This window comes from Diabrotica undecimpunctata, chromosome 4 (genome assembly GCF_040954645.1).
Source record: "Diabrotica undecimpunctata isolate CICGRU chromosome 4, icDiaUnde3, whole genome shotgun sequence".
NCBI lineage: Eukaryota > Metazoa > Arthropoda > Insecta > Coleoptera > Chrysomelidae > Diabrotica > Diabrotica undecimpunctata.
In genome coordinates, this window is record NC_092806.1 from 159,479,411 (window position 1) to 159,707,945 (window position 228,535).

At 33.3% G+C, this 228,535-nt stretch overlaps 12 protein-coding genes and 1 non-coding gene across 19 annotated transcripts; 7 read left to right on the forward strand and 6 right to left on the reverse strand.

The window, feature by feature from the left end:
• The first annotated feature begins 16,056 nt into the window (after positions 1–16,056).
• On the forward strand, positions 16,057–29,423 carry LOC140440337 (uncharacterized). 3 transcript variants are annotated; one of them, XM_072530781.1, is made up of 3 exons: positions 16,057–16,247; positions 16,327–16,521; positions 26,885–29,423. In XM_072530781.1, exon 3 carries the CDS (start codon positions 26,905–26,907, stop codon positions 28,954–28,956), a length of 2,052 nt encoding a protein of 683 aa, XP_072386882.1. In that variant the 5' UTR covers positions 16,057–16,247; positions 16,327–16,521; positions 26,885–26,904; the 3' UTR covers positions 28,957–29,423. The 3 variants fall into 3 exon arrangements, with proteins under 3 accessions (XP_072386882.1, XP_072386881.1, XP_072386880.1); XM_072530780.1 differs by having other exon boundaries at positions 16,341–16,521; XM_072530779.1 differs by having other exon boundaries at positions 16,057–16,521.
• A 5,491-nt stretch (positions 29,424–34,914) lies between these two features.
• Positions 34,915–35,031, forward strand: LOC140440412 (U5 spliceosomal RNA). The gene has a single exon (XR_011950828.1). It is a non-coding gene; the product is annotated as a U5 spliceosomal RNA (small nuclear RNA).
• A 934-nt stretch (positions 35,032–35,965) lies between these two features.
• Positions 35,966–37,542, forward strand: LOC140440338 (probable methyltransferase-like protein 25). Its single transcript, XM_072530782.1, has one exon. The coding sequence runs from the start codon at positions 36,117–36,119 to the stop codon at positions 37,503–37,505; it is 1,389 nt and encodes a 462-aa protein (XP_072386883.1). The 5' UTR covers positions 35,966–36,116; the 3' UTR covers positions 37,506–37,542.
• Positions 37,543–38,482: 940 nt separating this feature from the next.
• On the forward strand, positions 38,483–59,248 carry Remo (Remoulade). Of its 2 annotated transcripts, XR_011950817.1 has the most exons (9): positions 38,483–38,850; positions 38,905–38,970; positions 39,573–39,788; positions 42,147–42,372; positions 42,462–42,726; positions 42,879–43,441; positions 49,152–49,491; positions 52,589–58,304; positions 58,347–59,248. XR_011950817.1 is itself a non-coding variant. In XM_072530783.1 (8 exons), the coding sequence occupies exons 1-8, from the start codon at positions 38,648–38,650 to the stop codon at positions 55,120–55,122; spliced, it is 4,413 nt and encodes a 1,470-aa protein (XP_072386884.1). In that variant the 5' UTR covers positions 38,483–38,647; the 3' UTR covers positions 55,123–59,248. The 2 variants fall into 2 exon arrangements, 1 of the variants encoding a protein (XP_072386884.1); XM_072530783.1 differs by having other exon boundaries at positions 52,589–59,248.
• Positions 59,249–74,155: 14,907 nt separating this feature from the next.
• Positions 74,156–101,366, reverse strand: Oat (Ornithine aminotransferase precursor). 2 transcript variants are annotated; one of them, XM_072530784.1, is made up of 7 exons: positions 101,212–101,366; positions 85,326–85,519; positions 81,233–81,457; positions 80,891–81,114; positions 77,797–78,097; positions 74,439–74,645; positions 74,156–74,350 (listed from the first exon to the last, which is right to left on the reverse strand). In XM_072530784.1, exons 2-7 carry the CDS (start codon positions 85,483–85,485, stop codon positions 74,181–74,183), a joined length of 1,287 nt encoding a protein of 428 aa, XP_072386885.1. In that variant the 5' UTR covers positions 85,486–85,519; positions 101,212–101,366; the 3' UTR covers positions 74,156–74,180. The 2 variants fall into 2 exon arrangements, with proteins under 2 accessions (XP_072386885.1, XP_072386886.1); XM_072530785.1 differs by lacking the exon at positions 101,212–101,366 and adding an exon at positions 89,696–89,720.
• A 1,655-nt stretch (positions 101,367–103,021) lies between these two features.
• Positions 103,022–150,270, reverse strand: LOC140440341 (ornithine aminotransferase, mitochondrial-like). 2 transcript variants are annotated; one of them, XM_072530787.1, is made up of 7 exons: positions 150,112–150,270; positions 120,005–120,177; positions 113,592–113,816; positions 113,288–113,511; positions 109,567–109,867; positions 105,495–105,707; positions 103,022–103,458 (listed from the first exon to the last, which is right to left on the reverse strand). In XM_072530787.1, exons 2-7 carry the CDS (start codon positions 120,168–120,170, stop codon positions 103,280–103,282), a joined length of 1,308 nt encoding a protein of 435 aa, XP_072386888.1. In that variant the 5' UTR covers positions 120,171–120,177; positions 150,112–150,270; the 3' UTR covers positions 103,022–103,279. The 2 variants fall into 2 exon arrangements, with proteins under 2 accessions (XP_072386888.1, XP_072386887.1); XM_072530786.1 differs by lacking the exon at positions 150,112–150,270 and adding an exon at positions 144,165–144,556.
• LOC140439021 (uncharacterized) lies at positions 125,978–127,144 on the forward strand. The gene has a single exon (XM_072528653.1). It carries the CDS (start codon positions 125,978–125,980, stop codon positions 127,142–127,144), a length of 1,167 nt encoding a protein of 388 aa, XP_072384754.1.
• Positions 150,271–159,375: 9,105 nt separating the features above from the next.
• LOC140438543 (protein PBDC1) lies at positions 159,376–160,864 on the forward strand. The gene is made up of 3 exons (XM_072528203.1): positions 159,376–159,634; positions 159,690–159,788; positions 160,407–160,864. The coding sequence occupies exons 1-3, from the start codon at positions 159,632–159,634 to the stop codon at positions 160,767–160,769; spliced, it is 465 nt and encodes a 154-aa protein (XP_072384304.1). The 5' UTR covers positions 159,376–159,631; the 3' UTR covers positions 160,770–160,864.
• A 3,630-nt stretch (positions 160,865–164,494) lies between these two features.
• RpL26 (ribosomal protein L26) lies at positions 164,495–166,376 on the reverse strand. The gene is made up of 4 exons (XM_072530788.1): positions 166,252–166,376; positions 165,863–166,051; positions 165,631–165,771; positions 164,495–164,678 (listed from the first exon to the last, which is right to left on the reverse strand). The coding sequence occupies exons 2-4, from the start codon at positions 166,028–166,030 to the stop codon at positions 164,538–164,540; spliced, it is 450 nt and encodes a 149-aa protein (XP_072386889.1). The 5' UTR covers positions 166,031–166,051; positions 166,252–166,376; the 3' UTR covers positions 164,495–164,537.
• A 2,618-nt stretch (positions 166,377–168,994) lies between these two features.
• Positions 168,995–205,538, forward strand: LOC140440347 (short/branched chain specific acyl-CoA dehydrogenase, mitochondrial). The gene is made up of 7 exons (XM_072530796.1): positions 168,995–169,151; positions 169,969–170,119; positions 172,480–172,580; positions 173,905–174,111; positions 193,174–193,344; positions 202,350–202,658; positions 204,480–205,538. The coding sequence occupies exons 1-7, from the start codon at positions 169,131–169,133 to the stop codon at positions 204,792–204,794; spliced, it is 1,275 nt and encodes a 424-aa protein (XP_072386897.1). The 5' UTR covers positions 168,995–169,130; the 3' UTR covers positions 204,795–205,538.
• An 8,585-nt stretch (positions 205,539–214,123) lies between these two features.
• On the reverse strand, positions 214,124–215,558 carry LOC140440344 (protein FMC1 homolog). 2 transcript variants are annotated; one of them, XM_072530791.1, is made up of 3 exons: positions 215,374–215,558; positions 215,181–215,317; positions 214,438–214,580 (listed from the first exon to the last, which is right to left on the reverse strand). In XM_072530791.1, exons 1-3 carry the CDS (start codon positions 215,505–215,507, stop codon positions 214,573–214,575), a joined length of 279 nt encoding a protein of 92 aa, XP_072386892.1. In that variant the 5' UTR covers positions 215,508–215,558; the 3' UTR covers positions 214,438–214,572. The 2 variants fall into 2 exon arrangements, with proteins under 2 accessions (XP_072386891.1, XP_072386892.1); XM_072530790.1 differs by lacking the exon at positions 215,374–215,558 and having other exon boundaries at positions 214,124–214,580.
• Positions 214,599–215,175, reverse strand: LOC140438040 (SRR1-like protein; the record flags this gene model as incomplete). The annotated part of the gene is made up of 1 exon (XM_072527754.1): positions 214,599–215,175. A coding segment is annotated over one exon (543 nt), but the record flags the coding sequence as incomplete, so codon positions are not given.
• Positions 215,559–215,983: 425 nt separating the features above from the next.
• Positions 215,984–224,247, reverse strand: LOC140440343 (uncharacterized). Its single transcript, XM_072530789.1, has 3 exons — positions 224,055–224,247; positions 217,058–217,220; positions 215,984–216,409 (listed from the first exon to the last, which is right to left on the reverse strand). The coding sequence occupies exons 2-3, from the start codon at positions 217,134–217,136 to the stop codon at positions 216,102–216,104; spliced, it is 387 nt and encodes a 128-aa protein (XP_072386890.1). The 5' UTR covers positions 217,137–217,220; positions 224,055–224,247; the 3' UTR covers positions 215,984–216,101.
• Between the last annotated feature and the right edge of the window lie 4,288 nt (positions 224,248–228,535).

Consider the following 228,535-nt stretch of genomic DNA (forward strand, 5'->3'; position numbering starts at 1 on the left):
TTTCAAAACAAATTTTTTGGAGCGGGTTAGAGTGTTTTCTATATACACCTGTTTGTAAAAATTTGTTCAAAATACATTTTATTGTTTTAAACACAGTAATTAATGTTTTTAAATATTTTTAACAAAAAAAAAAACAAAAAATTGCCTCACCGTGACATGTTAGCACATTGCCGTGACCAGAATTCGAACCTGGGTTACCACGGCCACAACAACTAGGATTATGTTGTAAATTTCGATTTTATTTTAAAATTTAATAAAATAATAATATAAAATAAGAAATTCATATTGGGATTCGAACTCACATACACCAGCGTATGAACCAAACAGGTAAAATATTTGCCAATTAGACATGACACAAACGTATTTCAAAATTGACAGTTCTCGGTCATATAGTGATTTATTGAGATTATTATTTTGAAATACAAAAGTCTAAAATAAATATGAACATTTAATAAATAATACAAAACATATCACATAAATAATAATAATAATAATATATATACATATATATATATATATATATATATATATATATATATATATATATGTATATACATATATATATATATATATATATGTATATATATATATATATATATATATATATATATATATATATATATATATATATATATATATATTGTTATGATGTATTGTTTGTTTGAATGATGAGCAATGAGTATTTTTAATAATATAGGGTTTTTATCGCGGTTCTCAAAGAATTAGTTTGTAAGTACTTTTTTAAATTATCTTTATTATAACTATTATGAAACACACATATATATCTAACCTAGCCAATTTAAATTTAAAATAAACTATCTTTAAATTGATATTCTTATAAAACTAATTAAATTCTATAGACAATGTAAAATTTAAACAAACTATCTTCAAAATTGAAATTGTTATGACACTAACTAAATTATATTAACAAAATTTTGTACCTTTCTTTCACTGAATGCCTAAATGAACTGTTTTCCACTATATAGATTCTAATCACCACTGAATGTCTTCGTACTTCGGTTATCCTTGTTTTTGTGAAATTACTTTTTCCAATTATCAGCTTCTACCAATTTAAGATATATTTTTCTTCACCAGCATTTATAAACCACCAAGCAAACCAGCAAAACAGCATTTATATTTATTCTTCTTTTCAATATACCAATATCCAACCAATATTCTTCTAATATACTTTTTTAATCTTCAATAATTATTTGTGTATAATTATAAATGTGCATTAAAATATATGCATAATTTTTAATCTTCATTTAACTCACTATATTAAACAATTGGACTATTTGTAACTGATTCACTGACTCCAACTAACTTTCATATTTCTTACTAAACAGCCTGACTTCTTACTAAAAACTTTTCTGACTGCACTATCTTGAAAATTCTGAACAATTGACTTCACTAACTTAATGAGTCTATCTTCTACTAACTTTCATAATAAAACTCGCCATCTTGAATCCAAATCACGGGTATTTATATCTTTTCGGATGTTCCAGAACCATCTGGTAAGAAATCATGTTCTATTTAGTTCTATTTCTTCTATATGGATGTTCTCGAAAAAAATATCTGTTCGGTCCACCGACATAATCATTATTCCAGAATGTTCCAACATAAACACAGGTCAAATTCTGCATTCTGGAGAATTCGTTAATGTTCTATTGATAATTTTGTTGACATTTAGGCTTTTCAGATCAGAATAAACATTTAAATCATTAAATATATATAAATTAAACATTTTAAACTAACATTATTATTATAACCCCACTTTATATTCCTAAAAATTCTTAATTTCTGTCAGTCACTTATTGTATAGTTGGTTGCCTATGCACATGGCTCACTTAAATATATTTACAACATTAAAATACAACTTTTTACAATTATTATATGCTAATTTCTTAAAAATGCCCTCACATAAATAATTTTTATTAAATTCTCTAGTATATAACTTAATAAAATAACCAAATATCTAATATTATCTAATGTGTAACTTATAAATTAATTTTTTAAATAATATCATTTCAATATATATATATATATATATATATATATATATATATAATACATAATACATAATACATATATACAAAAGGAACATTTTTATTCTCGAGAGAGAAAGAGAGAAAATATATCTTCTGTCTCTTTCTTACTCATTATCTTACATATGTAATGATTTCACCGATTCACTCCCGTACAAATTTCCAACGTGGAGCGCGCGTATAGAAGTATAACTTCAAAAATAATTTGCGAATACACGCTAGAGAAAAACTATAAAGTAATGTAAAAGCACATTTAACAGTCCACACTAGAGAAAAGCTGTACGAGAAGAGATTTTAAAAAGTGAAATTTGTTTTAGAGGTTTTCCCATACATTGCACTTATATTCGTTATATGCAATTTCATAATGGAATGTTTATTTTAGTTAGCGTAATTTAGAGAAATAGACGATTTTACTTGTCAAAATAGCGTTTTTACAATAAAGAAAAAGTACTTTCGAAAAATAAGAAAAACTTGCTCATATTTGTATTATAAAACAACTAACTGTTTATTATAAATTTTAAAACTATTGTATTTTTTTGTCCACTTTGTAAGTATATCATAAAAATTTCATAAACTTTTTGTTCAACATTTCGAATTGCGTTTTAGATTTTTATCCTTTTCCTTTACTTATCCTTTTATTTTTTCGGGTTTCCTCGTTGCTGTTACATAGAGTTAAAATAATCATCTGATCAATTAATATAGACGAGAGAATGTCGAAGTTTCTTACCTTTTGTTGTAGTATATTTAATAGTATTAATATGTAAAGGGAAAGTATGCCTATGATGGCATACCTAACTTCACCTCCCGTTTTTTTTTTTATTAAAATACATGATCATATTTGTTACAATTTTTTTTTCTAGTTCAGTTGAATGTACCAATTAAGCTGGACTTATAAAGGTCAAAGGGAATGTGGATTTTTATATTAAAAAATTGAAATATTAGAAATGTCAAGTGCGCCTTCATAGGCACATTCCTTGATTATGATGGCATGGCTGCACAGTATAATAGAAAAAAATATGTTTTAGTAGAATTTTCGCATTTTATTCAAAGAGAACAATAATACAACAAATAAAAAAGTAACACACATTAAAACAATTAAGAACCTAAATCACAATAAAATATCTTAAATTTTTTATCGACCCCAGTGCATTCAGAGTGACACCAGGGTTGGCACTCCTGTCATTTAATCCAGCATTCTTTCGACTTTGAGAGGGAATACAGGCCATTACAATACAAGCAAGCGACGTCGGGTCCTGTTCCTTCCCATCATTTCTCCCTATCCCTTCTTTTGCCATTCGGCATAATGTTCGTTTTTCAGGAAAAGTGTCATCCACAGATTTCCGTTTTAATCCACTGTTGTCCGTAGCTTTTCCTTTAGGTTCTATCTTTTGTTTTATTTGTCGTTTAACTTTGTTTGCCAGTTTTCTTCGTTCTACATTTTCTTTTTCAACAAACTTATCTTTCAATTCTTGAATTTCAGGGGTTGAATTTATTACCCCTGTTTTTCCACACTTCTTTTGTTTTTTTGTGTTTGACTGCGAAACACTTGGAACGGGTGATAAATCTTGGATTGTTATGTGAAGAAAATCTTGTCGAGTATTTTCTAGAAGGACCCGTTGGCAGTTGGCAGTTTAGGTATGTGATTTTGTCCACTTTCTAAGTTTTCTTCTAGATTATAATCTGGTTTGTTTAGATGGATGTTTTGAGTTCGATCTTGATTGCTGTCTATAGGTTTATATGTAACCGATGATGGAGCGAACATCCATTCCTCAAAAATATCAGGAATAAAAGGTTGAATCACTGTTTTGGCAAAGGCATTTATGGCATTAGCAGGAGTAGCACTTTTAAGGTAAGCTGTTTTAAACAACCCAGCAACTTGAAAGTGCGTAACGAGTCTTTCAGGATTTTGTTTTAAGCAATTTTGAATCTCTTGGTTATAATAGGTTTGTAGAGGACTAAAAAAGCCCACGTCGAGTGGCTGCACCCGTTGGGAACAGTGTGGTAAAAAGCACAAAAGTACAATACCATTTTCTTTTGCAACTTGTAAGACTTCCAGTCCCTTATGACTACTGTGGTCATCTAACAATAATAATTTTTTGTTCTCATTCGAAGCTTTGGTATAGTGAATAAAATTTTTAAGCCATTGAACAAAAATGTCTGAAGACATCCACCCTTTCTCCTGGCAAAAAACAACACTTCCCGGTGGGGCAGCGTCCATTAATTGATTTTTGAACCTTTTTCTGGGAAAAATAAATGAAGGTCGTACAAAAGTACCAATTGCATTCATTGAACATATAACTGTTAAATGCTGACCTCATTCCGAACTGCTCAGTACTGCAACTTGTTTCCGTCCCTTGGTTGCGAACACTTTTTGAGGCCTTGTTTGAACTGTACTAAGACGTGATTTATCAACGTTGAATATATTTTCGGATTGAAAGTTGTATGTATCTAAAACTTTTGCTAAAGAGATAAAATATGCTTTAATCTTGTTCTTATTAAATGCTCTTGCTCGCGTGAGAGATGCATTTTCTGGTGGTCTGAGTGAAATGGTACTATTTCTTTTTAAAAAACCCCTCACCCACTTCCATCCAACAAGACGAGTCGTTTTGTTGAATTTGTGTTTGATGTTATTTCTCTCAGCAAATTCGAAAACTAATCGTCTCAAATTTAACGTTGTGAGACCATCAAAATCTTGTTTCCCTATCAATCACATGAGTAGCTAACTCTTGCTCAAGATGAGGAGGTAGTGTAATTCTTCGGCCACCCAAATCTCCTTTTCTTCCACCGGAGTTGTTTGCAAAACGTCTACGGAGTGTCGTAGCCGGAACATTAAAAGTTTTGGAAGCCAACAGTCATCCCATCTTCTTTTCTTGGATGTGTTGAATTGCCATATTCATGTTCACTTCCGACCACTTCTGCCTATGTTTCTTGGTAGACGCCATATTAACAAAGGCCCTGCAACAAAACAAAGCCCTTATATCTGATATCAGGAGATATTCTACTGTTTAAGGTATAACTATTTAGATAACGACAATCCAATTTTTAACGATTGTACTAAACCTTTAAGGATATTTCAGATATACACTTAAATTTACTATTGAAGATTTTGTGCGATTTAAAGTTGTTTAAAGAACCCTACAAAATGGTATTTGTTATATATGAGTCCGGCAGCGGAATAAGAGACACTGTGGAAAAGACTAGGGGTCGATAGGTATGATACATAATGTTCCAAAATCGGTTCTCTTTCGCGCATGACGTAGTCAAGATCGCTTATTCCCGCAACATTTAAATGTAGTTGTTTAGGAAAGACTTTTAATTTTAAGTTTTTTTTTATATAATTTGGCTAATTTAATTATAGTAATTATAAAGAGATGATAAAATTATGTTATTATAATATTTATCCTTTATAAAACATAGATATCCTTTATAAGACAAGTTTTAATTATCTTTTATTACACGTAGGTACAGGTTAATTAATTTATACTCCAGAGTTTGATATTTCAGATGTTTAAAAAGATACAGAAAAGTGGTAATGGAGGTACACAAAATTTGTACGTATATATACCTACTGAACTAAACACAAAATCAAAATAAATAATGACAAAGTCAACTTTATTTATATCGAATGAGCTAGCTGGCCATCGAATATGAGTGTAGTGAGGGCACACAATATTGCACAACATTTAAAATGACATTTTTGTAATATTCACACATAAAATTATCTTGGTATTGTTTATAATAATGATAACATTGTATATTTTAATAATGATAACATGATTTAACAAAGAAAAATATGTTATTTTGGCAGATGCTAAATTGATTTCCTCCGAAACAGTTCTTTTTGCAAATTGCATAGCAGGCTGAGGCTAATTTCTTACTTAACAAATGTATGTGAAAAAACCATTAAGGTTTCATGACTAATAATTAATAAAAATAAAGATTTAGACTTACGTCGTTGACCTAGAAGTAGTAAGAAGCTGCTCAACATACTTTTTGGACTCTCTGTGTTCGCCTCCTTGTACGCGTTTCTTTTGGTTGGTTAAAAGGGTAGCCGATGTTGATTTAGGCAAATAAAGACTAGGTACTGCCTCAGGTTTGAGTTTTAGACCCTTTTTAGAAACGTAATTTAAAAGTTCCTGTTGTAGATTTCTTTGATAATCTTCAGTTTTAAAATGTGTATAACAAATTCTTGCAGTATTACAATTAAAATTATCCTATCTACAACAAGATATAATCCACAGTTTTCTGGTCACGCTATCTTTAGGAAATGTATGAAACCTAAAGATTTTGAATTTGGCCCAACAGCGTGCTTTGAAAAAGGTACAAAACCAGATATACAATGGCAAATAACTACTATATACTATACAGTATAAATAAATAGTAACTAAACACCATTTGTATAAAGACACATATATAAGCATATATCTAAATTATTTTTCTATTATAAAATAGATGACTCAGTCAGTATTAAGATACTTTAAAATATATTTATTATCTCATAACTTGCAATTTGCAATAGTCACTATTGATAACCGATATTATTGTTGAACTTTTGTTTTTATACAAGCTTTCTGTCTTGCCGGTGTAAAGTCGTCTGAAGTCGATATTTATTGTGTTTTCCGTTTGAACTAATTTGTGTCTTATTTTCATATTATTATATTGTTTGATAAGTAAATTTTGCATATAATAATCGGTAGGTTATAGTAATGTGTATATTTTTTATTTTACTAAATTTCATTATTACTCATCTAAAATACCATATTGAATTGTAAAACAGATTTTTCTCTATTGTACTCTATTTTGTTTTTATTTCAGTAAAACTGCTTGGAAGTGAGTGACAGTGAATCAGAATAAGCAAATCTACTACTATTTACCTATTCACAGTATTTCCTCTGCAGAAAATTTTTCAATTTCAAGGGATTTGCATACAAAAAGAGTACTTATATTATTAGTATATGTATGAAAACAAAAATAAATATTTTGCCTGAATCTCTAAGAGAAGTAAAGGTTTTACGCTACTAAAAATATATTTTTTATTCAATTATAACCAAAACAAAACATTTAAAAAAAAAAAAATAGATCACTTTTTAACCATAATTTCAAAATTAATGTGTACGTTAAGCTGTAATAATGGGTTCGAGGTGGTTCAGGCGATCTTAACTACGTCACACTCCTGGGCGAGCTGTCAAATGTCATGCGCAATATCATACCTTGTGTATTCATTGTACCATCACAGTATAGACAATCTATACTGTGGTACCACAGTATAGATAACAACTGTTGTTGTCTATACTGTGGTGGTACCATGGGTCGATAGTGAGGTTAGGTGATGGAACGCCGTGGGTCTACGGATCCATCCATAATGTATGTTTGTAAGCACTGTATCGTTTAATAAATAGTTTTGTACAATAGTCGGTGCCCCATTAAATACATAACATATTTGGCGACGAGTCACAGAAATAATCCACGGAAAAGTCGAAATTGAGCAGTTCAATCCTGCGAAAAGTGATATCACCTCTTATATAGAGAGACTTGAGCAGTTGTTTATATGTAACGTAGTGGAAAAAGACAAGGAAGTTCCATTATTGATTTCTTTAATTGGCGGAGAGACTTACAGTGTCTTAAAAGACTTATTAGCACCAGAGGTACCAAGTTCAAAAACATTTGAGGAGTTAAAAAGAATTCTGATTGAACATTATAGTCCAAAGCCGTTAGTTATCGCTGAAAGGTATAAATTTTACAATACAAATCAAGAGCCTCAGGAGGATATTAAAAGTTTTGTGTCAAAACTGAAAAGTGTTGCTCAATATTGTAAATTTGGGCAATTTTTGAAAGAATGTCTCAGAGACAGGTTTGTATGTGGTGTACGATCAGTTCAAATAAGACGTAAACTCCTGGCAGAAGACAACATTTCCTTTGAAAGAGCTTATGAGATAGCCTTGTCAATAGAACTTACAGAAGGTCAAGTTAGAAGGATGGAACAGGAAAATGTAGCGGCAATAGAAGGGAAGTTAGATAAAGTAAATGAAAGTGTCTATATTAAAAACAAACAAAATTATGGCAGAAAGGAAAGATTATGAAAATTTTAAGTTAGTGTACTTATCTAGTATGTAGTAATGGTGTAATAAAATTTACACACGCAAATGATATTAGAAAAGGCAGAGGTGAAGATAGAATCCCAGATTCTAACGAAGCTCAAGCAGAACCTCCTATTGTGAGTGATGCTGTGCCAGTGTTACAATTGAAATCCCAGTGAATCCAAATTTGAAAACCGAGCCTATTCAATTAGAACCGAAGGAGCCCATTCCAAGTTCATCACAAGAAGAAACAAACACATCTATACCGAGTGATGAAACATCCAATGATTGCAATATTAGAACGCGCTCTGGAAGACTAGTAAAAGCTCCCATTAAACTTGATCTCTAACGAGGGAGGAGATGTTATATATGAGTCCGGCAGCGGAATAAGAGACACCGTGGAAAAGACTAGGGGTCGATAGTGAGGTTAGGTGATGGAACGCCGTGGGTCTACGGATCCATCCATAATGTATGTTTGTAACCCATCGAGCAAAAAGACAAAAGAGGGAATCTAATCGTTATGAAAAGGCGACCAAAAAAGTGGCCTCTGATGGCGGACATATCCGGAAATGCGAATGCGCCAAATTTAAATTTTCCGACACTTATTAACAGTAGTTATAAAATAGTTTTCAGAATGTGTCTTAGACGAGAAAATTTTAATTAAATATTAACGATAACAGTCTAAAATGTGAAACAATTGTTAAAAAACTTCAATATAAATAAGATTTCATGTGACAGTTGGGACAAATAATAACATAACCCAACTAAATTTGATTTCTTAAACAAGGAAAGACTCTCTTTCCTTGTTTAATTTGGCCTCTCAAGATGGCACTTCCTGTCTAACAATATTTTTGCCCCCACTACCTTTACATTCCCTCTTTTGTCTTTTTGCTCGATGTTGTAACCACTGTATCGTTTAATAAATAGTTTTGTACAATAGTCGGTGCCTCATTAAATACATAACAGTATTGTTTATCTACTTTTACCTTAATATAAGTAAAAAGTTGAGTTTTAAAGGCTAAAGTAAAAAAGTAAGATAAGACTGAGTATATAAAGCATAAATGGTCTTTTTAACTAAGGTTAGGTACTTTCATAACTTTTATGTTCTCCGCTTAAAAAAGTAAAAAAAAATCTTTAAATAAACAAATCTTACAAATCTAAGTTGGTAGTAGCTTTACTTCAACGAGTAGCAGTAACTTTTGGAGTGGTAGAAAGTCTGACCTCCGTTTTATCAAAGATCCCTTCAGTGTTTTTATGAAAATCGTTGGAATCATTCTTATCATTACTAATAAGACTCTTTATTGCTTCATTTGTTATTGATACTTATCTATCTTATTTTCTTCTTTGGGTTTACATGTGTAACTGATTCTTGCCCAGAATCATTACAACTTTTTCAGAAATGGAAACTACAAGAGAGCATGATTTTTTTGTGTAGTTTAGTAAATAAATACAACTAGAGTAACATTTTGCTATTTATTTATATTTTCTTAATGTCCGTCAAACGGGCCATGGGAAATTCTAAATTGTTGAATTCCTGCTTCACTAATTATTTTACATCAAAATTCATAAGAAACTATTTGTAAAGGACTGAAATATGTATTAAAAACAAATGTTAAAATTGTTCTACGAATTAAATGTATTCCAAAATTTTGTAAAATATACATTTTTCAGGCCACCCCTTAAAGTCAGGCCACACGACGTACAAGAATGTGCATGACAAAAATTATATGACGTCATATGTTTTTCGGAGCACTGACAAAGTGAAGAAAATTTAAAATTAATTAACATCTCCGGCTTTTCATTATCTAATTTCTTTTGTAGGGTAAAAGAGAAACAAGACGGAGTTGCAATTTTGTAAAAGAAAATCTTATGTATTCTTCTCTTAATCTAAATGAATATAATGTAGAGCAAAGTTCTGAGTTTTGTTCAATTTATGTACCTTCAATAAAAACCAATATTTTAACTGTATACAGATCGGGTAACGGTGACTTTGACTTATTTTTGGTGAATTTTGAAAATGTCACAACATCCTTGCTTAGTAAAGCAGACAAACTTATCATACATACATACTTGGAGATTTTAATATAAATTTTAAAAATGATCAAACGTAATAAGTAACAATCGCATTTACACCAAAATCAGATAGAATTTGCACCATAAGATTAAAAGGTAAATTTCATAACGTGACAATGGTTAATGTATATGCACCGACGGAAGAGGCTGATGAAGAAAACGTTGAAAGATCCTACGGAGAACTATAGGATGTATGTGATAAAATCCAAAGACACGATGCTGTTATAACGTTAGGCGATTTTAATGCTAAACTGGGGAAAGAAGAAACGTTAGCAAATATATTTGGGAAACACAGTTTGCACACTGAAACCAGTCAAAATGGACTCAGGGTGGCACAGTTCGCAGCAGCAAATAATTACGTAGTTGTCAGTACTAACTTCCAGAGAAAAGATATCCATAAAGGAACATGGAAAATACCAGGAACTAACGAAGCCAATCAAATTGACCATATACTCATCTCAAAAAGATGGACAACAGACATAACTAATGTCAGAACGTATCGCGGGGCGACCTCTGACTCAGATCACTATCTTGTAGGGGCAAAATTACGGCAGAAAATAGCGACAGTAGCAAAAGGGAAAATATTCAAATCAAAAAATGGAATGTCGAAGGATTCAAAAGCGCAACAAAGAGACAAGATTACAGAAATGCTCTCCAAATAAAACTCAACCGAACTAGAGAGGAAGATACTGCAGAGGAGGAATGGAGACAATTAAAAACAATTATAACGGAGTCAGCAGAGGAAACTGTCGGAAAAGCCAAAAGACAAAGAAATGCGGAATGGTATGATGATGAATGCAGAACTGCAGTAGAGGAAAAAAGGCAAGCTAGACTTAACCAACTTCAAAGAAACACAAGAAATAGCAGTGAGATTTATAACGAAAAAAGAATACAAGCGACTAGAATATGCAGAAGAAAGAAAAGAGAGGCTATGAAAAAACAAGTACAAGAAATCGTAAAGCATAACAACAGACGCGAAAGCCGAAAATTCTATAAATGCATAAAAGAAAGCACACAGTCATTTAGACCAAAACTAACGATATGCAAAGACAAGGACGGAGAACTACTAACAGAGAAGCAAAAAATTATAATGAGATGGAAACAATATTTCGAAGAAAATCTAAATGCAGACAACGAAAATGATCAGAACGAGACAATATATTATACGGCGGAGCTGCACATCGAAAATCCGAGTTATGAAGAAGTAGTTCAGATAATAAATAAACTAAAAAACAATAAAGCATCAGGAACGGACGGAATTTCGGCAGAATTATTAAAGCATGGAGGATCCGAACTCTGGGAAAGAATCCATTACCTAATAACATTAATATGGACGAAGGAGCAAATGCCAGAGGAATGGACAGTTGGCCTCATACAGCCAATATATAAAAAAGGAGATAAAAGGGAATGCCAGAATTATAGGCCAATTATATTGCTAAATGTAATATACAAAACTCTTTCTGGTATAATCTACAATAGATTATTAGAATACTCCGAAAATATAATTGGTGATTATCAAAATGGATTCAGACCAAATAGAGCCACTACAGATAACATATTCATACTAAGAACGATACAAGAAAAAGCTTATGAATACGACATAGACCTATATAATATGTATATAGACTTTAAACAAGCTTTTGATAGTGTGAAAAGAGACAGAATGCTGGAAGACCTTTGTAATCTAGGTATACCTAAGAAATACATCAGCCTCATAAAAATGACGTTGCAGGGTTCAAAAGCCGCAGTCAGAGTAGATGGAGAACTGACTCCCCTGTTTAACATCAACATGGGAGTAAGACAGGGAGATGCCCTATCAACCATGCTATTCAACCTAGTTCTTGAGGCAGTCATCAGAAAAACCAATATAACCGGCCATATAAACACCAAATCAGTACAAATTACTGCATATGCAGACGATGTAGCCATCATTAGTAGGAATAAGCCACGACTAATGGAAGTGTTCAAACAAATTGATCCTGAAGCAAGAAAAAGAGGTCTCAAAATAAACGAAGCAAAAACGAAGTATATGACAGTCAAAAGATTAACTGACAATGAAAATAATATCACAATAGACAACTATACTATCGAACGAGTGGATGCCTTTACATATCTCGGAGAAATCAATCAGAAGAACTCCGTAAGTAGCGAAATTAATGCACGTATTTCCAGCGGGAATCGTACATACTATGCTGATAAAAGATTGATGACATCGAAATTATTAGACAAAAGAACCAAAATGACTATCTACAGAACACTGATTAGACCCGTAGTAACCTATGGATGTGAAACTTGGGTAATGACGAAAAAAGATGAAGCCCAACTCAGGACATTCGAGAGAAAAATACTGAGGAAAGTATATGGCCCGGTACAAGAGGACGATGGCACATGGAGAATCAGGAGAAACGACGAGGTTAATGAGTTAAATGAAGGTTATGACATTGTAAGATTTGTGAAAAGTCAAAGACTGTCATGGCTGGGACATGTGCAAAGACAAAACGATGCAAAAACAACAAAGAAAATATTACAATGGAAGCCCATAGGAAGGCGAAAAAAAGGAAGGCCCAGAACGAGATGGTTGGATGACGTGGAAGACGACCTGAAAACAATGAACATAAGACAATGGAGAAGAAGGGCGCAAGAGAGATCTGAATGGAAATACATAGCCAGACAGGCAAAGACCCATCCAGGATTATGATGCCAAAAGAAGAAGAAGAATAAGTAACAATATAATATTAAACAGATAAGCTGAAAATATACCTAACTATCTCAACAAAATGAAATTAATCACACCTTTTCATTACTCATATCTGACTCATTTGCCAGGGAACTGCCGCGATATATGTTACAAAATAATTAATTAATATTTTTCGAACGTTGTTAGCTTAGAGACCACCACGTGATGTTGGATCTCTTGGTAAATCTTCCAAACCACTTATTGTTGTATCTTCTGGCAACTTTAGGTGGCTGTGGTCTCGGTCAATGTCATCTGCAAAATCCGGTTTTTACACCACGTTAGGTGTGTCCCACCCATCGAGCAAAAAGACAGTGGTTTACCCAAGTAAACGATTTATTGTTAGCGTCCGGAATATATCCAAGTATTTCTTTTTTTTTTGTAACTTATGCAATGAAACCGGCTAAATTTTCTAATCCATCCCATTCCGGGTCTTTATATTCGAATTAATAAAGTCTTGATGACTGTCAAGTAAATCTTCGGGGTTAATTTCTGTATCCCCACTGGGAGGGCAGTGGCGGCTAGTGTGGTAAAATTTTGGGTAGGCCAAGCCAGCAAATTACATAAAGCTATGTGTAATCAGAGAGGGAGGGGTCACGGGGTCATGACTTAAAATTAAAATTGGAAATTTTAATTTTAATTAAAAATATTTGGAAACCAACTTATCCTATTGGTGGTAAGACTAAAAGTGACCTTGCATCAGAGAAAAGTAATCACCCTCAAGATCCATGACCTCCCCAAAAAAAATTCTGTAGCCGCCAGTGTGTGCAATACATTTTTTTTGTGTGAGAATGGGAATCTTTTCTTTCTCGAATTTTACGATTTTTTTTTTAATTTATTTGGGCAACCGTGCACTTGTTTGCAATTGTGTTGTTTGTTTGAAAATATGTTACAATTATAGATTATGTTACATATTTTTTTATCATAATTTAAAAGATAATTTATATTACAATTCGATAATTACGTTACAAGTGACAACGATGGTCGACGTAGGCCCGATCGTCTGGTGCCTAAACAGCGAGCATAAACACGACAATATAAATCGTTGTCCGGCAAGCTGCTCGACTTCAAACGCTTATTGTACGGGGATCTTGTGTGAGCTGGGTCGGCCAGTTCCTATCGGGCCTATTAATGATATTTAAAATGCGTGAATACGATTCGATGTTTTCTGTGGGAATATAATAACATAGGACGCAATGTATTGAGTGATTTAGTACATTTAAAAGTTATTTACATGCATTAACATAATTTTTGAATATGTTTTTCAATTTTAAAGCTCTTAAAATTATTGGGTAGGCCCGGCCTATCCTGCCTACCCCCAAAAGCCGCCACTGTGGGAGGGTTTAGCAAGGAAAAGATCTCTTCAGTGACAATTTCATAAATAATTATAATATTAGTAGTAATATTCCATTATTTGTCAGGCAATCTCAATAGTTTTTCTTTTAAACAATAGTCAGCTTCTGTAAAATGTTTTCATTATTGTCTTTTTGCTCGATGGTTCCACCGTAGGGCCTCATTAAATATGTGTGATGACCAAAAGACCTTCATCTCCAAGAAAGTAGTAAGGAACTTTGGGAGATCCTGTCCCTGGTAGGCATTTTTCTTCAGGTAATTGTAATGAGTTTGTCAGTATCGATTGTCAAAGAGTAGATTGCTTGAAAATGGAAGGATCACAGTCTTTGCGAAAGCTTCCAACATTAACATACAAAATGTCTACGCACAATAACTGGGAGGTTAAGGAATTCCTTAATAATTGTTTGATTGGACCTGACTGTAATATTAAGTGGCCCCCGAGATCGGGAGATCTAGCTCTATTTTATCTGGGGGCATTTAAAATCAAAAAATCTATTCTGACCAAAAATATACAAATATTAAAGCATTGAAAATGCGAATTATTGAAGAGTGTGCAAAAATAACGCCACGCATTCTGGCTAATGTTAGACGAGAATTTTACAATTGAGTGGGATACTGCTTACTACAAAATTACTTATTGTTTGAACATTTGTTATAGTTTTATGTTTGGAAATTATCATAAATTATTATTAGGAAGGATCACAGTAAAACTATATTAAAATTCTTTGAATTGTTGTATAACCTGGAATTGAATTGAAGTGTATTATGATATCTTGTGTTAAATAAAGATCTGGCAGTGCTCGCACTATATTGCCTGAATACAACATTATTGCGATTTTTCGTAAACTGAATACATTTAATCAATTTTGTTGCTTTGTAAACAATATAATTTATTGTTTACAAAGTTATTTTCTATGGTTAATGTTATGACTAAAGCTCGGATTATAGGCAAAATGCCTTTTTTGCCTATTATAATTGTTTTTTGCACTTTTTGCCTTTTTTCGTAAATTCCGCCTATTTGTGCCTCTTTTAAAATTTCATGGTACTACCCATGATATTATTCTATTACTAAACGATTCTATAATAAAATTTTGGGTCAATAATAAAATATTAATGGTTTGTTTACATAACAGATTTCTAGGAAAATGTACCTAATCGAGACTTCATTGTATTTGAATTGTACATTCAAATGTTGCGGGAATAAGCGTTCTTGACTACGTCATGCGCGAAAGCGAACCGATTTTGGAACATTATGTATCATACCATGGTACAATGGACAGTGGAAGTGTGACGTCACAACTGTCAATTACTTTCCAAACAAAAGTTGAAATGTCCAATCTCAAGACTTTTTAATTTCTATAAAGTTAACATTTGGCTTCCTCTGCTACTCTTTCTTTTAAGTATAGTGTTTTTACGATAATACCATCATAATTCAGTGTTCTATTTCTATGAAATATAGTTTAAAAGTTTAAATTAAAGACATTCTAACCTTACTTTATTGATACATGCATTTTATTGCTATTTTTATAAAACAACATGCTTTATTATTTACACAACCTTGTAAAATTGTTGTAGTAACTATTAGAATACTTAGATATTGCAAAAAGCGGAAAGATTCTGTAAAAAAAATGAAAAAATAACGAAAAATACAAATTATCCATACTAAACAAGGTTTGTTTGGAAAGTGAAACTGACAGATATCAATAAAATCTACGTCATCACTTCCACGGTCCATTCATTGTACCATGGTATCATACCTTGTGTATTCATTCCATGGATCATGGTCAAAGAACGTCACAGTATATTGCGCTATGGTCAAAGTCAAATGCTTTGTTCCCATTCATGCCCATGAGGTATGAGAACAAAACGCCATTTTTATTTTTTCGTAAGTGAAGTAGTGACAAAGAATATAGCGTCTATACCAGAGAATATCCTCTATACTATATTCTTTGGTAGTGAAAAAAGGTACAATCTTAGATGATTTTTAATTATTAACACATTACATGGAATAACAATGGAAACATGAAGAACTGACCAAAAAAAGATGTTTTGTTCCAGATTGCATGGATAATTACTATGTACCAGCAAACAATACTGTTTTTCAAGTCCACAAAATTATATGGATATGTTTGATAAATGGGTGAATGCTGTTAAGAGCCCTAAATTAGAGGATGCTGCAACAAAAACTATAACAATTTTCATGTATGCGCTAGCCATTTTAAAGAGAGGATAGGACCAGGTAAGACGACCAAGACCAGGCTTTTATGAAACTTGACATTAAAATAACAAAACAATTATGGCAAATTTGACACCATTTAAATTTAAACTGAGTATTGCCCCAATTATTTAAATACTGAGAAGTTCTTGTCACATTAACAACACTAAATTATACTACAATTTGCTTGTTTTATTAATATTTCCCCTATTTAACTTCAAGATAACCCAAATAGTATACGAAAAATAGGGCAAAAGTGTTGCAATCTGGCTACTAACTAGTTAGTGTTTTGACAGTATTGCCATTGCCAAGTTTATCCGCTAATCTACCAATGGCCAATTACCAATTTGGTACTAGTGTAATAAGCCGGAACCGTGTCTATGGAGATGAGATTTATATCAATGAATTCTGCTTCACTTACTAATGATTGTGCAATAATTTTTATTCGGTGCAAAACGTTCTTTTTTATGTAATTTCCATTTAAAATATGCCCGATTTTTAAAAGCCACCGCCATTATTTACCATGAAACAACAAGAAATGACAGGAATGACAACTGTTTCTTATGGTCAAGAAGGGTAATTTTAACCAGTGTTGCCATAGTTATTCAAAATTATGTTTTCTAATGAAAAATAAAAATTTACCTAAAACGTAAAGTTTATATTACGTACTTTTAACTGAAAATTATAACTTTTTTACAAGGGTCAGGTTAGATTTGGTTACCTTACTTTACGTTTATTATCACGTTTTCTTATGAAAAATAAAAATTTTTATTTTTAATTATACAAAATTTTATTCTTATTACTGCTTTTTTTACCAGCGTTAGGTTAGATTTGGTTACGTTGGTTTAGTTTTAATTTCATGTTTTCTTATGAAATATAAAAATTTTGATTTTTAATTATAACATTTTATTCTTATTACTGTTTTTTTTTACCAGTGTTAGGTTAGATTTGGTTTATTGGTTTACATTTTTAATAATAAAATAAGACGATGGTTAACGAGTACTCGTTTTGCACGTGGTTATTAAGATTGCATCCACCTGTTTTAAGGTAATTTTCATGAAATTTTTAGATCTTTTAAAGGTTAAAACTGGCAACAATGTCAAAAGTACATAAAATTTAACTTCTTGCGCATGGCCGCCATATTGTTTTGAAATATTAAAAATCTTGATTGTTTTAAACAATTTTACCCATTTTTTCATAATTAAACAGTAAAAAACAGTGATATTTAATATGTTTTAGTTACGTATTTTTTATTAAGACATGTATATATACTTTTCCTTGCTTTTTATGTAAATTTTTTTTGATTCATAGTACTTTTTTTGTTATTTTTTCTGTATTTTAGATTATTTGGGCACTTTTACTAGTTTAAAGCAAAGAAAACATTAAAATTTGAGGTTTTTTTCACTTTTTCGGCTAAGTCCACAAAAAATTTGGCATTTCTGAGGCGTTCCGGTTTACTAAATAATTATCCTTCCGGTACAACTTTTTTATCATATATAACTAACGATCCTAAGTATGTAAAGCTTTATACACCCTCAATATTGTATTCTCCTATCATTAGATTTTGTAACTGCCTTATTTTTGCCTTTTAACTTGCATGTATATATTATTTTGTTTGGACCAGTATTACTTGTAGCTTATTTTAATTGATTGAATGCCTCTATCATTTCAAGTATGCCTCTAGTATGTCAACATCATCTGCAAATACTAGTTTTAGACACTTTTATTAATTATTATAGTATTACTCTGACATAGTCCCTTTTTCACATCTACTGTTTCCATTAATTTGTTTTGTATCTGGATTTTACTTCTTACTTTTAGAGTTTCTTTTATCAATACTATTAGTTGTGTTGCTTTATTAGATTCTTTCATTGTTTGTATTAACAATTTTCAGTTTATACTGTCATATCTGTTTTTGAAGTCTATGAAGAAATGATATATGTCATTGTTATATTCACTTTTTTTTTCAAGGATCTGCCATAGTACAAATACCTGGTCTACTGTTGATTTCTGTCTTCTTAACCCACATGGTATTTGCCAACTATTTTTTCAGCGTGAGGCCTAAGCCTTTTATAAACTACTTTTGATTTTATTTCGTATACTGCGTTCAAACATTGTGTTTCCATGCTAATTTACACATTCTAAATGGTCTCCTTTTTTATGTAATGATTCAATAATACCGCTATTCCACTTCGCTGCTAACTGCCTATTTAGTAATGTTTCACCTCCTTCCTGTAGTAGCTCCGATACTATCATCATCAATTGAATTCTTGAAAATACAATTTAACTTAGAATAAATTTAGTAAAGCAATGGGCTCATAAATTTACGTATTTGCTCAAAATTACTAAGATAGATTTTAAAATTGGTTGTTTATTTATTTATATTGAATTTTACAAAAAGCGTTTGAAAGTTTGAGCCTTCCTCTATATGTAAAAAAATTTGCAACTATTTGAAAGCCTTATTTATTGCTTACTAGACATTTGAAAATTTGCGATTTTTTTTCAGTAGGCTGGGTTGCAAAATTATTATGCAATACCTATCCGACAGATCTTAACAAAATTTAGCACACGTTTTAAACATATTAAAAGGTTTTTCTAGGCGGAATATGGAGCTTGTAAGTCAAGTTTAGAAAGTCGAAAACATTTAAAGGATAAACTTCATTTTTTTGTACTTTTTTTTCCAATTATTGCTATTTTTTTCAACAATAAACATTAAATTTTCAATTTCTAGCTAACGAAATATTGTGTAAAATTGAATAACGAAACTTTTAACTTCTTATAATTTTTTCTCTAGGATCAATATTTTCCGAATTATAAACGAAAATAGGAGCAAAAAATGAGAAATTTTCAATTGTTTTCAGATTTTGTTAAATAAAAAATTTAGCACAGGGTTTGCGACTGGCGCATATCGTGATTATCGATATTGGGCACATCCTGAAGGGATTCCAGCAAAAAAATAGCTTCCTATGGAAAATGTCCAATCCAAAACAGATCCCGCCTAGACTATAAAACGAATATACCACTTAGACCTATTTGTAGTACTATGAATTCTCCTTGTAGTGAATTTTTATTAAGTATTATACAACCATTTGCAAAAAAATGACACATTTTTTAACACTTTAACGACTGTGTGTACCAAATATGGTACACACTCATACTTTCCCATATATGATCATATATGGACACACGTAATGTGCTGTTACTTTCAACTGTGGCTGTTTCAAGCACACCGGTACATATAATTTATATATGAAGTTATTTAGTTTGGGCCTGCCTGAATACTTATTAGGTTACAGAGCCAAAATTACTTGTTCTGACAAAAATTCGTTTTTAGAGGAAAAACATTTGTTAACATATGTTATATTAAAAAATGATTATCCTTTATCGTTTATAAATAAGGAGTTTTTAACAATCGATCGAATAGAACAGAACAACTTAAAACGAGATTCCTACAGCATACACAAGGAATAAGATAGGAAAACTTAAAAAGATAGGAAATAAAATCAACATTTCAACGACATTCAAAACAACAAACACGTTGAGATCTATTTTATCTAAAACTAAACCTAACAATGAACAAGAAAGAGCAAAGAATTGTATTTAAATGCCTTGTGAATGCGATCAGTTTTATTTAGGTGAAACATCAAGGCCATTAAATGTTAGAATAAGTGAACATCAATCTTATATCAAAAATTTGACAGATCTCAAATATGTAAATACGCATGATAAAAAAGATTCTAACAGTGCAACCCATGGGAATGAGAAGACGGGGTAGACCAAAGCTGAGGTGGATGGACGGGGTAACACAAGATGCCGAGAAGATCGGAGTCGGCAACTGGAAAATGCAAGCGAGGGACAGAATAGAATGGCGTAGAAATCTTGAGAAGGTCGAGGCCCTCTAAGGGCTGTAGCACCAAGATGATGATGCATTGGAAAATGGACATAGGGTTCAATGGAATGATTCAAATATAGCCCTATAAAAAACCGATGGTAAAAAGAGAAAAATCAAAGAAGAGGCTCTAATTATGCGTTGCATGGTGTATTATGGTTATCCAATACAGTATTTCGAACTGTAATAAGGTATTTTACCTGTAAGGTTTAGATATTTTAGGTTGTTTTGTTCTGAAAGAAAGTATTTTTGCTTTTAGAAAAAATTGTACCCTTGCTTCTTATTGAATAAAGAAGAATAAAGTTGTGCTTCTGGCAAGTATTTATTTTGACGACCAATATATTCTGGTATTCTGCACCTCCAGCCAATAATTACTTCTGACCTCATAACCTTTTAGATTTGTTGTCTATAATTATATATTTAAGAATACACCATTTTCTATTCTTCCAAGCTTTATTCGTTAAATTAAAATATACAATGTTGAATACCTCTTTTCCTCGTGTTCTATATTCTACTTAACATATATCTCTCTAAAAACTAAATCTTCTTTCATATTATTAGTGTCTATATAATACACCTACTCTCTAATAAAGATTTTAACGTAGAGTCGATATATATTTTAACATTTTATGCTTGTCTGAATATTGCTGGAATCAACAGTTAAGTTGTTTATTATGCAAATAATACTGAAGAGAAAATCATCGTAAGACAAAAATTTGTATGAGATCTAGGTTTTGCTCTACTTCAAAATCATTTGTGCACAACTGCTTCAATCATCTCATTCCCAACAACTTTGAAAGTAAGAATTAGGGAAATTTGTAGCTTTCAAGAAGAAGAACAACAACCAAATTTATCTTTTCTCCAAAAAGGCAGATGTAAATATTGCGACCGTAAGAAAAATAGACTTACGAAATATTTTTGTAAAATATGCCACAAATTTATATGTTTGGAACATGCCAATTTTATATGCAATGACTGTTATGGAAAAGAAGTTGTTTTTCTGTAATTTTTTGTAAAAATGCTTGTTTTTTAGAAATTTTTGTAAAATTTACGTGTGTTAAAAGTTTATTTATTTTTCTATATGAAATATATGTTTCCTCTCTATCGTTTTTGTTGTTGACTCATTTTCTATAATTTTAATTAAAAAAAACACAATATTTTTTCAGGTAAGTATTTTTATACTCCAGTAAAGAAATAATGAAATGAGTCATTCGTGTGATAAGTTATCGTAAAATTTAGCTTTCCTTATCAGTTTTACCAAGAAGCGTATATTATAATCTAAAACACTTTTGGTCTCATTCAGGAATTCCATATTAGTTTTTCTTGTTTTTCTGTCAATATATTACCCTCCTTATCTGTTTACTTCTTTTTTTTTATTCCTTTTTGCTTTTGTTCAGTTTTTGCTAAAATTTTCTCGTCTCTATTGGCTTGTTAGTACTTAGATTTTCTTTACTTCTTCTTCTTAAAGTGCCCTCTCCTCAATGGAGGTTGGCTACTACAATTTTAAACTCTTCTCTATCTTCCGCTGTTCTTATTAGCTGTTCAAAATTTAGCCCTGTCCATTGTCGGATGTTTCTGAGCCACGATAGTCTTTTCCTTCCTAGGCCTCTCTTTACCTCGATTTTTCCTTTCACTATAAGTTGGGCATATTGGTACTTATTATTTCTCAGTATGTGGCCTAGGTATGATGTTTTTCTAACTTTTACTGTGTTAAAAAGTTCTCTTTCCTTGCCTATTCTATGCAGCACTTCTTCGTTTGAGGTATGCGATGTCCACGAAATTTTGAGTATTCTCCGGTAGATCCACATTTCAAAGGCCTCCAATTTATTTACGGTTGATGTTTTAAGGGTTCACGTTTCAACTGCATATAGAAGAGTCGACCAGACGTAGTATTTTGATAAACGTAGTCGAATTTCGAGTTTTATTCGAGAATCACAAAGCAGTTTTTTTATTTTTTCGAAAGATTTTCTGGCCTGTTCTATTCTCGATCTTCTTTCTAGATCAGGATTTAGGCTGCTATCGATCCAACGTCCCAGGTACTTAAATCTATTGACTTGTTCTAAAATGTGCCCATTTATTGTGCAAGGTTGAGGTACGTTTTGGTTTTTTCGGATTGACATCACTTTGGTTTTTTTAATGTTTATTTTCATACCAAATTGCTCACAGGTCGAGTTGGTCTTGTCGATGAGTCGTTGTAGACCTAAGTCGGAATCCGCAATTAACACTGTATCATCGGCGTATCTGACACTGTTGATATTTACGCCATTCACATTGATTCCATCCTTGGAATCCTCCAATGCTTCTTTAAATAGAAACTCGGAGTAAAGATTAAACAGCAGAGGCGACAGAACACATCCTTGTCTTACTCCTCTCCTAATTTCTACTTCTGCGGATGTGGAACCTTCGATCCTAACTCTGGCGTTTTGGTTCCAGTACAAGTTTTTTAAGAATTTGATGTCTTTTCCATCTAAACCGACTTCTTGCAAACGTTCTAATAGTAGGTCGTGTCTTACTCTATCAAATGCTTTTTCGAAGTCTATAAAGCATATAAATATATCTTTCTGTTGGTCGTAGCATTTTTGGGCGAGAACTAGTAAACTGAACAGGGCTTCTCTCGTTCCCATGCTGGCTCTGAATCCAAACTGATCGTCTCCTATGATTGTTTCGCACTTTCTATAGATACGATTATGTACGATTTTTAGTAGGACTTTTACTGCATGACTCATAAGGCTTATCATATGGAACTCATTGCAGTGTTGTGGGTTTGGCTTTTTTGGTAGTGGGATGAATATTGACTCCAGCCAATCTTGGGGTATTTTACCTGTATCATAAATGCGATTGAATAAAAGGACAAATATTTCGATATTTTCTTCGCTGATTAATTTTAGCGTTTCTGGGTATATTCCGTCTGGACCTGGGCTTTTATTTGTTTTAAGATGATTAATTGCATTTATGATTTCAGATTTCAGAATTGTTGGCCCTTCGTTGTTATTTTCCAATCTTGGTTCTTCTCGTATGTCGTGAAAAAGAATTTTAATGTAGTTTTCCCATTCTTTCAGTTTATCTTCCGTTGATTCTAGCAGTTTGCCATCCGTGTACAGCATGGTGTGAAAAGTCGTTCTCTTGGTAGTCGATGTAAACTCTTTTCTTAATCTAATCTAAATTTTCTTTACATCCTAAGGTATATAAAATGAAAACTTATTTATATATTTATAAACTAGATCTAATGTATTACTTTTATTATTATAAGCAGAAATATAATATTACATTGGTACAATGAAAAGTGACCAGCAAGAAAACATATTTTTGAACTACAGTTCAAATAAAATAAGGTCATAAATAAGTGCGGAGTCCGCGCGCGACCTTAAGGCGGGTACACATTTGCGAGCAGAACTGTTCGCGAACCGTTTGTGAACGCTATATTCGTTAATGTGTACGGCAGAAAAAACCGCTTGCGTACTGTTTCATCGTGACTCGTCGCGAACCAAATTGTTGCGGTTTATTTCACGACTTCAAAGGAAGCTCGGCTTTCAGTTTGGACGGCGCTTACTAGACGCAGCGAACATTTTTATTGTGTCATCAAATCGACATTGTGTGAATGACGTGTTCCTTCCTAGAGAGACGTGAGAAAACAGTAAACTGATTATTGTCATGGACGTATAAATAAAGATAAAATCTTTATTTATACGTCGATGATTACTGTACATAATTTTATTTTTGTTAAACAAGCAAAAACAGGAACATAAATCAGTACCCAAATTATAAATAAAATTAATCATTTCGCACATGTTTGTTCGTTGTTGGTTTGTCGCTTTCCATGGATCGAGATAAGTATGCGATTAGTACGATGTAGAATATTTTTCAAGGATCTGTACGCGTACTGTACGTATACCGTTCGGCTCGCATATGTGTACCCACCTTTACATGTTATAAAACTGGCGCGCTCACTGAAGGGTTAATGGTAAAATATATGTATAATTATATAAAACAGTAAATACGCTAAAATGAATATTTAAATAAACGTAAAAAGTTTTTTTATTAAATTCAAATCACGGAACAATATGAAATATTTAGTTCAGCACTTCAGCACAAATTTGTAACATAATGCATATATCAGTATAGGTGGTTGTACACTTCCCGTCATATAAAACTGGTACACTTTTTTTTTCTCAATGTAAACCTGTGTTCAGACACAGTCAATCAATTCGTTGTTGCCATTACAGATAACGAAATTACACAAAATCTAAATCTAAAAAATAACGTTCAAAAATGTAAGTTTTTAGATAGTTATTATTTTTATCATTAACAACAAAAAACCGTATCTAATACATTTAATAACCAGAGATAGGGTTAGGGATAGGGAACTGTACTTTGTGTCAATAAGTTTAGTAGCAGGCAAACTACCAAGATTAAATTATTATTTATTACAAGAACAATAAATGTGAAAAACATAACTTTATACTTTATCGTACGTATTATAAACTATAAAATTCCTGGGCGAAAAAACGCTTTTCAAAACGTGACAGTTACAATCCAATATGTATCTCACTGTAATGTTTTATTATAATAATTAAAAGTTATGTCTAGATTGATTATCTATCATTATTTTTGAATTGAAATATTTTATAAATTATAATAAAACACAAATAAATGTATGGGTACTTAATTGAGATGATATAAAGCGACTGTATAAACTGCCTAAGGGATCGTCAATGATCACTGCAGAGATAGTCGGAATTAAAAATGCACTAATCTGTGCTCAATCCCTATCCGGCACTAATATAGTAATATTCTCTGACTGCAGAAGTGCATTAGAAAAGATAAAAAATATTAACATAACCGACCAGTATGACGATTTAATTAAAGATGTATATGAAGTACTTACAAAATTGAATAAAAATGAAAAGATAATTACATTATCTTGGGTAAAAAGTCATTGTGGGATAGAATATAATGAGATAGCAGATAGATTAGCAAAAAGGGCTACTACAGAAGGGGAGATGATTAACATGAAGCTACCTTTGAACGATCACGTAAGCCAAATGAAAATAACCATGAAAACTAAATGGCAAGAAAAATACGAAAAATCCAACTCTGGGAAAAAGTTTAAATTGTTGCTTCCAAAACTAAACATAAAACCATGGTTTTTTACAAAATAGAAATTTTATAAAAACAATTTCACGAATCAGAAGTAACCATGCAATGTATCCGGAATATAAACACCGTTTAGGTATCCATAACGAAGATTATTGCGAATGCGGAAAACATGGTAGTTTAGAACATATTATATTAGAATGCGCTTCTATTCAACAAGAGATCTCTACACTACTTAGTAATCTATATAAATTAAAAATAGACACACCTTTTAACTTATCGAGCTTACTTGCAACTGAAGATATACGAGTATATGAGGTTATTTATGTACATACAGTTAAATGTAAATTTAAATTATAAGCACACTAACATAAATCCCACTCTTTTGTATCCATTCCAGGGGTCCCCTCCCTATGTATAATAATATGTGTTGTTCATTAAATATAAGATAATATTAGATACGCATTAAGTGAAAATTAATACTTAACTGAAGCATTTTCCTTATAACTTTCACACATTTGTTCTGGCTAATTGGCTTAGTTCCAGTGCCATAAAACAAAACACACACACACACACATTAATTGAGATGATGAAAAATAACAAAATTAATATGAGAATTTTTTAGGATGCAAACAAATTTTGTGTGACTGACTGATCGAAAATGCTCGATAATGTTTTAGTTTTTAGTATACTCAAAACTGGCGGTCTGTCGCAAAACACTGCTTTTAGCTGGTTTCATATAATATTTTCGTTGAACTGGCAACAGTGCCCTAGAAATTAGAATGACACATGTGACAAGATCAACGTACACAACTTAAAAAACACGATTTCTGGTTATAAGAGTTGTACCAGTTTTTTATGACGCGAACGGTACGTTACCCCAGTGGAAATTGATGAAATAGCACCAATCACCTAAAACGATGTCTTCTTTGACATAGAGCAACCACAAACGAAACGGCGATAGCGCAGAGACACGACTATCTTGTTTGGCAGATGGCAGAACCGTCAATTGGTTCAACGGTTGTTTTTTACAAGTTGAGGGAACGCGTGGGTGTAAAATTACCCAAACGATCTGCCATTTTAACAAAATACGGTAATTTTTCTATGTTTCGCTGTTAAGAACAATGTATGAATAAACCTAATGAACACTCTTGTTTGCAACATTGTATAACAACAGTTTATTGTTCTGTAGCGTCTGCATTTTTGTACGCAAAATCTTGGCTAATTATACGGGGAGAATCAAAACTAACAAAAAGACTGTTAATATTTTAAAAATGTTTATATACAGTTGCGAAACTGCAACGGCATTTTATTAATCTTTTATTCGATTATTACATTTCTTTGTATTTAAATTTATTTTAACTTGTACCTAAATGCTTATATTATAGTCAGTGTGATTTTTAGATTATCAGCAAGAGAACAAGATGGAAATTATGAAGGTAATGACTGAACATTCATCTCACAAAGAAATTTCTATGAATCCACGTGTTGAAGGAAAAACGTTAAATAAAACCATAAAGGTTGTGACTAGAAAAAAACCTTACAAATGTGGAATTTGTTTTAAGCAGTTTGTTCAAAAAGTTTATTTAACTAAACACATGAAAGGTCACACTAAAAAAAAACCTCACAAGTGTGAAATTTGTTTTAAGCAGTTTAATACAGCAGGTAATTTGAAAACACATTTGAGTGTGCATACTGGAGAAAAACCTCACAAGTGTGAAATTTGTTTTAAGCAGTTTGTAATATCAAGTAACTTGAAAGAACATTTAAGAGTGCATACTGGAGAGAAACCTTACAAGTGTGAAATTTGTTTTAAGCAGTGTACAACATCAAGTAATTTAAAAGATCATTTGAGAGTGCACACTGAAGAAAAACCTCACAAGTGTGAAATTTGTTTTAAGCAGTTTAAGGTAAAAGGTTATTTTACTCAACACATGAAAATTCACACTGGAGAAAATCCTCACAAGTGTAAAATTTGTTTTAGGCAGTGTAGTACAGCAACTAATTTGAAAACACACTTAACAACGCACACTGGGGAGAAGCCTTACAAGTGTGAAATTTGTTATAAGCAGTTTAGTAGAAAAGGTGACGTGAAAACACATTTAAAAGTACACACTGGGGAAAAGTCTCACAAGTGTGAAATTTGTTTTAGACAGTTTAGTACAGCAGGTAATTTCAAAAAACACTTAATAACGCACACTGGGGAGAAACCTTATAAGTGTGAAATTTGTTTTAAGCAGTTTCCGCAAAAAAGTGGTTTAATTGAACACACAAAAGTTCACACTAGAGAAAAACGTCACAAATGTGAAATTTGTTTTAAGCAATTTCCTTCAGCAGGTAATTTGAAACTACATTTAAGGGTGCACACTGGAGAAAAACCTTACAAGTGTGAAATTTGTTTTAAGTTGTTTTCTCGTTCCAATTCTTGGAAAAATCATTTAAAGACGCATACTGGAGAAAAGCCTTACAAGTGTGAAATTTGTTTTAAGCAGTTTACTGAAGGAGGTACTTTGAAAAAACATTTGAGATTGCACACTGGAGAAAAGCCTTACAAGTGTGATATTTGTTTTAAGCAGTTTTTTCAAAAAGGTGAATTAACTGATCACATAAATGGTCACACCGGAGAAAATCCTTACAAGTGTGGTATTTGTTTCAAGCAATATGCTCGAAAAGTCTATTTAACTCAACACATGAAACTTCACACTGAAGAAAATTCTCACAAGTGTCAAATTTGTTTTAAACAGTTTACTACAGCTACTAATTTAAAAGTACATTTGAGAATGCACACTGGAGAAAAACCTTACAAGTGTGAAGTTTGTTTTAAGCTGTTTTCTCGTGCCAATACTTTAAAATATCATTTAAAAACGCATACTGGAGAAAAGTCGTACAAATGTGAAATTTGTTTTAAACAGTTTGCCTCAAATTGTTATTTACGTGAACACATGAAAGTACATACAGGAGAAATACTTCATAAGTGTGAAATTTGTCTTAAGCAGTTTATTACAGCACATCATTTGAAAAATCATTTGAGACTGCACACTGGGGAAAAACCTTACAAGTGTGATATTTGTTTTAAGCAGTTCTCTCAAAAAAGCAATTTGAAAAAACATTTACGAACGCACACTGGGGAGAAACCTTACAAGTGTGGAATTTGTTTTAAGCAGTTTGCTAAAAAAGATAGTTTGACTTATCACATAAAAACTCACACTGCAAAAAAAAAGTGTGAAACTTGTTTAAAGCAGTTTAATACAACAAGGCATTTGAAACTACATTTAAGAACGCACACTGAAGAAAAACCTCACGAATGTGAAATTTGTTTTAAACGGTTTTTTAAAGCAGGCAATTTAAAAGTACATTTGAGAGTGCACACTGGGGAAACACTTTATGAGTGTGATATTTGTTTAGAACAGTTAACTCGAAAAATTGATTTAATTGAACACATGAAAGTTCACACTAAAGAAAAACGTCATAACTGAAATTTGTTTTAAGCAGTTTTCTCAAACAAGTTATTTAAAAAATCATTAGCGAATACACTCTAGAAAAAAACCTTACCAATGTAAAAATTTCCTTTTTGAAGGAAGTTAGTGAACCAAGTAATTTGAAAACACATTTGAGAGTGCACACTAGAGAAAAGCCATACAGGAAATGATCTTAAGTGTGAAATTTGTTTTAGAGGTTTTCCTTTAATTGAATTCATCTGCATATATGCAAAATCAGTTTGGAATGTTTATTTTAGTTAGTGTAGTTTACAGAAGTAGACGGTTTTCCTTTTCAAAATAGCGTTTCTACGATAAAGAAAAATTGATTTCGAAAAATCGTACAAACTGGCGCATATTTGTATTATAAAAACAAACTGGTTATTATTATATTTTAAAACTATTGTAGTATTTTTTTGTCCACTTTGTATATAATAAAAATTTCATAAGCTTTTTGTTTAACATTGTGAATTGCGTTTTATTTTTTCATTTTTTCCCCATCCTTTTCTTTCTTTCGCGTTCCCTTGTTCCTTTTGATCAATCAATATAGGTGAGATAATGTCGTAAGTTTTTTACCTTTCTAATAGGTTGCGCTTTACCGACGTAGGTGTTTCTTTGGAAGTGGTTGTGTTTTTATTTTTGAGGGAACTATTACAGTTTTCTTAATTTATGGTTTATCTCTTGTTACCAACATGGCTGACGTATCTGACTGGAACAGACTTGAAGATAATCATTGGCTAGTTTTTTGTGCCAGAAACATTTTGTCAGGGCCGAGCCTAGAGGTTTTGCCGTCCGGGTGCAAGAAATAAATTTGCCACCTTATTAGCAATTTTGGAAAACGTGTATAAGAAAGCATCGCAAATTAGGTAAAATTAATAAAAACACAATTTTGAACATTTAAATCATAAAAATATATTAAGTCAACGAATACATATACCTATAATGTAAATATGAGTTTATAGAACGTATTATGTACATAAATATAATTTGGCATAACCAAAATACAAAAACCTACATAGTTATTTTATGAACAATAGAGAAAAAAGAAATACAACACTAGGTATATATACACGTCTAACTAAAATCGACTTTTCTTGCATAAGTGCAAATTTCCTAACTAGGTCAGTCACATCTAAATTAAAACAAATATTTTCCTCGATACTTATAGGTAAATTTGTTAGCCTGGATTGGCTCATGGTAGATCTTTACACTACATGATTTATCATATGATTGGGTCATGAAGTGAAATTTTAATGTCTACACTGTGTGATTTGTCATAAGCACTGTCATACGGTTCGTCATAGCTTGTCACAGGAGAATACGACGGTACCTATTCCGCATGATAAAATCATATGATTTTCGGTAATAATACGGGTAACACCAACATATTTAAATATCGCGCCTTATTCTTATGTCAATTCAGCGACATTCTCTTACCAAGAGACAACATCCTTTATTTATTTATTGTTTGTTGCATTGATATTGAACTTGAACCTATTATCTAATGTGAGCTATTGTGTCGTATTTTTCTTTTATTATTTATTTAGTTTATTTTATTCTTAGTTTAGTGTTTTATGGTCTCTTCTTAGTCATACTTTTAGTTTAGTTTCTTTATTAATTATTTTTAATTTGGTATAATATCAACACTAAATTTGATATACCCTGTCCACGATTTCTTCGTAAGAGCCATCTGTTAGCCCAAAGGCGTCTGATCTTTTTCTTACTGCTGTACGCAGTTGTCGCCGGCGTATTATTATTAAAAGTCGGGAAGCCAATGCAATCAAAGATTTATTTTCCATTATAATGGTTTCAAAATCTAATAGTTGATACCCATACTGGGTCTTATATCTCTATGACCATAAACAAAAAGAAAATCAATAGCACCTCACTCATTGTCACTCATATCATAAGTCATAACTTATCAAGCAGTGTAAACACGCTTTTTTAAAACTTCATAAAAACGAGGAATCATAACAAATCTCATATGATAAAATCATGTAGTGTAAAGTCTACTTTAGGTAATTTTTTATTAATTGAAGTTTTGAAAATGACAAATGGCATCAGTGGCGGCTGGTGTGGTAAAATTTTGGGTAGGCCAAGCCAGCAAATTACATATAGCTATGTGTAATCAGTGACGGATCCAGAGGGAGGGGTCATGACCCCCCCCCTAACTAATTGTTTAATGATTTCTCTGTTCATTTTAACTTCTGCGTTGTATCTAATTTTTGAGATTTTTGATTTTTCATCTAGCAAATCGCGAATAGAAAACGCCCTCTTCTGTACATCCTTAAAGGACAGGAAATTACTTAAATGTTCCTTGCAACTGGAATATTTTTTTTAAGGAGGCAGACATATTTTTTAAATCAAAGTATCCTTTACAGTTCTATACACATTTCTTATTAGAAAATTTCAAACACGGCCAACAATATAGTCTGTTTTTCGTAATACTTCCAGACAACCATTTGTAGACATCATACCAAGAGAAATTAAAAGTACGCACCTTTTTCCCATCTTTTTGGTCAATACGCAATGTTGGAGTAGACCTTTCATTCATAATAATTTTTTTTCTACCAATTTCAGTTCTTCTAGATAATGGCGATTCCAATAGTGAAATAACAATGTCCAAACACTCACTATAAACATTACTAATACTGCAACCTGGTAAAGCGCCATAAAAACTCATTTTTATGTATCAGTTATAAAACAATCTCATATATAAGTTTCATACAATTAGGCGATATAGAAATCACGCAAATGTGATTTTTTTCTTCGAATTTTTTAAAATTTAATTGGGCAACCGTGTACTTGTTTGCAATTGTGTTGTTTGTTTAAAAATATGTTACAATTATAGATTATGTTACATATTTTTTTATCATAATTTAAAAGAAAATTTATATCACAATTCGATAATAATTACGTTACAAGTGACAACGATTGTCGTCGTAGGCCCGATCGTCTGGTGCCTAAACAGCAAGCGTAAACACGACGATATAAATCGTTGTCCGGCAAGCTGCTTACTTCAAACGCTTTTTGTATGGGGATCTTATGTGAGCTAGGTCGGCCAGTTCCGGTCGGGCCTATTAATGATATTTAAAATGCCTTAATACGATTCGATGCTTTCTGTGGTAATATAATAATATAGTTGTTTTAACGGACGCTAATGTATTGAGTGATTTAGAACATTTAAAAGTTATTTAAATGTATTAATATAATTTTTGAATATATGTTTTTCAATTTTAAAGCTCTTAAAATTATTGGGTAGGCCCGGCCTATCCTGCCTACCTTCAAAAGCCGCCACTGAATGGCATGGTTAAAAATATTCTAAGCGCAACAAATAAATAAAGTCGACTTTACACTACATGATTTATCATGTGATTTTTCATATGATTGGGTCATGAAGTGAAATTTACATGTTTACACTGTGTGATTTGTCATAAGCACTCTCATGCGGTTCGTCATAGCTTGTCACAGGAGAATAGGACGGTACCTATTCCGCATGATAAAATCATATGATTTTCGGTAATAATACGGGTAACACCAACATATTTAAATATCGCGCCTTATTCTTATGTCAATTCAGCAACATTCCCTTACCGAGAAACAACAGTGTAAACACGATTTTTTAAAACATTATAGAAACGAGGAATCATAACAAATCTCATGATATTGTCATATTTATGATAAAATCATGTAGTGTAAAGTCTACATAAGAAATATTTCTTTTAACCCGTTAACAAGTAGATAAGCTAACACTTCTTTGGCCGACATATTATTTTTATTAGTAATGTAAATAGACAATACATAAACATCAACTGTGTACCAGAAATGGTACACACAGTAGCCAAAGTGTTAATATGTCTATTAAGAATTTTTTCCGTTGCCTTCAATAAAAATGATGTAAGACTGATCGGCCTGTGCGATCTAGGCAGGGCATTATCTTGTCCTATTTTGTATATTCACACCGCCATTACAATTTATTTATTATTATAACATATTGTATCTTTATATACAACATATTGTATGTCTTAGAAAATAATTGAAACTGTATTTATTATGTTGTGTGCATTAATGCGTTTATTAAATTACTAATTATGTTGCAAAATGTTTTATGATTTATTTCTTTTGTATGTTTTTTGTTAAAAATGTATAATTGATGTGATGTTTTTTTTGTTTGTTTTTAATTCATTACAACAAAACACGAAATTAGAATTCAAAAGTTTGGTGTTTGTTTGCACTCAAGTAACCTATTAATTTTCTTCCTAATTCCTTACTATAAACTTCAAAAGTTGCTTTATACAAGGAAATTATTGCAACAGTGAAAACCACCAGGAAATGATAAAAAAATCGGTTGCCTGTAAAGTCGGTTTTACGGGCGAAGATTTTACGTGACAACGTCTTTTTCTCGGTAGAATATTTATTGATATGAATATTATTAAATTGCACAATAGGAACAAGGAATTGAATGAAAATAAGAATTGCACAAATTTTAACTATAGAAATATATTTTGTTTACTAAAACATTGTACATGTAAACTTAAACTTAACTAATTTCTATTTGAGTGATTTTGTTGAGGATAGGACGATGATAGGAGAAATATGAAATGAAAGGAAGTGTTTCTGCTGTAATGTGTAATCCAACGCCAAGAACGCTCGAGAAAGACAGAGACACAAGCACGCACCGATTCAACGCGCCTAATTCTCTAGTGCTGCACGCGCAGCGGACCGATCATGTTTGAGTGGGAGAGAGACGCAAGGCATTCGCCGGTCCGGCGGGCCTCTCTCTCGTTCGGTGACTCATCGTAACAGACGTGAGCGGGCGTTACACTTTTTCATGAGTGACTCCGAGCCACAACCTAATTTAAGACGTTGTCACGTCAAAATGAATTAATCAAAAATTAAGAAGACAATTTGATGCACTGGATTCTTAAACTAATAAAAAATACAGAGAACTCAGAAAGTATACTGATGTAGTGGAGAAAGGGTCATCTAATAACGATATTAAAAAAGGAGACCGAAGGATATCAGTAACTACAGAGGAATCATGTTACTGAACACCACATACAAAATATTGTTAAGCATATTGGGAAATAGATAAATTACCGAAAATACACTAGGGTAATATCCGCCAGGCTTCAGAAAAATAAAATCAACCATAGATGCCAACACAGCTGATTGAAAAGTGATATGAACGTGATATAAATTTTCACTTACTATTTATAGACTTCTAGCAATCTTTCGACTCTCTAAATAGACTCGCAACACTTAATAAAAATGCAAACCTGATTAGATTTATTTATCAAAATTTCCTTTACACTAAATAATAATCAATAGTCCTTAATACAATTTAAAAAATGAGAATTTTTAATCTTTAGGCGAAACTTCAATATTTCCTGTTGGTAAGATGATTAAAATTCAGGTAATGTACTTTACAAACATAAAAATAATTTTTTCTCTTATAGACGAGAACACAAAAAAAATCACAAATATTTAATTTTAATTAAAAAAATAATTATTGTCATTAAAATAGAAATGAGCACGCCGCTGTTCTGGTAAACATACCTTGAGCGGAGATCTTTAGGACACCCGATTATATAGGGAGAATACGGGACTACTTAGTCTATATATTATACGTCATTGGTTTTTTCTTAGTAGAATTTAGAATTTCTCAGTCCTTCATTTAATGTTCCTTGGTGCGTCATCTGTAATCTAATCTCATTTTTTCCTTATTAGCTGTAGGATTCCATTATATCTTTCGTACGTAAGTACCTATGTGTTCAAGATAAGACCATAAAACCAAATAATATGCGTCTATAATAAATAAATAATAATTGATAAAACCCTTTCCCACAAATAAAATTTTTAAATTACTTAGGCTTGTTTCCGTGAGATGGCGACAGTTTTGCACTGTACGTGCTACCGTAAAATTTGTCCAGTAGTTTCTACGCAATTAAATTAGTGGTACTCTGGTTTCCCTTCAGAGCGAATAAAACTTTCGCCTTTTACTAAAGATTTCCGTGGAGGGGAACAACTCAAATGAGTCTATAACCAATTTTTTGTGCCCAACTTTCGTTGGGCTTTTTATATAATGAAAACGTAAGTCCTAGAGTCCTACAAATACTACAATATTTGCAGTGTTTTAATTTAATTATATTGCATATTGCATTAATTGTATATGGATAGTGGATAGGAATCATTTAAATATATTTGAATAAATACAACGATGCACCATGGTACAATGAATACAAATGAACACAAAACACGACACAGGTACACAGTAACACAGTATCGTACAACGATGCGTGATTATGATGTATGATGCACTATGTATTTGTTGTTATTCAAATCGAAATTACAATGATATTTTTATCGTGATTCGTGAAGTGATGTTAGTTGGATTGGTTTTGATTCAGAAGGGGAAAGTGACGATTTAATGTAGTCAGTAGTCAGTTTTGACATTTCAAGAAAATTTGTTTATAAACTTCCTTGTTTTTTGGAAAGAAGAATATTCTAACCCTTCTAACCTCTGTTACTATGTTTGATTTGTTGAAATTTTAATTGTTGTACCATATTATACAAATATAAAACTTATTTTTCTTAACTTAAATATCACGGCGTTCCATTACCATAAAAGCACACTAAGCATGAACATAAGATCCGTTTAATAATGTACGATAATATTAAAGGTACAAAATCCTTTCATTTCTCTAATTTATAACACTGTTGGATATGTATTAACTGTAGGATTATTTTTTAGATAAAGACATAAACGAAGTTTTTGACGATATACTGCTGTTTGAAGAAAATGTGATAGAAGAAGCATATGAAGAAGGTTTCAACATAGGTGTCCAGCAAGGTAACAAGGAAGGATATCATTTAGGATTCCACAGAGGGTCAGAAATAGGTGCAGAGATTGGTTTTTATCTAGGTGTCGTAGAGAAGTATTTAGAACTGTATTCAAAAAGTACAGATGAAAAATTTTCAAAACCAAAAAGTTCTTTAGAAAATTTAAAAATAATTTTATCAGAATTTCCTCAACGTAATTCTGCAGAAATTGATGTGTTTGAAGCGCTTGATACAATTAGGGCACAATTTAAGAAGGTTTGTGCACAGATGAGAGTTAATATTAGCTATCCAGGGAAAAGTAACATGTCATTTTGAAAATGAACACCACTAGGGTTTTAAAAGATCACATTAAACAGCTTACAGACTATTTAGAGCCATTTCTACCTTTAGCAAATTTTCATATGGTTGATTATTTCATAAATAATGCATTTGTAAAGTATATTCCAATAAAAATTCAAGAAGATATACAACAAATAGGCTATAAAGAAGTTGTCAGTTGTATATTTAATGATAATTATACAGAATTACCAAATCTTGGCATATTTAACAAGAAATCAAAACAATTTACTTTAAAAAATATGGAAGTTTGCCTCAAAATTGATGATCTACAAGAAAAATTACAATCTTTAGGTTGTTCTGATCCAGTCAGACTAAAGTTAGACATTTTTATGACTTCAAAAAAATCTCACGAAGTAGATATTTTAAGTTACATTGCAGCTGCTGTGAATAATATATCCAAAACAACACATTTAATTGACATAGGTGATGGAAAAGGTTATCTTAGTTCAATGCTAGCTCTACATCACAAAATACCAGTCCTAGGTATTGATGCTTCTGCAATAAATACAACTGGTGCTGTTACTCGAGTAAAGAAACTATCTAGAGTGTGGAATGCTGTTTCATCACCACAGAAGGAAGTAAAAAGTAAAGTACAGGTTACCTCAGATCTATACAAACAAGTAACGAAGTTTGTTGATAATAATATTGATTTTGTGGAGCTTGTATCAGATGTTTTTTTAGAAAAACCTAATGGTTTAGGTATTGTGGGACTACATACTTGTGGGAACTTAGCTGCAACTTCTTTAAGAGTGTTTGCTACTAACTTGAGTATGAAAACAATTTGTAATGTAGGGTGTTGCTACCATTTGTTGTCAGAACGTTTTGAAGATGATATATATAATGCTGGAAATGAAGAAGACAGGGGGTTTCCAATTAGTAATTATTTAATAAGTGAAAGATACAAGATAGGAAGAGCTGGAAGAATGATAGCAGCTCAGTCAATGGAAAGGATTTTAGATAAGAGGGAATTGCCAAAAGACACAATATTTTATAGAGCCTTACTGGAAGTGATCCTGGAGAAAAGATTCAACAGTTTGGATCCTGATAAAAGACATGTGGGGAAAATTAGAAAAAAGTGTGAAAGCTTTGTGCAATATGCCAGAGAAGCTTTTAAAAAATTAAATTTGTCATGCACGGATGTGAGTGATGCAGAACTTGAAGAGCTGTTTCATCTGTATAAGCAAAAGGAGTATGAATTGTATATTTTTTATTTGATAAGAAATATGCTTTCCCCAATAATTGAAAGCATAATTTTAATGGATAGGCTGCTATATTTATATGAGATGGGTATTGAACAGGCATATCTTGCCCAAGTTTTTGATCCTGTTGTTTCTCCAAGATGTTATGGTTTAGTAGCAATCAAATAAACAATATTTATATTTAAGAAATAAATTTTTATACTTTCGTGGTTTGATTTTTTTATATATAAGTATATTATACCTTGTATTTAATATATCTACTTTGTTATTACAAATTTACTTCATTCATTATGAGAAAGCATTTGCCACTATAAGACATGAATGCTTGATATAGGTTTTAAGCAAACTTGGCTCAATAAACAATGAGAATGTTTAGCTACATCTACATTGGAATCAAAAAGCAGAACTAAAGATGCCAAAAAGTTTGTATACAAAACACGCGATATACTGTCTTGTTTTGTTTCTTATTGTCTTCTAATTGCCGTATGCTTGTGTCGTAAGTTATTATGTATTTCGGTGTAACTTCTTTGTTTTCTTTATATTTTTCCCTAATTTCTGTGCATAACCATAAGATGTTTGAACATTCTTCAATGTTTAATATAACTCAGACGCCACCGTGTTTCGGAGCGCACGTAATAAAAAAGTACACGTGTAAAGCTGTCTACAGTTATGCTACTGTTATAATATACATATTTATGCACAAAGAACGACAGAAGGGACTGGTTCTGTATTTTTTTATCCACAAAAAGTGCAGAATTTAAGTAGGTAAAAATTGAGCAATGCAAAATGCAATATATTTTAGTTTTTCATATTCAAAAGACTCTCTAGTACTCTATATTTTTTATAATACGAAATAATAGAAAAATTAGTATCATTAAGTTTTCTATTGTTTCTTCGTCTTCAATAAGTTTTTGTTTTTAGGCTACCTTTTATTTTCAAAATTTTTATTTGTTCAAAGTCTCATCTTATTCCGTAGAATTTTTTTATATTCCAATTTCTTATAAACCTTTCCATTATTAGTTTTTTTATCTAATAGACAGCCTTCTCTTCGGTATAATTGCCTAAGAGCCACCTGTATGTGAAGTGCGGAAGAAGCATACAGTTGACGTACGTCTCCAGCTGTCAAAATAATGATCGTTGTCATAAATTGTTTGTACAATTTTTACCAACAATTAAACAAATTTTAAACATGAGCACAATACTCACAAATAATATATAAACCATGAAAATCAAGGAAATGTGTTCTACATTAAGCTAAAACTAGTGAAAATTTAATATAATAATAGAAATATATGAAGTTTTAATAGAAGATGAGTTCTCTTAATTTATTGCTGTGTTTTTTAATTTTATCTATAAATAGTAGTTTCGGCGTTGAAGAAAAATGCCCAGCTAAATGCATATGCAAGAAAAATCTTCCCAATGAAGGTTTAAAGATGTCTTGTGGAGAAGGCGAAAAAGTTTTTCATTTAGATGAATTGGAATTGTTAAATTTAGCTAGCGAGGTTATTCAACTGTAAGTAACAAGTTCAAATTGTTTGTTTGTATTTGCAATGCTTTTCTTCCGTAGGAATTTGTCCGGAAACGGGCTAACATCTTTTCAGCCAAAAGTTGAACTTCCTGATCTACAAAAACTGTAAGTGTTCTGGTTTGTCATTATGTATTATTATTAGTTTTATTAGGATTATACAGTACATATAAGTACTCTTTAAAGGACCTATAAATGTGTTGGGCTTACTGAGATAGTTCTCTAAGTCCTTTTTTGCCTTTAGGGGTAAGGCAATCATAGGGATCATTCTGTAAACTCAAAAATGACATGAAGAAAAGAGAAGAAAATACCTTAAAGGAAAGAAAGTTGCACCGCAATAATTTATGGATAAAAAGGGAAAGCTGAACACAATCTGACCATTAATGGAACATTTAGGATAGGTACTATAAAGAGAAAAAATAAGTGGAAAAGTTATGCTTCCCAAATGTATTTTCTGTGAATTTAGAATTCTTTTAACTACAACAATGAGCAGATTGAGTGACTTTTGTATATATGGTATTCATATATGCTTCTATATATATTTTGTGACATGGCTTTAGTAAATCAAGACAGATTACTATGCATTTTGAGTATTTCTTGCTAGAATTTAGTTTTTTAGTTATTTGTTGTCTAACTTTCTCATTATGTCTTGTCACACTCATAACACAATGGTCAATATATACAAATGACTAAATACACCTTTTTTGTAGAGATTTAAGTAAAAATCAATTAACAGAGCTTAAGGCACATCAATTTATCGAGGTTCCAAATTTAAGAAGACTGGATTTATCTATCAATATTATCAGGCATATCGATTTGTTAGCCTTTGAAAAATTACGGCATTTGGAAAGACTTAAATTGAATCAAAATCAGATCACAGCTATTACAATTGGTACATTTGCACCACTGGAAAAAATAAAACAGCTGTAAGTATTTTTTCTGTTATTTATAGGAATTTTCCAAATATTTTTATTTTAAAATGCAAAAGAATTACTTGGAAGTAACTGATCTTATTGTAATACTGAAATGTAGATGTTTATATTGAAAAATCAAAGATTTGTTAGTTCTAGCTAATAAATCTTGAAAGTTCTTTCATTTTCTTCTTCACAGAGGGTGCAATTAATGCCTATCCTGATTTTTATTTATTTATTTTCAACGGGCTGCTGCCCAATAAGATTAACAATGTTTACAATGTATACAATAAAACAAAAAAAATATATAAGTATAAATATCACAATAACAAAAGTATTAATATCACAAACTGAATCATGTAATTTAGTTTTACACATCAAAATGATGATAACCTATTCCACAGCCACTCAAATGAACACATGCCTGAGACCAGAAATGAAGTCAGCCTTTGGTGCAAAAAATCTAGATCCGGGTGAATATTTGCCCATCTTAGTGTCAACAAGAATGTTCTGTATATTAATTATATTCCATTGGGTCTCTCGATCGTCCAAAAGAAACAGCATGACACTTGGATGCTTTCAGGGCCATCAACAGACACCACTCACTCAACTAATTGAGATAAAGGGAACTGCAAAAAGAAGAAGGGAACTGTGGTGGAAGCAGTGGTGTATATCATTGATGAATATATTAAATAACAGGGGTCCCAAATGAGAACCTTGGGGTACTCCTGAATAAACCTTAATCTCACTGGAAACAAAATCACTGATACACACCATCTGAACTCGGTCAATCAAGTATGTTCTCAGCCATTTAAGAAGTGGCCTATCAACACCCATTTTTTTAAGTTTAACCATTAAAATATTATGGTTCACCTGATTAAAGGCTTTGGAGAAATCAGTGTATAGTGTATGTACCATATAGCCACTCTCCATGGCCTTCCTCAGACAGTTCACAAACATTAGTATATTACATTCAGTTGATCTGCTATTCCGAAATCCAAATTGTTGGTCTACTAGATGTTTTTCAAGTTAAGCTTTAAGATATTGTTCTGAAGCTATTTTCTTGTGGCATTTTAAATTAATTTATATTTAAATGGGAATAAGCCACAATTAAAGGTTAAAATACGTTTATTGACGTTTCAATTTCCACTTCGGAAATCGTTCTCAAAATACAAACATTATTTTAATGTATTATTAAAACTAATGTTTGTATTTTGAGAACGATTTCCGAAGTGGAAATTGAAACGTCAATAAACTAAGCTTTAATATAGTCACATACAAAACATTCAAATATCTTTTGGTATTACACTAATTATACTAATGGGCATGTAATTATTCACCAATGCATTATCTCCCACTTTAAAAATAGGTGTTAAAAAACTATTTTTCCAGCATTCTGGAAATTCACCCTTATTTAAGGATAGACTAAAAATGTGAAAAAGAAGTTTGGATAATATAAAACAACAATTCTTAAGAAAGCTGGGAGGCAATCCATCAGGACCAGGACTATTATTCACATCCAGTTCTGATAGCTCTAAATCAATATCAGATATAGTTATGTTAAAACCAGTAAAAACAAATGAAGGTGAATCACTGGGTATGTCACATATTGGAGTGGAATAGACGGTAGAAAAATATTCTGCAAAAAGATCAATATCTGCTCCTTGACTAGATTCAACACTGCCATAACTCAACCCAGCAGGCAAGGAAGGCTCTCCCCTTTATGAATTCACAAACGATAAAAATCCCTTCAAATTATTTCCTAGTGGTGATTCTGTTAAATAAATATGAATTCTGTAGCCTTCAGCTTTTTAACAATTTACAGTTAGCCCTCAGATGAGAAAAAGTATGATAATCCAGAAGTGATTTCAATAAAAGATATTTTTGTGAGCTTTCTTTTTCTCAACTATCAGGTCCTTCAACTCTGGGGAGAACCAAGAAGGGAATCTATGTTTTGAATACCTTTTTAGGGGGATAAATAATTATATAGCTAAGTAAACTATATTATAAAAAATATTCACAATTTGATTCAGTGGTTTTCCTAAAAATAAATTATCCCAACAGAACTGTGATAAAAAATCAGTTATTTTCACATAGTCAGCCGACTTAAAGTCCCTATAGAAATCACCACCAACCAAACCACTATTAGTGGAGTACCTTTTGGTCACCTTTACCTCAAATTTCAGGGGTGGGTGGTGCATACCCTCCCTCAAAAGAGCTTCATCTGCCCTGGACAAAGTTACATCAGCATCATCAACCAGCACCAGCACCAAATCGAGAATATTACCAGTGAAATTCACAATAGTGTTGGACTGAAACAAATTGTGGTATGCACACATAACAGATATTCATAACTTCTTTGTTCTTTTTCAGGGACATATCAAGTAATCCATTAGTATGTGACTGCAGCTTACTGTGGTTGCATGATTGGGTACAAAGACAATCTCTAAAGCTATCATCGAATCCAAAATGCATGTCTCCATCCACATTTAAAGGAAGACCATTGAAAAAACTTATAATTGGAGATGACATCCATTGTAAATCTCCGGCTGGTAGTAGTGGATTGCCATTTATTGAATTGAAACCTGAGGAAAACCAGGTAAAGTATTTGTTAAGTATTGTAGAAATTAAGTTTGGGGACACTAGGAAAAAAGCGGAATTTTCCTATTTTGGTTTTTTTATTTGCAGGTTGTATTTGAGGGAGATTCCCTCACAATGCAGTGCTTTGTGCCAAGTATTTCCGATTCGTTAGAGAATCCTCTTCAGAGTGATATTCATTGGACCTGGCTGGATTTCGATCCCAAAGATCATTTCTCTGATATAAGGATTGAAAATGAATTATTAGGTAGTGCCGGGAGGATATCTAGCACTCTTATAGTTCCTAGATTAGCAAAAAACCATACAGGTGTTTGGAATTGTCAGTTTTTGTCCTTGCATGGGAATCACTCAAAAGGTTGGTACATTTTTTTTACTAATTCTTTGGATGACATTTTTGGGTTCTAAAATTATATATACAGAGTTACAAAAAAGTGCTGCAATAGATTTTTTTAATTTCATACAAATTTTAGTATTTAGTTTTTTTTCTTCATACTGGACGTCTTTCAGGAATTGCGGTGGTCGTTATATCAGATAAAACAAAATACTGTCCTATGACTTTAACAAGAAACAACAAAGGCAGCTACAACTGGCCACGAGCTATTATAAATTTTACCATAACGATGCCCTGTGAATCATTGAATCTTAATTATGACGTCACCCATCAAATAGCTTCCTACACATGTTCTGAAAACGGACAATGGTCGAATCTGAACACGTCGATGTGTTCGTATATCTCTGACACCACCAAAATCCTCGAACAGTTCTCGATGGTAGATTCTAGCATAGAAGAAAGTGCCAAACACTTCAGGAACTACACTCTGAACAAAAGTATATTTAACGATGTAGTCGACTTGTCATATGCAGTTACTACTATCGAAAATTACGTGAAGTATGCGCCAAAAGAACACGTCGGTACTATAGCAGCTATTTTAATGGACGCGACGAATAATCTGATGGATTTGCCGAGAAGTTACATAAGAGAGACTGATTTGGAGTTTAAAACTTCGGGAAGGTTATTGAAGGCCACGGAGAGGATCGCCGTTTTCTTGAATCCTTCCAATTTTCACAAGGTAAGTTTACTTGATGATTTTTACGTGTACAATAATCATTAAATGTGTAATTAGGCTTGCAAGATCGTAGTTATCGTAGCGTCTTGTAGCAAGGTATTTTTCATTTCATTTTTCAAAAAATCTTATAACAAATTAAATTTCTCAAAAAATATTTAATCGATCTAGCCCATCTTTCGCACACAATTCAAACACGATAAGACCCTCAAGTTCAGGTACTGTGCTTTGCAAGATATTTCGGATTTAATCTTCTATCGTATACAGGGTCGGACTTATATCTTCTTCTTCACGTGCCATCTCCGCGACGGAGGTTGGCAATCATCATGGCTATTCTGATCTTAGATGCTGCTGCTCTGAATAGTTCAATTGATGTGCATCCGTACCATTCCCTCAAGTTACGCAACCATGAGATTCTTCTTCTTCCTACACTTCTCTTGCCCTGGATTTTCCCTTGTATAATCAATTGAAGTAGGTTGCATCTCTCATTACGCATAACATGCCCCAGGTATTGCAGCTTTCGTGTCTTGATGGTTTCCAATACTTCCATTCTTTTGTTGATTCTTCTCATGACTTCGTTGTTTGTTACATGCTCGGTCCATGATACCTTCAAGATTCTTCTATACACCCACATTTCAAATGCTTCCAACTTTTTAGCAGTCGACGCGTTAAGTGTCCATGCTTCTATCCCATAAAGCAGAGTCGAGAAAATATAGCACCCTGCCAGCCTAACTCTCAAGTCCAATTTTAGTTCTCTTGCACAAAGTACCTTTCTCATTTTATTGAAGTTTGTACGTGCTTTCTCTATTCGAACTTTGATTTCTTTGGAGTAATCGTTTGTGTGATTAATTATTGTGCCAAGATAGTGGTAGTTTTCAACTTGTTCTAAAACACTACCGTTAATTGTCAGGCTTTCACCATTATTTTGGGTTTTTGATATCCTCATAAATTTGGTTTTCTTGGTGTTTATTGATAATCCATATTCCTCTCCATACTCAACTATCTTGTTCATTAGCTTTTGGAGGTCTCGGAGGTTGTCTGTTATAATGATAGTATCGTCCGCATATCTAATGTTGTTAATTGGTGTTCCATTGACCTTGATTCCTGCTGTTTCTCCCTCAAGAGCTCTTTTCATAATTTCTTCAGAGTATGCATTGAATAGTAGTGGTGACAATACACACCCCTGTCGCACTCCTCTTTTGACTTCGAACTCTTCTGATTTGTGTTCATTAATGCGTACGTGTGCCTGCTGTTTATAATATAGATTTGTTATAATTCGAAGGTCATTGTGTTGTATTTGTTTTGCTTTGAGGATGTCCATTAGCTCTTTGTGGCGGACTTTGTCGAAAGCTTTGTTGTAGTCTATGAAACAGACGTACATATCTTGGTTCACATCCAAGCATCTCTGGATTAGTACGTTGAATGCAAATAGAGCTTCACGGGTACCTACGTCATTACGGAATCCAAATTGAGTTTCTTCAATATCCATATCAAGTGTTTTGTAAATGCGTTTATGAATGATCTTTAAAAACAATTTAAGTGTGTGAGACATCAGGCTTATGGTACGGTGGTCGGTGCATTCTCTAGCATTTTTCTTTTTTGGGAGACAAATGAATGTTGAGGTCAACCATTCGTTGGGTATGTCACCCGATTGATAAATTTTATTAAAAAGCTTTAAGAGGACATCAATGTACTCATTTTCTATTATTTTAAGGATATCAATAGGCAGTTGATCTGGCCCCGGGGTTTTTCCGTTTCTGGTGTTCTTTAGTGCATACATTATTTCTTCCTTTGTAATTTCTGCACTTGTTTCTCTGTCCTCAAAAGACAAGTCTTGTGGGTTTCCTCTTTCGTCGTCGAAGAGCTCTCCCATATACTCTTCCCATCGTTTTAGTTTTTCGTCAGTCGTTATCATAGTATTTCCATTTTTATCTAAAAGAGTTGTATTGTGGTTTCTTTTTTGCGGTCCTGCCATTTCTTTAACCTTTTTATGTATGTTGAATAGGTCGTATTTGTTCTGAAGATCCTCTATCTCTTTACATTTTTCCTCATAGTAAGTTTGTTTTGTCTCTCTTATCTTTTTTCTGATTTTGTTGTTAATGATTTTGTAATTGTGACTGTCTTTGTTCTTGGCTTGTCTTCGTTGTTCCATCATGCCGAGTATCTCGTCGGTCATCCAATTGTCTTTCTTTCGTGTCGGTTCTTTTAATATCTCTTTGCATGGAGCGAGGAGGCAGTTTTTTAGTGTTTCCCATTGTTCGTTTATCTCGTAAGGGTTAGTATCTAATTTATCAATGTTTTCGTATATTTTCTGTTGAAGTTTGATTTTTATGTCAACTTCTTTCAGTTTTCTAACATCTAATTTACGAGTTCTTTGTGGTTTTCTTATACGTTTAAGCTTAAGCGTGACATTAGCGATTAGTGGGTTATGGTCTGATGCGACATCTGCTCCTGGATATGTTTTAACTGATTTGATGGTGTTACGATATCTCTCTTTAATCATTATATAGTCGATTTGGTTTCTTACAACTTTTTCCGGTTTATCTGCTGGTGAGCGCCATGTATATAACCGTCTCATTGGTAATTTAAAGAACGTTTTTGTGATTATTAGACTTTGTTCTTGGCAGAATTGTATTAGACGATCGCCTCTATCGTTACGTTCCCCTAGTCCTTGGTCTCCCAGACTTATATACTGATACATTTTATCAAAATTACGGCAATCCCACAAAGTAAAAGAAAGATACATATAAGTAATACAAAAAAAAGAAACTTAACTATCATCTACATTTAAATTGGTATCACTATCATCTCTATCGTTTTAATCTATAGCTACTCTATTTATAATGTTTTGGAACTGTAAGTATTTTTCTTCTAGTTTTTTGACATGCTCATTTGACATTTTTTCCAATTATCTGCTGTAATATTATTACATTCGGTCTTAATTTAATCTACAGCAGTCGAAAATGATTTAGGATAATTATTATTTTTCCTCACATTATTTTTTAATTCAGACCACAACAATTCTATTGGATTCAGTACACATTAGTAAGCGATAGCGCTATTCATTGACTTCCAGCAATACGATAGAATAAAAAGGAAGGAATTAAAAGAGACCCTTGAGGAACTGGGAGTTAGCAGAAAGTTGCGTAACATGATACATATTACTTTAGAGAATACAGAAAACAGAGTCAAAGTAAACAATCATGCATCAGACAAATTTATAGTAAACGAAGGAGGGCGATCCTTTGTCATCATTACTCTTCAATTTATGCCTAGAAAAAATAATGCGAGAAGCGAAAATCAATAGAGAAGGACTCCTATATCATAAAAGACACCAAGTTTTGACATTTCCGGATGATATAGTGTTGCTGGCAAGAGGAAAAAAGAGCTACAGGAGATAGTAAAGAGAATAGTAACAGCAGCAAAGAGAATGGGACTTTACATAAATGAAACCAAAACAAAATGTATGCAGTGGACAGATGATCAGTTCAGGGATGGACAAAAGTTTAAAGTAGAAGTAGAAGAAAGATCATCATACGAATTCGAAATGGTAGAAAGATTTACATACCTAGGTACAATAATAGCACGTAAACCTAACATTAAAGAAGAAATACAAGCTAAAATAATGGCAGGCCATAGAAGTGTACATGCTTTTAGTGGAATGTTGAAAAGCAAGTTTTTGTCAAGAAAGGCAAAAATACAGTTATACAAAACAACTATACAACCAATAGTAACGTACCGCAGTGAGACATGGACAATGACAAAAAATGAACAAAATTTACTCGAGATATGGGAAAGGAAAATCCTGAGGAAGATATATGGAGGAATAATAAGGAACGGTTTATGGATAAGAAGATCAAATGATGAGTTAAAGAAATTATATAATCAACCTAACATAATAGGAGTCATAAAGGCACAGAGACTAAGATGGCGAGGTCACCTAGAAAGGATGCCGAACACGAGGACTCCAAAAAGGGTACTAAACTACACTATAACTTTAAAAAAGAGAAAAGGAAGGCCAAAAAATAGATGGAATCAGGAGGTAGAAAAAGATATGGAAGAAATTGGACTAGAAGGCCAGAAAAGAAAAATGAATAACAAGAAGGAATGGAGAAAAATCACATATCGAGCCAGAGAAGACCTCAGTACATAAAGGAAAGCGAAAATGAAGAAAGAACAAACTTTTTAAGCCATGGGCCTCTAAGGCCTTTAGTGCTATTTTTTTTTTCATAAAATATATTTCATGTTTTGATAAAATTTCTTGAATTTCAGCCTTGTTTGAATTAGTGTTTGGAATGTTATTCTTTAGTTTACAATGATACGGAACATTATCCAAAATAATAACGCTATTTCTTTGTAATGTAGGCAGTAATTGCTGCTCAAACCACTTATCAAACAAAGTACTGTCCATATCTTGATGATAATCTAAGCGACAATCACTTACACTCTTAGCAGAGAGTAATAAAGCATCTTCTATCCATCCTGATTCTCCCCCACAATGTAAAATACAAATTCTCTTCCCTTTAGAGGCAGGAACATTGGTGATGCAATTTTTACTACCATCGGTCCAACATTATTTAACTATATCGTGGGTGTCGAACCAAGTTTCATCCAAATAATACACTCGCGATCATAAAATCCGGGTCACCTTGAAAATTTCAAGTTTCTTGAATATTTTTGCATCTGGTGCAGTAATAACTTTTTTTAGGCTAATGTATTTTTTATTTGTCATCAATTTTTGTTTTGAAAGAAAAAAAAAACGGTTTTTTATTGTTTTTATTGAAAAAGCAGAAAACAAACCAAACTGTTAAAACAGACATATGAAACAAAAAAAAAAAAAAAAAGAAAAATACAGAACGTACGAATCCTTGCACTTAAAAGTGAACCAAACTACTGGGGCGAGAAGTCGCCCCATCTGGTACTGGTCGTTTGAAAATTCATCCGGTATTAGAAAGGTTAACTAAAGAGTATTTTTAACGAGTACTTACCGTTGTGTGAGATGAATATAACCAGAACGTTTTTCAGGTTGAGACTCGTCTTCACTTCCTGAAATAGTTGCAGGAATGTACAGGACATCGTCACTAATCAGTTCTATATCACTCATATTTATAGTAATTATAATAAATCTCTTATAAACACTGGCTTTACTTACCTAGAAATTTGTAATTCTGAATTCCATGTACAAATGCAATTAAGTGATTAAATTTAAATACGTACATAAAATTATACTTAAAATTTTATTTACCAATCTTTAACAACTCATAATTGAAATACGTACCTGGCTACACCTACTTTGTATCATTTAGTAAAGTACCTTTAAACTTTGTATAAAATTTAGAATTGAACCTAATGTAACGAAAGACTAAGGGTGACTATTCGTTACAGCATTTAGAGAGTACAGTCATTTTGTGCTTGATATCGGCCAGTCTCTTAATTTAGGGGAATTCCATCCGAATTATCTTACAATGGACAGTACATTTAAACAAATTTTAATAAATAATGAAAAAGTTATTAACCATTTTCAAAAACAGCGATTTTGTTGTTCATTTTGCAATAACTTTTTTGTGTATTAACCGATTTTAATTTAGCAAATTTCATTTTGTGTGTCTTTTTGGGATATATTTGAGAAAAGCGTTGCCATTTAATTGCGTAATCCTAAGAATTAAAGCATTGCATAATAGATCGATACGATTATACAAAAATCGTTCCTTTTCAGAACAATTTGGCTATAGAAATATTTTCCGTTGAAACAGAAGGCTTTCAAGGTCTCACCTGCTCCTTATACACAAATCCGAACAACAGGAAAGATTCGTTGTTTTCGTGCGCGTCAAGCCACAAAAGTTATCAAGAAACATCAAGTTATCAAGGGAAGACCACCGACGCTTCCGTAACCATACCGGAAAGTCTTTTTAAACAATTGCAGAAGAAAGAAAACTTGACGAACAAGGAGTATGACCTGCTGGTCGCGATACACTCTAGTAGCAAGCTCTTTTCTATGGATCAGAAGAGATATGGGAAAGAAGATGTGACTTCCGCCGTCGTAGGAGTACAACTAGGTAAGTGACTTCAACTAAATATATGATGTTTCATTTTTTTTTGGTCCAAAATCGTCACAAGTGGAAATCTTAATGCGCTTGGACGATCAAATCTACCATTTACAGTTGAAATTCTCACTCTTGCTTTTCATATAATTGAATTTCTTTGAGAACATTTCTTTCTCTCCAATGGCGCTACAGCCAAAATCAAGCCTTAACCTCCTCCAAACTATGCCTTCAACCTTGGCGATCCCGCGCCGAACTTCTCTAGGTTCTCATGTCTAGCAAATTTTGCGCGTCTGCTACCAGTTTATCCTCCCACCTTATCCGTGACCTTCCTTTTGGTCTTGCGGCCCGCATTTTACTATCTAGGGCTCTTTTTGGCAATATTTCAGTCTCCATTTTGACTACATGACCAGCCCATCGAAGTCTCTGAACTTTAACGAATTCTGAAATCGGTGCCTCTTTGAACAATTAGTAGAGTTCATGGTTGTAGTGACATGTTCAAGTGACAAAATCTATTGGCAACTTCATCCCAATCTCGGCAAGAGTGATGCTCATATAACTGAAAGCAAGACCAATTGACATCAATATAATTCAAGTGTATGCACCTACAACAGAAGGAACAGAAGAAGGGCTAGAAGAACTATACCATAGCATTAATTAAGTCGTGAAAAGGTTGAAAAAGCAAGACCTAACAATTGTCATGGGTGACTTCAACGCCAAAGTTGGGGCCAGCAAAACATCATCTGCAGTTGGATCATTTGGACTAGAAAACCAGAACGATCTGGGAGGTACATTGGAGATTTTTGTGGTAGCAAATCTATTAGTAATAATGAACACCTGCTTTAAGCTACACCTAAGAAAATTGTACACCTGGAAATCTCCACAGGATTCTGTAGGAAGGATTGTAAGAAATCAGACTTTCATCATGATCATGGTCATCAATCAGACAGAAAAAATGATTACATGCTAGTAAGTAAGAGGTATAGGAGCAGCTCTACATCTGTCGAAAAATACCCGGGGCAGACATAAATTTTGATCATGTACCAGTTGTAGCTAATTTTAAAGTAAGAATGAAGAAGGTTACAAGTAACTCGATAAAGAAGTATGATGTTAGAAAATTGAAAGATCCCAATGTTCAACTGAAGGTGAGTGAAAACCTCAAAAAAATGTAGAAATGCAGGAACTATAGAGGACACAGTGAGAGAAACCTTCATACAAGAAACAGTGAGAGAAATAAAAGAACAACACCTGAAGAAAGATACAGGAGAAACGGAAATCATGGATGACCGATGAAAAATTTTTTTTGATGATGAAGAAAATCTCCAAGAATATAAGAGAATACATACCATCGTCAGAAATGGTGCAGGTCAGAAATAAACCTGCCGTTCATTGGGTTGAAATACGTTTAATCGGTGTGTTTTGTCAGTGTTAACTTACGGTGCGGAAACGTTGACCATGACAAGGAGAACAGTTCAAAAGATCCGTGTGTGTCAAAGGGCGATGGAGCGTGCTATGTTGGGCGTTTCACTACGAGACAAGATCCCAAATCGCCAGCTACGACAAAGAACAGGAGTGGCTGATGCAGTAGAGAGAGTAGCAACACTGAAATGGAACTGGGCAGGTCACGTGGCTCGTATGACAGATAATAAATGGACAAAGCGGATACTGGAATGGAGACCAAGAGATGATGCCTACCGAAGCAGAGGTCGTCCACCAACACGTTGGACTGACGATCTAAAACGTTGTCATAGGAATTGGATGCAAGAGGCACAAGATCGAAATAGATGGAAAATTATGAGGGAGATCTATGTCCAGCAGTGGATAAGCGAAGATTGAATGATGATGAATAAACCTGCCACAGCAAATAAAACTTATTATATAGATGATGTTATTTCCTGCTTGAAGACAAGTTTTATGAGAGCTAGGAGTGATTATACCTATCAAGCAATTGATGAGTATATGGCAAAATTCACCCATAAAGTGGCATAAAGTTATGGACAAGATGCGATTCGGAAACTGGCTCTGTTTACGATATAAATGTGTATGCTGACAAAAATGATAATAAGATGGCAGGTAGTTTGGGAGAACGTGTCGTAAATCAGCTATCTTCAACAATTTCTAATGAAAATGTTGTAATTTGCTTCGACAGATTTTTTACAACAGTTCATCTTATGGATACCATTATGTTTCCTGTTGTCGGTACATGCATTAGTACCCGAAAAAATTTACTCAAATTAAACTCGAACATTAGCAATAAGATGGCAGGACACAAAAGATTTTATTGTACTAACTAACTGCCATAAGCCAGAAGAAACAACTGTGTGTAGAAAACTGAAAGATGGTACAAAAGCCAACATTTGTTGTCATGTATCGATTGAATTCTATAACCGTTACATGGGAGGTGTAGATAGATGTGATCAAATGATATCTGTGTACGCTCTCAATAAAAAATCCCAAAAATGGTGGAAGAAGGTTTACTACAAAGTTCTAATCATGGCAGTATACAATTCATATATTCTATATACTGAGTTACATACCAGAAATAAGAAAATAGCCCTCTAAATTATCTGGTCGACTTAGCTGAGATTCTTATCAGTACTGGCCGACAAGGACTCCAAAGAAGAAAAAAAAAAAAACCAATCATGGTGGCCGTCGAAGCATGTCAGCCACAGTGATGAGTAATGTTGGCGACCATTTACCTATATTAGGAAAATCCAGTAGCTTGAGGTGTATAAGGTGTACACAACATAAGAAAGATAAACGTACCAAATTTATTTGTAAAATGTGTGATGTTCCCTTATGTAGCGACTGTTTTACCCCATATCATGTATAAACATTTTTTATCGTTTATGTATACTGTTGAGATTATATATATCCCATACAAAAATACTGTTGGGATATATAATCCCATGCATTTTTTACAAAAAAAAAATAAAAAATAAAATTTTTTAAATTCTGAGTTCTTTTAAATGCTCTAGAACAACAAACTACAGACAAATATATCAAATTTTAAAATAAACAAAATCAAGAGTGACATTGTTGAATTGCATATATTTCTAAGCAACTTTGGTAATATAATAGTCTAGAAATGTGATAGAAATTATATTTTCAGTTGATTACGTCGTGCGGAATCTAACAGATCCAGTTTACGTGATGCTGCGCACTCCATCGACGACCATCTACGACGTGACCCCGTTTATGCCAGTTTGGTGGGATGCAGCCGCTAACAACGGAACGGGAAACTGGAGTTCCGACGGTTGTAAGTTTTCTCACGATATACAAGAGTATCTGGTATTCTCGTGTGACAGTTTCGGTTATTACGGACTTCTCCAAGACGTCACCATGCTGGAGGAACACGTCAGTGCCAAATTCAAGCTAAGTCATCCAGCGGTGTACGTAGGTGTTTTTGTATTGTTTACTTCGTTTTTGATAGTTATTTTGACGTATCTTCTTTGCTATGTCACTATACAAATACCTAAGAAGACGAAGCATTCTTTAATTAACACGTGGATATCTATATCTTTACTAACTTTTCTGTACATATTTGGTATTTATCAAACTGAGGATACTAAAGTTTGTCAAATTGTTGGCATGATCTTACATTATTTCACTCTATGTTCGTTGCTTTGGATGTGTGTTGGTGTAAACTGTATGTACAAGAGACTAAGCAAGAACGATATTATAGGACTCCAAGATGACGATTTACCATCGGACTATCCAATACAGAAACCTATATTAGGTTTGTATCTTGTAGGTTGGGGCATCGGTTTGATCATATGCGGACTTTCAGCTGCTATAAACATGAACGAGTACGCTTCATCTAGTTATTGCTTCCTCAAATCAGGTCCAGCTCTAAGCGCCCTTTATGTGCCATGTATAATCTTCACTGTCTTCCTGATTATATTCTTCCTGTTGATACGATGCGCTATTTACAATTTGGACGCCAATGGTCACTTAAGTGAAGGCACGCAAGCTACAGAACACGTTGATTTGGATTTACTAGAACCCGAACCGAATTTTCCTCACGTGGATACTAGAAGTATATCTACCAAGACTGGTTCTAGCGAAATAGAAGACCCAGAACATGCCCCATCGGCACAGCTAAAAGCCTATGTCATATTTTTGATTATATACATCATGACGTGGTTAAGTTGTGCATTTGCCACAGAATCACCGTTTCACATATTTTCTTTCGAGGAAGATCTATTCAGTATAGCATTTGCCATATTAGCAACAACTCTCAGTGCATTTACGCTCTTCTTTTATTGTGTTGCAAGAAATGATGTTAGGACTCAGTGGGTTATAATGTCCAGATGGATGAAGCGTAAGCGTATGTGCAAGGTTAGATCAAGAAATGTATCAGACACTGTTACTAATATTCCTCAGATTCAAGTACAACCGCTGCCTTTGCCTCCCGTCAGCAATCTAGAGGCGCAGATCATCTCTAGGTCAACGAGCCGGACTTCCAGTCACTCAAAAACTAACTCTAGGAATAGCAATATCCTCAAAGGAGCAGTGGACCTTAACGAAAGCTTCAGTGACCATCAAGGAGCTAAGATTAACAACGTTAATCTAGTAGTGTTACACCGAGCGCAGTATAGGAACAGTATTATTCCTAATATTATAGAAAATCCCACCAACGCTGATGTTTTTTACAACCCCCACCAGAGTACAGTGGCTAGGAAGTTCTTTAAACGACAAAGGAGGAATATGATGAAGAAGAATAATTTGGCCAAGCCTCCTAGGGATATAAACAGCGATACTGCTTCGGTGTTCTCAGAACCGAAGCTCAAAATCAAAAATAATAGTGAGCAGAACATTTTCGGGACCAATTCTAAGGTAAACAATACCAATATTCACGTTGAACATAAGCACCGAATACAGCAAAAGAATCCTAATATATTCTCCGACAGTGCTGATGATTTTGATTCGGAAAGTAATATTCCCGTAGAAAATATCGTCATACATGCTGAAAGACTTCGAAAAAAAGAGCTATCTAGGAATAGAAGCAGAAAGAAACATAACACTACAGAAAATAACATGCATTCCGTGTCTCAACAGTGTACCTTAGATTATAGCTCAGAAACTATTTCAGATTCTATCTTAGACAAAACTAGTCCCGACAAAACACTACTGCCAAATCAAGAGAGTTTTAATACTACGGAAACGAGCGAACCAGTTGAGTCTCTTAGAAGAGAAAACAGCCCTCTCAGTATCCTAACGGAAAACGATCCAAACTACTGCCAAATCGCCGACTTACCTCCCAGAGACGAATATTTCCAAAAATCCGGCACCGTTGGTCAGTCTGCCAGTTGTAATTTTAGTGGCCTCGATACGTCATCGGTAGGTGGCGCTTCCACTCCTAGAATCTATGTAAATCCCCAAGACTTGAGATTAGGCAAAGGAGACGGCCAAAGCAGGGCAAGTAGTGTTTCGGTTAGCGACTTGGATGAATTGTATCAACAAATCAGAAGAGGTCCACAGTCGAAGAGATATAGGCAAGTGTATACGCCTTCTAGGGACAGTCCGTGTTTGTCGGATTCCGAAATTAACTCGTTTATTAATGACAGTAGGCATAGGAGGATAGATCTGAGGAGTAGGGACGAGTTCGACAGATTAAGTGATGATATAGAGACTAGAGTCTAAAGTGTCAGTGGTGATTTGGAGTTAATAGTCTTAAACGACTAATAACCGACGGTTGGTCCATGCTTTTACTTGATTTGCTCTCCTCTAACTTGAAAAATAGCTTTAAACGCCATTATAGTAACTCATACTGCGAATTTAATATCTAAACAAATGTTTAACCGATGGTATTAGAATTGTGATGTATAATTTACTGTAATAATATACGATTTGGCCACGAATGTTCGTTGTAATGAAGATTTAGTGCTAATATTTTTTAATAGTCTTGAAAACTTAATAATGACAAAAAAAAACATTTTTGGCCTTTTAAATGGCACAGTTGTCTGTATGTCATTCGTAGTATGAGGTGCTGTAATTGCGCAGCTCTCTTCTTGCCCAAAAAATGCTCAATAGTTAGCGGAACAACTAGGACCACTCTGTACGGTTTTTATGAATCGTGTCTTGGTTTACAGACAGTATTGGTGAAGCTATAGCTTAATATGTATATTTTTGGAGTTATTTAAAGATATATTGCGGATAGTGAATTTGATTGGTAGTTTTTGAGATTGCGTGCAATGATTTTTAATAGACATACAAGCTCAATGAGTGATTAGCCGTTGTAGGGCGATTTAGAGTGAAGAAAATACGTAAAAATATACACTAAATATTTGTAAATGGGCCATTCTACGGAAATTTTGTCTACGAAGAAGTATACGCTATTTATTTATCAATTATATTTTACTAAATGTGCCCAATTAGCTATATAATTACTATTATATAAATCAAGTAATAGATTTTTAATGATCAATTAAATAATCGTACTTTTTTTAATTCGCCATGTGCAGAATAAATATGTTCAGGCGTGTCCAAAATCTTAACAAATTTTGATTTTCAATACCTTTTTTTATTTATGACCCAATTTTGATAATTTTTTGGACAAATTAAATAAAAATCGTTTTAGTAGCGAATATGCACATTCTCTACTTTACCAATTTGGTCACATCACGTTTAAGGAGGGTTGTAAGGAGTGGAAACGCAATGCCTTGTTTGTGTGCCTACTTTTCAACATCTAATTCAGCTTACAGCAATCGCCGCTAGAGGCACAAGTGTTGCAAAGAGTGCTACAAATACAATAGTGGCTTACAGACTTATTCATTGTTTAATTCATTTTGATAATGTTTTTAGCGTTATTAGACATTAATTTATTGGTTGATTAGTGCCGAATAATATTTCATGCCATAAAGCAATTGACAGATCTTGACGTAGAATGAAACGATTTGTCTTAAAGCCTGACATTATAAAATGAAATGAAATGCAACGTAAAATGTCAACTGTCACGTTTGATATCCTACGTCACGTCTCACTTCAAAATGTCACATTCAAGTCAAAATCTCGCGTTTTACATCACGTGATAAACGGCTCAATGAAACACGATTGATAAAAACGACTCTAGAATGATTTCCTTTTATTGTCCAAAACTTGATCAAAATTTGGCGATAAATAAAAAAGTTATTTAAAAGAAAAATTTGTTAACATTTTAAAGCGGCCATTTTTGTGCATCTGAGTGTATTTTCCAAGAAATTAATTATTGGTATTAAAACTGTAAATGCAATAGTCACACCGGAATGGCCTAAATGATTTTTATTTACAATGAGGTTGATCTTTGTGTCTTATTGTAGTCGGCTTGTGGATTTGTATTTTGAGCAGCTTTTTCTAATACGAAAAATTCATATATATATATATATATATATATATATATATATATATATATATATATATATATATATATATATATATATATATAATATGTTTCTTCAACTAATTATACATAAACTATAGTAAACATGGATTTAATTTCATTGTTATATTTTTCATTCGTTATAACTTTAATATTATAGAACAATAGAACAAAATAATAGCATACCCATTGTACGTGTCGAAAGCCATAGTTAAGAGTAAAATGAGGAACTGAATCTTTTCTTTGACATTACGTCAGGAGGTCCTTCAATCTAGTTCCCGTAGAAGTTATCTGCAATGTCAATGGATTCGGCCGTATAAACCCCAAGTAGCTGATGCTTCCAAAATTACTTTGTGTTGAGATTGTTAAGCAAACTTGCTTCACCTATTTTGTATTGTTGTCAACTTTCTCTGTAAAACGAATTCCCTTTTTAGTTTTCGCAAGGATCCAGTCATCAGCAATTTGCTGCTTTACCAAAGCGACTACAGATTTTACACCATGAACTGCTGCAAATATTCTTTCCGTCTTCATCATCATAAGTGGCCGACAATCCGTTGCGAATATTGGCCTGTTCACTTTTTATTTTCTTTCACTTGCTCAAAGGTATGGTTGTTAATTTGAATTCTCTGTTGGATGTTTCGGGGGTTTTTAGAAACCAACATTTATTTAGGTCTTTCCTCGTTTACCACAAGTCCTAATTCACTTCCCAAGTCCACAAGCCTTGTAAAACACTGCACCATGTCTCTCATACTTCTGCCCACTATAACTATATCGTCAGCGCCATTGCCTTTTCCAAGAAAATATTAAAGAAGAGACACGCCAGCCTCACGAAGAGATGGTTTGTATCTATGTTATATTTTAGCGACTTTTCTAGAATCTGCCTATGTGTTAAATTTGATTTGTAGTTGACTTTCCAGCAGTAAATCCGCATTGATATCGACCAACAATATCCTTTATAAAATGTTTAAGTCTTTGAAACAATACATTGCCGAAGATTTTATATGCAGATGCTGACAGAGTAATGCCTCTATAGTTCTCACAGTCCAGTTGATCACCCTTTTTATGCAACGGACATATTATTCCATTTAGCCACTCTTCTGGTACCGATCTCCGATTTTTTGCCACTACCATAAAACTACAAGACTTCAATCATCACTATGATTTGTCTGTATTCGACAGGTTCTTTCTGCGTAGTCATGTCTACCTAAGTCCTTTTTCTAGGCATAATCACTTCGCTATGAACTACTTGTCTAGTGGAACTCTTTCCTTCTTTATATCTTCTTTCTCCATGATATTAAAGTCTCCGCATGGGTTCTAAGACTGTTCTTATAATAGTATGAGCGATTCCAGTATCGGTAACCATTGGACAGTGTTTTCCATTATTTATACTAATACGAGAGTAGTAGGCACTCAAATCCGCTATTAATTCCCCGTTAAACCCAAACCTTAAGGAAGAAATCCCGTTTGGGTTACGATTCGGGGTCTTAACACCTAGACGTCAAGCGCTTAGGATGATGATGAACTCTCTGATGAGTGGATCCCCTAGAAACTACTTTTAAAGAAGATTTGTCACAATTTACCCTTCACACGTTTATTAAAGAAAGCCAAAAAATGTAATAAGGACCGTTTTCTTTGGTTTTAATTAACCCCCACCACCATTTCCCAGCGTTAAACCAAACGAATACCTCTTCTTTGCTACCTCAAGGTGTCACTATAAATCTTTTCATCCAACCTAATCTAATCAAATATGCCATTCCTCGAAGAGGCTCCAAAAAGACATCATTCTCAACGGACACTTTCATCATCATGTTCAAGAAAGAGTAACTTAACTAATGTCGTTATTGTAGGAGAGTGTTTCCATCGCCACACAGACGTTTTAATTGAACATGTTGGGCATCGGATATACCAAACGTCTTTTGGCAACTACTGATGAGTTAGAGATTATTGTAAATGGAAAATTGTTCTAAAGAAAGTTTTGGTTTATAATGAGCTGTAACGCCACTGAGTATGATTATCAAAGAGCAGAAGAAATCTTGGAAGACTGGCGCGGTCTAACACCCTCAAACTTCGTATCCAATTGCATCTTCCTTATTAGCTTTATTGCAACACTATACTATATCATTGATTTTGTGCAAGACTATACAAAACTCCTTATTTTGTACGAAACGAAACCATTTAGTTTACTATAGTTCATGTAACGGTTGGAATTATTTGAAGAAATTATTTTTTAACGCTTTATTTTCTAGTAGAGGAAAGAAGTTTCTTCCGTACGTTGAATCATCATAGTAAAATAGTACAAATAACAGTTTATATGTTTTTTCTGTATCGAAAAATTCTATTGATATTATAAAACGGTCCTAGTCTAATAATTCTCCTTAGAATATATATAGACTTTTATACAGGGTGTTTCAAAAAAGGTAACCTAGTCTCTAGGGTAGGTAAAAAACTGAAAAATAATTGGGGTTTGCTTAGTAAAAAATTTTTGTAACGCCATCCGTTTTCAAGATACAGAGCGTTGAAGAAAAAAAATTTTACGCATTTTTTACGATTTTGCCGAAACTACTGGCAACATTGTAATGAAATTTTATACGAATATGTTTTGGAAGCTGATACATCCCATGAATTTGTTTTTATATCTGATTCTCATAGAGGGCGCTAGTTACACGGATCGTACTAAGTATTAGTCAATATAACTTTTTTAAGAGTATAATTATTAATCAAAATTTCAAGTAAACTTAAACATTATTCAATTTTACACGAAAAAGGTAATCTTGGTAAAACTCGATACTGTGTACCGTTTTCGGAATATTTTGATTTGAAAATTATGAAGTAATAATTGATGCTGGTAGTAATGATAAAGTTCTAATAGGTATACCTCTATTTTCACCAAGTGTGCCATGGAAATCTGACATTTATTGATTGTTATGACGATAAATTAACAATAATTAGAGTTTTGAAGCCTTGTTATTTGTAAAATCAAATCAAAATGTACTCAAATGTTGAATACACTGACATGTTATTAACCTTAGGCGAATGTTTAGGATGTTCTAGTGCAGCTGTGACACGTTATGCAGAAAAGTTTCCTAGAAGAAACTTACCAAGTAAAAAAACATTTAGAGCCGTTGAACGACGTTGTCGAGAAACTGGGAATGTGAGACCAAATAAAATAAATTCTGGTAGACCAAGAACAACAAGAACAATTAATAAAGAAAATAATATTTTAAATTTACTTGATCAAGATCCAACAGTTAGCGTAAGGAATATAGCAAGACAAACAAATACTTCTTCAAGTACTTGGCGGATACTGAAAGAACAGCAATTACATCCTTATCATTACAGACAAGTCCGAGAGCTCTTGCCAGATGATCTGCCGGTTAGAGTGGATTTTTGTGAAACATTGCAACAAAGGACAGCCCACAATCCAAATTTTTTAAAATGCATTCTTTTTACGGACGAGGCCACCTTTACGCGACAAGGTATGTTTAACTCCCATAATGCACACTACTGGTGTGATGAGAATCCACGAGTCAAAAGGGTATCACATTACCAACACTCATTTAAAGTTAATGTTTGGGCAGCAACTTTAGGTAACAGATTAATAGGTTATTATATTCTACCTGGAAATTTAAATGGTGATATGTATCTTGATTTTTTAAACAATTCCTTATTCGAGATATTAGAAGATTTAACGCTAAACGAGCGAAGATCTTTATTTTTTATGCACGATGGAGCTCCACCACACTTTGATAGAAGGTGTCGTAATTGGTTGAGTAATCATTTTCCGAATCGATGGATTGGTAGAGGTGCAGAAGCTCCGATTCATTGGCCTCCTCGGGCATGCGATTTTAACCCTTTTGACTACGCAGTTTGGTCGTATATTAAGGAAAAAGCCTATGCTACAGAGGTAAATTCACGCCAAGAATTGGAAGAAAGAATTCAACGTCAATTTGAAAGCCTACCGTTTAGAAGGTTAATGGAATTTTTAGAAAAAAGAATAGACTTTTGTATTCACGAAAATGGAGGGCATTTTGAACACTTACTGTAATTGAATTTTATTTTGTGTTCTTAGTCATTAATTTAATTTTCTTTTTGTGAGTTTTGTTTAATTACTAACTATTTTATACCAGCATCAATTATTACTTCATAATTTTCAAATCAAAATATTCCGAAAACGGTACACAGTATCGAGTTTTACCAAGAGTACCTTTTTCGTGTAAAATTGAATGATGTTTAAATTTACTTGAAATTTTGATTAATAATTATACTCTTAAAAAAGTTACATTGACTAATACTTAGTACGATCCGTGTAACTAGCGCCCTCTATGAGAATCAGATATAAAAACAAATTCATGGGATGTATCAGCTTCCAAAAGATATTCGTATAAAATTTCATTACAATGTTGCCAGTAGTTTCGGCAAAATCGTAAAAAATGCGTAAAATTTTTTTTCTTCAACGCCCTGTATCTTGAAAACGGATGGCGTTACAAAAATTTTTTACTAAGCAAACCCCAACTATTTTTCAGTTTTTTACCTACCCTAGAGACGGGGTTACCTTTTTTTGGAAACACACTGCATAAGAACGGTAAGTAAAAACAGTGCTGAAAATATAGAGAGAAATAATTTAGTTAACGTAACTTTATATAGAGTCTAAACGGCCGTTTGCAAAATTTGATCATGATTCAGAACTCTGGAATACCCTTAGTATTTTCCGATATATTTTGGAGTTTAGGATTAATAAATGGGAAGAATGTGGGATGTGATAATAGATGAGATGGTGAGGTCAGTGATGTAAGAAGTAGACTTACTCAAAGACACTCGGAGAGTCTATAGAGACAAGCAATTCGATTCTCACGATTATTAGTAAGTAGGAAGAATGTTTATATTAATGTGTAGATTGGTGTGATCTACATTCACAGGAATCTACGATGGAAGACTAACCAGTCTTCGTTTTCAAAGTTCTCTCTATTACGGCTTTCTTATTTTATTTTGTCAATTTAATTTTGTATTTTTCCTCTAGTTTTGTACTCATATATTCTTTTAAGTCCTTTATATCACTATATCTACCACTGGTTGTTCATATGCATAATTTAATATACAGGGTTGCCGCCAGTAGTAGAAGCTAATAATTTTTCATCTTTGTCTCGTATATAAAAGCTATAAAGATACGTCGCAGTATAAAAAATTACTTCTCTTGTTATTTTGAGCACTCTACTAAATGTCTGCTTAGAAAATATCCAACCATTTTATACAAAAACATACTTATTTTGTTTGATGTGAAGGTAAATTTTAAAAAATGTCGATGTATAGTTGTTTTTCGTAGATTCGGTATATACAGTCATCGAAAAAATCGTAATTTGGATTGGCTGCGAAATTCATTATTTATAAAGCGTTTTGGTAGTGTAGTCACATAAATGTAAAAACAGAGGAGTAAGTAAACTTGTTAATGACAACGGAGAGGTAATCGTGGACAAAGAGAGTACTGATAATACTTGGAAAAATTACATACGAAATTTATTTTTTGATGAGAGGGAAAACAGGTGGTCCTGTTTCCAGTACCTTCGGAAACAGGACCACCTGTCCTAGTGGCAGAAATAAGAGCAGCCATAATATCACTAAAAGAAGGGAGAGCTCCAGGACCAGACGGAGTACAGTCTGAATTTCTTAAACTTCTTGATGATTAATGTTTAAGAATACTGTGTAAAATCTTCAATAAAATCTATGACACAGGCAATATTCCAAAAGATTGGCTAGTTTCAGAATTTATTACGTTACCAAAGAAACAGGGAGCGAAAAAGTGCGGAGAATATAGGCTCATACGTCTAATGAGCCATACACTAAAACTTTTTCTTAGAAATATACATAGCAGATTATACAAGCTATCCGAAGAGAGAATACAAGACACGCAGTTTGTATTTATGAAAGGCTTAGGTACGAGAGTTGCACTATTTAGTCTATAGGTATTATTACAAAGATGCAGATATATGACTTGCGATATCTACACCTGCTTTGTGGACTATCAAAAAGCATTTGACACAGTTCAACGCCGAAAAATGATGAATGTTCTAACAAAAGCCCAAATAGATGATAAAAACCGGCGTATAATACAAAATTTATACTGGAACCAATCAGCCACAATAAGTATAAATCTTGGAGATGAACCGGCGGAAGCGATACAGATTCTGCGAGGGGTTAGACAAGGACGTATACTTTCACCTATATTATTCAACCTATATTCAGAGGAAATATTTAGTGAAGCCTTGGAAAATTGCGAACATGGAATCCCTTTAAATGGAGAACGCCTAAACAACATCCGCTATGCAGATGACACCGTTATTTTTGCAGACAGTTTAAACAGTTTACAGCAACTAATAAACAAAGTTAATGAAGTAAGTGAAAGATTTGGACTACATTTGAAGTTAACATATCAAAAACTAAATTTATGGTCATCAGCAAAAATAAAATTAGAGACGTCCAACTGCTTATCAAGAATACACCAGTGGACCAAGTAAAACAGTTTATATATCTTGGAACAGTAGTAAACGAACAATACGATCACGCACAAGAAGTAAAATGTGGAATAGAGAAGGCTAGGAGTGCATTCAACAACATGGCCAAACTCTTTAAAAGCCACAACCTTAATCTGGAGATAAAAGTAAGGCTCCTATCGATGTTATATCTTCTCGATATTATACTACGGAGTTGAATCCTGGACACTCAATGAAGCGATGGAGAAAAAACTTGAAGCCTTCGAGATGTGGCTATATAGAAGAATCCTAAGGATACCATGGACGGGCAAGAAAACCAACGAGACTGTACTACGAAGAATTGGGAAAGAGAGAGAAGTGATGTATAAGATTAAAAGGAGAAAGAATATCTACTAACACGAAAGAAACTATCTACTAGGACGCAAGAAACACGAAAGCTGAAATCGATAATAGACTACATAATAATCAAACAAGATACCACAATAAAGATCAAAGATGTGCGGGTCAGAAGAGGAGCAGAATGTGGAACGGACTATAAACTACTGACAGCAAAATGGACATTAATTGGAAACAACAAGACCCCCTCTACAGAAGAACCGTTGAACACTATTAGAGAAAAACAATACAAGATAGAACTACTTCAAGAACAATCAATAAGAGAACCATACCAACAACGTCTAGACCAAAAATAATAGCATTTAGATACGGCAACATAGAAGAAATATACGAGCATATAAAGGCGAGTATAAAACAAGCAGCATTCGAAGCCCTTGGAAAGAACATATAACAAATAAACATCACTATTATGAAATAAATGAACCAACAAAAAAATAATTGAAGAAAAAAAGCAACTATACAGAAAATGGCTGACTACAAACAACGATGAAGTTTATAAAGAATATAGAGAAAACGATAGAGAAGTGAAAAAATAAATAACACAACAAAAGAATGAAGAATGGGAAAGAACCTGCTTAAATATTGAAACATACATAGGAGGTACAAGAACTTCGGAGTCATGGAAAGTACTGAGAGGATTGAAATAAAACTCAAAAGAAAAAATTAAATTGGGAAATATACAGGACAAAGAATGGAAGGACTACTACAAGGAGCTATTAACAGAACAAAGACCACAATTCATTCGAAAAGAAAACAGGCGAAGACGAAGCAGATCCCCACAACAAGAAATAGAAATAACAGATAGGGAAATGAGAACGGCCATAAAAGCAATCAAAAATAAGAAAGCACCGGGACCTGGAGGCATCTCACCTGAGCTTATAAAGTACGGTTCAAAAAAATTACACCGGATGATAAAATGGATATTTCAGAAAGCCATAAATGGAGAACAGCTCCCAAAGGAATGGACGGAGGCATATATGACATCTATATTTAAGGAAGGAGATAGAAAACGATGCGAAAACTACAGAGGAATAAGCGTAATATCATCAATAGGAAGATTATATGGGAAGATACTGCGAGAAAATATAGAACAAGCGATAAAAGGCAAAATCGGAGAGGATCGGGCAGGCTTCACGGCAGGAAGATCATGCATAGACGACATATACACACTGGAACAACTGTTGGAAAAGAAAAAAGCAAAAAATAGAGATATATATTTGGCATTTGTGGACCTGAGAAAGGTGTATGACTTTGTACCAAGGTCAGAACTATGGGAAGCAATGTACAAATTAGAAATACAGACGGAACTCATAGAAGCTACAAAAGCTCTGTATAAAGAAAATAAAGTGTCCATTAAAATGGGAACAAGAATCATATGAGACTTCACCACAACAAAAGGGCTCCTGCAGGGTTGTTCCACATCTCCAACCCTATTCAAAATATACTTAGAGAAAGCCTTGACTACATGGAAAAGAAAATGCGAAGGCATGGGAGTACCGGTACGGAACGAATGCCCATATACGTTAAGCAGAAGAATATACCAACGCTGGCCTAGATATTAACCTCGCGAAAACAGAGTACCTATCTACAAGTGAAGAAGATATAGAAGATCTACAGATTGATGACAACGTAACAATCAAAGGAAAGGATAAATTCAAATACTTGGGGTTTATAATCACGAAAAAGGCAACAACAGAGGAAGAAATTACACAAAGATTAGGACAAACAAGAACAGCAATCCGACAACTTATCTCAGTATGGTGGGATAGACACCTAAATATGAAGACAAAAACACAGATTTATAAAACATTAGTGCGAAGTATTATGACATATGGGGCTGAAAATTGGATCCTAAACAAGAAAAACAGAAGTAAGATAGTAGCAACAGAGATGGAATGCCTGCGAAGATGCTGCAGAGTAACAAGAACGGATAGGAGAAATAATGACGAAATAAAGCAAAGAACATCAATATAAACAGACATACTAACATATAGAGAACAAAAAAGACTATAGTGGTATGGTAACATGGTATGAAATGGTTCTCCGCAACAACAACTAATCTATTTAAAGCATCAGTTAATAAAATAATTATAGCCAGAATGATCGCTAATATTCGAAACGAGTAGGCACCAAAAGAAGAAGAAGAGATCTCATTGGAAAAAGCAGCTGTAAAAGCTGCAGAAAAAGAAAAGCAAAAAGGAAGGTCTTTGCCACTTCTGAATTAGCAAACAAAAAGCCAAGAAAACTCAGAAATCTGAACGCGATTCAGAAGAAGATGAAGATTTTGTACCAGCTGACGAAGACGATGATTTAGAAGAAATAGGTATCATTCCAGAAAACAATGACACATAGTGCATGTTTTGTGATGGTCAATTTTCAGAAGACAAAGGAGGAGAGCTGTGGATTTGTTGTCTTATGTGCCAATTATGCAATTGCAATTTTCAAATAAATGTTATAAAATGTGTATTTTTGCCAATAAATGATATATTATGTAAAATATTTATTTTGTGTTTGGTTAGTTGACAGAAGGGGGCCCATATTTAGAGCTGTGTGATAGGAGTATGCAGTAGCAGTATGTTGAATGTTTTTGAGTAACAGATCTTTCTATTGTAAATTCACGTAGGTAATGTTTATTTAACATTGAACTGAATCACGTAAGGTTTTTGGTTAATACGATGCTTATTTCCAAGCTTGTATTTTAATAATTAAATTTAACCTGAATAGTAAAAGAAACCCTGTGTAAGATATTCCACAATAGAATAGTAATGCAAAAGTGTTCCAGATTGTTTAATTCTCATTCAATTTGTGCTCAAAGGAAACTTCTTCTTCTTAAAGTGCCCTCTCCTCAATGGAGGTTGGCTACTACAATTTTAAAATCTTCTCTATCTTCAGCTGTTCTTATTAGCTGTTCAAAATTTAGCCCTGTCCATTGTCGGATGTTTCTGAGCCACGATAGTCTTTTCCTTCCTAGGCCTCTCTTTCCCTCGATTTTTCCTTTCACTATAAGTTGGGCATATTGGTACTTATTATTTCTCAGTATGAGGCCTAGGTATGATGTTTTTCTAACTTTTATGAGCAAAGAAAACAAGAATTGCTAAACTACCAAACGACGACAGTTTTATTTCACAGCTAACTCTAATTACGATATTTTGCGATGGCTCGATATTATACACATCAAATAGTTCTTTTATTATTCGACGATTGATCACACCAATGCGTGTTAAACAACTTAAAAGATTCTTCTGTATGAAGAAAGTTTGTGCCAGGATTTCATCGTTTAAGATTTACCTCCACGTCGCCATATCGTTTGACATACGAAACTTTCAAACAAAAAAGGACAGCCATATGGATATTTTTAAATATTTTTCTGAACAGTTGTGATTTAGGTTAAGTATACTGTAACTTGTAGTGTTAAGTTCTCGAATGCAACTAAATGTGTATATGTTATTTATTTTATAGATGTCTAAGATAGATTTTACGAAAAAAAATGTATATTTAGTAAAGAACATTATTGATGTTTATATAAAATGCTTATATGGTAAAATGTCATTTGGAAAAATGTTCGGTTTACGTCATTTTAAAGAGAGTTTTAACTTACAGTTTGTGTCCATTTCGTGAGATCCAATACACTAAACGGAACGGCAACTCCGCAATTCCATTAGTTTTGTTTATAGATGAAATTTCCGCGAATAATTTTCTTTCGTATGACGAATCTATGCATTTTTGGCCGTTTTTTATATGATAACCCGTACGAACATTGTTGTACCATAATTTTAACTTGTGCTGCAAGTTTCTCTTGTTAAAATGTCGAATATTTTTTTAAGGTTGATCACCCGCTTACATGCTGCCTTAATGTATTTGTAAATATCGAATATTTAAACTAAATCTGTCAATAAGTGTTCAAAATGTGGGATGATGGAGCAAATATAACTGTACAATTTTTAAAGACTGTTAATTATTTAAATGGTATTACTCTATAATCTCGAAATTATTTATACTTAATAGTTGTATAAAAAATAAATCTATTGCAAGTAAGATTTGTTTTGTTTTTCTTCTTAACGATCTAAACAGCGAAATCTGGCAACGAAGATCGGCTAAGTATCTAAGAAATATTAAATCAAAAAAATTACGCTGTGTTTGACTCATAAAAAGGCAAACTTTCCCCAAAGGGCATAGCCGGATAATAATGTCAAAATTGCCCCAGGGGAAATTTGACCCCAAATCTTGGGGTATTGTTCAGCATCACAAAAGATGAAGATTCGCCAAATTTTAGCCCAAAATATTGTCACAACCTCAAAATTCCATAAAACGTCAAAAATATTTTTTTTGCAAAACCTTTTTATTTATCACATTATCAATTTTTGATTTGTATTGCTTAAGTGATTCACAGGGCCAATTTTAGAGTTCAACTTAAGGTCTTGATTTCAGTTTTCCCAAGATAGATATAAGACTATTAAAAGAAAATGATATCCAGAAAAAAGTAACTCCAGAGATTAACAAGAATTTTGCAAAAATAGTTGCAGACACTACTAGAGACATAGAAGAACAGTGGAACAAAATGAAGACATCTATTACCACAATTTCGCATGAATATCTAAAATCAAAAAGAGGAAAGAAGCAAGAATGGATGACAGATAAAATATTGCAGATGATGGTAGAGCGAAGAAAATTGAAAGATAGAAATGACAACGAATACAAAAAGTTGCTTAAGACTATACTAAAGGAGATAAAAGGAGCAAAAGAAGCATGGCTGGCGGAAAAATGTACGGAAATTAAAACACTATAACGCAAACATGACGATTTCCATATGCACAAAAAAATTAAAGAGGTACAGAACACAAGAAAACACCGCAATACAGGCATAGTTGTAGACATTGAAGGCCAGATTTTGACTACTATTAAAGATAAATTACGAAGATGGAAAGAATTTATGCAAGAATTATTCGAAGATGCAGCAGGAAGTACGACTGAAATAAACAATCACTACGGCCCAGAAATAAAAAACGAAGAAGTAACTATGGCCATTAAGCGGATTAAAGATGGGAAATCACCAGGACCTGATGAAACCTGGTGAAATTTTAAAGCTATTAGAAGCACACCAAATTACAGCTCTTATTCAACATCTACGAGACTGGTTACTTACCAAAAGACTGGCTATTATCAATATTTATTCCACTTCCTAAAAAAGCCAACGCTAGAAAATGTGAAGAACATAAATTAATTAAATTGATGAGCCATATACATAAAGTACTCCTTACTATCATTCACTCGCGCATATACACCAAATTAGAAGAACACCTGAGTGAAGTTCAATTTAGATTCAGAGCAGGACTCGGAACGAGGGAAGCACTTTTTAGTTTGAAAGTTCTAATACAGGGAGCCAAGGATGTCAACTGCGATATGTGTGTATGTTTCATTGATTTCGAGAAGGCATTTGATAAAGTCCCACATGGGAAACTAATAGATATCCTAAAAACATCAGGACTCGATGGTAAGGATATAAGACTGATCTCAAACTTATACTTGCAACAAAAAACAACAGTGCGATTGGAAAATGAACTGTCGAAAAAGGAGTTAGATAGGGTTGTATATTATCACCGGCATTATTTTACATATACTTTGAAAACATCTTTAGAGAAGCCTTGCGCCTTGGACGAATCAGAACATGTGACCGCTGTAAATGGCCAACTTATAAACAATATTCGATACTATCAAACATGACAAACTCATAGAACATCTTACAGGACTTGACACTAACGACATCCAGATTATAAAAAATCTATATTGGAATCAAACAGCACACATGAAGAATGGACATATGGTGAGTGAAAACGTAACCATTTCGAGGGGGGTTAGACAGGGCTGTATTCTTTCGCCACTGCTTTTCAACCTGTACACGGACTAAATATTTCTAGAGGCGCTGGAAGAGTACAAAGAGGGCATCAAGATTAACGGCGTACCAATAAGTCATTTTCGATATGCAGATGATACTGTTATACTGGCCGATAACATCGAAGATTTACAGATGATGCTAAATGGAGTAAATACAACTGACAACCAATTTGGACTGAAGATCAATAGGAAGAGAACTAAATTTATGGTGATCAGTAAAAAGAACAATCAACATATCGACCTGAATATTGAAGCCGAACGTATTGAAATTCATCAAAATGAGAAAGCTCTTAGCAACCGCCACCTAAGCGTTAACCTTCGATGGCGCGCCACGAAATGCTACGTACTCTTTACGCTACTTCACGGAGTTGAAGGGTGGACGTTAACAGCAGCAACTATAAAGAAGTTAGCGGCTCTAGAAATGTGGCTGTATCGACGCATACTGAGAATACCTTGGACAGACAGAATGACCAACACAGAGGTATTAAGACGAATGGGTAAAGAGGTGGAATTGTTAAGAACTGTTAAAAGGACGAAAGCGTCATACCTGGGCCATATGTTCCGTAATGATAAGTACAGTCTGCTACAGCTTATCGTGGAAGGCAAGATTGAAGATAGAAGAGGTTGGGGCAGAAAGAAGAAATCCTGGCTGAGAAACTTGAGAGAATGGTTTCAAATACCAGAAGCTGCGAACATAATACATGCGGCACAAAACAGAGAAACCTATCGTTTGATGGTCGCCAAACTTTCGGTAGAAGACGGCATATAAAGAAGAATAAACAATATTAGATATGCAGACGATACAGTGTTGCTGGCAGATAGTACACTGGGGCTCCAAAGGATGGTGGATAATATTGTAGAAACATGTAACAAATACGGCCTAAAACTAAATTGCAAGAAGACAAAATTAATGATCATTAGTAAGAACACCAACATAAACGCCCAAATTACAATAGACGATACACTGTTAGAAAAAGTGGAAAAATATGCTATTTGGGCTGCAATATTAAGGATACTTAAGATCACAGCTATGAATTAAAAACTCGTATTGAAGAAGCCAGAAGCTCTTTGAAGAGCCGTAGGAAGATTCTCTGCAACTTATCTTTAAGTAAAAATTAATGGGAAAATCCCAGTAGTTGGCTGTATGCCATCGTTTAAAAAACTTATACAGAAGTAAAACACTTCAGATTTGTATGTAAATATGAAACATTTAATTTAAAACTTTTTTTAAAAAGTGTCGTCAAAATTTACACGTGACGTTTTCGATCTCGTTCAAATCATCCTCAGTGCCTTCTTTTGGAATTAAAGCTAACACTAAAAAAGTAGCTGTGCTGTGACATCATGGTTTTACATGTTTGCAAAATTTAAATTATAATCCTAGATCGATGGCATTGGATAAACATTTAGAAATCTTTATCCAATGTCATCGACCTAGGGTCACATTAGAATTTAAATTTGGGAAACATATAGAACCATATATTGATGTGTCCGCTACTTTTTAGTGTTAGCTTCAATTACAAAAGAAGGCACTGAGGATGATCTGAACGAGATCGAAAACGTCACCTTATGCACCTGTGTAAATTTTGACGACACTTTTTAAAAAAAGTTTTAAATTAAATGTATACCTACATACAAATGTGAAGTGTTTTACTTCTGTATAAGTTACCTTTAAGTATCAATTTACGCATAGGAATTCTTAGATGTTACGTATTTAGTGTCATCCTCTGTAGAGTAGAAAGCTGGAACCTTACAGAAGATGCCACAAAACGATTAGAGGCATTTGAAATATGGTGCTGCCGACGCGACGTATGTTGAGGGTCTTATATATACTCCAAACAAGTAACATAACTATTCTACAGAGGCTAAGAAAAGAGGTGGGTCAATGTGGTCTCCAACATTTCTAGAAGATAGGGACATTTAGAAGAAGATAAAAATGTAACACAAACCGGCGAAAAACTGGCTGAATATCCGGAAAACTGAAGATTCCAACCAGATTTTCGTCTTTTAAATAATCAAAACTCATGTTCTAAGGATCAAAAATGGATGACCAAAAGGATTTTCAAACGACTAGCGTCTCTCTAACTAAAATCATAATTCAAAAACGGTGAAAACACCGGAGAACCGACGCGACAGTTCTAATCAGATTTACGTCTTTAAACCACTATAGCTCTAATTCTAGGGGTCCAAAATATCTGGGGTCGAAATTAAAGGTATCGTGTCAGCTATTTAATCAAATAACTTTCGTATCTGTAACTACAAATGTAACTCAATCAACGGCAAAAAAACGACAAAAAACTGGGTTTTCAATTTTTACCTGTTTTGTACCACTTTAAAAATACTGAAAAAATCTGGTTCTAGTCATCGTACATCACATATATTTTTTTCAAGCGGTCCATATTTTTTGTTATTTTTTTATAGCCGTTTAAAATTTTCAAATGCTTAAATCATTTTGAATTTCCCGCTAACACTCATTTTCGTATATAAAATAGACCATAAATAGTTTTATAGAGCATAAAAAACCTTTGATTAAAAATAAAACCTATTTTGGTAAAAAATTAAGTGAGTTCTGGCCAAAAAACGATTTTTGACGTTTTATGTAATTTTAAGGTTATGTGTCAATATTTTGTTACGTTTTTAATTTTTCCTTTAATTTTTGACATATTTTCTTTCTTTTACAATGGTTTTTCATCCTGTTACCATTTTTTTATCTCAAAACATCGACTTTGGCATAAAGCCCCATCACAAAAACAGTAAAAAGTAAAGTTACAGGGGACTCACAGGAAGGCAAAATACACTCATGGACAAAAATATCGAATATTTTGGAATTTTCCAATTATATTATTTCAAAATAATTTTAGATTACTTATGATACTCATATATATATCTTCATTCAAGGAAAAATTATACTAATTCAGTTTTCAAAGGAAAAATCATACTAATTCTGTTATTTTCAGTTTAATTTATTAAGTTTAATTAAATATTGTTTTGATTTAACTAAGTTAAAAAATGTAGCACAGATTGTAATGTACATCTGTAATACAGATGTACGAGGAAGGATACGCAAAAAAAGATATCATACGACGTCTTAGGAGAAGTCAATGAACAGGTTTCGAATACTTTAAAAAGGTATCGCAAAACAGGAAATTTTGTAGGAAGGTCAAGGACGTTTAAGGTGCACAATCGCAATTAATGACCGTTTTTTGGTTCTTAATTATACACGAAATCGTTCATTGACATCGATGCACCTCAGAAATGAGCTATTAAATGTTAGACAAGTTAATGTAAGTTCGGAAACAGTTAGACGAAGATTAAAAGAAGCTAACTTAAAGCCCAGACACTTCACCAAAGTTCTACGTCTTCTCCAAAATCATAAAGCACGTCGTTGAGAATTTGCAAGCACGCATATTCAGTGGAATATCGACAACTGGTAAAATGTTCTTTTAACTGATGCGACCAGAATCTTATTATGGAAGCTAGGTCAAAACCACGTCTACAGAAGAGTTGAAGAACGATTCGCCATCTGCAATTTCGTCCAGACCATTAGTTTTGGAGGTGGTGGCATAATTCTTTGGGAAGGTATTTGTTGTATTAAGCATTTATTTTTTTTCGCAATTTTCCCCGCATGAAAACCTAAAATTGTTCGTTAAAGATTGTTAAAATAAACTCCATTTCACAATAAACGACTTGATTGACCAGAATTTATTTTGAAAAAACAAATATTAGAAAATTTAAAAATATTCGATATTTTTGTCCATGCGTGTATATCGCACAGGCAGGTAGTTGATTAGGTCTTAACCCACGATTGGATGTAGCGCTAAGGGGTTTTCACCATTTTTCCTTCCGCAGAATCATATCAAGCTTCCTTTCTACAGCAAATTTGATATTTTTGCCGATTTTGAAGCATATTTGGCAGAATTGATGTTCTTGGTGATTTTGAGCACAACGGACTTTTTTCGGCACATAATCAACTATATTCAACTTTATTTTGACTCATGATGGACATTTTTACCCATAATTCACATTTTTTACGAACATTAGATTTTTTGTCAATTTTGGCGCATAATTGGATTTTTTACGTATAATTGACACCTGTCACTGATTTTGAGACATTTTGAATGGTTTTTGCAATTTTAGCACATAATTTAGTTTTTACACATAATCGACATCTTTTGCCGATTTTAATGCATATATTGAATGTTTTTTTGTCCGTACTCGACGTTCTTTGCCTATTTTCGAGCGTAAAGAAAGTTTTTTGTGACATATTCTACTTATATTTGTCGCTATTTTGCCGATTTTGACGCAAGATGGACGTTTTCTACTCCTAACCGATGCGCGACGTTTTGCGCGTCGCAAAATCAAAGTATAATCTACTTTTTGTCGCTTTTATGCATAATAGACTAGACGGGATAAATGTCAGTCTACTTAAAGTGTCTACTTATCTATTAGAGACGTCTACATACGAAGCATCCATCACTGTATCAGTATCCTACTGGATGTGACGTAGTTTTATCAGCTACCTAATAACCGAAAATTCGGATACTCTCAATTTATGATAAAACATATATAACACTTTATTTCTGTAAGCCATTAATAGTATTTACAATAATATTAATAGATTCTTCGAGTTGTTCCTTGTTAATAACAAGAGGAGGGGCAAATCTAATGATGTCTTCGTGAGTGTGTTTGGCAATGACACCATTCTGTTTCATTTTTAAACATACATCCCACGCATCAGCTACACCTATAAACAAAACATTATATTAGATCAAAAGCAATAACTTAAAATGTTTATAAGAAATATCGAAAACTCTACTTCGAAGATATATTACCTCTGTTGATGACTACAGCGTTCAAGAGACCTTTTCCTCTAACTTCCGTCGCAATGTCCTTATTTAATTTGCTTTGAAGTTGTTGTCTGAATATCTCTCCCATGTTGAAAGCGTTTTCTGCGATCTTCTCGTCTTCTAAAACTCCTAGGGAAACAATTGCTACTCTAGAACCGAGAGGGTTGCCTCCGAAGGTGGATCCATGCGTACCTAAATCGTAAGGAAGATTGAATTAGTCTGTATGAGGTGTAGTTACAAAATAACAAAATGGTGCACTTATACTACCCGTGAGTCAGATTCGTACAACCGGTAGTTCTTCACACTGAAGAATATGAATTTTGGTACTTGTTCTATAATAAAAAAACTTAAAAAACAACAAAGCACCTGGTGAAAATGGTATCATTGCTGAGTTTCTAAAAGAAGGTGGCGAAATGGAGCAAGAAGAAATTGCTGAGTTAATACGCCAAGTGTGGATCAAAGAAAAAATACCCAACCAGTGGAAAGAAGCAATCTTATGTCCAGTGCATAAAAAAGGACGTTACAGAATGTAAAAATTACAGGGGAATAGCTCTACAAGATACAGTGTATAAGATTCTGGCCATATCAATTAGAAATAAAATTAAAACAAAAGTTGAAAATTGTCTAGGTGAATATCAAGCAGGTTTCAGAGCAAACAGATCGGTAATAGACCAAATTTTTACAATGAAACAAATTTTAGCTAGCTCATATGAATTCAACCTAACATTACACATGCTGTTTATTGATTTTAGACAGGCATATGATATTATAAAAAGAAATAAAGTATATGAACCACTAGAATATTTTAAATTTCCACCAAAAATAGTAAGACTGACTAAATGCATACTCAATGATACTAAAAGTAAAGTCATGTTAGAAGGACGGGTTTCGGATAGCTTTATCACCAATAGAGGTCTGCGACAAGGTGACCCGTTATCAACAGGTTTTTTTTAATTTGATCCTAGAGAAGATTTTACGAGAATGTAACATCTACACTAGAGGCACAATATATCATCACAGGCATCAATGCGTAGCATATGCAGATGATGTTACCTTAATAACAAGGAGACCTGCAGAATTAAGAGAAATCTTTACTAGAATAGAGAGAATAGCCAGGGAATATGGTTTAGAAATAAACGAAGAAAAAACAAAATATATGGTGATGAGGGGAAACGAAAATCATCTAGGACAGTCCTTTAAGATACAAAGCCCAAGTAAAGAATATAACTTTGAAGTTGTTAGCCAATTCGATTACTTGGGAGTGATACTAACAAATAGGAACGAAGAGAACCAAGAAATCATAAAAAGAATGGCCAAAGGTAGTAAGAGTGCTGGGAGCCTGACTAAGATACTGAGGTCGAAGATAATATCTAGAACAGCAAAAAAACGAATATATACAACAGTTATCCGACCTACAGTACTCTATGCTAGCGAGACCTGGACACTAAATAAAGATATGGAAGTAAAGTTAGATAGATGGGAACGAAAAATTCTTAGAAGGATATACGGAGGTGTAAAAGAGGGGAACATCTGGCGAAGAAGAACGAATGAAGAAATAATGCAAATATATGGGCAACCAAAAATAACAAGACTTGCTAAAATTCAAAGATTAAGATGGCTCGGACATATAGCAAGAATGAAGGAAGGAAGAGTTCCCAATGAATTAATAAACACGGAGGCTGGTACAAAAGGAAAAAGAGGCCGCCCCCTAAGAAAATGGCTGGAGTCGGCAAAAGAAGATCTGAAATCGCTGCGGGTACAAGATTGGAAAAACTTAGCACAAGATAGAAAGAAATGGAAGAAAACCGTTGAAGCCTTGGGTCTTTGAGGCCTGTTGAGCTGAACTATATATATACTTGTTCTATAACCTTCTTCTTACCTTCTTTGTAAGTTTTTTAATATAAGATCTATCTGATTTCGAACAATATTGTCAGATTCCAAAGTTAGAGGTTTTCAAGTATGTAGGCAACTTTTGAAGGTTTTGGTGACTATGAGTAATTATTTTCTACAAAATTGAATTCTATTCTTTGTACTAAGATTTAAGCATCCTCTGAGCCTCTTCCAACCTTGCATTGACATCTGCCACACTCGTACGATTACTAAACTAACACTGAATTGACAAATAATTAGGAAAAGACAGTTAAGATTTGATTTCAAGTACAGTGCGCCTTTTTCTTTTAAGACACATAGGCAGTTCTGATTTAAGAACATTGGAGGTCCCACCGAGATGTGTCTTAAAAGAAAAGTCTTTAATCAGTGCGTGTTGCCAGTACTTACATATGGTGCAGAGACATTAACACTAACCAAGAAAGTAAGAAATAAAATTTGTGTTACCCAAAGAGCCATGGAACGATCGATGTTAGGCATTTCTCGTAGGGATCAAGTCACGAACAAGGAAATAAGACGGAGAACAGGAGTGACAGATGCCATAGAAAGAATTATGACCCTTAAGTGGAACTGGGCGGGGCACATAGCTTGAATGTCGGATAACAGATGGACACAGCGAATAATACAGTGGAGACCGAGACAAGAAGCACATCGAAGTAGAGGTCGTCCACCAACAAGATGGTCTGATGACATAAAACGGATGCAAACAGCACAAAACAGAAATACATGGAAAATACTGAGGGAGACCTATATCCAGCAGTGGATAGATCCGGGTTAAATGATGATGATGATGACAGTGCGCCTGCGCATCCGCTTATACGTATTTCGACCTCATCAGAACCACCGAACAACGGTGTTCGGTTGTTCGGTGTCAGAACGGCTTTCGCAGTCGCTCTGAACGTGAAAATAAATCTTTCCTGTCGTAGGAAGCAACTCTAACATGGCTTCGTATAGACGCAAATAGCGACATATGATATTAAAATCCGTAAACTAATTTTCGAAACCAAATTCAGATTTTTGCTTTAATCTGTGCCTTCTAAGAATTTCAAGGCAAAACAGACGTTGATAAAGATGAATTTGGTTTCGAAAATTAGTTAACGGATTTTATTGACAAATAATTCTTAAGGCACATGTTACATGGCAGGTTCTTAAAAGTGGTTTCTAATTTTTTTCCGATCGAACAAAGATAAGCACGTACCTAGAAATGCTTCTATTGATAAATGTTCGACCATCAATTTTGACACCACGTAACTTTTAGCCTGTTTCCAATGTTAAATCCACATTAAAAAGAATACGATTTCCGAACTCATAGAGGAAGATTTATAGTACCTAGTTTTGAATTATAAAAATGTCAGTGATTGCTGCTTTTGAAGGATCAGTAAGATCAAAATTATATTCCTAAAGACTCTTGAAAAGTGAGTGGTTTTTACTATTATGTTAACGTGCAAGATCTTACCTGGTTCAATCACCAACATAACATCATCGTTAGCTAGACAAGCTGATACCGGATAGACTCCACCTCCCAACGCCTTTCCAAGGACCAGAATATCAGGCTTGACATTTTCGTAATCTACAGCCAGTCTTTTTCCAGTTCTTCCTAAACCAGTTTGGATTTCATCGGCAATCCAAAGAACGTTGTATTTCGTGCAAAGATCTCTGACTCCTTTTAAATAGCCTGGAGATGGTACTCTAATACCGGCTTCTCCTTGGATTGGTTCAACCATATAGGCACATACGTTGGGATCTTTTAATTGCTCCTAAAAAGTTAAAAAATATTTGTACAGTAAACACAATAATAAAAACTAGATGAGTTTGTAGGGAAAGACGAAAAATCTTATCAATGACTTTTTCCTATAAATTTTCACAGAGTATTTTATTAATAATTATAAATATTTTAACTGTAGATCTTCTTCTTCAAGTGCCATCTCCGCGGCGGAGGTCGGCAATCATCATAGCTATTCGGACTTTTGAGACGGCTGCTCTGAAAAGTTCATTTTATGTACATCCGTACCACTCTCAGGTTGCGCAGCCATGACATTCTACGCCTCCCTATGCTTCTCTTTCCTTGGATCTTTCCCTGCATAATCAGTTGGAGCAAGGTGTATTTCTCTCCACGTGTAATATGTCCAAGATATTCTAATTTTCTTGTTTTTATTGAATTTAAAATTTCCATTTCTTTGTTCATCCTCCCCAGAACCTCTTTGTTTGTGACGTGTTCTGTCCATGATATTTTCAGAATTCTTCTGTACACCCACAGCTCAAATGATTCCAGTTTTTTCATTGATGTCGCATTCAAGGTCCAAGATTCCATTCCATAAAATAAAGTCGAAAAAACATAGCACCTCGCCAACCTAACTCTTAGTTCCAGTTTTAAATCCCTGGTACATAGAACTCTTCTCATTTTGTTGAAATTTGCTCTAGCCTTTTCTATTCTTATTTTTATCTCCTGATTGTAATCATTTGTGGAGTTAATCATTGTTCCCAGGTATGCATATTTGTCCACTTGTTCGACGTTGGTTTCGTTTATTAGAAGATTCTCGTTATTTCTTTGAGTTTTCGGTATTCTCATAAATTTCGTCTTCTTGACATTCATTGTTAGACCATACTCTTTTCCATACTCTGCTATTCTGGTCACAAGTCTCTGAAGATCTTCAATGTTTTCGGCTAAGATCACAGTGTCGTCCGCATATCTAATGTTGTTAATGGGAACTCCATTTACCTTTATTCCAGCTGTTTCACCCTCAAGGGCTTTTTTCAGGACCTCTTCGGAGTAGGCATTGAAAAGAATTGGCGACAATACGCATCCCTGTCTTACTCCACATCTAATTTCAATTTCTTCTGACAGCTGTTCGTTAACACGTACTTTTGCTCGCTGTTTATAGTATAAATTTGATATGATCCTGAGGTCGTTGTAGTCAATCTTCTTTGATTTCAGGACATTCATTAAATGTTTATGTCGTACTTTATCGAATGCTTTATTATAGTCAATAAAACATGCGTACCTATATATCTTAATTAACGTCCAGGCATCTTTGTATTAGTATATTAAGTGAAAAAAGAGCTTCACGTGTTCCTAGGCCTTTGCGAAAACCAAATTGTGTATTATTAACGTCTATGTCCAGTTTGTTTTTTAGATTTTTTATTAACTATTACTGCCACGCCGTGTCTGTGTTGGTTATTCTCGCTACCGGAATAATATATTGTGGCTTCGTCTGTTGAAAAACAACCTGAGTTGGGCCACCTAGCTTCACTGATACCCAGTACATCGATATTCAACCTGTTCATTTCTTGAATAACATTGTGCATTTTACCAGGCTGAAACATGCTCTGAACATTCCATGTTCCTATTCTAGTGTTGGACAGTCTTATTTTTTCATCTGCGTTCTTTTGACAAGGCATTCGCTGATTAACGACCTGAGAGTCCTTGTCTTCTTCTCCCCTGCCGGATCTTGGCTTCCGAGGGCCATGATCAGTAACGCCGTTATTAGTTTCTAAAACCATGATGATTTTAAGTGTAGATACCTGGGCTCAAAATATTAAAGTTTAACCCAAATCACTTAAATAAAATGGGGCTTGTTACTGACTTACAGGATGTTTGTTCAAAAATTGAAAAACTATTTGTACCCAGTATTTTACAACTATTTAACATCTCCTTGTCATACTCTACACCTACACCCTACTTAACTATGTTAAATAAATATTTCTGGCTACTACCAGAGGCATACAATAGGGGAAAATGAAAGGCTGACCCCTCTCAAATTCTGCGCTATTGAAGGAATTGTTATTTTAGCACAATTTTCTTTGTTAATTCCTAATAAAAAAACTCAGCTTTATTTTTTAAAATGTCACCTGAAATAGAAGCTTGTCTGCTTCGTTCTTGCTTAATGTGCAGAGCCGGATGTGCAGAGCTTCTTCAACATCAGGAAATTCACCCATTTTAAGGGTTTTTCTGTCCTAAGAATCATTATCTACAGATTTCATAAATTTTTCGATTTTGTCTTTGTTTTTTGTAATGTCATACACTGTAGCTCATCCAATATCATAAAATCTAGATATCGCAGTCGGAGTTTTACCACACTCGCATCTTTCTCTCTCTCTCTCTCTCTCTCTCTCTCTCTCTCTCTCTCTCTATCTCTCTCTCTCTCTCTGAACTTTCTAAACGAATTAAATAAAAATTTGGCACTACTTATTACCTACTGTATCTAAACACTATATCGAACCTAACTGCTGACAGAAAACACACGAAATGAAGCATCCGGTAAGAATGGATTCATGTCGCGACAGGTTTCAGTACGGCGGCGAACTTGACGAGAGGTGCGTCGGATTGCAAAACGTCGGGGTATCAAGGGTGTGCTGTATTTAAAAAAACTTTGATCTTCCCGTTGGTCATTTAGGTCACGTGGCCTATATCCCGGCCGATTAGAAAGAGATGCAGGGACTACTTTTCTCTGTCGCACTACGGGAATGAGTCTGTATTGCAACAGTCAGTCTATTTGTATTATATGTCTATGAATTAAACAAAAAATAACCTAACCTAACCTAAAATTTACCTCTAGTGCTTTCAGATCGTCATAAGGTATGATTTTAAAACCAGGCATGAACGGTCCATATCCCTCATAGCTTGTGGGATCTGTCGACGCTGATACTGCTGCCAAAGATCTTCCCCAAAAGTTGTCCTCTGCAAAAATAATTTTGGCTTGATCTTTGGGTATCCCCTTCTTTTTGTATCCCCATTTCCTGGCTAATTTACAGGCAGTATCGTCTGCTTCCACACCTACACAACAAAATTTAAAAACATTGTATTATACACTCATATGTATCTCAATAAAAAAGGAAATAGACCATTGAACAACATGTTCCACCGCGAACCACAATTTAAATCTTGTATTTACCTGTATTCATCGGCAGAACCTTGTCGTATCCAAAAAGTTTGGTTACAACCTCTGCATACTCTCCAAGTTGATCAGAAAAAAATGCTCTGGATGTGTGGTGAAGTACTGCACTTTGGTCTTGTAAAGCTTTAACTATTTTCGGATGACAGTGACCAAAATTGTTGGCTGAATAACCACTTAAGTAATCAAAATATCTTTTTCCTTCGACGTCCCATACAAAAACACCTGAAAGAGATCATATTAATAGAATATAATAGAATTTATTTAGTCAATATACAAAAATGGTTTTGGGGAGTTCGGTTCTGCATCGATAACTATAGTGTTGTATTCAATGTGGGCTCCGAATATTTTTAACATTAACAAAGTTTAATGTAAGTTATAAATTGTGAATCTTAGTGATATATTGAAATAAACTGTAAGTGTACAAACTCTTTACATAATATCCACTTAAATTAGCATTAAAGTCAGCAAATTGCAATTATTTGTTATTGTTGTCAATAAACAAATCCAGTTTTACCAGCAAATAACCGCTTTTAGTAAAGACCGATATACCTGTTTTAGCAGGTGTACAGGGTCGGACTTACTTTTCACAAACGTTTATCGAAATGAATTCAAACATGGAATCACACAACAGTTCTACAATACAAGACCATCAAATAAACAGATCACAGTCATACTCTTCGGCAACGTCGAGAGTGCAATTTCCTTTAAAGTCCCAAGCAATTATCTTTAGTGCCTTAGAAAACACCAAACTTCAAGACTACCTTCTCCCACTTGGAAATATAATTCAACCGAAAAATATAATCTTCTCTTCTAGATTATCTAATAATCGCATATGTATGTATTTATCCAATAAACAAATAGTGGACGATTTTATAAATAATCATGCTCAAATAGAAATACAAGGTGAAATTGTCAGAGCAAGAAGGTTAGTTACACCAGCGGAACGACTTGTGCTCTCCGGCGTATGTCCTTCAATACCGCACGACTTGCTAATCAATGAGTTACAAAAAATCGGCATAGTTCCTATCTCCCTCATGACCTTCCTCAAAATAAGTGCTTCTATGCCTGAGTACAATCACATCCTTAGTTTTCGAAGACAAATCTATATCAGTCCTCACAATCTAACACTACCAGAGTCATTTACTCTTATTTTTGACAACACGACATATAGAATATTCATTTCTCAAGACAGTTTAGTTTGCTTTAGATGCAAGAAGCCAGGACACATGAAGCATCGGTATCCAGCGCAACAAATATATCCTTGCAAGCATCCAATGACACAAACCCTTCTCAGTGTGAACAAATGTCTATTTCTAATATCCCGGAGATACCGAACAAAGTAGATGCATCAAATAAGGACAGTCACATAATTAATGAACCAAAAAGAAACTTTGATGAAATTATTTCACCTGAAGCAGATCCATCTTCAAAAGAATATAACATTTTTCCACCACCTTAAGTCCAAGCAAAATCTAAAAAAGCTAAAATTAGTTCATTAAGCACTTCTGAATGCTCATTTTCTCTCTTACTTGACCCTGCTAAAAACTTCATAGAAAATCACCCTCTACCTTTCCCTCTAAACGTTGATCAACTTAACATGTTCCTAATGAATATCACGGGGTCAGCAGATCCTATAACTACAATTCAAGAATATACCACAGACCTACCAGCTTTGTCCCATATGCTCAGTCAATTTTATCCCCATTTAAAGGAAATATCCATAAACCGTAAATTCACGTCCATAAGGAAAAAAATTCATAAGTATATTAACAGTGATGCATCGGAAGCGGAAAGTGACACATCTCAGTTAAGCCAACATTAATTAAAAACATCCCTTGTTGTTTAGTCCTTTCTGACTCTCTCAGCGCAGTCAAAGCTATGCAAAATGTATACCCTAAACACCCCATTGAGAAAATTATCAGAGCCGAATTAATGAAAGCTCAAGAAAATTTCAGAAGAGTCCACTTCCTATGGATACCATCTCATATAGGCATAGAAGGGAATGAAGAAGCAGATACTAGTGCGCGTAACTCTATCACCAGTGACACATCAGAAACAGAGTGTCGGAGTATCGCAGGCGATCTAAAAGTTTATTTTAAAAATAAGGTGTTAAGTGCGTGAAATCGGGAGTGGAATGATTCTAGTTCGAAACTAAGAACCATCAAAAGTGATATTTTTTCATGGAAGTCATATTTCAAATAGTAAACCTCGAAAAATGCGAAACATGCAATACACTAGACAGTATAAAGCACTTCTTGATAGACTGTCCTAAATATGTAAATCAAAGACAGTCTTACAATTTGCCAAATAACCTGAAAGCACTCCTCAACAAAAGTTTAGTTCCGAACAATTTATTAGGTTACTTAAAATGTATAAATATGTTACACAAAATTTAACTTAATTAATTGTTACAAATGTTCAATTGTTCACAAATTGTAATTAATTGTTACAATGATTGATTGTTACAAATGTTAAATTTAATATTATTACAAATGTTACAGGAATGTCGCTAATAACCTTTGGGTGGATGTGACTTTGTTTCTTTAAATAAAAAAAAACAAAATAGTTTTGTTTTTGACAAGTCAAAGGAATAGTGACAATTTTTACATATATACATTATAAAATTTTTGCGAATTTAAACATTACAAACAGATATTTAATATTAACAATTTAAGAAATGACAAACACACTAAATAAAAATATAAAAACATGAAAAATCATAATAGGCAAATACCCTGACCAAACTAGTACTATTGTGTAAAAGCTGTACTTAGGTACTCCATTTTTGAATAGAACCAATGTTTCAAAAAGTGTGATTTAATTTTAAGCTTAAACGATAACAAGTGAAGACTTTTTACTTCATCTGGCAAAAAGTTATACAAACCAACATCAGTCGAATTTTTTATGCTCTTTGTCAACCTAAAACGTTGTGCTCTAATAGCATCTCTAGATCTTGTATCGTGATCATGGAAGTTGGAGTTTATGTTAAACTTACCTTTGCTGGCATGAGTTTCAATCAGCGTCTCATATATATAGAGTGAAGGTAGTGGCATAATACCTAAATCCAGAAATAAAGGTTTACAGTGTCCCCTATACTCTGCTCTTGCAAGTATCCTCACTACTTTTTTTTGTAGTTTAAAAATTCGATCTGCGTGACAAGAATTACCCCAAACAGTTATTTCGTTCTGTAGATGACTATGGAATAGTGCACATTGTAAGGGTACTTTTAGGAATCATATAAACTAAGTTGCGTATTAAAATTATACTTGTAGCAAGTTTAGAACTTAAGAAATCTGTATGAGCACTCCAATCCAAATTATCATCTAAAAAGATTCCTAATAGTTTAACACTATCTCTTAAGATATACTTACAATCGGAACTAAAAATCAAATTCTGATTTTTCTTTTCATTTAGCTTCAGCCCATTATGTAAAAATCAGTTTTTTGCTTTCTGGGTATCTCTATCTATTTTAATTTTTAAATTATGCTGATTAATATCAGTATTAATTGATAGTTGTATTATCTGCGAAGCAATTACATTTTATAGAAAACGTGTAGTGAAATAAATCGTTCAGATAAATAAGAAACAAAGTTTGTCCTAATATCGAACCTTGAGGAATGTATGATCTAAATAGGTTAAGAGTGTTTCCCCTAATGCCGAATTTATGCATTTTTTCCAACAGTAATTTATGCGAAACACAGTCAAAAGCTTTGGATAAATCACACAATGTCAAAGACACAAAATGACCTTCCTCCAAGCCATCAACTATATCTCTCACAATTAAACTTACGCGAATTTTACCGGTCAGAATTATCAACAATGTTATTTAAAACAAGCTCAGACGCGAATGATCAAGTCATTGGTACATCGTGTCCACGTCCATACATTGACAGTCGCACAAGCGTTCAAAACATTTTTTTTTTGCGTCATTCCGTTGTAATCTTACCACGCGCGTTGTTACACCGTTGTACATATTATTACGTGGTTTGAATTGTTTTTTTAAACTCTTATATTTTATATATCAGTTACAAACACTTCTAAACAAAAAATCAATTTTATCACGTGTCTCTACTAATTTATCTGTACTTACCTTGTCCTTTCGCTAGAGCCACAGGCAGAGGATGGTAATTGTGGGCCGCATACTTCTCTTCCTTATGAATAACCGTCTCGGTGCTAAATGCCTTCTTCGACAAATTAATGCAGCTTTTGGCATTTTCTAAAAATCGTGGGGCGTGCCGTGAAGGAATCATTTCTGCATCCAATCAATCAATCGATTTCTGCAACCTAAAGTATTCAATGTCAAGTGACGAGAATTATTGCAGTTCCAGTATTATTTATATCATTGTACAAACACGTATATTTTTAGATAAAACATTGAAAATTATTCTTTATTAATAGACCAGGGACATCAGGTTTTATCAAGACAAATTCATCCAAATTTTTTTCCTCGAATTCTATTTATTAGCAATTAAAGTGAAAAATTGTTATTTTTAGAATTATTGTTTGTAAGTTACGACTTTTATATTCTATCAAACACCTCAAATAAATGGTCATATTTAACTCTTTAATATCTTTTACATAAGTAATATAGATTTTATTAACTGTTTTGTAAGCGTCAACAATTAATTTTTTATATTTTTAACTATATGATAAATGAAGTAAGTATATGATAAAAAAAACACCCAAAAGTCGAAAATATGGAATATTTGTATAATATAGAGAAAGAATATCAGAGAAGATTGCTCAGAATGAAATATTAGAAAACGATAACATCGAGGAACACCAGAAGTAACGACAGACGATGAAATACATATTGAGGAAGAAGAAGTTAGGGAAATGAATAAATAGAATAGAACAAAACCGAATACCACAAGAATGAAGATCAAGCATCCTAACAACTCTCTTCAAAAAGGGAGATAAATCGGACCCGGAAAATTACAGAAGAATTAATTTATTAAACACTAAAATTAACAACCAAAGTGATAACAAATAAACTGAATGAAATTACAACACTAACAGAAGAACAACAAGGTTTTAGGTCGGGAATATCATGCACCGACGCTATATTTATAAGAGGCAAGTGCAAGAGAAATCATTAGAATACAACAAACCAGCATATCTATGTTTCGTGGACCTTAAGAAGGCATTTGACCGGGTCAAATTAAAAGACGTTATCCACTTACTGTACGCAAGAGAGTAATACAACACAATCAAAGTAAAAGTGGAAGAAGAACTAACCGACCCTATTGAGGCTGGTAATTTGATAAGACAGGGATATTCCTTGAGTCATCTATTGTTCAACCTGATCGTGGATGAAATAATAAAAAAAGTAATAACCAAAAATAATACCAAATGGGATAAAAACAATTAAAATAATCTGCTATGCAGACGAGGCAATACTAATCTCTGAAAGTGAAGATGGTTTACAACGTATGCTGCACCAATTTAATATAACCGCCAGAAAATTTAACGATGGAAGGACAACTTACTGGAGGTACATTGAAAAACCGACAGAGTTATGTCTACACAAAAATAAAAAGAAGAAGACGACAAAGTTAAGTAGTGTTTAGATCTTAGACAAGGAAAGAGAGAGGATAGGAAACGCATATTTAATAAACCTTTGCAAAGTGAGTCCAGTTATGATGTGACCGCCATATTTTGGTGCCTGTACGTTGTCCATTACTACCTCTCGCAGGATTACCAAATCTACTGATTTTGCAGTAGATCTACTGATTTCAACTTTAATTTGTCAATGATCTAATCAAGTCTAATGATCAAATCATGTTCAAAAAGTGATCATTCTCTCAGTGTTCAATTATAAATTTTGAAAAAAATCTATTGATATATATTCATTATTCTCAATCTACTGAAGAAATAAAATATGACCTGGCAACTCCTCAGTCAATTCCATACGATTACGAGTCCCCTCTCTTTCCTGGTCTAAGATTCAGATAATATATACAACGTCTATGTTTAGATGTGTGATGAATAAGGGAGACGGAAGCATAGGAAACACAATATATAGAAATACAACCCTTCCCAACAGATATTTACATGCTAACTCACACCACCATCCTGTATAATTATATTTGCTTATCAAAACCTTAACGCAAGATCTTAAAAACTAACAGGACTGACACACGAGGACCATAACGTATGGTCCTAAAGTTTTGGGAAAATTTTCAAAAGCACATGACTCTGACCACAATAATCTTATATTTTTATTAAAGTATTCAACAATTTAACTTAACTATCCTTATTATAAATCAAAATTCAAATGACAGACAAGGGACCATTATTTTCGATTTGCCTAATAATTCCCCTGACACGTTGCATCATCCTTTGGACGACCTCGGCGTCAATTTCTCTGATTTTTGTATATATGCGGCGTCTTAACTGTTCCTGATTTTGTGCTTCCCATCCGTTATTATAGACTTTCCGACTTAATATTGCCCAGAACTCTTCAATTGGATGAGCTTGACGTAGGTTGGGGGGATTGTCTGCTTTCGGTACAAAGGTAATATTGTTAGTTTCGTACCAGTCCCTTGTGATCCTCGCGTAATGACATGAAGCAAGATCTGGCCAAAAGACTATTTGATCATTTGCATGATGTGTGTTCACAAACTGAAGCAATTTAGAGAGACATCTTTGAATATAAATATTTGCGTTTAACGCTTCGCCTCGAACGACACCAATGTAGGGCTGTGAGATAAAGCCAGCCTCAGAAATTGCACACCATACCAAAATTTTGTCCTCAAATTTTTTCTTACTTTTGAATTTTATTTCATCAGATACATTTTCGTAATCGTTCGTGTAAAACCCATCGTTACCCTTCATCTCAGAGTTGGACAAAGTAAAATATTTTTTATCGTCCATCACGATCAACTTGTTGACGAAATGCACTCGCCTTAACGCGCGGCAACATCTCGGAATTCTCTCTAATTGATCCTCTGTGTATTTTGGAGCTTTCCTTCTTTTCCAGTAGATAATATTGTTACTCGATAGGGTCCTGTATACTGTAGTCTTTCCAATATGAAATCTTCTTGCCAGTTTTCGCTGTGAGACTTCAATTTTGTTCTTAGCTGCTTCAATCAGTTTTGCCTCTCTTATATGGTTCAAAATCCGCGGTATCCCTTCTTCACATTCTCTGATTGTGCGATAAATTGTCGATTTGCTTATGTTTTGATCTCGATAAATATTAACAATATCTCGTTTCGACATTCGCCCAACCATGTTATAAACACCTCGACGAATATCAATTTTATAACACATTTTGCAGAGCACAAACCAAAATATTCTGCTTTGTTTATTAAATGTCAATAACTGATGACATTTTAATTCCATGGCCTTCTTTGTTAAATGCATTTTGCTTCTCAATCAGACCAGGTGAAATTTTTTTCAAAACTTTAGGACCATACGTTAAGAACGAAGACATGCGCAAAATGAAAAAAACGCCAAGGAAAAGCTTCTTCATGTCTACAGTTGAAAAAGCATAGAAATTTCGAGACCCAGTAGAAAAATAACCAATTAACAAAACTGTCCTGTCCTATATAAAGTGCAAGGCAGATAAAATCAGCAGAGTTGCAAATCAGAAAAAACAAAATAGAGATACCGAACAAAAAGTTTAAACTACGAGCCCATTCCCATTTCCCACACTATAGCGTGACAATTGCAACATTTTCGCGATTTCCGAGTTGGATTTTCCAGAATTAAAAAATCTAATAATGATTGAACAAATTTTCTCATCGATAACTTTTCGTCTACCCATTGACATTAACTGACAATATTATTGTTTTGATGTCATTTTATATATATATATATATATATATATATATATATATATATATATATATATATATATATATATATATATAAACAAAAATCACATTGGAAAATCAAGCAATATACGAGATTCCTTGTGAGAACTGCAACAAATCGTACATCGGGCAGATCAATTGAAAAATACAGGTAAGTAGAGAAGAACATCAACTTACAATAAAAAAAAAAGGAAAAGCGTCAACCACAAAATGCCATAAGCACAGGACAAAATAAACTTGAATAGAACTTAAGAAATAGATGACGTCGACATTGAACATGTAAGTAAAATAACTATAAAGCCAGTGTAATATCAATAACAACGTTTGCATCAAAAACAGGGAGAAGAGAAAGCATACTTCGATTTGTTCAGTTGAATCTTAACTGCTGTTTTTTAATTTTTATGATAGAAACACTTTTTTTACTAATTAGAACAGTTTGCATAACATTATTAGGCAATAAAATCTGATTTTATGTATATATCTACGATACAATAATTTAAATAAGCCCAAAATCAACAGCGAAGGAAGAAATCGATAGAAAACGATACGAAAAATAAAAAAAATCAAGAAAGACCATTGAAGATAAGCAGTTGTTTATTTAAATATACTGAAAATGTTGCTCACACTTGTTAATATAAATTACCTCTTTACTTTTGCTTTTTTCCCTAAAAAACTTCACTCACTTTAACGTAGTTACCAAAACGATTGACTTATTTCGTTATTTCTCTATAAAAAAAGTTGTTTTTTTTCGTCATTAGCCTGAGAATTCAAACCATTACAAAAATATCATCGAACGTTTCCTTACAACAGAGGTGTACTCAGCCCGAGTGTAGAAAGAATATAAACCATTACAATTAAGAAGCTATAAAACGATGTCATGATAATTTTCAATATTAAAAAACGAATAATCAAAGCAGATGGAGTTTTGGACGCTTTAATGCTTTATAGATGGTGATGAAAAAAAGACAAAAATAAATCTCTGATAAATTATATGAGGCCTGGAGGAAACTAAAGTGTTTAGAGAAGTATTTAGTCTTTATTTAATTATTTTATTTTTAATATTTCTATTATTTTATTATAATATGATCTTATTTAATTGAATATTTTAATTACTTATTTTAATGAGCATTGTATTAATATTTTATGAGAAATTTGCTGATTCATATTATGTTGTCAGAGTTCTGAGAAACTACTTGTCTAAATCACCATTTGAGAAGTTTTCGGGAACTATTAATTTTAACCCCAAAAGCACAAAACGATTTCAAAAGATCAAATTTCTTGAAACCTTATATCAGTTATTCCATGCCTTAAAATGGGAATGCATATACTATTGTACCAAAAGCACGAGTTGGCGGTTTTAATTTATTACGACGTACTCTACATTCGGTCGAAAGATCCTTTAACCTCTTAGGTAAGTCCCTATGAAACGGGCAGTAGCAAGACCTCGAGATGACCAGGTCTACAGTCTAGTGTGCAAGATGCCACTTCTCCCGGTTAAATTTTTCTCAATCATTCTCTTCTTACAGTATCGAGGAGCAGAAACTTTGACCAGACGCGGCTTTTCTGCCATATACAGTATTCAAAAGGTAAGTTCTTTTCTGAATTGATAACAATATTTGAGTTATGCCAAGTGTTTTGCCTATTTTACAATTATGTACATATTTTCTATTCCATTCTCCGAAGATTTTTCTGAGCATCTTTCTTTCTTAGATCTCTACTTCCTTTTCTTCCTGTTGGTACATAATCCACGTTTCACTGTCATACATCATTGTAGGTCTGATTACTGTCTCATAGACTCGCAGTTTAGCTGTTCTTGGCACATTTTTTGCTTTCAGTAATGAATTTAGTAACTCTATCGCTCTGCTTCCCTTCTCTGCTCATTAATCTTTTGTCTATCTCTTTTTCTTCTTTTCCCGTGTTCGATATGGTTACTCCTAAGTATTCAAATTCTGACACTCTTTTAAAATATACACAGTCTCTGCTCCTTTCATTTTGATCTATTTGTTATTATTTGTTATGTCTTCCCTCATTTCCATATATGGGGTTTTTGTTTGGTTTATTATTAATCCGTATCTTTTCGCTTCTTCTTCAAATTTCTGGAAAAATTTTTCTAAATTTTTTTTTGTTCTCGCTAGTATCACCACATCATCCGTGTACGCTATGCACTGTTCCCTGCTATTGAAAATAGTCCTGTTTGTGCTTATATTTGATCTTCTTACGATTTGTTCTAATACTAGGATGAATAAATTCGTTGATAGCAGATCTCCTTGTTTTAAACCTCTATTCACTGTGAACTGTCTTGAAAAGCTTTCTTCCATCGTTAACATGTTTATCGTGTTCCTAAGCGTCTTTCTCACTAGCCTTATAAGCTTTTCTGGTACTTCTAATGTTCTCATGGCCTCATATAGCATCGTTCGATTTAGAGAGTCATATGCTTGTTTAAAATCGATAGCATATGTATTCCTAAGTTTTGTTCGTAGCTATTATTTTGTATTCTTCCTGATCTAAAACCTCCCTGGTATTCTCCAATCACTTTGTTATCATATTTTAGTAATCTTTTCCTAATAACTTTTGCAAGTATGTAACGTTATAAACGTCACATCTCTATTAATTTATATTTTAATAATTATTTCATTTTAATTTCTTTATTAATTTATTAATTTCTTTATCTTCAGTTTAATTTTTACTATTTTTTGTTTATAAAAATAGTTTTTAATTTTATTAATTAATTAATTTTCCTTTTCAGTTTTTATCTGCTGATTTACTTGGTCCATATCCTAGATCTAAAAATGGAAATCGTTATCTTTTAGTTGTTGTTGACTGGTTTACAAAGTTCATGTTTGTACATCCTTTGGCTAATGCTACTTCTAAAGCTATTGTCAAGTTTATCGAAAATCAAGTTTTTCTTATTTTTGGTGTACCACAGATCTTTGCAGTTGATAATGGAAAACAATTTGTTTCCAAAGATTTTAAAACTTTGATGGAAAAGTACAAGGTACAAAAAATTTGGTATAATGCTAAATACTTTCCTCAGATTAATCCTACTGAACGAGTTAATAAGACAATTGTTACTGCAATTAGGTCTTTTATTCAGGACAATCATAAAGATTGGGACAAGGAAATTTTTAAAATAGCCCAAGCTATTCGTCTAGCTAAGCATGAAGTAACACAATTTTCTCCTTCATTTTTAACATTTGCTAGAAATGTTCCTGTTGATGGTTCATTCTTTGGTGCTATTAAAGAAACATCTAATAATATTGTTAATATTAACAATAAATTGTTTGATCCCAAGCCTTTAGAGAATATTTCTCCTATATTTAATGAAGTTCAGAAGAGAATACGTCACTCTTACAATACCAACACTAAACGCTACAATTTACGTAGACGTGATGTAAAATTTCATGTAGGTGACAAAGTCTGGAAGAAAAATAATATCCTTTCAAAAGCTGTGGATGATTTTTCTGCTAAATTAGCTCCCAAATTTATTCCCTGTATTATACATAAAGTTTTATCTCCTTTAGTATATAATCTTAAGGATCTAGATGGTAAAGACCTTGGTAATTTTCATGTGCAAGATATTAAGTTAGATGTTACTGATTCTAGTGATGATGAGTCTCAATAATGTTATATAATATGGTAAAGCATTATCTTTTATTATTTTATCTCTTTATATTTTGATATTTCTGTAGTTATGATAAACATATTAATCTTATTTATTTGACATTACCCTAACTGTTTATATATTCCTATTATTTTACTTTGGGTAATTGTTTTTGATTTTGATACAATTAAAAGCCTCATCCAGCACTTTATGTATGACAACATGGTTAGTTGCATACATGGTGTTTTAGTTTTCCTAGGATACATATATCCTAAGGAGATTTTGGGCCAGATTATATGAATCTGTGTTCCTTTTTGGTCTTTTAGAGACAATTAATATACCGTAGTAGGTATATATTTTTTTTTGGATGATGTGTTTTTTCTTATTTCTTTTGGAGTTAAAATAATTCTATGCATCTACTTTTAGAAATCTGGTGTAGAATTATGGCGCTTTGAAGTTTGATTGTAGTATACCTACTTTCACTTGTTTTCTTCTATTTTTGTAAACTATATTTATGCAGTACTTTATTCTTTTGTGTAGATCCCTGGTTTATATTTAGTGAGAATAACATTTCTTATGTATCATTATCTTATTTTCATTATTAACTTACTCTTAGTCTTCTAAGACTTGTTTTATGCAGTTACTATATCTCTTTTGTGTAGAACTTTGTCTTATTTGACATATCAAGTAAAGTTTATATGTATTTTTGAGTTGTTTATCAATAATTACATTTGCATATCAATGTCTACATGCTTTTACTCATTTTATAATTTTGAAATTATTGTTGCCTTACTTTAGGTACTCAGTTATCCTGAGTACTAATTTTTTTTTGAGATTCATTCATTAGCAGTATCCATTAACTATTCATTTTTGTGAGATATGATCTCTATATTATGTATTTACCTGACTTTGCTTATTTGTCTTTATTTTTGTATACTTACCTTTGACTTTGATTATTAACTAGACTTCATACTATGTGTATAGAATGCTATTTTGCAAAGGAAGTTGTTGTACTTCCGAAGAAGAATTTCTGAAGACAGAATTCTTCAACAATGTATATCTGAATATATCAGATGCATTGCCCCTTTGTTATTATTATTTTTGTTATTGTGGGCCTGAGCTTTGATGCAGATGTACATTCGTACCACTGGATCTTCCTTAAATGGTGGGTTGTCTCCAGGGTATGGCGTCGGGGGGTTCATGGCACATAGGGCTGTCGTCTCCGAGGAGCGCTGTCGTGGTTTAACCGTGGGCTATGGGCTACTGCGTTCATACCAACATGGTTTCAATTGATCCTTTGGTAGGGTCCATGTACAGTACCAAAGTCTACAGATACCCGATTACTTTAAATTAATTTTTTCCCTTCATTTTTAGTCTGATGAATACTAAAATTCATTGGGTAATATGCATTTATATTCCCCTGAGCGTTCCCCTCAAAAACTGTATATTATAATTATTAAATTTTTATTATAAACTTTATGCTACACCATCTTACTGCTTACTTTATAACAGTACCTATTTAATTTCAGTTTAATGAATCCTGAAATTCAGTGAGTAATTTTTTTTTATTTTTCCAGAGATATTCTCTGTAGTAGTTTATTAATATTAGATTAATAATTTTAGTGTGATGAATACTACAATTCATTGGGTAATTTTTTTTATTTTCCCCAGATTAACATCTGAAAATTATTTTGCTATTTTTTTTTAAATATAGCAAATTTGAGTTATACTTTAAATTTTTTATGAATAGTAATGTATACTTAATTACTTATATTCATTAATTTAATTATTTTGTTATATAAATTTTTTAAATAACAACAAATTTTAGTTTGACGGATACTACAATTCGTTGGGAAGTATTCAATTTCCCTGAGTAATACTCTAAATTTTTTTATGATCATTCTTTTGTTATTATATTCATTAACTTGATTGCTTTGTTATAAAGTATTTATTTTTGATTTGTTACTACAGATTACTACTGCATATATTTATTCCTAGGTAGAACATTGTGTTCTTGTTTTCTTTGAGAAAAATTTCTCAGTTGTGTTCGAAATTTTTCTGATGGGTGGTAGGAGTGTGTAACGTTATAAACGTCACATCTCTATTAATTTATATTTTAATAATTATTTCATTTTAATTTCTTTATTAATTTATTAATTTCTTTATCTTCAGTTTAATTTTTACTATTTTTTTGTTTATAAAAATAGTTGGCGCCCCTGTTTTTCTCTTCTTCCTCTGTCTTTATTTTCTCTCTTTCTGTCCCATAGAGTAAATATTTGCCCTCTCACTTTTGTTCGGCAGACTATTCTGTTCTGTGTTGACTGACAAGCTAGTTTCATGATATCTATACCAACATTCTATGACATCTGTGCTAACTTCATTCAGTCTCCCACTTTCTGTCAAAACAACTTTTCTGTAGTGGGATTATTTTTTGCCTCTTTTTGAAATTTATAAAAGAAGGCAAAAATTATTATAAGACTCATTTTTATGGTCTACAACTTCTCTTGGGGTAAGTACTTTCATTGTGATATTTATTCTATAATTCTGACCACATTTCCAATATTTCTAACCTTACTTTCTTTCGAAAGCACATTTTTTTTTTCTGATATATGCATTAGGACTCTTTAACAGAATTTAACTAAGTAGTAACATTCATATTTCATTTTATCCTTGCCATACGCTATTTGTTTAAGTGTAATTTTGTAAGATGGCAAGGAAGTTAAACCTTTCTTTTTGATGTGTTTCTAATGCATGTTGTTTCTTATCCTTTTAGTTTATTGGACATATCAAAACCTTATTGGTCCACTGGACAGTTTATTGGAGATATAAAACTTATTGGTTTACTGGACATTTTATTTTTATTGGACATTTCATTGGATTTATTGAATTTATTGGTTTATTGGACACCAAAACTTAGTCAGGACATACAGCCACGTGTGACTGCAGCTCTCCAGAAGTCACAACTTCTAAGTGGAGGATCCAACAGCTAGAACACACAAGCCGCCCATCGAAGCAATAAGTAACACTTATAACTGTTAAGCTTTGGCAGGGTTAATTATTGTTTTTTTATTGATTTAAATAAATATGATTGGTTAAAATTTGTCTTATTTGCTATCAAATGAGAACTCAGGTTCAATCCCTAGTTTAAGACAAGACGAACTCACCCTTGAGATACTGAGCTAGGCAAGGTATAGACGATAAGCTCCCATGGTTGATTGAGGTATTATTTTTACAATAGTATTTCAATTCTCTTTGGTAGTCTTATCGTTACAAGTATTTTATAAACTTCTTCTAATAGTTGCTATACCTCTATAGTTTTCGCACTCCGTGTTGTCTCCTTTTTTTGTAGATAGGACAAATAAGAGCGCTATTCCATTGTTTCGGCATTTCTTTCTTTTGCCAAATTATTAGTGTCAAGTGGAATATCCTTTCCTTCAATCTTTCGCCACCTTCCTTAAAAATCTCAACTGGGATACCACTTTTTCCTGCACTTTTGTTATTTTTTAGGTCTCTTATTATTTCTTTGACTTCATTCAGAGTTGGTTCCTCGCACTTCCCTTCTTCATCTTCTTGCCAATTCTCATTTCCCTCAAGTTCTTCTTGTTGGTCTGTATTTAATAGATCTTCGAAATATTCCGCCCATCTGTTTAATTTTTCTGTTGTTTCACCTAGAAGTAAGCCTTCTTTGTTTCTGCAATACTGTGGATTATTCTTTGTAGTTTCTCTGGATTTCTTAACTTCTTGGTAGAAATTATTTACCTCTTTGTTTATATAGGCTTCTTCTATGTTTTTCAATTGCTTTTCTAGCTGTCCTCTTTTCTTTTTTCTGTAAATTCTTTTCACTTCCCTTCTTCTTGCCATATTTTAATTAATTAACCACCTATTTCAATACGCCCTACTTTAAACAAAAAGAATAGCGTCAATTTATGATGTTTAGTTGCCAACCTCACCACAATGCTTCCCTACAGATAGATCAAAACAACATTGGGCGAATTACTCACTTATATCAGAGCTGCTACATTACAGACTAACTAGACTCAGGTAAAGAGATCAAGTGCAGTATTAAAGCAGCTCGCAAGAAGGGGCGGCTGTCACCCCACAAGCAAAAGCAACCCTGGGCTCAAGTGCAAAAGTGAAGTAGAGGCTAAGAGGAACCAAATTTTAAAGCAAATCCGTCGTGACGTGGAAAATTACACTCCAAAACGGTTATTGACTGGCGTATTTAGACAAAAGCCATAAGAAAGAGAAATATGACAGGTAGAAAAGCCATTACAATGTTAAACAGTATTTTATCGTACCAATCCACCAGCAAAGAAAATAAAAAGAGGATATATGAGACTAAGTGAAAAGTATCACACTACACAACAGTGATACATAGCCACAGAAAGATAGAACATTGGCAATGTTGAGAGCAACAGAAATGGATTTTTGAAGAAGAGCTAGCAAGATCTAGAAGAGAAAAGATTAACAACAAACGCATTAGAGAAATAATGAGAATCAAACGAACGATCACAGATGAATTTTCAACAAACAAATTATCTGGTTCGGACGTATACAAGGAATGGCTAAACAACGAACACCAAAAGAAATACTAATATGGGAACCAGAAGGCAAGAGAAAAACAGGTAGACCGAGAATAATTCGGAGAGGACGAATAGACAAAAAGGTGAGAGAAAGAATCATAGAAGGGGACCTATGGAACCACCAGAGGAAGTGGCGATTGGAAGTCGGAAAACCGCGGAGAACTTTATAAACCGACATGTAGTAGTATTAGTCAAACATTAAGATATACCTGATAGTTTAGTTATTCCCAAATCGCCTTTACAAATTTGTAATTTCTCACTGTTGTCATTAACCTATTCACCTTTTATTCATAGCTGCTATCGTTTTCTTAGTAAAACTGGTTGTTTTATATACAACCTTTATCTTTTTCTTGATAAAACTAGTTATATATCAACAAAATGGTTTTATTTTGATATAAAAATATAAACAATAAAGATGTATTATTGAATTATCAAAGTTTTGTTGTGGCCTGGTACAGACTTTCTTTCGAAGTCAAAGGAGTATTGGCCCACCCAGGTTAATTTTTACTCCTCTTATCCCACGAAAATCTTAGAGGAAAAATTACCAACTGTATTATCATCGACACCGATCATTACAGATAACTTTGTATTTACTTTACTTTCAAAACTTTTATCTCTGGTAAAAATTTAGAAAGAAAGTTTGAATTTCACATTACAAACAATCGCACGTCACGAGAAATGCTTCCACGAAGACAATATTGGGTGGAATTTGAAGCTGAAGTTGTCTAGTTTTGAAAAACGTACTTGTGTAATCGAAAAGAAGAAGTTTTAAACGTTTTAAATTCAGCGATTTTATGCATATTTCAAATGTTTCACATTTGTTGCCAAAATTCAAAACCGACATTTCGTGCTATTGGCTTTGAAGATTAGGCTTTTAATACTTTTATAGAATTCTACGCATATTTTATGCAAAATGAATGGCATACGTAAACTACACTCCTCACCTTTAAAACGCATTTTAATTTTGGTCGATAGGACACTCTGGTCAAAAGATATTGAAATTTTAACCGTCGACTTGATGCAAATTTTATTTAAAATTGATTTCGCGCGCGTAAATGACATTCAAAATCGCCGGTCGCTTCAAGCGTTGTTTCTGAGAGAACGGTTCATTCTACACAAAAAATGCTAATTAACATTTTTGTTCAAAAACAATATTTTTGTTTTTGGTAAATCTATTTTGTCTGTTTTTCTTCCCTTACGAGGAGAAGCTTTTAGGGGTAGGTGGGAAGTATGAGTGGTAAACTTTTTTGCACATTTTTTGGTGTCCCAAAATTGACATTCTCAGGAAAATTTAGCTTCTTCGTATGATTTTTAAAAATTCAGTGGAATTTTCGTCTCTGACGCCTGGCGTAATCGCCAACTAGCTGACTAGCTGATATTAATTGGGACGACATTTTCTGCGCCGTATTATAGTCCAGGAAACGAAGCTTAAAATAGGACAAAACCTAGCAAATTTTTCCGAAAAGACTGATTTGCATACAAATTTGAGATTAAGTTCAACTTACCCTCTATGTTTGTGTTCTATGGTTCCTTGAGTCGAGTATGAATGAATGCATGCGTGTACCTATAGTATTTTTCATATAAAAATGCGTGCACGTCACAATTTATATAAAGTGACGTCACTTATATTTAAAATTTCCAGAACGTCAACCTTAGAGTTCAAATTTTCCTAACACAGCTAATAATACGAAACCCATACGGAACTTCTCGATCTTTCATAGGCGTCAACATGGTATAATAATCAAAAAATGTAATCATCATTAAATTGGGAATTTTAGAATTATATTGATTAAATAACCGAAAACATTTGTTATTATTAATAATACAAATTTTATGAAATAACTCTTCAAGTCTAATATTCCACAAAATAATAATTTTAATTAAATATATTAGACAATTGTACGCAACTGATATGGAAATACTTCAAATTTTTTGACAGTTCAGCGTGTGGCAAAATTGTTTAAAGTGTTGCCGCTTTTTTGGGAAAGAATTTTGTTTATGTTTTGATTTCTTACACAATTTGATCATAATATATTATATATTAATAAATTGTATTTATAAATACATATTAAATTTAGATTAATAGCTTTAAAAACTAATTATTGTTGTCTATTGTGATTGTGCTATGCCAAAACAACTAAATAGTCTGTAGAAAGCTGATAAGCTTTCATATAAGATAGATTATTTTGAAAAAGAAATAATGGCGGGACGTTTTTACTATTAATGCTCTAAATAGGGGTAAGTTTAAAATTTAGAATATATAATTTTGTATTAAACTGTTTTCTTCTGTATTTTAGTGTTTTTGTATGTATTTGCAGTAGTCTTAAAACTAAGTGTATTTACTGTTATATAATAGTTTGACAAATAGTTGACATTTTTAAAATTCCTTATTTACTAACTATTTTGATGTTTTGGCAACGCTGTGGGGTTATGACGTCGTAAATCTTGAATGACGTGCACTCATTTTTATATGAAAAATACTATATATGAGTTTCTAACGGACAGAATACAAAAAGACACCGCTAACTTACATTATGATGCTTCCAATTGGATTTCTCCATTTTTTTCCAAAAAATTTATTGGTTTTTTTAACCATAACTTTTTTATTTTTTACATTAGAAATAAAGCCCCCAATTTAAAAACAAAGTTACTTTGAAATGGTTGGTATTGGTAGTTTTTGCATATTAGTACAAGTTTTAATTGTTAATATCTCACACAATTTTTGCCGTACAAAAAATTTTGGCAAACCAAATTCTTGGGAATTAAAAAAGCTAAATTTTATATATAAACTTTTTTTCGTATCTCTAATACTAATCTTTCTATTTTGATGACAAGGGCATTTTTTACCAAACTACAAAAGTTCATTATTCTCTTTTAATTCCATTTTTTTTAAACTAATCATTGTAAGTCGGTCAAACTTCTAGAATGAATTAATAATACATAAATAAAGAAGATTGAACAAGGCCAACGATTAAGTTTAATTAGGGTGGTAATTAGGGGGTTGTTTCTGTTCACTTTCTGGCTGAAATCAATAGGGGCTGACTTTCTTTTCATCAAGTCACTCAATTTTTGTGTGAGTCCAAAATTTAATATTCGACGAAGAAGAGTTAACCTATAATAAAGTATACCTCTGTTGATATTCGTCTTAAAGGAAATTTAAAAAATCCATTTTGTTTATTTTTTCAAAAGGTACATTTTTGATAATTACAGTTTTTTTGATAAAACGAAAACTATTAATTGTATTAAAAAAATGTATAGTAGAACATTTTTCGCCTAGACCTAATTTTTCTTCAAATTTTTGCGGTCAAAATATAATAAAAAAATTTCCACCCTGAGATGGGGTCACAACTACCCCTATGGTAAAAGCGCCTTTCGGCATCATATAGATTTTGATCCTTGGTCCTATCCCCTACTTATTCTGAAATTTTCAAGTTAAATTGATCTTTTCCGAAAAAATTGCGAGGTGAAAACCTTCGTTTCTTGGACAATAGGCTCAATAAATTTTTATTTAAAGTAGATCGAAAATAATACTGCTACACTTGAATCTTGGCATCGTTTTCTAAGGAAAAATATTAAATTTGAATGGTATGATGAATGTGAGCCAACATCAGCATTATGGACATATTGGTACAGCACAGATGATCGCTACAAGCACTTATATATAAGTTCTTTAAGCTTTGCTTCGAATTTGTGTAGATCATCGACAGTGGAGACGATATTCTCAGCAAATCGAAAATTATGTACATGAGACGAAGAGCTGATATCAGGAATGTTTGAGACTTTCCAATACCATACTACAAGAACAAAATTCAGCTAGTATTTTTCGAGAAACTTTGCACAAATTATTTTATATTAAAAAAAAGATGAAATTGAGAAATTAATACATTAAAATACATATTTTTTCACTATTATATAGATTCACATTTACATACAGTTAAATGATACTAAATCATTATTAATATTGAACGAACTTACCGAATATCTCATCCACTGTGTTCTAGTAGATAGAGCTAACAAGACTGACGATATAAGCCACTTAATTCATTGAAGGGGTCACCAATGTCATCAATATACCAAGTTCGATAAAACAATCAATCGGTTATTATCACTTTAAACTTAAAATTATGTGGATAACAGGTTAAAAAAGTTAATATTAAGATTAGAAGTGTCAGGAAATAATTATGACAAAATTGTACGGGGTAAATAGAAACATCATTACATGTAGCTCTTATATAAATAGAAGAAGAAGGTTTTGTACCAGGACGTACTACAAATTATAGATAAATTCGGAGAATTTAACATCACAGCATATCTGTGTTTCTTTGATTATGTTAAGGCTTTTGACCTTGTTAAAAGTGGATATTAAAAAACATTTATGTTAAATATACATATCACCTATCTAAATCAACAATTAACACTAGTTTTTTGTTTTTTTTTTATTCAAGAAATAAATAATTAAATCAAATTAAATTTATAAGTTGTTTATAGTTTATTACTCCATGAAACGAAGCCGAACAATCATTTAAAAAATCTTAAAATTACAGGGCGCTATTTTTGAACTGGAATACCTGGGGGAAGTCAATAGGAAAGGCATATTATCTCGTGGTTATCGAAACTTTTACTGCGTCATGACATTTAAGCAAAAAAAAGCGACTGTTTGCATTCATTTCAATATTGTGAAAAACTACGCATTCTAGATAAAAACGTTCAAAAGACGACTTTCTTGAAAATACTTGCTTTTTAAGATGAGATTTCTAAATTAAAAAATTCTTTGAATAAAAAACACTAGTTTTTTGTTTGTTTTTTATTCAACCATTTAAAGTATGATTTATTCTGAAAGTTTGTTCTAAAATTTGTAAATTGGGTATTATTGTAGATGATAAAAGTTATGAATATAGGTAGGCAACCAACTATACAGATATCTGAATTCAATGGTGGAGAATCAAAGATTTTTATAAAAGGTCCTAAAGTATATTCTTTTACCAAATTCACATCAGTAAACATGAGCACGTGTTGATATTCGCCGTCTCATTCGTCAAGAGGCTATAAAAATTAATTTATTACCGTAAGCGAGACATATTCTCATGTTACAGATCCTAACTTGCCATCATTTTACATTCAAATTGTATCGTGTTGATTTTTAAGTTAATTATATTGTGTTATATTTATGTTATAGTTATTGTTAAGTTATTTACTGGTCGTGTTATTTTTTAGAGTTTAGTTTAATTGTGATATAATGATTAAATTTCAAGAAATTCTTACACTAACAGTTTCAAAAGTAAATATTTTTAAAAATCATATGATACATAGGTCGTACATCAGTACGACCCTGTTTGGCTTACACGTGGTTATGTTGACGATCGGGAATTTGTAGAATGAATAGGGTTTATATGGTTTTTCAACATTTGGTACCTGGAATATGGAAAGCGGATATGTGCAGGAAGTTGAGTTTTTTAAATTTTATTATTACAGAGTAAAATGTTAATGTCTTTTAGTGTGTTATTGATATAGAAGGTGAACAAAATAAATGAATGTTGTAATGTGATGCTGGTATATTACTTAACTTATAACTTAAGTCAAAAGGCCCTAGATGTTAAAACATTACATTTGGTACCTGAAAAATGTTATGAAGTTTATGATTGAATGAAAATGACGAGAGTTAATTAAAAACCGAACCGAATAATCCTTTTGTATAATCAAAATAGTTTTTCATATTTTGATATATCCGTAGTCCCAAACACAGAATAGTTGGAGCAAGGAAATGATTTTAAATAAAAACCAAAAACCATAAAAACAATTTTAATACCGATAACATTATTAATATAAACATATTTTATAAAAATACACATATAAAAAACATAAAAATGTAAAAAGTATTATTCCTTTGGAATGATATAAAATCAGCAGAATATTTCGTCACCATTTTACTGAAAAATAAATTATGAACACCTGGAAATTATCGAAAAAAAACCTAAACTGACTGAATTTGAAGTACAATACAATAAGAAAATATCCCTTTGAGTTATTTGTTTAAAACTTTTGTTTATTGAGTTTTTACTTCAATATTGTTAATGGTTCTTACGATAATATCAATCGCTTCTTTCATTTCCGCTTCAGTGATTATTAGAGGTGGTGAAAATCGTATGATATCTTCGTGGGTGTGTTTCGCAATTAAACCATTTTCTTTTAACTTCAAACAGACGTCCCAGGCATTTATACAATCTGGAAAGTAACAAAAGGTTATTATTGTCAATATAATCCAGTTAACACGGGTACAAAACTAGCTTAAGTTGGTTATAGCATCATTTATTTAGACAATAATAAAAAAATCGTAGGTCTTGCTCTCAAATCCATAACTGCGTATTTTGCCACTCAACTTTTACAGCGGTTGTCAAAAGTTTGTATGAATTGCTCAAACAATTTAATCATCAGCACCTCTATCGACCGGGTTACAAACCTTTTTTTATTTACGTTTAAAACAGAGGACAAAATCTTCATATGTGATGCAGACATGTCTCTGGAAGGTTTTCTATAACTAGAATTTGAAAAGACTCCCTGCAAACAATCATATCTCCTACAAAAATTGATGTAAATAAAATTGTTCGCAATGATTTCAAAAAAAAGTTGCTTGAGCAATTTGTGAAAAAATTTCTAAGTGTATAAATGAAAAATAAAAAAAAAATTCGAAAACAGTTTCAAAAATTTTAATAATTGAGGACTGTTATGTTTTATTGTTTTATTTTTGTGTGGTAATAATACTGTATGGTATGATTGGTTTTTCTCACTTCTATTTGTTCTTCCACATCTTTTAGCAGGATAAAATGGTTAGTATAAGTAATTTAAGAACAAGATCATGTCCTTCTGATGACCCCTAAACAGAAGTGAAAAGCTTGTCGCCGCTAAAATCGATTTAATTTAACCCGGGAACTGAATACATTTAGAGAATCCTACGGTGTTGCCTATACAGACGCCGATATCAATCAGGGCTTCCAAACAGAAGACCTAAGTCCCTTTTTCTTTCACGGTAACTACGTTTGGTAAAATGGAGATGAAGATAGCACAGATAAGTACATAAAAAGAAGGAGAGATCAAACTGAGGATGAAAACGACCACTCTATTGGGAAAAGTAGAAAACGGGAGAAGCGCCAAACAAAAGTCAGCGATAAATTGTAAAAAAAATTATTTTTAACAAAGTTTGATCAATGATATGAAACTCGGAACAGATCATAATGAGAATGGAGCTCGTTTAGAAACGATATTAAGATTCTAAGAGAAGTCAATGTAAATGAAATATGAAAAAGTAAAGTAAGGAAAATTTTAGCTGACTTGGGCAGTTAACCAGAGAATTCCAGAACAACTAACGGAGTCCATAGGAGGAAACTGTCACCTCGGGGGAACAAATACGGGTCTAACCACCTTCTGATATCCCCGGATGCTCTGTAGAGGGCTTCGAATATACTGTCGAGAGCTCCTCTACTTAAGTCCATTTACTGGATATGGACTAAATATTTATATCTTCGGTGTCTTGCCTTGAAAAAGGCAAGATATTTCTTACACAACAAATTCCTCGTCGAAAATGGTACATTAGGTTGTGGTCTTCCGATGGCTTGTCTTGAGAAAGACAAGATATTTTCTTACATGACAAAGGGTTGTCGAAATAAAAACACCAAGTTAAAGTTAAAAATAACTCTCAGCCACAGAGTATGGAAAATAGAACAGGAGCAGAGCCCCGAGAGCACTAAGCTCTCGGAGAGCCCGTGAGGGACTGACCTGGCTGACCTGAAAATCGCCAATATTTATATGCGCTGTTCGAGCGATAAATAAGGATTTCCAGGTCAAGAGCCAATGGGAAAATTCGAGGCGGGGCGATGCGCATCGAAATGCGTACTAGTCAACAGACTATGGCATTTGATGACAAAACAATAAGAGAGATTTTCCAAGGAGGAAATGATGAAACCGATGAAATCCGACTTAAGAACAGTGAAAGTAGAAAAATGGAAACAAAATGTAGAAAATAGAGAGCAATGCGAGAAAATCTTCAAAAGTATAGAAGTAATAGCGGTATGTCCATATATTGTCTACTTTCCGTAGATTTTCTAATTATTTTACTACAATAAACTGCTATAATTAATTGGTTTTCATATTAAAGATCGTAGATATGGTTCTCGAGCATTCGAACTCGCTTAAGAAGCGTGTATCTTTATACTCAGCTCTAGATACTAATATAAAAAAAATCTAATATCAATAGGACTACTTACTTCTATTAATATCGATAGCGTTCAATAATCCTTTGCCTCTGACATCCATCACAATCGGATTTCCATTGTTCAGCTTTTTCCTTAACTCTACCCTGAACATTTCCCCTAATTTAAAAGCGTTTTCAGCCAAATTTTCATCTTCGAGTACTTCTAGAGCTGTTATAGCTACTTTTGATGCTAACGGATTACCACCGAAGGTAGAACCATGCGTCCCTAAAATTTAAAAATAAACACATTGCTTTATGAACAGTCTTTTAGTGCGTATGTTATTCGGTTTTCGGTACAGACTATTCAGGACCACAAAAATATAATTTCTAAAAATTCGCGTATGTTCGGTAGACAATACTGTGTTGCGTAACAACAACATTTAATATTTTTATTCAATTTTGTCATTTGATCATATCATCATATCACACTAAATATTAATATTCAAAAGAACTTTCTAGACATAAGCTTCTAAAGTCGTCAAAGAATCATAACAATGAAACGATCATTAGTAATTTCCAAATTATCAGTTTGAGTCATTCGAAAAATTCTAACAGAAAGGCAAGTTGAAAAATATCCTTCTCCGGTAGTTTTACCAATGAAAGGAGAGTTAAAGGTAATGTAAATGTAAACAGATCCTTTATATAAGTCGAGGGTCAGGGGGACGATTTCTTAATTTTAAGAAACCGTTATGAGCTGGATGTGATTCAAGGGGGCGAGTTGACATCAGTTCGAATCCAGCATTGGATGCACTTTTACATTTTACTCTTCTTGTTCTTCTTCTTCTTCTTCTTCGTCTAGCCATTCACGTCCACATCTGAACATAAGCCTCTTCAAGTCTTCCTTTAGATTGTTTTTTATTGTACGCTACTTGTAGCCAATTTTTCCCGGCAGTCCTTAACAGATCATCTGTCCATCTCATATTAGGTCTGCCTCTGGGTCTTTTGTGTTGGTATGGTCTCCAGGTTAAAATTGATCTGTGCCATTTGTTTAGATCGCTCCTAGCTACATGTCCAGCGTATTCCCATTTCAACTTTAATGATTTTTGCACCACATCGGTGACTTTGGTTTTCTGTCTTATCCATGTGTTTGTTTTCTTGTCCTTAAGTGATATACCTAGCATTGCTCTTTCCATCGCGTGTTGAGTGACTCTAAGTATATTCATATTCTTTTTTGTGATTGTCCATGTTTGTGCCGCATAAGTTAATATCGGAATAATGCATGCATCAAAAACTTTAGATCTAAGATGTAATTGAATTTGTTGATTTCTGAGTATATAGTTCAGTTTACCGAATGCTGCCCAAGCTAACTTTCTTCTTCTTTTTATTTCTTCAGTTTGAATTTCCCTATTTAGTATTATTTTTTATCCTAAGTATATATATTCTTCAACTTTTTCTATAACTTTATCGTTTATTATTGTCACGGTGTCTTCGGAGTGCATGACTTTTGTTTTGTTTAAATTCATTTTCAGTCCTATTTTAGAAGATTCGGTATATAGTTTTAAAAGCATGGTTTGCATTTCTTGTAGGTCAGTAGCTATCAGGATTATGTCATCTGCAAATCGTAGATTACTGAGGTAGCGGCCATTGATGTTTTTTCCCTTATATTTCCAATTTAGGTTTTTAAAAACGTCCTCCAAAACTAAGGTGAACAGTTTGGGTGATAAAGTATCTCCTTGTTTGACTCCCCTGTTTAATGGTACAGGGTTCGTGTGTTCATTTTCATTTAGGTAGTATGTAGCTGTAGCTTGGTTCATAGTTTCTTTTATTAAGTTAATATATCTGCTGTCTATTCTACAATTTTGCATTGCGTTTATTACGGCCGTGTGTTCTATGGTATCGAAAGCTTTTTCGTAGACTACAAATGCTAGGAAAACTGGAAACTTGTATTCGTTACATTTTTCTATTAATATTTTTGTGGTTAACAGGTGATCGGAAGTTGAATAGCCTTTTCTAAAACCTGCCTGTTCATATGGTTGGTATTCGTCTAATTTCCTTGTTAGTCGAGTAGTTATGACTTTGGTGAGTAATTTAAACAGGTGTGACAGTAGGCTGATGGGTCTGTAGTTTTCCAATTTTCGACTATCACCTTTCTTGTGTAATAAGATTACTTTAGAGTTGTTCCAGCTCTTAGGGACTTTGCCCTGATGTAAACAACTGTCCACAAGCTTAGTTACAATTGCAATTAGTTCCTTACCTCCTTCTAACATCATATCTGTGGTAATATTATCTTCTCCTGCAGCTTTATTTCTCTTCATATTTTCCAATGCTGTAGTTACCTCTGAAATTGTTACTTTTGGCATTATTTCTGATCCAACATTTTTTATTAATTTCCGTGCTGGTCTCATCTCATCATCTTGTTGATATGTTCTGTAAAGTTCTGTGTAAAATTCTTCTATTCGTATCAGTATGTTTTCTCTAGTTGTGATTTCATTTTCGTCTTTTCCCATTAATGATATCATCTGACGTCGTCCTAGTGTCGGTCTGAGGCATTTCATACTCTTATTTTTTTCAATAGTTGTTATTAATTTTTCGTTTTCTTTTCTTTTTTGTTGTCTGATTCCTTTTCTAATCTGCCTATTAAGTTCTCTATATTCGTCGGTTCCCCTTTTGTTAGATTTATTTAAGATCTTCCTTCTTTTTATTTGTTGTAATATTTCTTTGTCTAATTCATTGTATGTTGTTTTTGGTTTTTTCAGTTGCAGAAGGCTTTTATTCACTGTTTCGGTAATAAGGTTATTCAAATCATCAATATCATTGGAGTTTATCTGCTGCATGCTAACTTGATTTAATGCATGCGCTATCTTTTTATTAAATTCACTATTTTTGATTTCTTCAGATGTCCATTTGTATCTTTTTTCATGTATTCTTTTTCTTTCTAGTTTTTTGTTAATTATTAGTTTTGTTCTTATTAGTCTATGATCGCTTCCTAGGTCAAACTGATTTAATACTGATACGTCTTCTACTAGGATTCTATTCTTCGTTAGGATATAATCTATTTCATTCTTTATCTTTTTATCGGGGCTCATCCATGTCCATTTTCTGCTTGGTTTTTTATTAAAAAAGGAGTTCATTGAGTACATGTTATGTTCATTCATGAAATTGAGAAGCATTTCTCGTCTATCGTTTCTTTTCCCGTAGCCATAGTTACCAATTAAATGTTCGTAATCTTCCTCTTTTTTTGCCCAATTTAGCATTAAAATCTCCTAATAGTATTTCGTAATTTGCTTTATTTGTATCTATAGCTGTTCTTATTTCATCATAAAATATTTCTACTTCTTCATCGTCGTGGCTTTTGGTCGGAGCGTACACTTGGATCACTTTCAGAGTGGTTCTTTTATTAATCCTGATGATGAGATATGCTACTCTGTCTGATTTTACTCAGTTCGTGTCAATATTGCATCACCGACAAGTTATCTAGTTTTTTGCATATAAATTCAAGAGTACTAAATTTCGTAAATAAACTGTCGTAAGCAAGTTATCGGCATCCAACATATGTAGTTGTATTTGTTTAAATAGACTTGTTAAAACGTTCTTTGCGAAACTTTTATTTGTCCCAGTTTTCTGGGTAGTCCTTCAAAAACGTATAGAAAAGTGAACCTATTTCCTTAAGGACAAAACTTGTTCCCCAAGGGAAAAACCTGCGACCTATGACTGGTGCGCGAAACAAAGGCATCAGGACAAGGTTTAAGGACAAACACACCTGCATCTTCGCACATACTGCTAAAATATCTTACTGTGAAGCCGTTGCGCGAGTAATTTGAGGATCGAGATTGATGATGATTTCTGTAGTTCCAAAAAGATTCTTCAAGAACGATTGAAGGAAGTCCTCATTGACGACGGAGAAGATCCAGAAACACTCGAATTCTAGTCAACTGATAATTCAATCATAAAAAAAATAGATGAAAGTTACAGATATACCGATGGAAGATTCAGAGAAAGCTCTGAAACGATCAATCAGACTTCCAGAAAAACAGACGGAATTGGAATTCAATTTATATTATACCTACGCTGAATTTTAAAACATTTTATTTTTTTCTTCTTTTATGGAGTTAATCGATCTGTGCAGTCAAATTTGCAATTCATACCTGGTTCAATGACTAGCATAATATCATCGTTAGCTAAACAAGCTGATACCGGATACACACCACCTCCCAAGGCCTTTCCAAGGACCAGAATATCGGGCTTGACATTCTCGTAATCTACAGCCAGTCTTTTTCCCGTTCTTCCCAAGCCAGTCTGGATTTCGTCCGCAATCCAAAGAACGTTGTATTTGGTGCACAACTCTCTAACACCTTTGAGGTACCCTTCATCCGGTACTTTGATGCCAGCTTCACCTTGAATGGGTTCCACCATATAAGCACAGACTAAGGGATCTTGGAGGGATTTCTGCAAAAAAAATACCTAATAATAATGTTAGACAATACTTTTTGAACATCCCCTGTACTTACACAAACTGCATAATTGGTTTCCATGTCGTTATTTGTTTACAGTGAATTTATTAAGTCATAAAAACCTTAAATAACAATAAAATGAAAAGCGAAAAAATGGATTACAGCAGGATTAGTCAAATCAATTAATAAAAAAAATAAACTGTACAATCACATAAATGACAAACAACAAACAAAGAAAAAAAGGAGGCCTATATAGAATACCGTAAACAATTGAACATACTTTTGAAGGCTGCAAAGAAAAATTACTTTGAAGAAGAAATTATGAAAAATAATAAATCTAAAGTCAACAATAATTATTTTGAACTTAAATTGTGGCTTATTCCCATTAAAAATAGTAATTACAAGAGTACTTTTTGCACAACCCGGGTAAGCACTTAAAAATGTTTATGAGATGTTTTTCAAGGACACTGAGAACGAGTTTATAGAAAATTGTTGGCCAGAAATTCATACATTATTATTTTATCTTGTTAAGATCTATAATTATTATATTTATGAATTTTTTCTTTTTTTTTTTAATTCGGGTGTTTTCTTTCATGTTATTGTTACGTTATTCCGTTTCTTTTTTGTTTTGTTTAAAAAAGTTCTTGAACTATAACGGTAACTCTATAACTGATCTTCTCAAACCACTCTTCATATAATTATATCCCCGTCCATTTCGTCGTGGTAATCAGCTGTTCCCTTCTTGGCCAAGAAAGTTAATTCGGCCCATGCCACAAAACCAGTTTCGCTTCCAGCATGAAGAAGAACAAACCGAGGACCTCTTTGGGTTGGAGCTTTCAGTTCAGTAGAGAGCCTTTTTATGAAGGCATCTCGTGGATTCTTGGTCTTTGTGTCCCTCCACTCCTTTTTGACTGAAGCAACGAAGGTAGTCCAAGATTCATCGGTACAAACAAGGTTTACATTATCCATCTTCCTCAATGTTTTTATTTGTCTGAGGTACATGTGTCTGCACGATATGATATCTTTTCGTTTCATCATTATGGAATCTCGACCTCTTTTACCATATTCAAAACCCATGTCATTTAGTAGCCTACGAAATGTGGTTTTTGAAAACACTGGTAGGTCCTCATCATCCTTCACTCTGTTCATTCTGCTGTCGATAGTTGGTGGTATGTTTTCCAAAAAAAATCATGAACAATTTTCCTTATTCGAGATTTTACTTCTTCATCGTAAGTATACTCACGTGGATTGGACTGGAAACTGTTTTTCTTCCTTTTTTGTACGGATTTCAGTTCGCCTTGCTAGGCCCCTTCGCAGATACAATAAATTTTTCGAACACTCATACCGCACATTTTCGAAACTTTTTCCTAATAATAGTCAAGCTTTCACCATTTTTTAAGTTCAGATGATAGTTCAATACACTTAACACCACACGTTTTACTTGCACACTAAGAGCCATACCCTGTTTGAAATTCACGAGAGATATTGGCAACGGCTCCATGATGTAGGTACTTTCATCCGCTTGCGAAAATGAAATAGAAATGAGCTTTCATAGTTTTTGCCAATAAGTTTTTGGTCTAATGACCAGTACCAAAATCGACAAAGAGACATGTTTGCTTTGCGTAGACATTAGGGATTAAAACTGATTCGCTTCTCCTAATGACTTTATAATGATCTTTATTCCTCAAAAGTATGTGTATATTTTTCTTCATGTTATTGTTTAGTTCGACAATGTAACTCTTATTTATACATAATTGATGGATTCGACCGTTACTTGATCGAAATTCATTTTATGTAACAATAAAACACTGAAAACTTTGTTTTCAAAACTTCCACAAAATTTATTTTAAATTCTTATCACTACAGCTGTTTCGGCTGATTGCCTTTCTCAAGTGATCTGTTTTTGGCATGGGTTTACACTTTATAGTCTCTAATGAAATATGTTGAGGAGGGGAGAACTGTTTGTCTCAAGCTGGTCATTCAGAATTATATCTGTGTTTTTTAATTTGTTGATTTCCATAGATTCTAACAAAGATAGCTTAAGGCCTTTATTTTGAATGTGTAGAATTTAAATTCGTCATTAAAAGAATGATTATGATCTAGAAGGTGAAGTGCGTATGTAGAATCTGTTTTTCTATTATTGAAAGCCCTTTTATGTTCTGCTATTCGTTTATTAAAATTTCTACCTGTTTGACCAATGTAAGTTTTTGGGCAGTCGCCACATTTAAGTTTGTACTGCGACTGCCCAAAAACTTACATTGGTCAAACAGGTAGAAATTTTAATAAACGAATAGCAGAACATAAAAGGGCTTTCAATAATAGAAAAACAGATTCTACATACGCACTTCACCTTCTAGATCATAATCATTCTTTTAATAACGAATTTAAAATTCTACACATTCAAAATAAAGGCCTTAAGCTATCTTTGTTAGAATCTATGGAAATCAACAAATTAAAAAACACAGATATAATTCTGAATGACCAGCTTGAGACAAACAGTTCTCCCCTCCTCAACCTATTTCATTAGAGACTATAAAGTGTAAACCCATGACAAAAACAGATCACTTGAGGAAAGCAATCAGCCGAAACCGCTGTAGTGATAAGAATTTAAAATAAATTTTGTGGAAGTTTTGAAAACAAAGTTTTCAGTGTTTTATAATCTTATTTATACATCTGTGATTGAATCATGCTTTATAGTCTTTTATACAACCTTAGGCAATTGTTGTGTGCGAGTATATTCCAGTGCTATGATTCTTAAATCCGGTCCTGATGCGCCGCTCGGGGCAAACCATCAATGTAGTCGGCCGTTCTCCCTTAAGAAATACATTGCCTATCTTACCTGCAGTGCATTCTAACTGTAGTTTCTACTATAGAAGTCGAATCAACCTCTTTGTCAGCAAAATTCTCGAATTCCTTATCTATATTTTTCTGGAATCTCGTGTTAAAGTGCTGATTCGGCGTTGGTACCTTCCATGGAACTCTAGAACAGATGTTCGTGTATATAAACTGTAGGCTCCTTTGAACAGTCAGTCGATAAGTGTTTTTGTAAGTGATACCCATGTTATTGTTGGCAATAAGTAGTATTGTATTTATAATTATTAATGAGATATTTGTTATTTAGTGAGTTTATTTTGTAAAATTAGTTAAACTACGTATTTCACTTAATTCCTGAACCTACAGAAGAACGTAACAATATCTTCTCTTGCTTTTTATTGCTATTTATTGATTTTTACAAGAATGGAGATGATTGTCCCTTCTGAAATATTTCCCTACATATTATACACAAATACTATCTTTATGTTTTTAACGGGTACCTACTTCTTTGTCTCTGACCTTCTTTTTTGGATCACATACGAACTTAACCTATTATAACCTAACCTAACTAATATTGTTAGTAAAATTGTAGTAAATTTACCTCTAAAGCTTTCAAATCGTTGTAAGGTACGCAGCTGAATCCCGGTAGAAATGGTCCGTAGTCTTCAAAGCATAAAGGATCTGTCGATGAGGAACATGCCGCTAATGATCGTCCCCAAAAATTATCCACAGCAAAAATAATCTTTGCTTGGTCCTTGGCGATTTTCTTTTTCCTGTAGCCCCATTTTCTAGCTAGTTTACAAGCCGTATCTCCTGCCTCGACACCTAAAACGTAGTTTACCCTAAGCGTGACATTGATAAAGATAAATAAGGGTGAAAGAACAATTACAAAAAATGCGTCTAACCTGTATTCATAGGCAACAATTTGTCGTATCCAAACAACTTGGTGATCACTTCAGCATATTGGCCCAACTGGTCTGAAAAGAAGGCTCTGGAAGTGTGGTGCAAAACGGAGCTTTGTTCGTGTAATGCTTTTAATATTTTGGGATGGCAATGTCCGAAATTATTGGCTGAGTAGCCGCTTAAGAAGTCGAAATATTTTTTACCTTCTACGTCCCAAACAAACACACCTAAAACAATAATAAATGTATAGTGTGTTATAGTAATCGAAGAAAAGTGTAATAAGACTCTAGACAAGAACAAGTAAAAAGGAGTAGGAATGGATTTTTTTTTTCTTGGCAATCGGGCTAAGTGCCCATCCAGCCAGCAGCAAATGTGTAATAACGTTCACTTAAATTAACCTATTCTAACTAAACTAAATACACTACAATTCTGGAAATTAAAAGAAGACTACGATGGGAGAGGAACTAGGATTACTTTTCGCACCTAGGGGTCATTCAAGGTGACTCACAGACAGAAAGTGTAGACCACGGAAAGTATAGGTAAAAAGGTAAAATATTTGGCGAGTCAACAGAGGTAACGAGCTTAACACCTACACTAAAGTTTTAAGTTACACATTTTAATAAACTTAAGAATAATTTCATATACCTTGTACATATTTAATGATATCAAATAAAGTAGATTGAAAGGGGGGTATATTTTTTGCAATAATAAACTATTAATAGGTTCTTGTCTTTGTAATTCAAATTTACTACAAGCATAAAAAATGTGATCTAAGTCGCAAACCACATTGCAAGTTTCACAAAGTTCGGTGTTGACTACACCGATTTTAGGAAAGGATTACGAAAAGTAATTTTGAAGAGGTGGATTCCAAAAGGTCTGTTGCATAACAACAATATCTAATATTTTTATTTTATTTTTGTATCATATTATTATATCACAGTGTATATTAGTTTAGATTTATAAAATTCCTTTGTACCATCTAAGAATCTGTACGGCGTCGATAGCTTGCATTCAAATAAATTTCTAGACATAAGCTTCTAAAATCATTAAAGAATTATAACCAAATTTTCCAAATTATCGGTTTGAATCATTCGGAAATTCCCAAAATTAACGAAAGTTGAAAAATACCCTTCTCAGGTAATTAATTTTACCAATGAAAGGAAAGTCGAAGGTATTTTAAATGTAAACATATCCGTTAGATACGTCGAGGGGGCCAGGGGGAGATTTCTTAATGTTAAGAAACGATTACTAGCCGAGTGATTGAAATCAGTTTTGCATCAGTTCGAATCCAGCATTGGATGAGCTCTAGGCTCCTACTCGCGCCAGCCGCACTTCAGAAGGTTTAGCACAGTCGGTATATTAATAAGTTTTACTCAGTTCGTGTCAATATTGTATCACCGACAAGTTATCTAGTTTTATAGTTTCATAAAGTTTAGTTTCATAAATCAGCTATCGTAAGCAAGTTATCGGCGTCCAAAATACGTTGTTGTAATTGTTTTAATAGACTTGTTAAAACAATCTTTTCGAAACTTTCATTTGTCCCAGTTTTCTGGGTGGTCCTTCAAAGAAGTAATAAAGTGAACCTATTTCCCTAAAGACAAAACTTGTTCCCCAAGGGAAAATTCCAGCGACCTATGACTGGTGCGCGAGGACAAGGTGTAAGGACAAACACACCTGCATCTTCGCTCAAGGTCTTAAGTCAAAAAAGTAAATTTTTCAGAAACGTATTTTTTTTATGTTTAAGAATATAATTAAATGTTACTTTGGAATAGAATCAGTCATGTAATTTGCAGGTTCAAATTCTTGTTTCAAGACAATTGAAAGTAAAATTTGAACACAAAATGATGGCTTTTAAGAAGTTAAACATTTGGTTTTTATTTTCAAAACGACCTTAAGTCAGTGACTTAAGCACTTTTGGAAAATTCATGTGGGAGACAGATTCTTATTATTATTCATTTATAAGTTTATTGATTATCAGAACTTGTCTTTAAGATGTCAGCAAAGGTTTAATAACTATAACTAACTACAAGTACATAATTAAAAATTAATTTTTATTCATTAAAATCAATTATTCCAATTTTTGTCACAATTTGAAAAGTAAAGTTTAAAAATCCTTCAAATAAAAGGCTCTAGTTCATCATACACTACTGTATTTTGCATATTGGTAAGTGCAGTATCATAAGTCTTTTGAACTATCAGATAATGAAATAAATTTGAGAAGGTTTTCCACATATTTTTCCTTCTTTTCACTTATATGATTCACTAATGGCGTAGACTTCACTGTACTGTACACTCCCAGCTAATTGCGTCTTTTTTTTTAACTTTAAAAGTTCTAGAATGGCCACAGTAGGTATTTTTAGCTTCAATGTCTTTACTACTTTTATTTGAAAATGAAAAAACTCATTGTTCACGCATTAAAAAAGGGAGCATCTTCAATAAAACTCGTTTTGAGCATCAATGAAATCAAAAAGTTCCCAGTCTTTTCTTAAAACTATAGCTGTAGCTGAACATGCAAACACTGTGTAGTACTCCTCTTGTTCAACTGATTCTTTTCTTCTAAATATTTTTTCAAAACATCCAAATACTCTATCAGGAGGCATAAATCTATGTCCCCTGATTGGAAAGCAATGCTGAATATCACTAAACACTCTGGAAATCTGCATATAAATAAGTAGGAAACCCAAAATATTTTGATTTTTATTTTGTCCACTGCAAGCATCAGAAAACAGTTGTTATGTCAATGATTTCGCTAGAACATTTTTAAACTTGTCTTCCAAAATCCCCAAAAAGTTATACAGAGCTGAAACTACTTTATTTGAGCCTCGCCCACTCTGATTTTCCGTCCATGTGTACACAAAAGTATTAGTAGAATCTTGTGTATCATCCATCAATACAAAAGTAAGATTAAAAACCCAAATTTGTCGAGAATAAAACACCTCACTAACTCTTAGTTTTGTTCCATGTCAAAAGATACCTTAACTACATTAGCTTCTGTTCTTTTAAGCAGTTCATAAAGCTCATAAAGCTCGTAACTTATGCAATTTTTACTTAGTAATAAGGGAAGCTTTCTCTTGAAGGTCTTTGCATAAATTTATTTCACTTTTTGTTAGATCACAAAATGAACAAACGTCTGTCTTTGGACTGCCAAAACTTAGATTGAATTTCGTCAGGAAGATCTTGAAGAACTTTGAGTAAGATGCAAGTGAGTTCTTCTGTTCTTTTTGAGTCTGTTTCCAAATACGGCAAATTTTTTAATAGATAACTCAGGGCTAAAGTAACCGCGGACGCACTTATCCCGACCATAATGACTTTCAAAGCACTTTAATGATTTTATGAAATCAATCATTGATTGAGCTCTTTGGGTTTTATCCTAGCTCCACCTTACTTTTCACAAGGACATTCTCTTGACTCTTTTAAAGCTTTAGCTAATCGATTCAATCTTTTTGATGAAAATTGTGTGATGGACAGGAATGTGGAATTACACACACTTAATAAAACACCATTTTTGTCTGTCGTATGAAGTATTTTGTAACTGTTCGAGATCGTGGATTTGTTTGATTTCTAGGCCTATGTTGCTTCGACTCTTGATTGAGAAGGTATTTGAATACGTAGTATTCGAAGTGGTATTTGAAGTTGTTCTGATCAGCAGCAGTCTTATGTGAGTAGATTTTATCATAAAAGCTACTTACATCATTAGAAGTCAATAGATATGCCTTACAAACATCAGCTTTATGAGCACAAACAATGCAAGGATCTGGATGAGCTTCTTTAATATTTCTTGCGAATTTCTTGAGATTTTTGTCTCGCATGTCATTATTTTTCTCTCGCTTTCTCTTTTTGGCACTATTAATGTCATTTACAGATACTGAAAATTGTAACGATTTATTTTGCCTACCATAGGGGTAGAAAATTAGGGGAAGAGAAAATATGGGGGTGGAGAAGGATAAGCAAAATAATCGCTACTTGTGCGAACGGGCACTCAGGTTTTGGCAGGAGAGCTGGGGTCGTGGATAAGTAAAAGACAAGAGGGTTTGGATTGGGGCAACTACAGAAAAATGAAATAAAGGGTCATAAATCTCTTGGAACAAACAAAACACAACAAAACAGGAAACACCTCAAGAAATTTAATATAGGGCGCCACTTGAGGTGCCTAATTATACCTATTACAACCAGCTAGTTGTAACTGGAGATATAATTATCAGAAATGCAAAACATTCAAAATATTTTTCAAATTAAACTCAAAAAGGGGTTTGTTAAAAAAAATAAACAAAATGTTGAAAAACAAAATTTAACATTTATTTTTGTGTCACCACAAACAGTTACAAAATATAGAGAACATAAAAACACTATATTAATAGTCACAATTAAAAAAAATACAGAAAAAATTTACAATTGTTAATGGGCGACAATTTGTAGCAGAAATAAATTATTACAAATCAAAAAAATATCTTTTTAAGTGAAACTATGCACAGTGGTTAACCTTCTTTAAAAAACAAAAACAAAATTTCAAATATGATCAGGTATTTACCAAATGTCAAAAATAGTGCTAACTGTCATATGTTTGTGACGTCCTCTCGTGGGAGTCACTATCCGGGTAGCTTTTAGACAGTCAGAGACAGAGTTCAAAATAAAAATAAAACTTTATTGCCTTCCTTAAATTAAATTGACAAAAATCTTATATACATATTTACAATTTGGTTTAGTCTTCTCAGTACCTGGCCTATTTATTCAAATTAAGTTTGACCTTGTCATATGGAACCAGTCTTATCGGCAAGCGAATGTGTATTTGAAATTTTACGGTTTTAATAACAGCGGAAGATAGGTATAAAGGAAGGAAAGGAACTCAACACGTCCCTTAAGTGATTCGGGTTAATAGGACACTCCTCGACAATCTCAACACGACTGCTTCAGAGTACGGGTAGTGAAAAGCTCAACACGCTTTTCGGGTAAAGACGGTAAAAGAAAAGGAAACAACTTGTGAACTCAACACGTCCGCAAGCCGGGGTAAGGAAGAGAGAACCTTCAGTCAACACCTGTCGATTCTGTCTCTGTGAGGAAATGTTGCCGTTTATATAGCGGAGCTTTGCCCTTTCTACTGTCGATACACTCCTACTTCATGGGTTGGTTCGCGCGCACGCTGGTTTAACGGTGATGGCTTGGACTCATCGTTACATGTTAACATTAAATTTAAAACAAAACTGAACAAATAAAATGACAGCTAAAAGTCAAACCATAAAATTTACAACTTTAACTATTACAATTTTTTTTGTATGAAAGCAATTATCACGTTTATTTAAAAAATGTCTGCTTTACTTTTAAAATCTGATCACAAAAAAAAGTTACCTGAGTTTCACTGTATAACTTTCAATAACTGGAACAAAAAACTACATCTTCAAACTGTAAAAAAAAAAAAAAATATCCCTAAACGGCTGCTTAGGACATTGAGGTTTGAGGTGGAAACTGGCACATTTGACACACCATGTAAACGCTTCTTAAAAACTGGACAATGGAAATGTTGATATCTTTATAAACACAATACTTGAGTAAAATACCACTTCTCTAACATATTTGTCGGTTTTCTTTTAGACCGACCTCTAAAACGTCTTCATTCTTCCGTTACCCCTGTCAATCTCATCAACTGCACTTAAAACTCAACACTGCTACTATACTGCACATTTTCGCATGATAAAAGACGAAAAAACAAAAAAAACATTACGAATTAAAAGAAAAATTTGGACTAACACCGAAACCACTGCCTCTAACAGCGGCTCCACTGAGAGTGACGAAATTATCTAAAAAAATTGCTCACAAAACTTAGAACAAACAAAGCACTTATCGTATAAACTAAACACAACGGAAATTAAGACGTAAATTAATTTGAAAACGCAATATCGGGCGGTTTGAACAAAGAAATATCGAAGAAATTTGCGCCTGTGACATAAACAAACAATAAAATGATTTATTATCGACGGCGGCGACCTAAAAAGAACGAAAGATTATTTGGGTTTTAAATTGAAGGATACGAACTAAGAAACATTGAAAAAATTCTTCGTTATTCTAATGCATATATAAGGGGATTTCAATTAACACATATACGAGGGGATTCCAATAAATTTAAAATGCTACAAAATTATGCTGAAAAAATCGATTCTTCGGAAGAAGGTACATTTTCTTTTCAATGCTAACTAGTTACGAGAATAAGTTCCATTTTTATTTGACTACGTTTATTCTGATGAATTTTTTAAATCTAGAAGTGTATTATTCACGTATTCATGGATGAATCAATAACTGAAAAGTTTGTTTATTAGAAAAACAGGGGGAATGCGACTTTATGGCAGCAGTCAGTCTATTTTTATTATATATCTATGAACAAAACCAATTAAAACATACCTCTTATCCTAATCACTATATTTACCTTGTCCTTTGGCCAAAGCTACTGGTAGTGGGTGATAGTTATGAGCAGCATATTTTTCTTCCTTGTCAAAGACTTCCTGTGAACTGAGTGTCCTTTTTTCGAGTAGTTTTATACACCGTTCGAGATTTTTTGATAGTCTTGTAGCTCTTTTACACGATGGTAACATTATTTATCTGAAACACAAACACCATTTAAGAAATAAACTACAATAACCAAAATGTAAATAAAAAAATTCTCTTTTGACTCTACAAGTGAAGTTTCCAAGAAATTACAATAAATCAAAGAATGACGAAAGAAGTATTTTTGAAGTGTAGAAACATTTATTTCCTAGCTGAGCGGTTTCGACTTACAAAGCCATCTTCAGAGCTATGCTACAATAGAACAATGATATAAATAACTAATTTAAAGTTTATAATGTTCACTTACGTCAAGTTTTTTAAGTATCTCTACTTGAAGAAATCTCATTATTTAAAAAAATTACAGAAATTCTCTTTTTAAGCTAGTTCTATGTTAAAATGTTTCATTGAAAAAACACAAAAAGGACTGTACACTGGACTCCACAACAACACAAAAAAACGGGTGTGGGTAGAAGTTATACTTCTATACACGCGTTCGCCCTTAAAAATTTATATAGGAGTTAATCTGTATAATCATTACATATGTAATGCTATAGGTAAGAGAGAGCAGAAAGAGAAAAAGAATTAGTTATATAGGTATATGGTGCATCGTTTGCTGTATATAAACATTTGACCTGTAATAGGAGTATAGTAAATGAAGGATTGTATCAATATTTTAATGAAAATATATATTTTTATTTTTATATGCAACATAATTCAATATAATAATATGAAAATGTAATATTCATAAGTATTTAAAACTGCCAATATACATAACTTACTTCAAGAAGATCAAAATAAAAAACCAACAACTCGGATTATGTTGTAAATTTTCATTTTATTTTAAAATTTATGTTTTTTGCGTATATTACATATATTTAATAAGATTAACGTGAGGTTTTTAAATATTTCAAAAATAAAAAAGGAAAATCATAATTGGGATTCGAACTCACAACCACCAGCGTATGAACCAAACACGTAAAGGATTTGCCAATTAGACACGACACTAACGGATTTCAAAGTTGACAGTTCTCGGTAAAACAGTGATTATTTTGAAATACAAAAGCCTAAAATAATTATAAACGTTTAATTTTAAATAATACAAAACATATCACATAAATAATAATATTAATACATATTATATTATATATAATAATAATATATATATATATATATATATATATATATATATATATATATAATATTAAATACAAAAGGAACATTTTTATTCTCGAGAGAGGAAGAGAGAGAAAATGTATCTTCTGTCTCTCTCTTACTCATTATCTTACATATGTAATGGTTTCACAGATTCACTCTCATGCAAATTTCCAACGCCGACCGTGCGTATAGAAGTATAACTTCAAAAATGTGGTTATGGTACCGGTGTCAGAACCCGACCATTTTTTGGAGTCAAGCAATTTGATTAACCCAGTCTGAGAGACTTGAAACCCCCTTAGAATCACATTCGGGTGTTACAAGGAGCTAGGTGTATTGATTCGTGTTATCAGGAACCACTCCAGCGCGCTCCAATGCTCCAGGTTATCCCTTTCCCCCTATGCAACTCTCATGCGCGATAGGGGCATAACTATCAGCCAAATGCTTTTCGTGTGGAAGTTCTGGGTACAAGAACTCTAACTCGATTAATGCAGGCTCGCGTGAGGCGCTCTTTTCCTGCTTTCTCTAGTGACGTATCATCGAACCGAAATTGCTTGCTCGGGCCTCGAGTCTCCGCTCCGAGTTGCGCTAAGTTCAGCGACTCGGTGCCCGAGGATGTGGGCCCTTCGTGCACAGGTTTTGGGGTTTTGTTAATTTTTTTGGATAGCTGTCGCCTTTTTGTTAGTTTTTTTTTAAATTTTTTTGGTGGCCAAATCCTTTATTTATTTATTATTTTTTTTTAAGGTTGTCCTGACAATAAATATCAATTAATAAATTTCCACTGCTGCATGCTAGGGCTTCTTCTGTTGGTATAGCTACGAGTTATCTAGACTTTATGCGTTTGCTAGGATTTGCTGTTTTAGACTTTTGTGCTTTCATCGATGGAACGCATCTAATTCTAGCTTTTTCTACCATTTTATCTATCACCCTTTCTTTTCGCAGTTCTCTAAATATTTGGGTACTCGGTACATTTGCCGCTTCTCTGAGGATTGAAGCAGCAGACAGAATGAGTGAAATCGAAGGCCAATCTTTTAAATGATTCCTCAAAGGTTACAATTGACATATGTCATTAGAAAATTAAGATTATTAAATTATCAAAAAATTTATGAATTGAAATTCATAATGAAAAAAGAAATATTTAAATATAAAGAAGAAACTAGATTGTAATGTTTCTAAGTATGATACTTGGATGTATTAAAAAAATTGTAGCTCTTGATTGAAATTGTAAGAATTCTAAATAAAAATTGAAAATTTTTTCTTGTGTTAATGAAGAATAACTTGTCAAATGATTGATTACAAATAATTGTTATAAATTAGTAATGGAATTTAAAAAGGGAACAGCGAACGGTTCATTTATACCGTCGATGGTGACGTGGTTTGGGTGGAAGTTGGCGTGGGGGTAGATGAGAAAGAGAGAGATATTTTCCTTATGAGAGGTCTACACGTACTATACATACAGACATATTGTGTGAAGCACAATATGTGTAGAAGCAAATGCACCCCCCTGAGGATAGTCCTGGTGGCGCCCATGGCGGTGATTATTTTTATGCATAGCATTTTAATCGTGAAGTAAAGAATAATGTTGTTTGCGATTACATACATTTAAGGCGACACTGTATTGCACATACAAATTTAAAATTTCTAAAACTCATGCACACTTGTATGAACCATTATCAATTTATCATTCATTTTAATTGGAGGAAAACACACTGATAACACAGACCGACAGAATTAAAAAAAGTTGTTGCTGGTGAGGTAATTTAAATATTTTTAATGAGCTTATTTAAGAAAATATCTTTCTTTGTTTCTAAGCATAGAATCAAATAAATGTATATTAATAATTAATAAATTAAAACTTTTTTGTATCTTGTTTTATGTACTTGGAAATCTCCATGATCGTAAAACTCAAATTTCCGATACCTGCCGGACCCTCAGAACATAATTTCACTACTGTTACGTTAAGAATGTCCCGTAGTTGTTCCGAACGAAATCTTGGTGATCGTTTATTGATACGAATAGTTAAAAAAAAACACGCACACATTTTACATAATTTACAAAAAGCCAATTGAATACACTACGACCAATTCATACTCATATTACGTAAAAAAATCTGATAAAAATATACAGTAATTAAATTTGAATTATAATTAGCAATATTACTTTTAATTGGTGGGAAACAGACTGATAATAAGCCGATAAAAATACAGCGGCCGACTCTGTTAAAGATAATAAAAATAAGGAACATAAAATTTAATCGTTTTATTTGAGTGCTATTTTTATACCACCGGTCATTGAAAAATTACCATCTGGTTTGTTTTTTGAATTTTTAAATACCTGTGAGGGGCCACTTTTTTAAAACAGAAATTTATAAGTCATTTAAGTTAGAAATACGTATTTACTAGCAAAACTTAATGAACGAAATAACGGAAACAAGTAGAACATATGGACTGGGACTGGATATAAACACCAGCAAAACCAAGCTAATGATCATTAACAAAAAAACATAACTGGAGCAAATCTGTATGTGAACCAAATGAGAATTAAACGTGCCTCACAGAACAACTACTTGGGAAGTATAATCAATGAGTCGTGGGACAATACCCAAGAGATTAAATGTCGCATCGCAAAGGCAAAAAGTGCATTCTTGACTATGACCTCTGCGGTGAGGAGCCATGATCTCATCCTAGAAACAAAAATAAGGCTCCTTAAATGTTACATGTACTCAGTGCTTGCGTACGGAGTAGAAACGAGGACATTGAAGGCGGGATCTCTATCAAAACTTCAGGCTTTTGAGCTATGGTTATACAGAAGGATCCTGAAGATACCGTGAATAGACAAAGTCATCAATGAAGAAGTACTACGGAGAATGAACACAACTGCGGATTTGGTCAACATTGTGAAAGGCCGTAAGCTGCAGTATTTGGAACATATAATGAGAAATCAATGCAGATATGAGCTACTCCAATGCATTTTGCAAGGTAAAATTGAAGGAAAAAGGGCCGCAGGACGAAGAAGAATATCCTGGCTTGTTAACCTGAGAGCATGGTATAGAAAGACCACAACACAGCTATTTCGTATAACAACCAACAAAGTCATTATAGCCAGAATGATCGCCAATGTTCGGAACGGACAGGCACCCTAAGAAGATTTACTATCTCTCTCGTGTCGAAATCCTGTTCGTGGAATTTCGTAGAAATCGTGGACTCAGATTAAGGTGGTCACAATAACATGTGCAGTGGGGCTTTTGCACAAGAATAGAGTTTGGTGTTATTCACAGATTGATTGGCAATCTGTATTGATCACAAATCAATACAGATTGCCGCCTATGCCGATGATATCAGCATCATGTCTCGCAGAACAGAAGAGGCGGCAGAAATATATTCACAATTAAAATCAAAGGCAAAAGAGACCGGACTAGAAATAAATATTCAAAAGACAAAAGAGTTAACACAGGCAAGAGCTAGGGGAAACAGACGCACAGTTGAATTAGAGGACGATATTGAAACGGTAGAAAGTTTCACATATTTAGGAGTTACATTAAACACGGATGGAACAGAAGAACCAGAAATCCAAAGACGAATAGTAAAGGGAAACACAGCTTATTTTTCACTCGATCATGTGTTTCGCTCCAAAAACACACACTGGAGATCGAAAATCAGGGTCTACAAAACTATTATCAGACCAATAGTATGTTATGGATGCAAGACATGGGTGATGACAGAAGAGACAAAAGAAAACTGGAAGTCTTCGAAAGAAAAGTCCTAAGAAAGATATTTGGACCTATTAACGAAAACGGAATATGGAGATCTTCGAAATATGGAAGTCTTCGAAAGAAAAGTCCTAAGAAAGATATTTGGACCTATTAACGAAAACGGAATATGGAGATCCAGGTATAACCATGAACTCTACCAACTGTTCAAAGAGACACCGATCTCAGAATTCGTTAAACTTCAGAGAATTCGCTGGGCTGGTCATATAGTAAGAATGGAGACAGAAAGATTGCCGAAAAGAGTCCTTGATAGTAAAATGCAGGGCGAAAGACCAAAAGGAAGGCCACGGAAAAGATGGGAGGATGAAGTGGCAGCGAACGCGCAAAATTTGCTAGACGTGAGAACTTGGAGAAGATGGTTGGAGGCATAGTTTGGAGGAGGCCAAGGCCCGATTTGGGCTTTAGCGCCATTGGAGAGAGAGAGTTATTCACAGATAAAAGTAGGTTTTATCTCTACCCTGATTAAAGAAGAGTGAGAGTTTTGAAAGGCCCTGGTTCACAAGAGAGACACAGGCAGAGAACATACTGCAGGAAACAAAGAGATTTGGGTTATCGAGATCCATAAAACTCAAAAAACTTGTCAAATAGTGGGCGAGTGAAATTGTATTGGAAATTGTAAACATTTGTAAGAAAGCTCGGTGCTTCTTAATCATAATATTTTATAACTGAACAGATTAGGTAGGTGTAATATGTCCTGTGGTCTGTGAACTGTGTTTGTCATTTGTCATCTTAGTTTTAGTTAATGTCATATGTAATTGTCATGTTATTCATTCAAACAAAACAATGCTAATTTCTTGTATATTAAAACTTAGTTTATAAAGGTTTTGCATTTCATTACAATTTAATATACAAGAAATATCAAATATGGATAAGCTACTACGACCAGACAGATTCGATGCAGATCCTAACTCTCCTAGATCGTCTCAAGAATAGATGCATTGGAAAGCTACCTTTAAAAACTTTATTTCCTCTGTGATTGATGTTTCAGAGGAGGAGAAATTCAAACTACTGGTAAATTACGTGAGCAACAATATCTATGAACTCATCTCTGATTGTAGAAAGTATTCTGAAGCCAAAAGTATTCTCGAAGCAGCTTTTGTTAAACCCAAAAATGAAATTTTTGCCAGACATATCCTAATGACAAAAAAACAACAAACTGGTGAAAATATAGGTCAATACGTTCAACATCTTAAAGTGCTTTCCAAAGACTGTAATTTTCTAGCCGTTTCTGCAGACCAAAATAGAGAAGATTATATAAAAGACTCTTTTATTAATGGCATTCTTTCTAATGACATAAGACAACGTTTACTAGAAAACAACACTATTACTCTGCAAGATGCCATAGTGAAAGCCCAGTCTCTGGAGTCAGTTTCAAAACACTCTGAGGCTTATACAACTCCTGTACAAATTATTAATGCAATTTCTTCCGAAACCAGAGAGCACACTAATTATACTTCTGCTGCTGTGAAAAGTTGGAAATGTTACTTTTGTGGATCAACTGAAAGGCATCCTCGTAGCCTATGCCCTGCTAGAGACAAAGTTTGTAAGAAATGCTCGAAAGTTGGACATTTTTCCAAGGTTTGTAGGCTTCAGATGCCCAATTCAGTATCAGCTGCTGTTTTAGCTACTACTACATCTAGTTCCAATGTTAGAAATCTTGCTGCTGCCCCTCAATGCTTATCTAAAAGTGTTACTGAGATAAAGGTGAATGGAAATACAACTGAAAGTTTAATAAACACAGGTAGTTCTGAGTCATATATCAGTAAGAATTATGCATTGTCTATAAACGTGAAAACATTTAGAAGTCATGCAAGCATAATAATGGCTTCAACAGCACTCAGAACGACTATCTCAGGACACTGCTTTGTTAATTTAGAAATAAACGAACATTCCTATAAAAATGTCAAATTATCAATAATTCAAGATTTATGTGCTGATGTAGTTATAGGTCATGACTTGCTTAAACAACATTCTTCTCTAGAAATCACTTTTGCTGGCTCAAAAATACCTTTAGTTATGGATCGTATAGATAACATTTGTAGTTTGGCATACTTAAATATAGAGCCACCCAAATTATTCTCCAATCTATCAAATGATTGAAAAGAAAATTTTCAACTGAAGATAGAAAATTCATATCTGATGAGATACAGTATCTGCTATTGAATGGAATCATAGAAGAAAGCAACTCTCCTTAGCGTGCATAAGTACTTATTACAAAAAGTGAAACACACAAAAAGCGAATGGTGGTAGATTATTCACAAACGATTAATAAATTTACTTACTTAGATGCCTATCCTCTCCCAGATGTTGAAGATATTGTTAGAAAAGTAGCAAGATATTCTGTCTTCAGTACTATTGATCTTAAAAATGCATACCATCAAATTCCAATCAAAAATGAAGAGAAAATATACACTGCTTTTGAAGCCAACGGCCAACTATACCAATTTTGTCGGATTCCTTTTGGGGTAACCAACGGAGTGGCTTGTTTTCAAAGGGTTATCGATGGTATTATTAAATCCGAACATTTAAAAGGTGTATATGCATATCTTGATGACATTACGGTTTGTGGATTAAATCAACAACAACATAATGAAAATCTTAATAAATTTATGGAAGTAGCGAAGAAATACAATCTAACAATAAATCAAAATAAAAGTTCTTATACACTAAATTCAATCAAACTTTTGGGTTATCAAATAGAAAATCAGACCTTAAAACCTGATCCTGAAAGACTTGAACCATTAAAGAAGTTACCCTTACCAAACGATTCACAATCACTAAAGAGAGCTGTCGGAATGTTTGCACATTATTCCAAATTTATCCCACAGGACATAATATAGTGTTAAATAGTGGGTTGGTAACCCTTTTATATTAATGTTCCATGAAGGTAGTCGGTGGCATCAGAAAGAATATTCTATGTCGTCGGTCTGTCATGTCATGTGGGCCACTACCATAACCATTATTTGTAAAAGCATGTATGTACCTTTGAGAAAAAAAATAAGAAAAAAAATAAATTATATCTATAAACATTGATAAGTATCCAATGTATTAGTTTATTAACTACATTATTAGTTTATTAAAATTACTGAAACATTTGCGACAAGAAAATTTCAAATACATTTGAAGATCTGCTTTATGACACTGCTTTATGACACTGCTTTATGACATTACGTTGGAGATTGTCATCTGTGTCATATAAACTTGCTATCAATCATTTTCAGAGAGAGTATACTCAATTTAATTGTTTACAATGAGGACCTGAACAAAACATGGAAAAACCGCATTTTTTCACTCTTACAAGCTATTAAAATTACAAACTTATCAAATATACTTATACAAAATACATTAATCGAAATATGACGCATTAACATGAACGAAAATAATAAAAAATGTGCAAATTCACTTTTAAATACCTACTAATAAAAAATTATTACGAAATGTGTTTGGCATCATAACTGCTATGAATTCAAATGGGTTTGTTTATTTTGTATACATTAATATCTAAAAATAGAAAGAACAAGTCATTTGTTGCAAAACAATGACTATGATGGTGAGGCATAACCATCCATTTTTTCGGTGTAAGATATTAGTCCAGTTTATTAAGGTTTTCACCTTCGATTTATTTCTTTGAAGATGCATCGATTTTTTTGCATCATCACTTTCCTGAGATCCAAAATAGGGTTCAATAGATCACCCACGCGAAAAGTTGTCCAAATTTTTTTACACAATTTTTTTTTTTTTAATTGTAACAATAATTTTTTTGGCTCCGATAATTTTTTTTATGTTTTTTGGATCATTATGCCTATTCATTATAATTAATGTCACAAAAGATCATTAAATTATTTTTTTTCCAATTCTATGTTAACAGGGGTGCTTTATAAGGGATGAAATAAGTTAATTTCAATTTTTATTGGTTTTTTGAAAAAACGGGTAATTTACACCCTTAAAAACAATAATGACATACAGATTTTGATGTGGAGGGTAAGTAGAGCTTGTTTCCATCACTAGCATCGCTAGACTACAAGGCTTTCTTGGTCGTAACTTGAGAAACCCCAAACACGCAAATGACAGCTTTAAAATTTGCTACATGAACTGTAAAAATGTTCTCGTCGAGAAAATTCGATAACCCCGTAAGGAAATGGAGAGAGACTTAGAAGAGTGGTACCACATACGAACTGTTTATAACAGGTACAAATAAGGTAAGAATGGCCTTGATGATAGGAAACTAACTAAATGAAAAGTAATTTACAATATGTCTAAAATAGAGAAATAAGCTGGCTAAATGATAATGGTACTGATACTATAGTTTGTTCTAGTTTTGCTACATCCTTCCAGTCTATTCCAAGTAGAACAATAATTACTGAAAAAAACAATTTTAAAATTCCTGATAAAATATTATTTTTAAGATAACGCATATTTTACTGCCAAATTTGATAAAAGTAATCTTCAACCTTCGGACACCTGATTATTTTGTTAAATTTGTTTACAAACCAACATTTCCGGGAAATTGCCTCGTGAATCTGGTAACACACAAAAATAAATGCATCTTCTAGCTCTTTGCCATTAAGCTATTTTTGTTGATAAGTTGAAATAGAAGATAAAAGTCAACACCAGAATTTTATAGATTACTATAAGATACTTTCAAACAAAAATGAAGAGTGGGAAAAGGAAAAAATCAAAATTAAAAACGGAATAAACGAGGGAAACCAGATTTGGATTATATATAAATATATAAGGTTCTTGAAGGCCTTCACCTCATTCCAAGACTTTCCTTGGCCTCTTATCTCGTCCATGATGGATCTTCTCCAAGTTTGTACTGGGCAACCTCTTTTTCTTTTCCCTTGGGGATTCCACTCTAGGGCAGTCTTTGCGATACTGCAACTATTTTTTCGGAGTGTGTGACCGATCCAACCCCACTTTATGGACTTAATTTCATTTTGTACCCTCTTTTGTTCGGTCAGGTGTAGCAGATCGTCGTTTCTGATGGTGTTAGGCCAGAATATACGAACAATTCTTCGTAGACATTTGTTAACAAAGACGTGCAGTTTGTCTGTGAGGGTGTTTGTCACTTTCCAGGTTTCACATCCGTAGAGTAGAACAGACATGACATTTGATCGGAATATTCGTAATATACGTAAAGTTTTCCACATTTTCAATCTGCATATTGTCGATAGTAAATAGCGTGTTGTTCCTTGCATTTATTCTCATGGACTTGGTTTTACTAATATTGATTTTCAAACCTATTTTATTGGCTTCAGTGGAAAGTGTTTCCAATTGGTAAGCCAGATCTTGGAACCTTTGACCTAATAGACAGATATCGTCCGCGTATTCTAGATCGCTTAGGCGTGTGGTTAACGTCCATTGTATCCCCCTTGTGTCGGAGTCTAGTTCGGAGAGAACATAGTCTATAGCTATGTTAAAAAGAAACGGAGAAAGCACGCATCCCTGTCTAACTCCAGTAAGTATTCGTCACTGTTGATCCCATTGTGTGTCACGCTGCATTTCGCATCAGTATATAGTGACTTTATAATAGAAATTATTTTTTGCGGGATGTTTCTTAGCTCTAAAATTTTCCATAGAGCAGCGTGAGACAAGCTATCAAAGGCACGTTCAAAATCAACAAAAACCATGTATAGGGGTGTGTTCCATTCAACCGATTGTTCCATTATTACCCTCACAGTATTAATGTGGTCTATGCAGGAGGATTCTGGCCTAAAGCCTGCTTGATTAGCTCAGAACTCAACCTTGTTTGTTATTCTTTTCAGTATGATGGTCGCAAAAATTTTATTTATGACAGTAAGCAAGGTTATTCCTCTCCAATTTTTGCACAGTGTGAGGTTGCCTTTTTTTGGAAGCTTGATAATGTTACCTTTTTTCCAGCCCGCTGGAATGTGGTTTGTTTCCCACACCCCTCGGATTATGGGGAGCAAAAGTTCAGCAGTTAGATGCGGATCAGCTTTAAGCATTTCAGCAGCAATGTTATCGATTCCCGGTGACTTGTTGTTTCTCAGAGATTTGATAGCTGCTATTATCTCCGTTTTGGAAGGGGCCTCGCAAGAAATATGCAAGTCTATATTCTGCGGGTTTTCGACTATTTCGTCTGCGTTATCTCTGGGAATACCTAGCATCTCCTGAAAATGCTCTTTCCATCTCTCTACTTGGTCATCTGTTGTAGTAAGCAATTCGCCTGTTTTGGATCTTACAATGTTCGAACAGTTGGACCCTTTTTGTGTTAGTCGTCTAGTAATTTGGTAAAGCTCCCTAGTTCTGTTGTGTTGTGCAGCTGTTTCTGCTTGTTTTGCAAGTTCTTCAGCCCACCTTCTTTTGTCTCTTCTTGCTTTTCTTTTAACTGATTTATTTATTGTTTTATATTCCTGTTGTCGGTGTGCTCTTCTTTCTACAGTTCTTGCTTGCAGGATATCTTTTTTTCGTTGTTTTCTTTCCTCGATAAGATTCCATGTTTCATCTGATATCCATTCCTTTCTATCTTTCTCTTTTTTGCCCAGTTTGTCTTCAGCTATTTCTGTCAAAACATCCGCGAAATATAATCCAGATTTGGATTATACATCTATGAAAACAATTGAGTATTTCACACAATTATTTTTAATTGATCATAACTTTTTAGCAATATTATGTCACCACCTGAATCTTATGATTGGGAGTAATCAATTGATATATGGATAAGACAAAACAATTAATAATACAGAATTTCCACTGGTAGATGAGTTGTCTGCTAGTTCTGGTTTGTTTGAGAGTTGATAAAACCAACACGTCATGAGGAGAAAAATATTCTGTTAATATATTGTTAGATATATTATTCTCTCATACGCGAGGAATTATTGGTTATGATCTACACGAAGCTTCCCTAGCAGCCATAGACCGAGAAAAATGAATATTGACGATATGAGCGGTCGAAATATAATGTTACTACACTCTTAAGAGAGTCAACAGACAAAATAAGAAGATATCGATAGGAAAATTTGAGCAGGACTTGAGACTTTTGACGTGACAACGTCTTAAATTAGGTTGTGGCTCGGAGTCACTCATGAAAAAGTGTAACGCCCGCTCACGTCTGTTACGATGAGTCACCGAACGATAGAGAGGCCCGCCGGACCGGCTAATGCCTTGCGTCTCTCTCCCACTCAAACATGATCGGTCCGCTGCGCGCGCAGCACTAGAGAATTAGGCGCGTTGAATCGGTGCTTGCTTGTGTCTCTGTCTTTCTCGAGCGTTCTTGGCGTTGGAAAACCGAGAAAGCGTCATAATACAAGTTCACACGTGTGGTTAAAGTATCGTCAGCTGTGTCTGTAGTGAAAATGTGGAGTGCTTAGATTCGTCATTTACAACAACTACAACAATAAAGGTAAATAATTGTACACTAATATTTCATTATCGTAAACTATGATTGATTGATTAATTGTTAGATTGACACAAAAGTTGAGAAACTGAGTTTATAGGTTATGTCATACTATTGACAAATGTTGATAGTGTTAAGTAAATTATTAGTTTAAATCACTCTGCAATCAATCGTAATTCAGTCGATTGAGAAGAAACAGCGCGTATTGCTAGTCAAACATTTAAAATAACAAATTATAACCTCTAACCTGTCAAAACAGTAGTAAACAAAATATATTTCTATAGTTAAAATTTGTGCAATTCTTATTTTCATTCAATTCCTTGTTCCTATTGTGCAATTTAATAATATTCATATCATTAAATATTCTACCGAGAAAAAGACGTTGTCACGTAAAATCTTCGCCCGTAAAACCGACTTTACAGGCAACCGATTTTTTTTTTTTTAAATACTGCTCTACAACTTTGTCTAGGTAAAATGAAATCGAGACTCAAGATCCTCTTCAGCAGAAGCTCTTGATCAATCTGTGCAATATCGTAGGAGATATTTGCGTGGAAAGTTTCTCGTAAATATTGGAAATCAAAAAATGCTCCACCTCTTTGTAAAGCTTTTCGAAAATGCTAATTATAAATTTACAAAACCAAATTTGTATCAACCAAAAACCAAAAATCAGATACCAAACGAATTACTGAAATATTGTGGAGCAGCAATGGGAGAACAATTAACAACATTAATTAATAAAATTATAAAATACAATAAAGTACCGGAAGAATGGAGAACGAGCGAACTAATTCTTCTTCTTCTTCTTCTTCTAATGGAGCTACAACCCTTTGTGAGTCTTGGCCTGCTTAACAATGTTCTTCCATTCTGCCCTGTCGGATACTTTCCTTCGCCACTGCCTGATGTTCATGGTTTTAAGATCCCTCTCTACGTCGACTATCCATCTTTTACGGGGCCTTCCTCTTGTTCTGTTTCCTTGGGGCTTCCATCTCTGGACTACTTTTACAGCTCGATTATCTGGCATTCTTTCTAGGTGACCAAGCCAGTTTAGTCTTTGTGATTTTACAAATCTGACAATATCTGCGCTCTGCATTAGTTCATCCAGCTCGTGGTTCATTTTAATTCTCCACGAACTATCGCTGCATTGGGTTGGTCCAAATATCTTCCTTAGTATTTTGCGCTCAAATATTCTCAGTTGATTTTCATCAGTGGTTGAGAGGGTCCACGTTTCACATCTATATGTGACCACTGGTCTAATTACAACTAATTCTACTATTCACAAAAGGAGATAAAAAACAGCCAGAAAACTACAGAGGTATAAACTTGTTAAATACTACGCTAAAACTTACAACTAAAATTTTACAATTATTGTTAATAAATCAGAGGATAAGTTTAGCAGATGAACAACAGGGTTTTCGTAGTGGAAGATCGTGTACAGATGCAATATTCGTTATACAGCAAATTACTGATAAATCTTCTTCTTAACGTGCCCTATCAAGTCCCCTTGACGTTGGCGATTAACATGGCGAAACTGTCTCTGTCTTGAGCTATTCTAAAGAGTTGCTCAGCTTTCCTCATTCCTGTCCACTCCCTGATATTCTTCAATCAAGAGGCCTGCTTTCTACCAATTCCTCTGCGTCCTTCGATTTTACCCATCACAATAAGTTGAAGAATATTATATCGGTCTCCCCTTACTACGTGTCCAAAATAGGCCATCTTTCTACATTTGATGTTATCAAGCAGCTCGCGAGCAACATTTGCTCTCTCAAGGACTGCCACATTTGTCAGCATAGCCGTTCATGGAATTTTTAGTATACGTCTGTGCAGCCACATTTCAAATGCCTCCAGACGATTAATGGTGGATATTTTTAATGTCCATGCTTCGACACCGTATAAGAGGACTGACCAAATGTAGCATTTAACCATGCGCTTTCGAAGTTGAAGTTGCAAGTTATCATTACAGAAGAATGACTTCATTTTTAAAAATGTCGTGCGGGCTATCTCGATTCTACGTTTTATCTCTTGATCTGGATCTAGTTGTTCAGTAATATGGCAACCAAGATAATTAAAACTGGACACTCTTTGAATTATATGACCATCAACATATAATCGTGCATCTTGATGTGCTAAACGGCTAAACACTGATAAATCACTAGAGTATAATAGACCAGCATTTCTGTGTCTGATTGACCTAAAGAAAGCGAGTGACAGAGTAAGACTCAAAGATGTAATCCATCTTCTATATAATAAAGAAGTTCCCCTAAGTATTATAAAAACTATCGAAAACATTTACCAAAACAACAAAATGAACGTCAGAATAGATGGACAACTTACAGAACCTATAGAAATAGGCAGCGTAATAAGACAAGGTACTGTGTATTCATTGACCCCATACTCTTCAATTTGATCATGGATGAAATCATCAAAAGCTTTAACAAAAAAAGAGGATACAGAATGAGAAACAAAGAAATAAAAATACTTTGTTGCGCAGACGACGCAATACTGATAGCCCAAGATGAAGATAGTCTGCAAATACTGGTCGACAATTTAACTAAAGAGCAACAGAATTTAATGGAATGTAATGGAAATAAAATACCTGGGAATTACACTGTCTAGCTATGGTGACATAGACAAAGAAGTGGGAGATCAAGTACAAAAAGCAGATAGACTGGCAGGATGCCTTAATAACACTATATGGCGAAACAGACACATTAACACTGAGATGAAGTCAAGAATTTATAAAACCAGTGTAAGAGCAATAATCACATATGCCCCAGAAACAAGACTCGACACAGCCACAACACAAAGGCTACTGGAAACGGCAGAGATGGGAGTACTGAGAAGAATTACACGAAATACGCTGAGAGATCGAAAGAGAAGTGAAAACATTAGAAGAAAATGTAACGTACAGTGTATAAATGAATGGACACAAAATAGAAGAAAACAATGGAATAACCAGATAAGCAGAAGGGTGGCCAAAATAGCACGAGATAAATCACCAATCGATAGAAGTATCAGACGACCGCGCAAAAGATGGACTCACAACCTTCCATAGAGGTATTAATCCACCAATGAATATGCAAAATTGCTTATAAAGAGGAAGGAGAAGAAGAAGAAGAAGAAAAAGAAGAAGAAAAATCTTTTTATCAATTGATAGTTAATTAAAAAATTTTCAATTAATCAATATTTTCCCGTCATGGAGATATGTCTTGTAAAATATCTTGCAGTCTCTCCTTTTAGTTTACAAAACGTCAATTGGGATAAATTTTGCTTATGATATTCCATTCCAAATGAATGAAAAATAAGGCAGGATCGACCCTGGTTTTATCGCCATATTTATCGCTGCGGCTGCGGCTGCGGCTGTCGCTATCTATGAAGTCATTCTATACTGTAAAAATTACACACAACCAAACTTATAATTGAATCACCATGTATTCCAAACCAATATTTAGTTTTTTTGGAAAAACTTGTTACGGTTGCGAATAATAAAGGTTTTTATTGAAAATAAACAAACCAATAAAACAATTAGATAACACAGTCCGGCAAGGTACAGATTATTTGTTTTGGTTGTAAATAAATTGAAAGATAAATAAACCCACTTTCGCTTTCAAAACCAAAAATAAGCCTTGTATGGGGTTAACGGATGTCCAAAGGGAGAAGATTTTTGATCTTAACAGGCGTAACACAGGGTGTTGTGTCAAAAACCTATCCTAGGTATTAGGAGTTAGGAACGCTTAAGAATAGACCAAGATAAAGTCGCCAAAAAGTAACAACAGATAGCCACGATCGAATTATTCTCCAAGTAGCTAGAAGATACCCAACAATTTCTCACCTCCAACTCCAAAAGCTGCTTTTGGAAGGTACAGGTGTAAGTGTTTCAGTTGAAACTATAAGAAGACTTCGTGTCCAAGTACTATACAACAGTAGACAGTTACGGGTTCCCGAGTTAACCAGACAGCACAAGATTCTTCTTCTTCTTTGGGTACCGTCTTCTTAGCGAAGGTTGGCGATGACCTCTGCAAAGTTTTCCCTATTTTGGGCTTTCCTTATTAAACTTTGAAAGTCTAATCCTGTCCAATCCTTGATGTTGCGCAGCCAGGTCATTTGTCGTCTACCCGGGCCGCGTCTGCCTTCTATTTTCCCTTCTATAATAAGCTGAAGGAAGTTATACCTGTCGTGTCTAAATATGTGTCCAAGATAAGACGTTTTACGCTTCTTGACAATTTCTGTGAGTTCACGTTCTCTATTCATACGACTTAAAACTTCTTCATTTCTAACGCGGTCGGTCCATGGAATTTTCAGCATAAGCACAAGATTGATCACCTAAATTGACGTCTTTAAGAACAAAACTCGAACATTCGAAACTGGCAAAATGTGCTTTATTCAGACGAAACCAGGATTTGTGTAAAATCATATGACCGATGAATTAGTGTACTTGGCTGGTGAGGAAGACAAGCAAGAACGGAAAAAGCCAAATTTTGTTGATTTTGTGAGAAAAATTATAATATTTGTCTTACTAAAGAATAACAAACCTCATACAAGAAGGGAAACGGTTTATGACGAAATACAAGTACCTAGAAGATCAAGTAAGAGGGAAGATCACAAATATTGGTGGATTTTATCGCTCGAATAGGAAATCAACTAATACCTAGAATTAAGCAAACACATAAAAAGAATGATAAAACGAAAATGGAGAACTGATGATAAACTTCTGCACGAATAACGAACTTAGAATAAATAACACATTTTTTTGACCACAAAGACCAATACAAATATACATTCAATAACAAAGTGGACAAAGATCTATGATAGATTATGTTGTAACCAACAGAGATATACGTCGATCAAAAAATACTCGACGTAAGATGCATCAACTCCTAGCCTAGTATTATGTAAAATAAGAATCTCCATAAAATACTTCACACCCAAGAGAGTTCGTCTTCTTCTTTTTTTTTTTTTTTTTCTTGGCAATCGGGCTAAGTGCCCATCCAGCCAGCAGCAAATGTGTAATAAAGTTCACTTAAATTAACCTATTCTAACTAAACTAAATACACTACAATTCTGGAAATTAAAAGAAGACTACGATGGGAGAGGAACTAGGATTACTTTTCGCACCTAGGAGTCATTCAAGGTGACTCACAGACAGAAAGTGTAGACCACGGAAAGTATAGGTAAAAAGGTAAAATATTTGGCGAGTTAACAGAGGTAACGAGCTTAATTTTAATAAACTTAAGAATAATTTTATATACCTTGTACATATTTAATGATATCAAATAAAGTAGATTGAAAGGGGGTATAATTTTTGCAATAATAAACTATTAATAAGTTCTTGTCTTTGTATTTCAAATTTACTACAAGCATAAAAAATGTGATCTAAGTCGCAAACCACATTGCAAGTTTCACAAAGTTCGGTGTCGACTACACCGATTTTATATAAGTGTTGAGGGAAGCTTGCATATCCGAATTTTAGCCTACAAATGGTCACAATATCATTTCTTGTAAAATCAAATTCTTGGTGCCACAAATCTGTCGGAATACTTGGATGTAATAGTGTATATCGTGTGAGGTTATTAGAGCAATAGTTTTTCCAATGCAATTCCCATTTTGCCATTCCCATTGCCTCGAAGTCCTATATGAGCTTTTACCCAAGTGAATTTTAATTCATATTGACTTTTTTTTAATTTATAAATTCTTGCTTTTAATTCTCTAATAAACGGATTTGTATCAGTAGGCATCACATTAATTGGGTTAGCGATGCATTTAAGAACAGATAAGGAGTCACTCAAAAAATGTATTTTTTTTTAACTTGTTTTTTTCGACACAATCGCAGGCTTTAATAATACCAATCGCTTCTGCAGAAAAAATGGAAGTATTATTATTCAATTTGAATTTTTCTTGAACGTTTGTTGAGGGTATATAGAATGCACATCCCGTACCATTATTTTGTTTTGATACATCGGTGGTTATTTAATAAGGCTATTTTATCTAACAGAGTACGGTTTTTAAAAAAAGACTTAATAATAAATTTTTCTGCTAACCATTCCCTTCGTAAAAATAATGGTGGTACTAGTGCTTCAATCAGAAGTGGTTCCACAGGCGTTGAACACATTGCACCCAAACAGAGTCTTAGGGAAATATTTTGAATTATTTCCAGTCGTTTTAGAGTGTAAGGACTAGCTGATCCATATAACGTACATCCGTAATCCAAGATGGACCTAATAAAGGCTTTGTAAAAAGTTAAACATGTATGTGGATCTGCTCCCCACCAGGTTCTCCTTATGAATTTTAAAAAATTTATGCCTTTTAAACATTTTGATTCTATACTTTGTATAAATGGTTTCCAGCTAAGCTTTTTGTCAAGAATAATTCCAAGATAAGTTACCTTATTTGATACTGGGTATAAGGTACCAAGAGTTCGTTTTAAAATTAACTTTTCCAAAACGCGATACATAACCAATCTTGTACTGACGTAAAACATTTCAACTAATGGAACGCAAATTGAACAATTGTATACCTATAGGTCCATGTTGAATATATCCCTCAGAGACAGAGTTAGGAGAAAAATTGATGTTACAGACGCAGTTAAAAAAAATTATAACGCTGAAATGGAACTGGACAGGCCAGCATGTTGCCAGAGTTAGATTGAAGATGGACCAAGAAATTTTTAGAATGGAAACCTAGACATGATGCTTATTGTAATCCAGGACGTCCTCCAGCAGGATGGTCGGATGGCATCAAGCTCATCCTGGAGTCAAGGTGCTCAATATCGGAATTATTTACGAGAAGCCTATGTTCAGCAGTAAACTTAAAACGGCTAATGACAATGGTGATGATGATGGTCCCTTAAATGTGTCTGATTTGAAGAACTCTTATTAATGCTGTCCAAATCAAAATAATTTAAACGTTAACGTAGGAAATGATGTTCTGAAGACTATTTAAGTGTGCTTTAAGAGTACCCTGATAATATGATATTTGCCATTGCTTCACAACTATATACAGTATAGAAGAATTGTTTGGGCGGTTCTTGTGATAGAATCTTTAAATTACAAAAAGAAAGTGTTTAAAAACTTTTATTTTTGCACTTGGACCTTCTCTGATAGAAATAAAGCAAATTGTGAGTACCAAACGGCCGAGATAGAAGTACCCCCGCCAAGCCTGGAAGAAATTATCACGGCGATAGAAACCCTAAAAAATGACAAATCCCCGGGACTAGACAATATTGATGCAGAACTGATTAAAAAAGGAGGGCATGAACTTAGAACTAAAATACACCAATTAATGAAAGAAGCCTGGGAACAAGAAATAATGCCAAAAGAATGGAGTGGCTGTATTATCGTGCCAATACATAAAAAAGGCAGAAAGGATACATGTGGCAACTACAGGGGAATCTCACTAATCGGTACTACATATAAGATATTAGCTTCAGTTGTACTAAAACGATTACTGCCATATACAGAGGAAATTATTGGCGATTACCAATGCGGCTTTAGGCCTGGAAGATCAACAATCGACCAAATATTTACTATCAGACAAATGCTAGAAAAGTATTGGGAATATAATAAAGAAGTACACCAGATCTTCATAGATTTCAAACAAGCATATGATTCCATAGATCGCTTAAAACTGTGGAGTGCAATGATGGAGTTAGGCGTACCAAAGAAGCTGACCATGATTGCGCGAATGTGTGTCAACAATTCCTTTGCACAAATTAGAATAGGAGGCAAAACTTCAAAGGCTTTCGGCATAAGCACCGGACTCAGACAGGGAGACCCGCTGTCCCCATTACTATTTAACCTAGCATTGGAATATGCAATGCGAAAAATCTATACCAGAGTCAAACCAGACATAACTGCCAGAGGAGCAAAGATTATTCTCGCATTTGCAGATGATGTAGATGCAGTAGCACAGAAAACACTGGAAGTTAAGGATATAGTATCGAACTTTGAAGAAGCAACACTAAGCGTAGGCCTGAAAATAAACGAAGAAAAAACTAAATACATGGTCGTATCAAAAAAGGAACGACAGCGAATAAGACAAAACATTACCATAAACGATCATAATTTTGAGGTGGTCAAAGAATTCAAATACCTAGGAGCAACAATTACCAGTGACAACACATGAGAACGGGAGGTTGAAATACGAATACTGGCAGGGAATAAATCATTATTTGCCATTCAACATCTAATGAGGTCAAAGCTTCTCTCAAGGCGTGCCAAAATCCAAATGTACAAAACCATAATACGACCAGCAGTGACATATGGAAGTGAAACATGGACATTGAGAAAGAAAGAAATCAATAAGCTATTAGTATGGGAACGCAAAATCGGAATCAATGAAAGGCAATAGTAAACGCGGCAAAAACTCACGAAGAGTTGTAAAAGCCAATGATGATGATGATGATGACTTGGACCTTCTCTGTAAATGTTTCAACATTTACATTAAAAAAATGTTACATACTGAATAAGCCAAGTTCGAAAGTTTTACCAACAAACAACACAGAGAAAGAAGAAAAGTTTTTGTTGAAATGATAAATTTCTGGGTTTCAAAGAAATTGATGACGATGATGCATTTGTGGTTGATGAAACACATGCCTCCCATCAAAAAACTTTATCTCAGAACGTCTAGCATAAGCCACCCCAACAGATCTGCTTGTTCTAAACCGATAGAGAAACGCTGATAACATATCTCCACTTTACCCTTTTAGTCTAGGCGGGATCTGTTTTGGATTGGACATTTTCCATAGGAAGCTATTTTTTTGCTGGAATCACTTCAGGATGTGCCCAATATCGATAATCATGATATGCGCCAGTCGCAAACCCTGTGCTAAATTTTTTATTTAACAAAATCTGAAAACAATTGAAAATTTCTCATTTTGTGCTCCTATTTTCGTTTATAATTCGGAAAATATTGATCCTAGAGAAAAAATTATAAGAAGTTAAAAGTTTCGTTATTCAATTTTACACAATATTTCGTTAGCTAGAAATTGAAAATTTAATGTTTATTGTTGAAAAAATAGCAATAATTGGAAAAAAAAAGTACAAAAAAATAAAGTTAATACTTTAAATGTTTTCGACTTTCTAAACTTGACTTACAAGCTCCATATTCCGCCTAGAAAAACCTTTTAATATGTTTAAAACGTGTGCTAAATTTTGTTAAGATCTGTCGGATAGGTATTGCATAATAATTTTGCAACCCAGCCTACTGGAAAAAAATCGCAAATTTTCAAATTTATAGTAAGCTCTAAATAAGGCCCTCAGATAGTTGCAAATTTTTTTACACATAAAAGAAGGCTCAAACTTTCAAACGCTTTTCGTAAAATTCAAATTGGTTCACTAGGAGAGCCTAGAAATTTTTTTAAAGTTTTAAACATTTTTTATATATATTAGGCTTATAAACAAATTGAATAACTTTACGAGCTTTAAACATATCAATTTCAAAATTTATACACTTAAAGAACATTAAAAGACGCTTCTTAAAAAAAGATACATTCGGCTTACTGGTTGCCGAGATATTGAAGGTCAAAGTTGGCATATATTTGCCGTGTAACTATAAGTGATAGAGAGCTCGTTTCTAAACAAATACCCTCGTCTTGTCAAGTACTTTTTATATGAAAAGTTTTACGTAATGCGCTTTATGGCAACACCCATAAAAAAGACAAATAAAAAACCGTTTTCGCATAAAATGTCGCTCGGAATGCATGAGAGGTGGTGGTGGGGGACATTCACTCGAAATGTGAATCGGTGAGTTCAAAATTATAGCGCGCGCTAAAAATTGCATTATCTCGGCTTCTTGTTAACCAATTTTGCTCTTTTTTTTTGAATCGATGTCTCGGACGACAAGGATTTCAAATATCATATTTTCAAGTACCGTTTTTAATTGCAAAATTGGGAAATTTGCAATAAACAATTGTATGTTAAACAAGTAATTGCATTTTTTCTTCATGCATTTTTTTGAGCTTGCAATTTATACATTAAAGTAAATTGTTACTTTTAGTAAACAAATATGTATTTATAAATTGTTAATAAATAATTTAAATTGTTAAAACAAAGGCGAACGAAAAAAAATTTTTTTTTCATAAATAAACTTTATTTTGACTCAATCTTCAATAATTTTTTTTTAAGTCTTTTTCTTTTTTTGGAAGGACAAGAATCTTCAGGTTTGACCTTGACCTTCAATATCTCGGCAACCAGTAAGCCGAATGTATCGTTTTTTTTAAAGAAGCGTCTTTTAATGTTCTTTAAGTGTATAAATTTTGAAATTGTAACGTTTAAAGCTCGTAAAGTTATTCAATTTGTTTATAAGCCTAAAAAATGTTTAAAATTTTAAAAAAATTTCTAGGCTCTCCTAGTGAACCGATTTGAATTTTACAAAAAGCGTTTGAAAGTTTGAGCCTTCCTCTATATGTAAAAAAAATTGCAACTATTTGAAAGCCTTATTTATTGCTTACTAGAAATTTGAAAATTTGCGATTTTTTTCCAGTAGGCTGGATTGCAAAATTATTATGCAAAAACCTATCCGACCGATCTTAACAAAATTTAGCACACGTTTTAAACATATTAAAAGGTTTTTCTAGGCGGAATATGGAGCTTGTAAGTCAAGTTTAGAAAGTCGAAAACATTTAAAGGATTAACTTCATTTTTTGCACCTTTTTTCCAATTATTGCTATTTTTTCAACAATAAACATAAAATTTTCAATTTCTAGCTAACGAAATATTGTGTAAAATTTAATAATGAAACTTTTAACTTCTTATAATTTTTTCTCTAGGATCAATATTTTCCGAATTATAAACGAAAATATTAGCAAAAAATTGAGAAATTTTCAATTGTTTTCAGATTTTGTTAAATAAAAAATTTAGCACAGGGTTTGCGACTGGCGCATATCGTGATTATCGATATTGGGCACATCCTGAAGGGATTCCAGCAAAAAAATAGCTTCCTATGGAAAATGTCCATTATGGTCTGAATTTCTACAGATCCCGCCTAGTCTATTTTCGAAAACATTAAAGATACACTCATATAAAAATAATTATATATTAATGACAGTAAACCATGAGATATTAAATATCAATTTTTTCTTCTGTCAATTCATTAATGTCAATGTCCCGTTTTACGTTTTGGTAAGTTTTTTATGTATTTTACAATAACTTTCTTTCCTAATCTTGTACATTTTAGAATCTTGACAAAGGCAAGGGTTTCCTGCCGAAACGTTGATTTCAACGGACAATAAAATCTAGTTCCAAATTTAATATTACTTATTGAACCTAAATCCAAGAAATACTAATTTTATATTATATGTATATAAAAGTTGTTTGTGACCTTCTATTAAAGTAAAACTTTCAAAGATTCGTGAGGTTACGGTCAAAAAGCCTAGTGATGAAAACTCTAATATACGTAGACTCTTTTATGTAAAATTATGTTATATTATTATATGTTTGAATTTTTGTATTTTACAGTTATGTATATATTATATTATTTCTCGTGTTAACATGGCTTGCGAACTATTCCAAACTACACATTTATTATCTTGATAAAGAAACTAAACAGTGTCGAAAGCTCGACTTTTAATAAAAGAGTCTATTAGAGTTTTAATCACTAGGCCTTTTGACCGCAACCTCACGAATCTTTGGAAGCTTTATATTATATAATATATTATTATATATATATATATATATATATATATTATTATATATATATATATATATATATATATATATATATATATATATCCATATAAGTATATAAATAAAATATCAGCTTTAAATTTACCTTCAATGCGTTTCGTAACCGAAAAAGGTCAATACACTGCAAACAATTCCAACTCACTTTCTAACACACTGAACTCCTCAAAGGAAACATAGGTCGGTAGATATCACTTCGTTGATACCACTACTAATATCAATTTTGTCAGTAGTAGGTCAAAATGTAAAAAAACTACGTGGTTTGGGTACTACTGGCATAACTCCTATATAAAAGCGTATAGCGATGACGGGACTGATGACTGACCTGACCTAGAGCTTACTGGAGACTGGACAAGTATATTACCCCTTCTATAATGATTTTTTATGGGCAGTGTTTACTTCAAATTCTCACATGGGCATCAAAATACAAAATAAAAAAAAGTATTTAAAAGTTTCCACTTTTAATGCGATTTTTTCAGGAACTACTCACAAAGTTTTTAGTACTGTTTCTATGTATTTGTACTTAAGTAAACAAGAGGTTAATTATGTTTTTTATTTGAAATGCAAATGTAAAAAAATGTATAACATGGTGACCTTGCTTATGCGCTCGACTGAATTACAGTGCCGTACTAAAGAAATTCTACTTTTTACGATCACGACGTAAAGATGTTAAATATCGTACAATTTTAATAAATCAAATCGAAACTAACTCAAATAATAATCTTAATAAAGCAAAAGATATACATGTTTTTGAATTTTAATTTTTCCGGTAGTAAATGCTTTAACACCAGTAAAAATAATAAGTCTCGTCAAAGAACTCTACAATACAGAAAGCAAAGTCCTACACAGCATAACATCTAACCCAATAGCTGTGCTAAACGCAGTAAAACGGGGACGTGCTTTATCCCCCTACTATTTAACATTGTACTAGATTCCGTACTAAAGAAGGTAAACTCTAATAGAGGAATTTACTGGAGATTAACCAACTCTATACCATACAAGTTTATGTACCGACCAGTACAGCAAACAACATAACAGTTGAACAGACGAAAAATTGGAAACAAAAATTACCAACATTTCAAATAAAAAGCTAACCTCAATATGGTGTGACCTGAACGCAAAAGTCGGCAACTCTATACAGAATGACGACCTACAAATATACTGGAAAAGTTTGGCATATGTCAGAGAAACGATAGAGGAGATACTTAATCGAGTTTACTATCACAAATAACTATTTTATTATGAATACTGGATTCAAACACCATGTACGCCGACTTTATACTTGTAAAAATTCTGGAGATAGGTCTAGAAATCAAATTAAATACATCCTCACAAATGTTCGCTGGAGATCATCAATCCAAACAGACAAATCATATCCAGAGGCGATATGTGGATCAGATCACACTCTCCTCTTAGCTAAAGTAAAACTCAAACTTCAAGTTTGAGCCAACAAACGGAGAGAGACAAAGAGGATAGAACAAAGAAAGAAGGACGACCTTCTCCAAGAAGTGCGAAAAAGTATGCCGTCTATTGGTAAGGATAAATCACAAGAAATTGTGGAGACTATTAAACATCCAGCTGACTGGCCCTTCAATCACCAAAGAGGAGATAGAAAAGGCAATATTCAATTCAAAAAACAATAAGGCACCTGGATCAGATGAAATCCCGTCAGAAATACTCAAATTACTGGATGAAAGGGGAATTTCAGCACTACACAAAATATTTAACTTAATTTATGAAACTGGCTGCTATCCTCAACAGTGGTTACGCTCTACCTTTATTCCCCTGCCCAAGAAAGTCAATGCAAAAAGATGTGAGGATCACAGACTCATTAGCCTGATGAGTCACACTTTAAAGATATTCTTAAAAATACTACATCAAAGAGTATACAAAAAATGTGAATGGGACATCAGTGACTCCCAGTTCGGGTTTAGGCAAGGTTTAGGAACACGAGAAGCAATAGTAGCAACACAGGTGCTGGTCCAAAATTGTTACGATCAGAAGAAGGATGTGTTCCTATGCTTTTTAGATTACCAAAAAGCGTTTGATCGTGTCCAACACCACAAGTTAATGCAGATCCTCAAGAAAGTTGATATAGACCAAAAAGACATAAGATGTATTGAAAACTTGTACTGGCATCAAACGGCACAGTTAAAAATAGACAATTCTATATCCAAACCCATACATATAAGATGGGGCGTTCGATAGGGATGTGTGCTTTCCCCTCTTTTATTTAACATTTATTCGGAAGCCATATTTCAAGAGTCTCTGGAAGATGCAAAGATAGGAATCAAAGTGAATGGAGTACTGATCAACAACATACGATATGCTGATGATGGTGTCTTAATTTGTGACAACATAGTCGATCTTCAACAACTTGTCACTATAATCGGAGAATACAGTAAGCGAATGGGATTAGAGATTAATACCAAAAAAAACCAAATTTATGATCATCTCCAGAAACTTGGATGCACTTGAAAACTCCACCATAACACTGAATACTAAGTCCATTGAAAGAGTGAGTAAATTTAAATAACTGGGATCGTGGCTTTTTGAAGACTGGGCATCGGACAGGGAAGTAAAATGTCGCATTGAGCAAGCTCGACAAGCTTTCGTAAAATTCAAGAAGGTACTGACTTGTTCAGAGTTCGATCTTCAACTGAGACTAAGGTTTACTAAGTGCTACGTGTGGTCAGTGCTGCTATATGGCGTAGAGGGCTGGACACTCAAAACGAGGGATATAAACAGATTAGAAGCTTTCGAAATGTGGCTCTATCGCCGTATCCTAAAAATACCATGGACAGCGAAAATCACAAATATAGATGTCCTTAAAAGAATAAACCAAGAACGCCAACTTTTCGAAACCATCAAGAAAAGGAAAACGGCGTATCTAGGTCACATCATGCGAAATGAAAAATACCAGTTCCTCCAACTTATAATCGAGGGTAAAATTGAAGGCAAGAGAGGAATGGGACGCAAGAAAATGTTCTGGCTCCGAAACATAAGGCAATGGACAGGGATTAACGACATACAATCTCTGATACATACTGCAAGAAATAGAGAATTAATGGAAAATGTGATCGCTAACATCCATTAGTGGATTTGCATCTAAAGAAGAAGAAGATTAAACATTGTGTAACAACATCAATTAATCGCCCAAAGATAAATAATCCAGTGTGAAACAAAAACACTGGATAACAGATGAAACCCTTAAACTAATTGAGAATAAAAGAAATCTTTGTCAAAGTGGTGCACATAGTGAAAGGGAAAAAGCTAGTTTAAGAGACCTCAACAAAGAAATAGAAAATGGACCAGTTTTGTCCTGGTATAATACCAAAGTATAATAATTTACAAGTAAAAAAAAATCGGTTGCCTGTAAAGTCGGTTTTACGGGCGAAGATTTTACGTGACAACGTCTTTTTCTCGGTAGAATATTTATTGATATGAATATTATTAAATTGCACAATAGGAACAAGGAATTGCCGCTATAAACTCAGTTTCTCAACTTTTGTGTCAATCTAACAATTAATCAATCAATCATAGTTTACGATAATGAAATATTAGTGTACAATTATTTACCTTTATTGTTGTAGTTGTTGTAAATGACGAATCTACTCACGAATTAAAGACAAATCTCACGATCTCACGATTAAGGTCTTACATCTTACGATTTTTAATTTTTTTTTAAATTTCAAGTGTTTCTAATAAAATGCATGGGAGGAAATCAGCTTTTTTTAGATTGTCACCTTGAAATATCCATAAATTGACTGTATTTTTGTATCAAAGTGAGCTACTCCAATTAACTCAATTAATATACACAAAATAATATAAACAAAGCTTAAAAGGTTCTTTAAGCTTTGAAAGTGGTTTATAAACAACTGAATTGTAATGTATATTTTACCGCCTTTAATAAATATGAAGTATAGACTAAATTTTGTGTAAAGAACAAACATTCAACAGACCTAATAGTAAAAACATATTGATTTAAGTGTGAATTTGAGATAATGTGCTGACAAAATGTTAAATCCTAAGAAAACAAAATTATGTTTTTATGTATATTCATTATACTTAATACTCTTGGGTAAAATACCTCATATCATATATGTCTTTAGACACAGTTAATAATTTTCATTGAAGTTTAAACTATAAAGAATGTTTACAATCATTGCTCAATATTAAATGGATAAATCCATAGCAATATTATAAAAGAATATAGGTCCCTAGGTAATTTCCTAAAATTATATCTGATACTGGTGGTTCCCCCTAAAATAGGACACTGTAAGCACTCCACATTTTCACTACAGACACAGCTGACGATACTTTCAACGATTTTCAACTTTAGCGATTCAACGCGCCTAATTCTCTAGTGCCGCGCGCAGCGGACCAATCATGTTTGAGTGGGAGAGAGACGCAAGGCATTCGCCGGTCCGGCGGGCCTCTCTCTCGTTCGGTGACTCACTGTAACAGACGTGAGCGGGCGTTACACTTTTTCTTAAATGACTCCGAGCCACAACCTAATTTAAGACGTTGTCACGTCAACAAGAAAAAGCAGTTGATGTTAGAAAATTGATAGAAAAACATTATGATTTAAACTGGAAGAGTATCGAAGAATTAAGCTATTTTAAACACATTTTAGAACGAGACAACTTTGAAAAACATCCACCTGCGAACAAATTCATAAATAATTAGTTTACTTTCAACAACAATAAAAATATATATAAAGATGCAAGGCTGATAAACAAGAATACTATCACAATATATGCAAATCAATTGAGAGTTACGATCAAAACAATCAGCCAAGAGGTCTATTTAGAAAAATACGATACATAACAAGAGAGTTTAAAGCCAGAACTTGGGCCTTTGAAGACCATACGAGAATTTCGGATTTTCTCGATGATTCGGCCGTTATTCCAGCCAGCTGTCTTCGAGAACATTTGGTTCTCATTTGTCCTAACGCAGAGGCTCTGTGAAAATATCAAGAGAGCCCGTGTAGGTGTCTCTCACGAGTCAGTAAATATTTATTTTGATAATCTCCAGGATACCTTGAAGGATATCCAACCCAATTCCATAATTAATTACGACGAAACCTGTTTCGTTGATGATCCAGGTAGAAAGAAAATGGTAGTAAGACAAAAGACGAAAGAAACCAAGTGAAAAGATTGTTCTCGAAACCGACCATCCTACAAAGAGGTGGCTATGAATTTTCAAGGAATCCGAGCCAAACAGCGTATTCAATTTAATGAAAATTAAACTATAAGTAAAAAATTATTTTGCTTCAGCAGTTTAATAAACGTTGTAATTATGTTATATAATAAATCTTTTTCAAGGTAATAGTTGATTTGTTACTTTTTTTGTGGATTTTTTTGTGAAAGTAATTTTTTAAAACTTTTCTTTCTGGGGTTAATTGAATCTTCTCATACAAATGAATAGGTTGTCCCTATTGACTTGTCACAAATGCGGAGTCAATCGAGACAGAAACAGTAATATTTTTTTATAATCACCTGCCAATGTGACAGGTGAAAGCTCTAATAGAGACCTACAATTTTGCGCTGGTCCGAAGCCTCTAAAGTTTTTACAAAAAAAGTTGAAAATTGTCCCGATTCACCCCGATTGACGGTAGTTAAAGAACGTAGATTCACTTAATCTCTGAAACCATAGAACAACGTAACAATATCAATACCATTTAAATACAAAATAAGATTAGATGATCAAAACATTACCCTGTGACACACCTACATTAATGTGACTTTAAAGTAGTAAACATTTTTTGTTTTCTGTTAGATAAGTAATTTTCAATTCATTTAATGCCAAACCTTGTAAAGAACATCCATTTCCATCAAGTTTCCTTGAGAGAATTGATCTACTAGATACAAGCAACTCAAGAGAGAAATACAAGCAACCCAGAATAGTAAAAGATTGGAGAACCAGCATCAAAAGAATAATAACAACCCAAGAAATATATCAACATTCATAACCCCATTATACAGTTCCGCAGTAAGTCCCAGTTAAAAAATTATTCTTTTTTTATTACTTACCCAATATAATCAACCCAAGTATTGCACAATTTGAAGCCAGCTAAGAATTCTTGAAGTATTTACCGAACTTAATACTTTTATATTGATAGAAGTGTTTACAAAATAAAGAAATAGACTTCTAATCTTATCTTTGTTTACAGGTTTCGAAGTGGTTGAGATGATTTAATATTTTTTACTCTGCAAAGAATATACTTAACCTATGAGCTACGGTATAAATGAGGTTTTAATAAAATTATAATAGAATATTGATAGCGCATTATACAAAGCAGATTGATGTAGGTGAACTGATATATTTCTTTACCGACACAAAGCAATCTAATTGACGGGAGAATGCGATAGCTATATGATAGCTGTGCACAAAGTTATCGGAACAGTTTTTCGAGAAAAGTGCTATGTGAATAAATTTAAGCAATTGAAATAGGCACATATTTTAGCCAATAATAATCATTTACCAAGCCCTAAAGACCTTTATAGATACCAAATTTTAAAAAACGTTTTGAGTACAATATACTACTAACATTTGTGTATTGTGAGAAATAAATCACTTATTCATACATTTACTCGAATTGTTCATGCTAAAACCTCGTTTTAGTCCTTGGTTTGCTTTTAACTGCATTTTAATCGTGATAGTAAAAGTGTAGATACTTTAATTTGATTTTATAAAGTGTCTTGGTATCTTCTTTTTCAATAATCTTTTTCAAGCCCTGGTGTAAGGATTTCTTCTCTATTTGGTAGTCCTGGCTTCCCCCAGCATCCGCCTCCAAGGATCCATTTCCCTAGCTTCTCTTCTCCAGTTATCTACCCTCAATGTTCCTTCAGCGTCGGCTCTTATTTCGTCTATCCACATTTTCCTTGGTTTTCCTACTGGCTCACGTCCCACCATAATTTCATTAAGCGTTCTACTAGGTGTCATGCCCAGCGCAATTTTTCTATTTTTGCATAATTTGCTTTAGAGGGTTCTTTATAATATTGATATTGATACATATAACTCGTGGTAGAATATTGTTCTTTCTTATATACATACCTTTGTCACAGATGGGTCCCAATAGCCTTCCCAATATTTTTCTTTCAAAAGTATTAATTAGGTTTATTGTTTTTTCTGCCCTCCATTTTTCTGCGCCATGTGTTGCTATTCGTTGTATATTCGCCATGTGTGGCTATTATAATATAATATATTCAATATTCGTTGTATAAATATTTTGAACTTTAGTTCCCTAAACATTGCGACCAGTGGCGGCTGGTGTGGTAAAATTTTGGGTAGGCCAAGCCAGCAAATTACATATCGCTATGTGTAATCAGTGACGGATCCAGAGGGAGGGGTCACGGGGTCATGACCCCCCCCCTAACTAATTTTTTTAATGATTTCTCTGTTCATTTTAACTTCTGCGTTGTATCTAATTTTTGCGATTTTAGATTTTTCATCTAGCAAATTGCGAACAGAAAACGCCTTCTGTACTTCCTTAAAGGACAGGAAATTACTTAAATGTTCCTTGCAACTGGAGTGTTTTTTTGAGGAGGCAGACATATTTTTTAAATCAAAGTATCCTTCACAAGTCCATACACATTTCTTATTAGAAAATAACAAACACGGTCAGCAATATAGTCTGTTTTTCGTAATACTTCCAGACAACCATTTGTAGACATCATACCAGGAGCAATTAAAAGTACGCACCTTTTTCCCATCTTTTTTGTCAATACGCAATGTTAGAGTAGGCCTTTCATTCATAATAAATTTTTTTTCTATCAATTTGAGTTCTTCTAGATAATGGCGATTCCAATAGTGAAACAACAATGTCCAAACACTCACTATCAACATTACTATTACTGCAACTTGGTAAAGCGTCATAAAAACTCATTTTTATTGTATCAGGTATAAATCAATCTCACATATAAGTTGCATACAATCAGGCGATATAGAAATCATGCAAATGGGATTTTTTTTCTTCGAATTTTACCAATTTTTTTTTAAATTTATTTGGGCAACCGTGCACTTGTTTCCAATTGTGTTGTTTGTTTAAAAATGTGTTACAATTATACATTATTACATATTTTTTTATCGTAATTTAAAAGAAAATTTATATTACAATTCGATAATTACGTTACAAGTGACAACGATGGTCGACGTAGGCCCGATCGTCTGGTGCCTAAACAGCAAGCATAAACACGACAATATAAATCGTTGTCCGGCAAGCTGCTTAACTTCAAACGCTTTTTGTACGGGGATCTTATGTGAGCTGGGTCGGCCAGTTACGATCGGGCCTATTAATGATATTTAAAATGCCTGAATACGATTCGATGCTTTCTGTGGTAATATAATAACATAGTTGTTTTAACAGACGTTAATATATTGAGTGATTTAGTACATTTAAAAGTTATTTACATGCATTAACATAATTTTTGAATATATGTTTTTCAATTTTAAAGCTCTTAAAATTATTGGGTAGGCCCGGCCTATCCTGCCTACCCCCAAAAGCCGCCACTGATTGCGACAGAGAGAAGTATACTTTATTAGCAAGAATGGTCCTTTTCAATCTTTCCCATAGATAGGATGGTTAGTTTGGTCTTTCCTCCCCCTCGCTGCCGTCCTCAGTTATCTGTATGCCCAGGCTATGGCCCAGGTACGTGAGCTGTTTTACAACTTCCACCAATTTTTGCCACCAAGTTTTACCAATTTCCTTGGTATACCAAAATTCTCGCATAATTAAGTATATATTATTATCTCTGTTTATATTATACAAAATAAACAAAATCTAACATTTGTTTGACGTTGAATATCGGGTCAATAATAGACGGCCCTTATATTAATATTATACTGTAAACCACTGTAAACATGTACATGAAGACACACACATAAGTTTTTATATTTTATTTGTGTGTGCTCATTGTCTCAATGATCGTTGCTGTTGGTTGGATTTTCTCTTTTTGTGTTTTGTTGTCCTGTTTAGGTTTTTCACCTCTTCAGGACGTGGTTTTTTTGTTGTTGGTTTTTGTCGTTACATTGGTTCTACTGGCGGTTCGCTTCGTTGGATGTGTCTGTGGAGGAGGATCATGGACAATCAGAGGTGAAAGGGTTGTTGAGCTAAAACGGTCCTTTTCAGAATTTTATTAATGAAAATATAGTTAGTTATAAATTGACTGAATTTAATAGTATATAAATTTAATTTAATTAATAAGTGTATAAATTGTGAATCGCGTGAGGGCAGCTGTGGCTGTATCCTCTGCAATAGATATAATTGTGCGATTGAATCGGGAAACCACAGAAAACCGATCCCTCTTTGTCTAGCAAGCTCGAAGTGAGTATTTACTGATTAATACGGCGATAAAAGAGAGGACTTGCCTCCAGGTTGTCAATATATTCATCAGGGAGTTCGTTGCTGGCAAGGGTCACTAATTTAGTGGGTGGGAGAAGGAGTTTGGATTTAGGTTGTCTTTTGAATACAATTCCATTGGATGAGCAGGTAGTTTTCAAGATATTTTGGGCTCTGAAGTTTTGGCCACGGATGGTTTTGATTGTGTAACTCCTGCTCAGAGAGGAGATCCTCCCATTGATGGGCTGGATATTCGACAGTTGATGAATGAGGGCGGAGGGGTGATCGCGTCGTTTGTTGTTTACTCTACGCAGGATTCCCCGTTCCAATCCCAGCAGTATCTGTGTGAGGTGGCGGTTGATCAAAATATAGAGGTTAAATCTATACTCAATCACCGGCCTGATAAATGTTTTGTAAGTATGTACGAGTGTACGTGGGTGTGTCAATCCGAACATACCATAGAGAGCATTGAGTAAACCGACTCTGCTTCTAACCTTGTTACAGGCTACTTTCAAATCGGTCCTCCAGTTTAGTGTTTGAGTAAACACCACACGGAGCTACTCCATCTAGTCACGGAGTTTGAGTCGGTCGCCGTTGTTTCTTCCGGCTATATTGTATGAGGTGAATCTGCTGAGACTGGAGTCTCTAAAGAGAATCATTTGAGTTTTATTAGGGTTAGGTGTTACTCTCCATCTCCCGCACCACCTGTAGACCAGATCAAGGTGATTTTGAGCCAACCTAAGTAATGCATTTATGTCTCGTGCTGTTGTTACGAGAGCGGTATCGTTTGCGTAGAGCAAAGTGAGCGTATTAGTGTAACGTGGGTTTGGAAAGTCGCTATTGTATATCGTGGGCGTTCTGGGAAAATCCACTAACTCACAAAAGTAAAGTTTTGAGAAAAACGCATTTAAAGATTTCTATACCTCTTAAAAATCAGGAACACTGGTTGGTCAAGTTCTGGTACCTGGATATGATTTGGAAGTATGTTATCCACACGTGGTGTACACATTCATGTAAAAATATTTTGAAAAACATTATTTTATTGATGAAAACTGTGAAAAAGATGGAGTTAGTTGATTTTCCTTGTCGCTAAATGCACCTATTTAATATAACGGTTAAAACATTTAAATGTATAAATTAATATTTATGGGGTAAAACTTTTTATAATAAAAGACAAAAAGGTCTTGAATATTTATATTCTCAAAAAATAGATATACATAGAGATAAGTGCAGACACTAAGAGTTTTGATCACTCATGTCATCTTCGGTACCACGATCCTCAACACCGGGTTCAATTATGACATCTGTTACCAGTTTTGACGTGGGAAGAGACCTGTACCAACCCTGAAATTCATCTGGTATAATGTTGTTTTTGCACAATTTCATTAAATCCTTCTTTTTTTGAATACTAATAGGTAACTGTTTTGTGTAAAGCTTGGGTAAATTTTTTGGTTGATTTGGTGGCCTCCCCTTTCCGTAAATAGAAATTGAGCGGTAGGAGTCGGTATGTCTATACTTGTATTGAATTATGCCTGTGCCTGGTTCATGCTTGGAATATTTTAAGCTTTTAATTAGTAACCAATTAACAACCTTCCCAGTTTCGTCTTTAGATCTATTTTTAATAAGATTTTTTGAAAGATGCTTCAAATCATAAAAATCTGTGTACTTTAGTTCTGTAATTTTGTACGGTTTGGAATTTTTTGATTTTCGCGTAGATCGGGCTATCCGGAAGATATTTAACCAATCGTTTATTAAATAAACAGATACATGCTTTTTCGCTTTTTCTATCGCACTATGCATCGAATCAGCTTCCATATAACTGTATCCGCTTTCCAGAAATTTATGTTCTATAACGTTAATACGTGAATTGTTCACTGCGTATAACAAAATTACATGTGGAGGCAACTGGTTAATGTATTTAAAGAGGCACGTTCCTATCTCTGAACTCCCTCGTTTGCCATTTATTTCAGTCCAACAATAACAACTTGCTTCTTCGGATGATTGGTATATGGTAAGGTTGTATACACATAATTTGCGAGAGTAATACATTGGGCTAACATCTGAACTTGGTATCTGTAACACATATTGTAGATCAAATGTTGCATACACAAAAGTATTATCTTGAGAAATCTTTCTTTATCTGCTTGTTTTGCAGAGTAGCAGTCATCTCTCCTTTGTAAATGACACTGCAGTGTCTCATTATCTAGGTTTTCCGCTGTAAATGGCTTATGCGTTTTACATATTAAGCACTGATGCTTTTTCGGCTTAAAAAATGAATAATTATAATTTCGGCCAAATATTCGTTTGTACGTTACCAGTGACACTGGTGGTTTTCCTTTCTCCTGCAGTCCCCCGTTTCGCATTTTTCTGTATACAACTGATACATTTTGGATATAGACAAATTGCTATCCAAATACTGCCTTTTAGTGTCTCGTCTGGAGTAATGCGATTCCATTGTGGGAAAACTTTCTATGTGGCGTTTTATCTCGGCGATAACTTCAGGCTTAGTTTTATTGGCAGGAGATAACATCCCCCTTTTGTCCTTACCAACAAAATTTCCAGATGAACCTCTATGTTTAAAATCATTTAGAACAACACAGTTACCAATGTTAAGTGTTTTTAAGAAGAAAAGCTGGCATATACGACGTTTGGTTTTATTCTTCTGAAAATGGTATTGTTTAGAATTTTGACGAATAACTGAGTCATCATTTTTGCGTCGTCTTCTTTCTGGACTTTTTACGGTAACATTACTTAAAATAAAATCTTTCTGTCTGACAAAATCAAGATTCCAGTATGCTAAACATATCACTTTCCTGTCTTCTTCTGTGAAGTCCTCGTGACATTTAAAGCGACAATTTTGACAATCAACTGGTTGGGGTGTCTTAGCTGGTCGTTTCTTTTTCTTAATTTGATAATCTAAACCCTGACTTCGTCTTCTCCTGGCAACATTACATTTCCAAGTTTTAAGATTGGTTGCTTTCCACCTACTTAATTTTTTGATTGGACTCCTACTGTTTTCAGGGCTGTTCTGCTTAGACAGAGATAAATCACTATTATACGTTGGATCGTTGACGGAATCATCACTAAATGGATCTACAACAAACACTAAAATTAACGAATTGTACTTGAAATCTATATAAGTTTTATACCGGACAGTGGAGTTGTAGTTCTACATATTGACAGATATTGTGGTTCTTCCTGAACAGCATTGATTGCGATTTCTTTAGAGCAAGTACCAATTTGTTCCAGTTCTAAACAAAAACAACAGTATTGTTAATAATCGTATTATTTTAATAATAAAATAATTACAGAAACAACAAATAAAGTGAATACTAACCTCAATTTGAATTTTGTGCCTTCTCAGCATCCTCTACCATTTTACACAATAACTTTCCTCTGCTATACATTCTAAAGAATTTTATAAACTAACCACGTTGCATCGACGTCCAAACACAATTAAATTTAATGAAGTGTTTAGCAAACATAACCGCACTATTTGGAGTTAGTTGATTCTCCTTGTCTCAGGTTCTACTATTGCGGCTTGTATAGGCAACTAAAATTACACTATGTGCAGTTAGTTGATTTTTCCTGTCAAGCTTTGTAATTGTTTGTAAATAAGAATCAACTAAGTGCACTTAATTTATTTCTGCTGTATAAAAAATTTCGCTAAGGGAGTTAGACTAAATCATGGTTCAGATTTAAAAATGATGAATGACGAATTTGAAGACATAGGGTTTTTCCTGTTAAAATATTGATGTTTCTGGATTTAATGGTAATAAAATGTCAATATTGAAAAAAATGGAGTTAGTGGATTTTCCCAGAACGCCCACGATATAGTATATAGTATGGGTGCCAACACTGAACCTTATGGAACTCCTGCTGTAGGAGTAAAAGAGTCAGAGAAGTGGTCTCGCATTTTTACCGTGATTCGACGTTGAGTGAGAAATGAATGGATAAGTCTAACGAATGGGGAGGGCAGACCGATGTTCAACAGTTTCCTGACCAGTCCAGCATGCCAGACGTGGTCGAAGGCTTTTTGAACATCGAGAAAAATGCCTAGAGAGAGTTTGCCGTCGTTTAGACTTTGAGTGAAGTGAGTGACGATCTCTGTCAATGCCGTTGTGGTGGAGTGACCTCTAAAGCCGAATTGAAATGTTGGGATGGTGTTCTGTGGTAAAGTCAACGAGTCTCTCCTTAAGGATCCTCTCGAAGACCTTAACCAAGACGTTTAGTAGAGAAATCGGCCTATAAGAGTGCAAATCGATCCGGGGTTTGCCCTTTTTAAGGAGCATGATTGTATTGGTTTCTTTCCATGGAGATGGAAAGTAGCAGAGTCTAAGAGTGGCATTGACAATGTTCGTCAGGTAGAGTGTGACGCTAGGTGGAAGTTGTTTCACGCAGTTCCTGGCAATTTTGTCAGGTCCCGGTGAATTTGATTTGCCGATTTGGCAAACATGTTCGAAGGTTTGTTGATACACAGGAGCCATGATAGGGTAATCATGTGGCTCCTGTGGATTGACGGGGGTGGCGAGTCGTGTTGTTATGTCTCTCACAATTGTCGGACGTAACTCGTGGTCCAATCTAGGGTTATCGGGGGTGATTAGGGTGTATTGTAAATGTATTTTGAAGATGTTGGCCTTCTGTTGATCTGAATTAATAATTTGGTTGTTCACCACAAAGTGAGAAGGGTTGTTGGTTATCTGTTTAGTTAGGATTTTGAGTTTGGACCAGAATGCGCCGCCGTTACGATAATCAAGTGTAGAGGTAGCTGCTTGCAATTGATTGGCTTGCAGATTATTAACCTGTAGTTTGATCACCGCAGATAGGCGGCTGTTTTATGTTTTGACTCGGGGGTTGCGGGTACTTTGAAACTGACGTAGGAGTCATCTCTTTTGTTTGATTTTATTGATGATGTATTGAAGTAGAGGTGGTATGCTAGGGTTTATGACCCTATTAGTGACTGATATCTCAATCACTTGATTTATCAGACAACGTGTCACCATAGACTTATATCTTATATTTTAACATAGACTGCGCGTACTGACAACAAAACAAGATCTCTTCATCATCATCTTTGGCTCGACAATCCTCTGTGGATCTTGGCCTGCTCTAAGATTCGTCGCCATTCTGTTCGGTTTCTTGCCATCTTCTGATTTTTAATATCCGTAAGTCGGTTTCAACTCCATCTAACCACCTAATTCGCGGTCGGCCTTTGCTTCTTCTTCCTACAGGTGTTCCTGTGGTTAGCTTTTTAGCTATTCGTATTTTCTACATTCGTATTATGTGTCCAGCCCATCTAAGTCGCTGTGTTTTAATGAACGTTATGACATCTGGCTCATCAAAGAGCTGATACAATTCAAAATTATATCTTCTGCGCCACTGCCCTTGGTCGTTTATAGCGTATAGTCGTTTATTTTATATAAATATTTCGCGGAGTATTTTACGCTCAAATATTCCCAAAAGTCTTTCATCTTTCTGCGTTAGAGTCCATGTTTCTGCTCAAGATCTCAACAAGATCTTGCTTCTTGCATTTATTCAATCTGTCTCTTTCTCTAGCGCATTTAAACTTCTTACTCTATTTCTTCCCTACCAAAAATTGGTTTGGTCACTTAGCTTTAGCTCTACTCACAAAACAATTTAATATTTAAATAAAAAATTGTTTATATTTAATGAAATTTGCAATTTGTTTGATTATGTTGATGTTGATGTTGAACGACAGTGGCGCACCCAGGGGGGTGGGTTATAGGGGTTAAACCACCCCCTTCCCGTCACTATTCCGACACTGTTACTCACAAATTTTAAGTACTTAAAATGGTGGAGGTAGCATAAAAAAATTTCGGTGCCCAACCAAAACCCCCCACAAGAAAATTCTAGGTGCGTCACTGTAGAACGACAATGTCAAAGTCGCACATAGCATAGCACATTGCCTTTAACTTATATAGGCATGGACGTAAATTAAAAATCTTTTAACGGTTGCATTAATTGATTTTTTCATGTGCATACATTTTACAAAAACTATTTACAATCAGTTCTACAACATAAATCATTGTTTCTACTGTATAAATATTATGTAGAGTCAAACGATAATACAAAATAATCAAGGATTAAAAAGAAGAATGTATTATTTGTCAAAAACAAAACAAATGTCACTGTTAAACAAGTAATTACAATTACATGGTATCACACGTGCTTAGGAAATACTTTTAAAAGCGATGGTAAAATAAATTAGTTAATATTAAATTCACCTTTATTGTTATTTATTTTTTATAGGATGTCCTAAGTCGTCCAGCCGAAGAATTTGAAAATGACCAAACAGTGGAAACTATGTGGGCTATAAAAGCCTTTGAACATGCTGAAGTATACTTTAATGTAAGAAGTATAGTCAATAAGTTAGCAGCTTAGATATTAAGGGTGAACCTGCAAAACTGTTAGTTTGAAACTCTTTGCTTTTTGGTTTTTCTAGGAAAGAAAACATTGATGTGATGTTTGGCCTATTTAGATTTAATTTATAACAAGAGATAGTTAAGTGTTATGTGGCTTCTTTTGATACATTGTTCTATTTTCTTTGTAATACTTGGGTATAATGTTACAGATTTTAATAATGGTTTTGGTTAGAGCAAATTGGATGTTTTGTAACAATTTTTTTTATAAACAGAACATCCTAATACAGGTTGCTATTTAGATTGGTGAAATTTAATCAAGCACCAAGACCTGTGAAGTGTCTTCTAGAAAAAACCATATTAATTTTATAGAACATACAAAATGGAAGCATACATGACAATTTGTAAATAATACAATCCTTTATCTTTTTTCAGTTGCTCTGTGAAAAAGATCAAAAAAACATAAAACAAGGCAAGCTTTACACAAATCTTTGATAAAAAAAACTTATTTATTATTCATTTAACCTAGCAAATTTACTTTTTAACAATGTGGTTCACTTTTAATCTTTTTGGAAGATATAATATTAATAATTTTCATGCATTTTAGATTTTATGTTCAGTAGATCCAAAATTGCTCAAATTAACCCCAGTAGATGATTTAATTTATAAAGTCTTCAGAGAAGAATTCCCAAAACTAGAAGTCGAAGTAATAAAAGAAAATGAATTAAAGAGTACAAAAGAAAAAGGAAAGTGGCGACCTTTTTGTGAACGATTTAAGAATGTTGTAGAAGACTATAGTTACGGTACTTTACTGAGAGCAGATGCCAAAGATGATTATAAAGAGGACAACACCATATTAGTTACTAGGATTCAATTTTATGCCATTGAACTGGCTAGGAATAGGGAGGGAGTCAATGATGTTCTAAGGAAAAAGTTCTGGCCTGAATCTAAGGAAGAGAAAGAGGATTAGGAAGTATTTAATAAATCTCAATTTTTATACATTTTATTTTATTTATAAGTTTTTTTGTAAGTCAAAAAATAAAGTATACTTAAGATTTTCTTGATGATCTGTAATTTTATTACAAATTCATTTTAGTACATTAGCCTCAAATTACAACTTGGGCCCTAAAAACATTTCTGCCAAACATTATTGAGGGATCTAAAGAGTTCACTAACGGTTATAAAGAGATTTTCTGAACTGGATATATAAAAATTTACAGCATGTACTTGTTTTTTTTATAGTTACTAAATTAGGAGAATAAAAAAGGGAGAAAATTGCCCATTGGTTTAAAAAACACAAACAAGAATACATTTTACACTCTTTAGAAAAAATCAATACACAACCTACAGACTGGTCTAGATGCATTTAATGTTCTGTGAAAGTTTCATATCTGTCTTTTACTACTAATTGAGATATTACCTGCCTATAGTGACTAAAAACATTTTGCTGGTAACTGTGTTGGCATTTTTAAAATTGTCTACACAAGTCTGTAAACATTAGTAAACCTACTAGTTTTACCATTTATCTTGTCCAACTTCAAATACTCAAAGATAGCAACCACATCTTGGTTCAATCATCATTGATACTGCGATCAGACATCAAAGGATGAACCTCATCTTCCCAGAGAGTGAGACAACTGAGCAAGAAAATTCCAGCTAGCAACTGGTGCCATATCTCAAACAAAGGTGTGGAATGGGCCTGGGCAGAAGAATGTAGACACCCAAGTAATATCTGTGAAATGCTAAACCAGCCGACATGCATATTATACAAGTAAATATACCAACATCCACTTGAAGTGACTGAAGATGTAATAAAAAAACATACCACCTGATACATGAAACCATCTCCAATATTTACCAATATCGATGAAAAGATTTAGAACTTCTAGTTATCCAAAATGGTTTAATGCCAACTTATGTTATTTAGTTGTACAAAAAAAATTGCTCACAATAATGATTTGGCTTTCTGTAATTAAGAGGATTACGTGATTTTCTTAAAACTTAGAACATTGTGTAAAGATTTGTCAAATCAATGTTATAACACTTATCTGAATCAAGTAAATCATAATTTATGCAGTAAATAGTAAAAGGGCATTAAATGATTTACAAGATAGTATGTTTAATGGTAATGTTATAGCAACAAATGGACATCATATTGCAAACTGTCTCAGTCAATTTTTCAATAGTTTATTCGCCAAAATCAAAACTTGGAAGTAAAGGAAACAGCAATCTTTTTATTCCTAATTTTTCAATATCAGTGAAAGATATTTTCAACATTTTATCCTTACATAATAAGTTAAGCAGTGGTCCAGATGATGGTATTCCCGATTATTTTCTAAAGAACGTATTTATTCACTAACTAATCCTTTACATCTTCTTTTTGAGTCATTATTGAAGACATGGGTTTTCCCAACTTTATAGAAGCATTCTTATATCTGCCCAATTTTTAAATCAGGTAATAAACAAGACATAACAAATTGTGTAAGCAATCCTCTATACCAAAACTTTTTGATAGACTACTGCACTGCCAATTAAAATTTTATTGTAAAGTGTGACTAATGCCCTAAGTGTGACTAAATCCATGCAATCAACATGGATTTTCTTAGAATAAATCAAGGTTAACGAATTCAGTACTCTTTGAACAAAAATTATTAAACATGTTGAAGAATAAGTCAGATTGATACTATTTATACTGACTTCTCCAAGGCATTTGACAGAATAGATCATCTACATCCTTTTAGAAAAATTAAATGTCATTCTTTGGCTTCAGTTATCAATTCTTAAAATGGTTTAACAGCTTTTTAAGAGACCACACACAAGAAAGTAAGATTAGGTTGGTTTAATTTACATATAATTCATGTGACATTAGGAGTATCTCAAGCTCACTGTTCACCTTTGTTATTTAATATGTTTGTGAACTATACATCAGAATGTTTTAGAAATTGCGATTTCCTGATGCTTGCAGATAATTTGAAATAGATTTAGATGGGATGAGTACTTGGTGAGAATATTTTGGATTTAAATGTTGCTAAAAAAGTTTGTATAGAGGTATTAAAAAATGTGATACTTCTTATACAATTAATGATAATGAATTGTCTTATGTCAAAACAATAAAAGTCACATTTGATGAACAGTTGCATTTTGTACAACATATAAATAATGTAATAATAAATTCATTAAAATCTTTAGGCTTTATCATTCGCAACTGTCTGAGACATCTGTTTGGGCTTTAAGAACAGTTTATTATGCTTTGGTCATATCTAAAGTGGAATATGCATCTATTGTATGGTCTCCACAATAACAAGTTCATTCTACTACATTGGAGAGATTACAGAACAAATTTTTAAGATATTGTGCATGTAAAATAAACATGCATTATTAATCATGATTATACAGGTATTTTAAAAACACTTAACATGAATTTACTAAAAACCCAATAAAATAACTGATTTAGTATTTGTGTTTAAATTAATAAATGGTTTAATTTGTTGTCCTTAACTTCTCCAACGGATTAGCTTATATGTTCCCTTTAGAAGTTTTAGACATGATCTGTTTTATAACTTTTCACAATAGAAATTATGGTATGCATTCACCCATTGAGCAAACACTGAAAATTATAAGTGGAAACAAAAATACAAATATTTGGTGTCTCCTTGGCTTCATTTAAAAATCAGATAAAAAATGTTTGACAAGCTATAGGTACTTTTTGTTTCGTATATAATTATTTTATTTTATTTATAATTAAGATTTTAATTTCACTTAGTTTTCAAGCAATTACAGAGATTGTTTTTTTACACTATGTAACATATATATTTTTTGTAATGGGGATAATCCCCTATATTAATAAATAAATATTCCTAAAAAAGAACCAATGATATTAATATCAGATTGGAATGCAATAGGTAAAATGAAAATAGATGACCATTCAAAAGAAACCTTCGGTAAAGAAAATGAACTATGTACCCATAAAAATGAGGGGTGAGTTTTGTATTCATACAGAAGCACAGTTAATGGACGAATAGCTTAGTAGGATTACACTATGGTCATGTAAAATCAACAAAACCTACAAAGTGACCCCACAAAGAACAAGGTGATTTGACAAAAATAACAACTGAATACATAAAAAAATTTAAACAAACCTTTGATAAATGCCGTTATTATACATAACATAATATGACCACAAGTTTAAAAACCAAGAAAATTTCAGTTAATATATGTAGTAACCAATTACATATTTGTAATTTATGCAAATAGTAAATACATAATATAACATATTGCAAAAAAAGCTCTGGCATAAACAAAAATTTTTTGTTAACTAATAAATCTGAAATTCTGATGATTTGTTAGCAACTTTGTATGTAATATCAAAGGAGAAGATAGATTTTTAAAAGACAAAAATTTTAAAATCTTTTATGGCAAATTTTAAAAGCCTTAATCTGCCATTTTGAATACATACCTTTTTAATAGCAATTAAAAATATGCATCTCATTTAATTTGATTCTACTATTGTCCAGTTACATGTTTTAAAATACATATAATTCTGTAGATAGTTTTTTAATAAACATAATTACGTTAAACTGATTATTAATGTTCTGCAGCTGACTTAATAATGTCTCTTACTTTAGTCTACAGTTATAAAAATTGCACCTTTCCACAATGGAATGTACTTTTTTAAGGGGAAATTAAACAGGAAACTATAACTTTATATTATTTTATTATTAAAAATTACTTATTACACTTAAGATGTTTCTACAGCTGAGGCAGCTGATTCTTCAGTGTATTTTCCTTTGTCTTTGCCCAAAGCGGCCAAACGTCCTTTGGCTCTTCTGTCAATGATCTTCTTTCTGTCCTTATCCATTTTAAGCTTAACAATAACAACCTGAAACATAAAAATAAACAATAATGAGAAAAAGCTCCGATTGCTCAAGAAATATATGTAATTTTGTTAGAAATCAGTGCCAAATTTTTCACCAAGGTGCAGCTGAAGTAAGAAAGTAACATCGGTATCCTAAAAAAACTTCAGGAACTAACGTCACAATCTAGTTCAAGTACTACAGTCTACGAATGGTTTAATTCATCATGTATGTTCAAAAGTAACTAATATAATTGCAGTTTGTCTATATAACATATTTGAGTTACTATTTTTCAATTTATTCAGTAAATTGATCAAATAATGTGTATGTTACTCAAAATTGGCTGCAACTGCTAACATCCTGTTTTAACAGTAAATATACATATAGTTAAAAAATATACATTTTATACTTCTACAGTGAGATAAAACAAATCATTTAAATGCTTTTACGTATGCATGCATTATTCTTATGCTTTTTACAGAACAACTTTTCTTCTAAAGCAACACGGATATCAAAATCTCAAGATATACTGGAAGTAACTTAGATGTTATTGATTCTCAAGTTGTTAAATTGATTAATCTGACACTTTTACTACAGTTTTATCATTTAAAACAGTTTATATATATTTTAATTTCTTTATTTTAGGTAATCTAATTTCTAATACTATAGCTCAGCTGTCATAAAGCTGAAAGCTTGTAGATTTCGCTATAGCAAAAGCATTATGCTAATTTCACTCACATGATGCTGGAATTATTTTTAGTAACATTTAAACCAAACTTATATAGTGGATGACATGTAAGGGATCTTAGTGTGTTAATTTGTATAACAAATCCACATAAAGCCAAGATCTCATTGCTTTTTTACAAGAACCTGACTCCTTGACTAGCAATTTAAAATCTTTAAATCCACACAAATGATAATTACATACAGGTATAGATTAAAAAACATTTTTATAAAATAAAACATGTGGTCACTTACTTTTGAAGGGTGGATTCCTACATATACACTAGCTCCATTGGCCTTTTCCCTCTGAATCCTTTCAATGTAGATAACGAATTTCTTTCTGTACACTTGTACAACTTTACCTACTTGTTGGCCTTTGTAGTGCCCCCTTACTACCTACGAAGCAGATACAAATAAATTCTTTTTAAGAATTAAATAATGTTCACAAATATATTGAGCAATTGCTATTAGATAAATAAAAACTTACTTGTACTTCGTCGTCCTTGCGGATTGGCATAGTGCTAACATTGTACTTTTGTCTAAGTTCTTTAGACAAGGGAGCGGACATAAGGGTCCTTCTGATGTGGGATGGGGCTGTGAAATGCCTTTTCCTGTTTTTGCTTCTTGAAGCGGTTACTAATTTGTTGAATTTCATTTTGTAAGCTGTTCCTTAACCCTGAAAACATGGGGACTTGAGTTTGTGTAGGTTATGTTTACGAAAACTGCAAAAATCTTCCTTTAGAATTAATAAAATTAAAAAATACGGGAATAACTGAGATGATTTAGAATTATTGAAAAACATTGTAACAGAAAATATTGTAAAAATATGGCAAACCACTAAGATTAAACAAGATATTTAACAAGAGTAAAACTTACGACAACAGCTAAAGAAATTTTTGATATAAAAGAAGTGTTACCAAGTTTGCAAAACAAAAGTTAGAGATTTTTGACATTGACATCTCTGCTTTTTCGTACGGTCTTGTACTTTTTACTATTCTGACACGAGTGGTGCTTATTATTATTACACACAGTTGTATTGTTGGTTGTCTACTTTAAACGTTGTTTTATAAATTTTATTTTATCATATTTGTTGAACAATAGAAAACGATTAAATACCGATAAGAATTACATAATAATACAAATTTACATAACGAGTTCATGTCAATATTAAATAAACGTATAAATTTATTTCACAGTATGGAATATTTCAAAGGAAAATATGTTTTTATAACAAATTGATTTTATCTAAAACTATAATCACAATCAATTATTATAACAATTATATTAACTTTCAAAGGTTGAATAATAATGGCTTGTTATTCTGAATATTATCATGAAATGTGATAATAAAAATCCTTGCAATTATTGTTTCAATGTTTAGTTTATAAATGACAAAAGAAGTACATTATTAATGGATTATTTCTTTATTATTTAGAACAACATATTACAACATTACAAACAATGTACAATGTACAATTTTACAATGTACAAAAGTACATTGTAGCCAACCTACACTACTGTACCAACCTATGTAATACTCCTCCTCGATTTGAGCTTAAATACATTACATAGGAGGAAAAATCGCTTAAATCTAAACAATTAAAAATATTCTTATAATTTTACATCAGTTAAGAAACGCTTGACAAAGACCTTAGATGGCAAAATTTTTCTTTTTATAAAGGCTTTGTCAATATATCTGCAAGATCATTTTCAGAGCAAATATAATAAATACATATTAATCGTTTTGAAACTAAATCTTTTATATAATGCTCCTTAATGTCAATGTGCTTGGCACGATTAGAATTTTCAAAAGACTGACTCATTGCTATTGTACTCAAATTATCAATTAAAAGTTTTGATTTACCCTGTACATTAAAATCAGATGAAATACCTTTGAAGTAAATCACTTCTTGACCTGAAGTAGCCCCAGCTATGTATTCAGCTTCTGCAGTTGACAGAGCAACACAGTTTTGTTTCTAGGACAACCATGAAATTGGATTGCCACAATAAAATACAATAAAACCTGTAATACTTTTTCTATCAATTTTATTTGATGCCCAATCTGTATCTGAATAACAAACTAGTTCCCACAGTTTCTTTTTATATGTCAAAGAAAAATTTTGTGTCTCTTTCAAATATCGCAGTACTCTTTTTCCTACTTTCCAAGTTTGTTGTGTTGGTTTATCAAGTACTTTACTGAGATATGAAACGACGAAAATAATATCAGGTCTAGATGTAGTTGCTATATACATAAGACTACCTATAAGTTTCCTATAAGGAACATCAATTACCTCTAGAGTGTTATCTATCTGAAAATTTGTTTCCTTGGTGATGCACCACTTTTACAATCACCCATACCAAATGAACTCAGTACCTTTGATATCATTTTGGGCCGTCCTAATGTGAAATTACCACTTTCTCTTAATATTGTTATTTCTAAAAAGTTCTTCACTTCACCCAGGTCCTTGGTACAAGAATTATTTTGCAAAATATCTATTGTTTCTTTTATTTTTTGTTCATGTCTTGATAATATCATATCGTCCACACAAACAATCATAAATATGTCTTCTCCTATACATAGTCAAAAATCATGTTTAGATCTAATAAATCCATTCTCTGTTACAACTCTAGGATTCCAGCATTTTGGTGATTCTTTTAAACCATATGGCGCTCTATTTAATTTTAAAACCTTTCCTCTGTCTTTTATTAGTCCTTGTGGAGGATAAATATATATATTTCTGAATCAAGTTTTCCGTTTAAGAAAGCTGTGGGCACATCAAGTTGATAAATTTTCCAATCTCTTTGCAGAACATGAGCCAGCATTTCCTGATTTTAGTGGATTCTTCTCCTGTACTTGAAAACCCTTTGCAACTAACCTTGCTTTATGTGTTGCATCATCTTTAATTCTAAAAACCCATCTTATATCTATAATCCTTTTGTTATCGGGTAAATTAACTGGTGTCCATGTGTTTAGGTTTTCCAATGACTCCAGTTCTTAATTAATCAATTATTAAGTAAATTAATTAAGATTAAATTAAAAGATTAATTAATAATTAAATAAAATTACCAGAACATGTTAACGAATACGAGTTATATTCAGCCCCTTTGCTGAAAAATGAAGAGTGGAATAATACAAATTCCAAAATAATTTAGTGGAGTAAACTTGCCTGCGGTTGGACCAATTACAAACAAGCATTCCGGCGCGGTAAATTTGAATTACTCCTCCTGGTTAAAAAACAAACCATAGTATTAGATACTAAGGTGAACCACTGGAACTGGGAATACTTAGGACAGTAAAGTAGAAGATTAGGTTAAATATAAAATGATGGTTAAGCATATGATTGGGTGTATAAGTACTGTACGAAAAAGTCATAATTGAAGGAGGCCATGGAATAGTTTATTGTTACATAGTCACAGTCGTGAGATCAGTTCTCTTCGAACACCACAAAATCAGCCACAGAATCTAAAAAAAGTGTTCGAGTAGAAGCCGAAAAGAATAAAAGAATTGATTAAAAAATATGAAGCAGTTGTACATTTCAATAAAATATAAAAATTAAATTGCTATACCCCTTAAAAATACTTTGTACCGCGCCTATGTTACTTTTAAGAATAAAACCAGTTTGCTATTATTTTTGAGACTCACACGCCACACGACTTCCACCGAGAAACTCAGATAACAAAAGAAATTAGTGACACCAGCCGGACACGGTGGAATAGTGTAATAAAACCCTCTTCTATTAAATAACACAAGAAATATGAATTCTCTCACCAGACAGGTAAAATTCCTTGATTTCATATAATATAGCAAAGATTTTTAATTTAGTTTGAAAGAATATGAAAGAAATTTGTTTTATTTTGTTTTTGATTAAAAAAATCATTTTATTTCAAATATTTGTTAAAACATATTGATGAATTTTAATTCTGAAGAATGTATGATCGTATCAATACATTATTTTTAAGTAATAAGACTAAATTATAATTTGAATAGTGCAATGTGTCTAAACTGTTGTTTCTTGCAATTATTTATATTCATATAGATTACAAATTGATTCTTTTGCAAAAGAAATATGCAGTGGACATTTGCTGTTATTAAAAGACCTTGAGAGTTTAATCGGTGACTGCAGCCAATAAGAATAATTTAAAATTTGTTTGAAATTTGTTTTTTTGTCGTTTATTTTATTGCAATATCTCTTTTGATATTCTTTTTTTCCATATTCTAAGGTTTAGTTTCCATGGAAATTGATTTCCAAGGTCTGTTTAATTCAATTCATCTTGTATTTGCTGGAGTATTTGTTCGTTTTATTGCTTTAGATTTGCCATTAATTATTCGTTATTAGGAAAACAACTTTCGCTTATACAGTATGTTTCATTAAGTTGGAACCATATGAAAAACTAGATTATTAATTTTCGAAAAACTTACGGTTTTTCATAAAAATTTCTACATGGTTTAAAGCCTGAAATATCGAATTTTTCCAGTTCTATACGAGGTGTATCAGAAAATATATGTTTTCTAGATAAAATATTTGATTACCTTCATTTAACGCTTTTCTTTTGATACTTTTTAAACTTTCTAATAAAATCATTCTTTTTCAGTTGTTTAAAACTGTGAAAAAGGTAGGAGCGCGCAATTTGAGCCTTTCAGGAGTAAGGAGACAGGAACCACAGCCTGCGGAAGTGAGTGCGCAATTTGGCAGGGCACCACTAACCCATTTGACTGAAGATGAACAGGTCATGAAAGACACAGGTAAATATTTTTCGTAGCCGTATAATGTTTAGCATAGTTCTTCCTCCGTGGCCTTTTTTTTCGGAGTCCCATTTATTTCTAATACATGTACTAGATATCTTAATGGGGGAGGTTGGTCCACAGTGAGACAAAAATCATATTTCTTCAAATTGAACTCGGAAATTTCAGAAATTAAATTTAATTACTTCACTACGGTTTAGATGCCTATTTACGACAACAACGCAATAGATTAAAACTGAAAAAAAACCTAACACAAATTGTGAACAAGCGTTTATTTTTTTCATGAAAACTGACTCACTGTGTATCTCATGCGAGGCACAGTGAGACAGTATACAGTACACAGTGAGACATGAGTATTTTAGTTTCCTTATCGAACATCGAGTCCCGAAAATTTTATATCAAATTTAAAAAGGTCGCTTAGTGGCGGCTGGCAATGGATCTGGAAGCACAAATACCACATCTGGCTTTCTTATAAAATCGACATCTTCTACGTTACAACGCTCAACAAATAAATTTTAGATAATTTTATCAACTCGACGGTAAAAATTCAATATCTTTTGATCAGAATGTAATATCGATAAAAATCAAAATGTGTTTTAAAGGTGAAAAGTGGAGCTTTCGTATGCAATTTTTGCATTTTGCTGCAGATGAAATCAATTTCTATAAATCTGATAAAATAACTTAATTTAAAAATGAATTAAACAGTTAATTTTGAAAAGACTTTACTTTTGAAAAGCATTGTTCGTTAGTGATCTTTGTAAAAAAAGAACATTTAAAAAGATGCGGCTCGCAAAACTGCCAGTAAAACAATTATGTGAACAACTAGAAGAACGAGATGAAGACTGCAGCGGGTCCAAGAAGATGCTTCAAGAAAGATTGAAGGATCTTCCCAACAAGAATGGAGGTAATCTAGAAACATTCCATTTTCAATCAGCAGAAGAAGCAGTTTTAACGGAAATAAATAAGAAATTTGAAAATGTTTCTCAAATAATAAAAGGAGTATGTAGACAGAAAAATGATAAATTTGAAGAAATTTCTAGAATAGTCGATAAGATACAGAAAACGTTAAAGAAAAGCTCAAACGATTCGAGAGCACGATAACCAATACGAAAGTGCGGTCAGCAGTTAATGCAGTAATTTTAGATCCTGCAGTGAAAGAAAAATTACCGAGAGGCGAAACAATACATCATATCAAATTCAAATTGGCACCATTTCATGGGAAGTCTTCTTGGTCCATATACCTTAGATAATTTGAAGCTGTTGCGATAGCCAATCATTGGAAAGAACAAGAAAAGGCTGTTTCCCTGACTGCTGTGCCAGAACCATAGCAATATTGTAATATTCTTGCAACGAACAAGCTAATTTCGACATACCCCATATAGGTATCGACCGAGGTACGGAGAAGCGGCGTTCATACAAGTGAAAATAGAGGAGATTTATTTATAGAGGAGAAAATAGACCAGATTATTCTAGTAAATAATGTTTTCGTATATCAACAAGAGAAATCATACGATTTCCTACCTGGCGAAACCGAATTCAAATTTTTACCACTGTGCTTTCTACAACTTTCAAAGCAGTGGCATATACTGCTCTGATGAGACCTAAAGAGGTCGAAATACGTATAAGCGGCTTGCCGCTGCCCTGTATCGAAACAAAAATCTAATACCGTCATTATATTTTCGTATATACGGCGCTCTTATTACGGGAGTTAGTTGATAAGAGAATATCGTATTGTAAATAAATAGTTGAAATAAACTAAAACCGCCCGTTTTAGTAAACATTTTACATTATTGTTACCATCATTATTTGATTTTTTGGTTGTGTTGGAAGGTTACCATGTTTAAAAGGAAAAAGACAGTTTGATTTCGCGTATAGTGCGTCTGTATATCCGCTTATACTTATTTCACCCTAAAAGTGATCTTCAGAACTGCTGTTCACAGACGGTCTGAACGTGAAAATAAATCTTTCCTGTCTTGAGAAGCAACTCTAACATGGTTTCGTATGGACGCAAATAGCGACATCTGATAATAAATCCGTAAACTAATTTTTCGAAACCAAATTCAGATTTCTGCTTTAATCTCTGCCTTCTAAAAATTGCAAGGCAAAACAGACGTTGATAAAGATGTTATTAGAGATTTGGGGAATCTAAAATTGCATTCCACAACATATCTCCTCAACTAAGCAAAAATCCTTAGCGAATTGGTTTCTAGTACTCATAAATAGTATACCGGAATAAAAGGAAAAAGACAGTTAAGATTTGATTTCACGTATAGTACGTCTGTATATCCGCTTATACGTATTTCACCCTAAAAGGGATCTTCAGAACGGCTATTCCGTTACCATGTTTATTTTTTTTTCAGTTGCCCGCCTGGCACAGGATCAAATCGCCCCTTGCGTCCGGGAAATGGAAAATGAAGGAAAAGTGAAAGAGTCCGTATTGAAAATGTTGTTCGAAAATGGGGTAAGTATGTATATTTTTTGGTTTTATCTGATTTCAAATACACAAATTAATAAGATTAGGATTATGTGATAACATTTTTAATAAGATTCGTATTTGACTGTACTTAATTATTATTACTACGTGAGTTCTTCGATAATTACGTTGTAATGGTGCTTTAATAAAGAAAATAAGAGCAATTTTTCTGTTTTGGAAACAAACACAATTCAGTAGTTTTGGATATAGCGATCGCAGATTTGTGTTGTCATAACTTTTCCAGTTGTAAAATCGCTTTTGTGTTAGAGCTAGCCAACACGTATTACTATAGAAAAACAGATCATTTCTTTAATTTTCAATCTCCCTAGTCTTTTCCATCTTATTCTGTCTGCTTCTCATCATCAGTATCAAAAGAGAGTATATGTCTCCAGTTATTTTGCAGCTATTAAAAATAAGGTTTTCCTGGTTCATCCTCTTTTAAGTCGCCGATTATAAGATGCACATGCAAAAATGAAATGTAACTTACGATTTTGGAACAGGTCTTGCAAAATACTTTGTCTCTACTTAGCTTTAACTCGGGAAAACACTTTATCCAAGCACTTTCTTGAATGGTAGACATATTTAAATCTAATATATACCGAACACTTCAAAAACACTAACCACGATACAACTTTTACTTACAACAAATGTTTGCCGGAAACTGACAAAATAATTAGACCCTTAAATAGCAGGTAGATATCTACCTACAACTTGCTACGCTAATAAAATAATCTTTTCTTGGAAAACCCATTCCGTTTTATCCTGTATAATTCTTTGTTTTCATCTGTTGGTATTTGCAGTTCGTTTCAATGAGCTAGTTATTTCTTTTAAACGGTGTTTCTTACTTCAAGTGCTCATTTCTTATAATTCTTTTTCCGTTTTCCTAGCCCTTTTTAGTAGTATAAATAGTCCTAGTATAAATATCTAATAGAGGGATCTTAGAGTATATGCACTATGTAGGTTTCAACTTTATTTGGTGTTTGTTTGTTTTTCATCCACGGTTTGGGAATATTAAATTTACCTTACTTCTTCTTCTTCTTCTTTCGGTTCCATATTAGGTCAACCTAATGTTGGCAAATCTTACGATTAAGACTATCGCATAAGGTAACAGTGTCATCAGCGTATCTAAGGTTACAACCTACTAAGAATTGATCTGTTCCCACTACTTCTCCCCTTATTTACAATTATATAATCTATTATACGTTTTGCTCCTCTTGTCCCTCATGTGTATTTATTGATGACTTGATTGTCTTTCTCGCGAAAAAAGTTATTAATTAGCGTGCTCCTCTAACATATATTTTTTTGTTGGCAGCTTATGGGTATAGAAATTGATTCGGACTATGGCGGTGCAGGATGCAATTTCATGACCACTATACTCACAGTCGAAGAAATTTCAAAAGTCGATCCGGCCGTAGCTGCCCTTGTAGACATCCACAACACCCTCGTGAACACTGTGATAATAAAATTAGGTAACAAACAGCAAAAGGAACAGTATCTACCAAGGCTAGCTACAGATATGGTGAGTACATTAGGCTTTAGATTGTTTTACTGCAGAATTCTTGTGAATACATATTCGCTCCGTGCGTGACAATGGTAGGGGTACTGGAAACGATGCCAGCGTGCGTAGCGGCGAAATATGACAAAATTGGCCCTACCTTTTTACGCATAAATTTTATCAAAAATGTGTGCAAATACATATTGCGTATTTAATTGTGCTAATAATAGCAAAAATAGTAAGTGTAGTTTTTAAAGGTTCCCAAAGATTACATATAAATTAGAGAAAAGAAAAAGATGGATCCGTGCTATTAATATGAAAAAGTAAATATTACATAACTTCATTTTTATGCAATTGAAATAGGAAAAATTTAAATAATTTACCTTAAATGATATTTTATAAGGCTTCAAGCTAACTGAAGAGTGCCTGATGAGTTTAGCTTTTATATCATAACTTTTACTATTACTGTTTTTAAATATATGCTCTTTCACGTGAAAAACTTGATTTGCCAGTACTAGATTTTTCAGATGTCATATGTTTAACCTGAAAATTGGTAGGTCCAAAACTGTCAGATGAAGGCGGTAGGTGTCGCGTCAGTCACGCACGGAGCGAATAGGCCAGGGAAATAGGCAAAAAAAGTACCCTGTTTGTTGACACTGAACCGTCCTAAAAAACGACAGTTGTGTTGAGAGTCTAGAGTTAGACTTTATTTATTTAACTATATAAAAAATACAAATATTGTTTGTAGCAAGTCAAAAAAAAAATAAATAGTATATCAAAAAGGAATATAAAACGTAACTTAAATATATCACAAATAAGAACACATATTAAACAAAAAAATATTTATAACAAAGTTAAGCACTTCAGTGGATGTTCTGCAATGAGTCACATATTCTTCTGAGCAGTAAAAACAATATTCCAAAAGATATTTTTTTATAACTTTTTCGAAAATATTACAGCTTAACGTTTAATACTTTTTGGTAAAATATTGTAATAGGTATAATTAAGGCAATTTTTATATGAAATACGTAATCTACAGCGATTTTTTCGTAGGTAGTGACAGTTTCGCGTATTTTGAACGTGGGCACCAGACTGCTTTATTAAATGGTCACGTTTTCTATGAATTTCAGTTAGAACTTGAAATATGAACAGAGTAGGAGCGGCATAATTTTAAATTTCATAAAGAAAGGTCGACAGTGTTCTAGATAACTAACCCCTGCTAAAATCCTGATGGCTTTCTTTTGTATTCTAAAAATTTGAAGTGAATTTGTTGCATTGCCCTACATGATTAAACCATAGTTTACGTGAGAGTGGAATAAAGAAAAATGTGTTATTTTTTATCGTATGCATGAACATTTCCTTTGTATGTTTACCATAAATGTTGCCCACCTACCTAACCAGGATTTATGTCTTGTTTGTTAAAATAAAGCCGCTCTGATGAATCCCTGAGCGTGAAAAGTGTCCTCCTTGTACAATCCTGTATGACTGAATACTAATATTCATATGTAATTACGTGGCTAAAGGTTCCAAGCCAAAGCCAATAAGCAAAAAAAATGTCATTTTTAATATTTCAAAGTTGACAAGCCTTGCTAGTTGGCGAATAACAAATAATGAACTTGATAGCTTTTTCTTTAGTTGTGAGGTATGAGCCGACCAGTTCAGTGGATTATCTATGGTTATTCTCAATGGTTTAACAGTCTCTTTCTTATCTGGATCATTATGGAAATTCTCTGAGATACCTCTGATTCCATAGTAATTTACTTTGTGGAGTAAAATATCGTGTGAAAGACAGTCAAAAGCTTTCGACAAGTCGCAAAGAGAAATTGCTATGCGATTGCCGCGTTCAAGCCCCTTAATCACCTCGCTCACAAAATTAAATACCGCGTTCGTAGTAGTACGAGCACTTCTGACTCCATATTGTGATTTGCTAAAGTAATTATTTGGCTCAAAATAAAAATAAAATTGTTGTTTGATAACCTTTTCAATCACTTTTCCAAAAGTAGAAACAGTGCTTATGGGTCTTTAATTGTCAGTTTTTGAGGAGTCATATTTTTTGTAGATAGGTAGTGTACTTTTGAGTATTTTAGTACTTCTAGAATTAACTTTCTTTTAAAATGTTGTTATTAATTTCGTGAACGTCCCTACAATTAGAATTACTAAGAGACTTAATTATTTGAGAGACCTCTTCTTCCACAACAGGACGAAAAAAAAAAAGGAATTGTTCGGAGAAGTATAATTTCTATAATTGAAGAGGACATCGACATTAATAGTGGGATGAGTAGACTTCGGCAAATATGCCAATAAAAATGTAGAAAATATGCGCATAAATATGCACGTGTTTACCCGAAAATATGCAAATATTTTACAAAATATGCATACAAATAAATAAAAAAATCGTAAAATAGTAACAATTTTATTTAAAAAAAAAAAGTGTACATAACTAAATATTTCCTACTATTCATTAAGATTTACATTTATTTTAAGTAACTATATCATTTTTAAGTATGAATAAACTTATTTAGAATTATGGTAACAATAAATGACCAACTGGTGTTCAAAATTTTCTAACAAAAACTTGTGGCTTCTGTCTGAGTACATATATTTATATATGGAAAAACTTCGTTCAACATCAACTGATGTAACGGGAGCATTTTTCAAACTAACCAAAACATTTGGTTCTAAATTAATTGTTTCCGAAATATTTCCAGCTAGAACACTGACTACTTCAGAAAGAATATGGTAACCTTTATTTTTTCCATAGTAGCTTCAAATTTTTTTAAAATATCTTTTCCAATATTACCTCTAACGTTCCGACAACATGACGCAAATTCTTTTATTAATGCTGTACTTTCGAACAATGACAGTTTTGGTGATTCTAACTGAGTAATTGTATTTTGAACAAAACTAAAATTTGATTTTATAAATGAAAGTTCTTGTTGAAGCAAGTTACTCTGAAAAGTTTGTTTAGAATCCAAAAGAGATTGGGAACTTTCATCTGTTAACGTATCAATTATGTTCTTTATTTTAACAAAATGATCTGCATAAAAATTAGCTGCTTCTAACCATGTTCCCCATCGCGTTAAAATAGGTTGTGGTGGAAGAAGAATGTTAGGTAGCATTTCTTTATAAAGTTGAATTCTTATAGGAGATTTAAGAAATACTTCTTTGACACTGGATATCATCGTATTTACAAGAGGAAACTTTTTTCGTATTTCCTCTGCAACTCTGTTTAATCCATGCGCTACACAAGTAACATGTATTAAATCTGGGAAAAATATTTTTAAATTTTGTCCTGCTTTCACCATATAAGGAGCAGCATCCGATAAAATAAGCAGTAATTTATTAGAAGGAATAGTTGTCGGAAGAAAAAAAGTTTCTAATGTTTCTTGTATAAAACGCGAAATTGTTAAAGCATTTGTTTTCTCAAGTTGCTGGCATGAAATAAGATGAGATTTTGCTAAGGTATCTTCTTTAAGAACACCAATCAATAAATGAGCAATATACTTTCCTGAGGAATCAGTGGTTTCGTCTACAGATATGTAAAAATAATTAACTGCAATTTCTTCCTTAATATTAATTAACACCGACGAGTATAGCCCGTTCACATTATTTCTTCTTAGAGACCGATCACTTGGAACATTAAGTTTGCAATATTTTTTTAGAAACGAACTAAAATTTACATTTGCTAATTTTGAAAGCGGTATGTTTGCAGACACTAATGCGCGACACAAGTCTTCATTAAAAGTTTCTTGCTCATCTAATTTTTTTGAAGTAGATTGGAAACATTTAGCCATTGAAGTTTGATGTTTTCCTCCTATTTTTCCTTTTTTTGCAATGTGTGAAGCAGTTCTCACATGTTGGTCTATCTGAAATTTCTTCTCACATGCTATCTATAAATAAAAATAAAAACCTTTATTTTAACCCAACCTTTAAAATATAAAAATATACAAGGTGTTTTTGGTTAATCAAATAACTGGTTTGGAAAAAAAAACACTCGCTAAGTGTTTTAAATGCAGTATTAATCCACAAATTAGTTTTTGTTACTAACCATTAGTACATCATATAACTTATTTTAAAATTCAACAAAAGTTTTTTTTTGCTAATTCAATTACAATAAAAATAATTGTGTTTTAGAATAGCTGACTTCATAAAAAAAAGTAAAGGTGAAAAATTTTTCTAAATACACACCATTGTATTGTACCATGGACAATTTTTTCTCACTAAAGGAAGCTATTTTTCATTTAAAAACAACCTACGAGTACTAAATTTCAAGTAAATACGTTTATTGGTTTTAAAGTTATTGTTGTTATTAACTAAAAGAATTTAATTTTTTTAAATTTTAACACCCTGTATCTCGAAAAGTAAATAAGTTTGACCCCTCATTAACTATATCGTTTTGTTCAATTTTTCGAGAAGTATCTACAGTCAAAAGTTGTAAGTGTCATTTGGAAACACCCTGTATGTATGAAATATTAGATATTTAATAGAAAATATTAGATACTTACAATTTTGCCACAGACTGAACAGTAGATTTTTCCCATATCCATAGACAGCTCTTTATAAGGTTTAATCCAAGTTGAAGCACTGGTTGTTTTAGGCATTATAAAATCACAATCTTCCTTTTTGTTACGCACAACGAGTGTTTACGCTTTGAATATCAAAACAAAAATGATTTACAAATCTGAGCATCAAATTAGAAATGTTTAGGTACCTAATTCAATAAACTGGGAGATTTTGGAAAATCCCTAAATTAGGAACAAAACTATTAGCCGTTTACCTGCTGTTAAGATACAATAAATTGTAGATAGATTTGGGGATTAGATCATAAAATGCAAATGAGCGAACCCTTAGCGATTATCCAATAACTGAATGCCTTAGTGACCGAGACTTTCTAAGAATGTTGAGGGCTACTTAAATTGATCTTCTTTGAAATTGTAAATGTTTTGTACCTGTAGAGATTACGTACTTAGATCATTTCTTGATTAAAATGACTACAAAATTTTATACAAGAATTGAAATAAATTGGTATGTTTAAAAATTTTCAAATACAGTATAAAAATCTGAACTTTTATGCACTTTACGCAAACTTTTATACAAATATGCCAAAATATGAAATATTTGCATAAAATATGCACAATATGCAAAATATGCAATATGCATATTTGCCGAAGTCTAGGGATGAGATATAATTATATTCCATGCAATTGTAGTAAAACATTGATTTATTTTGTCCGGAGGTAGATCAGTGTGTACCGAACTGGATCTTGTGTTGTTTATTTCGAAATTTACTATTTCCATCAGTCTCTAGGTTTATTATTGGAATTAGTAACAAAATCACAGTAAGCTGACTTTTAAGCAATTTGTAATTACAGATTATATTCAAATTTTTGTTGTTTATATACTTTGAACCAATCGAGATCCTTGGTGGCATCTGCAATGTGTTTAGTAAGAGAAAGATTAGACCTGTAAGACCTTAATTCATTATTAATCTATTGCATGGGTGTTTTTTCTGTAGTTTACCGTACTTTTTTTAGTGGAAAATGCTTTAATATTAATTTGTTATAAGTTTCGGTAAGAATGACCGTCAAAAAATCAGGATCATTATTAATATCATATTAATATTTATTAAAAACTGAAATTTTTTCAAATTTCTAAACAACAAATAAGGATATATATAAATAAGAATATTTTTACACTTTATAAAATATAATAATTAAAACATAAAATACTACAATGCAATAACGAATGATTGTAAAGAAATAAAAATTCACAAACCACCGAATTATGCCAGCAATGACGTGAATTTTCAAAAAAATTGGTAATTTCAAAACTGAAGATAATGTTTGTTTGTTTAAAAATTTATTATTCGCTCCGATGATGAAGTAACTTGTTATTTAAATGATGTTGTTAACATGCATAATTGCCGGTGTTAATCTATACACATGGATATTTCGGAACGCACAAGGTGTTGCTCAACATGCTGATTAAATGAATGATGTAAATTGTAAATAATATGAAAAATAAGAAAGACTGATCGATTTTCTTTTCAAAGAAGAGACTTTCAGAGTATATTTTTAGCTCTGAAGTATCAACACCCTAAAAAGGGTAACGGTTAACTTTAAAATTTTAAATGGGAAGGGGGTCATGTCATATTATGGCACATCATTTCAGCGACAAAATCAAAAACAAATGACCGCGTTCGGTAAACAACAAAGTGTTATTAAAATCATTCTAGATATATTAATATTACTTTAGATATATTAAAAGAGCATAAAATCAACAAATATATTATCTAAAGTCAATTAAAAATACTTTTTATAACAAGCAAATCTTGTGAAATAAATTTACCATGGCGAAATCATAGCAACAAACGTAACGTTGACGTTAGCTTTTAATTAATTACTTAACTATAAATAAACCAACTTTGAATCTGTTAAATTATTTCTGGAAGTTAAAAATTTCTTAACAATTTATTTATTTCGAATTAACAATAGTGACCTTGACATTTTATGAAATGTATCAGTTAGTAACGACTCTTATCTTCATGTTTACATTCATAAATAATATAATTCGGTAACCAGGGGTTCGAAAGCTTTGGAAATTTTTTAGAACGTTTGTTAAATGTTTTTGTGGTTTTGAATCACACCATTCCTTTTAATCACATAATACGAGGTTCTATCGATAAATTAGTGGCCAAACATGTAAATGGAGCAAATTCGGGGGAACCTAATTTGCTCCAGGGAACCCAGACCTTTTTTGAATTGGGAAGATAGGAAATAGGATTCGGTTGTGGCAAAATAGTTGATGTTATATTTTTACTCATATTAACGAAGTATTCAATGGGTAGTGGGTAGTGGGTAGGAACTCCTTGGAATTCCTTGGATAGTCCTCATCATCATCATCATCATCAGTGGCGTTACAGCTCTTTATGAGCCAAAGCCTTCTTCAGAACAATCCTCCATTCGCCCCTGTCTCTGGCAACTCTTCTCCATGCTCTAATTCCGATAGACTTCAAATCATTTTCTAGGTTGTCTTGGTACCTAAGTCTCGGTCTTCCTCTTCTTCGTTGTCCGATCGGCCCTCTTCAGTCAAAAACTTTTCTGACTATGGCATCTTCCTCTCGTCTGATTACATGACCTGTCCATCTGAGGCCTTAATGAATTTTACAACGTCAGGTTCTCCTTGGATAGTCCTATCAGGAAAAATGAATCATTTCCTGCCTTCTACTGTTGGAGCGGGAAAAAGAAGGAAGAAAGAGTAGCTGCCGGAGTGGGGATACTAGTCAAGAAAAAATGGGTAAAAACAATAAAAACATGGGAACCCATAAATGAGCGAATAGTAAAACTCATCATGGAAATCTATGGCAGGCAAATCGTGATACTGGGAGTATACGGCCCTACGGATAACAGTCTGGTAGCAGGAAAGGATCAGTTCATGGATACCTTACAAGAAGAGATCGGAAAAGTGAGACCAACACAAGAAATAATAATAGCAGGGGACCTAAATGGAAGAACAGGGAAACGACAAAATAATAGCACGATAGGCCGTTTTGGAGAAGATGTGACAACCGATAATGGAGAAAGACTAATTAACCTGTGCGAACTGAACAATCTGAAAATTACTAACGGCTTTTTCAGACATAAGGACATACATAAATATACGTATGTACAAACAACGAGAAACATCAGATCTATTATCGATTACATAATTGTCAGCAAAAGTAGTACTATGAAAATTAGAGATACACGAGTAAAGAGAGGAGCCGAATGTGGCACTGACCACCGATTAATAATTTCACAAATGAGGTTTCCCTACACGTTTAACACCCAAACTAGAAGGAAGAAAGAACACGAAGAAGACCAAGTAGAAAATGAACAAAAAGAAGAAGAAATGAAGTTCAACATAAATTTACTTCAAGAGGAATCTATAAGGGACCTATACCAGAGAAGACTGGACCAGAAGTTACAGGATTTCGGTTTTAGAAACCTCAAAGAAATGTACTAGCACGTCAAACACAGCATAAAAAAGGCGGCATTAGAAGCTTTGGGTAAAAATAAACAAAGAAACCAAAAAATGTATTGAGTAGAAGAAAATTCTATATATGAAAAGTATAAGCACCCAATCCCCAGAAGACACACAGAAGTACAAAGAGAAAAACAGAGAAGTAAAACGAAGAGGGGCAAAAGAAAAGAATGAAGAATGGGAAGAAATATGTGCACAAATTGAACAATACATAGGAGGAACAAGGAATTCGGAATCCTGGAAAATACTGAAATCTTTAAGGAAGAATAACAACGAAAAGGTCCAAATACAATACATATCAGAAAAAGAGTGGGAAGACTACTATAAAGAACTACTCACAGAAAACCGCCCAGATTTCATAGAGACAGACACAGAACAGGAACAACAACAAAATCAGAATGAAGAACAGATTGAAATAACATTAATCGAAGTAAAGAATGCCATAAAGACTTTAAAGAACAAAAAATCAGGGGGACCAGGAGCAATCGTTAATGAACAAATTAAGTACGGAACACAAAAACTACACAGAATTATACACAAAATGTTCAGTAACGCTATAAACCTGAACGAAATACCAGAAGAATGGTCCAAAGCATATACAACCAAGATACATAAAAAAGGAGATAAGAAGAAATGCGGGAACTACAGAGGCATCAGTGTGATAGCATGTATGGGCAGGTTATATGGAAAAATACTGAAAGAAAAACTGGAAAAATCTATCTCAAATAAAATCGGAGAAGATCAGGCGGGGTTCACGGCAGGAAGATCTTGCATAGACCACATTTATACACTCCAACAATTAATTGAAAAAAAAAATGGCAAAAAATAGACCAGTACACATGGCATTCATAGATTTAAAAAAGGCATATGACACGGTTCCCAGAAAACAACTATGGAACACGATGAAGGAAATCGGAATAACTCAGAGGTTAATAGAAGCCGTAAAAAACCTTTACAACAACAACAAGGTAAGAGTTAAAACCGGAAATAAATACTCCAACGAATTTAAGACCACAAAAGGCTTATTGCAGGGATGCTCTACATCTCCGACACTGTTCAAGATATTCCTCGAACAAATATTAAAACCATGGAAAACGAAATGTGAAGGGATGGGAATACCAATCCGGGACAACTTCTTGTACACATTAAGCTTTGCAGATGACCAAGTGGTAACGGCTCAAGATGAAGAAGATCTGTGCTATATGCTCCGAAAATTAGAAAAGGAATACACAAAAAATGGACTGGAAATAAATCTAGAAAAGACCGAATATTTAACAACAGAGCAAGAACCAGTGAGAAACTTGGAAATGGACGATAATAGGGAAATTAACGGCACTAACAAATTCAAATATTTAGGATTCATACTCTCAAAAAATGGAACCACCGAGCAAGAGATAACCAGCAGATTAGCACAGACAAGAACATGTATTAAACAAATGAACGGGGTACTGTGGGATAGACAGATTACCAGAAATACAAAGAAGAGAATTTATAACACCTTGGTACGCAGTATAATGACCTATGGATTGGTTGATATATTGGGTAATAAATAAACGAAACAGGTCCAAAATCACAGCAACTGAAATGGAGTTCATGAGAAGAAGCTGCAGAGTGACAAAAATGGATCGCATCAGAAATGAGGAGATAAAACGAAGAATGGCAATAGAACAAGACATACTCAGCTACATCGAAGAAAAACGTTTAATTTGGTATGGGTATGTGAGAAGAACAGATCATACAAGGTGGATAGCAAAGATTTCGGATTGGAGTCCAATAAGAAGGAGGAAAAGAGGTAGACCCCGAAGATCATGGAGGGATGAAGTGGACGAGGCCATGGAAAGACGAGACCTTAGAGATGGAGAATGGCAGAACAGAAAGGACTGGAGACGTTGGCTGAAAGAAGGAAGGCTGTAAAAATCCTTGTATAGATAAATAACGAAGTATTAAATAAGATTTTCAGGGTTTTGAAGAGAAAATGTTTGAGATGTGTTAGCTTTATTTCGAAGATCGTTTATTATGGACCAAGTTTCTTTTGCAACATTTTTAGAACTTCCCAGACGATTTTGATAGTACATTTTTTTAGCTGTTTTAATAAGTTTTAGATAGCTGCACTTGCTGATATATTCAATGACAAAGACGTTGGTAGTAAATTTTTTTTATGTACAGTAGTGAACACATATTCTTGGCTGATATGCGGATACCTTTGGTAGTCCAGGGTTTGTGATGTTTTGACTTAATTGTAATCAAAGAAAATGCCAAATGGCTTATTGAAAATACAGATAAGCCTATCTAAAAAATTACTGAAATTATAGTCCACGTCCACAGACGGAAAGTGCCACCCAGAAGTCAAGCACAAATTTTAAAATTTACGAAAGTTCTGAACGGAAAAAAAATCTTATTTACTGTGCGTATGCGTAGGATACGTTGATATATTTTTTTATTATTTAAAGAACAAAGTCTCATCCATCCGAAGGTTATTAGTGACATATTTTTAGTAACCTAATAAATTGTTCGGAACAAAATTTTTATCAAATAATGCTTTCCTATTATGTGGAAAAGTGTAAGAATGTCTTTGAATTACATATTTGTAACAGTCGAGCAGGAAGTACTATACCTATATTTTCTGTTGCATTATAAGTTTCGCATTTTGAAGGTTCGCCATTTGAGAAGAGCCGTGAGTGTTCAAGTCGTAGACGTGTAATAATAACTTGAGTCGCCTTTATCAAAGTCGCCATTTTCCACCTTGACCAAGTTTACAGAAACCGCGAAATTCTGTGGTAGCTTTATTTCGGTTACGATTTGCCTAATTATTATAATTTATTGTAAATATGTAATGAGAATTTTGATTCACACACATTTTTTATAGTCTGTCAAGTATCTACTGAGAAAATTCAAAAAAAAAATAAACATTGGCGATTGTGATACTAATACTGTAACTTTGTTTACTTTGATACAAATTTCGCTACATCCAAATCCTTTGAAATGGGTCTAGTTAAATCAAAAGTCACTCTTGTCAAAATTCATTTTATTTTAATGAAATTACACAGTGCTATATTTTCTTTACTTTGTGGACCACAGAATGAGTTCGTGGTTAGGTACGCTTGGTAGATCCATGTTCTGTAAAGGTTCTTTGTAGTATTGGATTTTGGAGCCAAGTGTCTCCAAAATGAATTTCAAGCAAATTCTTGACGTCTTTAACCCTTAACTACCATGGCCAAAAATAGTAACATTTGTACCATGGCAGGGTCAAATTTGACACCCCATTGTTTTTTGTATCAAAAAATATTCTTTTTTTAACTTGTTTTATTTTAAATTATTTTGTTTACAGCTACTTTTACATTTATATAAAAATAAACGAATTTGGTTTTTGTCGTTGTGGCTCTGGATTTGCGGAAGGCATTGGTTCCTGAAGTCCGGAAACTTTAAAAATGGCACTACGAATTTCTCTCGGTAAACAAGTTTGCTGAGCTCTACGAGTTAAATGGGCCTTAATAAGTTCTTGACCTAAAGTGGTTAGAAACAATCTTCTTTCCATTATTTGATTTTGCTGAACTCCATTAAAAATTACGTTAGCATTTAATCCTCCAATGTCCAAAATGCGAAACCATATTACTTGAGGCCATCTACGAGTTCTTCTGCCAGTTTTATAGCATGCACATTTCTTATTAACGAAAACCAATTATCTGCTGTTATGTTTCTATTTGTATCAGAAATTGGTGGAATAAGTGTCAAAACATCTAGAGTGGGGATGGATAACTTTTTTGGATTTGCTCTGCGTGTATCTTTTCCAGTATATATAAAACCATTTAGCAAATAATGTGTCTTAGAATCTACTAAACACTGCATTTTCAGACCGTATTTGTCTGGCTTATTTTTGAGATACATCCTGAATTGGCACCTTTCTCTAAATGCAATAAGCATTTCATCTATTGTGAGATATTCACCACAGCTATAATTGGACTGGCAATTAATTATAAACATATTAAAAATATTGGATATAGCTGCCAGTTTATCTCCGTGCGCAATACGTTCTTGTCTAGTAGCTGGGTCGTCAAAACAAAGGCTTCCAAGCAAAAAATAAAATCGGTTTAGTGACATGGTTGCTCGAAATATATCACGGCGAGTACCATTCGTAGCAAATAAAGACCTTAAATCTTCATTATTGGATTTAAATACCCCAGCTAAATATAATAAGCCCAAGAAAGCCTTTAATTCAATTATGTCAAGATGATTGGTATATTGACACGATAAATTGTGTAAATTATATTTAGAAGCCATATTAGTTATTCGTTCATTGGTTTTCTCAAGAATTTCTTGCAATATATCGTGGCTAATAATACATTCCCAAGCATCAACTGGTTTCTCTGGCATACTAGCTCGAGCTTTTCCAATAACACCAGGTAAATGACTAATTAAATTATGCTTACGTGTACGAGAAAAGGTGGGAGAAGTTTTAGACCACTTGTACCTATTTTTGCCATAAAACACATCCCTTGAGTCAGCTATATCACTTTCTTCACCCGAATATTCACTACCAGTTTCGGACTTATTAATTTGCCAATTTTTTTCGTCATCATCGTCCCATTCCTCTTCACTGTCTGTTTCGTGATCACTGTGTTCACTAGCCTGGTCTAAAAACTCACTGTCACTATCTAGTCCATTGTCCATAATTTTTTGTCCCTCCTCTTCAAGTTCTTTCTGTGTCAGAGGACGTTTATTGCGACTACACCCCGCCATTTCAAATTACTCGTTAATTGCACTAGAAACACTTATACCATAAGCGGGTCAAAATTGACCCTATGCGTGCCTAACTCTGCAGTAGTAACAGATAAACTAACTGAATTTTCGTAGATCGATAAATCACCTACCGGTCGAAGATTAGCAGAAAGCGCGCAATGCTCAATCTATGTTTCGGTAGCGAAACTTGGCATTAAAAACGCGGGGGGTCAATTTTGACCCCGCCATGGTACTTAAGGGTTAATTAACTTCTCCCGACTGACATTTTGTATCTTGTTGGCTTTAAGTACGGTAGGATTGATACGAGATAACTTTTCTTTAATCTTAGTTACGCTTTGAAACACTCCAGTTGAAACGTTGAAATTTGGATCACCCTTCACCAAAATGTCAAGGTTTTTTGATGGATCGCTTCAGATAGTCGTTTACATTCGGTAAGTTTAAAATACCACTACAGTATAGCTTTAATGAAGCTATCAGCCTCTTCCAGTCGAAAAACTTAAAATCTTGGTCAGCTAATTAAACAGTAATTATTATGGATAATTATTAAGGATATTTAAAGGTATTATTTAAAATTTAATTAAAGGTTAAAGTATAATTAAAGTATTAAAGTATAAGTTAAATTAAACAGTGGTAAAATCTTTTATTTCATTGTAATATTCTGTAGGATTTGCTACAACTTCATTTTTTTATTTCTTTTTTAATCAGCCCAAATATCCTATCGGGAGGGATAAATAGGTGCCCTCTAACAGGGAATAATAGCTCCATTGCCTTTATATTTACTGGAGCTCGCTTGCATAACCATGCCAAGCACATAGTAAGCACAATTTTGTTCTTATTTTGACCGCCACATCAGTCACACACAAGTCTCACAGTAGTTACCTTTGACATATCTGTTTGGCATAAACGGTGTCAGTTTGCAGAGGCTACATGATTGGAAGATTTCCCGTATTGGTCCTCGGTCCGGTAATAGCTGAAGTATCTACTTAGCTGAGTAGCTTTTGAGTATCCCTGAACGACAGTGACATTATGTAAATAAAGCTGCTTGCTGTAATAATATGCCTGCTGGTCTGGACTTTAGGTAAGGACAGGTTTTTGTGAAGGTCGAAGGAGAAAGTGATTACGTTGGTATTTTCTTCCTTCAGTAAATTATAGAATGCCTTGGCTCGTAGCTTGTGGATTCTTTCTTGACATATCAAATTAGCCTTCTCACCTCCTTCAGATCGTTAAATTTTTTTCTCTAGTGATAAACATGTGGAACACATCTGTACGTGGTGTACGAAAGCCTAAATTAAAATTTTTGTTTAACACCTCCCGGAAAAAACCTCTCTTGACAGGTTCATTTGGCGGATCACTCGAGTAAAAACGGTAGACTTAGTAATGTTTAAGTTTTCAGACAAATATCTCCATTCGGATTTGCCACGGCAATAATGTGACTCAATACATTTTAGCTTCATTATAAAAGCCATAACACTTTGCTTCTTAGTTAAAAATTTTGTTGTCTTTGTGTCTTCACCCCTTCTTTCAATAGGTACCTACATTATTTCCTTTTTATAATTTTCAATGATTGTTCCAACTCTTTATAATGTGTTGTGTAATACGAAATATATTCAGAAATGTCTTTTATTGTTATCACTTCAATTAGTAAGATATTTGCACTTCGTTGTTTTCTCTGGTCTCCTGGACCTCCCTTCTTGCAATTCTTGCTGCTTACGTCGTCTTTTTACATCCTGTATTTCAATACTATTTAATATAAATGCGTCTGGTCCAATTCTTTGTTGAATTGGAGTAGAATCGTTTATTGACTTCTGCAAGTTCACTTAGTTTTAATTTTCTGCACTCAAAAGCTCTTGATTTGTGCTGGTACTGCGGTTGTTTTGGTACTTTTCCGATGTATCTGAAATAGAAAGAAAACTGTTTTAGATCTCCTGAAAAATTGGTGGGTCAATAACAAGAGATTTTAAATTCAAATAATGGTTTAAGCCAAACTCTTACGAATAGTACACTTACTTGAGCCGTTTCGTAACATTACATTTCCATTTTCCAGGTTGCCTAATTCGTTTTCAGCATTTTGTTGGTATTACTGGCACGGGTGAAATATCCATTTTTTTTGTATTAACTTAAAAGTTCATATTTCGATTAATGTGCTAATAATGCTAAAAAATTGAAATAACCAAGCAATGATTAAAGTGAATCGTCCATGTTTCTTGTTTACGATATTTACGTCACGTGAATGAAAGAAAGTCTCCTGATTGGCTCTTTTAAACATTGTAAAAACCTCAATTATGTGTGCGAATTTTTTGAAATTTTTAAATTGATTGCAAACCACCGAAAAAAATAATAAAAAGGAGAAAATGACGTTTTTGGGGGATAGGGAAGGGGTGGCGGGCTATCATTGCGCTGAGTCTTATTATTAACTCCGCAAAAACTCGACAAAACCGTTAACAACCTTGAAAAAACATGGTTTTTGGGAGATTCTTGAATGTCACTTAAGGAGACAGTTACTTCAAATTATATATAACCTATAAAAAAACTTGATCTATTTTATAGTCTAAAGTAAAAGTTAAGTTTTTCGAGTTTTTGAAGATGGCACATCTTACGGAAAAATCTGAAAAACCACAAACCACAACATAATGATAAAAAGAGAAATGTAATTTTTCCATCCTTGTCATAATATTGCCGTCATGATACACTTTATCTCCGTTGGCTGGCTTCGTGTTATATACACTCGCGATCATAAAATCCGGGTCACCTTGAAAATCACCGATATTTCATTTTTAACGAGCTTTATCGTAAATAATAATAACACAAATACAAACTAATGCATGTTTCTGAGAATTGTTGCGGTTTCCTTTGTAACAAAGAATTCCAATAGTGCCGATTTCGCGGTAAAGTGCACACTTCCCAAAATGAACGCTACCTGTAACTCCGCTTGTTTTAAATGTCTCGTTTGTACTTCGACTTTCTGTTCAAATGCAACGGACAAACGTTTATTATTGCCACCATTAGTGTTTATTAGTGCCATTATTAGTGTTTATTTTTTGACAAAAATGCCTTTGACTGTTGTTGAAACGGCACAAATTGTTGCACTTGTGGAAGACGGTCACACTCAACGGCAAGTCGCAAGAACTGTTCTTAAAGAAAGGCATAAGCCTTTCTACGGTTCAACGAGTGCTTCAACGCTTTCAGGAGGCAAGTTTGCTAACCAGGCGACCTGGCTCTGGACGAAGAAGAACGACCAAGGCACTAGATGACCGTTTCCTTGTGTTTCAGGCTTTACGAAACCGGACCTCAACTGCGGTTATGCATCAAAATCGTCTAGAGGAAGTACGAAATCGCAATTTTAGTGTTGCAACAGTCAGAAGAAGACTTCGTTCTTCTTGACTATCTTCTCGGGTAATGGCTAGAGGACCGCCACTTCGCCGGGTGCCTCGAGTTGCACGACTAGCTTTTGCTCGACAATACGCGCATTGGGGAATTAACGATTGTAGCAAAGTGTTATTCTCAGATGAATCCAGTTTCTGCCTAACTGGATCCGATGGACGTGTAAGAGTTTGAAGGAGAACCGGTGAACGATTTTCACAAGCTTGCATTGCTCCAAGAATCCCATTTGGTGGAGGCTCGGTCATGGCTTGGGGAGGTATATCTTCCGACTTCCACACAAAATTACCCTTCATCGAAAATGGGTCCCTAACTGCACGACGGTACATTACGGAGATTCCGGAAGAACATGTTATGCCCAACATGGCAGGGCTTGGAGAAAACGCCGTTTTTATGCAGGACAACGTGCGACTGCACGTTGCCAGGATCAGTATGTAATACTTGGACGAAGTTGGAATTACGAGGGTACCCTGGCCAGCTAGGTCTCCGGACCTGAATCCCATCGAACATCTCTGGGACGATTTGAAAAAACGTATTCAAACCCTTACACCTCCTCTTAACAACGCACAGGAGCTTAAGGATCTGTTAGTGAGAGAGTGGAATAACATACCACAACATGTAATCCGGAGAAAAATTGAGAGTATGCCCCGTCGTCTGCAAGAGGTTATTAGAGCAAGGGGAGGCAATACACGATATTGGTCATTGAAATTTCACTGATTTTTTACCACGTTCTGTATTTTCCATTTATTTTTCGTATGTCTGTTTTATCAACAATTTGATTTGTTTTCTGTTTTTTTCAATAAAAACAATAAAAAAACCATTTTTTTCTTTCAAAACAAACATTGATGACAAATAAAAAATACATTAGCCAAAAAAAGGTTATAACTGCACCAGAGGCAAAAATATTTAAGAAACTTGAAATTTTCAAGATGACCCGGATTTTATGATCGCGAGTGTATAATAATTTATACCAAATTTCATGATCACATTACCTTGGAATATCTATAATAGATCCCACAAGTTTAAAAATGCGAGTTGTGTTTTTATTGACCCGCTACGCATAGAGATATTTTATTACCTTGACTAAATATGAACCAGATGCGCCGTTTATAAAGGTTTCGACGTTTTTATCTATTTTTTTTTTGACAAATTAAAAAATGTTTCCTAGTTGTAATTCTTCTCAGGTTGTTTTCCTTTTGTGATTGCGACGACTAAAAGAAGAGCATTCACTGTCTATAACTCTGTTTCGGCGAGTGAAGGTCAAAAACAGAAGAAAATAGAGAAAGTTATGAGCCTAAAAGACCTCTCTTAGCGCTATATATTATGACTGCCTTTCCAATTACTGTTTTTATCTTGAATTATTTCCCACCTGTTTCAGCAGAATTTGTAGTTCCCAGTTATCACAAATCGCTCTATACTCAAGGTTCCAACTATTTGATTAACACTCGTTTTAGCGATAACAAAAGTGATTTCCAATGTTACTAAGTAATTAGGTTTTAGAAGATAGTAAGATAATTATCATTTACAGCAACTTCCAATAAAAACTCAATTATCATTAACGAGTATATTAGTTTTATAACAATTATCACAAGTTTAAAAATAAACGTATGAAGAAATAACTATAACATATTTCTATCTACCAACAACATTTGTCTTCTTTTATTTGTAAGAATCCATAGGCGTGGGAAACTAAAATTGATTTAATCTACTTCGAAACTTATTTTTTTTTGTTTTATTCATTTATTTTTTATTTGTCATCAAACGATTTTTTTCGCATATATATCGTTTTCAATTTGACTAATAAACTTATCCAAATCATTATTTTTGAACATATAAAACGATTTACAACTGCCCTAGAAGATATCTTTAAGTCAATAGACTGGGAAAATAAGGGAATCCCTATTAACGGAAGATACTTTAACCATCTTAGATACGCAGATGATGTAGTACTAATATCCGACACGTGGAATGCACTGAATATTATGATTGAGAAGCTACACACAGAATCCCTAAGAAAAGGGACTTAAAATGAATTTCAGCAAAACTAAACTAATGTCAAACAAAGATGACAAACCTATGATAAACGTCCAAGGGACAGAGATAGAACACGTAGATGAATATGCATATGTGGGTCAAAATGTCAAGGTAAGCAAAGAAAATCAGACTACCGGAATAAGCAGACGTGTAAAAATGAGATGGGCAGCATTCCGAAGACTCTCGTACGTACTTAAAAATAAAAATATACCTCAAAGACTGCGAACCAAAGTGTACAATTCCTGTTTCCTACCTGTACTTACATATGGAGCTCAAACCTGGACATTCATTAAAATAAACATGGAGTAAATCAGAAAAACTCGGAGAGCTATGGAACGACAGATGCTGGGTATCTCACTCAAAGACCATAAAACCAATGAAGACATTCGTAATAGAACAAAAGTAAAATATTCTGTCGAACAGGCAGCTAAACTGAAATGGAAATGGGCTGTACATAACGAACGTCTTAAGGATGGCCGATGGAATAAAGAAATCGGGGATTGGCGGCCATATGAAGCCAAAAGACCACGAGGAAGACCGCAAATGCGCTGGAGCGATGATATTAAAAGAACTGCAGGACCATTGTGGAAATGTCTTACAAATAACAGAGATAATGACGAGAATTAGGAGAGGCCTATATTCGGCAATCCGAATAGAGAGAAGGGCTTAAAAAAAAAGAAAACCCAAATGTCAATAATAATCCTATTCCTACATTAACGTGATACTTACTATAAATAGGTATTTCTTCAATACAAGTACCTTTGACGTAACTTTTATGAAGTCTTTCGTACGGCATTGGAAGACTTACTGACATTTCAGCGCTATTTACTGCCTACAATTTTGATTCTAGATTAAGGTTTAACGATATTCAGTTATAGATGGTACAGTTTGTTACAATACTTTTTTTATTTCCAGGTAGCAAGTTTTGCTCTCTCAGAGCCATCCTCAGGATCGGACGCCTTCGCCCTAAAAACAACAGCCAAAAAAGACGGATCTGATTATATTTTGAACGGTTCCAAAATGTGGATCTCGAATTCAGACCTAGCTGGAGTATTTCTCATCATGGCTAACGCCAATCCTTCTGCGGTGAGTAAACAAAAAAAATTATTTTCAGTTTTATTATTATATATAATATTATTCAGTTAAAATGGTTATAAGAACCACTTTTTAACTTAATTTAACTATTTTATTGTTAATAACAAATAAAATATGTCATTTAGCATTATTCAAAATTAACCATGATATCAATTAAGCGATGAAAGTTTAGTAACAGAAACTGGTATTAACATCATCATATTCCTCAATGATTGCCATTACTGATTTGATTCTGTACAAATTCTTTCTTGTTGGTTCCAAATAATCACTAGAGAAAAATATTTCAATATCTTCCGATGGATCAGTTTCCAAATTTAAATCCTAGAAGAAAACCTTAAACATAAGAGTTCAAGATAAAGAACGCCGATGGACTAAATACTTAATGTACCGGGTGGTCCAATAAGCCGATCTCTCGGCTATATATCACAAACTATTCTTGTTATAACTTTAGGAGAAAAAATTCCTTAGTAAAAGTGGCCAAGAGAAATCGCTGGAAATAACTTTCAAGTTTCTAGGTTAACCGCTAAGAGGCGTAACCTGTGAAGAAAAATTTGAAAACCAGTTTTTTGTGAAATCTGCCCAATTATACCAAGTGTTAAATAAGTAAACTAGAAAGAGGCCTAAATTCCGCACAAAGTTGTTCAAGTACTTTTTTTTTATTTTTTCAAATAAAGGGTGGGGGAGAGTGGGGAAGTATTTGTGGATAAAAACCTATAACTTTGGTTTGGATCAACCGATTTTAACGAAATTAGTGTCGTTAGAAAGAGTGCGGATGATTTAATTTACATCTACTATAAAACAATTGCATTTAGTTTTTATTGTCATGGGTAGAGGGTACTTTCGAATAGAAAAAATTAAAATTTGTTTTTCTTCAAAATGTTTAATGGAAACACCTATTTATTCTCGATTCTCAATTATAATGGAACTGGATTAAATTCGTAACAAAAAGGCGCAAACCGCATGTTGATAGCTTTTGTCGAACTCGAGATATGAATAAAAACGCATAAACATAAGTAAGTATAGTATTGACTCACCCTTTATTATAACTTAAAATTAAATAAGTGAAAGATCATAAAAATATCTCGATCATTAAAACTTAATGTCCAATTAAATGTTCAAATTGTTTTCCATCGTTGTCCACACAAATATGTAATCTTTCGTGCGTAGACATAACAGCTGCTTCAATCTCAGCTGTTGATATACTATTTATTGTGTTTATAATGCGCTGTTTCATGTCGTCCCGCGTGGTTGGTCGACTTAGTGGTACACTAAGTTCCTCAATCTTGCCCACAGATAAAAGTCCAGACATGTTAAGTCTGGAGATTTAGCTGGCCATGAAAATATACTTCCCCTTCCAATCCATTTATTTGGATAACTTGCATACAAATAATCTCGAACTCGTCTGGAAAAGTGCGCAGGACACTCGTCATGTTGTAATATCATATCTCTTCTTGTTTGTAAGGAAATATCTTCCAATAAAACAGGCAACTGATTTTCCAGAAAATCCAAATATATTTCGCCATTTAAAGTTCTATCAAAGAAATATGGACCTACGATCTTTCCATCAACTATACCACACCAAACATTAAGACTCCATCTACCTTGAACCTGCACCTCATGTATCCAGTGTGGATTTTCTTCAGCCCAATAATGCATATTATGCAGATTAACACCACCCGCGCAATTAAACGTAGCCTCGTCTGTCCACAAAATCTTTGACATGATATGCGGTTGTTCTTCTAGCAGACCTAACATCAAATTCCAGTAATACAGCCTTGCATCAAAATCTCTCTCATGGTGAAGAACTACATGATAAGGATGCAGTCTAAAAAACAGAACAACAAATATTGGTGAAAAAGAAACCACTGTATTTACTCAAACTCAAAAAATCTTGAAAAATCCACAATTGTTTCACAAGATAAATCGTGCATAAATATTTTTAAGAAACAGATAAAAGGATAAAAGCGCCGTGTTGCCGTTTTTATCGGAATAATAAAATAACAGTTGAATCTAAAGTTTAAAGGAAATTCCAAGTTTCTGACCTAAACGTTCACTTTATAATATGAAAAACCAACCTGTGATGTTTTAAAATCCTTAGAACAGTAGTTTTGGGTATGTTTAATTCTATAGAGGTTTGCCGACTACTTATATGTCTATTCTGTTGAATTAAAGCAAGAACATTGATTGAATTATCTTCGGTCATACCTCTACTACGTCGTTTAAAACAAGGACGATGAAAACTATCAGTTTCTCTTAATCTTCTTGCCTTTCTTTCAAATACTTATTTGCCATAATGTCTCGTGTCAGGATATCTTACAGAATATATAGGTACTTTAGGCAATAGCGGCATTTTGGTGACATTCGAAATAAACTCCAATCATATCATACAATTCTGCATTTGATATACTCATCACGAATTATTAGTACTGATAATTAATTGCTAATATTACCAATATTAATATCTATTGAAAAAGGTGCAATCTTCAATTCGAATTATAATATAACACTTCTTAACAATGTTTTGACAGCTGTCAATAAATAAACAATATGAACTCCCCGTCAAATTCATTGTCGTAGCCTACTTAGTTTCGAAAAGAAAAAACTACTTTTAATCATATGAAATAACAATGGTCAAAATAGGTATCAACATTAAGATTCTTCTGCTATAAAAAAATTTGAAAGTACCTATTGACTTTTTTTGACGTGACAACGTCTTAAATTAGGTTGTGGCTCGGAGTCACTCATGAAAAAGTGTAACGCCCGCTCACGTCTGTTACGATGAGTCACCGAACGAGAGAGAGGCCCGCCGGACCGGCGAATGCCTTGCGTCTCTCTCCCACTCAAATATGATCGGTCCGCTGCGCGCGCAGCACTAGAGAATTAGGCGCGTTGGAAATTAGTTAAGTTTAAGTTTACATGTACAATGTTTTAGTAAACAAAATATATTTCTATAGTTAAAATTTGTGCAATTCTTATTTTCATTCAATTCCTTGTTCCTATTGTGCAATTTAATAATATTCATATCAATAAATATTCTACCGAGAAAAAGACGTTGTCACCTAAAATCTTTGCCCGTAAAACCGACTTTACAGGCAACCGATTTTTTTTATTTATAATACAGGGTGAGTCAATACTATACTTACTTATGTTTATGCGTTTTTATTCATATCTCGAGTTCGACAAAAGCTATTAACATGCGGTTTGCGCCATTTTGTTACGAATTTAATCCAGTTCCATTATAATTTACAATAAATAGGTGTTTCCATTAAACATTTTGAAGAAAAACAAATTTAAATTTTTTCTATTCGAAGGTACCCTCTACCTATGACAATTAAAACTAAATGCAATTATTTTATAGTAGATGTAAATTAATTCATCCACACTATATCTAATGACACTAATTTCGGTAAAATCGGTTGATCCAAACCAAAGATATAGGTATCTATCCACAAATACTTTCCCACTATCCTCAACCCTTTATTTGAAAAATAAAAAAAAAGTACTTGAACAACTTTGTATAAAATTTAGGCCTCTTTCTAGTTTACTTATTTAGCACTTGGTATAATTGGACATATTTCCCAAACAACTGGTTTTCAAAGTTTTCTTCACAGGTTACGCCCCCTAGAGGTTAACCCAGAAACTTGAAAGTTATTTTCAGTGATTTATCTTGGCCACTTTTACGAAGGAATTTTTTTTCCTAAAGTTATAACATGAATAATTTCTGATATATGGCCGAGAGATCGATTTATTGGACCACCCGGTACAATAAAACCATTAATAATTATTAAGCCTGTAATAAATGGAAACTACTGTGTTTTTGCCAAAAATAGAATTTATCAAACTAGTTAGATCCGCGATAAATCGTATCTATAAGGTATCCCAAGACAGATAAAACCGAATCCACAACTAATGTCAAATGCCAATGTTCAAAATTTCTATTAAACAATTGCATAAGATTTTTTCGTTTATTTCGCTGTTGAACTATATAAATGCATGCCACAAATAAAACAAATACGCATTTTTTCGCAGTTTGTTTGTCAGTCAATTGATTTAAAATTTGACATTTGACAAGTGATCTGAAAAAATCGTCCGTTGAAAACTGGATTATCTGAAGTGTGAGCAACTCGCCTCAGTTTAAATGAAGGAAAAGAACGGAAAAGAAAAGCTGCTAATGTACATATAAATCATATAAAATCGAAGAAGTTTGTCGGGATTATTTATATTATTTTTATAAAACTGAAATAGGAAGATATCGATAATTATTGTAGTCTGTTATAAAAACTGTGCTATTACAAATTTTCATATCCAGTGTATAACACTCCAATGAGTTTTCCAGCTCCCTACCCAACAATTTTTATAGTTTCAAAAATATTCCAACTTGTTTCTTTCTAATATTTATTCGTTGATAACGTTTATCCGTGTTGACGAAAATAACCTTGTTTTTTAAAATGTTGACTTAGATCTATCCACTTTCGATTTTTAATTTTATCGGGAACGAAGTTGTTTATACAGATTTTATCACAGCCAAACGTGCGCCACAAATACAGAGTCGTATTAACCCATTAACGACTAAAAACAAACTAGCGTGGAAAAAATGATAAGCGGTACAAAATTGTGATATTTGGGTTATATTTATTACATGTATTCAAAAAAATATATACTTTTTTTAAAAACATTTTGAAATACAAGGGCGTCCTCAAATGGGTACGTTAGGTATTTGTATGATATTTTTCAAAACATCCTTTTTCAATACACATTGTTTTTTCACTCGATTTTGTCCATAGAAAGTGACGTAACTCTTCTTCTTCTAATAGCGCTACAACCCTTTTTGAGTCTTGGCCTGCTTAACAATGTTCTTCCATTCTGCCCTCTTTGATACTTTCCTTCGCCACTGCCTGATGTTCATGGTATTAAGATCCCTCTCTACGTCGTCTATCCAACTTTTACGAGGCCTTCCTCTTGTTCTGTTTCCTTGGGGCTTCCATCTCTGGACTACTTTTACAGCTCGATTATCTGGCATTCTTTCTAGGTGACCAAGCCAGTTTAGTCTTTGTGACTTTACAAATCTAACAATATCTGCGCTCTGCATTAGTTCATCCAGCTCGTGGTTCATTTTAATTCTCCACGAACCATCGCTACATTGGGTTGGTCCAAATATCTTTCTTAGTATTTTGCGCTCAAATATTCTCAGTTGATTTTCATCAGTGGTTGAGAGGGTCCACGTTTTACATCCATATATGACCACTGGTCTAATTACTGTTTTGTAAATTCTAAGCTTAGACTCACGATTCAGTAACTTACTTTTCATTAAGTCTTTGTATGCATAAAAGCACTTATTACCGCTAAGAATCCGTGATTGTATTTCTTGACTGATGTTGTTGTTGTCATTTATTATTGAGTCTAGATAGGGAAAAGTGGAGGCATATTTGAAGGTATGGTTGTCTACCTTCAGATTCTCATGTTAATTTGATTTTGTGCACTCCATATATTTTGTTTTGCTTTCATTTATATATAGACCAAACGTAGCAGCTTCTCGTTTCAGTTCTATAACTTTTTCGCTTAATACCCTTTTGTTGCGGCTTATTATGGCAACATCATCCGCATATGCGTATATTTGCATTGATCAAACAGCTTACAACAGTTTCTAAAGTTAGATTAAAAAGTGTTGTTGATAAGGCATCACCTCTCCATCTATTCTCACCATATCTCTAAGTGACGTAACAAGGGTGATAAATTATGGATGATTTTGTCAAAGAAAAATCAAGGAAGAAACCTGTGATGTGATCGAACTGCAATGACAATTTTTTTTTCTGTTATATGTATATAAACATCGTAGTTTAAATCCACTTTTAATGCATTCTTATTTAAATAAAAATTCGACTTACAATTATTTTTTTCGCAAAAATGGTGGCTACATGATTGAAAGGCGGCTACTAGAGAATTGCTTAGGGCGTCAATTGACCTAAATGCGGCCCTGGCTATAATTATACGATCAGAAGCGTTTTCGACTAAAGAAATTCAAGGACAAGGAAGAATTATAATTTTTTAAATCTAGGTATCCAATTTATTCATGATATTATTGGAATAATGTCACTGGCTTGTGTTTTATAAACAGCCTATTGAAGATATCTCCAAAACAAAATTTAGAATCTTCAATTGAAGTAAAACAATTTTTTTACTTTGGAACTGACAACTTTTGTCCTGACCCTCGTATTACAGTACAATGGAATGATAAATTACAAACACTTTGTATTCATCTCGAACAATCTAAAATAGTTATATACTCATAAGATTAGAGTATTATATAATCATTTATTGTCGTAATTACTTAGTTATTTTGTCGTTATTTACAAAATAACGTCAAACTTTAGCCATTACGCAATGTTAACTCTTAAATGCTTAATCGTAACTTTATATTTGTACATAGGTCAGACGCTATCGATTACAAAGTCATTTATATATTATGCTGCAATTATTTGCATAAAATGAAACAAATATTTATTCGAAGCTATTCTCTGCATTTGGAGGAAAAACATTTTTTTCTAGTACAATTAACAATTAGATAAATATGTTAATTGTTTATACAGGACGGGCATCTTTAATTCAAGTTCATATGAAAGATGCACCAGACGAAATTAATAATAAACCAAATGGAAAAATGGAAAAAATGGAGGGAAATAACCAAGTTTTTAGAAGCCAGGGACCTACAAGGCCTGTAGCACTGTTATATACAGTGTGGCGCACCGAAAACGAAACAGAGGCATTTACTGGCAGATGATTCCTTTTTTGAAAAAACGCTCGGACCCGTCGATTTTGTTTTCGAGGGGGACACAAAATTGGCATAAAATCACTTTAACATTTGCAGCCCCTTAAGCGGGGGTGGCATCATCCCTGAAATCTTAAATGAAAAGGGGGGGTCGAATGATCCATTATTTGAAAGGTCTTTCAACTCCCTTTATAATGATGTAAAATTGATGTATTCAATTCAGTAGTTTTGGAGATTTATTGATTTAAAGTTTAAAGTAGACTTTAATAGTTACATCAAATTAGTTTGTACTTCTTTCAGAAGAAATTTGAGTAAAAGCATTTTCTTGATAAGTAAATGCTTTTATTTACTACGCCCATGGTTTATTAATAATAAAAATAGCAATTGAAGTGTCCTTTGTGACAAAAAAAGTTGTTTTTTGAAGAAAGATAAGTAGAGAATGCCACGTACTTATTTTAAATAGGAAATAGTACATTAGTTTGCGATTGATTTGACCAATCTTTGTTGTTAAAATATCATTTATTGCTTTATACATAAATTAACCATGGTATAGTCCACGGCAGAAAGGGTTGAAATTATTGAAATATTTTTCGGAAATAATCAGTGCGCTAATAGAACAGCACAAATTTTTAATGAGCGACATGAGAACAATAATGTGCACCGAAAATATGTTCTAGAACTTGTAGCTAGATTTCGGGAAACTGGATAATAAATACCAATAAAAAACGTAATATTGAAAATCCTATAAGGAACGAAGCAACAGAAGTGGGGGTTTTAGGGCAAGTTATTGTAGATCCTACATTAAGTACCCGCAAATTGCAAACTTCGTGTGGTGTTAGTCGACGTACTATCCAACGGATTCTAAAGGCCCATAATTTTCATCCGTATAAAATTCACCTTGTACAAGAACTTAATGAAGACGATTTTGATAAGCGATTAGAATTTTGTGAAGTTATGAGTGAACGAATTACAAACGATGAACAATTTTTATTTAACATTTGCTTTTCCGACGAATGTTCCTTTTTTTTAAATGGCGAAGTAAATCGTCATAATTGTCGATATTGGTCGGACTCTAATCCCAGAATTTACCATGAGGTACACACACAGCAACCACAAAAATTAAATGTTTGGGCTGGAATTTTTGGCGATCATTAGGTTGGTCCTTTTTTCTTACCTGGAAATTTGACTGGTGAAATGTATTTGGAATTACTGCAAAATGCCATAGATCCTGCGCTAACAGATATAATTGAAAATCAGAATGATGGTCGATACGTTGAGAATATGTTGATGTTCCAACAGGATGGTGCCCCACCACATTACGCATTAAGAGTTCGGCATTATTTAGATCAGACCTTTCCAGGTCAATGGATTGGTAGAAGAGGTGCCGTTGAATGGCCCCCAAGATCGCCAGATTTATCACCTTTGGATTTCTTTTTGTGGGGTTACTTAAAAAGCAAAATCTATGCTACTCAGCCAACATCCTTAAAAGATTTACGACAAAGAATTGTGAATGAGTGCCATCAAATTACTCCTCAAATATTGCAAAATGTCCGGCAACGTTTTCAGCAAAATCTTTATTATTGCATGGAAAGTAATGGTGGTCATTTTCAACATTTACTCGGCTGACAGGTCAGTTCATTCTTTATTTTTTAACAACTTTGCTGCTATGTATTGATCTCCTCTTACGATGATGTATTTAAACTTTAAATCAATAAATCTCCAAAACTACTAAATTGAAGTACATGAATTTTACATCATTGTAAAGGGAGTTGAAAGACCTTTTAAATGATGGATCATTCGACCCCCCTTTCCATTTAAGATTTTAGGGATGGTGCCACCCCCGCTTAGGGGGCTGAAAATGTTAATGTGATTTTATGCCAATTTTGTTTCCCTCTCGATATCAAAATCGACGGGTTCAAGCGTTTTTTTTTTTAAAGGAATCATCTGCCAGTAAATGCATCTGTTTCGTTTTCGGTGCGCCACCCTGTATATTCTCTTTATGTCGTATACCCATCTCATATGTGGTCTTCCTCTTGATCTACCTTTGTAATATCTCCAATGTTCTATTGTATCTAGTTATTTTATAGAGCAACTCTCGTTAAATCTAATTTATGTTCAACTCTCATTAAAAAACGTTAAATAACAAATTTATTTCTAGTAGATACAATTTTTTTACAATGTTACAATGTTTTTTCATACTTCCATAGAATAACATTAATTTGATTTGCAGGGCTACAAAGGAATCACGTGCTTTATCGTCGACAGAGACACCCCCGGCTTCAGCGTAGCCAAACCAGAGAATAAACTTGGAATCGTAGCTTCTGGAACCTGCATGTTAAACATGGACAACGTCAGAGTTCCAGAAACAGCCATTTTGGGTGAATTCGGACAAGGTTATAAAATAGCAGCTTCCATTTTGAATGAAGGAAGGGTTGGAATCGCTGCACAAATGATCGGATTGGCACAAGGATGTTACGATCACACAATACCGTACACTCTGGAGAGGCAACAGTTTGGAAAGCCCATTTTTAGCTTCCAGGTTAGTATAGTCAATTTTATTTGGTTAATAATACGTTTAGGTGCTCAAATGTCAAACGTCAAAAGTTAAGTCCTGTTTCGTTGAATTTTCTAGCATTAATTTTAGTAATTTTTTATTCAACTTGAAGTGAATGTATAACCATAATGAATTTCACTATTATTGTACTCAAGACTGTTTTGCAAATGATATTTTAAACCTAGTTAATGGAGTAAGACTCTATGAATGAATGCAATCATGCAATCATGAGTGCATATCAAAAAATCTAATACGCGAATTATTAGTTAACAACTCTATACAAAGAATCGATCTTCTTCTTCAAGTGTCATCTCCGCGGCGGAGGTCGGCAATCATCATAGCTATTCGGACTTTCGAGACGGCTGCTCTGAAAAGTTCATTTGATCTACATCCGTACCACTCTCTCAGGTTGCGCAGCCATGACATTCTACGCCTCCCTATGCTTCTCTTTCCTTGGATCTTTCCCTGCATAATCAGTTGGAGCAAGGTGTATTTCTCTCCACGTGTAATATGTCTGAGATATTCTAATTTTCTTGTTTTTATTGTTTTAAAATTTCCATTTCTTTGTTCATCCTTCCCAGAACCTCTTTGTTTGTGACATGTTCTGTCCATGATATTTTCAGAATTCTTCTGTACACCCACAGCTCAAATGATTGCAGTTTTTTCATTGATGTCGCATTCAAATTCCAAGAAAGAATCGATACTGTTATAAAAATTAGACAGGCTTAGGTGAGGTTCACGCTGCTATGATTAATTTAATTATATGTAACATACTGAGGCTGGTGCGACTTCGCGACCTCTTATATTTCTACCAAGCATGTCCCAAACGTGCTCTATTGGGTTCAGATCTGGCGAACATGCTGGCCAGTTCATTTTATTAATACCAACTTCCTCTAAATATTGCGTGACATATATTGCAGAGTGGAGTCGCGCATTAATAGAAAATCATCGCCGATATATTGAGAAAAGGGTACTATGTGATTCACTAAAATTTCCGCAATATACCGGTATGTACTCAAAGAACCCTCAATAATTACGAATTCAGTGTGCGCCTCTCGGGATATTCCTGCCCATACCATCACCGAACCCCCTCCATGGTTAACGCGGGGACTGAAAGCGCACTCCGCAAATCTCTCTCCAGTTCGACAACATACTCGTTCTCTCCCATCTGATAAGTGAAGACAGTATCTCGACTCATCCGTAGAAAGAACATTACTCCATTGTTCTATATTCCAATGGAAATGTTCCCTGGAAAATTGTAGTCTAGCCACTCTGGGCCTAGTAATAAATCATGTAATCTTCGACGAACTGTAAATACACTTCCATTATTGCCTCGAACCTCTTGAAGCTGATTTCTTGTTTGCACCGCTGTTAAATGACGATCCCACAAAGCGTTGACTCGTATAAAACGATCATCTAAAGCGGTAGTTTTGCGCTTCCTGCCACTTCCCGCTTTATGCTTATCTGTTCCAGTTCGTATAAAAGCAACGGCTTTAGCAATCTTCGACATTAAGGACCATGATCAATCATAAGTAAACAAAATTTAAGTGTCAATATGACATAATGATAACAGTCGCCAAAGCCACCTCGTCGTATTACAAAATAACCCCAAAATAATCATAATTAAAAAAGTCCTAAATTGTGGGTGGCAAATTCAGTGTGCCAAAATAATAGAACAGTAATGTCTTTCTTCGCTGCGCCTCCTATGAACTCCACTTAGAACTTTCTGAGCTCTAGATTATTTTTTAAATTATTTCATAGTTAATTTTGTTTTTTAAAAAACATTTTTCTCTTCGTTTTTCTCAGGGTATGCAGTACCAGATAGCCGAAGTAGCCACCCAAATCGAAGCTGCTCGTCTTCTCACCTACAACGCGGCCCGTATGGTGGAAGCTAAAGTACCATTCGTGAAAGAAGCCGCCATGGCTAAATTCTACGCTGCCGACATTGCCCAGAACGTGACCGTCAAATGCATAGACTGGATGGGCGGAGTTGGCTTCACCAAAGACTTCATTCAAGAGAAATACTACAGGGACGTCAAAATCGGCAGCATTTACGAAGGTACTGCCAATATGCAACTGAGCACCATCGCTAAATGCATCGAGAAGGAATTCAAGCAATAAATTCGATGATACTGAACTGATCATTTCATTTTTCAACTAGCGTGCAACATTTTTACAAAAATAAATTGTAAATAATTAGGCCTTCTTATGAAATCACTTTAGAATGGCCATATAAGCTTGTAAAAGCGGCGCATAATGTCGATAAACATACTAAATATTAAAAATAAACACAAATAAATCTTGTAACATGGCAAAAAAGGCGTCCAAATCCCATATCATCAACCCAATCGTACTACCAATACATTTTAGATATTTTATAAAGTATTAGCACGGTATTAACAAAACAATCACACTTTCAAAAATATCTCAAACTCATTAAATAGGAAAACTATATCAGAGACGGGCTATCAATAGGAAAAAATTATATGCTTGGCAACAATGGTGTGAGTTAATAGAATTCCGGTGAAACTTTTTAGATCTGCTGATAGGTGGCGCTGGTATTGAATTGAATTATTTTAATAATATAAATAATTATATTAAAAATGTTTGCACGGAAAAACTCAATTATGGTATTTTTAAACACATCCTTTATATGGAGACATGTGCCAAAATAATAACTAGCAAGCATTTCATAATTTCTGTAAATATTAAATTCATCGTTCATGCGGTATTTTCAGTATATTTAAATTTTTTAATAAGTTTAATATAATCATCTATTGTAATTCGTTAAATGAATTATCTTTGTATATATTGATATATTTTTATAATTATACAAGTATTTGTCAATAAATGATTGTTCTAAAAGTGTTTATTTATCAATTTCCCATTTTTTTTTCTGTGTATATAGGGTGACAGTCTTCAATTTTAGAGTACGTGGTTAATTTTCATGAACAGTTATTCATGGAGGTTGGTAGCATTGGTTGAAAAAAACTGATTTTAGAGAGCCCCCGAAGGTGTAGGGTCTAAATACTAAATTGTAATTGAAGAAAATCCAAAAATATTGATTTCAGTAATTGTCTGACAAACATAATTTCTTTTATGGCGGATTCAAGCTCATTGTTTCCTTCAAAGCTATATATAGTGGAGTGTGATCGAAAACAGACTTTTAGAGAGAAAATTTCATGACATACACAATGATGTATGATGGGAATTTGTCTTTATTGTACAGCCAGCAAGTGTAACCATTAATCCATAGCGTCCGAGGAGAGATGATTTACATCGGGGTTGTATGTAATGCCTATGGAATTGATCCAGCTGAGGTGGAAGCTGATCTTGCTGCTTCTAGGACCTTTCTCACTTCGGAAAGAATTATTCACCTACAAAAATCAAGGGAAAGTCACTGAAACTACTATTCCGTTGCCTTTCCAAAACGAAATTTTTAAATAATTATGACATGTTCTGTGGGATTAAAAACCTCAAATTAATTTACTGATGATAACTTTAGCATGATTCTGATTAATATTCGTTCTATAATATATAAAACAGATGAATTATTTTTGTTTCTAGAGGAATTAGGGGTTCCCCCGATAGTTGCGTTTACCAAGCACTGGCTTGGACTCAACGAGCCTTTTTTTTTGTAGAAAAATATACCACAATTGCTAGGTATGATCGTCCAAGTTCAGCTCATGGTGAAAATTAACTGAGAAATTACAATACGTTTAGGTACAAGCAACTAAAGTATTTTTATATACAGTGATGAGTGTCTTACCACCCGGCAAAATAGCGGAAAGGATAGAAGACAGATTAAGTTGACTTCGGTCATAATTATACGGATGACCTCGAAAATATTTTATTTTAAAAATTTCTTCTGAGAATAAATTAAGATATGTTATAGTAAAAAACATTAATTAATAGCGATTTTAAATTATAAATCTTTAAGTTTATTTAATATTAAAAATAACTCAACTGAAATATTTGACTAAACTAATGGTAGGTATGTTCAGTCCGAAAATGATTGTTGTATGTTTAATTGGTGTAATAATTAGAGACGTGGTCTATTGACAAGAAGATTGGGGTCCAATTCACACAAAGGATAAAATTTTTGTTTTACTGAATCAAAAAATAATAGAAAATATGATACATATTAGGTAACAAGTTTTCGAAAAACTCATGATTTACAATTTATTCTTATTCCAATGTTATAAAATAGAAATACAAAATAATTCAAATTCAATTCCAGTTTTACAGTCTTCAGATGTGAATGCAAAATAATCCGGTGAAAACTGTTTAATGTCAAATCCATCACTAAATTCTCAGTGTTAATATCAATTCCTCTGTACAGGTAATGATTTTCAAAACAATTGACAACATTGGAATGGATGCACACGAACAGCTGCCTGCTTTACAGCTAACCAAATCATCAAGCCTTCAAGCCATCAAATAATAACATATCGAGAAGTGTTTTTGCACGGTAAACTTAAACTTTTTATTGAAAAAACAATTCACTAAAATTGTTTTAACGGTCGAAGAAAAAGTGCAAATTGTTGTCTGGCATGTGAATGGATTATCAGACAACATGATTAGACAACAATTTGTAAATATGTTTCCAAATAGGCCGGCTCCAGCACGGTCAACAATTCAGTCTATTATACGTAATTTTTTTACTTATGGATCCGTGTTCACTCCAAGAGGAGTTCGTAGACGAAGGGAGGTAAATCCAGATTTGGAACTAAGGGACACTTTGAATTGTGCAAGTATTGAGCAAAATCCTACCCAATCAACATCTCGTCTCGGGGAACAATATGGAATTTCAAGATTTAGAGTAGGTAAAATTTTGAAAAGACATGGATACAGTCCCTATAAACTTCATAAATCCAACGAACAATTCCCTGGGGATCAATATAGACGTTTAGAATTTTGTCAAAATGCAATGGAAATCCACAAGGAAACTAAGTTCCTGTATTTGGCTGTATACCATATATTAAAAAAAAATTTTTTGAATAAAATCCTTTATAAAAAGGTATATAAAAAAATGGAAATGTCACATCAAGATGAACATTTTTTAGAGAACGTTTTGTTCACCGATAAATGTACGTTTTCATTGCATGGCCGTCACAATTCAATGAATGCTCGGTATTGGTCTCGAGAACATCCTCGTCAGATTTGTGTCGCTCGTACCCAGCGTCCTCGAAAAGTAAATGTTCACATAATTCTCGCATCGTCAGTGAATATCTCAGTGCGACTTTTCCTAATCGATTGATTAGTGGCCACGGAGATATTTTTTGACCTGCAAGATCACCTGATCTTGCACCTTGTGATTTTTTTATGTGGGGATATATCAAGTTCAAACTATATGGAATTGAAGACGATAGGCCTAATTCTCTCCAAGAATTAAGAGAAAAGATTTCTGATTCAATGAGAGGTACTAGTCCAGAAACATTAACTAATGTTAGACGAAACTTTTATAATAGATTGGGTGCTGCTAATGGAGGCTTATTCGAACATTTTTTGTAAATACATTTCATTAGAATAAAATAAGTTTATTTAGAATATTTTTATAGAATTTCTACCTATTTAAACATTTTTAGTAAGTACATTTATTTAGAACGTTCTTTTATGTTTGAAGAATTTTTACTTTATTTTCGAAAGTACGACGATACTGTTTTTTCAATAAGATATTTATGTTTAACTTTAAACACTTCTAATACTAGAAACGACTGACAAAAATGTTTAGTGATTCAAAGCAAAACGATCCATGCATAATTTCAAATTATTAAAAAAAAAAAAAGTTTTTCCGTGACAAGAGTGTATGAAACTCCTCAAAGCATAGTAGAAATTATTCTTGGTTAATAATTTAAAACTTTAGATTAAATAATCACTATTAATTAAATTATTTTATTCACATTTTTGCTTTATTGTGGTCAATCAGTTTTTACTTTATGCGAAATTAAAAAATGGAAATATGTCACACATACGACGTTAAACATAATAATTATGACCGAGGTGATTTAGCTCGAAGCTAACGTCTAAAGGTGTGAGACTATCGATAGTGGTAATGTAATGTAATGTAAATTATACGTTTCTACGGATTATTTTCCACCTCTACGAGTTTCATCTCTTTTTATTTCACAAGGTAACTGTGTTTTCTATCTCTTACGTTAAAAAGGCGGGTGGTAAGACACTCATCACTGTATATTTGGATATCACATGCAGCAACTTAAACTTATTAGTTTGTAAGGTTTTATTATGCATTTTAGTTAAATTTTGCAATGGATTTTATATTTTATTATCTTTTATTTTGTGATATTGACGAATTATGTAATTTTAGTAAATTTTAATTGTTATTTTTTTTTGACTTTTTGTAAACTTTGTCCATAAAATTGTACAATTTTCAGCGACAATAAAGCATACTTCTATTCTATACTTTATAGTTTATACTATGTGTGTGTGTGTGTGTTCAGAAAGAGGGGATGGTATTAGGTAACCTTTTTGTCAGCAATATTTTAAAAGTTAAGGATGTCATATTAAATATTTATTTTACAGTTTTTAAGAAACTGTATGATAAAATCATTAATAGTTGTGTGGAAGTTTAGTATGTGTGAAATATTTAACAGTAAACTTACATTCTGCTGTTGAAGTTGGGCAATTAGTACTTTTGCAGGGTATTCATTAAGTTTATAATTAATTTTTATATGCTTTAAGTCTGCCGTAGAGTTGTTATCACATGAACAAAGAGAAATGAAAATATGCATTCCCAGTTTAGCCAAATGTGCAGGAAAATTGACATGGTTTAATCTTAAATGGCTTAGGGATGATGAATAGAATCGACTAACGTGATAATCAAATATCGTCGGCATACTGCCAAAAGTGACCAAGTCAAAAAAATCTCATTTTGATGTTTATTGACCAAATGACTTAAAACTATAAGATCTTTTCCAGAAAAAATGCCCAACTCGTGATATAAATATGGTTGCCTAGTTTCAGGCATGCCTTAGAATGCTTAAGTCATAATACTGGTATTCGCTACCGCCAAAACTGACCAAGGCGACTTGGTCACTTTTTTCGGTAGGTTGTTGTTATTAAACTTGTCTGATCAATTTAACTTAAGTAGACGTTCCGTACAAGGATACTTAATTTTGTGTCAAAATCATTGTCCTAACGCAAAGAAAATTCAAAAAATGTGTTCCAGGGGGAAGTACATAGCCTCCTTGTGTGCAGAAAATTTAACAAATGAAATTGCAGTAAACATTACAGGTATGTAATTATTTATATTATGTTCCAAAAATTACGTTATAGGTTAGATATTACTTTTATTGTATTTGATTGATTATGATTTATTTTTAATAAAATATTTTAAGTTATGCCAAAGGGGTATTACATAAATAATATACGAGTGAAATGATTAGAGATTATTGATAACTTCTTTTATTTCAGATCCAACTACTAGCCTCAATAACAGTTCATCGGGTGGTAATCAAAATCAAATACCTATCAAACTGCATGTAGATGCTGAATTTACAACGAGTGAGACTGAATCAGAACCATTTGGAACAGAGAGTGATGATAATTACATTGCCACTGAAGATGAAAGTAGTGAGGATGAAGTATTAGTAAAAAAACCAAGATGGAAAAAAGCCAGTCCAGAAAAATGGAAGAATATTGCCAAACAGAACAGATCGTTAAGTATTCCCTACGTAAGTAAAACTGGTATAAAAAGTCCAAAAAAACCAAAAAAGGTCAACTGCAAAAACTGTAAATTTCAGTGTTCAACCAGTTTTTCTGAAGAAGAACGTGACAAGTTATGCGCAAGTTTCTGGAAGTTACAGTATGAAAGGCAAAAGGACTTTATTCTATCTTGTGTTTCGTGGACTAAGCCAAAATATCGAAGGGTTCGTACTGGAACAGGCACTAAGAAGGAAACATCTAGGAAATATCATTTCCAGAAGAATGAGCACAGAATTCAAGTGTGCAAAGTATTCTTTCTTAAAACTCTTTGCATTAGCCACGGGCTTGTGGATACAGCTTTGAAGGGAGCAAATGAACATGGATTGTTTGCTATTTCAGATAACAGAGGTCATCATGTTCCATCTAACAAAACATCTGAAGACATGATAGTAATAGTAAGAGAACATATTGCCAGCTTTCCTGCGATGGACTCCCATTATTGCAGAAAATCTTCAAAGCGACAGTATCTAGATCTAAGTTTATCAATTTCCAAGATGTATGACTTATACGTCAATAAATGCAAAGAAGATAATAAACCATACGTTTCCGAAATTACTTATCGTCGTATATTTCGAAAAAGCAAAGAAAAATGTATGCATCTTTACACACAATGACCTTTTAAATATTTTCCGACTTGCACGTTCTAATCGCAATAAAAATAAAAGTTGTAGTCCCTATAATGTTCAAGAATTAAGATTTTCTGATTTCATTGACTTAAAAGCTCTAGCAAATACCTTAATTAAAAATAAAAGCAAAGATGAGAAAGGAAACAAGGTTGAATGGCTAAGAATAAAATGCATGAGGTATGAAAAGGCTAATCCAGGATGTATTTTATTTAAATACAGACCTTCAGAGACCGAGTTTCATGTGCTTCGGGTAGCTGGAAGAGGAAGACCAACAGCAACGGCGATGGATCTACAGCCATTATATAAATCGTTGTTACCAATAACGGAAAAGAAGAAAAACAGTTTGCTTAGGCGCGCCGCACATTGAGACGCAGGTGACGCAGGCAACACAGCGTAGGACAGCACAGGTTTCTGTTTTACGTACAATTACATTACCCCGCGCGAATTGGAACGCAGGGCAGGGCAGCACAGAACTGTGTTTAAGAAAACCTGCCAGCGCAGTCGTCCGGACACAGATTCCTGTGCCACGTGCAGAGCAGTTTGTTAATTTCTAGTAAAATTTGGTGTGGTTATATTCGAAATGAATGAACAAATAATCGAATTGGTGAGAAGTCAAACAATTCCTTACGATACCAACGATCCCAATTATTTAAAAGCAAAATTAAAGGATGAATTATGGAATGAAATAGGAAAAAAAGCTAAATTTAAAAAGCGGTAAGTTAAACAAATACTTTTAATTATATTAATTATATCAGAACAGTAAGTAGGTACATAGCTACGTTATTGTTAAGGGCATAGGCGCAAAATGTCGCCCGTCAAAATGTTAAATGTGTTTTAAATGCATTCATTGCATCCTGAGAAATGAATCCTGAGAAAACTAATAAAAGTTAAATATTTTATTTTCAAGATTACTATTACCAATAACGCTTCGTCTCGGATAAGGTCGCATCAAATTTTCTGTTAACGGAAAGGCCTTATCGCCCACAAAAACGTATGGTAAATGCACTTCAGCTGTACCAAATAAAGTCGACTGTGGAAGACCCAAAGTTTTTCTCATCATTCTTTTCCCAAGTGGGCTGCTTGGGAAAAAGTGTCTAAAAAGCGGAGCTGCTTCTGTCATCATAAAAAAATGGAAATTTCAAAAACAGATGGATTTTTTGATTCCATATATGTCCAACAGATCACGTGAAGGTAATTTACAAGAAGAATGTGAAGATGAAGACCCACAACAGGAAGACTCCACAGTTGATCCAGACGGTGAAATTTTTGACGAGGTAACCAGCGACAATTGACATGATACCTCAGAAATCGAGAGTGTTAAAAATGACATTGTTAATGAGCCGTCTACGTCTGGTATTGTTATAAAAATAAATAACGAAAAAGAAAATGCCAAACGTAAGGCAACTTAAGACCAATTAATCACAACCAAATCAGCTAAAAATAAGAAACTTAAAAATGATGATATACAGGAAGTGATAAAGCAGTCAATTACGCAACGTCAAAAAAGGGCCGAAGAAAGAGCAGTTGAACGGGCAGCACAGAAGCCTTTGGATGATGATCTCTATCATTTTTATATGTCAATGTACAAAATAACCAAAAAAACGCCTCCTAAATTTCAACATCGTGCAAGAAATGATGTGTTTCAAGCTATATCGCAGCTGGAAGCTGCATATCTAGAAATTCAGGATCCCAGTCAAGAAAACTACACTCATAGTGAACAAAGAGTTTTTACAGGTGCATATGTTAATACCCATTATTCAGCAGCCCTCTTACTCGTCAACACCTCTTCCATCGCCAAGTTCCAGTCACAGTAGCCAGCATACTGAGAATCAACATTGAAATAATCCTCTAGCTCCTATTCCCAACAACTCTTTTTTATGCTCAAATGATTACAACTCTAGAAGCACCAGTAACTATTCATCTACTACACTCACCCCCAGGTTGTTGCTGAGACATCTCCTCAAACCGCTAATACCGGAAATATTCGTAATTTTGTGGAAAATTATAGAGTATAGAATTATGATTGTTTAAAATGATATTTTTGTATTTTTTAATAAAACAAAAATAATACCATAAAAAAACAGCTAGTTTTTCTTTGGTTCCTATTGGTTTTTGGGCATTACAACCATCTGAATAAATACTGTTTTCTATTATATTATGTACTTCATCAACTTGTTTTCTGCTTAACCGAAAATAATTTAAATAACGAGACTCAGAGAATTCAGATGATAGTGTAGATTCCCCATTCTTTTTCATACAGTTGCTTTTCCAAAATGATTTTTTTCTCTTTGACATGTTGAATAATAAAACTGATTTTTCAAATTCTGTGTCTGACTCTGATTCGGAACTGTCCAGAAATAACGCCATTATTTAAATTATAAAATTCTCTTTCTATGTTCATATAATATATTTGATATTCGCACCTCAAAATTTTCAAGAAGACTGCTTCCAAATATGCGCTCACACTGCGTGACACGTATATTTTCTGACCTGTGTAACCTGTTCTGCACTGCGTCACCTGTGTCACCTGCGTCCCAATGTGCTGCTTGCTTTAAACTTATAACAAGTAGCATAATTCCGCCTGAATATCATGATTGGTACAAGTCTTTGCCTGTGAATAATAAGGCGCTTGATAGAGTTCCAGAACCAGCAGTATCAGATTCAGATAGCGATATTGATATTGATTAATTTTATTGTATGTAAGCAATAAACATCTATACTACAATTTTTTTTATTTTTATCGGTTCTTACGTTAGTTTTACCATGTCAAGTTAGACATGCCCAAGTCATATTGGTTAATTTTATCTTACATCGGAAGTGACCAAGTCATCTTTATTGCATTTTTGTTAGTGTACCATAAGAGTTATTTTATTATTAACTAAAGTATTTGCCTCTAGATGACTAACCCTCGAAACATAAAACCTTCAAAACTGTGTAGTTATCATGTTCGATTTTATAGGCACTTCTAAAACTTTACACTTCATTTTCTCGAAACTACCTAAACATGACTTGGTCACTTTTGGCAGTATGCCGACGATATATGTGTGATGTTACATGGAATAGTTTATACTATCAAACTGGAAAATAAATTGAAACAAATATAATGATTTTGTTTATTTTTTCTACATCATTAAATGATAAATTTCTAATATTGACAACAATAGTTAACAATCTTACACATCTACATGTTTATACAACTTCTAAACTTACATGTTCATATTATACATTTTTACAACTATTTGGGATCATGAGGCAACTTAAATCCAACCATTTTAGCAGTATCTGACACTGTTCTCTCACCCTTTCCATGATATTCTTGTTGAATCTCATCACTCAATCTAGTGCTCTTCAAGTAGCACAAATAAGTCTTTGCCATGAACTCCATTTCTTGTCTAGCTTTACACAGTTGCTCATCTGTAGTTTTGTATTTTCTGAACTGACTTATCACATACTGCAGCATCAGGTTATTCTTTAAGTTACCTTCAGGCAAGACATATCTTAGTTCGCTAATGATTTGCCTTATTGTGCAGATTTTTGACGTCATGTTTTCAACACTCTGAAGAAATAACCAAGCATTAGTTCATTAAATCATATTTATTTAAAAAGTCTTAAATATCTAAACTATTCACAGCTTTTGTAATAAATTCTACATCATTCTGTTTATAACCAGGTTCTTGATTATCCTTCCATACATCTGGACAGACTAAATTCATTTTAGGAAAAACATGCACAGCAATGTCACTGAATACCTCATAATACTTAAATGTATTTATGATGGCAACTTCAAAAACGTAGGGTAAAATTTTTGTTATATAATTTGCACAATCTGCCACATGTCTAGTGGAACTTGATTCTATAATCTTGTTAAAACTGTTAGCCACAACAACACAATGACCTAGGTTAAGACCCCAGTTAGCCCAAATTAGGTTATTGGTTAATTGTTTAGAACAGTGAGGCATATAAAACAAAACTGTTTTATTGCTATTTATTGAGTATTTTCCTTCCAAGTTTTCATTTAAAATCTCAATTTCAAATGAACGCAATATATCTTTGTCTGTTTCACTAAAAATAGGATCATATACCGCAATTTTTGAGCCAAATTGATCACTCAAATTTAAGAGCACTGCCAATTGGAATCTTGATATCAAACACTCACCAATTCTGCCCAATCCTAAACAAATTATTTCAGATATTCGGGGATTGCCTAAACTCTCCAATCCTTCTTTGAGCGATGCTTTTACAGAAGCATACAAATCTGTGGTGAAAATTTCAGCTTTAGCTATGGAAATCCGTCTAAAAGTAGGGTTATATTTATATATGTGTCAACTTATACAACTTACTTAACTTACCTAACAGCTTCTCCTAAATCAATATCTGATTCCGTAGAGGAATTGTTAAGTTTAAGAATACCCTTCTTATTAGGAGTACGTCGTTTTCGTTTATATGATACAGTTTTAAATTCAGAATCGCTATTTTCGTTCATGTCAAAAATTCCTCAATTTCTGTGCTGTTGTTCATGTCAATAAAATGTCACAATTATCAACTTTTTGAATAAATATTTATTAAAGATACTACACTTTTAAGTTTGATCTAATTGTAAATTTTAAATATATATAACTACAAAGATTTTAATAATAACTTTATTCGAGTTAACACTTAACATTGATAATTTAAAACAAGTATTACATCTACATAACTGGTTGCATAATTAAAACGCGTTCAATCAGCATTTTTATTTAATATAAACAATCAAAAAATGTAACTCAGATATTATTTGTATAAATGTTTACTGAATAAAATAGCATAAATTTAATCAATTATGTGAATATTGTCCATAGTTTATTTAGTAAATATTTTTTTTGATTAGTTACTCATTCATATAAAACATCTAGTGTATAACTGGTTGCATAAAGGTAATGATAAATTTATAAAAATACAAATTATCAAAAATATTCAAAATAAAAAAAATCCATAACTTTTAATAAACAGCCTTGTTGAACATTACTAGCTACCTATTTACATTTATAAAGCGTATAAAGTTGTACTCTGTATAACACAACATTCATAAAAGCTAAAATTACGCTGGTAATGTGGTTCTATTTGAATATTCCCAGGATCCTTCATCTTGCGGTGCAGTCGGTTGAACAGGATGATACTTTATTACTCCATTTCTTCGTACGACTGTGTGATTCATAGCCAATTTGTTTCTTCTCCAAGCTAATATGGCTAACACTGAAAAGCCAATAACTATTTCGAAGCATATTAAAGATACCAAAATTATACTGGCTGTGTAGCTCTCCATCAAGAGTTTAACGCATATTCCGGTAATCACCACTATGAGAATAGTTATGATGGTGAATATCACTAACCATAGGCTACATTTATCTGCAAACCACATATTTTAAATTAACAAAAATATACTAGTATTACACATTTCAATTGTACAATATACCAAAATAAAATGCAATATGATTTATAAAAAAGCGATCAGTAATGGGATGTGCAGCAAAAATAGGAGGTACAATATAAAAAGCTGAACAAATATCGGAGAAAACGAAAATATATCTGACAAACCGCCGATTATCGTTCTGTGAACTACTTGTTCCATGTTTTTGATAAATTTTTGATCATTTATGGTTTACAATTTACACTATTCTGATACATTCTATTCATAGAGTGATATAAGATCCTGTACATTTAGTTTTCAGTTAGCTATTTACATTTACAACAGTTGTTTAGGAATAGCAATAGATAAGATGAAATTTTTGATGACGCTATAAAACTATTCGAAAAAGAGCAACAGATAAGACTGTTTTATTCTAAGCTGACTACGATAACAGCATAAATCTGTATCTATATCACAAACATAAATATTTCTGCATATCACATACGGACTTTCATTATTTTACCTTTCGTATATAAATTCATCCAGCCTTATCACAAGAGATATATTTATAAATGACTCACACACTTGTACTTGCACGCGTAGGTAAATTATCACTAAAAAAAAATGCAAATAATATTCGTCCTTACCAGTTACTGTAGTTGTAGTAGTAATGCCAGTTACAACTTTGTTATGATTAGTATTGACCTTCGTTTTAACCACCGCCATCGTCAATTTACTTTATTAACTTATTGTCGTCTACGAGCGATGCGCTATTATCGTATATTTGTGACACATCTTGGTACCTATTCGCTACAAAATAATATAACCCACTTTGGATTAAGTAAATAATAAACAGATAAGAGTTCAGATTCTATTTGCGGGGACTGTAATGAATGATTAAGTAAGCTGCATGATAGTGAACGAGTTTGCACACTTTGCAAGACTGAAAATAAAAATTTACGCCCCTGTATGCCGCTTTATTACAAAATATACACCCTCTATATAAAGAAGGAATATATAAATAATTATTCATTTTACAGAATAAAGTAAACAGTTTGTTCTAGTTTTCAAATTAAGTTGAACAGAAATCATTGACGAATATTCCTATACAGGGTGAACTTCAAAAGAAAATTACGATTTCCTCAAATTATTAAATGTACAACCCTATATTTTATTGTTTCAAAAGGTTGCATTTATGATACTCTTTAATTTTTATGAAATATTCCCTATAAACTATTCCCTATATCCCTAAACTCGGTACTCAAACTCGAAAAAATGGTGCTTTATTAAGGGTAAACGTAGTAAGCCAGAATGGTTTGACTCATTACCTCCAGGTGCTGTTGTTTATGATGAATATTGAAACTTTTTCAGTTTGGCTTTAACACTTTGCAAAATTTAAGACTGCTGGTCCGTGCATTATCATATTTGATGGTGCAAGATGTCGCTTAGATCACACTATTGTAGAAACTGCCGAAAGCTACGAAATCACTTTATACTGTTTCGTAGTAATACTTCTCACGAGCTCCAACCAATAGACAAAGCTGTATTTAGAACTTTTGAATATTACTGAGATGATGAAGTTATGAAACATTATTCTATCAATAGGGATCGTGTTTTTACCAAACAGAGATTTGGGACAACTTTTTTCGACTGTTTGGGACAAAACAATGACACCGTCTAATATAAACTCGGGGTTTTCTTCAACAGGAATTTATCCATTCAACCCAGAAGCTATCCCAGAGATAGCGCTTGCTCCTAGTACTATCACGTACCAACATCAGGAAGATAAAGATAATTTGCCATTGTCAGAAACTAACGTTGGTAATAAAGCAGATGATTGTATCCCGTCAACTTCAGGCATGCTTCTTCTTCTTCCTATGCCGTCCCCATTAACGAAGGTTGGCGACCACATTTTTAAAAGCTTCTCTGTCTTTTGCAACGTGGAATAATTCGTCTACAGTCATGTTTGTCCAGTCTCGAATATTTCTCAGCCATGACTTCCTCTTTCTACCTATTCCCTTTTTGCCATCGACTCTACCCTGCATGATGACCTGCAGAAGACTATATTTATTATTTCTCAGTATGTGTCCAAGGTATGCAGTCTTGGGTACTTTTATTGTTCTCAACAATTTTTTGTCTCGACCCATCCTTCTCAGCACTTCTTCATTGGTGACCCTATCAGTCCATGGAATTCTCAACATTCTCCGGTATATCCAAAGTTCAAAGGCTTCAATTTTCTTAACTATTTGCGCTTTTGTGTCCATGTTTCTACTCCGTACAATAGTTGCGACCAGATGTAACATTCAACAAACCTCAGTCTCAGCGCAGTATTCAGATTTTTGTCACAGAACAATTGCTTGAATTTAACTGAACTTAATTGAACTTCGGGCATGCAACAAACAGATTACCGTTGTCATTCTACTTTGGGATTACAATCGAAAAATAGCTCAAAAGAAGTATGTCTGGACACTGATAATAGCAACTCTTGTCGTCCCTCCAGTTCGGGTATTCAATCGAAAAATCGTCCGAAAAAATCCTTTTTAGACACTGACAGCAACTCTGACTCATCCTTTAGTTTGCATGACTCTAACAGCGATGAAGTTATTAATTCAGAAGACGATCAGAGTGATTTCTCAAACATCCACAATACTTCATTCACAAGTATGCTCGAAACTCCTGAAAATGCAGCAATCAAGAATAATAACAAAAAGCCAAGAAAACTAGCTATCAATAGTCGAGCTTAAGTTGTTACGAAAGATTTATTCGGTAGCTGCATTAGAATAAGCGATTCAGAAAATATTGAAGCCAACACGCTTACTGCAGGTGGTAAAAAAGTCTCGTCAACGCTTCGAAAATTACCCAATCCAACAGAACAATTGAAGTCCTTGCCTGCTAAGAAAAAGAGAATCAAAAAACAAGAATCTTGGTTTTGCAAATTATGCAAAGAAGACAGAATGGTAGATATGAGCCTATGTAGCACTTATGTCCACGAAGAGTGTATGGGTCTCACAGCCAAAGACAAAATTGATACATTCTTATGCCCTGATTGTGAAAAATAAAATAATATTAAGTTTTTGTACTGTATTTGCTTAACATTTAACAAAACTGTTAAAAATACTGAAACTATTTTATTGTTTTATGGGTTAAGTTTCATAGTTAGAGATACAAATTTACTTATTGTAGAGTGGCCATATTGCCGACACCATGTTGGTAATAGGGCCAATAGCAGTATTTTTTCAGTACGTCATAAATATCGTATTTTTATCAATTTTTGAAATATTACAAAACAAATATATATTTAGATAACCCATATAACTGTAATAACAGTTACTTTTTAAGACATCTTCTTCGTCTTTGTGTGCCGTGCTTGTATTCAAGCGTTGGCTATCGTCATATTGACAAGCTGATGAAATGATTCTCGGTCGGCAGCTAGATGAAACAGTTCCTCGACCGTTCGACCTGTCCATTATCTAATGTTACGCAGCCAGGACAGTTGTTTTCTTCCGACCCAACGTTTTCCTTCGATTTTGCCCTGAATGATTAACCGGAGTAAGCGATATTTAGGTCCTCTCATTATATGACCGAAGTATTGGACCTTTCTCATTTTGATGATGTTGATCAATGCCCGCTCTTTGTGCACGGTCTCTAGCACGCGTTCGTTAGATATGTGTGCTGTCCACGGGATTCTGAGCATGCGACGGTAACACCATAACTCAAACGCTTCTAAGACATATTGACGTGACAACGTCTTAAATTAGGTTGTGGCTCGGAGTCACTCATGAAAAAGTGTAACGCCCGCTCACGTCTGTTACGATGAGTCACCGAACGAGAGAGAGGCCCGCCGGACCGGCGAATGCCTTGCGTCTCTCTCCCACTCAAACATGATCGGTCCATTGGGCGCGCAGCACTAGAGAATTAGGCGCGTTGAATCGGTGCGTGCTTGTGTCTCTGTCTTTCTCGAGCGTTCTTGGCGTTGGAAAACCGAGAAAGCGTCATAATACAAGTTCATACGTGTGGTTTACATGTACAATGTTTTAGTAAACAAAATATATTTCTATAGTTAAAATTTGTGCAATTCTTATTTTCATTCAATTCCTTGTTCCTATTGTGCAATTTAATAATATTCATATCAATAAATATTCTACCGAGAAAAAGACGTTGGCACGTAAAATCTTCGCCCGTAAAACCGACTTTACAGGCAACCGATTTTTTTTAAGACTCTTTTAAGACATATTTGCCCACAAATATAGACAAATGTTCTTAAGGTGGCCATATTACCTGCACATAACTTATATCGATTCAATGTTGTATTTTTGTGAAATATAGCCTTATCTCCAAATAGCACATAATCGAAAAAAAAAGGTTGCTATGCACTTGCTGCTGAGACCACTGACAACAACTAATCTGCGATAAATATCATCGACTAACAATTATTGATGTACTTTGATAAAATGAAAGGCAAATATCGAGCACAGTTTTATTAATTAAATCTTGCCCAAGTACTTTCGCTTTCTAGAGCATCTTCAGGGGCATTTCGTCAATTTTGGGCTATCCAACAATCGCAGAATGTCATAAACATAAAATTGTATATAACACTACACTAAACAAGGACAAACAGTTTAAAATTATTTAAAAAATAGTCGAAGCTACATTCTGGTCGGCAACAGGAGAGAGAATGATTCTCTCTCCTTTTTACCCTCATCCTTTTTAGGGTGTAGTAGTTGTATATAAGTACCTATTTTTTATAGTAGTGTAGTGAAGCGGTACTTTAAATTAAAATGAGTAATTTGGAAGAAAATAAAATGCAATCGAAACGTAGAGTATTATCTCCAGAAGAACGGCGTTTAGTTCTGAAAGTCGAAAGTTATTTCAATTTGGAAAAAAATAATATGGGTCCATTGACATCTGTTATGGCAGTTCAGAAACGCACGAGTGATGCTTGCGGTATCTCAAAGAGGAGGTTACGAAGAATTAATAACATGAGTGAGGATGAAATAAATAAAGTAAGCAAGAGAAATCGTCGACATCCAAAAAATTTAGATCTGCATCAGTCAATTAAACTGGCAATTAAAAATATTGTATATAATATGTATAAAGCCAAAGAACACGTAACAATTAGTGCTGTGTTACAAAAAATAAAAGACAAGAAACTGGGTGATATTAGTTTAACTAAGTTTAAGTTTGTGGAGAGTTCTGAAGCATTTAGGTTTTCGATATAAAAAGACAAATAATAGACAAGCATTGTGTGAACTCCCTAATGTTGTTTCAAAACGGTGGCATTTTTTAAGAAAATACATGAACAATAAAACATCTGATAGTCCATAATAGTGTTTGATAATGCATCCTACCACTCAAGAGTAGAAAAGATATTTCCTTTAAGCAGCTGGACAAAAGAAGAAATAAAGTTGTGGTTGACAGAAAAGAAAATTTATCACAGTGGCATATTTTTAAAAGTCGATTTATTTCAAAGGTGTGGAGAGCACAAAATTCGAAAGAAATTTGTTACTGACCAAATGGCTCTTAAATATGGCCATGAAGTTCTTCGACTTCCGCCCTACCATTGCCACTATAATGCAATTGAGTTAGTTTGGGGTATAGTCAAAATTTTTTATGATAAACATGCATCCAAAACAACAGATGACGCTAGCGTTCTTAGTTTATGGAAAAAATCGCTAGAGCAAATAAAGGCAGAACAATGACAAAATTGTATTAGACATACGGAAGACATAATCGTTCAGTCTTTTCAAACCGAGCGAGTTATAGATGAGGTTCGGCCTCTAATTATTCGGATAGACATTTCAGATAGTGACGACTCTGATAGTGAAATATCAGAGAGTGAATAGGACAAATCGTTTGCTAAAAAAAAAGTAACAAAAAAGTATTTCGGGAATTCAATTCGGACTTTGTGGTGTGTTTTAGTTAAACGATAAAGTACCTTCGGTCTAATTACTGGACTGCATACTCTCAATAGCTTTGGTATTAATTACTGGACTACATCGCACCCTCAGTGCAAGACTGCAGTAACTCAAAATTTTATGAAAATGAAATAATCATGGAATTCGATTGTAAACATGCATATCTATCCCCTGTAAAACTTTAGTAACTTTCAAATGCTTAACCGGCCAAATATTACAACAACAGTTTAACTATTTTGAGTTTTTGTACATAAGTTCCGTGCAAAACTGTTGTAATTCTAATATAGCAGTTACAACAGTTTTGCACGGAACAAAGGCACGAAAAAGTAACATTTGTTATTTTAATATCTATATCTGTGATGTTTAATTTTAATATACAGCGTGTCTACGTAATCCATTAACGGTCGAGACACTAAACAAAGGTTATTCATGTAACTTTTATGTCCTTTGTGTGACATTATATTTTTCATAAAATGTGTGCGATGTCATTTGACCATTTATTTATTAGATTGGATTAGAAACACATAAATTAAGACTAATTATTTACAGCTAAAAAGTATTTTTTTCTTATGAAAGGCAAAACAGTTATCTTAAAACTTGTGTATTAACAATACTGACAGGTTAAAAATATCTATTCTCAGAAAACTTGTTCTATAAAAATTAAATCCCAAATTGTATTAAATCTTCATGTAACCTTTCGGGCGATTGTCTTATCATATTGTCCCCCCGTAATTCCCAACTTTTACTAAGGTACTGAATTTCAATCCTTTTGTTAATCACTGTACTCAAGGTAGCCTGATTTGCATTTTTATTTCTATAATCTTTTTGTTTTGAATTTAAATAAAAATATTGACACTTTTACTAGCAGAAAATCTGTCACTTCTTACAATATTCTCCGTGCTAAAGTGTTGTAACTTTAAAATTCTAATACTAAATGTGTAGTGATTAACAATTTTCTCCGTGCAAAAGTGTTGCAACTTTGAAATCCCTAATTTTTTTAGCATTAATATTATTTTATTTAAATTTCTATTTTTGGTTAATGTAATATAGTCTGAAAAGCATGCAAAATCATAATTAAATGTTAATTTTTCTTAAAAATTGTGTCTTATTTCACTGATACTAGCACGAAAATAAACAAAATCATCTTTATCTCGAAACTTACTTATTCTGACTTACTGCAGTCTTGCACTGAGGGTGCGACATGTGTTTAAACCTTTTGCTTTGCTGAAAACTCGGAAGTGATTTAGTGCCAATTTGTTTCAAGGTTATATTTAATACAGTGTCTGCAGAAAGTAAAGTCTTGGATGTATTTTATTCAAATTTGAACATACCAGCAACTTGGCAAGTATTTTTCAATTTTACTGCATGCAAAACCATTCGTATAATTTTCACTCTACGCAAAATGGAGATTTACAGAGATCTTGATGAACATTAGATGTCGACAAATAATTTTGAGTATTCGAAATATTCCGTCCCACTTCTTTAAACACGCCCTGTATATACATATTATATTCATTTTATTTGCCTTTGATACAGTGAAATCCAATATTATTACTGAACATAAAATACAGGAAATTAAATATTTTTACTTTTCAAGCGATCGGAATTAAATATTAACGCCCCACTGATCATATCTTAATTGCATATCGGCCGTCATAGGGTAAAAGGACTAGCAGATCTTTAGAACACAATTTTTGTTCAAAATTAAGTAACAATAACATCATATTACCTGTTTACTACGCTTTTTAACTTTCTGTCTAATTTTCTTTCACAATAGCTTCAGAACTGGACTAAAAATAACACTGAATGTCATACAATTATCGCATTAAAACAATTCATTCAATACTTGGCGCTGTACAATTGCCTACTGTTAATGTTAAAAATAATGAAGTCAGAACTGAACATTTTAACTTTGTCTATAACGCAAAAATTAAAAACACGACGCTCTACGTAAGTTATATCGGTAGCTGTAGCGATAAAAGTGACATCACAATAATTGGCATTTATTCATAATTACTGTTGTAGATTAAATATTTATAATCAAAATTGTACAGGGCGTAGATATAAAAAGGATCATAATTTAATATTTCGTTTTTACAGACTTCTCTCCAATAATTTATCTATGAATTTAATATCACTCAGACAAGAGGAGGTATTAAATGATTCATTAATTTTTTAGGTATTGACATAAATGTGAATAACAGCCATTAAGGTTCACAGAATCATTGTCGGAAACTTACAACACAAAACTTTCTACCACACCTTATTAATAGCTGAAATAAACTTACTGTTGCAAACCTCTTTAATTTAATTCAATACTTCTTTATTATCCGCAATAAGTGATGCAATTTCCCTTTGTCGAACGTCTTGTGATAATCTATAAAGCAAATGTATAAGGAGGGATATTGAATTCATTCGATTTTTCGAAATATTTAGAACATTCTATAAGAAAGTTAACATCAACAGAAAAGAATTCAAGGCAACCACAAGACAATGCAGAAGTCAGAATGGCGACCTATTAACAACAAGGAAAGATGTATTGAGTAGATGGGTGGAATACTTTAACCAGGCACTTAATATAGAGAAAGAAGAAGAATACCTGGAAAACGAAAGAGATAAGGTAAGGGAAACAGACGAGAGGGAAGAGGAACCACCAACGATTCTTGTTAAAGATGCAGTTAAAAAATTAGCCAGTAACAAATCACGCGGAATAGATAAAAACTCCTAGCTGAACTATATAAAGAAGGTGGCCATGATACAATAATGGCATTACAGCAGCTTATAAAAGAATTATGGACATAGAGATCGCTTCGCAAATATTAGAATATTGGAATATTTTGTACCATACACAAAAAAGAAGATATCTTTGAACGCTCTAACCACAGAGGAATTACGCTTCTAAATGTGGCGCATAAAATATTTTCCACAGTAATATGTCACCGTATGGCACAATATGCAGAACGGATAGTAGGAAAATACCAGGCTGGTTTCAGAGGTGGTAAATCGACAATTCATCAGATTGAAACCCTGAAACAAATTTTGGAAAAACCACTGGAATATGGCATTGATACTCATCACATATTTATAGACTACAAAGTAGTCTACGACTCTGTGAATAAAAGAGAAATGTTCAGAGCAATGAAAGAGCTAGGAATACCAAATCAGTTGGTAAATTTAACAAAACTAACTCTTGAAAAAGTTGAATGTAGAGTACGAATTCAGGAGGAACTGTCTGAACCTTTTAAAACAAATAACGGGCTGCGCCAGGGAGACATGGCGCATATGTAGCATTAAAAGAATCAGCTACAAAAATGGTTTTAATAATAAACACCAACAAAATGAACAATATAAAATAAAGCACGCAACCAAAAATACTACGACCACTTTGTATACCTGGGAGCGCTCCTTTACACTAAGATAAACTGCAGACTTTGCACGGCCAACAGATGCTATTTTGGGCTTAATCTCCTCCTTAAATCCACAATTATATCGAGAAATATAAAAATAAAACTCTACAAAACAATAATACGCCCAGTCCTAACATATGGTTTAGAGACCTGGACTCTAACAAAAAATAATGAAAACATGTTAAGATGTTTCGAAAGAAAAGTACTAAGGCGAATCTATGGAGTAGTGAATGACAATGGAGTGTGGAGAAGACGATACAACTTCGAACTTTATGGAATATACCAGGAACCTTATATCGTAAAACTAGTGTTGCCCAAATTCGGTCTTGGTCTTGCAGTCTTGGTCTTGTTCTTGCGTTTTCGCAAGACCAAGACCAAGACCGCCTAATTTTAGCAAGACCAAGACCAAGACCAAGACTGACCGTGCAAGATTTACGCAAGAACAAGACTAAGCCTGCGAGACTCTTGCGTCTTGCAGTTAGGACGGAGTGTCGTTTTAGCGAGTATTGTAGTTCGGGTATATGCTTAAATACTCTATGAGACACAAAAAATTATGTAATAAAAATTTAAAAAACTGGACTTATGCGCATTACGAACAATATCATAAACATACATCAAAATCATCAATCAAAATATTCATTAAAAACAACACATTTGACACGTGCTCAGAGATCATATGTAAAAATAAAATATTTTGTACATTCTTTTCCAGCAGACGACTTCTACGCTCTGAAATTAATTGTCCAGATTTATAGCCGCCCTCTTATCATAAAATAATCTTGCATTGATACGTCGACAGTAATATCGTATCGAAATTTTTTAAAAATATGTCACCTTGGCTATAAAAAATATAACACTTATTATTACGGACACCCACTTAATAATTCAATTTTTTTCCCATTATAATTTAGTTAGGAGGAATCTAAATAAACAAATCTTATCGGCCTAAAACTAAACATTGTTTCTGCTGAGTGTGCGATGAGATCATTCGGTTAAACCAAATTTGCTGAAAGAGCGCGATAATATTCAAAAGTTTATTAATAACAGATAATGTAGCTTACTGTGTAAACAAAATACCGAAATATTAGAATAACGAAGTAACGATAATATTATAATTCTCGGTTTGTTATTAGATACTTAGGGTATTGAATAGTAACGGACATTTATAGTAGTAGGTACTTTTTCGATATCACTAAACTTCATTTGACAAGTTAGTTTACAATTTGACATGGGGGACAAAGATTCAAATAGTTTTAAAATAGTCGGAGTAGTGAGCGTTGGAATTATAGATATAAAAGACCTAAAAGACCGAAAAATGAGTTTTTCGAAATAATTTATGCATCCCAAATTGCTTTGTTTGAATTGTGCCTACATAGAAAGGTTAAAATGAAAATGAAAAACAGAAACACTTCAGGTTTAAGGAAGCATCTAATATCTTTACACAAAAAAGAATTACAAATATTTCTTCCTGAAAAACCAAAATTCTGGTTCCTAAAAAAATATCCCTACTACTTTATTTTGGTAAATTAATGTATTTATTAAGTAGATATCTCCTTAATTTAAAATAACTTCTTTTGATTATCATTGCTTTCTTACCTATTCTTTATTTTTTCAAGTTAGTTTTATATATAGAAGTAGAGCTAAGATTGTTAATAACATTTATGTTGCTTTAATAAGTGGATTATAGTTTGTTATCTTATCACCTAAAGAATATGTGCCCTTGATACCTGTATTTGGATTTTTGCCACGTACCAATCTTTTTTAAGATTTCCATTTCATATATGGTGGAGGTCCATCAATACCTTTCTAGACAGAAAATGTTCTTTAAAATACAGTCAAGTTTATGTCATTAATTTGGTTTTTTTGTGTTTTAACCATGTTTGATTGACTTTCATGGGGCATGGTTGATAGCTGGGTTAGTTAGAGCATAGTCACGGATCGCTTAGATCGTGGCTTCAAACTTCCCTAGTAACGTTTAATAAATAGCAATAGGCTAATGGGTAACTGCAAGACTTGCAAGACTCTTGCTGCAAGACCAAGACCAAGACCGGGAGTGCAATACCAAGACCAAGACCAGGTGTATTGGCGCAAGACCAAGACCAAGACTATCTAAGTCTCGTCTTGTTCTTGCATTTGGGCAACACTACGTAAAACATATTAAGATAGGACGTCTGAGGTGGTAGGGAGTGTAATGCGGATGGAACAAAATGACCCAGCTAGAAAAACGTTTCTCGATAGACCCATTGGTCAGAAAAGAAGAGGAAGACCCAGAACAAGGTTCCTTGATAAATTCGATGAAGACATGAGAAATATGGGAATGCGTGCTTGGCGGAGAAAGGCGATGGAGAGAAACTCTTGAGGAGGCTAGGACCCACACAGGGTTGTAAAGGCAGAATGATGATGATGATGATAAGAATATTCTGCTATGGCCTTGAGCATTCTGCTGTTGTTATATCTGGACCTGATCCCTTGTTGAGTTTAAGGTTATTTGATGTAATTTAATGAAAAAACAACAATATTTTTACCATATTTATTTAAAACGATTGTTTCTATAATATTTCTAACAAGTATAAATAATTTACAGTCTAGGTTCATTAAAAAAAAGAAATTCAAAATAATATGACATTGATATTTCCCCAACAGTAGCTACTGTGACTTAAACACTGATTTGTAAAAAATAAATTTCAACTAAATTTGAAATGAAAATTAAATATATATATTATAAAATTAAATATTAAATTTATTTATAAATAGTATTTAAAGTTAAATAGGTACTACAAATTTTTCATTATAATTCAACATT

What these genes read in the sequence shown, in the direction of transcription:
- RpL26 (XM_072530788.1), bottom strand. Translation starts at nt 166,030, where the DNA reads ATGAAATTCAACAAATTAGTAACCGCTTCAAGAAGCAAAAACAGGAAA. An exon ending in GCAAGGACGACGAAGTACAA is followed by an intron (nt 165,772 to 165,862) that starts GTAAGTTTTTAT and finishes TCTGCTTCGTAG; the next exon opens with GTAGTAAGGGGGCACTACAA. An exon ending in TAGGAATCCACCCTTCAAAA is followed by an intron (nt 164,679 to 165,630) that starts GTAAGTGACCAC and finishes TTTATGTTTCAG; the next exon opens with GTTGTTATTGTTAAGCTTAA.
- LOC140438543 (XM_072528203.1), top strand. An exon ending in ATGCTGAAGTATACTTTAAT is followed by an intron (nt 159,789 to 160,406) that starts GTAAGAAGTATA and finishes CATGCATTTTAG; the next exon opens with ATTTTATGTTCAGTAGATCC.
- LOC140440341 (XM_072530787.1), bottom strand. Translation starts at nt 120,170, where the DNA reads ATGTTACCATCGTGTAAAAGAGCTACAAGACTATCAAAAAATCTCGAA. An exon ending in AGCTTTGGCCAAAGGACAAG is followed by an intron (nt 113,817 to 120,004) that starts GTAAATATAGTG and finishes TTATTGTTTTAG; the next exon opens with GTGTGTTTGTTTGGGACGTA. An exon ending in TATGCTAGTCATTGAACCAG is followed by an intron (nt 105,708 to 109,566) that starts GTATGAATTGCA and finishes TTTAAATTTTAG; the next exon opens with GGACGCATGGTTCTACCTTC.
- Oat (XM_072530784.1), bottom strand. Translation starts at nt 85,485, where the DNA reads ATGATTCCTTCACGGCACGCCCCACGATTTTTAGAAAATGCCAAAAGC. An exon ending in GGTTCTGCCGATGAATACAG is followed by an intron (nt 81,115 to 81,232) that starts GTAAATACAAGA and finishes TTTGTTGTGTAG; the next exon opens with GTGTGGAAGCAGACGATACT. An exon ending in ACGATCTGAAAGCACTAGAG is followed by an intron (nt 78,098 to 80,890) that starts GTAAATTTTAGG and finishes TTAACTTTTTAG; the next exon opens with GAGCAATTAAAAGATCCCAA.
- LOC140439021 (XM_072528653.1), top strand. Translation starts at nt 125,978, where the DNA reads ATGCATTGGAAAGCTACCTTTAAAAACTTTATTTCCTCTGTGATTGAT.
- LOC140440343 (XM_072530789.1), bottom strand. Translation starts at nt 217,136, where the DNA reads ATGGCGGTGGTTAAAACGAAGGTCAATACTAATCATAACAAAGTTGTA. An exon ending in TACTACAACTACAGTAACTG is followed by an intron (nt 216,410 to 217,057) that starts GTAAGGACGAAT and finishes TGTGGTTTGCAG; the next exon opens with ATAAATGTAGCCTATGGTTA.
- LOC140440337 (XM_072530779.1), top strand. Translation starts at nt 26,905, where the DNA reads ATGGAAATTATGAAGGTAATGACTGAACATTCATCTCACAAAGAAATT.
- LOC140440338 (XM_072530782.1), top strand. Translation starts at nt 36,117, where the DNA reads ATGAACACCACTAGGGTTTTAAAAGATCACATTAAACAGCTTACAGAC.
- LOC140440347 (XM_072530796.1), top strand. Translation starts at nt 169,131, where the DNA reads ATGAATTCTCTCACCAGACAG. An exon ending in CAAGGCTAGCTACAGATATG is followed by an intron (nt 174,112 to 193,173) that starts GTGAGTACATTA and finishes TTTTATTTCCAG; the next exon opens with GTAGCAAGTTTTGCTCTCTC. An exon ending in CTAACGCCAATCCTTCTGCG is followed by an intron (nt 193,345 to 202,349) that starts GTGAGTAAACAA and finishes TTTGATTTGCAG; the next exon opens with GGCTACAAAGGAATCACGTG.
- LOC140440344 (XM_072530790.1), bottom strand. Translation starts at nt 214,568, where the DNA reads ATGACGTCAAAAATCTGCACAATAAGGCAAATCATTAGCGAACTAAGA.
- Remo (XM_072530783.1), top strand. Translation starts at nt 38,648, where the DNA reads ATGAGTTCTCTTAATTTATTGCTGTGTTTTTTAATTTTATCTATAAAT. An exon ending in CTGGAAAAAATAAAACAGCT is followed by an intron (nt 39,789 to 42,146) that starts GTAAGTATTTTT and finishes GTTCTTTTTCAG; the next exon opens with GGACATATCAAGTAATCCAT. An exon ending in ATCCTTCCAATTTTCACAAG is followed by an intron (nt 43,442 to 49,151) that starts GTAAGTTTACTT and finishes GTTCCTTTTCAG; the next exon opens with AACAATTTGGCTATAGAAAT.